Source organism: Rhamphochromis sp. 'chilingali' (genome assembly GCF_963969265.1).
Source record: "Rhamphochromis sp. 'chilingali' genome assembly, chromosome: 15".
Classification (NCBI taxonomy): domain Eukaryota; kingdom Metazoa; phylum Chordata; class Actinopteri; order Cichliformes; family Cichlidae; genus Rhamphochromis; species Rhamphochromis sp. 'chilingali'.
In genome coordinates, this window is record NC_137942.1 from 14,160,298 (window position 1) to 14,379,860 (window position 219,563).

General features: G+C 40.1%; 6 protein-coding genes, 2 long non-coding RNA genes and 2 pseudogenes across 11 annotated transcripts; 3 read left to right on the forward strand and 7 right to left on the reverse strand.

Annotated features, from left to right (window-relative positions):
- Positions 1 to 23,284: 23,284 nt before the first annotated feature.
- LOC308410995 (transcription factor Sox-8) lies at positions 23,285 to 26,960 on the reverse strand. Its single transcript, XM_080904677.1, has 3 exons — positions 26,295 to 26,960; positions 25,665 to 25,900; positions 23,285 to 25,571 (listed from the first exon to the last, which is right to left on the reverse strand). The coding sequence occupies exons 1-3, from the start codon at positions 26,708 to 26,710 to the stop codon at positions 24,823 to 24,825; spliced, it is 1,401 nt and encodes a 466-aa protein (XP_080760803.1). The 5' UTR covers positions 26,711 to 26,960; the 3' UTR covers positions 23,285 to 24,822.
- A 47,196-nt stretch (positions 26,961 to 74,156) lies between these two features.
- Positions 74,157 to 133,075, forward strand: LOC308412257 (ras-related protein Rab-26-like). Its single transcript, XM_080906475.1, has 9 exons — positions 74,157 to 74,525; positions 76,217 to 76,327; positions 100,123 to 100,164; positions 101,162 to 101,228; positions 106,127 to 106,179; positions 128,558 to 128,623; positions 129,703 to 129,759; positions 131,948 to 132,024; positions 132,540 to 133,075. The coding sequence occupies exons 1-9, from the start codon at positions 74,340 to 74,342 to the stop codon at positions 132,637 to 132,639; spliced, it is 759 nt and encodes a 252-aa protein (XP_080762601.1). The 5' UTR covers positions 74,157 to 74,339; the 3' UTR covers positions 132,640 to 133,075.
- LOC308412258 lies at positions 107,077 to 114,248 on the reverse strand. Its single transcript, XR_013974548.1, has 3 exons — positions 113,853 to 114,248; positions 113,607 to 113,763; positions 107,077 to 112,898 (listed from the first exon to the last, which is right to left on the reverse strand). It is a non-coding gene; the product is annotated as an uncharacterized lncRNA (long non-coding RNA).
- Positions 133,076 to 133,219: 144 nt separating the features above from the next.
- On the reverse strand, positions 133,220 to 148,974 carry LOC308412254 (arf-GAP with dual PH domain-containing protein 1-like). The gene is made up of 11 exons (XM_080906473.1): positions 148,044 to 148,974; positions 146,203 to 146,333; positions 145,668 to 145,759; positions 143,829 to 143,911; positions 139,306 to 139,418; positions 138,956 to 139,102; positions 138,552 to 138,635; positions 138,051 to 138,113; positions 137,863 to 137,934; positions 137,341 to 137,569; positions 133,220 to 136,238 (listed from the first exon to the last, which is right to left on the reverse strand). Exons 1-11 carry the CDS (start codon positions 148,132 to 148,134, stop codon positions 136,210 to 136,212), a joined length of 1,134 nt encoding a protein of 377 aa, XP_080762599.1. The 5' UTR covers positions 148,135 to 148,974; the 3' UTR covers positions 133,220 to 136,209.
- Positions 148,975 to 149,130: 156 nt separating this feature from the next.
- On the reverse strand, positions 149,131 to 154,214 carry rnps1 (RNA binding protein S1, serine-rich domain). The gene is made up of 7 exons (XM_080906474.1): positions 154,077 to 154,214; positions 151,924 to 152,070; positions 151,649 to 151,828; positions 151,435 to 151,540; positions 149,902 to 150,055; positions 149,667 to 149,808; positions 149,131 to 149,556 (listed from the first exon to the last, which is right to left on the reverse strand). Coding segments are annotated over exons 1-7 (837 nt in total). The 5' UTR covers positions 154,079 to 154,214; the 3' UTR covers positions 149,131 to 149,450.
- On the forward strand, positions 154,212 to 158,258 carry LOC308412252 (uncharacterized protein). The gene is made up of 4 exons (XM_080906470.1): positions 154,212 to 154,348; positions 155,270 to 155,905; positions 156,057 to 156,167; positions 156,541 to 158,258. Exons 2-4 carry the CDS (start codon positions 155,291 to 155,293, stop codon positions 157,510 to 157,512), a joined length of 1,698 nt encoding a protein of 565 aa, XP_080762596.1. The 5' UTR covers positions 154,212 to 154,348; positions 155,270 to 155,290; the 3' UTR covers positions 157,513 to 158,258.
- Positions 158,259 to 158,451: 193 nt separating this feature from the next.
- Positions 158,452 to 176,996, reverse strand: LOC308412253 (cytochrome P450 2K1-like). Of its 2 annotated transcripts, none has more exons than XM_080906472.1 (9): positions 176,785 to 176,996; positions 176,092 to 176,251; positions 175,854 to 176,003; positions 171,517 to 171,677; positions 170,725 to 170,904; positions 170,489 to 170,642; positions 169,506 to 169,636; positions 160,338 to 160,479; positions 158,452 to 160,232 (listed from the first exon to the last, which is right to left on the reverse strand). In XM_080906472.1, the coding sequence occupies exons 1-9, from the start codon at positions 176,983 to 176,985 to the stop codon at positions 160,045 to 160,047; spliced, it is 1,467 nt and encodes a 488-aa protein (XP_080762598.1). In that variant the 5' UTR covers positions 176,986 to 176,996; the 3' UTR covers positions 158,452 to 160,044. The 2 variants fall into 2 exon arrangements, with proteins under 2 accessions (XP_080762598.1, XP_080762597.1); XM_080906471.1 differs by having other exon boundaries at positions 169,455 to 169,636.
- LOC308412259 lies at positions 164,308 to 168,724 on the forward strand. The gene is made up of 3 exons (XR_013974549.1): positions 164,308 to 164,441; positions 166,958 to 167,006; positions 167,175 to 168,724. It is a non-coding gene; the product is annotated as an uncharacterized lncRNA (long non-coding RNA).
- Positions 176,997 to 180,932: 3,936 nt separating the features above from the next.
- LOC308411148 (cytochrome P450 2K1-like) lies at positions 180,933 to 196,386 on the reverse strand (annotated as a pseudogene). Its single transcript, XR_013974701.1, has 7 exons — positions 195,882 to 196,386; positions 182,735 to 182,895; positions 182,210 to 182,389; positions 181,985 to 182,126; positions 181,705 to 181,889; positions 181,463 to 181,604; positions 180,933 to 181,382 (listed from the first exon to the last, which is right to left on the reverse strand). The product of XR_013974701.1 is annotated as a cytochrome P450 2K1-like (transcript).
- Positions 196,387 to 205,568: 9,182 nt separating this feature from the next.
- On the reverse strand, positions 205,569 to 217,123 carry LOC308411149 (cytochrome P450 2K1-like; annotated as a pseudogene). The gene is made up of 9 exons: positions 216,915 to 217,123; positions 216,596 to 216,758; positions 215,638 to 215,778; positions 215,354 to 215,514; positions 214,806 to 214,985; positions 214,561 to 214,702; positions 206,092 to 206,276; positions 205,848 to 205,989; positions 205,569 to 205,756 (listed from the first exon to the last, which is right to left on the reverse strand). The product of its transcript is annotated as a cytochrome P450 2K1-like (transcript).
- Positions 217,124 to 219,563: the final 2,440 nt, after the last annotated feature.

The window sequence follows — 219,563 nt, forward strand, 5'->3', positions numbered from 1 at the left end:
ATGCGCGTGAGCAGGGAGAACTCTGGTGTAGTTAATCTGCAGTTTGTTGAAGCTTTGCTGTGGAGGTAAACCTCTTCTCAGCATCAAAGCGTTTTAAAAGCTGATGCGTGGGATTAAAAATATACACTTTTGCTCAGGTTGAGTCGCAAACATCATCAAGAAATCTTCTCATCCTGGACACCACCTTTTCACTATGGAAAGTGCTGCAGATCAATAAGGGCCTGCATATCCAGACATCAGAAAAAATAATGTCCAAGCCATCAAAGTACCAAACTCCATCTGATAACACTGCCTCCACTCACAACATCCTGTGCCATTAAAGTTTGCTATTTGCACCGCTCAGAGAGATGTTCCAAATGTCATTGTGCACCCACACAATGACCACATAAAATCACAGACACCAGAATGATGTTGGGCCCAATTTATTGTTATTTCAAAAACCAATTAGAGTCTTTTTGGCATTCAACATCTTGCCGTTGGGGGTGTCTTTAAGGTAAAATAAATAAATTAAAAAAAACAGGAAATTGTTGTTTAAAAAAAGTACATATAATATTTTCATGTAATAAAATTACGGTACAATAAAACAAGCAAGTACACAAGGAAACAGTTAACAGTTAATGGAGACCATTTAGTTTATGAGCTTTTTGAAAGAGTGAGGGTTTTTTTTACACTATGAAAAAATATAGGGACAGAATGAATTTGGTACCAGTGGACAAAGTATATACTTAAAGGCACAAGTATATAAGCACAGCTTCACCAAGGAAACTGAAGCTATAAAATTAAACCCTTTTTTCACAAAAGTCCATAAGGGGACTCCAAACCACTCAAAACAAAACAAATCAGGAATGTAACTCTTCTCATTTCATCTCATCCCTTCTAATTTCATCTTATTAGATCTCTTCATATTCATCTCAAATAAATCCCCGGTGAAGAACAAATACATCTAGTAGTCCCTTGGATGGTTTTAAGACCTGATTAAGAAACACTGATCTGCCTTCCTAGATGATCAGCCACATTAATCTTCTTTAATGAGGAAAAAAAAACTTGTTGCTGATGCATCAAAAATATGTTTCTACATGTCCAGCAGCATAGTAGTGATAAGATGCAGTCCAATTATGCCTCTCTAACTAATTAGATTTCTAATTAAAGTAAAGCAACAGCTGTAAAAAGCACTATGTCAAGGAGAGTGGTGGAAAAAAGAGTAAGCAACAGCAGCACTAAAGAGCCATTAAAGATTCTACTGTTAATAAATTCTAATCAAGTGCAAGGACCTCTCTTTTGTTTAATTGTTTGTTGTTTTTCAGTAAGGTACCTTCTGTGTCTTTTTTTTTTTTGTTTTGTTCTTATTACAAAAAATCTTGTAAACTTGAAACACCTTGTCCTAATTTTACAATAATAAATACATGTGAGTCTATGTAAAATAATATGTAAAGTATTTTATACAATGGATAAAGTTTTGTCTTTCTGTACAACCCAAAAACTGTTTAAAAAAAGGCTTTTCCCCCAGCACTTTTCCACTCACCAGCCCTTTCATCTTGCTAGTTCTGATTTTAACCCCTTGACTTAACAACTGCAGTCTTTCTTTCAACAAGGTGCTGCAAAGATTTTGGTCCGTAATGACCGGATAGCATCACACAATTGCTGCAGATCTCTCAGTTCCACATCCATGATGTGAGTCTCCTGATTCGCTACATCCCAAAGGAGCTCTACTGGATTGAGAACAGGTGACTGTGGAAGCCATTTCAGTATAGTGAACTCATTGTCCTGTTCAAGGAACCAATCTGAGATGATTTGAGGTTTGGAACGTAGTGTGTCACAATGACATGTGTGTGCTGTAGTCATAAAAGGATGGACACGGTCATAGTCAGAAATAGGGATGGGTATCGTTTAGGTTTTATCCGATACCGGTGCCAAACCGGTACTTTTGAAACGGTGCCGGTGCTTAAACGGTGCTTAAACCGGTGCTTAAAGAATGGAGAACACAAAATTGGTCCAAAAACCTCTCATGTTTAGCTGTTTTTTTTTTGTAAAAAGATAACAATGTTAGCCTTTTCTGCAGCTATGGGGCATATATGGTATCACTCTTAGCTGGAAGCAGTGCTTAGACAATGGAAAAACCACAAACTTTGTCCAAAAACCTCTCATGTTTAACTGTTTCCCACTTTTTCTTTGGTCATTTTAGCCTTTTTGGCCAGGGTCAAGGGAGTATCTGCCATCAAACAAGAAGACAGCCGCATGTAGCTATGATGGTGTTTGCTAGTTCACCTTACATGCATTAATGTAATAACGTGGTTAGCCTACTCAATGTAAATTACACAGAAACAACATTAAGCTACTCACGCAGAGAAGAATGGCTGCTGCTGCCATCATCATCCCTCATCATTTCTGCTACACTGGCAGGGCTAGGGGCCAGGACTCTACTCTTCCGGTTTTTGGGGGATGTTGCTAACTCCGGTCCGGGGCACCACACCCCAGTAGATGTGCATGGTGTGAGGTCTTGCAGCAAGCTATCAAATACGCACATTTCTCGGCTTTTTAAAAAAACGCTATGCGTCGCCAGGTGTTTCATCGGATTTGAGGCTTTACCTCCTTTGACAGTATCACAGTATCAGCTTAAAGCACTTGTTGCAGGCTGCTGAGTTTGCATCTTTTGCTGTGAAGTACAGCCAGACTTTTGACCGCTTAGCCTTGAGTATTTTTAATCTGTAGCTCTGCTCTAAAAGAACGTACGTACCTGGACCCGCCTACTATCCTCGGAAACGTAAAATGATTGGCTAGAATCTAAAGTGTATCACAGCTCAGGAAAAAAAAGCACCGAAATAAAGCACCGAAATATGCGCTGCTTTTCGGTCTGGTTACTACCGTTTATGTCAGAACCGGTGCCATCATGGCACCGGATACCGGTACCCATCCCTAGTCAGAAACAATACTCAGGTAGGCTGTGGTACTGCTCAGTTGGTACTTAAGATCATGGTGTGCTGATAAAGTATTCCTCACCCCATTATACCACCAGTTAATTAGGTGTTTATATTAACGAGCAGTTTATTAGGTACACTTAATTAGCTGTATCTTATATATTGAGATGTAATAGGCACTTACAAACCACTTTGTTCAAACATAGTTAGCACTGTTAACTTGCCTTCATTTTCTCTATTCATAGCAGGCATGTGAGTCTCCTGATACTGGTGATTCACTTAGGAAGCTAAATTAAAAAGTCACTTTTGATCAAAGACAGGATCATTACTGCACATGCAAAACACATTAGCATGTGCATGCATCCACAAATGTCTGCACTGAGTGACACAAACATACACACAAACATGCACGAGGGCAAAAGTAGATGGATCCAGGTGGGTCAGGTCACCAGTCACTAAACAACAAGTACAGCTCTGTTACATGAGGAACATGATAGGGCCGTGCAAAGCTGATGATCATCGTACAACACAGGAACCTTAGAAAGCGTGTGTTCATACGATACTTAAATATGTGTCTAAAGCCCTGTGACACCCATATAATCTAATTCATCAACGTCAACGTGTGTGTATCCTTGCCACACTAGCAACATCTGCCCAATCTTAGCACATGTTGTCAACACAGCTTTTGTAATTCTAGAGTTACCTGCATTTGTTCAACACTGCCCTTGTATAACTCATTAACTACTAACAATATGACAGTGAACAAAAAAGTCAGTGGGCAAACCTTTCCCTTAGATTAAACTCTTTAAAATGCGTAGTGAGTCTTAATAAGATTCTTTTTTTAATGAAAGGCTGCTGATCCGTGGGGTATTTTAAAATGGAAGCTGCCTTTCTTGTGGATAAAAGCTCTCTGTTCTGCCATTTCCTGACTGTAGTCTTGGCAGAAGAGGAAAAAACGAGATCAAAGATAATGTGGAAGCAAATAATAAAAGTCCTAATCGGACTTCCACGTGCAGGAAAGGTGTTAATACATGTGCATATCAATTGAAAATGCATCATGTGCCAAACCGAGAACACTGAGATTACAAAGAAATTTATCACACTGCACATGGGAAAGCACTCAGATGTTCTTTCAAGAACTATTCAGCTAAAATATGGTTTTATTCAGCGTTTGCATGCATTAAAATATTTTTCTAATATGCTTTCTAAATACTTAAAGAGTGTTAATTCCAGCTCAACTACTCGTCATTTCACAGGGTCAGAAAACTTGCATATAATGTGTTCCTATTACACTGTATATATGTTATTCATGATGTCTTATTGGGAAGAAGAAACACACACACACGCACACATATATGTATGATGTCTTTTTAAAAAACATATATGTTTAATTTAATTAAATTTTTTTACATTTTAGATATTCTATATCGCGGATACAAGCGGCAGAAATGAGCTTCCTCCGAAGGGTGGCTGGCCTCTCCCTTAGAGATAGGGTGAGAAGTTCGGCCATCCGGGAGGGGCTCAGAGTAGAGCAGCTGCTGCTCCACATCGAAAGGAGCCAGCTGAGGTGGTTCGGGCATCTGACAAGGATGCCCCCTGGGCGCCTCCTGGGTGAGGTGTTCCAGGCATGTCCCACCGGGAGGAGGCCCCGGGGCAGACCCAGGACACGCTGGAGAGATTATATCTCTCGGCTGGCCTGGGAACGCCTTGGTATTCCCCCGGATAAGCTGGAGGAGGTGGCTGGGGAGAGGGAGGTCTGGGCCTCTTTGCTTAGGCTGCTGCCCCCGCGACCCGGCCCCGGACAAAGCGGATGAAAATGGATGGATGGATGGATGGATGGATGGATATTCTATATATCATATAAAAGTTACCTTGCAGAATGCGGTTACCAAGCTCTAATACAAAACCAATGGGGCAAAACACGGGAGGGGAAGAGAGTTCACCAAGTTGTAGGTGGTGTTCTCAATCCAGTTTCATCCAGTCAAGCAGATCCAAACCATGGGCTACTGTTGAGCTTGCATTTCATTTATTTCCACTCAGTGCTAACAGATGGATTCCTTACTGGACAAGACATAAAGCCACATTGTTTTCACTGGCCTCCATTACGCACTTGAGACCATTAATATATTTTTTTCCTACCTCACTAACATCCTTCACACAGAGGTCCCACTGCCCTCCACTGGCACATGTGTGTGTCTGGCAGAGCCCACTAATTCAAAACACCTCATCGTGGTTATTTTGCTGTGGCATTAAAAGGAAATGAATTTCTCTTCAGCACAGAGAATATGCCTCTTTCCCTAAGGGTGTTTTGTGCCAGGGCTCTTTTTTTCGTTCCTTTCGAGATCCATTAAGGGCACAAATGTAATACAACTGAATATGTCTGATAAGAGGGCTGTCTGTGTACTTTTTTTAAGATACAGTCTTATAATGCATTTCTAAAAGCAAAAGGAGCACTCCAGTGGCTGAGCGTGGATAAGGGCACGGTGAAATTGAAATAGAAAAAAAAGACTTTAATAAGCACAGGAGAGTTTAAGGTCGCTGCGAATGTGCTTGTTCCTCTCTTAGCGACAACTACACAACCAAATTTAATTTGCTTGTAGCTTGCCGGTACAGACACTGGGTCACAGGGTGAGCTCCAAAAAGTCCTTCAACCTGAATGGCCAACAATTTCTCATCCCAGGGCATCCGATACTGCTAGATATTGGTCATGGTTGAAGGATGAGACCTTCAGTTTAAAAATCCAAACAATTAGTAAGTAGTGCCTCGTTTTATTTTCTGGGTTTTCTTGAGCCATCAATCAGTCCATCACACACCGTCTTTGTTCCACAAAACATTGATGTATACCAAACAATACAACCATGGTGGACAAACTGTGACATGACAGGACATGTGACATCCCATCCCATCCCATTCCAACTAATAATTTATTAGTTAGTAGTTGATCAGGTGACCCTGGACCCTACCTTAGTTAAGCTGAGGCCTTGGTCTGTCAATATACAGGACTATGCTGAATATGTGACTGGGTACATTAGCACCTTTGTTGACAATACTGTGCCCACCACACACGTCAGAAAGTTCCCCAACCAGAAGCCTTGGATCAACAGCAGGTATGACACATGCTGTGTACTCGGTCTCTTGCATTTAGATCAGGCAATGAGACAGAGTACAAAGCTGCGAAGTATGGACTGAGGAAAGCCATTACAGCGGCTAAGAGGCAGTACAGAGAGAAGCTGGATGGCTTCTACTCTTCTGCTGACTGCGGGTGGATGCGGCAGGGCTTACAGCACATCACAGAGTACAGGGCCACCATCAGCACCATCAGGTCTGCAGTCAGTCTGCTGGATGACCTCAATTGATTCTACGCCCACTTCGAGACCCTCCAGACCTCCCAGACCTTCCAGAACCCCCAGGTATGCCTACGCCGGTGTAGTGTAGGTAACACTCGGCCTACACCCCACCCTATGTGACTGGCTACAGGACCTTTTGACTGGCAGACCCCAGTCCGTCAGGATTGGCAACAGGACTTCAGCCAGCATTAGTACTAACACTGGCATTCCACAGGGTTGCATCCTCAGTCACATCCTCTACACCCTGTACACCTACGACTGTTTCACCTCCAATAGGGATAACACCATACTAAAGTTCGCGGACGACACTGCAGTGATTGGTCGCATCATTGGAAGAGATAAGCGGCTTATAGGAGACTGGTGTCATGGTGTGAGGACAACAACGTCACCCTCAACACTGATAAAACAAAAGAGATGATATTGGACACAAGGAAGAGGAGGAGGGCTCACCAGCCACTGTTTATCCAGGGGCTTGAAGTGGAGAGGGTGAGCAGCTTTAGATACCTGGGCGTCTACATCACTGAGGACCTCACCTGGACTACAGCTGCATTGTGGAGAGCACCCTGACCAGCTGCATCTCTGCAGCATGGTGCGACAGCACTACTGCTATGGACCGCAAATGCTTGAGGAGAGTGATAACAACTGCGGAGAAGATCATCAGGACTCCGCTGCCCTCTCTGCAGTGCATCTACCATCGCAGAGTCCAGAGGAGAGCTGCCTCCATCCTCAACGACCCCACACACCCCCATCGCAGACTGTTCACGCTTCTGCTCTTGGAATGAAGGTTTAGAAGTGTGAAATCCAGAACATCTCGACTCAACAACATCTTCTTCCTCACTGCTATCAGACTCTTGAACAGCCGACCTATTTTTAACAGTAGGAATAATTATTGCAGGTCATCTCACAAATGAACTAGCATATTAAGCTCATAGCTCTTTTGCACATAAATCTATTTAATACTTAATTTTTTTCTTTTTTGTCTCCATTTATTTATTCATGCTATTTGTATTTTATCTATTGTACATATTAACCGTCATCTGTGTGTGCACAGCAGAGAAAAAATTTCATTGTACAGAGAAATGCTTTTCTTGGTACACATGACAATAATATATAATGTATATCTTGGTCTCAGCCTCAAGAGCTTCCTATGATGCACTAGGTTTTTTCTCCACTCGCCTCTTTTCATGCTTTATGTGTTTTTGCACAACTTTCCATTTAATCATTAACTATTATGAATCTCAGTCTTCCTGGTTCTGTTGGAGGTTTCTTCCTGTTAAAAGGGAGTTTTTTCTTCCTACTGTCGTCACGTGCTTGCACCAAGGGGGTCGTCTGATTGTTGGCATTTTCTCTCTAGAATTTTAGGGTCTTTGCTATACAATATAAAGTGCCTTGAGCTGACTGTTGTTGTAAGCATAAAACTGAATCAAACTTAACTGAAATGAGTGTTAGCATATTTGTCACACATCTGTTGCACTGAAGCATGTTCAAATGGCATCTAATGGCTGGAACCAGTGGGAGCAATAACTATAAAACAACAGGAGGTCAGCGAAGCATCTTAACTAAACACTTATCAAACATTTGAAACTGATTTATTTTGTGATGACCAGACATAAAGAAAATATTCAATGGGTGATTAATTATGCCTTTGGCACACCTCATGTACATTTAGTTGAAGTCATAGAGCAACGTGATATTTTCTGTGTTTCACTGATGGGTTCTGCTTGAGCGTCAGTTGTCCGTCATTCACTGTGACTCATTTTGCTCCAGGCTAAAAAAAAGACAAGAGAAACCTGTTGAAGCATAATCCTAATGTCTTCTTGTGCTTGGAAAATCATTTTAAATTGATTAATTTCTCCCTAACCCCTGTCCAAAATCTGTAGCAAGGGAAAGGATAAAAGGTAGAGATTTTAGTTGACTTGTATGAAAGGATCGCCAAGCGGCGGCTTAAACATTATATCCACTTTATCGTCAAAGTGAACTATGCAGTGTTCTCAGTAAAGATTCTAAAGGACAAGATAAGAACAGCTGGAGTTATTGGACTCTAGCAAGTTTAATAAGTTAATTCATACCGGTGACATTACGCCCCCCCCCCCCCCCCTCTTTGGACACTGCCTGCTTTTTAACTCATCTTGAAAAGATGGATGGAATTGTGAATGTAGAAAAGTATCATCGCTTTACAGTAAGTGTCTGGAAAGTGTCTGATAGAGCAACAGCTCGATTTTTCAGGATAACAGTGATTCCAAACACTGGGCCATATCATACCGTTCACGGTAACACCGGTATAATGTTGGGCAACGATAAGAAAATGAAATATCGCGATAGAATATGGGTAAAACGCGCATGTGCAGTGCCTTTTATTTCATACGCACATGGCGGGAAAAGCATGGCGGAGAATGAGAAGGGCAAAAGCGGATTGTTGAATGAAACGGATGAACCAGAACTGGTTTGTAAAAATGCTGCAACTTCATTGGTGTGCAACTGATTTAGCTTTCGTCCGTCAGATACACAACAAATATTTTTGGTCATATCGCCCTGCTCTACTGCCGGGAAGTAAAAGCATACCTGGATTGAAAAACACAGACACTACCATGAACTGGCTTCCCTAAAGCCCAGACCTCAACATTAATGAAGCAGTGAGGGATCATCTCGATAGAGAATAGAACAAAATACAGCCAGCACTCAAAGACGCCCTTCAAGAAGCCTAAATAACAATTCCTTGAAACTCAAGTTGGTACCAGTCATTTTGTGTCAACAGCAGTTATTTTGTCTGTCATCTCTACAGTTTGATGATTTTTAATTTTATGTCCATCCCTTGGTCAACTTACCATGCTTTTCATGTGTATGCTCCTGTTTGTGTTTGGAAATTTCACATACTTCATACTGGCGCATGAGACACTTTGAGCCTCCTAAAATGATAGATCTGTTAGGATTAACTTAGTTTTAGAATCATCTTGAACATACTAAGGAGTTTTGTAAATAGTGGACAAAATCACTACATTCAATCTAAAGTATTCAGATTATTGTTTCTCTTCCATTAATCTTTCACAAGGACCAAAGAACTAAAAGATTTTGGGGTTTATGACTTGTATTGTGTGTATGCACATGTACATAAGAAATATAATAAAATGCAGCAGACACAAAAGTACTTACTTAGCAGTTCCAGTAAGGTTTGAAATGGAAACTGCACATTGATATGGGTTTTTAGAACAAAATATAATGATTCAGGCTTTTTTGTGTTATTTTAAAATGTGTATGTGTGTGTGTGTGTGTGTGTGTGTGCGTGCGTGCGTGCGTGCGTGCGTGCGTGCGTGCGTGCGTGCGTGCGTGCGTGTGTGTGCGTGCGTGTGTTACATCTTCAGTGGAACTTGTATCAACCACACTGCAGGAGGTGTGTTGATTAGCAGGTTTTTGCCATCTTGGATCCTCTTTAGATTCATTTGTAGGTCAGTCATGTTTGTGCCTGCTCCATTCAAGAACCCTCTTATAAAAGCAGAAACTGGCAAACTGGGGAATCTCAGTGTTGTCTAAGAGGCCACAGAGTGAAGCAAAGAAAGGCGAAATGGCATTATGAGGGCATGCAACGAGACACCCAGTCATCAATGAGAGCTGCCACAGTGAACTATGACACTTTTTCAGTGTGTTACTCCCTGTTCTGGTCACACCTCAAAGTTAAGGTCAGTCACACCTATTATAGACACTATTATGACTTGTGGCAGGAAAATGCACGGATAACTGCATCATGTTTCAGGGTTACTTAAGTTTTCAGCTTCACAGTAGCAAACATTAGATAAATTGGCCTAATCCCTGCTACGTGCTCTTTGTGTGTTCCTTAAACTTGATTTTTCAACCAGAGTCCCAAAAGTCTGAGGGTTTTGTGCCATGTCCTACCTGTTTCCTTGGACTGCACTCTTCTGTACAGAGCCCTCTGATGTGGTCTCTGGAATCTGTTGGAGCCACTCTCCCAGCTTGAGGTTTGCCATCCCTAACACTTCCATGACCACTGGGATCACTTTGGACTTTGCTTTCCACATCTGCTCCAGTTATTCCTTCACCCTCTGATACTTCTCTATTTTCTCATGCTCCTTTTTTGTAGTGTTGCTGTATCCTGAGAATGCCACATCTGTGTTCTTCTGCTCCTTTTCAGCCACTGCTATGTCTGGTTTGTTGACCACCAGCTTCTTCTCTGTCTGGAACTTGAAGTCCCACAGGACCTTAGCTCTGTTTAGTGAGGTCTTCCATCTGCAATTGGGCATTTCTAATCCATATGTGACACAGATGTTGCTGCTAACTATCCCAGCCACTTTGTTGTGCCTTCTCGGTGTATTGAAACTAAGACTCAAGGAAACCACACCGACAGAAGTGCACATGAAATGAGAGATGAGGGAGGATGCGACAAAGAACAGAAGCAAACTAAGGCTTTAAAAACACAAAAGATTAGAACAGATTAGAGCGGAGTGGATTCAGAGTGAACCGAATCTAACAAATTATACAGGGAAAGCAAAACTGAATATAATGCACACAGAATGAGGGACTATCAAAATAAATCAGGAAGTAACAGAAACACAGACTTGATACAAAGACAGAAAGGGAACCAAACACAGAGGTAAGACAGTCGTCATACAGTAGACACTAAGGATAAAACACAAACAAAATATTAGGACACACTGGACATAAAAGCCAACAAAATAATAAGGAAAATAAGTATTAGAAGCAAAGATATGCTCAAGCATTACAAAATAACATAATACTCAAAGGCTAAATGAAGAATTTGGTAATAAATCAGATCATAAATTCAAAGGACTTCATCATGAGTCCACAAGAACTAGGAACGCTGGGTCAAAAGGCCCAAGATCATGACACTAACATCCTTTCAGACTTCAATGATTTTGTCTTTCTGCCTTGTTCTCCACATGGGGCATTCTGCTTCAGTGCTTGATCTTGTACCCAAGAGTCTCTAGGATTATTGTGGCAGAGGCATATATGAGTTCACTGGTTTCTGTTATACTAGCATTGAGAATGGTGAGCAGAGCTGTGTTCATGTCTGCAAGCATCTCCTCTGATGGAACTGTCAGCTCAGTAGATGCATCTTTTATTCCAGGTGGTCATTTAGTTCAGTTAAACTGCTCTTTTTTTTCACCAGTGTCTGCTCATCATGTCCATACTGGTCGCTATTGTTCCCATTGTACTGTAGCATCTGGATCTGCAGCTTCAATAGGTTTCTTCTGCTAATGTGGTGCACTGAACTATAACACCTCCACATCCTCAGTTCAGTAGATACTTATTCCAGGTGGTTGGGCATTATCTAATTCAGTTGCACTGCTTTCTTTTATATATAACTTTTGTATTTTATATATAAAATAACAGTGTGTCTCCATGTCAACAAATGCTGTTGCTAAGCACACTGTGGTATAAGAGCACATTAATACCTTTTCTGTTCATCCCCCTGCTCTCTCTTCTTCTCTTCTCACTGAACTTGTCTGGCATCAAAAACTAAAAAACAACAACTACAACTAATTTTTGTATTTGTTAATAGTAGTATGAATTTTAATGCAATCTGCAACAGCTCAGAGGAGCCTGGACAGTGCAATGCATTTTAGAAATTGACATATATTTATATTCAGTTTTGGTTTATTTAACTGCACTTTCTTTTAGATTGCTACAGGAATGAGGCACTAGTCTGATCATTCACAGGGCTGATACACAGATACAAATAAGCACAAGTGAACACAAAGAAACATACCCGATGTGCCGTGTTGCTGGCTTTTCTTTAAATTTTGTTTAAACTCAAATTTTTAAGGCATATCATGACTAACAGCCAGTTGATTGTCTTAGGTGAAACAACATTACATTTCTGCATATGGTACATTTCCTCATATACATCAAACCCATGTTCTTCTAATGACCCTAAGACATACAGTCACTTCCAGTTATATTTCTATTCAACTCATTAGTCTTCTCTAATTGTGATCATCCTCTTTTCTGGTCTGGAACTCGATACTAAACTTGATCGAGACCCACCAAGCTCTCACACCTCCAAATCTTTTTCTTTATTTTATTCTGCCATCCTGTCCATTTAAACAAACAAGTGCAATGTGAGTGGCATCTGTGTGAACCAGACTGTTTTGTCTCAGCTCTTATTGGAAGCTTTGCCGTGTCTGGTTAGAGGGAAACACCTTTATTTCACCCATTTTAAAAATTAACTGACTTCAGACACATGAATTAAACAAAGCGCTAAATATCAAGACTTTTTCTGCATTCTCTAGAATCAAATAACAAAATAATAATAATAAACAATAAATAATAACAGCAATTTTTTTCTTTTATCTTTTTAAAATTCTCTACAGTAAAGCTCACCTGGTGACATTTGACCTTATATTCGGTGAATTATGGTTGTGATGGAATTCATACTAACATACTAATGCTTTATTTTTAATCCTGTCTAAAAGTATTCATCCCCTTTACCTGCATTAGTATTAGGGCATATGTTATTTACAGTTTATGTATTTTAGCATACCCAGAGTCTGTTGCAGAAGTTCTAGAAGTGTCTAGAGAATTCCTGGTGGGCTAAAAATTCAAGGGAGTTAGTAAAAGCACTTCCAATTGATAGTACAAGGACATCTGCCTCCAGTAAGAAGACAGAGGTAAGAGATGACCTCAGGTCATGTATTCTAGATTGTATTATCAAAACAGATTGGGGTAGGACTCAATAAGCATTTGCTTCCTCCTACTCCTTTTCCAACAGTAAAGGTTTTTGTTTTTTCCATATAAATAGTTTTTCTCTCACTGATTTCATGTTTATTTTGATTTTTTATATGCCTTAAAGCTTGATGCTTACATGTTTGAAATAAAGATTTGGTTGACTGATGGTGTTTCCAAGAATCTTCTGGGCTACAAACCCATATCCAAGCAATTCCAGGCCACTGAAGGTATAATCCAATGAATCACTGGATGTTCACTAACAAGGTAGGGGCCAAAATTCATGTGTTGAATTTTGTTAGGTGATTAACTACAAGAATTTAAAGGCTGTAACTGCAAATAAATGTGTTTCCACTGGTCAATAAGACAGTGTAAATAGATCTGAAGATTCGTTTTTTGTAAATATGTCAAATAAAATACAAAAGTTATTTAAAAAAACGAAACCTCATGTCATTCTTATATTTATAAGAATTCATTTGATTTGTCAAAAGAAAGAAAGAAAGAAAGAAAGAAAGAAAGAAAGAAAGAAAGAAAGAAAGAAAGAAAGAAAGAAAGAAAGAATAATTTGGGACATAATTGCAGGTAAGGGGCATTTGTAATGTGTGTTTTTGACCACTAAGTGGAGCAACAGATCCCAGAATCAAAATAATTGCTTTAAAGTGCTGCAGTGCCATCATGTGGTGACCTGCTTCCTTTCAACAATCTGTCTTGGTGCCAGTCATCTTTATGGAAATACATGTATCATTTACAGCATACAGCATGCTTATGTAAGTGATTACATTGTTGTGAGAGTTAAGCCAAATATTTGCATGAACTGAAGTTTTATTTTACATACGTAGGAGAGGGTCATGTTACTCAGCGGCGACTGGTTTCTGTGGTAACAGGAAGAACAGGTGGAACATAGACTCCTCTTTGGGGAGGAACCTTCTCCAAAGCAACTCATACCACCTGTGCGTCTTAAATTTTCAAGTGAAAAGTGATGATGACACGCAGAGTCCCCAGTTGCAGTTCTGTAAGTTGATCATTTCGTTGGCTTGATTCCACTTTCCCCCTTGTTAAAAAGAGTTCCGAGGTGGGTCAACAGTTTTAACTGTTACAAGAGACTCTGCATCTGCTTCCTTTTCTGGTTGGATTAAATGTGCTTATGATAATTCTGGGATTGTAGGATGGTGGATAAACTTAGCATGCTTTAGAATGAAGCAGAATGAATATTTGCACAATTTAATTATTTCAGGTAGGACGTGCAGTCAAATAGCAGCAGCTATGAGGGGGATCTGTGGGAGATTATCTTGGCCCTCGTGCTACAAGTAAATAGGTTGAGCCTCAGCTGTTGTTATGAACTAAAGACCTGGGTGACTGGACAGCTGCAAGGGCCAAGAAAGCAAAAGTTCTTACTGCACAGAGCAGTTGTCCTCTGTTGGGCTGCTGAACGTTATGATAGCACACAAAGAAAGTGAGAGGAGAAAGCTTTTGACCCCCTGTGATCACAGTCACATATAGATCTGCACACATCAATAGGAAATAGACAACAAAAGAATAAAAACAGCGTTTGGGATCAAAATAAAGCATGTCTCCTAATAATAAAAACGGTTATATAGCGCATTAAATCTTGCACAAATGCCACTTTGCTGAAATAAGATTTGTAATAGTAAGCTAAACATATTAACTTTGGAGATTTGATTAAACCAGCATGTGATATGCATGCATCTTCCCTTCCTGTCAGACGCAGTTTGATGATATTATACGACTGCGGTTTATTTTTTTTACTGAGATGGACCGTAGAACACAAATTACGGGGAAATCCCCTCAATGTTCCAGCCAGGATGCGGCTTGTTTGCTGTCAGGTGCCCTGGAGCGATTTCAGAGCAAAACTGGGAACAGGGAGGGGAGATGGGTAGAGCAATAGAAAGTTTGGCATGAAAAGCCAGTGATACCTTAGTGATGATGATGCCAGTGCACCTTGTGATGAAAGATCATGAGGGATATTTGGAAAGTCCCTGCAGGGCAAAAAGTTTACACAGCAAAGACTATCTATCTTTACCTTGGGGGGGAAATAAGCATCACATTTTAATCATCTTTTGCTTATCTTCACTTTGTTTTTGCTTTTTTTGTTGTTGATTTTTTATGTTTTGATGGGACTGTTCCCTGGGCAGAGAGGGTGACTGAGCTTCAGGCAGAGGGAGTCTAGAATTATGGGCATCTGAAAGCTTTTCTGGACTGGGTTCAAGAAGTGCTGACGAAGCAAGACTAAACATCGCAAACCACAGTTGAAAGATCTGCACATGTGCTCGCACCCCCTTCTCCACTCCTGCCACCCCAGGATTAGCCCTGGAAGAGCAGCTACATTTACATGTGTGCAAACACACTCACTTGCTCACTCATGCGCATGCGTATGCGCCCTATAATTGGAAAGAAAGAAGCAAAGCTTAGGGAGAGGGGTGTCAAGTGTGATGGGAAAATGAAAGAAAATGCAGATTCTTTACTGACCACAACTACTGCTGCAGCATAAATAAAGTAAGCAAAACCCATTTGCAGTGGGATCAAGTATGTGGGCCCAAGAACAAAGTGTACATTAGTCTTTATTTTGATAAGTAACAAAACCGTGAAGCGCAATATTTTTATTGAAAAAGATTGCTGTGGTGAGATTAAAATCTTAAATGGGTTTATGAATCAGAATCAGAATACTTTATTGATCCCTGGGGGAAATTATTTGAAGGTACTTAACCAAGAAAGAAAGAAAGAAAGAAAGAAAACAATGACTTTACTTCTTGGCGCTAGTTTAGAGAAATTTTAATAAGCAGATGCATTTATTTACACTCTACCTAGACTTTAATTGCCCAAAAGGATCAGCCTGCCTGGCATATTTACCTACAGCTGTTCTCAATGCTGGCTGTTATCAAGCACAGCTACATTATCATTATTATTATTATTTCTTTTTTTTTTTTATATATATTTTCCGATTTCTTATGCTTTCCAAACAATACAGATAATCTGAGAGCCTATATTATTCTTTAAAAAAAAAAAACATTATTACATTAAATTTTCTGCTTACTCGAGTGATTTCATCCATTATTGCGAGGATTTCTAACCTCCAGTAACCTTCCCTGCAGCAATGAGAGCACCTCTTCTCAGGGATATCACACAGCAAAACAGGGAAAGGTCTGTTTTAACAAAAACTGACCCTCCCAAACTACAGATCATTTTTCACAGTTGATCAAATAATCCCTGCACATCATCCTACCCCACTTCCAGCACTCCCAGACTGTGAAGTGCTCGCTACCTGTGTGTTTCCTTGAAGCAGGGAAATGCTTGAGTCTTAACTTACATGAAGGGTGATGATAATAATATATGCTAGCTCAGTATAAAGAGACTTGAGTCAAATTAGCAGGAGGATAATCAATATCTGTCCAAAATTACAGCACAGTTGCTTTCTAACCAAACCAAAAGACTGAAAACAGTGGACACATGAGCTAATGTCATACTGTATGGCTGAAATATAGTTTTAGCGACACACACCATACATGTTTCCATTAGAATGTTTTAGTCTTCCAGCTCATTCCACCTTCCAAAAACCATAAAACATTTAGGCAGCAAGTGGGGCAATGTACCACCGAGTCCCCAGTCTATATAAGGGGTCAAAGTTCAAGCTCATTAGCTGCTACAGTTAATAGTCCCTCCTGCTGGCTAAAAGCACCCTCCTCGGCTCAGTCTTCTTTTTTTGTCTTTCTCATGTGTTTGTCTCAGGCTACTAAAATTTGACACAGGCATTGCTTCGTAGCCATGTGACATCATGGCTCTGTCATTAAGACAAATGGCAAGTTTCATTTCTTTTCTCTCTCCTAATGAAGAGTGATGTAGCTCAGTGGGTTGTAACATGTGACCACGAGTGGGGTGTAGGATGACAATGGAGTGTTGTGGAGAAAACCAAGACCTTTCCCTTTAACTTTTGGCTGGAGAACTGAGAAGATACTGATGAAGGAGACTTTTATCTTTGGTCATGGGGGAATTTTAGCCCGCAGCTTCATCAGAAGTGAAATTTAAATCATTTTATTGAATCTTTTGGTGTGTCTTTTTTATAAACACACAACAAATGCCACTTAATGGCTGTTCAACCAGGCAGACATTTGATCCTTTTTGAAAACCAGCTGGCCTATTATACAGGCTGCTGCTTCTGACTCTGGATTTACCAACTGAATGCTAACCTTGTGCTTATTCCCAGCATTCCTGTAAAGTCAACAAGGCGCCGTCAAACGTCATTGTTGTTTCTCTATGAAGTATCGTGATTGTAATAGTCGCTGAGCTCTGACTGTTGTCGTTGCTGAGTTTCAACGTGGGAGAAAAAGAAGACCAAAGCAAACATTCAGGAATACAGGAGTAAAGAACGGAGGGCTGGAAACCACAGAGTGTAGTCTCATCCCTGTCCTGTGTTACTGGCTGTTTGTGGTCAAGGTTTGCCTTTCCAGATCCAAATTCCACCTTTAAACATTTACATACAGTGAGTCATTTCTTCCTCCTTGTACGACTAACGCTGAAAAGCACCAAGTTTGGAGTGTCACACTGGTGATGAGCTAGCAAGATCGTAAAGCGTGTGTGTCTTCTGCCCTATAACATCTCTTCCTCAAACAGCAAACAGGCTGATCTCATTTTCATTCATGCAAATCACCCTCTGCCTCTGCTGCTCCAAATATAACGCATTTGCATTGAGCAGCATTTGGCTGCTGCAGTTAAATCAGACTGCTGGTCTCCAGCACAGGAGCGTCATCAGATGTGACGCGGTTAGAGCACCTTAAAGTCACAGTTCAGGGTCTTTGCATCCCTTTTTGTCTGTGAGAGCAAGCATCGGTCAGGGACCCAGTGTCGGGTTGGAGGCGCCAGAGCATTGCGCAGCGGGTGACCTCTGCAACCACGGAGGTTTGCTGCTTTCACCATAGCTCAACCATAATGAACTCTGCAAACCACTAAAAGGTTAAGGCACTCGCTCACGATACATGCTCAGAGTTCCTCCAGCCTTGCTGAGGCTACAGTAGGAAAAGGGGTATCAAACCACAGAAAGTATTGCTTTAAGCTGTAGCTGTGTTTGTTGCAGTACCGTTGTGTTTGTGTGTTGACCAAATGCAGATGATCAAGTTCTCCGGTTTGGTGTCAACCAAACCTAAACTTTGATAATTTTCTGTTGCATAACAGGAAACCCCATAGTGGGGAGGTAAGAAGGTTCATGATTCATATTAGAGAGGATCTTTTTGATGCTACCCACTCTTGCAAGTAGATAATAATCTCAATAATTTATATCAGGTTTTATGCTTATTCTTTGCAGGTGTGTGAATGGAAAAAAACAAAATAGCAAACAGAGAAAAGGAAAGGTTGAATGAATCCTGGAAGGTTTTGTCGTTGAATGCATGTCTCACTATGCATTCAACGTGAGAAACCTGTTTGGAGACGGTTGCTGTTAATACAGTGTGTAGTTCACTTGGAAGCCGAGGTAGGGAGTGCTGTTCACTGTGTGAGGACTGCGATAAGGTGAGAGAGAGCGGTGTACATACCCTTTTCAGCCACTCGCTTTTTAGCTCCTCACACAACACACCTCTGGCCTCATATTGTTTTATTCTTTGACAATAGATTCAGTTACATAATGAACCCCATCCATATCAAAGGCTGAACCAAGGGTAGACTGGCGTGGCTCCAAGCCCACTCAGAACAGGCCCAAACCACATGGGAGAACAAACTCTTCCCTATTTTTTCCTCTCCCTCCCCGCCTACCCTGCTCTTTGTCATACCACAAGCGCTATCAAGTGTGAGAGGACAGACATGTGTTGCTGATCATATGCATAATATATAAATATTGCAATGGTCACCTAATATGTTGCGGTGTACTTTCCATTTCACTATAGGCCCATAAACCAGAAAAACTGTGGCAACCAAGACATGATTTTAAAATGCATTCCTCATGGCACTGCAGTACAGCCATGTGAAAGCTGCAGGCTTATGGGGAATATTAGTGCTAGCTGGGTAAATGGGTTTTGATGGGCTCTGCTGGTTGTGTGTGAATCGCCATGTTTTGCTGGGCGTCAAGATTTGGTGCTCCCACAGAGAGCACTCACACACAGCTCTGCCAACACTAAGCAACATTTAAAACTCTGGTCCTGCTGTCCCTGCTGCACCTTCTGCCAAGCAGCTCTGCAAATAACAAGAGAAATTTTTTTTTTCCTTCTTCTTTCTACCTGAGAGTTTCCGTCCTTCTGTCCGCTTCCTCTGAATTCTTTTCCCCCTCTCTCTTTTCGTAGACCGCCGACTTCTTCTTTCCTTTTCACTCTCTCCTCTTGTTTTGTCTCTACCTCAACCACCTCTCCAAATCAATAGCATTAAAATTTTATGGCAAATGTTCCTCCCACACCCGACATTCCGGGGTCTTGCTGGTGGCTCAGTCTCTCTCCCTCTCTCCCTCTCCTCCGTGTCACTGGTAACAGAAGAGTGTAACTTGTGTGGGTGTTGGGGGCTGTGGGACTGGGCAACAATGCAAATTGGGAGGGGGGGGAGGCGGGGGATAATTCATCATCCTTAATTATATCAGCCAGAAAATAAATTCCCTAGTTGGCATGATAATTTTGTATTAACCATTGATTACAATTAAGTTCCTGCGTATGTCACTTTAAATGACAGAAAGCTCTAAATAATGTTTATAATAACATTTTTATGGTAGCTTATATAAAAGGGCCATAATACAATAAATCAATACATCTACAAAATAATCTACATGCAGAAGCAGAAGATTTGCCATAAGTTAAACTTTAATTTTGCATATTTTAGAAATGTTTTGTCAACCATTAAAAGTTGTTTCATTGAGACAGTAAACTCACTCACAGCATGGGACTCAGGATGCAGGAAGGGAAAAAGGGTTAGATGAGATAACTTCAAGTAAAGATGGAGAAAGTACATGATGATGGAATGATTCCATAGTTCAACAAAAGCAGAAAGCTGTGACAATGAAAACACAGCCTCAGTTACTAATCAACAAGTCTTAAAGCTGTGGAAACAAGATGAGCAGCTATGCTGCCACCCCATTCACAATTGCGATGTGCCAAGAAAAGTGAAAAGGAGAGAACAAATGAAAAAAGAAAGTGAAAGACTGTGGACAACTGTTCAGGGAACAGAACATGACCAGATGTCAAACTGTTGCTGTATTTTTTCACATTTCTTTATTTCTTAAAAAAAGGAGAATGTTCCACCTGTGGTAAAAGATATCACTAAGAGAATTTCAGAGGGCTGATAAAGCCCAATTTTAATAATATCTTTTTCATTATTTTGAATAATATCTAACCTTTTTTATCCTTTTATCAGAATTAGAATTTGTTGTTTTTTCCAAATGTGAAATTCATAACAGGAGAAAGTTTTATTAATCAGAAAAGTAGTAAAAGTAACCTGACATTCTCTGACTCTCCTGGTGCAGTAATCCCTCCCATCTGGCGCTCCAGGCAGGTTGAAACAGACACAGAATTATTTGCAAATACTTTTAGACCCAGGTCTGATTATCTTTTCAGTAAACAACCGTAATCAGACACTCCATTGAGACATTTTTACTTCAGAATGGTTTTTTTTCTTTTAATGCCCGACTAAAGAATAGATTAAAAAATTTGCGATTAAAAAGTTTTCAAAGAGCTTAATTTACTGATCCTTCCTAATTTACCAAGAAACATTCCAGTACCTAAACTGCAACTTCATAAACATTTAAAAAAATGTTTTTGAATTTCAAACTTCTGTTCTTTTTTTTCTGTACTTATTCTGTTCTCGGTTGAGTAGTTGCAGCATCAAAAAAAGAAAGGTTGAAGTAAGCACTGTACCTTCTTCAATTCCTTTCTGCGCTGGCACATCTGTGAGGAATTGGGGAAGTTAATGTTGGTTCTGTCTGCCACTCTGTTTTACTTGGCCTGGCGATCCCAACAAACACAGGACACACCAATAATAAAATAGATTCCTCTATTTAGTGAGAGAAACAGGGAGACAAGACCGAATAAGCCACGGGGAATCGTTTACTTGGGTGGAGCTGCTAAAGTTTAGTTGAAATTGTTTGTTTTGGAAGCAGCGTGAGTTACTGAAGTAAACAAGAGAGCCCGAGAGCTTTTCTTTAAAAACATGTCATATGCCATCTTGACTTAAACTGGTATATGCAAATACGCAGCTGATGTAAAATTCACAGTAAAATAAACTCAAGCAGCGTGGCTCTGTCCTCAAGTCTTAGAGATAATACCTGATTTTATGACAATGATAAATAAATTGTTGTGAAAGCAAAATGTAATAAAGGGGTTAAAAATACATAACTTAATCTGCCCTATAACTCAATTCATTTTTATCATTTTGTGTAGGAAGTATATTTGCTTAGTGTGCAAGGCAAGAGAAAATGCCATCAGTGATGAGGTATGAGATAAATGCATGATTAAGATTTGGAGAACTTAAAAGAAACTCAGTACATCAATTGGAATGAGGCTAGGCAGATTGGGCGGCGGGCAATAACCGTGCTTTATGTCCACTCCATTTCCCTTGCAAATCAGCCTCACATTCTTAGGGTTTTCACAGTTCCCAGCTCCCCTTTTTCCCTCCCCCAAAACATGCCCTGAGTCAGCCAGGCTCATTAGGCAGGATGAGACTATTACCAGGCGAGTTATCCCAGTCTGAACAATGGGGATGCGGTCAGGTGGTAGAAGCACCAGTTTCACTCGTTTCATCTTGCTTTCCCCTCATGTCCCCTGGGTCCGAGACCACGACTTCGACTTTGGCAAATAACGCTCTTCCTCCATCAACAATTAAGTTGACAGCTGGAATGCAGCACAGACTCAACACTGCAAAATGAATGTGCATTATATTTTATTTTCATTTCCAGTTCCTGCATGAATGCGCATGTGGACTGACAGGGTTTGTGTCAGTGTGCGCACGAGGATATCTGCATGCTGTTGAGCTATTTTTGTGCATTAAGTAGGTTGGACACATACCTATGAACTGCTTTTACTGAAAGCTCTGATTGCGACACAAAACTGTTCCACGCGATTTCCTTTTTTGGTTTGTTTATTAATTCGGTATATTGTGCTAATATAGCTCGCAGTAAAGTTCCCCGCTGCACTTCACTTTTTCAGTTATTTACAGTAGGGCTTTTCAAGAGGCCCAATCAGAAACTGTGGACAAGTTCCAGGGAAACAGGACCCAAGCACCCTGAAGAGCCTTTTTGCCTCACTTTTATTCACTCCTGTTCTTTCTCAAGAGTTCCTCCTGAAAGTATTTGGCAAACACTTGTGAAAAAAAAAAAGAGTTTCAGGGAAGAAAAACAACAAGTCGTTCTTGAGCCACCCACACCCCATCTGCTGTGGTATTATCTTCTTTTATTATCTACAGATTATGTGCGCTGATATTATTTCTGCAGTTTGGTCTGCTGGTCATTGTGGTTGTTGTTCTTGTTGTTTTTTGTTTGTGGAGCACTGTGATATGAGACAGCGACGGGGAGAGGAGGGGTCCTCCACCATGTGCATCTAATCGTCCATTCAGGACCCTCTTAATGGCTTGTCAGTTCCCCTTGCCCTTCCATTTTCTGTCCAATTAATTCCTTTCTAGCTGTCCGGATAAAGGGACACAATGGGGCCCCTCCACAGCATAATGAATCATTAAAATTCAGCAGCGCGGCCCTGGCACTTGGCTTCTCCCTGGGCTGGTTAGGGACGGCTGCTTGGCATGCATGCCAGGGCCAACTTAAGCATTCTACCCACTGGACCAGCGTAGATAGGATCTCTCACCATTTCTCTCATTTATGGTTTAATGGGAAAAAATCATAAATATATATTTGTGAAGATAGCTAGTCTGATATATATGACTACAGGCACATATGAAATGCTGGAAAAGGTTCTGTCCAAAGGTTCTGAAAGTGGCAGCAGTAATTATAATAAGATGCTTTTTATGGTTTTTGTTTTTACATATAACATTACACGCTACGTTTAAATTTCAGAATAAAGGCTCATGAGTTCTTAAAGCAAAATATTATTTTTGTTATTTATGTAAACACAATTCAGCGCATGATCGGAGCACAATCCAATTAGATTTACTGTGAAGGGATCACAGGGAAAATAATGACTTTATAAAAGTCTCACTGCAGCTATAGCAAACAGTACAGATGTTAGAGAAGGAGTCTAACAGCTGGTGTTCGGCGAAAAGGCAAACCCAACAACACGGCGTGCTTCTGTTCAGTTAATTCTTTTTTTTTTTTCAGTTTTTTTGTTGTTGTTAAGAACAAAAACATCGGAAACCATATGTGAATCCAAAAAGGAAGGACGAATACAAGTATCAACAAAAAGTTTTTTATTAAAAAAAAAAAGTCAGCGCATGAGTTAGCTGTGCATGTGCGAGTGAAACTCTAGTTAATAGAACAACAATTCTTTTCACAGCCTCTCTCAAAAACTGATACACCATAAAGATACAAAACACAGTTCTGCGGACAAAAGCATGATTCTCTGTACGTTTCACATACAGCATGTCACACAACATTACAAACCAAGGCTGTAAGGAATGATATCAAATTAAGGACATAGCCAGAAGCAAGGTAACTGTTGGAGTCTCTGGTGTTGATTACCGATTGTGTGCTGCCCGGAGTTTGTTAATAATTCCTTGTCATATAAAAATACTGACAATAAGCATTAGAAGGCACAAAAATGTTTTATGCGACTGCAGCAGTGAGTTGGCACTTAATGGTTGATGATAAACTGGCAAATACTCGCATACTTAATTTCACTTTTAAACCCTAAATTCTCTTATTTGAGAAAAAGTTAAAAGATGAATTTCGGTTTAAAAAAAACAAACGAACAAAAAAACGTATAGTTTGTGTCACGGGTTATATATGCAACTTTTTCCCAAGGAAATGACTCGCGCATGCATGTGCATGTTTGACACCACATTATCTCCCTGACACACCAACGCGGATGCATGTACGTAGACGAAGTCTTGTGTTGTCCATCGACATATACACGAGATCCAGCTGACATGTCACTCAGAGTGTGCGGTGTTATTTTACCCCATTTCCTTTAACCCTAGATCATGACTAATCGCAATTTGCCAAGCATAGATTTCAGACACCTGTTCTGTCCTGTGCGAGTCTGTTGGTCCCATCTGTTTGTGTGCAACTTGGAATGGAGATGTTTCTGGAAAAATTGGTCTTTAACTGAATAATATCAAACACGGCACTTGTACCACCTTATTTACCTAGTTTTCATTGAAAGCCAAACAGTACTCTAAATAACCAAACCCACATTATATGTGTTCATCTACTTAAGAACAAAACCAAATAATGCATGAACATAAATAGATATAAGACTTTTATGCCAAAATGACACTAGATTCATAGGAGCCAGTTATTTAAGACTGATCCACTGATGCAAACAGTGTGCGGCGACATGGCTCTGGCCGTTAAGTGTTACTGAAACTGCACATTATAGGTCATGTGTACATTGACAGAGTTTGGCCAAACCATTTCAGTCCTGCACGATTCAGCGTCAGGCCTTTTCTTTACCTCAAGTGTGCACACACATGCAATCTTTAACTGGAAAGAAGGGTGTACAGGATGTAGGCGTAGGCGATATGTCCTCATGGAGGAGTCTGGCTCACCAACAACACAATTTCTCTTTGTGTAAAAAGTCTGTACAAGTGTGTTTTCGTCGCAACAATAGAACTCTGTATAAAATCAGCAGGCACTTTTTTCTCTTGTCTGTCTCAGGTTCAAATGGTCACATTTAGCCTACTAGCCCCTACGCACACTACTTCGTCTCCTCCTTACTTCCTTCGTTAGTAGCGCATCGATCTGAATGAGTCTCCAGTGCGAACGGGCTGTTTCTGTACTCTTAAGGTCGAGACAGTGTGGTGTAGACCGGCTGGTCCCAGCTGGATGCGTTGGGGCTGTGAGGAGGAGCCATGGACAGACTGTTGAGGATTGGGCTGCTATAGGGCCGCCTGGATGAATGGAAGTAGGGATACTGATAAAGGCTAGAGGGATAGCTAGAGTAAGGGTTGTAATAGTTGGAGCTCTGAAGGTCAGTATAGTCACACTGGGAGCTGGAGAAAGAGGAAGCGGCCGAGGCAGCTGATGTGGCTGATGTGACACAAGCCTGGCTACTGTACGAGCCGTAATCAGAGTGTGAGGGCGAGCCGTGAGAGTGCTCGTTGTAGTGGCTGGGGCTCAGTTGCTCTGTTTTAATATGGAGACGGTGCTGGCCCACCTCACCGGTGGAGGGAGAGGAGGAGGACATGGAGCTCTTTCGGCTCCACGTTGACCCGTTGCTGCTTGTATGGCTGTATGAGGAAGTGTAAGCGCTGCCAGGCAGTGGAGCCTGGCTGTGGCTGTGGCTGTGGTCTGAGGAGCCTGAGGCGTGGCCATTGAGCGGGAGGTACTGGTCAAACTCGTGAACGTCAAAGGTCTCCATATTGCTGATGACATCAGTGCTGAGCTCAGAGATGTCTACATTGCTGAAGTCAATGTTTTGCCTGCTGCTGTCAACAAGTCGACGGCCTTCATGTTTCAAATCCTGCTTCACCCCATGGTGGAGGTCTGTTTTAGGAGTAGTGGGTGGTGTAGGTGGACCATGGGGCTGCCCTGAAAAAAAAGATGTAAATCAGAAATGAAGGTTTGCCACTTCAAACACAAAATTATCTCAAGAATTAAACAAATTAGCCGCAAAGTACATACCTGCATGGTCAGGATGGTGGTGTCCGTCACTCATTCCTCCCAGTCCTCCCATCCCTGGTTCAGCTTTGTACATGTGATGAGCCAGTTCTGCTCCAGAATCTGAGTCGCTCTGGCCTGGTTTCACATTCTTCCGTCTTCGAGGCTGGTACTTGTAGTCTGGATGATCTTTCTTGTGCTGAACTCGAAGCCTCTCTGCTTCATCTACGAATGGCCTCTTTTCACTCTCTGAAAGCAAGCTAAGGTAGAAAAATAAATAAATAAAATCGAGAAAATTATTGAGCTGAAGTAAACAAAGACACAGTTGTTAAATTTAAAGTTACTTTAGCGCTTTTGTTTCCTAGAAAAACGTCGAGAAAAACACGCACTAAAAGATGTTTTCTGTCTTGGTTTGTTCAAAAAATCTATTTATTTCCAAATCATTTCACCAAACACAACAAAAAAAAAAAGCGTTACAATATTAGAATCATGTCCGTGTTCAAAACTCCAGCCACAGCGTCTCGATGACCTGAGTGTCCTTTTGTTTTTTTTATGTTACTTTACACTTACATAAAATATTCTTGAATTTCTCTACACCCCAATCTACATACATAAATATATATAATTTTATTTGAAATATACATTTTTTCTTACCGCCAAAGTTTCCCCAGGGTCTTGCTCAGTTCTGCGTTGTGCAGGTGTGGATACTGATCCGCGAGCTTTCTGCGGGCCGCTTGCGCCCAGACCATGAACGCATTCATGGGTCTCTTGACGTGAGGTTTACTCTTCAGGGATCCGTTCCCTCTCACGGGCATTGGTACCAAGGACCAGTCGTACCCCTTTAGGACCTGAGAGACGGCATCTCGTATACACGCAGGGAACCTTTCATCATCTTCGGAGTCCAGTTTCTTGCCCAAACCGGCGAGCAGGGATCCTTGACCATCGGAGCCTGTCGGCGAGGACGGAGCATCGGAGTCGGACTCGTCCTGGGACATGGAACTGTTTGTACCCGATGGACTGCATGGCTGGTCACCGACACACTTGTCATGCTCCTCCGTCATTTTTAACATTATTTGTTCAGTCCTTTGGAAATGAAAATTCAGATGTTGCCACTGAAGTTCAAGCCTTCACCAAATTGGCCAGTGCGCTTTTGCGCGCGTTGCGCCAAAGTAAATTCCTTTAACAGTTTCAGTCAGTGCGAGCCTGTTGTTTTTCCCCCGCTTTCCTGTTTGTTTGCCTTGTTGTCCCGGGCTGTCGTGGAGGGGGGTGCTGTCGTGAAACTTGTGGTTCTCACTGTGAACTGAAGTGCTGCATGTTAGAGCAACTTGAGTTGGAGTTTTAAAAGCGTCACTCCACCTTCGGACTCTGGTTGGCTGGAACAAATCGCTACTTTCTCCTCATTGGTTCAGGATCTATGTGGGCTTCATTATGATAATGACTTTTTAATCGGTGGCACAATTCTGTTTTTGTTAATTTATTCACGAGGTGTGACAAGCAGATATTTCACAAATTGCGCATTTCTACAATTATTTCTGAACTCAATATGAAAAGCATCTTCATTGTGTTAATGTCAAAATAACCTGACACATTTTGATTGTATACTTTATGATACAGAGTTATATTTTTTTTATTATGTACTGAGATAACATAACAATAAATAATATTTCTATTTCTATCATATTTATTCAGATCGATCATCAAAAGGTGTTGCATGCACAGAGTAAAAAGAGAACTTTTGTATAATCTGACAAAAACAATAGTATGAGGCGCTCAAAAATGTTTTGAAACGTGGAATAGCTCAAAAAAATCTTACTTGGCATATTACATCAGGTCTGACAGACTCTCCAGTCAAATTCACAGCAATAGGGTGACACCCTCCACAAGATTCAACTAATGGGTTTTTCTCTTTCTTTTTGCATAATACATGTGCTCTTTTGAAACTCATGCAACAATATTTTTAGCGCGATCACCACACGATACTCAGCCTTTCAGATCTTTTTATTTAAATTACTTGTCTCCACACGAACTTATAGGAAAAACTAAATTTAAATCTAAACAAATCATGATGGCTGTGAAGCCCAAGTCTCATCCCAGAACACACCAAAAACAAAGGTTAAAAAGTTTGATAATAAACTGCAGCCCAACTGCAACTATTTGACAAATGCTCCAACTTTAGAGACGGAAGTTAACGTGTCCTGTTTGTTTGTGATCCATAATTCACTTCTCATCTCCAGTGAAGCATGCTTTTTACGACACAGAAGATACTGAGAGCAGAGAAGATAAGAGTGTAGATTGAATCACAGCCTTTGTTAAAGGTGTCTTTGTTCATATATTGTGGGATGATTTTTATCACTGGCCTCCCCATGAAAAGACAAGGTATGTTTGTGCTGGACGGCAGTTTGCTTTGCTCAATGCACACTGCAGGTGGCTGAGGGAAGAGGAGAGCTTGTAATGTGGAAATAATAGAAACTGTGGCTTGGTTATACAGACGCTGTTTTTCAGTGTGAAAGGTGATGGCTTGCACAGAAAGGTAAGGAGTTTTTATTGTTTGTTCTTTTATTATTAGCAATGACTTTTTATTGTGACTTTGTATTAACCTTTAATGTTCAGTGTGTTTGAGGGACAATGACTGCATGGTCCATGCAACACAAAATTAAGCCTGTTTTCCTTGAAAGCATAATTCACAGTTGATATAGTTAAACTGTCTTGCTCTGGCTTGAGCTGTCTTACTTTCTAGCAGCTGCTTTGAAAACACTTAGCTGGATCAAGTTCAGAGTTTGTGTGTGTGTGTGTGTGTGTGTGTGTGTGTGTGTGTGTGTGTGTGTGTGTGTGTGTGTGTGTGTGTGTGTGTGTGTGTGTGTGTGTGTGTGTGCATGAATTCAGACAGACAGGACAGCATCTAGCTGTCAGATGAGAGTGGCTGTGGCCTGTTTCTCTTGTAACACACACAGAAAAGTATTAAATGTGCACAGCTATTTTTTGCATGTATAGATTCAATTATATTTCTTCATACTAATTTTAGTTATTCACCAGTTGCTCGCTCTGGTATAAAGTTGCTCTTATTGTTAACAGCAAAGATCCACTGGCACAATTATCAGTAACATTTTGTCAAGTCTCATGAGGTTTAATTCTTGTCACATTTTGACTATTTGAACATCCCCTCTGGATTTCCAATGAAATCATCTCATCTGGATAACATATAATGCTGTAAAATCCTTCCTCTAATACACCTTTGAAACGGAATCAACTGTTCCTGGCTCAAGTCCCACCTTCCCACCAAATTTCATGGAAATTCATTTGCGGTATCCTGCAGAAAGACAAACAAACAAGCAAGTCGATTTCAGTAAGTGTGATGTAGTTCCAAAAGTACTTTATTTGGGTTTTTATTTCTGGGGGAAATTGAGGGATCCATTGTGTTGTAATACCATTTTAATAGCTCCATGTTGACGTAAGTGTGACGCTAAACATATTAAAACTCACTTTAGCATTTAATGAAAAGGCAGAAGAAAAATAAATTCCAAGCAACTCGCACTGACATGACTCTTCAATCATCTGCTCACAGTTATGACAGTGAGTGTAAATCAGCACGAGTCCAACATGAGTGGCAGCTGCCGTCACTTCCCACTTAGCTCTGGGATCGTATTCGTTTTTGGGGTAGACAGCAAGAGACAGAAAGGAGGAGACAGACTTAAACAGACTCCAGCCTTCCCTCTTAATGTCTGCTTGTATTGTGGGGAAAAACTCTGGTCAGAGTTTGTGGGCTTTGGGCTCTTGATTAGAAAAGGAAGAAACAACAGAGGAGAGGCAACCGCGCATGAACCTTAAGTGTCCTAAAGAATGAAGGAAGGTTTTAATTTTCCTATTTTTGTGAGTTTCATCTCAAAGGAAAGACCCGGGTAAAGATTTTTAGACTTTTGCAGAGCATGTTGGCCAATTTCTCCTGGGCCTCAGTCACTTCTACCCCACATGTAAATTATACTTTCTGGCTTCTAATGTGCATACAAAATTAAATTGCACAGTCACCCACAGGAATCTTGCTTCCTTTGGTCTCTGCTATCCGGTTCAGATAGAGGGGGAGGAGGTGGAGGTGGTCAACAAGTACAAGTACCTCGGGCTGTGGGTGGACAATAAACTGGACTGGTCATGCAACACAGAGCACCTGTATAAAAAAGCCCAAAGCCGACTGTACTTCCTCAGGAGGCTGAGAAAAGGACATTAAAGAAACTGATGGACATTATGAACAATGCTGGGCATCCTCTGCACACGGCCATAAACAATCAGAAGAGTCTGTTCAGTGACAGGTTGCTTCTCCCCAAGACAAGAACTAACAGACTTAAAAACTCCTTTGTCCCACACGCCATCAGACTGTTTAACTCCTCTCTGGAGGGGAGAGGGAGGGGAAACAGGAGGACAAAGGAGGGGGGAACAACTAAGCTGTAGTGCCTCTTCACCTCACTGTACAATACCTTGTGCAATACTTTTTGTAAATAGTCAACAGTGCAATAGACTCAATACTTGAAATGTGCAATTCACTTGTATTTTTATTTTTTATTCCTATTTATTCTATTTATCCCCTTTGTATATTTTATTTATATTTGTCTCTGTATTTATATATGTGTGTGTGTATATATATATATATATATATATATATATATATATATATATATATATATATATATAACAATTCTGTAACTGTAACTTCGGTCGTTGCTGTGCTTTTTGGAAGTCGAATTTCCCAGAGGAACCCACCCGAGGGATTAATAAAGTTCTATCTTATCTTATCTTATCTTTGCTTCTGTGTTTTAATACAGTTAGGCACATTTCTTTGTTCAAGCCAAGTTATAATGCTGAGCAGTTAAATTGGCATAAATTGTCACAGTATTGACATGATTCTGAAGTTCATCGGGTCATCAGGTCCATAAATACCATATATAAAACATTTAAAACCATATTTTTCTGTGCATGACGTGTAAATCCTGCAACACTGGAATCTTAAAACAACTTCTTTACAATTTCCTACATGAGGATAAGCTCTCTTTGCAGCCACCACAGCATCCTAAACCTAACCCAGAACAGCAGGCCTTAATTTTGTCTAATAATCTCCTTGATTGCACTCTGAGTCAGTTTAAACTTGGTGAACTGTGAAGATTGGCATGCCCTCCATCTCACCCAGTCAATCCCAACCACTTCATAACCACATGTGGAGCAAACTCCTTGGCTAACAAACCATATTTCACCCCTGCACCGCATCAACCGGACCACTTTTCTTTGGTTTCACACTCAGATAGGTTATTTAGGGCAGAATTTACAGTTGTAGCAAATGCTAATGGAAGGCTAAGATGCAGGTTTTAGACATTATTTATTAAGTTATGAAATCTAACATTTAACATGTCTGGGGAAGTTAAAGGATTCATACATTTTTACATCTTTAAGCCAAAAAGATGCAGATTTTTTGTTAGGTTCACACACAGTAAAGCAAACTCTCAGTGACGGATGTACGCACTCCTGTTTTCAGATTCATTGCTACTCATCACACCCCCTCTGAAACCGCGCAGAGGTGGATGTTTTGGTCTGAGGCCAAATGTATTTTCCAGGTTGTCTACTTAGCAAGGTCGAAGACCCGGGGATGCTTGACTCCACTGGTTCCAATCACAGTCCAACCCCCATGACAGCTGCTGCGCGTTAGGACCTCCCATTGACCTCTGACCTCACACTATCCTAAATTCATTCTATTAAAATACCATAATGTGGGGTTTACTGGACCAATTGCAGGTTTTATTTAAACCTATTAGTAGATGCAGAAAGGTGGAGGTGAGGGGTTGCAAAGAAAGGAGTTTTGAAGAGATGTAAGGGGGAGTGTTTGAAACTGAAGGAAACAATTAGTCCAAAACATCTTTGGGTGTGTTTGGCCTTCGGCCACTCTCACATTTTAATGTCAGGAGCATAAAAAGAGCTCAAGTGTTTCCAGATTATTTGCTGTGTTTTCTCCCTGACACATAACTGCTTAGTGAGGCAGTGGTTTTGCTTGCGATAGTTGTATATGTTCATATGAATTAGGGATTATGAGCGGGGAGGTTTTGGAAGTGGTTGCAGTAGCCTGTTGGGAAGAATTATTTTAAGACAGGTCCTCAGTCTCTTGTCATTCGTAGGCCTTTTTGGAAATCTTTGATCTAAAAGCTGTTAGTAGGTATCCTGGTTGTGTGACTCAATTCATGTGCAAGCTTGGGAAGTACAGAAAAGTTGTGACTATCAGCATAATAGTTTCTTAATATTGGGTAAAGGTGAAGCTCTAGGTCGATTCCAGGAGAACCGATCAGTAAACTTTCATTTAATCTTACACATGCACAGTAGAAATGTCCATTCCACATTATTTTCTTCTGAAATAACACCCTAACTGCTTAGATGCTCAGATCGGACAATATTTCACATATCTTTTCTCGGGTATTTTCCCAGGAGGAGTGAGGCGGTATGTGGGTTCCTTTTTTTACACTTTGTGATCTATACCCCCATCATTCTTTCTTTCTTTCTTCCTTGACATCTCCAGGGCATATGTTCTGAGTAAAACTTGTGGTGTGCTCAGTTTTCCACATTGTCTACTTTTTTGATCCTTGATTCTCATAAATCATCTCCCTAATTTGCTTGAGAATTAGATGGTGCGGGACATGTAGACATTAAGAACAGGACTCAGGGGCGGCGAAAGAACAGAAAGCCCACCCCTTGACTTTACGGGAAATGAGAGCCTGTTCCACAATACTAAGTCTATTTAAAGGAGTTGTCTGGCTGTGGGGCCTTTGCCTCATCGTGCTATGATAACTGCGGTGCATTGTTTTTATTTACAGATAATTAAAACAAGAATAAAAACCCATTTTCACTCTTGATTTTTATGTCCCTTTTACGAGCACAAGACTGCACTGATTTTTGCACGCATGCAAGTGCACAAAGCCAGTGTGCAGCACAGTGCACACACACTAACCAGAGTGAAACCTAAATCTCTTGTGTACAATTCATATATTACAGCATAATTTATAAGCTATTAAAACGATTATTGGTGAAGTGGATCAAATTCTCCAATTAGGCTTTTAGTGCAACAAGCCAAGACTTTCAGTGTTTATGAGCGGCAGTTAGTCTGCATGTCTCCAGCCTGTCTGCAACCTGATTTTGCAAAAACCTTTTTTTTAAAAGCGCATAAGCACACCTGCTCCTAACCGCATGAAGAAGTAGTGTGTTGTGATCATCCTTGATGAGCTTTATAGTATGTGATGTTACAGCCCTGAGGGTATTCCCATGGCTTGATGTGGATTCACTTAATGTGCAAGTGAAAACTGGTTGGTGCTACAGGATTTACCGTCCCCACAGGGCTCATGTCAGAGAAATTGCAAAACTCCTTTCACGAACTTCAGTTGGACTTTACTTTCAGCCTTGTTCAGAGTAAATAGATTTGGACAGTTCTCACCCGGCGTATCGACGGCTGAAGTAAACAGTGGACTGACGGCTTGACCAGATAGCAAAAGACTCTGGGGCGGATCCGGTCAGGAGTCACTGTCTGGAGTCGCTGCCTGGGTACGCTCACTACAGATGATGGTGGCCACAGTTTTTAAGGTTCCCTTAGGGGTTAAAATATAAAACACTGCAAAAATATTTAGTTGACATATATTCTGTCCTGAATTACTGCTAGGTGATGATTTTATTCAAATATGCTAAAATACAGTGTGTACAAAAATGTAGTAGGAACAGGTTTGCTGTGGCATCTAAATCTAATGACTAATGTCTAAAGTTAATGTTTTTGATCTCTCTCAGCTGACTATAACATCTTTGTTCTATAGCAGCCCCCGTAGCTAGTCTTATCCACTTGAATTGCTCAGGGCTAAGAACAGCGCAGAAAGTTGGTTGCAGTCTGCAATCTAGTGACATCTAGAGATGATATTTTACCCTATGTAACTTTAATTACTCATTCAGGTTTGTCTGAATGGACCAGGGGATCAGTGTTGTAGCAAGCAAACGACCAGCATATACAGATCATAAATTAGCCACACACAGCAGAGAGCCAAAAACTAACTTCAGGTGGTCCCTTATTCACAAGAGCTTGCCACAACAGGTAATGCCGGCTGTTTGATTGCCAGTTTTTTTTGGGTTTATTTACACTGGATGCAACCTGCAAATGATTTGGATCTCCTCTTGGGAACAAACTGGGAAGCTTTCACTTGTTAGGTGAATATGTAAAGCACTATACTGTGGAGCCACTACAAATAGCACAGCATAAGCCAACAGAAAAAGGAATCCTGCACATCTGTGAAAGAGCGCCTCCTTTTTGTTGTTAGTTTTTTCTTTGTTTGTTTGGGGTTTTTTTGTTTTTTTGAGTTTTTTGCTCATTTACCTTGTGTGACACGTCGTGCCATATAGGTTCCCTACTGACGGTTACACAGACATCACCCGCCTCAGGCAAGGAAAGAAGGAAGCAATTGCCAACCGTTTCCACTGGTTATAGGTTGCAGGGTATTTCCTGGTTACCACTTCACTATTTCTAACTGTTTGGCTGCCTGTTGCAAACATGCAAAGCAACAAAGTGAAATGAAGTCATGTGTAATATTTAGTCTCACTCTCACAGTAAGCTTGAAGTTAAACATGGATGTGACGTACAGTGAAGGTAAAGCTGTTGTTCTGTTGAACATATGGGTTTGTATGTATGTGTGCTCTGGTCAGGTGCTGGTGGTGTCCACCTTCATAATACAGCGTGGGAAACCAAGGTCATCAAGGTCACTTCCTGTTCACTCTGAAAAGGTGCAGAGGTGTATTTTGGGACAGAAGAGTCAGTGGGAATATTTGTGTAGCAGGAAGGATAGGGCTTTTTAGACGGTCATTAAGTCTGATGTTTTCATTCCCAGAAGAATTTCACTTTCTCCTAACTTTTCCCCTTTTTAAATATTTCATGCTCCGCTTTTGGTTATTTTCTCTAAATATGACTATTTGCTTTTATATAATAAGTTATATGTGTTTCCTCTCCCTAATAATTAACCTTTTAAGAGTTTTGTATGGCTCAGATCACTTCAGGCCACTGTATCACTTTTGATGAGTGTTTACCCTCAACTCACTGGTGACTCTGTTCAGCTCTGAGGGTTATCAGTGTGGAGATGAAATTACATATTAGCTGAAGATGGTCAAATCACTAACATTTGATTCCACTCAACACACTCACCTTGGATTACCTCTGTGTTTGTTTGTTTCAGTGCTCTTTGGCTGTTGGTTCAGTCACTTTTTCCTTCAAAGATAATGATTTCTAAATATTTTGATCTAAATAACAGTAGGATTTTTAAGACAAATGTTTTCAGTTACACTTATTACTAGTTATCTGTCTATTTTAGCAAAATTAAGAAGATATACTTTTACTTTACCACTTTTTGCCTGCTAATGACCACCCCAGGACAGCTTTGGCTGCATTTAATGCTGCGTATAAATCTACCCAACTACAGGGCCCTTATGGTGATGTGCAAAAATTAACTTCCTCTTGTGGATTATATAAAGACCCGTAGCTGGTTAGCCTGATTGATGAAGGCCAGTTCTACTTTTGGGAATTTCTCATTAAAATTTGGCCCACTTATAACCCTTTGAATCGAGACTTAAATCTAAGAGTAAAACAGCTCAATTCTCTGACTTGTTTGATGAAAGTTTTAAAAATATTTAAATACTATATATGTGTGTGTGTTGAATATGTTTGTGGTGATAAATGTGCAGCTCAGACCAGTTTTGTAGCTATAAATCACTCCATGCTTGTGGATAAATTGGGGCCAAATTTAAAAACAGCAAATAACCTTGCCCCCCCCCCATAGCCCAATTTTAGCTCCATTGGTGCCTTTATAGCTTGAAACTCAGGTACATATATTTATGACGGCTGTAAAGTATTGCTGCTGTAGTTAATCTCCTAATGACGTCTCTCTTCCTCTGCTACCAGAAAGTCTGGGTTCAGACTTCAGGGACCAGTTGGCAGGAGACAGGAGGGGGGAACGTGGTCGATGATTTTGGGATGCAAATTTTAGGGGGCTAGGGGCTTAAACTAAACTGTGTTTGTGATTGAAAAAGGTGAAAGACCGGGTTTCTTCTCTTTCTTTCTTTCTTTCTTTCTTTCTTTCTTTCTTTCTTTCTTTCTTTCTTTCTTTCTTTCTTTCTTTCTTTTCTTTTCTTTTTGATGACATGCATGTGACATGGCATATTTCAGACGCATGAGATCTATTACAAGTGAGAGTGCCAGGAAGAAATTTTGCTAATGGGAAACAAATGGGCCACACTTCTGAGCTCGTGTCAATTTTGCAGGCAGTTTGTTGCCATCTTTTTTTTTTCTTTTCCTTTTTATATAGACATTCATTTGCAAAGATGCTTTGCATACACCTTATAATAATATTCACCAAACCATCGTGCAGTCTGCTTTTGCATACGTGCTTGTGCACAGGTGAGAGTGTACAGTCATATCATTTATGTGGATATGAGGTTGTTGTTTTTTTAGTACCTGACCCTTCACTTATAGATATAGGATGATGCCCCGGTGACACTGGTACACACCGAGCACAGCAGTTACTGCCTCTTCCCTCTTTCTGTCTCCACTGTCCATCTTCCCTCCTCCTTCCTCTCGCCTCTCCTGGTTGCAGTTGTATTTGTGCGCCTTGGGAAGATTACAAAGAGGTGCTTTGTGAGGGGATGCAGCTGCTGAAATCCGACTAGATCCAGCTGAAGAGAGAAGGGAGCAGGTGGGTCAACAACGCCACCCTGCTGTTCCCAGAATATCAGGCTGCAGAGCTGTGCCTCCCTCCCCCACACAGGCACTCTCGCACAGACAAACACACAGCAACACATGCACACACATCCTCAGAGCACCCCAATCCCAGCCCATTACACACAAACATTATAACATGTCAAAATAAAAACACAGCAACACCCACAAAACAGCAATATGCACATGTCAAAGGACTACCTCTGCCCACTCAAACAAGTGTGTTTAACAAGAATCATTCATGTAGTGGGAGAATTTTGGCAGAAAGTTTGAAAGCTACACAAATTATTCACGCACACACACTTAGTGCTGTGTACTAAGGCCTTATGCTAATTCTAGGTCGCACCTTATGATTTAATTAACAGCAGCAATGACACGGGCAGTCCACGTGCTGTAGAAGGCAGAGGAAGATCCTGTCAGCTTTGTGAAGCTAAGATGTTAACAGGTCAGGATGCTGCCAAAAGTTGGATTTCTGAATCACAATGGGGACATTGGTAAGATGACCCTCATCCGGCTTTGTGCAGCTCAAAAAAAGGGCGGCAGGAGATGGAGAGAGGAAAGGAATGACAGAGAGAAGAGGAAGTCATGCAGGCAAGCGTTCTCGCTCCTGTTGAAGTGGATCAGATGTCTCACCGCCAACCTGACTGCAGGGGACACGATGCTGGACCAAGGTGACATAAAAAGCACAAAATTTACTTTGTTTTTACTTCTTCTTCTTCTTCTTCTTCTTCTTCTTCTTCTTTTTTGTACTGCTGAACTTGAAAAATTCAAATGTTGATGATGTTTCCACTTTCCTTTATCATCTCCTTCTACAGCCTTAATCAGCTCCAGATCCAAATTCTGTACTTTATACTAGAAACACCCACCAAATTATAGATGCATTTTTGTATTAACTTTGCATATGTGTCCTCTCTCCTGTCATGTCCCATAAGCAAGCTTTTTGATAATCATAAAAGAAATATGCTAATAGGATGCAAAGCAGTTGTGCTGCACTGAAAGCTGTGGGCTTTGTGAACTATTCTTCAGCTTTATGTCTTTACTTAATGAGAGTTTTGACGCACGTGGCTCCCTCCCCATTGCCTTGGAGCGCCCAGCCCCCCTTCATGTGTGCAATAATTCAGCCACATTGATAATAAGTTCTTCTGTCCCTCCCTGAAAATGCTTGAATGTCATTTAATACACTAGGCTTTACTCTGAAAGATGCCACTGTCCCACACACTTAGTATTCTTTGCTGTCCCTCACCATATTCGCCACATTTTTGCTTAAGTAAAAACCAGCAACTTTAAAATTTCCTTCAGCTACTTTTTCCACTTCTCAAAACAAAAACAAAATAAACGTAAGCTGGCAATATGTCACCAAAATAATCCGTATTTCTTTCCCTCTATTATGTCTAAATGACTTCATTTTTTTACGGGTCGGTTATCGTCCACAATTCACGTAGCTTTATCTGTGGGTACACTTGAGTTCAGTGACATGATATCCATCACAATTCTGTCACAAGCACCCCACAGACCTCTCGCTGCCTCGTGCGCCAGCGTGGAAAACGCGGGTCCCACTGTTCGTGCAGTGCTTCAGGTTGTTATTCTTTTTTCTAATATGTCATCCCGGTTCATGTGATATCGAAGAAACAACACATTCTGGGTCATTGTGGGTTTCTTTCTTGCTCAGATAACAGTTTGTGTGGGAGAGTGATCGCCATTAGAAGGTGGATCTCTGAAAATGCAGACTCTCAGCCATCTGGAGTTCCATCTCTACACATGTTTTAGGCTACGTTCACACTGCAGGTCTTAATGCTCAATTCCGATTTTTTGATCAAATCCGATTTTTTTGTCTCCTCGTTCACACTACAAATAAAATGCGACAGCAAACGCGCTCTAGTGTGAACGCTCAAAGCGGCCCGCATGCGCAAAAGAAGACTTCACACACAACGCGCTCTGTTTAGACCAAGAACAAACAGTATTGTTTGACTGATGGCCGTTAATATAAAGACTTCGGACTTTACGTTTCCCAATTTTTGCTTTAAGTTATTTTGTTATTTACATAATAATGTAAATAACCTAATAATGATCCTTATTGCTGTTTAAGAGAGGAGCGGTGCTTCAAAGGATAGCTGCAGATTTCTGTCAGAATCTGCAGATTATACAGTACAAATAAAATGTTTACGTTGTCTTCCCAACAGTTTCACTGACATCTACACTGGATGGCTAGGAAGCGTTCGCGATGTCTTCTCGGGCGCTGATAATTGGCTTCAGTCTTGTGTCGGTGACGTAAAAGGCGGATTTAATGCGACTTGACCGTTCAAACAGCAGTCGCTTTCTAAAACATCGGATATGTATCGGATTCAGTACCACATACGAAAGTGACCCAGATCGGATTTGAAAATATCGGATTTGCGCCGTTCACACTGTCATAGCATGATCGGATATGGGTCGCATAGGGTCAAAAAAATCGGATTTGATGCGCTTTCGCCTGCAGTGTGAACGTAGCCATAGAGTGTGGGAAGCTGCAAGAGTGTGTCACTGGTTTATATCAAATCACTAAAAATTTCATCAATTCTGTGCTCAGTCGTGGGTGTGTGGAAGTTATTCTTTGAGTGGTTTTCCTTTTTTTTTTTTTTTTCTTGTGGCCAATTACTCTCCCATCGCTGTCATTTACCTTCATTTACATCAATTCATTTGTCATATTAAATTTGTTTAAGCCATGCAATCTGTGTCCAACCCACGTTTCTGGAGTTTGACAAAATGAAGCCATATGCTGTTGATGTGGTACTAATCAGATGCATTTAGCTTAGCGCTGTCTAATGTTAACCAACTCTAGGCAGCAGCAGAGGATGAGCCAGCTCCTATCTCTCTTCCATATCTTTGCTATAAGTGTAATGGTCCACACATTTCCTAGTGAAGCACTGGGCCTGATTGCCGTCATTCTCACATCTGCTTCCTGGAATAGCAGTGGAGAAGTCTCCAAAGAGCTCCCAGTGGAGTGTGGGGCATGTGTGCTCACATATGAGGCGAGAGTTTTGAGACGGGGGCTTGCCAGTGTGGTTTATTTTCAAAGGGTTGTGCTGAGGATGTGTTGAGAGGTTGAGGAGTAGAGAGAGTTCTCTGCACTCTGGTTTGGGTTTCACCTCCCCGGGACACAGCTGGGGAGTTTAGGTTAGGAACCGGGGGATGGGCCCGCAAGGATTTTGTGTTTAGACCAAAGCACAAACAATAGAAAATTTTATTTTCTGTGTGTATTTTAGAGCGACAACAAATAGAAAGTGCGCAGCCTTGTTCGTAATGTTATAATCTTACTGTGAAATGATTACCTAGTTCTTTTTGACATTTCTATGAACTGGTACACATAGTCTGAAATGAGAAAAAAACATGCAAACAACTAAACTGAACTCCAGCAGAAGAAGGAAGTAAATTATCCACACCAGTGCTACCTAACTGTCATATTTGCACCATTCATTTCCCTATTTTTCACCAGCCACAGTAATGTGGGCAGTGATAGGCATCGCTCCAAGTGGGCCACTTTGCATTAAAAAAAAAGCTTTGGCAATATGGAAAATGCACAGAGGTAAACTGAACTTATTTGCTTATTCAAAGCTGTCACTCTCTCTTTTCTGGGCCGCGTTCTCCAGCAGTCATAGCAAACTGGAAAGTTTTGAATGCAAAATAAGATGCAAAACAAAAAAATTTGCATCACTGTACAGTTTCAGTACAGAGCTGCCTAGCCTCATATGTTAAACAGAGACATTATTTAAGATGGTGTATTTAAGTATTTAGGGTGATAAATGTCTAACTGAGTGTTCAGTGCAATCTTGAGTAAGTGGAGCATGTACTCTCATTAAGCCAAGTGTGCTCCCAGAAATGTTTTCTCTGTAGAAAAAATCACTTTAAAGGCGTCACAAGCAAGATCACTGCACGCAGAGCAACTTGTTGACTATAAATTTGAACTATATTAGTTTAAATTTAGTGGGCAGTTACTGAGTGGGATTATTTTAAATGTCTTTTGTGCTCATCGTCTGCTTGTCAGTACTTGTTTTTCCTTTCAGCTGCAATTCTGATTCTTTTCCACACTTTCATTTTTAAACTGTAAACATCCTATTTTACGCCCACCTCTGGGTTACTGCTGCCTTCTTGTACTTTATGTTGAGAATACATATTGGAAAGCAGACAGACAGCGTGTCTGGATTTTTTCCCCTCCCCTTTTTAATGATTCTTACTGTTTCTCTGCATTTGCTGCATGGTGTTGCCTGCCAAACCCCGAGAGTGCCACAGTGTGCTGCTAGCTGCTGGTGTTTTTTCAATCAGGCTGGTGCGGACCTGGGAAGCATTGTCCGTGCCTTGTGGAAATTCAGGTGCCAAGAATATAATTTTCCTTAAGTGCTTACAACTGTAAAAACCAACGCTGAGACTGAAAGCAATTGCAGATCATTTAAATTGGAGAAAAGGGTGAAGCAGCAAGTTCTTTAGTTTTCGTAGAACTCGGGAAACATTATGCAGTCTGTCTAATATATGTTTCATTTAAATGGTTTAATTTTTAACTTGGTAATTTATGTTGGCTGTGTGTGATTCCTCTGGGGGAAATGCCACTGGCTGTGGTTAAACCGAAGACTACAATTTGTAGAAGGTGTATTGGGCTTTCATATCAATACTAATTTACCAAAGTAAAATATGGAATGAAAAGGACAGCAACAATCTAGTCTTTAACATCTGCCTATGGCTGTCACTTGAACTGATTGCCTCTGTTTAAACTAGTCTGTATGACTGTCTATAGCCTGGTTTTTCTTTGCTTAGAGGTGAACTTATAACTATGTTCTGTTTTGGCTCAGCAGGAGTTCATCACCCAGACTATGTGAGCATGACGTTGCACCTGTCAGAGAGGAAGGCTTCAATCATTTCTGTAGGCTGTAGCTAGGGAGAGCCTTCGGTCAGAGTCATCTTCCGGCCTCAGGCACGCCTGAATTTAATCATTTTTATTATTTTTTTAAAATGTTTTAAGTACAATAATGATAGAGAATTTCCCCTGTGATTCCCACGCCTTCTCACTGTTCCCACCGCTCCTTGGAGCTTCCCCTTTCCAACACTTTTCTATCTTTTTCAGACATCAGAATATTTCTCTGTTTTCCCTCTTAACTCATCTGACTATTAGTAGGATGATTACAATCTGATTCATATTTGCTGACTCATCTCTGCTGTTCTTGGAATTAGCTGGCTTGCCATTGGCTCCCTCAGGTCCGAAAGAGTGGAGAAGGTTTCTCTGGTCTCTTTCTTTCTCCGTCTTCCACCGTATGTTGAGTCATTCTCTGGGAAAAGCAAATCAGCGCTCCATAGAGATTACAGAGAATACGCTCTCCAGTTCTGTTGACGAAGGGTGAGGTTCTTCTTCTTCTTCTTCTCACCTCTTGAGGCAGGACCACACAGCATGTGAAAATCTGCTCCGCAGACACACCTCGGTTTCCATGTGCAATAAAACATACATGTTTTCCCACAACGAATTGCATCACATGACAAATGAGAGATGCAGACTCATCCGCGCTTTGTTGTGGGAATAACCTCAGAAATAATTCAATTTGTGCATATCTCAGGAAACAGGTAACAAATGGAAGACGGTGGCACTGCTGCAATCTAAACAACTGAAAGCAAATAGACATTTTTCCTGGAGTTCAGCAGCATTAGTATGTCAATTTTTTCCAAACAGAAAAAAAACTTCTCCTATTAAAATCAGATGTGGATGTCAGGAGCCTACCTCAGTTACAAAACTCGCGAACACCAGTCTTTTTCAGTTGTATATGTTTTCTGATTTGTTTTCAGTTCCAGGAAGCTGCTCCAAATTTATATTTGGCCAGGCAGACTCAGATTGAATTTTGTAAAGTCATTTGTGTTTGCGTGTGTCTGGTGTAACTAATTGCATTTGGTCGGCACATTCAGCCGCTTCATGTTTGTCAGTAATGATTCGAAGTGACCACCATGACATTCTTTGAAAATTCAAACCCTCGATTTCATTGAACTAATCTCTTTATACCTTCCCAATTACTGCAGCCAGTAATACAAAATCTTAGAATTTCTAAAGGTCTCTTTTTGCAGCTTTCTTTGTTGGAAGAAAACTGAGAAACCAACTTTCTAACAAGCAAAGAAGCAACGGCCATCTCTGGTGTTTTTAGTGCTTCAAAATAAAATAAAGTCACAGTTTAAATGAATTCCCCATGACACCATTAGAGACCAAAAAGTGTCTTAGCCACCGTTACACAACTTTCTTTTAAAGTGGGAAGTGTAATGGAGGTGGTAAAAAGGAAAATAAGCATAAAAATATCACAAATACCATGTAATTGTGTATTAGACATGATGTACACTAAACCACTGTGGGTGTGATGGTGAAGCAGTGTTTAACATTTGACTTAAAATCCAAATAATGTGATTTTAGTTGGAGTTTTATGGAGTTTTATGTCCCAAGTGAATCGTCAATAAGCAGTTATTTCAACAGATCTCTACTGAAGAGTGGACTAGGCATGAAAAGGAGTGACTGCCATCATCAGGGTGCTTCCATTTATAGCCACCACCTCCTTATTTTTTCACTTTTTGTCTTTCACACCTTTCCCTGTGTGTCTTTTGACCCCGTCCTTCACCCAAGGGACAAGGCTGAAGTGGCACTTCTTGAGTTTTGTTTCCTAAATGGGCTTGTTTGTTGTGTCTAGTGTCTGAGCTTTTGCAGGGCTGAGCTGAAACATAATATAATGCTGCACTGGGCACATGGCAAGTGGTGGTTTTTGGGATCCTCTTAGTGGCTGGTGGCTTCTGGACACTGCAGACTTCTTGTTATGGGCAAAGACTTCTCATCATGGGAACATGGTTTTCTGGCTTCCTCTACCAACTGTGACCTAAATTTTCCTTAAATACAGCTTACTGTCTTAAGTTTTAGTTAGTGAGATAGAAAACTTGTTGAAACGTTAGTAACAAAGAAGAGCATTATGGTTAGAAACTGACTGCGTGAATAAACATTCTACTACTGTTGGCTTTAACCCCCAAAAATCTATCAGATTTTCTAACTATAGAATCAAGACCTTATCTCAAAGCGCTCATCTTCTAACATCCACATAAATTCACTGGCAAATGCACAATAATTCCTTTTTTTGTTTTTATTTTTTTGCATTTTTTCTTAAAATTCAGTTAAAAATTGGGCTATATCTGGAATCAAACTTGATAATCGCTCTTTTGTGAAGCCCGTTTTAGGGAAAGGCCACATGATTGCAAGACACCTAAATAAAATTCAGTTTGTTCATTCAATCATTCATTCATTCAATAAAGGTGGCGGTTAAGAGTCTGACGCTTTTTTTTAATTCATGAGGAAATGGTATGATCTGCTTGGATCATACCATGTGAGGTTAAAGTGTGTTTCCTTGGTTAAAAAAAAAAAACATTTTCACGAATCTCTGCTGCAACATCCAGATGTTGGGATCAGTATTTGGCATAAACATGAAAGCATGTATCAATGTTTCTGTGCTGCTGGTTGTGGTATAATGTTCCAGGGGATATTTTTTGGTACATTTTTCATCCAATTGTGCATCAATTAAACACCACAGCCTACCTGAGTATTGCTGCTAAAAATGTCCATCCCTTTATGGCCACCATCTACCCATCCTGTGTTCACTGCTTCCAATAGGATAGCATGCCACGTCACGTAAATCATTTCAAAAAAGGCTTTTTGATCATAACCATAAATTGAATGTGCTTAAATGGCCTCCAAAGCCACCAGATGTTGATCCAATAGAGAACCTTTGGAATGCAGTGAGAGATTCACATCATGGATCTCTTGATGGGAAAACCACCAGTAGCTACTTGATGCTACTACGTCAATATCAATATAGGCCAAAATCTTTTATTAAGGCATTAAGGACTTGAGGCAGTTCTTAAGTCAAAAGAGGGTCCGACCCAGTACTAGTTCATTGATCGATGACTGTCTTGAATTGGATTGAGCATTGCTGAATCACTATTTCATGACAGCATTGTATCACAGTGTATCGCTAATCTGTAATTCCTCCTTATGAGTGTTTCCTATGATAGATTTCCGTGGCTGTGTTGTGATGACACTTTAACAGCAGCTTCTTCTGATCGACTGCTACTGTGGCTTCCTCCATCTACCTGATAGGCCACGACGCACACACACAGTCACACAAAATACTGTGGGTCCCCTGGTCTGGCTGGGCTGTGGGTAGCTTGTAACCGAAGTGTTTTATTAGCAACTGGTCCAACACAGCTAATTGCTTCCTGAGGGAACTGCCTCCCTTCGCTCAGTGAATGATGAACGGCCCACATTATGTGTCTCGACAACCTTGACAATTTTTTTTTCTTCTTGGTCACAAAACTTTTTATTACACTGCGCTGCCACAAATCTTCAGTTTAAACATTCCTTCAAACCACTTTTAATTGTGAAGCAGTTAAAGCATTCAAAAATGATTTTGTTGCTCTAATTAATGTTAAACAGTATATATATATATATATATATATATATATATATATATATATATATATATATATATATATATATATATATATATATATATATATATATATATATTCCACAGTATGTATCCATGTAGATAAATCTCACCAGTTTTTCATTGTGCATTACACATCAGCACATCCTCAGACAGCTACACAACTGCACCCTTCTACAAATTTTATTGAAACTTGAAAAGAAAACAAGATCAGATTTGAATATTCGGTTACTACATTGCTTTCCTTGGTCAGTTTTTCTGTTGCCTATAAATATTAGTACCGTGTGTATGTTTCTTGTTTCTAAACTAGGTCATTCAGATTCAATAGAAGTTGTTTTTTGGGTGTAATCATATTTGTCACTTACTTCTTTCAAAGGCCTTTTATCTTCCCTTTCTGGAGTGAATACGTTTCTTTTTTCATAATCACTTGCTCAGACTATTAGCTTGAACAGATATCTTCTCTGTGATTCATCGTGTGCGTTTGTGCACGTGTTGTCTCATGACGTCACTATATATTGGTGGGCTAAAACCATGCATCATCTGGTTTTTGACCTGTTACTCCCAAAAAGAAAATCCCCAATATATGTTTGATCATTTAATGCGTGTGTGGGTTGACATCAGATTTGTGAGGGCTGAGAACTTCTCTTCTTTATTTTCTTTGTGTGTGTGTGTGTGTGTGTGAGCATGTGTGCACATGTGTCTGCAGATATTTATTTAAAATATGCCTTTTCATCCTCTCTAAAGCTTTGTTCTTGAAAATCTTAATTACAAATGCCGAATTTCTGGTCATAAAAAAGCTCTTCTTTCCGGGCTCTTCTTGTTGCATGTTCTTGTCTCATATGTGTCTTTGATGATGCCATTGGGAGCTATGAGATGGGTTTCAAAAGGCTGCTTTCCCAAACAGGATATAGATGATGTGTAGGCCCATGATCTCTGAAGCAAGGATCAAATGGTGTTCTTCCACCCCCTGTGGCTCCCTCCATCTCTATAGGGTGGAGTCCGGATGGATGGCCTGAGAAGGAGGAGTGTGCTTTAAGGTCAAATTGTCATAGCTCCATCACCTTTATTTCCTCTGGTTTTCATAATATGTACAGTCATCTGAAAAACAGATGATGAGGTAGTACTGTTAAAAAACAAAGCATACCCTTACTGCTTCCATTGTAAGTTTTAGCCAGATACTGCTCATCAAATGGATTTGATCAACTAATCATCAGCAAGAGTGAGCATGTCTACAAAAACAGAGGTTTGGCAATTTGCAGTGTGAAACATTGAGGTCTATGTAACATAATGTTAAAATATTGATAAAAACTTTACAAATGATCAGAGGTCAGACTGTGCAGTGTTCACAGAATCTGCAAAACACCCAAGAGCTACATGTCAGACTCTACGGACCTCAGCTTACAACTTAAAATGTTAAAGTTCATGACAGTACAGTTAGAAAAAGACTGGTTGAGTAAGGCTTGTTTGGATTGGTTGCCAGGAGAAAGCCTCTTCTCACTGTTTGCATCTGAACAAATGACAAAAGTTTTAGGCTAATGTCCTTTGGATAGATGGGAATCAACTGGAGATGTTTGGTCACAATACACAGCACCATATTTGGTGGAAACCATACACAAGAAACCATACACAGAATTATAGGGGAGGTGATGATTTGGCTTGTTTTGCATCTACACGACCTGGGCACCCTCCCTTCATTGAGTCGACCAGGAACTTTTTATATCAAAGTTTTCAAGAGTCAATTGTGGTGCCATCTTTACAACTGCTAAACTTTTGACCAAAACTAGATCGCGCAACAGCACAATGGTCGCAAGCACGGCAGCAAATCCACAGAATGGCTGAATGAGAAAAGTATTAAGGTGTTGCAATGACCCAGTCAAAAGTCAGGCCTAAACCTGACTGAAATGCTGCACATAAACAAATGACCACGAGGGTCAAAGAACTGAAGCAACTTGACAAAAAAGTAGGCCAAAAATCCACCACAACAATGTGAGAGATTGATAACGTCAAGGTGGTTCTACAAACTGTTCAAACATGGGGTGTACTTAGTTCTCACAGGACTGCATAGATTCCTGTGAAAACCTTCTTTTTCACATGACTATGAAATCCACATTGTCTCATTCCTGATGTTTTTTTAAAGGGAGTGTTCACTCCAAAATTAAATTTACATGCTTTTCCTCTGGCCTATAGCACTGTTTATCTAAACTGCTTGGGTTGCCTAGTGTTGGATATTTTGCCTGTAGGAAGGAAGGAAGTTAAATGACACTTGCTTGTCAAAGTACAGAATTCTTTTTTAATTAAATCAAATTAAATAAAATTAAAAAAACATCTTAAAACCCTTTCAATACCAGGATACTAAAAAAAACTGATTCCATGGATGTAGTTGGTTGGCCAGTTTCAACCAACCTACATTCACCAACCAAAAGAAGTGTGCAGCTTGCTGATGTTACGATGCAGCTGAGAAAAATGGCGTCACTAGCTTGAATGCATGCTTTGTAAATGTGTTAATTTGCAGTCTGACAACTGCAAGATAAGCTGTGTTATTTTAAAGAGAGTGCAGACATCTCCACAGCACATATCCCAAGACTGGGGAAACTCCATTATAATCTAGTTGGATAAATACCACAACAGACCAGACGAAAAACATGAGCAAAACTGATTTTGGGGTGAAATATCTTTGAAACCAAATCATATCATCTTTCTTCATCATTCGGCACCTCGTTTTGACCCCTACACACAGAACTCTTTAATTATTGTCATAGTTGCATATATAATGGTAAATCATGGCTCTGAAGCCATGTTCAGTCAAACTGTGGTGACAAATGCATATTTCTGGTTTGGATTTGGAAGGAGCCCTCCTGTGTCTTTTCTCTGAAGTTCAGAAACGACTTCAAACACAGAAATACATTATTGACATGGATTTCTTTTGTACCGTTTCTTTTCAGCATTTCTTTCCATAAACATGACTGAATCTGAGACATCTGTCTCAGTGTGGACTCATCAGATGGATCTGTCCTCTGCAGTGCACTCAACATGTGTTTCAGCATTTGTGCAGCTATTGCTTAACAGAGGACAGTGGCACTAGAACTGGCACTGACATCAGGAGCCGTAGAGCAAACGCAAAGACTCATTTGGTTCAGACAGATTTCTCTGCCCAGTGTGGTGGCAACACTTTGGGCAAAGCAATTGGATGTGGCTAATAGGAAGGAGACGGGAGGAGGAGGAGTCACTTTTGCATTAGCAGAATCACATTTTGAGATAGATGCAGCATTCCAGGACCTCTTTATTTGATTACTATAATGTCATAAATGCAAGAATGTACTCTGATAAATGGCAAAAGTAGCTGATGAATTAGTTATTCCCGTCAGCAAATACCCACGCTGGCTTGCCCTCCCTGTCCTCATCCCACGGGCCACATTGCCTCCTCAATCTGCAATATGGAGCATAATTATACTAATTTCTCTCTATTGCATTAGCAAGGGCCTGGAGAAAAGAAAGGCTTTCTTTCTAAGCAGGAGTCTTGACTATGCAGTCAGCCTCCTTCCATGCACCTCAGAGAGCAAGTACAGGGGGAGGCAACATGACCTCTGGTCACCCCCCACCCCCCTCCCAACACACATACACATAACCACCCCTTCATTTGCCTGTACTTCCCTTGCTTGCTTCATTCCCCCCAACTCTTGTCTCTTTTCCTCATTCTGTGTTTTGTTCCCACTGACAGCTTCATCTGATGTGAAATGAAACTTTAATACTCAAAACACAAAAGTGTTTCTGGTACTTGTTAAAATAAAAATTTAGTCTTAGTGTGTGTATTTCCGTGTGTATATGCATTTGATGTTTCCTTTTCTGTCCTTAGAGGAAGAAATATGAAGTTTTAGTGGCTTGTTTTTATATGCCCTTGAAGACCTTTAACTTTTGTTTCAGCTTGTGTTCAAACAGTCCCACTCCATTAGAAATGTGTCCCTGCTCTATCATAGCAAGGCATTATTCCAAACAGCATAAATTCACATAAATTCATAGCAATCATAACATTAAACTCAAAGCTGGAAAATCTTTTTAGCTGTACAGCTGTTAGGGTCAGTTCTGAAAATGTTCTATTACTTTAAAATTGTCAACTACACCCTAGTCTCACATTAGAAACTATATTTTGAATTTAAATTTTGCTTTAGTGGATAGATATTTATACGAGCAAAATATGATTTAAAAAGATTATACAAAGATACAATTCCTTCTTTCTGTGTTTCCTCCTTAAGAAGAACCAGTCCACCATGACCAGGTCACATCAGATCAGCCTGGTGGATGAGGGACTCTGGGGGACAGTGGGGTGCTGGTAGTGGGAACGCTGCCTCAGTTATGAAAGACGCCATTGTCCTATCTGGCTCGCCAACATAGAAAATGAATAAATCAAAGTGGAGAGATCAAGAGTGGAGGAGAAGAGGGGACGGTGAAAGGGGGGGGGGCTATCTGACATCTGCATTTTTAAACTGGGCATTGAGCTCTGGAAGAATGTTGTTATCATCCACCCGCAATTGCTACAATGGTGAAGAATTCTGCATCACATTATAGCATGTTCAGACATCTGAAAAGCTCTAAATCCCCTCTTTGCCTCACACTCCCTACACCCATGAGATGGGGGTTCTACTTATAACCAGACTGGTATCAAAGTAATCCCTGTTTTGTGGTCATGCCTTTGGTTTTAGGCTTTTTGTAAAGAATAGTCAAAAAAAATAAAAAGAAATTTTTTCAAATGTATATTTTTTTGTCCATAGATGCTATGCATTGTGAAATAATGGAATTACTACAAAGTTTGTTAGTGTAAATAGGTTAAAGTGGAGGTGATTTATATCCACGAGTCTGTAATGATCAATCAGATAGGTCAGCCAGGATGGTTGCAACAGATGCTATTTTTGCCTCCATATCAAGCAGTTGCAGTGATGCATGCAGACACAATTCTATTTCTGTTTATTTGATTGAGGGTTTAGATTTGAAATCAAACAGCAGTTTTCACTGATAATGCATTATTTGGCGTTGGTGCTTTTAGTACCACAAATAGATAGCCTTTTCAGCGGATAAAGCTAACAAGACTTGGATTCATCCATTGAGAATCGTGCTAATGCAATCATCAGAACTCAGTATAACTGAAAAAATGTGACTTTCTGGTCAAAAGATCAAAGGATGAACATAGTGAAGTAGCAAAGACAATTTCTTTTTTAAACTCTAGGTAGCCATGACTGTAATATATTTCCAATCTAGCTGAAAAATATTACATTTATTCTTTTTTTTTTCAGTCTCATGCCCTACTCACGGCAGTATTTGCATGCCTTTTTTGTGGATTTCCCATATTTAGCTCACTTTAAGCAACATCAGCAGTTGCTGCTAATCCTGGGGTTTGCAGAGCATATGAAATCCTTCCAAGTAAAAAGCAAAGTCCTTGCCGTTAGACATTTATACTGAATTCAAGGTCAAGTTCAAAGGGGTTTTTTTTATTTTTTTATTTTAAAAACTAAAATCCCTTATTTATAGCATGAGTCTACATCTGTGATAGATTCAAATGTGAGTACAGTATATCATTAGATTTGTATGTGTAGCATTTTGGGGGATATATTGGAGAATTGTTCATTTTCTTGTCTTCATTTCTAAGAGGGGGAAAGATTTTATACAATATAAATGGTTACATGTCAGTGAACTGTCACTGTCTGGTCACTCTACTTGTGAGGGGCGCACAGGGCAGCCAGTCAGTCACCCAGCCTCTGCCTGACCTCTCCAGTTGCACAGCCAGTCCAGACCAGTATACTGGTAGATCCCTTTAACAGCAAGACAGCAGCTGGCTTGCTGATTCAATTCAACATTTAACACAGTGGGACTTTGCTACTGCCTTCAGTCCCAGGTGTGTGTGTGTGTGTGTGTGTGTGTGTGTGTGTGTGTGTATCTGTGCGTGTGCATGTGTGCATAAATGATGACCACACAATGGTCGCCCTGTGTGACCCTGTGCATCTGTGTCTGCCCGGACAAGCTCCACTGTCCTGCCTGCCGCTGCAGTCTCTCTTCAGTGTTGACGGCATGCTACAGGTGCCCCGCACATCTGGTGCTTCACACGACCAAACACATCTGCTGAGGCACTGATAAGTTAAATTAGGATGGCCCTCAAAGGAATACACTATCAAAATCGGCAGGAACATAACAGAATGCTTTCAGTTGCTACTCTAAGACGTGAGAGAAGTTAAGTGACTTTTTTTTTCTTTTGCTGGACCACAAACGGATTCATTATTTGACCAGGCCACAAGTTCATGACCAGACCTCTGCTCATTAATGAAAGACTGTGTTTGGGGCGGGATTTTGAACAGTCATCACACTGTTATTTCATCTAACACCCCCCTCCCCCCCACACCACCACCATCTTTCAGTACCAAACACATTCTGCACATAATCAATGCTCTGTCTAACAGCAACCTCTGTTTGCTAACTCTGGACAGGCAGAAAAGTTTGGTTGAAAGAAGCCATTTATAGATGTTTTTGTACGCTAAGAGAATATTTGTGAATCATTTGGCTGCTTCTGAAACACAGTGGCACCCTACAGTTGTAGCTGCTCATTTGTGCTTCACTCTGCATACTGCTGTTCAACACATCTTGGCTGCAAATTAGAATATAAACCACTCGCTGGTCGCAAAATAAAAAAAAAAGCCCAGCCCAGCCCAGTTATGCAGTAAGCTATGCAAATAAATCATGTAAGTTAGTTTCATATTTCTAACAAATAAATGCAACAGACAGATCATCATCTCTGATGTGTCACACTGAAATGCAGACCAAAGGTTAAGCTGTTCACAGGTGCACTTCCTCCTTCACCTGCATGAATATTTGCATGAATATCCAATGAGGAACCATCATCTGCGCCACCTGTCATAGTGATCAGTGAGCAAAGCTTGTTGCATGCTTGGTGTTTAATCTCTTCCTCATTAACCTGTGGAACAGGTTTCTTTTTTAAGATACCAGAACTGCTCGGAGAGAAACTCTTATCATCATGTTTAAATGATTTGTCCAAGCTCAGATCACTTTAAAGGAAGTTTTTGCAGCATCGGTAACAAAATGTACGTTGTGTTTTAGGTTGTCATGTCGAGGGGGCTAAATATCTTTACAGAGTTACATTATGAGGGTGCTATTTTATGCAGAAGATATATTAAAAGGTATTATTAGGTTAAGATTTCGGTTAGGGTTGGTAAAAGTTAGGGCTAGGCAAGCAGAAGTTATGGTTGAGGTTAGTCGAAGTGTCCAACGAATTCATATCATTCATCATGTCCTGTGAAGTCATGAAAACAAGGCTTTTTATTCGTCTATGTTATTGTAAGTTCCAGGTTTGGTAGGTCAGGTCAAAGGACCTGACAGTTTGCTGGTGGATTACAGCCTCTAGGCTAGTGCAAGCCCCTTCTCACTCTGGGTGGCCTGTGTTTACGAGTTCCAGGAGCAGGTCATCACTGTGCTGAGAACATGGTCTGTGCAAGGGGACTGTTATTGGGTCATACCCGGAGGAGCAACCAGGAATTTTTTTCCTCGCTGTGCACGTCTTAATGTGTGTGTGTGCACACTGACTGATGTGTGTTGATTCAGACTTCCTGTGTGCAACAGTGCGGGGGAACTGGAGGTGGGGGGGGAGCTGACCCTCGACCCTGACCACATGTCCCAGTCTGTTGGTTGATCATCCACACTTCCGCTGTGCAGAGGCTCTTTGGGCTAAAGAAACCTCCAAACTCATCAGCACCACTGTTATGATAAGGATGATCAGCAGCATTGTGCAAGTTCACACTTCAAAATAGCTAGTGAAATGTTTCATCACACTGAATAAAACTTTAGACTCTAGAGCCAACGTTGACAGTCAAAAAGCAAACTGGTTCACTTTTATGTTTTTTAGCTGTTCTCTTTCAGTATTTCTCCACATATCCATCAGTACTGTTTCCAGTCATTCCTACTACCCAAACAACTATATAGTCACAGATTTATAAATTTAAAAAAAGCACAACAAAATGCAAGTATATGTTTTTATCATCTAAACAATGTAAATGGTGCTGGTGTACAAATTTAATGCAGTTACTTCTGTTGGATCAGGGTGTCGTCCTTTATTATTATTTCCTGCTGTCGTCGGTCTGTGATTGATGACACCAAGTCAATAATGGATGTTTCACAAGACTCTTCAGATGCTTCTTCTCATGGAGTTGTTTGAAACTCAATTGCTGATGTGGCTGATGCAGAGAAAAGTTTGAGTGCTTTACTAAAACTTTCTGGGAATGTTTTTTTGCTAACAGTATAAGTGTAAACGGCATGTTGGATTATGGATTTTCCAAATTACCTCTTAAGAGCTACATATGTAATAGCCATTCCATTTTGTGAAGCCATGTTGAAAATCAAATGTTTATAGTGTTAGAGGTCATGCTTTACAGTCAACTTAAAGGCCCAATGTCGCAGAGAAGCGAGAATGAGAGATTGTCTTTTTAACTCATCTCCCCACAGCTCATGTGAATAAGGTGTGAAAATTAGCTTGACTGGTTCCAAAAGTTAGGCAGTACATAATAAAGCAGCACAGATGTTGGAGGGGAATCTGACAACCTGACACGCAGTTTGGATAGTCCATAAATCCCGCTTATGTTTCAGCTCCCATGGCAGTGCCTGTCTGACAGTTGTGTGTCAGTGCTGTTAGACGGTTTTCCACCAATTTGCATGGTGAGTCACACACACTGTAGCTTGTAGCACAGCATATTTTGTCACTTTTTCTTTGTCACTCCCACATATATATTTTTTACTTTCTTGGGTATTTGTAACTTTAAACTTTATATATTTTAATATTTACCAGCCAGATAGCATAGCAAAGTCATTTGGTGGGTAGTTGGTGTTACAGGTGTTGGACAGATGTTGTTAAAGGAACTGTATTAAAACTGTGTTCAAAACACTTTTGTAATTTTTTTTAGGTGTGTAGTGTGTTTAATGGATGATATCTAGCTTGGGTAAAATGGTGCTACTAATAAAAGTAATGGATTTTTAGACTGTTTTAGAAGATACTCCGAGAGATTTTACAGAAGTTTCCAACATATGCAGACAATTAATAATATACTCGAAGCGCAAGGTGGGTTGGGATCTGCCAAGCGAGTTAGCATAGCTTCCTGGCTAGCTTGATCTATTTCTTTTTAGCTCCTTAAGGTGACAACAATTAATCATACTGTCAAATACAGTAAATGTTTTCCAATAATAGGTCTACGTGTTTATTTTTAATTTTAAAAAAAAGTTTTTTCCATTCTGAACTTTTTATCTGTTTTAGCCATTTTCAAACCCCGTGTTGATTTTTCAAATACGAAGACGTTAATAATCAACCACGATGCTTGATCACTGGAGACCTTTTAGCCCCCCGGTTTCCCTGGGAACATGCTCATTCCTGTGCTCTCACTCACACAGCAGTAGTCACTGGCTCAGGTCAAACCAACCACAAGGCTTCCTTTGACTACGCCTAATGAGAAGACTATGGTACAGGATTGCAACCAACATAGAGAGGTTTACATCCATTACTTTTCTGCTTATTGGCGAGTGAATCACAGATTATCCAATTATGTACATCTCCGCTTTCCAAGGATTATGCCCACTCCCATTAGTGCACACTATTCTATTAATGTAGTTAAATACAGTTAAATTGTGTAATCACAGAGGCTGCAATTAGTGCAGTATGCTTGTCAATAAAGGGCCTAGTATGTCTGCTGGCAGAGTGCGCTCCCCCTACGACATCCCAATTACTGTAATTAAATGTAGGGGTCTGCATTTTAGTTTATTCAATTTATTTCAACTTATTGGCCCTGGCATTGACTGATGGGTGAAACAGCGGTGGTGTTTGGCTTAAACAGAGAGGGATCTAGTACGATGTGTGAGCAAATTGTCCTACAACTGCTAGGACAATCCACCCAGAAGGTCAAAGGGCAACACATATACAATCAAATGTTTCAGACACAAACACCAACGTTCATTTGCTTTCTTTCCTGAATAATATTCCATGTTTTTCCTTCAGAGCCTGAAATTTGCTTATGTGCAAAGCCAACATTTGTAGGTTGTGGGAGTGTGTTTGGAGTGGCATTTACTGTGTTTATTTGGTCAGGGGTGTCAGACAGATTAGCTGGTGTGTTACAGGTGCTATAAAAGTTGTTGCTTTGGACACGGCTCATGAACAGCATAATGACTCCGGGTTCATGTTAATCTCACCCTGCCTGGCTCCATCTTGGGCTGCTGGACAGTTTAGTTGCCAGGCTCAGCCTAAGCTAAGATGACGCATAGAACAGGACAGCGCTACAGCATTACGCCTACTGGCACAGGTTGGGGAAAAGGCCAGAGCGGGAGGGAAAAAAGAAAAGCCTGAACAAGGAAGAAGCTGAATACTATCATCAAGGTCCTTATTTTTTGTAGTTTTTTTTCATCCATTACTGTTCTCCTTTTTGTCATATGCTTTCCTGTCTTTTATTTACAGATGTTGTAGGTTCAGTTTTTTGTTTTTTGAAATAGTTTTAGATTTAAAAAAAAAAAGAGAATGACTTAGCGCAGAGCAAAGGAGAGCACAAGAATATGGAGAAGAAAAGAGTAAAGGAGAGGGTTCAGTTGCTGTTTTCTGCTCGGGGGGAGGTAAGAGTGTTGAAGAGTACATGCTGTTTGTTTTATTGCCCTTTAGGGGGGGAAAGGAACACAACATTTGTGCTGAATACCAGGAAGCAAATGGCTTGTACCTTGTTTGTGGATGATATTCAACTCTTTGAAAGATCATTACAGGTCAAAGATTTGTTTCTTACTGTCACCCTAGTTTTCTGGTGCATCTGTCTTCCTCCTAGCTGGCCACTGCCTCTCACTATAACTTTTGCAATTGCTGTCTGTATTATCTATCTCCAGCTCATTCTTCAGTTACCTTATTCTGTTTCCCCTCTTTTTATAATCTTAATAAATTATAGCATGATGAGAGCATCAGACATGGTTCCCTAGTGAAGTAGGGCTTTCGGCCAGCCAGCACAAAGTTTGAAAACTTAGATGCAGTTTAGAACCACAGCGTTTATGAGGCAAACACTGGTGTAATCCAAGTAATTGTTTATTACAGACCTCAACCTATGTTATAAGTAATTACTTTCGGGTGCCCCTGCTCTGTAAAAATCAGTTTTGTTTCCTGTCTGGCTGCCTTAACACCAAAATCTAAGCTCCTCCTTTCAAAATGAATGTATTTTATTGCGCCTTGAGAATGACATTACATATAATTGTTGGTTTTCTGTTAGCTACACAGTTGTAAAATACATGCATTTGCTATTAGGGATCATTAGAGCTTTGATGGTGCAGAGCAATTCCTCAGTGACACTCCATCACCTGTGCCCATAAAATTCTGTGTGCCAAGTCAGTGGGGGAGGATTTTTAAATGTGGCATAGGGCTCTAATAGCCACTTCCTTGTGTGAACGGCTGGCCAAATTGCAGTCATGAGCAACATGCACGACATAGCTCTTGAAACACGTTAAAGTGAGTTAGCAGGGATAGGGAGCACGTGAGGGAGGATACGAAGGACGGGAGACAGGAGGAGAAGGTTGCTATCACAACCTGTGGTCCTATTAGGCCCTCGCTAGCTCAAATCAGCAAGGCTGATGTCATATTCATGCCACACATGCATGTAAGTACTCCTCTCACATGTATACAGTAGGCATGTGTGCAGGGATAGCCAAACGTGTGCACTGAAACCCACACAAACTGTGATTACAACAATCACACATGCGCGCACACACTCAGCAGGGGGGGCAGATACCGTTCACACTCTGATTCACTCTGTTGTCCTTCTGTGCTATGTGAAACCGACTGCAACAACAAGTGAGCCTTCAAGTTACTGATACCTGTTCGTTTTTTTTCTTCTGTGTTCTGGGCTTAGTTTCCCTTTTTTTCTCTTTCTGCCTTTGTATATTTTCTTTGGCCAGTTTCTTATCTCCTACTCTTTCATGTTCACGAAGTAGCTAATAAACAGTCAGGGAACATTAAATACAGAGAACATCTTGAGTCGCCCTTCCTTTTGTTGAGACACCAGAATTCAAAAGACACACACATACACGGGATCATTCATACACACGCTGATAAAAAAGACTGTATGGATGACTGTGTACAAATACTGTACACAGAAGTGCAAAGACGCATGTGCACGATTCACACAGCTGCACATGCTTAAGCAAAGCCAGCATCTGTCGCAGATACATCCGTCAGTGCCTTCACATCTGTGTGCTCCAGCTCAAACCTTTGGCTCCAGCCCCCACACCCCGCACACGTTCCCCTCAACCGGGTTTGGCCTCGAGCCACCCTCCCTTATTTCTCCAGCTGAGTGATACATACACTAACCTCAGACAGCCTTACAGTCGTGTAGCCTATTTAAAGTATTCCTAACGGGAATGTGATACAGTAAGTTTTATTTGAAACATCTTTTTTAATTAAAGGGGAGACGTGACAATTCCCTATAACTGCAGTTCTAATGGCCCTAACATGGAATGCCTTTTTTCCCCCCACTGTGACACATGTTCAGGGATTTTCTGGCATGCGCACTGAAGTAGCAAATGTTGTCCAGTGAAAAAAGTCCTTCATCTGTCTGAAACTTGACTTTTCTTTGTAGCAGCCTCATGGACGGGCATGAGTTAAATCACTGATACTGGCTCCTGAAGCCATTGTTTAGAGACAGTGACTGACATATCATATGCAAATCCAGAGCAGTTTCAGTTGTGAATCTAATTTGGATAGATTTTCATTTTGAGAACATTTTTGATGTCTTTTCAAATGTTGTTGCTGAGGCATCGACAGAGGCTGGGTTTTGACTCCTGTAATGATGTTATCCCTACCCCGCGATCATCAGTCATGAGAAAGAGGGAGAGGGAAAGATTGCGAACAGTGTAGAGGAAATTGTGCAGAATGGATCCCATTGTCGTAGCCCCACAGGCCAGAGGGTGCTGTCTCATCCAGGAAAGTATCACCATTTGGACTACGCTCGTGGCCAATTGTGTTTTCTTGGGTGTCTGTGCAAGTGTGTGTTTATTTTTCTGTGAATGCTTGCGTGTGTGTGCGTGTTTGGCTACACGTCCATGTACAGTATGTGTTAATGTGTTTCTTCCCAGACATATCACCATGGCAACTGCTCTTTTTGGTTGTTCACATGCGATGTGACACCAGCTGACACCACCACATGAGCATGTGAAGCTTCTTACAAGCTCATTTGTAAACTTGTCTTTCATTATTGTTGCATCTAGAGGTATTTCCATATGTTGGCCGTGCAACCGGGAGCGTATGTGGAATTGCGTATGCGTGTTGGTGGGCGGATGGGTTTGCAAGAGATGGCTAATGTGAATTTATGTACTTGTGGTGAAATTATTACAGATTACCATAATCATATCTGGCTGTGACGTGACATTGATTTCCGGCCAGCTCTTTTTTTTATGCATGTCAGCAAACCCATTCCCTCTTGGCTCGCCCTTTTAAACTGGTGTCCATTGTGTGATCGTACCTGGTTTCAGGATATTTGAGCCAAGGGAAAAATCAGCCTTTAATAAGTAAAGGGAAAGATTTAAACTGCCAACATGGCAGTACACTGTTCAGCTGGCGAGCTGACAGCCAGCGAAAGAAGGATGGGATTAGAACCTAAGCAAAAATAAGAGGGATTTTTCTCCCAGGCCTCCTGTTGACAGCATGTAAGAATGTACATGTGAGAATGTGAAGACGCACTGCACCAACGCAACCTTGCAAAGTATGGAAAACATCCCGATAACAGGCTTCCAGGTCACGTGACCAGTAGCTACATCAGTAGCCACATTAACATTAGGACCCTTACCTATCTTGTTATTCCCCTACACTTTTGCTGCTGTGCTTTACCGGGTGCTAGTAGTTGTATGTTTTGTTGTATGTGAATCACAAGTCTGAGCTGAGTGGAGCTTGGTAGGGAGGAGGCTCCAGCATGTTGGAAAGCACAGAACTAACGGCGCCAACTCCAATGAGAGAAGAATTATAGCTCCAGCTTCCCTGAAATCAAATAAATAATCTTTCCCTTATTTATTTACTCAGACTCTCTTTCTGATTTGTAGCCTCTTAATTATTCTACTTGAGTAATTGACCGTGGTTTTCTTGTCACACTTTGCTTTCCCTCCTTGTACAAACTTCACTGCTGATATTCAGACACACACCTGTCACCTGTTTCTTTCATTTATATCGACGTCTGGATATTTCGTCATTAAATTAATTGCAACCAGCCGGTCTATAGCAATGTAAATTCATTGTTAGGGCATTTATGCAGCAGCAGGCTTTGCTATTCCTACGCATGAGCACCGACAGAGGCAAAAACATTCAGCCAGCCTATAAACACACACACACACACACACACACACACACACACACACACACACACACACACACACACACACACACACACACACACACACACATTCACACAGGTCCCAAGTAGCAACAGTGTTGCACCTATCAGAGCCTCTTGGCCATGTGTTGAGTGCAATAATGGTAAAGGCAATGACAGGCTCAGCTCATACTCTCAGTAAGGCTCCCCAAGTGCTAGGTGTGGAAAGGTGTCTGGCAAAACGCCTGACCACAGCACTCAAAGAGCACTTTGTCTGCACACCTCACACCCACCGTACCTGCTCATGTTGGGGTAACAGCCCAATGTTGTCACACAGTTGATTTAATAAAATTGGATCCTCAAAATGAGTCTTCTAGTGTTTCAGGGGCGCAATATTCGTAATGGAAACATATACTCCGCCACCCGTACCCCCACTTTGGCTTTACAGGCACCCTTCCAGAGTAAGAATGAGCAGGGGAGACCCGGGTAAACGGATACTTCCCCACTATGAGCCCAGTAGTCTGGGTATGGCACAAGTAAACCCACATCCATTGCAGGCTCATATCTAGCAACAGTCCTTGGCATTGCTGGAGCTCACAGAGTTGTTAAATGATGATTACTTAAACAGAAAAAGTCCCAAATGAAAATAAAGGTAGCGGCAGTGGAGCTGAGGTGTGGCTGTGGTTTTGTAAGTTGGTTTTGGGATTTTCGGGGAATCTGTTTAGTCTCGCGTAGCTGAGACTAGTGCACAAGCTTTGAGAATGTTTACAGTAATTACATTTTATAATAAGTCCAAAGCCAAGTTTGATTTACTGAATTTATGCATATTTTTCGCCAAAAGCTTGGAATGCAGGAGGATGATCAAATTGCCAAAAGGGTTGGCAGCAGCTGAGCTTGTGAACACAGAGCAGTGTGACATTTCCTGGAAATAAATTTACTTTGATGACGCATTTTTAAATAAGACTTAAACACATGAAAATAAATATGAAATGGAAAATATGTTCTTCATACGCTCTGTGTGAAAAACTTTTTTAAGGTGCAAAGACAAGAAGATGCTACTTTTGTAAGAAAAAAAAATTAGCCTGACTCTGGAGCTCCGAATCAATCAGTGCACATATATGCTATCGTTTATCTGGAAATCTACAATCGCTACTGGGTGTTATTACTCAAAAGGTAATGTATTAAACAAAAACATTATTTTATTTTATTTTTTTAAACTGATGCATTAATGAAATGCTCTTTGAAGAAAATACTAATTGCATTGCTTTTGCATTAACTCATAACATGACCTGAGATGCTCTGTCAGATAATTACCAGGTAACAAGATAAACCTTAGGCTACAGTTTCACACACTAGCACAAATGCCTATCCTAATGAGGACACACACAGAGAATTGTTCTGTTTTAAGTTTTAACACATAGCTGACAGCAGGCCTGAAAACCAGACCAAAGATCCCTTGACAGCTATCACCACGGCAGTTCTGCTGTAGAAAACAAACACAGGTAAAAGTGGAGGCTAGAATGCTACAAGCCTAACATGTTTCCTTTTCTTTGTGTTATGATCCTGCCTGTGCATATGCTTGCAAAGAATCAATCTAGTGCTATCAAGAGTTGGTTTTGGCCTGGACACTGTTTGCACTTTGCGGTTATGTTTTTAATCTTTTGAGCAATAAACATAAAACTATGTCCATAGCTCCAATAGTTTTGGACACTACTTTTCTCCTCCCTGCACAAAAACCAAAATAAGTTGATTGTAACACAAGTGTGTTTGAAACCCTCTCCCCAAAAAAGCATGTTTGATGACTTAAATCATACAGCCAAACAATCAATGAGCATATACAATGGCAAGGCAACCGTTATCTGTCTTTTTCAGTTCAAAGGAGTTCCTTTAAGAGTATTGATCAGATTTTACTGCACATAATGATCACCTAATTGGTTCACCGAAACTGTGCTCAAGGTCACAGTTTCCCTTTTATGGGCATTTTTCTATTGTTTCCTAATTATAACCCTCATCCTCCTGACATAGCTACTAAATAATATTCATTTTAAACCATTTAGCAAAGTCATTAACTTAATATTCTCAATGTTAAATTAGGTTTTTTTTTCCTTGCACAGCATTGTATCCTGTTAGATGAAGATAACGTCCTGTTTGTTACTATCATGGAGAGAGTCATCCTATTCGTTGACGCCAACATTAGAAAGGCTTGAATGGAGCCTTGCTACCAATATAGTCAGAGATATGAAATGCTGATACATTCCTATATTTTCATGGTTTTCTAGCCCTGAAGCCATTTGGAGATGAGCTAGATCTGTGCCATTTTTTTTTTTCATTTAACCTGTATTTAACCAGGTTATTACCATTGAGATCTAAGATTTCATTAACAAGGGACACCTGGCCAAGAAGGGAGCAACACTGATACACAGAAACACATCATACTCAATTAACAACATTAAAACTCACTCACATAAAACACTTGCACACAGACAAGTTAAACTGTAATGATATCACCAGATCTTTAAACATCTTTACTGTAAGAAGGGCGTGAAGCAAAGTTCAGATTGATATGACAGTCGTGTTGATTTCTCAGCTTCATTTCTCATGTGTGTGCAATATAACAATGTATGAAGTATTTATCTACTTCATACATTACAGTTATCTGTAAACTGCAATGAGCCGGATGAGCTATAGTGTCGTCTACATCCTCTGTTGTTGTTACTGCACCTAATTTAGCGCAGTTTGCATGGCATTTTTCTGTAATCACATTACAGAAAAACATAATGTGACGACAATAACATCTTGTTTTGTAACTTATTACACTGCTTACAATTCAGTCTGCTAATTCAGCAGTAATGGTCCTAAAATGTGAAATAAATTAGGATGCTGCTCAGCATATTTCTGGCCACTGTTAGGATAGGTGGCATTACACATAACAGACTCCCAGTTTCATGTTCTAATAATATAGTGATTTTATCAACAGATGATGATCCATATGTCTTTTCCACGCTATTCTTCTATATATATATATACTGTGTCTTGGAGTGATTTCCTCTCTCTTGGAACACACTTTTGCCAGCAGCCACCCAGCACTTTATATAGCCATTTGCACATTTGACAATGTAACTGCAACATGTTTTTCTTTATCATTTAATCCTTAATGTTACCAGAAATGCCCCTGGTTCCTTCAAGCACTGCTGTGGCTCAGGAGGTAGAGCAGGTTGTTTAATACGGTTCGTGGGTCCATCGCCACCTTGTTTGAGAGAGATCACCTTGTCCATGAGTGCTATAAAATATTTTGGTTATGTTTAGGTTTTTTACACACAGATAAAAAGAGAAAGCACAAAGTTACATTTTTATACAAAGGCCAGTCAATGGAAATGATTGCAGGCAAACAGAAAAGCCACTAGTGGGGTAAACAGTTTTTTACAGCCACCATAAAACATCTAATGTTGTATAATGTTTAATAATGCGTGACATTATTAAAGTTTCATGTGAAAAGTGTCATTTAAATTTGAAGATCTAGAATAATACATACATTGTTACCATCTTAAATTCAGCTCTTTGAGTTTCAGGATTTTGGTTTGTTGCTATTTAATATTCAAAAACAAAGGCAAACGCTGCCACTCATAGATGGCTTCTTTAGGTAAATACACTATGCTTTCTCCCATCTTGTTAAATTGTGCAAAATATTAACACACCCATTTTTTCCCTTCTTCTGTGTATAACAACACTTATTTTTTATTTTCTAGTTTTTCTATTACCGTAATACTAAATATGATAGCAGCATAGGCATTTTAAAAAACTACAATTATTAAGCCATGCAGTCAGATTACTCTCACAGGGTGGGGGTAGCATAATGGTCACTTGGTAAACAGGTAAACACCCTGCTGAAATGTGTATTTGTTTACCCGCCAAGGTGTGTTGACACGCACATATTGCCACAGGGCTCTTAGGAAGGGGTGGGGTGTCACAGGCTTATTTATGCATCCATGTGTGTGGTACGGGGTCGTTAAAAAACACACATTATGGATGGAAAGTGGGTGTAACAGAGACACCTTTTTAAAATGAAGGAAAATGGTCCTTAACTGCTGGAAAGTTTCCTCAAAACAGTGTAATTTCTAAATCAGTTACTTTTAAAAAATGGTCTTAATTTACACATTTTCATTCCAGAAAATTAGGTTGAAGCAGTGAAGAGTCTTTGATCATGTGATTGAGATTAGAAATAACAGGGCTGGCTGTGAGTTTCACACAGCTTGTTCCATAAATGGAAAAACCTTATTCACTCCAGAGCAATTTGCTATCTTTAAATGCGTTCATCTTAAACTTGGTCTCTGTTTTGTGCTTACAGCATGTTCGAATGATGTAGATGGATTTGTGAGGTTAAATCTTGAGGCCTTCAACGTGGAGGTTTACTTCCATAATTACACTTTGCAGGGTTATTCGTGTATTTTATGGGTCTGAACTTGTGACCCTGGATGCATCGTGGAACAATTTATGATTTCTATTTCTTTCCCCCTGTACATGATAAACATCTGCAAACCTCCCCAGAGCTGGCGACGATGACAGCTTACAGAGAAAGAGTTTTGTTTTTTTTTAAATGAGAATAGCAGAAATCTCTCTTTTCCTCTCTACCTCCCATGTGCCTTCCTTGTCCTCTTATCCCTCTCTTCTTCTTCACTTCCATGTGTTTCTGTAGTCTTTGGAGTCTGGAGACAGAGTGGGGGGACAGATCCTGCTGCACATCTGAAGTTTATTTGGTCTCCCCCTAGGGAGCGTGGTGAATCTCTGCATTTCAAGGAAATTGCCAGCACTTTTTGGTCAGCTTGGCACACTGTCAAACACACAGTACACACACACATTTATATATATATTCTCACTCCCAGTGGCAAAGTTTCTCCAGCTTTGCAGCCCTCAGCATCCAGCCCATATTATTTTAATATACATTCCCGTTGTTTTAACATTTATGTGAACACACGATGCTTGAATTGTAATTTTGATACCTGCATTTTTTGTTTTTTGTTTTAAAGTTGCACTTTTGAAGGTCATAAGTAAACAATATATACATCGAGTAAGCTGGTGTCAAAGCAGATCTAAAAGCTGCACAAAACAAATGAAATTCAGATTGAAAAGATGAGATGGATGCTACCAAACTGCAGTAGATTGCTCATATTCTAATGTACAAATACTGTATAACCACACAATAACATACAGTACCGCTGCCAGCTTGCCACGCTGCCATTTTTCTCATTTTTCTTTGTTTAAATGAGGAACACAATTAGTTGTTTTTTTGTCAGATGGACACGTTGGATTGTTGCCAATGTTTCTACCTCACTCCTACCCTCATTTGTGCTCCAGACTTCCAGCTGGTGGAGGGTGGACACGAAGACAAAAATTATGCCATCTCCCTGCTCAAACACTGACTTCTTCCATTTCCTGCTATCCTCTCTAGATCCAGCACCCATCCCCCCTCTCCCTGCCTCTACTCCCCACCTGGCTGTCATTGAGGTTTCCATCTACGGGTGGTGGGGGCTTCAAATGCAGAGGCAGACAATCAGACGCAGGTGTCTCCTCTAGTGACCCGGATGTACTTATCCCCCGATGCCTGGTGACCCTGACAGGAAGTGATTCGCTGGCCAAGTGACCTCCCCTGGTGGCCCTTCCTGTCCCCGTGTTGCCTCTCAGGAAGGAAGGATGCGGTTTGTTGTCCTCAGGCGCCTCTCTCTCACTCTCCTGTCCTCAGCCTGACGAGAGAAACTCGATTATTGATTCCAGGCTCGTCTCTCCTCGTCCTGTCTTTTTTTTATTCTTCTTTTTCTGTCTGCTCCATTCTTCATCTCTTTCTCTCTTGTCTCAGCACCCACTTTATTTTCTTTTGACATCATCCCTTTCTTCTTTTGTTACTTTTTCCCCGTCCGTACGAGATGTGAGTAAACACTGCGGACACAGGCAAACCACACCGTCCCCGATCCCATTCAATTACACTCAGGGGGCTAACAAGTCTTTTGATTTATAGGCTCCGCTTTATTTTATTTCTGACACTGATTTATTTATTTGTTTTACTGTTATTTTATTGCCCATACATTCACATTAAATATGGCAGTCAATTCATGTGGTGGAGAAATTCCAAGGTCAGGCTTCTGGGTTTAGTCTGCTCTAAAATGAAGTGCATGCACACTGCAGATTAAAGACACCATTTGGTCATATTTAGGACGGGGACTTCCAGGCAGAGACAGAGACAGAGACCTCACTAACAACATCAAACACTGTTTTTGTTGTTCTTGGCTGTAGATTAAGAACAGGAACTTAAACCAACAAGGTGGAAAGGTCATGAAAAATCATTGCCATTGTTTGTTAATCTTGTATCTGTCAAGCAACAATGTCCAGGCCAGGAAAAACCTTATCTCCTGAGGACTTTCACTGCTTTCCAATGTGAGCATAGAGATTAATTTATAATAATTTGTTTGGTGTAACAATGGCGACAAAACCGTTTTTATGTTTTATTATAGTAGAATATTTCTCTTTGTCACTTGTTAATTAACATTTTGTAATTTCTGTCTTCAGCTGTAATAGTTTTATTGTTTTTGGCAATGTGCCTTCAGTATGTTTATGGTTTTAATTATTAAATGCATTAACATCAAAAAATAATAAAGTTAAACCTTTTGTGAGCTTGTCCTAATTGTGTCCTAATTGTGTCTTTTTGTAGTTTTAATATTAAGGGGGGAAAAAAGTAGAAACAGAAAAAGCTAACAGCAGAATATGATTTGTATCAGTTCAGGCAGCTTCAGCTGTAACTTATCATTTATTAGTTAATGCTTCTTTACTTTCTTTAAATACAAATTAAAATATAATTGTCACTCCTGTCATAACAAATACTATAACAACTAACAATTGTCACATAATGAGAATAAATTTGTGTTTCTAAAACATTTGGATCTAATTTTAAAAAAAATGACTGCAAAACCCAGCAAAACTGAATTATGTCTAGTCCATTCTCGTTTTCTTTGTGTTGTTAACGGAGACAATAAATGGATTTAGCTGTTAATGGGGTGCTCGATTCTTTGTTTTCTAAACGGCAACATAACGTGTTCCAAAAGAGACGGGAGAATAACAGGACAGCAGGGAGAGAGTGTGAAGTGAGATGCTGTAGTCCCACAGGTGTTTTTCTCTCCTCTGTAATGTCAGTCTGCAACTTTATTGCCACCTAGTGGGAGTGGATGTTTACTGTTTTTAGACCATGGCGGTTTTAATTCATTTATAGCTGTTAAACGTAGATGGTCTGTTTAAAGTTGAGGTAAAGCAGTGAAATAATTAAGCCCAGAATAAGTGTTCAGATCAGCAGTTTCTTACCATCATTGCCTATGTCAGCAAACTGCTGGTCTGTGACAGTGAATTTTTCCAGCTGAGCTCCTCTGTCAAGTCCTCCAGTAAATCTCCAACCAGTGAGTTCACATCTGGAGTCTGAGTGGGGAGATACACATCAGCGGGCCTTCGGGCGATGAGCTGGGGCTGAGGAGCACATCTCCACAGTTGCAGAGGATCAAGAACACTCAAAATGAATAAATGTCAAAAGGCAGTACTTTTGTAAGAGCGGGGAGGGGAATACACAAAGGAGGGTAAGGGTACAAGGACAGAAAATCCTGTAAAAGCAAGGGAGGATTTATTTGGCTACATTTGTCTAATTGGTTTTACGTTTGTGTCCACTGGCAACTAATGAAGTGTGTAACTGCTGAGTTTTATGTAATTTCTGCATTTTTCCGAGAGACGCAGAATGCAGAACTCAATTGAAAAAAGGAGAGTTAAATCAGCTAATTTAAAACCACACGTAGCACATCCTGCCACTCCTTACTGTATTTAACAGATGTTAGGCAAACTGAATTTGAACCTGTTTCATCCATTTAAAGCTATTTTAGGTTTTCACACTCTAAACGTCAAGCTTACATTTGAAGATTTTTAAAAAATGCTTTCATCTACTTCTTCCATCTTCATACCTATCTTCCATCTCTTTTAACCCTATCAAGTTATAAATGGTCATCCCTCTGACCTTCACCATTCTGTTTTGTACATCTTTCTTCAGCCATAGCTAAGGAGGTATGCAACAACAAAGCTCTGCTGTGGTCAGACGGCATCTGTCCTTTTAATAATCCTGGCTTTATAACTACACATCAAAGCGTTAAAGGCTAACATAATTGAGTTAACGAGTGTGTTTGGTATGTAAACCGATCCATTTTCCCTGTTAGGACTGTGGTCACAGTGTGTTGACCACAGATAGAGACAAACAGAGAGACAGAGAAGGAGTGAGAAGGCCCTAAAGCCTTGCAACAACTGTAGATTCATGCTGTGGGTCTGGCAAGCTCCACAGCACTCTGGGCCAGCACCAAGCTAATGAAAAAACAACACAAGGGTAATGCTGGTGTGGAGTTGGGATCGCAGCACCGCGCACACGGCACAACTGCCCCGGTCAGCACTGGCACTGGCCGCAGCGCCAGTTGTCACGGCCTTAATCCTGCCTGCTGAATGACCTCATCATTGCCTGCCTGACTTGCTCAAACAGCAATATAATGACCTCACCGACTCAACACACTCACACAATCACATGCAAAGTAGGCTAATAGGCTGGTGTAATATCCAAAACATGCAAAACCAGAATAGATTAGACTTCTTTTTTCTTTTCTTTTCTTTTTTAGATCATTTTAATGTTCAGCGTGAGAGTTCTACCTCCAGCTGATAAAGTGGAGGTGAATTAGTTTTATTTTGAGTATTTGGGGTAAAATTTATTCATTGTTTTTTATCATTCAATTTAAGCCCATAATAAAGTTTTGGCAGTAAGAAATGTGAACTCATTGAACTAGTAAATGAAACAGGATGAATACATGTTTTTTAAAGATTAGAGATAAAGTGTTGTGAACGAGTGTTTGCCCCCTTCCTTCTTATTTTTCCATTTTTGTCACAGACCATCAACTACATTTTATTAAACAAAGATAACCCGAGAAAATTGAAAATGCACTTTTTAAATGATGATCTTATTTATTTAGAGAAAAACTTTATTCAAGCCTACCTGGCTCTATGTCAGGTAGAAACACATGATGCAAGTTTACTGCACTCGTATTAAATAAGATCCTGTCCTGCACATACAGCCCAAATGATCATGAACATAGCTATTAACAGACATAAACACAGATGTACCTGCTGTCCATGAACATATATCCACACACAGACACACTTGTCTGTGATGAAAATAAAGAGACACTTGCTCTGTTGGCACCTCCTCCAATCACACAGGCCGCCTCCACTCCTTCATCCCAGCTGTCACAACTGCAAAAACTCTACAAATACACACGCGCACTCTTGCATATTCACACTCACCCACACACACCACTTTTCCTGCTCACACCTTTTCCCGCTCACCATGGCTCTCTCCAGTTGGTGCTCGTGTGCCCACTCTCAGCTGCAGCTTGTATGTAAAGTTTATGTTTGTGTGCATGTGCCATGTCTTTTATTGACGTGGTTCCAGCTGCGTGCAGACACAAAGAACCCACCTCTGCTCCTGAAGCAGTAGAGTGGACAAAGAGTTGCCGCCTTGAAGTTGTGAAAAATTACAGCCACCTAAAAGTCAGTCTGCTCTGTGTCTGAAAGAGGGGAAAGTATTGAAATGGCATCGGGTAATTTTGCATCTCCTTGTTGTGAATCTCTGCTTTTTCTCTGCTTTACACACCCTTATATTTTTGCTCCATGTGTCCAACCTGATACAGCTCACCTACTGAGTTAATTTTGGGCCACTGGATCTTATGATTAGTGCGTGTGAAATCACTCCTGTGCTTACTATGCATGTTTTCGTCTGTGTGTGTGTGAGAGTGAGTAAGTGCAACAACAAATGCTTCCTGTTTGACAGCAACACCATGTGCAAGGTCATAAATCTGATCACCAGAGCAGCAGATACAGTGACAGTGTTGCTCGCAGGAAGCACCCTGGATTAGCAAGGATTTATGGATGGACTTTGGATAACACAACCCATCACTTGTGAATGCACCCAGTATCCTGTTTCTTAAGATGGCAGACTGGGATTTTTGCAAGTGAAAAGAAAAGTGTCTTGATACTTCAAATCCACGAAAATAGAAAATGCTCAGACTGAATTCAGCTTTAGTAACTATCTGCAATTGAATAGGGGAACTGAAATAAGGAGCAGATATCTGGGAGGGGAGTTGGGCCTCTGTTAGTGATTATTGCCCATGTGGAGTTTTTTCCATTTTGGTACCCTGGCTCAGACTCTTATGTCTGGATCTTTTAAAGGGTCCAGTGAGGTTTGGGCATGTCTGATTTTCAACACTTCAGAATAAACTTTTCTACAGCTCCCTGAGGCCTTACTAATGCAGGCCCCCTGTTGACTTGCAGCAAAATTGAAAAAGAAAAAAACACAACTGTGAAAACTAGAGGTGGAAATTGCATGTGTGACACTGGGATGATGTGGTGACGTCTTTGGAAAGGTAATAATTATCGTTGTCACCTTCGTTTTTTATGATGCCAAGGAAAGAGAATTAAAACAGTTTCAGGATGACAGGTTTGAAGCGGATGCTTGGCTTAATTTGTTTAGCACATTAAAAGAATTGAGGCATTGAAGGACATGATTGTGCCATGGCAATTTCAAGCAGCCTTAGCACATTGTTTCTGCAAAGCACCGTTTCTTTGCAATTTCTCAGCTAAAGTACACAAAGGTTTATAAGTAGAGAAAAGTTAACAAAATGACCTTATGGCTGCAAAGAAACTGCATTAAAATTCAACTGAAATATCAGGATTTCACATTAGATATTCATGGTGTTAGTCAGACTATCCATCTAAAATATTTTCATTTGTAGTGAACCGGGCCAGAATCAGCCCGCCAAAGGCTGTCAAAGTGAAGAAGGGCATGAATTTTAGACTTTTAACTGTATTTTCAAAGGTTTTACAATTTTTTCTACTGATAAAACTAAAACCATTCATGTCACACCAAAGTAAATAACTAATAGATAAACAATGAAATAGCAGAAGGTTCCTGTTTTCTATAATATTATCTAATAAAGAAATGTGTGATTTTTAGAAACAAAGACAAAAAGAGGACATCAACACATCTGTATAATTGCCGGACAGTCAGCACAAATAGATAGTAGAACTTTTTTTTTTTTTTTTTACAGTTTAGGCCCAAAGCAGCATTTCTTTCTCATGTAGAAAAACTGAGATGTACTCCTGAAATTGCACTTGTTTTTTATTTTAGAATATGTCTAAACTTATTTGCACTGACATAAAGAGGAGTTTTTCTGACCGTTACAATGCTTTACTCTGTTGGGAAACCTCAGGTCTGTCCTTGGTAATATGCTAACACACACACACACATAATTATTGCAAACAGTCACAACAGCACTCCCTGATGGCCGGAGCCTCCGCCCTCCTCCAGAAGGGCAATTCACTCCCCCACACAGTGCCCAAACCATTAACCCAGCCTCACTTCAAAACATGATTATGCCAGAACAAGCCTGATCCACAGAGGCTGACACCCCAAAACCCAGGCAGGACCCAAGTGATAAACTTCCAGCTTACTGGTGCCAGAAACCACAGGACATCCTCAGTTGTCCCTGTCCATACTCCAGTGGATCAAAGCTGTTTTCCTGGCATGTGGAAGCGCTCCTGATAGGTGATTTTAATATTGTGGTTTAATGGTCTATGAATTTGAATTTATTTTTGAAAATCAGACAAAGTGTCTTCAATATTTTTTTTAAGAAATCAGAAAAAGAGTCCTAAAATACTGACAGCTAATGGAAACCTGGAACACAGAAAGGATTCATAAGTAATAAATGAAAAAGGTTGGGGAACATCGCTACATAACAGTGTCAAAATAATCCAATAATACCTCTTTTTAATGTGTGTGTCCTGTAAGTATAAAGCTGTTTCCCTCACTAACTTATAACATGTGGCAAATGTCATGGAGTAAAAAGAAGGATAAGACTTATGGAATTATAGTTGAAGTAAAGCATTCCTTGAGTATTTAAATATCTATAATAAAAACTGTTCTGTTCATATTATACTTGTGCACTCTTTCTTAATGTTTTTTATTAAAATATATTTGATATAACCACATACAAACAACTAGCACCCACCCATACTTTTCTCTGAGACACACATATACACTCAGTGTGTTTTTCTCATTTAAGTTGCCTCGGGGAGCGAATAAGTGCCAGGCAGTACCAGTCCACTGTCGGCTGCTCTCACCAAGGCCTGACAAACAGGGGTTCGGGCTGGCAAGATGCCCCCTGCCCCCTCTTGCAGCACTCAGGCCACAGGCAGCTGACAGAAGAAGCAGCCAAAAGATCAACAGTTGCTGTGACTTTGGTTGAGCGACTGGCCAGGCTGCTGCACGCCACCCAGCACATACTCAGGGCACCTGACCCTGAGTAAACTGACAAATGCCAAACATTTGGGTGTGCCTGCAGAGTGATGTGACCCTGAGGGTTCGATGACCTTACTGCACCAGGTACCCAGACACATACAAAACTACAGGTATTATTTTAACACTTTTTCCCCCTTTTTTGTCTGTCTTTCAAGCTCTCGACCAGCTATATTCCACTTGCAATCTCCCACACAGTAATCATCATGGAGCAAATCTAATGGCCCTTGCACCAGGGAAAGCGTGCTGTAATTTGTGCCTGATTACCATGTTTATGTGACTGGATGCTGTTTTACAGTGCGCGATACTTAAACAAGTGCTTGAAATTAACGTCTGGTTTGTTACTTTCAGCAAAGAAAAAATACACTCGCTTCATTAGGTTTCTCTGAACTGCCTCCACATTTTGTATTCATGGGCCTTGGCACAGAAACTCATAAACATGCACAAGCATATGGCACCCTAACTATACATTACAGCCTCTCGATGTAAAGTACAGTCGTTAGACATATTTAACTTATCTTGACAAGGATGTTAATTTTCCTGAAAGCAGGGATGGATTCCAGTGACCTTCCCTATTGACGTCCCTAATTCCCTCCAAAATGCCCAGCTGTTGCCACAGCAGACAGCTGCTTTGGGGGCAGAAGGAATCTCAGCTGTTGACGGGAGCTGTGCAAAAAGGTTGGTGGATTTTCGGGTTTGTATTCCCCCCAAATCCACTTACTGCCCTGCATGAAGCTGGGTGGAAAAATGCTGACAGACAGCAAACTGAGGGACGGAAAGCAGAGGCTACAGCTGTCCGTGTGTTTACAACCAAACTACTCTGTTTCTACCCCCAGCTCAAAAACGACTGACTTTTGAGTTGGGGGTCAAATTAAGAGACATCCCCAAATAATCTGTGGGATATAATTTGGCTTGATGGGAAATTCAGTATTGGGGATTCAAATATAAAGAAAGGAAGAGATTAATTTGCCATTTTAGCAGCAAAAGTTTACTACAGTTATGTCAAAACCACTTAGGGATCAGCTAAATTCCAAATGCAGTGATTTCAATACACTGATCCCTCTATACATGTGACTCATAACCTGTTTAATGCTCTGTTGTTTCTTTCTGGGTTGATTTTCAGTTGTAACTTGCATATCTAAAATGTGACTTCCTCTGTGGAAAATTCAGCCTGATATTACAATTACGGACGCACACTGAAAAGCTGAGGGGATAATGAGAGCTCACTTTGACTCCCTGATGTGGGCATCAAATAATGTCTCTGGGCTATGATTGCCATTAATAGACTAATGAGCCTGGACAGTCTGGAAAATGAACGGAAAGAAAACTGCTGCGGAAGTCATGCTGCGGAAGGAAAAACTATTATATGAATTAGAAAGGGCACGGGTTAGTTCAGAGAGGATCAAGTGACCATCATTTACCATTCTTGATTATGGAGGCAACTGAAAAACCTACTGTAGTTTGGACAGAAGCAACCAGTAGTACTGATATATAAGCCAGACTCATGCAACAGTAGCAACTCTTTTTATTTTACTCCTAATAGTGATCTAATATAGTCGTTTCTCAATTTCTAAAACTCACACATTTAAATCAATCATATTCATTTTCTAGAAATCAAAGTATAAAGTGCAACTGTAGGTCTGAGTTTTAAGCTCTATGACTTTGTTTCTTATTGCTATACCGCCCTCTTGCGACGCATTGTTGAAATCACGTTTCAGCTGTTTTTCTTTTGATTATTCATGTATAAGAGAACCTTTTAAAATTATTTGTACTGACCTGCAGCCACACGCCATGTATACACAGAGAGAGAGAGAGAGAGAGAGAGAGAGAGAGAGAGAGAGAGAGAGAGAGAGAGAGAGATACATACCAAACAAACAAAAAATCTAAGCTAATCATCAGTATAATACATGGAAATGTTGGCGCACTCACCTTAAAACGGCTTCTGTAACACAAAGTAGGGTAAGCTTATTACTAAAAAAGCAAAACTAGCTGCTTTAAAAGCAGTTCTGTTTTAAAGTATAATGCAAATTATTATGAGGCTTTACAACATATCACCTTTATTACATAAAAATCAGACTGCTGACAGAGAAATATCTGAATGCTCTGTACTTTAGCACACACTGACCCAAAGTCCTGCAAATATCAAGGTTTCATTGAACGCAAAACTTCGTTTTTAGGTGGAAGAATTCCTTGCACACAAATCTGTAGCAAAGCTGTGCCGCTGATATTTTATTTTTTTATTTTTGTTGTTGTTGTTGTTCCTTCTCTTCTTTTTCAGGACCACGGAGAGCGCCCCTGACCCCGTCGATTGGAGGTTATGCGTTTGGAAGTCACGTGATTGTGTTTAAACCTGAAAATCCCCCCTCCTCTCTAAATCGACTTCAGCTCTGCCCCCTTCGGCTTTGCCGTTACTACGCGCAGTGCTGAAGCTGCTGTCCTGGAAAGAGCAACCTATCAAGAGCAGGAAGCGGCAGATCAACAACGGAAGCGACAGCGATTTGCGTGGAAAGGTGTCGAGGAACATGCGTTTAACGCACAGGTGAAAAAAAATCACCTGATTTAACTTCTTCGCTGCTCCAACTTTTCAGCCCTACCTTGCGCAGATTCCGGTTAGATTTGCTTTTTGTTTGTTTGTGTCTGTTGAGAATAGTTTTTTTTTAAAGAAACAAACAAACTATAAAATCTTGAGACATGTCTCGCAAGAAGGCAGTCAAAGGCAAAGCAGCGACCAGCAGCCCGTCCGCGGGCAGCCCCTCCGGGAAAGGGACCGGGAAATCTGCGAGAGGAAGCCCGGGCATCGTTCAGATGAATGGTGTAGTCCATCCCAGCAGACCGTCCATCAGCAACAGCAGCGAGTTTTATGACATCGCTTTCAAGGTAAAGGTGTCCACCGATGTTACTCAGTCAACCCAAGTCACGCAAAAGTCGACTGTGTTGGAGGACTTTGCATGAAAACATGAAAGGGTGCGGTGCGGTATAATTTGGGAAACAACACACCTACGAAGGTCAAAAACTAAATATCGAGCAAATGATATGCATGCTTTTGTGTATGTGTGTGTATTTTAGGCACGATAAACCCGATTGTAGTCTACTTTATCCCTGCTGCTGCCGTTGTCCTGCCCAGCTTTCATTGTCTTCCGTTTTACCACCACCTTTATCATTTAAACAGCAGCGAACCCGCGATAGCAGCTGTGTCAATAAACAATCGATAACCCGGAGAAGGGGCGCATCGCACTACAACAGCCAACCAACAAATTATTTGCTCCTTCCGTGCAACCGGTTAATAGCACGTTTTCCTCAGAAGCAGGATGAGTTGTTGGTATACACAACCTAGTGTGAGGGTACTGGGTGTGAGCTGCCACTTCACCTCAACACAAACACAGATTTACACCCACAGATTCCCTGTGTGTACTCCCAGCGTAGCTTCAAGGGGCCCTTGCCACCTACTCCGTGTTTTTGAAGCAGCTGTTTGATGTGAGAGGAGAGATGGCTTTGTGTTGCTTTTTTTCCATTTGAAAGAATGGATTGTTCCATGTAAGCCACTTAAATGAAGGGCTTCTACTTCCATATTTTCAAAAGGTTGGATTAACCTGTTTCAGTTTGGGCTCAGATTTCTACTGGTGAAAATCTCTACTGCCTGGGTTTTCTTCAGTAGCATCATATGCTGCCACACTGATTTCCTACAGCTCTGACAAGTGCTTTCGAAATTCTCTCTAATCCTTCTCTTTTGATTTCTTTTGATAATTCAGCACTGGATTATAGTCCAACCTGTAGATTCAAGGTTAGCAGCAGGCTTTTGAGAGATTGCACTGTACCTCTATCTGATCGTGCTCTAAAAAGTGTCATTTGTCGGGCATTTTGCCATGTTCCATGTATTATGGCTCTCTCTGGTCAATAATCACATTAAATATAAGAGAGACAGAGAATCCAAGCACCTTCTCTTACACACTCCTTCAAAGGTCTGAATATGGGTGAAGCTTCTGAGGGAGGGGTCATAAAAGAAACAACAAGATTTTTAAAGATAAAAAGAAGTGGGAGCAACTCCTTTTTTTTTTTATTCTCCTTCCTGGTTCTTTCGTGTCCTCTCTGCTTCCTCTCTACGGACCCAGGAGGCGCTTTTAATTTCCATACTCCAGGTCCCAAAGTGCCTCACCTAAACTGATAATAGTAATCACATAAAACCTTTAACCTAATCACAGCTCTGAATAAAAAGAGAAATGTACAGCTCGCTTTTCTGCAATAAAGTTAGCCGCGTACGAATACATCATGCACTTACAGAAAGGCTTTAAGGACATCAACTGGCCGCAGCAAGGAGTCACACATTCATCCACGTACACCTTCTTCCGTGGCCAAGCACCAGAATACCAGGACTGATTTAGCCGAATGATTCAGATGCGGCGATGACAAACAATCAGACGCTGATAGTTAATTAAACAAATGAGCAACAGCTCCCTCCTGTTCATGCTAATTATTTCAGTTATTTCTGGCATTTACTTTTTTTGGGGGGGGGGAGGGGGATCATATCCCTCGCATGCCTCTAACTCACTCCTGCTGGAATACCTGTGCAGGTGATGCTGGTTGGAGATTCTGGTGTGGGGAAAACCTGTCTTCTGGTCCGATTCAAAGACGGCGCTTTCCTGGCCGGCAGCTTCATCTCCACTGTGGGCATCGACTTTAGGGTGAGTTTAAATCACGAGAGCCAAACAAAAACGAACATAAACCAATTCCCTGCACACATGCACTTTCATACACACTTTCAGATTGTGTTGTTTCTAAATGGGGCCATATTCTAATGGGATTTTCTTTTTAAAGCTATTTAGTCACTTTACATGTCCCAGAACTCTGACTATCTCCTGTGTGAGATGTCTCACAAGATAAGATATTGATTTCTTAAATTAGTTCGACATGCTTTAGTTTTTTAGTCTCCCTGGGCAATCACAGTGCCTATCATGTGCCAGTTTCATGGTCCCACATGGGCAACTATAGAGAAATTTATCCATGTCTTCATTTGATCACATTCAGATGTCTATGCATGTGACAGAAACAGGTGTTCACTTAGGTGATACTGAGAATCATATTTGCAAAAATGTGCTACTTTTAATCATTAAGTCATAAAATGCTTTGTTCCGTTTGATGCACATAGATTAAAATAAAAGTAGAAACAGCTATATCTTTTTGCTGTATATTCCTTTTCTTGATAGAATCAGACAGATACAGTTGTGGTCAGTTTACTTGTTATCAGAATGATTGTTGTAATAATTTTGGGTGCTTTTAAAAGATTTGAACTGTTCTTTTTCCAGGATGCAATAATTATGCAGCACACATCTTTAATTACTTTTTTAAAAAACAAGAATTGGGTGTGCAATTTGAAATTTTGGGGGGGCTTTTCTCTTCTCCACACACATTTTAAAGTATACATACAGGCTTAAATACACACACTTACTAATTGATGCTGAAGGCAATAAAACATTTTTTAACTTGACAAGGCCCAGGCTTATTAACATCATCGTGATCATGATTGACTGCAACTGGTAGGTTCTCTTTGCCAGCATAAAAGGATTTGTTTGACAGAATTTATTGGACTGATGTACTCAGAACAATGGGAAAGTCCAAGCAACTCAGTGAAGAGCTAAGAAGGAGAATTCTAGCTTTACTTTTGGTCACAATGACGAGATGTATGTTTAAAAGATGATAAAAGTGAGGCTTTCGCCAGCTGTCAAGCAAGGTGGTGGCACTGGATCATTGCACAAGGTGTATGGAATAACGAAAAAAGAGAACTACCTCCAAATTCTTCAATTTCACTTCAAATCAACAGCTAGACAGTTGAAACTTGAGACGATCAATAAGATTATTGAATGGCCATCCTAAAGCTCTGACCTCAACCCTACAGAAACTGAATTTGTGGACTACGCTAAAAATCCAGGACTGTGATGAGAAACCAATTGATTGAAATTGCCCCTACCATTTCTGTCAAGAAGAACATTCATGCCCATGATGAGTGACTGCAAATCAGTTCAAACTCCACATGTAACCGAGAATAACGTAAAAATAAATCTTTACATGTTCATGCTGAGATATTTTTTGCTTGTTTTTGACTAATTAGGTTCACTGGCGATAGTTCAGCAACATGGCTGGGTACAAAAAGCAGTTGTAGGAAAGTTTGGTAAGGTTTGCCGTTGTGTTAAATGTACCCCAAAGCACTTTACACATCCAGTCATCCACCCATTCACACACTGGTGATGGCAAGCTACATTGTAGCCACAGCCACCCTGGGACGCACTGACAGAGGCGAGGCTGCCGGACACTGGCGGCACCGGGCCCTCTAACCACCACCAGTAGGCAATGGGTGAAGCGTCTTGCCCAAGGACACAACGACTGAAACTGTCCAAGCCGGGGCTCGAACCGGCAACCTTCCGATTACAAGGCGAACTCCCAACTCTTGAGCCACAATCGCCCCAGTTTAAAGAGTAAACTGAAATTTGTCGGAGAATTGAGATGTGATTAATGTGACTGCAAGTCATCACTACATCTACAAATTCTTTACCATAGAAAGACACAAATTTATATACTGTAAGCACTTTCCCCAGAAAGTAGTGTCATCAATACTATACTACTGTAAGCACTTTTTTATTATAAGCATGTGCACACACTGCTGATCTACTTGTAGCAGCTGTGTTGCTTTCAGTCTGTATTATGTGTTTAATCTCTTATTTCTCTAAAATTAAAGCTTTTTAGTTTTAGCTTGCTTTGTAAAATCACCGACAGGGTTTAAATGCAATTCTGTTTATGTCACAGGTTGCACGGCTTCCCAACTTTTTTGGGGGAACAGGATTATAATATTACATAAATGTACAGCAGTCTAGTAATTTATGTTTGTGTGTGTCCCTGTGTGTGGTAAACTAAATATCCAACCATTGTATAGTCCCGTGTGGGCTGGACGAGTTTGTGGGTGGGTGAGCGGTTGAATTATTTACTTATGCAATGTCTCTTATGACACTTATAGCACCGTAATGCTGATGCACATTTAGGCCTCTCCAAGTACAGAGGAGGCCTCTGTCTGCTACATTTAATGCTAATGGAGGAAAAAGAACCGGACGCATAAAGTTTAGCACTTACTCAGCTCTTTTGCCTTATTGACTTATTATTTAATCGCAGTGTAGCACAGAGCTGTATTACGTGAATAATGATCTCTCGTCAAAGCTCCCTTTGTCTTCTACATGGTTTCACGTTAAGCAGTTCAGTTCTTGAAACAGATCGCCCAGGACTCACGAGGATCGTCTGCAGTTCTATTTCTCTTATTATATTTTGTTGGGGTTTTTAAAAATTTACGTTTAAAACAGATCACCGAATGATTATAATTACATAATCTCTTAAAACTGGACACGGATATCTATGTAAACATGAATGTGAACTTGTTTAAACAGTGACAACAGTGAGCGGCTTATCTGTTTGTTTTTAAGAGAAAGACCAGGACTTTGTTGAGTTGGAGGGAAAACTTGAAGGTCTGTGGTGTTTGTCTTCCCATGGAGAATACACAGAGAAAGGAAGAAGGATGGGGAGTGATTCTTATTTTTAGGACAGACAGTTTTGATCCCCTTTAGTTGGTGGGAAAGAGAGGCAATTTGCTTCGTATGGGGATTTGATCCAGTTCTCACTTCAAAGCTCTCCAGCAAGACGCAATGTTTTCCTTTCCCCTCTTGTTTATTGCATTCTCATCTCATTTAAACCTCAACATGTTCTCGGGATTAGAGTTGCACTAGTACACAGTTTGGCTTAAGATACAGTGAGTGTGAATGCAAAATGTGCTGCATCTCTGCATTTGTGTTTCGCTTCAAAAATCCATGCAGGATGCTTATAAAGGATTAAATTACAGATAAGAGTGAAAGGTTAGACCGTACCTTGCTTACTGTCATAACACAAATGGGAAGCAGACATAGCTCTCTATTTCACACTCATGGCGATGATATGATATCAACCCTACCAGGTTAATAGGGTGAATTCAAGTCTCTAGCTGCCTAATGAATCACACCAAGAAATGTTTGTGTCGCAGATGTATCACTGGATCCAGAAATGCGTAATTCTGTCTTTCAAATGCGTTTCTACTTTCACATCACTGTTTTGCACATGTAAAAGTTTTTAGGAACTAAAATTTTAACCAGAGAAGTTCAGTTTTCAGGGTAATGAACTGTCTCTTGTTATAGTTCAATTGAAATTGAAAATTTGCATAAAAGTGGGACAAGTGATCATCTTCAGAGTCAGTGCGTTGACAGTTAATACAAGTGCTAATGGATCGGGACTTTGCAGGTATTAGTGTGTGTAAATGACTTGTTACCCAAGCAAAAATTAATTATGACAGATATTAAATGATTGTTTTCAGAAATCACACGAAATAAATTTTGATATTTTACTTTCATACACTGTGTTGCTAAAAGTTTTTGTCTACTGTCTGATGTCAGCCCACCCTTTGCTGAAACAGCTTCAACTCTTCTGGGAAGTCTTCTATCAGGTTGTGGTTAGGACTAAACTGTAAAGGCCACTCAAGTTCTTTCAAACTAAACTCATTCATTCATGTCTTTATGGGCCTTGCTTTGTGCACTGGTGCGAAGTCATGTTGGAACAGGAAGAGCTCATCCCCGAACTGTTAGCACAAAGTTGGGAGCATGAAATTTTCCAAAATGTCGTGGTATGCTGAAGCATAGGAGTTCCTTTCACTTGAACTAAGAGGCTAAGATGAATGCCTGAAACACGACCGCACCACAATCCCCCCTGCATCAATCTTTACATTTGGCACAATGCAGTGAGACAGCACAGTTCTCCTGGCAACCTCCAAACTCAGACTCGTCCATCAGATGGCCAGACAGAGACGCGTTATTTGCCACTTCAGAGAATTCGTCTCCGCTGCTCTAGAGTCCAGTGCCGGCATGCTTTCTAGCACTGCATCTGACATTTTGCAGTGTATTTTATGACGTAAGGTTTGGACACAGCCATAGAAACCCTTTCCATGAAGCTCTCTACACACTGTTCTTGAGCTAACCTGGAGGTCACATGACGTTTGGAGGTCTGTAATGATTGACTGCGCATCAGCATCCCCTGACCCCCGCTCTACCACTTCCTCACTGAGTTGCTATTGTTTCCTATCGATTCCACTTTGTTACAATGCCACTAACAGTTGACTGTGTGGAATATTTATAAATTTCTCAATGAGAAATTTCACGATTGGACTTGTTACACAATGACTTTCTAACACAGTACTGCTGAGTGACACATTCTTTCACAAATGTTTGTAGAACCAGTGTGCATGCCTAGGTGCTTGTTTTTATACACCTGTGGCCACGGAAGTTACTAGAATGACTGGAATGGGTGAGTGACAGCTTTTACAATATAGTGTATGTTTGTGATTTACACATTTGCCTAACAAGCAAATGATTCCTGGTTTGATCCTGTGAGAAATTTTGGTGTCGCATCAGAAAGGGCATTTGACATTAAAATCTGCCAAATTAAACAGTCTACCTAACAAGAGGCAAAGCAACTAAGGAAAAAAATCACAGCATAATAACTGGAATATTATTACAAAAAGTCAAAACAATGGACAAACAAAAAAACAGCAAGGTTTTTGTTTCAAATTCTTCTGGAGACGTCTCATCTTTTTCAACTCTCTTATCAATCTCCCTCTGCGCCATCTGTGAAAATCTACTGTCCTGCATTGTTATATCGCTGAAAAGCATGTGAAGCTCCTCTTGGTTGTGACTTGAGCCCAACTAGAATTGCCATGTGCATGTAATATGCCAATATTAGGAGGTGCACAACACCAAAGTGCAGAAGAAAGCATGCACTGTGCACAAGGTTAACAGAAGTGAGCATAAACTACCTGTATTAGTATTAAGTCCATCAATCTATCACCAAACAGTATTTAGCATGTCAGCCTGTACGTCTCTGTCTGTTGCAATGAGATTTTCATGCACTGAGAAACCAATATCAACTGTAATTGTTCACATCCATCATACATTAAGTTTTCCTTCATTTTCCTGTCACTTCCCTCACTGGCATCCCGTTTGGCATTTCATGCATATTCTTGCTAAAAAATAATGTTTTGTTTATCCTTTTAAATGCTGGAGCCTGAAGGGATGCATTTTTTTTTCAGGTTTAACTCAATCCCACAGTTCCAAATAGCAACAGGGAATTTATCTGAATTTAATTCAGTTTTATTTTTATAATGCCAATTTACAACAACAGTTGCCTCAAGGAGCTTTATATTGCAAGGTAAAATCCCTACAATATTAGAGAGAGATCCCCAACATTCAGATAATCCACTATGAGCAAGGACTTGGCAACTGTGGGAAGGAAAAACTCTTTTAACCGGAAGAGCCCACTGCCTTATCGGGCTCAAGAATGGGCAACCATCTGCTGCGACCAGCTGGGGGATAAGTGGAAATTATAAAAGCTAGAGAAAGAAAACAAAAGTTAACAAAATGTATTTATAGCTTAGATAAGAAATGTTGTCTGAATGAAGAAACAAAGGGAAATGATGCCAGAGAGAAAAAGAAACACAAAATGCTCAAAAAGAAGCCATTACTCCAACAAACCTTCCTTTTATGCCTGTACTTGGAAAAACAACCTTTCCTGCTGCTTCTTTTTCACAATGTATTTCATTTAAGGACAACAGAGAGAAGGAATACTTCAATCCTTCATTTGACAGAGTGGTTGAGAGAAGAGCATCACTTCTCACCTCTAGTAAGAGACAAGGGAGCGGCTCTCAGCTGTCAGTTATGTCTGCTGCACCCAAAGTGATAGATCTCTTATGCAACCACAGATTTCGCATCGGCTGGGCAGTAGTTTCATTTTTCAGCATGTATTTCTATAGTAGTGAAATGAGATATGGGATGTTTATATGAAGTTTATATGGATATAGTTTAATGTTGTATTACCTAACCTGTTCTTCTGTAACTGTGTGCTTGTGTTTCTGTCCTCCCTCACATTCTCCGAACAGCCAAAGCCCAGTTGAAGAATTCATTATTATCTCAATATTTAAAGCTATATGTTGACTCAGTGTGACAGTAATATGTGTGAGAAGAACACAGGTTCAGCGGCCATTGTTTGGACTATGTTTCTCTTATCCCCTTGCACTTACGGTGCTAGAATTAGACAAAAAGGGTTAAACATACTGAGCGGAAACACCTGATCAGTGAAATTGTCATTTTTAAGAAAATGTCTTAAAAAAATATGTCATAAGACCTATATTGCCTATAACTCCTGACTAACGTTTTCTCATTCAATGGGCTTAAAATTAATGTTTCTTTTTCAGTTTGTGGTGATCTGCAAATTGTGCTTTACAGTGTGTGTGAATTTATGAATCATCCTTACCGACTGATATGCATATGTCTGATCTCTGAACAAAATTTCCAAGGGGCTCATCTCGTACTGGCATGTGGGCTAACCAGTATACTGAAAGTTGCCCAGTGAGCTAGGAACAGATCATTTTAACTCTGGGGGTTGGTCATATGGCCTTATGTCACTACATTTCAAAGAAACTTGCAATAATTATATAATTGATGATTTATATTTAAGGCGTCCTTATTGGAGATTGCAACTTGCAGGCATCAGCATCTATAAGTGAGCTGCTGTCACTGATGTCATATTACCTAATTTGAAGTGTGAATCTACTGAGGTGCCAGCAGCTGGAAGGTTATATTGCAGTATTAGTGACGCATTATATACAGCTTAATGCTTTAGTTTAATAGTGACAAAGTTAATGTCAAATGTCATTTGGATCCCCCCTCTCCATCCCCACACACTTGATTGTGACCACAGCTGGCAAATGCTCTAGCAATACTCGATGAGTTATTTGTTGACTTTTGGGGTATCACATCACCAGCTGCTAGCATCCCTTCTTCTTGTGCCTTTGTAGCCTTATTGTAGTTGCTGGTGTGCCTTTTTTCCTTTAAGTAATGAACAGTTGCAAAGAATGTTGCTTTGCTGGAGGTTTTTAAAGTAACCTCCTTTATAGCTAGTAAATTGCCATTGGAGACTGACACCCAGCTCTCGCTCTCAGACATAGCTGGGCTTGGTCATTATTGTGTATGCACGCAGATTTTTGTACAATACAATACAACTTTATTTATATAGCACATTTGAAACTGAAGGTACACGAAAGTGCTTCACAACAAGGTTAAAACATAAATCAGATGGTTCTAACATCACATTTTTCTGCTCTGCTGGAGCACTTAAAGCACTTTAAAGAAGCAGTTTTTTCTATGTATGTATGTATTTGGCATGCAGACTGGAGCAGTCAAGGATCAAACCACTAACCTTCCAATTAGTGTATGACCTGCTCTACCTCTTGAGCTACAGCTACCCCATATAATACTGGTATTTTAATTATACCAGTATTATCGTGGACTTTATGATATGGCACAGCCCTAATAAATATCTTTATTTCTGAGGATTAAATCAGTTACAACTGACCACAGACTACAGCCCAGAACAGATGAAATATCACAACACAGTCTCAGTTCTCCAGTGTTCTAGTAGCGCTCTGTCTAGGAGTGGTCTATAAAATGTCCCTGACACATTTAAGAGACATGGATCACATCTTGAATACTAATTAATGTCTTCCTGCTTGTAGTCTGTATTGTACTTAAGACCTTTTATCAGTGCAGTGCAACTCTAGGCAAGATTCATTCATGCTCTTCAGCTACAATGGATGAGTCCATGGTTATCACTGCGTTATGGGATGCACAAATATCGTTGCAGTAGCCCTGTCCTGGTAAACACTTTAATGCTCTTGTCTAGTGGTGTGCGTGTAAGAGAGTCAACCATGTTTTTTTGTGAGTCATAGAAAACCAACCTCTTTCTGAGCTGGATAAAAGAATGAAATGAATAATAGGTTGTGTTTTTGGTGGGGGGGGTTAAATAACACACCATGTTACATAATGCATTTACTATACTTCAAAATAACTAAAACACAAAGTACTGTCTTTGCCTTCGTAAAGCTGCTTTCAACCGCTTCCTTATTGACAGGGCGTGGCCGAAGCGGGTGGCTCTGCATGTTTGATTTGGCTGGTGTTTATGGCGGATGCTCAAGGAGGATCTCTCGCTTGTTACGCAAATATGTAAACCAGTACACCGTGGAGCCACCTGCCCCTTACTGTATACTAATCATTATTCTTATCTGTAAATGTTCTCTAATATCCTCCTCCACTATCTTTTCCGCTTGCCTACAGACGTCACCTGGCACTTTCTCATTTGTACTAATGAACCTCAGACTCACGTGTGTCAGGATTTTCATACCTCACTGATGACGGAGAAGTATGTAAACATCAAGCTTCCATTTTTAAGTGCAGCAGGCGTGATTCGCACATTCACCAGGGAACAACATTGATTCATATTTCACTTTCCGCTGATGTTATTTGTGGTAGTACTTAATATGTGCAACATATGGGGGTGGGGTCTATGATGCAGGCAAACTGCAGAGACTTCCTACTACTGTTATAAAGACAACGAGAGGTAGGCTCACTTTTATCTAAGTTAATGTGGATAATGGAGACATTTTTGTAATTGAAGGATTTCTTACAAAAGCTGGTATAGTCATTATCTTACACTGTGTCCATTTACCTTCATTTATCTCATGGGAATTGCCCAGTTAATTTTACTGAATTAGTCATCAGCAGCAATTTATTTATAATTTATCTTTTTTCATCTGTGAACAGAGCAGATGTTGAATAATTCAAAGAAGTCTAGTCTTATTATGAAGGTAGTGCTGAGGATTGTCTGTTAAAGTGTGTGCATTTACGTGACAGTGAAGATGGGTGTGTTCCTCCTGCCAATGCAGAAAGCACAGAGATATGACAGAGGCAGCGGCAGCACAGAGAGCTGAGAGAGAAGGTCAGTGGTGTTACAGAGGATTTGAATCAGCTGTAAATTATGTTGTCATCTTGGCACAGGAACAAAACATATCAATGAGTATGAATATGTTACATAATGAGGATGAAATGTAATGATTAATAGGGATTAGAATATTTCTCTGTGCTTTAGTCATTTCGTCTGTGAAATGTCAGAAATATCTATATTTTAAAACAGGACCTTGAATGAAATGCACTGAAACCAAGTCTTATTCGTGTCTTAAAAGCGAGGAGTCTTACCACGATGCAGAGGCCTGAACAGTACATGATTATTTTAAGTTGCTGCCATGGCTCAGACTTGTTTCAGCACATACCATGTCAAAGCAAATATCCTGGTTAGATTTTTTTTTCCCCGGCTCAGACTGTGATTGGTAGGTATTCACTGTTACTGAAAGGATTGCGTTGCTTCTGGTCGAGTCACTTGGCAATAATAATTTGGCCCTTCCAAAAGTCACTCAGGTCAGCACGCCTGCCTATTTTCCTCACTTCCCATGGGCTGAGAATGATAACGACTGTTCTTTTATGTGGTATTCAGACTTGGAAAAAGCACACATTCTGAAGTAGAAGTACAGCTACTAGAATAAAGAAATACTCCAGTAGAAGTTGATAAAAATAATAATAGTAGATGGATGAAAACTTTAGTCATTTTTTAATTCTGATAGTTGTAAACGAAAAACAGAAATGTGTTTTAGAAAAACATCTATAAAACAAAAAAAAATGGCATAAATATTGATTAGGCAAATCTGAGATGGTCTCAGGGACAATCCAGCACATACTGTAACAGCAGTGTGTACAATGCAAGCAGGCAGGGCATAACCAAGTGGCCAGCATAGTGTACAGGAACATGTATGATAAGTATGGCCAGGAAGCCCCATGGTCAAAATGGGATAATAGGGTGGTTGAGAATAACGAGTTAAGATCCAGACATAGTAGTGGTGGACAAGCAGAGGAAGAAGACTGTAGTAGCAGAGGTAGTTACACGAAGTGATAGCAACAAGAGGAAGAAGGAATAAAAGATACTCGAGAAACCCGAGAAGGGAGCCAGAAAAGATGTGGACGGTAAAAGCAATAGTGCTACCCTTAATTATCAGAGTACTTGGAGTAGTGACCCCCAAAATGGGTAAGTCGCTCAAGCAGATTCCAGGAATGACATCTCTGCCCAGAAAAGTGCAGCCCTATAAACATCAAAGATACTGTGCAGGACCCTCAAGCTTGAAGGATAAAGACCACCCACAGGGCGAGTGGGAAATTTTTATATATTTTATATATAGCTACAACAGAACCGAAAGGGAATTTACAATGGAAAATCCCACAGTATCAAAGCCTGAAGGCGGCTCATCAGATCATAAAGTGTGACCACAAGCATGTTAATTGTTTTTTCACCACTGATAGAGCCATGCACCATGAATTTGTCCCCCACAGTCAGACTGTCAATGCAGAGTTGTAGAACGTCCTGAGGCATGTGAAGAACATTTGCCACAAATGACCTGAGATGTGATGCGTGCCCATGTATGCGCCCACTCACTGTTTTGAGCAGTGATCGCAGTGCATAAGATATCAGGTCCTAAAACACATGCTCAGTGCAGCTTTACTACAAAGATGCTGAATGCTTAAAGCGTTGTTTTTTTTTGTTTTTTTTTAACCAGTTCCCTTTTGATTTAAAGTCATTTCATGTCATTGTGACCTTTCTAATTCTTAATGGAACTAGAAGTGTAATAGCTGATTTACTGTCTGACCTCTCACTCCAATAATACTGAGCCAGTCAACACACCTTTATGTGGTTGTCTTCGGTAGTTTGCAGTTGCACTGGAAGGCATATTTTAATCTGTGGTCAGTTGTTTTGATAGCAGCTTTATAGGTAAATGGGACATGCTCAACAGTCGGTTTATCAATCTTAAATTGACATTTTAGTGTGATTATCAGGCAGCGTTATCTTTCCAAGTAGATAATTGTGTTACGGACACACACATATGTACGCAAAATGTACAACAGCAACCTGATAACGATGCTCAATAGGTGTGACGACTGTTAAGGAACCAGGGGAGATAAACGCAGGCAGCAGACTGTGTGTCTTACATCAGTGTTTGCACATACGCTGCAGGTGGGCTGTTCTAAAGCAACATTTTTTTATAAAAAATAGGCTGCAAAGAAAAAAAACGCGCAATATTTTTAGCAAGCTTTAAAAAATGCAAGTGAGATAATAAAGAAAACATTTTTTCAACATTAATCAACATTAGTTCATCTGAAACAGTTTCTTATGACTTCATTAATTGACCTTTTTTCTTTTTCTATTGAATGTGTGAATTTGTCACATTGTAAAATGACACGTTAAGTAACTGCAGAAAGTACATTTTCTTTACTTTTCTTTATATTTTCAAATCTGTTCTATTTTATCCTTTAACTCCACTAAGTTTGAGGATTTAGTATATCATTTTTAAATATAGCTAATAGTAAATTTTACAGATTCGGATAATAAAAAGTATAATAGATGGGATGTGTGGCATCAGCACTAATGCAAATGGTCTGTTTTGAGCAAATAGAGTGCTGACCATGAAGCAATGTTGTTGACTCACCAGTCATTGAATGTTCTTACCCTGATGCAGGGCTATCACAGAGAGACGGACAACCATGGGCAATTTAGATTCACCAGTTAAACTGAAACCAGATCCATTAATATTATAATTAAAAGTAATATATATGATTATTTAAGAACTTCTCAACAAAAATAATTACATCCCTCTGAACACACAACTTTCACATGAATCAACAGACACATTCATGCTCATGGTGTGAGCCACCGTCCTTAACACCGGTGAGTCATGAGCCAGACCATCTCAGCAAAGGCACTCTGAAATAGACTAAATAAGTACAAGTATGATATGAATCATTTTACTTTAATGCTGGATGTGTATGTGTGCGTGTATTTACCCATTATTGACTGCAGGTTGCCTTTGACTTCTGTCGTCAGTGTACACACTTCATAGCTGCTGATTGTTGACCTTACTGAGTGCATTATTATGCACTGCATTTTAAGTGTGTGTGTAATGGCTAAAAACTGTTTTATGCAAAGTAAGATGAGGTCATCATCTTTAGATGGCGTTGGGATGGTGACTCATGCAACAAGTGGATGTTAGTCATCACATCATTACAGCAACTCAGTTGGTCCTCAGGAGAAGTAATAACATATTTTTGATAATAATTTTGCTCCAGTGATGTGAAATACCCCTACTTTCTGTTCTGTTGTGTTTTTGCTGTTGTTTTTCTGGGGGAAAAATACATGTAATTGTTTGCAACTCCTGAATGCATTACACATCTTTACTTGTAATATTTAAGTTCTTTAGATGATTCAAACCTTTTCTAAACTTCTGCTTCTGCTGTTTTCTCAAGTGGTCAGAATTTTGTATAAAATGTGAGAGTCTATTGAAAGAAAGCAATGAAAAGATGAAAGCAAGACAGCAGGGAGAGACGCATCTTTGGCATGTGAGAGGCTGATAACGGACCCATCATAAAAATCAAGCTGTGGCTTGATGATTGCATCTTCTTTTCTGAAAGCTTCCGCTTCTCTTTGATGTATCACCTGTCAGTGTGCATGTCACTGACAGTGCATTGCCTCTCTGATAATGGTCTCTTTGCATCTGTCTGTCAGTAGTTTCCAGCATCTATACTTTTTTTTATTATTTATTTTTGGGTAGTTTGTGTCAAGATGCCTGAGTGATTTCTCCATTATCCACTCTCCCGCCTGCCAGTTTGTCTGCCCGCCTGCCTTTTCTGAGTAGGTGGAATTAAAGTGCCAAGCATAGTCATGCACTGCAAATGGCAGTAATGGGGGTTTTTTTTTTTCTGCTTTAAAAATAATTTGAATCAAGATGAACTGGGCCCTAAAATGCATATTTGGACACATTAAAAACGAGAACTAAAACAGAGAACCAATATGCATGAATCTTTATAAGTAAAATTTTGTGCAACTGTTGGCAAAATGTTACCAAAGTTAACTGAGAAGAAGGTTAAGGTTAGTGGAATTCCTTATGTTTTGCATACTTGTAGAGAAGTAAGCAAAGGGCGAAGATCAAAGATTTGGGCACTACAAGAGATTTGATGGCTCAGAAGAGTTTTATAAAGATCACTAACTTAAACTAGAGCTTAGACGACATTTGAGGAGTCACTCTGCAGTCGTGGGTTCCTCTACAAAGCTGCCTAGCATTCGAAATGTATTTGCTGTAACTGACACCCACAAAGCTGGAGAAGACAATTATACAACAAGGAGGTGTTTTTAGCAGTCATAGTGAATCTTAAGTGACTGTTATTAGAAATATTGGAGCTCTGGTGCACTGGGCAGCAACACCTGCACATAGAAGACCGAGTCATGAGAAGAAAAGCTCAATAACAGGAGTTTGCAAATAAATATCTAAATGAGCCTGAAGCTTTTCCTGTATTCAGAAGTTAAAACTGAATTTTCCATCATCATATGTTTGGATATAAAAAGGAAGAAAGCTACACCCCATGGGGGGAATTGATCATTCGTTGTTTGTGTTGCAGCCATTGACGTGAGGTACATTTCACCAACATCTTCTGGAAGCAAATATCACACTGTCTGTATTTTAAAGGTTCTGCTTTTGCCATGGTTTTCACAATCCTGGGACCTAAACGCCATCAAAAAAAATCTGCCGCCAGACATTAGAAGAGTAATACATATGAGAGGCGCCCAAGAATCTAACAGAAGTGCAATGCTTTTGCAGGAAAAGTAGGAAAAAAAATCCCCCAAACAAAACTAGAAGTGAAATACTTCTAAATGCTACAAAAAGATTCTCCACGCTGTGATTTTTGCAGAAGGTAGCACTACTGAGATCTACAAATCTTTTCCTTTTAGGCTTTTTCCCATTTTCTTATTTTGAAACTGTAAAAGACAGAGAGAAAAGTGTTTTGCTCAAAAAGAGCTTTTTTGGAAATCGACTCATTATTCGCACCCTGGGTTGTGACTGTAAATGCGCATGAAAATACCTCTTTGCTTGCTTGTCACTGTTTATGTTGTAGGGCTAAGATATTTAGCTGTGTTTTATATGAGTCCCAGTCCCTGCTAAATGAAAAGTATTGGGCGAGGGTTCACACCTGCCTGGAGATGTTTGTAATTAATGGCAAGCAGCTTTGCCACCTGCTGCCCTAATGTCACTCCGATCTAGAGAGGCGAGCCCTGAGGAGCACGATGAATATTTAATGATGACATGAAAGAGGTGGGGGGTGAATTGTTTGACTGTGGAAGCATCAGTCAACAAGCTATGAGAGACAGAGATTGTTAAGCAAGATAAAGCAAAGGAAGATGGTCATTTTGTTCTATGTCTGTCTGTCTCATTTTTGTGAGTGTGATATTTGTCAAATCTCAAACACCTTGAGGGACCTTCTTGTGGTTTAGTTGAACTCCAGAATGAACTTGTCAGAATTTGTTGTGGTGTCATGTGAAGGTCACGGTGACCTAACAAAACACATTTTTGATCTGCTTTGCAATTCAACGACAGGGGAATTATTATTTGTGTCATCCCAGCATGTGAAAATACCAAGAGATAACCCTGACAGGGGACATGTGTTCAAGTCTGTGTAGATTTGGTGTATTTTTGTATTTTGTTCCATACTGAACTACGTTTTGTTTTTGATGATTTGGTTCATGCAACCAAATCAAGGAGCAACATGGGGAAATCAATATCATTAATAGCAAAGTAGTGATATCACAAATCTAAAAGTTTTCACAAAAATTCTTCTTGTTTTGCCTGAGCAATATAAGCTAAAGATGATGCATCAAGGGCAAAGTATGACTTTTTTTTTCTTTTTTTTTTCTTTTTTAAATTGGAAAAGTCCTTCTCTTATAAGAGTCCTAGATATGAAATCCTGAGGCTTTACACTTCTTGGAATGCAAATCTAAAAAGTTAGCCAGGAAAAAAAAGTGCCTTAAGTTGATCTACTGGGACTACATGCCTCCATGTCGTGCATTTTAACCAATGCTGTACTGACAAAATTGGAATTTATTCTTTGCCAGATAGATCCCAGGCTCTTTCCTTGATGTATTTTTGTTTTGTTTTGTTCACCTGTGATTTTCCTCAGCACATTGAAGAAGCATACTTAATGGCAGCAGTAATAACAGTTTGCTGCATTTTGCAGGTTTTCATCTGAAATGCCCCCGAGGCCTTCTGCTCTTTCAATTAGTCTCAGTCTCGAACTTCGTCTGGTCACCCAAGTGGAAAAGTCAATAACAGCAAAGGTTCCCGTTAACCCACTGAATATATACAGTCACAGGTGCTTTAACGGGTGGACTTTTTCAATCAAAGTCATGCACAAAAATGTACTTCTTATTTTCAGGCACCTCATGTTACTGCTTCACTGCTTTGCAGACATTTGGAAGCATACAGGTAAAAACATTATTGCCGCAGCAGCTATGGCCTTGCTGTTAATTGTGCAAGGTCAGCAAGTTTAGCCCATCCATGAATGAATCCCATATTGTCTATAAGTTGCACAGTGTTTGTGTGTCTGGTGTAATGTGATTTATTGTGTTTTCTGTGTCTTCAAGAGGTTTTTTTTTCATTGCATTTTAATAAAAAGTCCAATATTTTTGAATTGTATCTTGTGGCTTAAAAATGCTGATCAAGCTCTACTCTGAATGTGGAGGAGAAGAAAGGATCTGTGTGTTCAGTTATGCTTCAATAACATGATATTTATAAAGCATCATTTATTCCCTTAAAAAGTTAAATGTGTGCAGTCAGCCTTAAATAACAGAGCTCTTGCTGTGCCCAATTCACTCACACTCCATTATGATGATTACACTTTACGCTGAGATACTAAGGAGTTACAGATTGGCATAAAGTAAATGTCAACGATGAAAGCTAGCCATGTAAACTTGCCACCAGCTCAGTCCCTATTTTGACTTCTGACTTCAGAGCTGCCTTAATTTTCCGTGGAATAGATTCAACAACACACTCAAAATATTCCTTAGAGAATTTAATTGAGGTACTGTTATGTAATTTACTGATTAGTTATGTGTGTCAAAGAGCGGCTGAACAGGTGTACCTAATAAAGTGGCTGGTGAGTATGTATCGTCTTTTGGCTAATCCAGTGTGCTGAAATCAAATTTCAATTTGAATGTAATGTTGTGCTACACCGGTTTTAGCTGTATACATCAGTGACTTCTTTGTAGCTTCCACAACACAGATATAACTTCAGATGTGAACTGAAAAAGATGCCGCGATGACATGAAGTCTTCTATTTTACATTCACAAAGGGATAACTAGTTAAATCTTTGCCCTTTTGTAGCGGACAAACTTTTTGGGGGTTGCATGAGGAAAAGTATTCAGTGCAGAATGAGCCACTGTGGTGACCCCCTGTGAAGGAGGAAGAAACCAAAAGTATCTCTTTCTTCTGCTTTCTGTAATAGCAGGACTGGATGTTTTTGTGCAGCATGTGTGAGAACATGCAGCATATCTCTGTCAACATAACTCAGAGAGCTTGACAGCTTGGAGTTGAGTTGACTGTAGAGTCCTGCCTTTCTGTACTGTATGCCAACATGCAGTTTTTAGCTGATTACCCCAGGGATTTTATTTCTGGTGTCTGTTTTGATGGCAGGGGCCCACGTGCACCACATTAAAGAACAGAAAAATATTTGTTTCTGACATTGATGATCTTAACTTGAGTTCCAGTCACCACTGCATTCTACATTGATTTACTCTCTTTTACATATGGGTTGTATCACCTGTCTCATGCGTAACCTTTTTGTAGACATCATGCTCCTGTTAGCAGTCTCATGCTACAGTCATTAATGTTTTATTGGCTCACACTTCAGAAAGCTCCTCATACATTTGTAATTTATGATCCCTGTAAGGTGCTGTTAGTCATTCTGTACTAATGTGTACGTTCTCACTCATGAACCGTTGGGGAAAAGAATACATCCAGCATCTGACTGGTCAAGAGGTTTGCATTTGAAGACGTCCTCTGCTTGGAGGGTGATTGAAGCTGACCTAAAAAGTATAGCAAGCTTCTCAACTTCTCAAGCCTCCTGTGAGCCAATTGTAATTACACAGAGCAGAGCTGTGTCAGGCTGTAAGTTGTAGCTTTAGAAAAGTCTAAAGGATGGTGGAAACTGTGTCTGCCAGAGTGGGATTGACACTCTTTAATCTACAATACCTACATTTTCTGTCCCACAAAATGTGATTCTGTTATATAAGCTGCTCAAATATATTATATTTTATCCAGCTCACTGTTTCATTACATTCTGTTCTGCCTGATTTTCCTATTAACAAATCCAACATAATTATCAGTGCAATCAAGCCTCAAGAGTAACCACCCAAAATACTCAGCCCAGTGTTATCGTGAGTCTTTTTTTATGGGTCACTAAATATTCATGAACCCTCCAAGCACATTACAGATAGTTTTTAGACACAACAACAACAGGGACGTGGTCCTTTGAGACTAATTCCTATCAGAAAACACTTAGAAAGTAGCTTCAAGCTTGAGTTCCCCATGAATATGTATGGCGTTCCTTCTTTGTGACTCTCAGGGAGGTAGATCAACTGAAGACATTAACAAGGACCATATCTATTTCTAAGTGCCCTGCTGGAGGATTAGCAGCATCTAGTCAGGGCTGAATATCTTGGGTTTCTCCTCAGGGATCAGGGAATTAGAAGGTCATCAGCAACTCTCAGAATATCCCAGAGGGGATGATGTTAGGAGGAGGCTTTTCAGCATTGCCACAGCACCGACTGATATAATGCACATTGGCATAGTAGAACAATGAAGGGCATCTTGACCTCCTCTAGCAGACATTAACTCACAGAAAACAGAAATTCAATGTGAAGAAATGCAGTGCTGTGTCCTATGTCTCTTTATATTTTCCTTCCTAGTAGCCTGTCTTTCTTTTCGTTTTTCTTTGGACATTGGCTACTTTTTCAGTTTCAAAATGGTTATTTAATTTTTTTTTTTTTAATTCTTTGTTAAACCACTAAACACTGACTTATGAATCATTCAAGCATAAAAAGCACCTAAATTGAAATATTTGCCCCTGTGACCACAGTAACAGTGGTGTTTTAATGCATCTGACACACACACACACACACACACACACACACACACACACACACACCCACCATATGGCTATTTCTCTGAGGACATTAATGAATGCACTCCTAGGCCACTAACTCTCTGCTAAAACCCACACTGTACCTCACAAAGAGAGCCATATGAGTAAAAAAATTAATGATCACGAAAGCTTCAGATACATATAGGTAACATAAGGGATGACTTACATGTTTAAAATAACAGAATTTTTAGTAACAGGAAATAAAAAAACAGATGGAGTAAGAAGAATTAAAGTAATAAGAAATCATAGAAAGGGTTTGAAGGGAGGCATGATGTAAAGCTAAGTAGGAAATATAAATGAAAGAAAAAGGGATGGAGATGAATAAAAAATGAAGAGAAACATGGAAAAATTTGGAAGGGGAAAAAGAAAGTAATTAAAGAGAGAATAAGTGAAAGAAGAGAAAAGTAAAATGTGGAGATAGATGCAAAACTGAAAGGAAATAAAGTAGGAAAAAGGAAACATTGGAAAAAGTAGGAAAAGTTAATTCCTTGTGTGTGTGTGTGTGTGTGTGTGTGTGTGTGTGTGTGTGTGTGTGTGTGTGTGTGTGTGTGTGTGTGTGTGTGTGTGTGTGTGTGTGTGTGTGTGTGTGTGTGTGTGTGTTTTCAGTTTTAGGTCATTTCACTACAACTTGTGATTTTAGTTGAAATGTTCACTAACCTTGAACTTCTTTCTGGTGTAGCAGCTGATTTAAGTTTGGGTACTCTCGAGTAATAAAATACGTCACAGATGTCAAGCAGTGTGTTTCAGTGTACAGGGAATTTTTTCATTTGGACTACCTGGTATGAGTTTTTCCCCTTTTTTTGGATCCATCACTTGAGTTTACAAACATTTTTCAGCATTTGGTAAGCTAGCTATAGTTTCAACTGAGGAGCAGTGAATCGAGAGCTAGATTACTTCCTTGTTTCATCTCGGAAAAAATATAGCTGATTTCCTCCAACTTGTACAGACTCTTATTCATTGCATTTAATGTGTTAGATGCCCTGTCGAGTAGCTACAACCTATAATCAGTATAAAGTAAAATCTTTATTTTATTTTTTTGTCATTAACACTGTGAGTTGAGAGTTGTTTTTTGTCTCAGTAGTGCTTCTGTTTTCTAATCTAAAGTAGGGTAATAGCAAGAAAAGACAGACAATAAACAATGTATTTTAATGTTGCTCATATTTATCTTCCTCCATTCAGTGTTTACCAGGTTCAAATGAACTATAAAAGTCGTCTGATCCCTCCAAGCATCTGATCCCTTGTTTTAAAGAAAACTTTGATTTTCCAAAATGTTTCCTACTGTTTGCATTAAGTGACTGAACAGTCAGTGCTTATCATTTTTCTCCAGGTTTCCCAGCACAAAGAGGCTGAGATGAATATTGGCACCTCCATGCCTGAGAAACATGGTCTTTAGGTAACTCATACAGAGTGTGTTACCCACTCTTTATGAGCTACTGCCTTAGGTGGAGGAGTTAGAGTATATCAGGGTTTTGTTAATGTGTGGCAGAAAAGCAATGGGGCATTGACAAATGGATGGTAGCAGCATATTCAGTGACACAAACAATGTACACGTATACAGTGCAGTGAAGAAAAAGCTGAGTGTGTCGGTAATGCCGTCGATTTACCCTTGACCTATGCCCACAATCTGTGGGTAGTGACGGAAAGAATGAGGTCGTGGATCCTTAAAATACAGGGAAGAGCTTCCTCCAGGTTTTGTCGGACCTCACCCTTTGAAATACTTTGTGGGGGGACTTTGTCTTTTAGTAGGGACTCACTGCAGAGCCTTCTGTATAAAAATGAGCCAGCTACTGTTTTGGTTTGTTTTGTTTTTTTTCCTTTTTTTGCATGGAGATTCTGGGGCAGACCAAGGACACCCTTGACTGGCTTGAGAATGCTTCAATTTTTCTGAGAGCTAGAGGAGGTGGGTGAGAAGAGAGAAGTCTGGGCAAAGCTTCCCAGACATACATGGATGGATGGATGATGGGGTGGCAATGGCAGGTGGTCAGTTCTCCTACTAAAGTAGATCTAAAGATCTAGTCTAATGACTAAAGTCACTCAAAATATAGACTGTAGAAATTGTGTCCCATAAGTCTGAGCTTTGTGGTGTTGGTGAAATGTCTTGATGACTACTAGAATAAATGTTGTGACACTTCTTGCTGACTTTTGTTCCTCTCAGGAAGAAAAGTACTAACTCTGGTGAAAAGTATCATTTTTACTAGCTGGTTTTTTTTGGGGGGGGGGTTTGGGGTTTTTTTTTTAAAGTCGATGATTCAACAAGTGTAGATGGTTCACCACCACGTGACTGGTATGAAGTTCTTTTTATGAAATGCTGTTAGTTTTACCAGATATAGCAAAATTTTAACTTTTGTCTCATCAGTCCACAGAATACCTTCCCAAAAGTCTTTGGGATCATCATGATGAGGTTCTTAGGTCAAAATTCATGATTCAACAATAACCTGAACACGATACAACACGACTTAGGCTACGTTCACACTGCAGGCGAAAGCTCATCAAATCCGATTTTTTTTTTACCCATATCCGATAGGGCTGAACGATTATGGAAAATAATCTAATTGCGATTTTTTGCCCCAATATTGCGATTGCGATGCGATATGTGATTATTTTTTAAGGTCTTTGTCTTCTGTATTATTAAACAAAGACAAGCAATACATCATATAGTATGGCCAATACTATATTACATTAATTTTAAACTGTTCTTTCCTGGAAGACAGACCTCTGTTATGATGACATGAGGTGATGCATGAATTGATGACTGACATTTTTATTTAACTTCTTCAATCACAACAGTATATTTGAACATACACAATAGTTTATTTTTAGCTTACAAACATCTGAGCATAAAGTGCTGACAAGGAACCCTGGTGTAAACATTAAAATGAAAGTCAGTACAATGTGCAGATTGCAGAAATATACATAAAAAAAATCAGTGGCTTTACCACACTCAGTTTTTCGACATCTGTGAACTACTAGACAGTCATTCAATTAAAAAATAATATTAAATAAATAAAACTAATAAATAAAAAATACACACATCTTACTGATCTCTGCAGTCAGTAACATTACACATAAAGTGCAAACATAATAGCAATTGTATAAACACACACACAAACACGCCTTTAAAATTTAAAGGCGTGAAATTGGACGGTCTAGCCTTCTGAATCAGAAGGCTAGTTCTGATTAGCGTCACCGCTGTCTCGGTGGAGTTTAATAAACTCGGCCGTCTGCTTCTTGCTATCTAAAATATAACCAGACACTGGCGTAAATTCTCGACTGTCTCATACTTCTGTTTAATAAGTTTTCTGTTTGACGTTTAGTCAGCTGTGTGAAAACCAAGGAGGAACCCACCCGGGGGATTAATAAAGTTTTATTTTATCTAATCTAATAACTTTAATCTCAGCCAAACCGATTTACTCACGAACAAACAAAACACTGAAAAAAGCCCAACAATAACATTTTTAGGTTGTCTAAGTGACTTATATATTACGTTTAACCCGAGCAGCGAAACTCCGCGGTGATCTGAAAATGATGTGCCGGGAGTTGTGCCGTTCTCGGCCGCATCAGTAACCCTCGAGCTCCCGGCTAGCTGTCGAGCTGGTGGGTAGCAGACGCCTCTGAAAACGTCGAAGCACTTTTGCAAATATGGGATATCTTGATAAACCGAGCAGATATTTGATGTTTACACAACTACTTTCTCGCCTGAAAATATTTTAAAAGTTTATTTTGTGACCCAGAAAGATTAGTATGAGTAATTTTAAAACTTAGTAGCGGCCGCCATTGTTGGAAACTGGAGTTTGGCTGGGCCGCGCTATGAATTCTGGGATATGGTAGTAATTTGGACAGCCTTCGGCGCGTCGCTGTGACGTAATCGGTCTACAAATGCGGCCTCAGGAGGATGCAGCCCATGAATTTGGACATGTCCAGAGTATAATCGCAGCCTTTGCGGTTAGAAAATTGCACTTGATCATGTCGCGATATTATCGCAAATGCGATATATCGTTCAGCCCTAATATCCGATCATGGTATGACAGTGTGAACGGCACAAACCCGATATTTTCAAATCCAATCTGGGTCACTTTCGTATGTGGTACTGAATCCGATACATATCTGATGTTTTAGAAAGCGACTGCTGTTTGAATGGTCATGTCGCATTAAAGCAGTCTTTTCCGTCACTGGCACAAGACAGACGCTAATTGTCAGCGCCCGATAAGATCGTGAACGCTTCCTGGCCATCCAGTGTAGATGTTAGTAAAACTGTTGGGAAGACATTTTATTTGTACCGTATAATCTGCAGATACTGACAGAAATCTGCAACTATCCTTTGAAGCACCGCTCCTCTCTAAAACAGCAATAAGGATAAATATTAGGCCATATGTAAATAACAAAATAACTTAAAGCAAAATTGTGAAACGTAAAGTCTGAAACAAGTCTTTATATTAAGGGCCATCAGTCAAACAATACTGTTTGACTTCTAAACAGAAGGCGTTGTGTGTGACGTCTTCTTTTGCACATGCGGGCCGCTTTGAGGGTTCACACTACAGCACGTTTGCTGTCCCATTTTATTTGTAGTGTGAACAAGCAGACAAAACAATTGGATTTGATCAAAAAATCAGAATTGAGCATTAAGACCTGCAGTGTGAACGTAGCCTGAGACAAGGTCTGCAGTTCTTTAGATGTTATTGGAATAAGGTTGGTAGGGCAGCCAAGGCCTGTCAAGGACATTGTTTCTTTAGATCATGGTATGACGTGTTCCTTTTTTAGATCTTTTAGCCTAGTTCACTTTGTCCGAATGGTTTTATTTATTACTTTATTTACATGATGATCATGGAAGAAAGCGCGCGGAAAAACTGTGACGTTTACTCTTAGGTCAGGTGGACTACACAGTCCACAGTACGTCCACAGTCAGGTGCACATATGGACTACAGTGACTAGTGTTGATCATTGGGTTAAAAATAAATATTTCTGTAAATGAGTCATGATTTTATTTTATTTTTTATTTTATTTTTTTGAACCAAATCTTTTTTTGTATAATTTTGACAAAACAGAAACCTGATGGAAGGGTGTGAAACCGGCTGTCAAGACCAGGTCAACCTCAAACCTGCCAGGTCCATTTGGCTGAGCATCACTGAGCTGTGTGTTAGAGCAGATTGAATCAGATCAGTGGAGTGTCTCCATAAGATTAATAAAAAAAAAAGGCAGGTAAGGAGAGCAAAGGGGTTAATCCTCTGGAGGAAAAAGGCGAGGCTGCTTCAAAAAGGGGGCAAAGTAAGGTGCACACATGCAATATTGATTGAGTGGAGAGGAGACTGTGGAAGGAAGAGACTAGAGGATGCTCTACACATACACACATCAGGGTGCTTGTGCCATATACAGAAAAATATTGTTGCAAGTTGGAAAACATGCCTAAATTTAGGTACTGTCATTTACATCACTGCTTACCTACATCATTTCTATCTTTCATTTTCAGAATAAAGTCCTGAACATTGATGGAGTCAAGGTGAAGCTCCAGGTAAGAAATCTAATTTATTAAGATAATATTCTAAAAACATAGTCTGGTATATAACCTGTCCCTACAAAGGTGGAGATTATTGACAGACATCTTGAAATGCCATATTTATTTACTGTTAAATAAACACGTTGATAGGTTGAAGTCATTATCATAGGTCTGTCATAGCGAGTAGAAAACATTACTGCCATTGGAGCCAAACTCTGGGGAGATACAGCGCTGATGGGGGAAAAAGACTTAATGAGCCAATTCCACTAAGATTGGAAAACTTAGTATCAGCCAGGTGATTTCTGTTCAGTGTTATGACCCTGACTGAGGTAAAAAAATAAATCTGACAAAAGAAATTTTTACTACTGTATATATCCAATCTATGGTATGAGCTTCAAGCTGCAAATTGGGTAATATTTCTATACTAATGATTATGGACCAAATTACAAATAGAGGTGGTTGCAGTGACCAAAGATGTTTTGGCATCTTTTAGTGAAATGGCCTGTGACTGGTTTGGTTTAACCAATCATATCAATATTTTTACAAACCTTGCTTCCAGCAACAACTTTTGATACTCAGTATAGACAACCTCCCTAGCAACAGATAGAAGACTGATGAAACTGACTAGCTGGTGATAAAATATGAGCTTGAATTGGAATTAATTTACACAGTACCCACATTTTTCCAATGTACAGAAAGTTGACTTTAATTAATACCATCGTTTTTTGTTGTATGTGAAAAGTACAAAGGAAATTATTTGCACACTAGCCAGAACAATTCTGCCGGTGTTATTGAGAGCTACCAGTCCTTTTCAGTGCTGTGTTAGTAAGATAGTTTGAGTCCCATAGATCTAATTACCATATTCTATGCTTATCCAAAATCACAGAGTGAATTGAATGGGTGGTTTCACAGTGAGTGCCTTCCAGCTGAGTGAGCAAACATAAGGCTTATTAAAAAGACTGAAACTTCTTCTTCTATTTCAATGATCACCTCTCTCTCTAATTATCTGCAGATCTGGGACACAGCTGGACAAGAGCGGTTCCGCAGTGTCACTCATGCCTACTACCGTGATGCCCACGGTGAGACACACACAAATACACACTTTAATATCTTTTCCTGATTATTATACTAATGATTTAACTTTGTTCTTGTCAAAATGTGTTATTATATGCAGCTGCCATTCAGCCATTATGCAATGAAAGCCAGTGAATTTGTATGCAAATTGCGAACTTTATTTTTCCTCCCATTACATGAATATTTTGCGACTGGCATTGGATTCGAGTTCATACACTGCACACAATGAAAGGGAGTGTTGATGTTTTCAAAGACAATGCATTGCCATCAAACTAAACTTTTACAGCAGTTGTATTTCACAGCCTTTTTCGTATCAAAGCTTTTGTTCCACGCTGCAGAATTGTCAAGCGCTGAAGCTTTATAACACTTCAGCTGAGATAGAAGGGCAGCAATTTCAGGATTCGGGGACTCTCTGATGATGTGTAATCAGTCATCACATATGGGTGTGAGTCAGCGTGTGTTTATGTCTACTTTGTATTCATCTTGACGGCATTAGTCACTATGTAAGTTAATTAGAAAGCTCTTAGTTGTGACATTACATTGAGTTATCATGGAGTTGGTAATCGTGTTAAAAGTCTTTTTTGGAAGTGTCTTTGATCAAATGTGAATAACCTGGTGCATGATACACTAAATCTGAACAAACATACTCTGATTTCTCAGGCTTTTACCTATCCAGGATCTTATCCTTACTAAATAATGTTCACCAAGGAATTACTAAATAAAAATTACTGTTTAATTCAGATTTCTAAGCAGACCTAACCTGTCTTTGAGTAAGTAAATATCAGCTCTGCTTCTATGTTTTGTTTTGTTTTTTCTGCTTGATATTCACTGAATGTTTCAGTATGTGTTTGTGATTTTGTGCACTTATGTGACTGCATCACTTCCTTTCATCTTATAATCTCTGGTCATTTGGGGATTCTTGTGGGATCAACCATCTGGGTCAGTGTGCCTGTTTAAATCAATTTAAGTTTGTGGAACTTAAGCTGGGGTTTGGTTTGGTGTATGACCAACTATGCATAAATGATAGAACAAAATCATCTGTTTCCGTGTATTATCTATGCTAGGGTTTGGCGGTCAGCCTGCGTAATTACACCAGTTTCACCGAATCGTCTCTGTCTCCTGTAATAAGGGGACCCTAACAGACTTTTAGCAGGGTAAGTTCCAGGCAAGATGCCCTGGGGACATATCTTGTTTTCTCAAAACCACATCACGCATGTCTGGAATGTAGCCTTACTCGTCTTTGTGTCGGAATTCTGTTATTTTTCCATTACTGCCGTGGAGCAAATGAGAGAATGTTCCAACATCCTAATCAACTTTAGGTTCTTTTAATGCCGCTCTAAGAGCGTGTGTGAGACAAGAATTTAATAAAGCCTGAACTGCTATTGGAGAAAAATATCCAGGATGTGATGTGAATATTAAATTTTTTTTGTGGCCACTGCAGCATTAATAAAACTGTGACAGGTTCATTGAAATAGTGTAGACTTTTCTTTGCACAAAACTCTTTCTTTGTGCCTATTGGCACACACCTTCACACATCGCTTCAAAACTCATGTTGATACCAAGCCTATAAGTGCTGCTGACTGAATCTGTGCAACGTTGTTTAATCTGAACAAACTCCCGTTTCAGGACCAGACTGTCAGTCGATTTTTGAAGTCTCTGAAGCGTTGTGCAAAAGGTCTGCTGTAGTGGTTCCCCAGCTTTCCAAAGCTCACACAGTTTGATCTCCCTGTCTGTCTTCATGCTGTGTTCTGTGCTTCCCCCAAAGCCTGCAAACAAACCAAAGTTATTTCCAGCAGTGTAACTTTTTTCTGCTTCTTCATGTAACCAGGCAGCTGTTGCAGGTTTTGTGTTATTTCTGACTGTTTTGAAGCTGCTTTATACGTCTGTCTACGTCAATGTACTGCTAATGCAAAGAGACCTTGGGGCAAGGCTATGACTGAAATGGTACATAAATGTTTAAGTGCTTTACAGCACAAGGCGTTTTATTTTAATTAATTTTGCAACTATATGCAAGCTGTGTACCACAAGATTAAATGTTTATAAAACATGTTCAATTTTCTTTTCCAAATGTTAAATCTTTAAAGTCCTGCATTAAATTGACTCGTCTTTAAGGTGGTATCCATGGGTAGCTTGGCACCACTCCCACAGCTCCTGTGTTTTGGATCACTCTGTGGAATTCCTGTTCTGAAATCTTGCTTACAGACAACAAATATCAACTTTTGTGTCAGATTGGTCCAACCACATTGTTGAAGATCATCACTGAGAAAGAGAACTGCTTCTCTGACTACAACCTAGAGACTAAACCCCAGCCTTCAACTGAAGAGCAGAATTCTCGAGCCCAAAGACAGGGCTCATGCTCTGTATTTATTTCTGCATGCACAGGCACATTCATTGTGAAGTCGTCCACCAGGGTCAGACTTTTGTTTTCTTAATGCTTCAGTTCTACTGTAACATCACAAGGCATCATTAATAAAGCAGTTTGAGCCTAACAAACATCATCACTACTCACCAACCTGGCGTCTGTATCATCTTCCTTAAAATGCAGTCATAATATAGATGCAGTCAGAATGGGGTGATCCGAAAACTGCAGCGATGCTTGAAGCGGTCAGCATGTGCACAAGGAGACAAGCAAATTAGATATGAATTTTGGTGGAGTTGCAGATCTTTTTGACCAAACCTTATACTATATCCAATGCCAAAATCCACACAAGAAAATTGTCAAAGTCCCCCAAAAAACTGATCAGACCCACAGGAAACTGTAATTGTTTTATGATTTATTTGTGACATTTTGGCATTTCCATGTATTTCCACTTCATTCAGTTTGGAAAAGTCAAACAATTCCTTCTCCTCCCTGTTTACACTCGGTGGATTTGCACTCCTTCATGAAGCTGAAATGGACAATTATAAATGAAGCCATTTGTCAGTGAAATAATATTTAGGCTATCGGAGTAGAGCTGGAGCCAGGGGCTCCACAGCTAAGGTAGCAACGCAGAGAGAGAAGTGTAGGAGCATAAAGAGACTCTGAATTAGGAATTGTTCTGCAAGAGGACATGGAGAGAACAGCGGGATTATTTTAGATGTTGGTGGATAGGCAGCGTATTTGGTGTGTGGGAGAAAAATGCAGACAGTCATCAGGTATTTTTTTTTTTAGCTCAATTCAAAAGAAATCTGTGGTTATTGTTTCAGCACTGGGACATTTCCTGTAGTTAAGTTAAAGCAAGGCATACAAATTTTATCTACACAAGCACTGCATTAAAACCAAGATCAGAACAAGTTATGAATTAAAGACAGACAGACACAGAACAGAAGAGGTGGGCTAAAACAGAAGACTGGTGCATTTCAGTATTAAAAACTTAATTTGTCCAAGCTACATCTCTAAATTATATACAGGCCATTTGGTGTAGAAAAAGGGATTAGTTAATCCAGTTATTTCAGACTGCATAAAAAGTAACTCCTCAGTGGGGAATCACACTTGGAGCTGCCGAACAGACTCTTAAATACACTGATAAGCTCCAAATGCCCTCAGCTGTCTCAGATGGAAGGACACCAATCTTCTGCAACATTTTTACCACTGTCAGATCTATGTATGCCTGTCGTTCACTTTTTTTGCTTTGTGATGGACAATTTTATACCAGCTTTTACAACAAAACCTCCAAAAATGCTCCTATTTGGTCATCTGTCTTTTTTATAATTTATAAATAATGGAACACCTTTTAGAAAAGAGTACAAAGTCATGTACAACCTTTCCCCAAAAACCATTTATTTCTATTACTGAGTCCATCCAGAAATGATGAGTGAGGAAAGAAGTTGTATTTGTATGTGTAGTGAGTCCACAATCTCAAAGCTGGTTTGGACACTGATTCAAGGTGGTGTACTGTTCACTTGGACAAGAAACTAAGTCAATGGGCCATACTGGAACTGAGTCTAAATACACATCAGGGAGTAATGCAAGGTCCGATAGTAATGGGACAGGGAAGAGAATGGATACAAGAAAGAATAACCTTCAAAATATAAGAGGAATCAACAGAAATAAAGAAATTCACCTACACAAACAAGAAGAGCCAGGCAGGCAGAAAAACATCTCAAGGGTAGAGCCAATAAAAGTCTAAAAATACAAATTTTACAGCATAAACTGTGACGTGAAAGTTGTGAGTATGCTTTCATAATAAAGATTCTTCCGTTACCTATTAGTCTACCTCTGTCTTGGAGCCACAGTGATGGGAAGTGGTCCCCTATTTCATCTTAATAGCTTGGCTGTTTTTCTTTAATTGTTGCTTTTTATCAGTTCCCTTCTTCTATCCTCACAATCTCTTCATTTAAAGCTTAGCTTGACTGTGCCATGTGTTCTACAGTGCAAAAACCTTCAGATTTGTGAGGGGAAGATACTAACCAAACACCTGAAGCTGACACCTGCTGGCATTTTAACATTAGTAATAGAAAAAAGCTGGATAAGATGTTGAATTCAGATAGCAGAAAGATATCCAATAAAACAGAGACTTGCAGGTTATGATTTTAATGTGTCCTGACTTCATCCACTTAGTGGTGACCAATTGCAAAGGAGTGAGAAACACCTGCAGCACAAGTCTGGCAGACCTCAGCTTTGTTGCATAGCTGTCAGTCCTCATTGTGTTCATCCCTCCTTGGGCGCTGCCTTTCTCAGCTGCAGTGTCTCTTTTTCTTGAGTATCTTCAGGTAAACTGCTACATAGAGTTAGAACAGCTTAGGGGCTCTCTGTATTTCATTTATATTCATTAGAATCCTTGAAAATATTAAACTTTTATATGTTTTTGTTTGCAAAATTAAGTTTGTACTCACATGAAGTTAATGCATCAAGGTTAAAGACAGTTGTTTTTTTTTAATGCCACAACTTTCTACATGGCATCTTTTGCTTTGTTTCTTTCAGCTCTTCTCTTGCTGTATGACGTCACCAACAAATCATCCTTTGACAACATACAGGTTAGTCATTCTCTTGATTAAATAATTGTGTCCATAAAACAAAATAGTACTCACTTTTATGCAAGTACATAGTATGACTGCATCACATGTCCATTCCAAAATTCACCTTAAAAGTAGTGCATGTAAGTGATCAGAGTCGAGGATGAGAGGAAGCTGCTAGTGAAGATGTCTGGGGTGGGTCTGGGACACGGGTTTCGATGCCTGACGTGTGCTTTTCAGTAGTCTTTAAAAAGTGAAAGGATGTGGCTGGATCAGGGCCACAAATGTCAAAAAATTATCTGCGACATCTCTTACATTATTCATCGTCACTGGAATAAGTGGAAGTACAATCTGACTTTGTAATGCTGAACAACATCATGACCAAATGGCAATCAGGAAAATGGAGATTGATTACTATGTCATTGTAATTTGTGGTGGGGTGGTTGGGGGAAGGCATTATGGAGTTCTTCCCATACTGTCCAGTGGGAAAAGTATGAATGAGGTCTGTGCAAAGGGGAGACTTGAATGAAATAACTAATCGGATCAGGAATATGAAGGAAGACTGAAAGTTAGGGTAGCATGGTTACCTTATTGTCTAAACTTTGTGATATTTCTCAGGAATAAAATTCAGGACGATTTAATTATTAGGTGAAAAATATTTTTTACAAATGTAGTTAACTTAGTTTCTTTTATGAATCACTAGGGGGGCATCTGTCGGCTACACTTGGCCTTATCATTAGGCATCTAGGCCAGTACCACTAATAATGGCCAGCAGGTCAATATTAGTATTTCTGCAAGGTCATCTTAAAATTCTCTTTTTGTCTACTAGGAAGTAATGGATGCACTCGGACAGCAGGAGCACTCAGAACAGATTAGTTGATGAAGGATTAAATTAATAATAATCACATGACCACTTGTGTATATGAAACCATTTATTATTGTTTGTAATGAGACCAATTCAATCCAGAACTTGTTGTGGGCTTATAGTTTTGCTTAAACACAGCAGTTAGATCCAGTCAGTCTCATATAACACTGTTGAAATCCCAAATTGCAGCATAGTGTTTTCTTCCCTGAACTTTCTGTATTGATTCATAGATTTCAGAACAAAACTGATATTTTCTGTCATATAATAATTATGTTATATACTGCGTTAAAAGAACAAGCAAAACTCTTTCAGTTAGAAATCAAAAAAGAAATGCCAGCAGCACAGCAGGGGAGGACATGAAAAGATGCAAAAGTCTATAAAGAAAACAATTTGTTCCAATATTTAAATGGGAAAAATAGTTTTCACTGATGTTAAGAGCACAGGCTAAACAATTACTCATTCATTATCAAAAATAAATTTAAATTATTTGACAATTTGACACCAGTAAAAGTGAAATAACTGTCAGAAAGGGCTGCAAAATGGCAGCTTTTACAGAAACCTCTATTTCACCATTTACCCTCCTCAGCAACAACAGTTGTCAAAAGAGGTAGAGCTGTGTCAGCTGGTGTCACTTTGTAATCATAGCACTTGTTCCCCTCTGTGTAATAAGTATAACCAGCAGCACAAGGGGACACAATTTGCAATTGCTTTAATTTACAGTGACCAAAAAAGGATTCATTCAGTGCACCAAAGGGCTTGTTAAGGCACGAAGAGCCTGTTTGTTACCAGCCTGTGCTAGAGAAATGTGATGTGCCTATCTGCCCTGTGAGATCACTGAAGCAGGAATGATGCTTTTCAAGTCCAGATTTGAACAACAGCTAAAGTGAGAGTGGGGGTTGGGGGGGTTATGTGAGTGCAGAATCAAGAGAGGAAGGACTGATACGTTGGCAAAATAGTAACACAGGGGAGTACGAGTAGCAAACTGTCAGCTATCTGACACAAAATCTAGCTAGAACAGGCCTCTGGCCCTTGTCTTCATGGTCCAACACACAGTGCTACGGGCTATTTTTTTATATGGAAGTCTTTACTGTCCCAACAATCTTCACCCATGGGTATACCTGCATACTCCTCTAACCTGCTGTGTATCAAATTTGACTTTTTAACCACATATTTACTGTATATATTTCATATATAGATATATTAGCACAAAATAACAAATTGCTAAAGAAATTTCTTAAACCCAGTGTAAGACTTTCTAAATTTATTTAACAAAGATAAAGGACAACACTCAGATTTGAAGACTGCAAACTGATTAGAAAATATTTAAAAGGGAGTGCAGCAGGAGTGTAAAATGGATCTCTGTATTAATTGTGACATTAATTGTGCCAAAAGTTTGCACTTCTTACTGCATTACTTTGAAAAACTAAGCATATATTATTCAGTGAAGTGCATGTACAAACATACCATATTTGAGAACGACTATAAATGAGCCTGGAAGCACTTTATTTTAGTAAACTAAGTGAGACGGGTTGTGTGGACTTATTGTTGTACTGTTGTGAGAGGCTGTGGAGCATTTTTGTGTTTGTTTCGATTATTAGCTTATCATTTACTGTTCGGGCCAACTTGGATCAAATTCCACAGTTTGTGGCCTATGAGCAAATATAAGTTTGAGACCTCTAGCTTAGTGAGCTGCAAACATTATTACATGTATACATTGTAAGCTTGGTGTAAAATGATAGATGAATGGTGTCAGTTCACTTCAGGTAATGGATCTGTGGATGTGTCAGGTTTCATAGCAGCTTGTTAAAAAAACAAATGTGTAAAATTGCCTCAAAAAGGTCAGAGAGATCACCAAAGGCAGTCTGATTTATTCTTTGGAGAGTATGGATATCTGCTTTTTTTTTTATGGAGCTACAGTCTGAGTAGAAAACCAGCCCCTTTACGTGATTTAAATATAACTCAACAATTTTCCAAGTTGAACAAATGGAGCAATTCACAGTATGGCCTTCCAAAAATCAAAATCTGCCACTGTTTTCGTCAAGTCTCCCACTTGTTTTTGCTCTTACCTAATTAAAACTCCCTATTTGTCTTGTTCATACGAGACTATTTTTACTTTTTAGAGTTGTAAATTAGGGCTGAACGATTATGGAAAATAATCTAATTGCGATTTTTTGCCCCAATATTGCGATTGCGATGCGATATGCGATTATTTTTTAAGGTCTTTGTCTTCTGTATTATTAAACAAAGACAAGCAATACATCATATAGTATGGCCAATACTATATTACATTAATTTTAAACTGTTCTTTCCTGGAAGACAGACCTCTGTTATGATGACATGAGGTGATGCATGAATTGATGACTGACATTTTTATTTAACTTCTTCAATCACAACAGTATATTTGAACATACACAATAGTTTATTTTTAGCTTACAAACATCTGAGCATAAAGTGCTGACAAGGAACCCTGGTGTAAACATTAAAATGAAAGTCAGTACAATGTGCAGATTGCAGAAATATATATAAACAAAATCAGTGGCTTTACCACACTCAGTTTTTCGACATCTGTGAACTACTAGACAGTCATTCAATTAAAAAATAATATTAAATAAATAAAACTAATAAATAAAAAATACACACATCTTACTGATCTCTGCAGTCAGTAACATTACACATAAAGTGCAAACATAATAGCAATTGTATAAACACACACACAAACACGCCTTTAAAGTTTAAAGGCGTGAAATTGGACGGTCTAGTTCTGATTAGCGTCACCGCTGTCTCGGTGGAGTTTAATAAACTCGGCCGTCTGCTTCTTGCTATCTAAAATATAACCAGACACTGGCGTAAATTCTCGACTGTCTCATACTTCTGTTTAATAAGTTTTCTGTTTGACGTTTAGTCAGCTGTGTGAAAACCAAGGAGGAACCCACCCGGGGAATTAATAAAGTTTTATTTTATCTAATCTAATAACTTTAATCTCAGCCAAACCGATTTACTCACGAACAAACAAAACACTGAAAAAAGCCCAACAATAACATTTTTAGGTTGTCTAAGTGACTTATATATTACGTTTAACCCGAGCAGCGAAACTCCGCGGTGATCTGAAAATGATGTGCCGGGAGTTGTGCCGTTCTCGGCCGCATCAGTAACCCTCGAGCTCCCGGCTAGCTGTCGAGCTGGTGGGTAGCAGACGCCTCTGAAAACGTCGAAGCACTTTTGCAAATATGGGATATCTTGATAAACCGAGCAGATATTTGATGTTTACACAACTACTTTCTCGCCTGAAAATATGTTAAAAGTTTATTTTGTGACCCAGAAAGATTAGTATGAGTAATTTTAAAACTTAGTAGCGGCCGCCATTGCTGGAAACTGGAGTTTGGCTGGGCCGCGCTATGAATTCTGGGATATGGTAGTAATTTGGACAGCCTTCGGCGCGTCGCTGTGACGTAATCGGTCTACAAATGCGGCCTCAGGAGGATGCAGCCCATGAATTGTATAATATAATCGCAGTATAATCGCAGCCTTTGCGGTTAGAAAATTGCACTTGATCATGTCGCGATATTATCGCAAATGCGATATATCGTTCAGCCCTATTGTAAATGTAGGCACAAATAGTATGATAAGCAAAGTTAAATGAACAGCTTGACTTTCTGTCTATTTTTGGTTGTTTCACAGCTTGGTGGAGTCCCCCCCACCACCACCGCCCCCGAGATTGTTGACGTTTATTTAATACAGTTATAGTCTCCTACTGATACATTTACACTAATCCTCTGAGGCACAGATTGACAAGTCCTTCCCCACCCTGCTCAGCCTTCTCCCTCCCTGTTTCATATCCTTCCACCACTCTCACACTCAGTCAGTGTCTATTACAGGCAGGAGATATGTTGGCGGTAAGCTGCAGATTCCTGCTGGCATACTGCTGCCTAACGAGCACTAACTCATGTTAATGAACACTAATGGTGATGAATGCCACTCTGAAGGAGAAGCAGAAATGAGATAGGCAAATAGTTCTCCTTTTCTCGTGCCCTCAGAACCACTCCCCTCTGCAGTGTTTCGAGGACACAATTACAGCAGCACATTAACATCATTCGAGCTGTCCATCATCTCTGAGAGAAAGACTCAACATGTAAGGCAATAGAAGTCCAATCAGCTCATCTCATGAATGTTCCAGCCGCTGTCACTTGGATTATGTTTTAAGTGGTTTGAAGATAAAGTCAAATTCATCCACAAATGATTTCTTGTATGTGCGCTGCATCATAAACATCTGGCTGTTTCAGAGTTACTCAGGTGTTTCACGCCGTCCTGGCAAGCGCTATCAATCAGTGGTTTGTTTATATAATACACAGTGGCAAGTAACGCAAGTCTTTATTTTTGCAGAACTACACAACCCATTTAGTAAGATGATGAATGCCTTCTTGTCAGAAGTGGTGCTTCAGGGAGACTATAAAAGTCTATTTAGACCTCTGCCGCAAATTATTTGTCTGGGCTTGTGTTTTAAATAGCAGCCTGGCTCCTGTGGTGCCATCGTTCAGGAGTAAGATCATTTGCTCTTTGTGGGAATTAGAGTGTCCTATCGAAATTATTCACTCCTGTCTGTTTGTCTGTTAACCATCTAGTCATGAGAGATTTCTCCTCATCATTAACATCTGGGGCTAACAAAAAAGTTGGTCTTAAAATAGATATTCAGTTATTATTAGACCATTATAACAGCATGAGGTCAGGGCAAAATCGATTAACATTGGTAGGTTAACATTTATGCTTTTTCTTTTGCAAGTCTATATTTTTATTCTGGGATTCCTCTAAAGAAACTTTGCATAATTCATAGTTTTAAAAAATGTCTCACAGCCTCTCAGTTAATCGTCTGTCCTAAACAGAGATGTTTTAACTTCTCTCTCTTAAATGTCCGCTTTCTAAGTAGCTGCAACAGAGGCAAACTAACTGTAAGTGTTCTTAAGACCTATTTTCTCTTTGTTAAAACAAAATCCATACTTGGATTTACACACTGCAGTCGCTTCAACACTTTTTCTACCTGAAGGGAAGCGTCTGTCAGTGAAATAGTTACATGGCTGCTTGGATACATAAAATAAGTAAGTTTACTTAACAGTTATATCTAACATAGCCTCATTAACTTTCTGTTACAGTTACCAGTTTTACACATGTACAGTAAGCTGTGTATTAATTCAAGGAATTTAAAATAAATTTCCTTTACATGGAGCCAATTCACAGCAGCAGTTGCCTCGAAGCACTTTATATTCTAGGATTAAAAGCTCTACAATATTAGAAAGAAACCCTGAAAATCAAAATGAGCAAGCAGTTGGCAACAAAGGGAAAGAAAAACACCCTTTTAACAGGAAAAAACTTTCTGCATAACGATGCTTAGTGTAGCCAAGTACAGGATAGGGTAGGGGAAATTAAAGTAAGATGGAGAGAATGGGCCAATAGCTAGATTCGCAGGAGGGATAAAGGGAGTTGCGTGGAGAAGAATGACTGGAGCCACAGGTAAAGTTGCTATGAATTGTATTAAACTATTTAGCAACAATTTAACAGCATTTTATGAACAGGAATGAAAACATAAAATAAAATACAGTGACAGCAATAATAATAACAGTCAGAATCCTATCTGAGCTCAGATATGTCAGTCTTGCCGGCTTAATAGTCAGTGTTCAGTCAAGTCAAATCCAACAGGTCAAAAGTTTGTGATTGGTGCGATTTCGTCCTACCGCACTGTTGCAATTGTTCGTGAGAGAAGAGCAACCTGCCCTTCTGGGCCAACTCAGAATGGCTGTGGTTCGGTTCGGTTCAAAGGGAAAGGCTCACCATCTTCCTCGTCAGGAAGAGATCCAGGTCTCACGATCCCATAAAAAAACCTAGCCTGTAAACAACAGGACTATTACTAATTCAGTTCACACTCTAATGATATACATGGCCATATGTAAATAATGTAAGTGCTATAACAAAACAAGCACAAAACATTAATTCTAATTTCTAACTATAGTCTATACAGTGCATCTTAATCATGAATGCAATCTTTAAATCACAATCAGCTTATTCTATCGTCAAGGTGCACATTTCTATCAGAAATCAGAAATAAACCATAAACTATGGTAGATTATTTTTTTACAGTATTGCCCTTTAACTGAATTACAGGAGCATTGCTTTACACTGCATAGCAATGAAGCAATATATTATTTACACTCAATGTACAGAATAAAATTCCCAAAAGAATATACAAAAACCCACAGGCTGTAGTTTTACAGTATGTGGTAACGTATCAGCACAGTAAGAATACACACGGACATCTATCCAGTGCCGCTCGAGCATCAAATGTAACAAAATAAAGTAGATTCATGACCTTTAAGATCAACATTAACTTATTCCATCATCTAATTTTAGTGCATTTAATATTCAACAAGTAATACTAGAACATCATCAGCACACAAGCTGAGTGCTCAAAATGGCTGAACTCAGTGAGAAACCCCGTGTGTTCTCCCACAGTGAAAACGTGGTCAGCTACAGCTATGAGCATTAGGCTAGTTAGCTTTTCAATTAGCCTGATTCGCCCAGTCCCAGTTTAACTCACCAGCACACTTCTAATGTTCAACTCTCAGAGAGGATCTTGTTCAACTCTCAGAGAGGATCTTGTTCAACTCTCAGAGAGGATCTTGTTCAACTCTCAGAGAGGATCTTGTTCAACTCTCAGAGAGGATCTTGTCCACTTCATCCGCTCCCGCGCAGATCTACAACATTGAAATCGGGCCATTATATTCCCTGTTAACTTCTTGTTAGCTTTTTAGCTTCAAGGTTAGCTTAACAGCTTCTGACTCACCGCGATGGTTTCAAGGTCCGAAATGTTCACAATAAATCAGGTCCGTTTCTCCAAGGTCCATGCAGATCTCCGGTATGGATATTTGCTCAATTTATCAAGTTAATAGTTATTTTCCAGCGAAAAGCTTGGCGGTGAAAATCAGTGATGGTCTCGTGCACCTCCGTCTCTCTCTGTGTCTGAGCACGTGACGGTACAGAGCAGGGGAAGGCGGGGCTTGTTCCTTCCTAACCAGTAGGGGTGTTAAATATACTCTTTGGGTTTTATTCTTATATTTATAGTATTTATCTTTTATTATTGATTTATTTTTGATCAACTCAGTGATTAACAGAGTAATGATAAATCCCAATTAACAATAACATGTTGTAGTGCATTACTGAGTCGTGTAAACTCACTGGGTTACATCAGGGAGGGCCAGCCAGCCACCAAGACTGGTTTAGGATGAGGGGAAGAATGAAGACGAAAGACTCAGTGCATTGTGGGAAATGACCCAGCAGCCTACACCAACTAAAGCGTAACTAAGGGAGGATTCAGGGTCACCTGATCAACCCTAACTATATGCTTTATCTAAAAGGAAAGTTTTAAGACTAATCTTAAAAGTAGAGAGGGTGTCTGTCTCCTGAATCCAAGCTGAGAGCTGGTCCCATGCTAGAGTGACCTCCAGTCACTCTAGGAACCAAAAGTAAGCCAGCACTGTGAGAGCGAAGTGATCTGTGAGGATAATAAGATGCTATGCAGTCTTTAAGATATGACAGGGGCCTGATTATTTAACATTTTGTATGTGACGACGAGAAGGATGTAAAATTCAAGTCAGAATTTAACAAAGGGCCCATAAAGAGCAGCTAAAATGGGAGAAATGTGCTCTCTTTCTAGTCCCTGTCAAAATATGACTTCTGAGATTATTCAAGTATTCTGATTCTGATACTCTCGCTGCAGCATTGTCGATCCACTGAAGGCTTTCAGGCAGCTTTTAGAGCGAGCTGATGGTAATAAATTACTGTAGTCCAACCTAGAAGTAATAAATGTGGGAACTAAGTTTTCAGCATCACTCTGTTTCTATTTTTATTTATTGCACAAATGATACAGGCAGGCCCTGTATACTTGCTTGATGTGCACGCTGAAGGGTATATCCTAAACAAAAAAGACTCAGAGATTCCTCACAGTGGTACTGGCCAAGGTAATGCCATCCAGAGTAAATATCTGGTTAGACACTATGTTTCTAAGAAGCAACCAAAGGGTCACTAGTTTGATTCCAGCCAGAGACACAAATCCCTTCAGGGTTGCATCAAGAAGGGCATCTGGCGTAAAACTCTGTCAAATCAAACATGCAGGGCTATCCACTGTGGCCACCCCTTGTGACAAGGGAGCCTCCGAAAGTGACATTTGAGTTAGACTCAGAAGTCAATGGACTGGAAAGAGAGAGACCAGGTGTATTAACAATCAACATGGCTTGCATTTATTTCATGGGATCTATACCGCTTCTAATCCTGCAGTTTTATTTCAAACTTAAAATATTAAATCCCATAGCTTTCTGATAACCTTAGAATTGATCAGTCCCCTGACAGGGATCAAAATTAATCTCTCCAAAGGCACATGGTGTCTGTTGGGATATTGACTATGCAGATCAGTGGCTCTAGCCTAGATTGAAATTCATTTTCCGCAAATGAAATGTAATGTTTCTTATTGAACAGTCTGGCTTTGGTACTGATCATTGAAAGATTAATTACCATCTAACTGCACTCGCACTGCCGATGTCCAAATGCCTGATCATGCTTACATGTCTGCATTGTAGAAACACAATGAAAGCAACGAGGGGGATTAAACCTTCATCTGTCTGTCTTCATTCATCTCTCTCGTTGCGTCCCCGGGGCATGGATTGGCTTCAAATGAAATGGCCGCCTGCCTACCACATTGCTGTTCACTAAATGTCATGGCACCACTGCACCAGATGGTGATGAGAGAAACTGTCATTAAATAATGCAGTGATGTGAAGTCAAATACCATTCATTTCACAGTCTGTGGAGACTTTTGGCATTTGTGAAACGACCTGTTTCAAGCTTCCAGGTGTTTTATGTTGTTGTGCTTTGAAATCATCCTGATTATTCTGCACAGTCGGTTCCTCTGCAACCTAGTTACCTTGTCGCTCAGACATCACCTTTAAATTGGCGTCCTGCGTGGAACATTATTAGTATGTCAGCTCCATTGCTTCCGCAGATTACTGTAGTCATATATATGATGCAGCCAGTGGACCGTGGATCTGCCAAGGCAAAGCGCCAGAGGAAAAAATGATGTACCATTGTTCAGGCAGCTGCTTTCTGTGGACATTTCCATTTACTTTGATGTCGGCCCCAAAGTGACAAAACAAATGGGGGCACTTACAGTACGTGCACACAAGCAATGTAAGATGAATGAAGACTCAAGATTTAAGTCGCTTGCTATTTGTTGTTGTTGAAGCAATTCCAGAAGAAGTGATATGACCAGAACCCCAGCGGATGGATTTATGTTACAGGTGCCTCGTTAAAATAGCTTCAAAATCAGTGATTCTATAGGCCCTTTTTCTCTTCCTCATCTCACCATTTTTTTGTTATATAACACCACATTTGTGCACCAGAAAGCTCCTTTTATGGTCGTCTGAGTGTATTGAAACTCTGCTGAAAGAAGCTCTTTACCTGTGAGGGGGCTGGCAGGTCAAAGGTCAAAGCCGTTTATCATATATTTTCAGAAGAGAAATATGATTCGTTGGCTGCCACTGTCTCTCCTTTAGCTTCCTCAAAAAGCATCATTACCCACTTGGAAGTTAAAGTAAAGAAAACAACTTAGTCATAAATGAAAGTACTCAATTCTCCTGTTATTATATCAACATTAAAGATTGTACAAGAAGTACAGGCATGCCTTTGCTGCATTCCCACTTTCCTTGGCATAAAATATCTTCATCTGAAGGGATATATAGTTTATTTAGGATTTGCTTTAAGGAGAAAAGAAAAGAAAGAAAAAACCCAAACAAAGGGTTGAAAAAATTGGGGAAGGTTTTTTTTTTTATATTACATTTTGTGTGAAATGTGTTTGCCCAGGGTGAGTCATGCACTTACCTTACACATTGTTTGTCTGTGTCTGTATCGTTTTATCTTCAGATAATGTCATTTTCTGTCACACTTTTGTCTTTTTTGGAGGGTTGTATCGCTACCCTGCATGAACAAAGGCAGAGGTGTCATTGTGTTTGTTGTGGTTATTCTGGCTTTTTATCACATTGGTGCTGTCCTTTTATCATCCAGACAGAGGGACCTCACACTGTTTGTTTTTCGATTATTTGTTTAAGCAGAAGAGAGCTGTCGTTAAAACACACTCGCACACATACATGAATTTGTGATGACGTGAATTTAGAACAACACTATTAAATCAGTCAAAGCACAAAAACAAACAGCAATCAAAAGGAAATTGTTAGCACTTCACGGGCTGATTATCCGTTGTTTCTGGAACAGCTTGTGGCTCTTGTTTTTAAAAAAGATCTCTTTTTTTTGCACGTTTTTAAAGATACCAGAAAGTAAACACTGGATTCATTTAATACAGCGTTTAAGTAGCTAACATCTTAGTATTCGTGCAAAGAAAAGCAACCCTCATACTATAAGCCAGACATGGAGACACTGTTTTTTCTCGCTTAAAAAATGAAAACAAAATTGCTGAAATTTACACAATAATTTGGTTGACCTGAAAGTTGAAAAATTAATAGAGGATGTATAAAAGAATACCTCTCAAAGGCTTAAAAGAACCAGAAGATTTAAACGTTTAATTACAGTGCTATACGTGTTTGCTACCACCTACAATATGTGTTTACACAACACAGCTTAGATTTCTCTTATTGTCTCATGTGTTAATTAGCCTGCAGCGTGTCAAGGCAGTCGTGCCGAATCAAAGATGTTCTGTCTTTAAAACAGAAGTATCTCAGCATAGGCCAAAGTCTTCCCACACAGACTGACCCCATATCAATGTCTCAAAGTCAGCTAAATTTATATGTGGCTTAAGGTGTTTGTGGAGCTTTTCTACACGTTTAACTCTTTGTTTTATCACTTCCTATCAGATCAACTTAAATAAAATATGTCCTTAGATTGTTCTTTATTTTTCATCTCGACTAATAATAAAACTAATTTTGGCCAAAAGTTCAATTTTTAAAGTTGACAATAACTAAATTATGAAAACGGGCACAAAGATAAACCTGATGGAAGACACAGAGGGAAATGGAGATGAAGGCTAAACAACAAGGGAGAAAGGATAACCTGAAGCTCTGAACTATAAGCAATAATAACTAAAAAACAAAAACTAGACTGCAAAAGGTATTAAAACTAAAACTAACAAAACCTTGGAATAAAAAGATGGCAAAACCAACAGGGAATAGCTACTAGAACAACAAACTCCATAAATAATAAGTAAACCAAAAGTCAAGCAGAACAGGCCCTAAAAGTTCATAATATGGCACCCATTCAGTTTTTATATACCATCATGCATGCCATTAAATTTGTTTCTCCTCCACAGACACCTACTCCCTCCCTAACCCTGGTTTTGCCCACAGTTTTCTTTTTCTTTTTCTCCCCACTTCCACAAAGTCTTTCTTATAGGGGTTAATTTTATACTGTAGGGTCTTTACCTTACAGTATAAAGTGCCTTAAAGTGATTATTTATACAGCACCAACTCACAACAACAAACTTGAATGTTATCGAATTGAATTGGATAAACAAAAGAAATTGAATTGAACTTAACTGGTGGATTACCGCAAGTCAAATTCCTGTCATGAGGTAATATTAATTCATTGTGATGAAAATCTAGCAAAGTGGCACATTTGCAGATAAATGACTTTTGTTCTTTTTCTATTGCAGCTTTGGGAACCTTAATCCCCTTTGCAGTGAGTCAGTATTTTACTGCCACTTGGCATTTTGAACACTCAATTTCTTTCTCTTCAGAACATACTGAAACCTTAAATTACTGATTTTTCTCTTCGTTAGTCATGCATGCATCATTTGAAGAAACACAGGTCCATTTACAAGACTGGTGCCATCGAGTGCACTGACAGGGTTTAAGAACTGATTTAAATTGCTCCTCCAATAACTTCTTTTTCATAACCAATTGTTCAAATCCGGGTCCTGAGGGGACCAGAGCATACCTCAGCTGTCATACCAGCCGAAGTAGGCTACACCCGGGATAGGTCGCCAGTGTATTGCAAGGCTACAGAGAAACAGAAAACCACTCACATACACACCTACGGCCAATACAGAATCACCACTTAAACTAACAAGCATGGGAGGAAACCTGAGACACAGGCAACAGTGCTAACTACTGCACCACCTTGATTTGAGAATTTGTGTGAACAAATGCAGTAAAACATTATTTGACTTTACCTTTTCTTACTGTGAACTGAACAATCAGCCAATCACAGAGAAGCAAGGGAGTACATATAAACACGTAGACCTGGTAAAGACGACTTAAGTTTAAAACAAGATGGGGCTAAAAGGACTTAAGTGGCATGGATGATTTTGCCAGATGGACTGCTATGAGTATTTCAGATACTGATCTACTGTGATTTTTTTTTTCCCCACACAAGCATCTCTAGGCTTTACATAGACTAGTCTGAAAAAGAGGAAATATCCAGCAAACCACAGTTCTCTGGTCAAAAGTGCTTTGTTGATGGTAGAGGTCGGAGGAGAATGGCCAGGCTGCTTTGAGCTTACAGAAAGGCAACGGTAACTCAATTCAGTTCAATTCAGTTTTCTTTCTATAGTGCCAAATGACAACTCTATATTGTACTTTATATTGTAAGGTAAAGACCTTCTCTACACAGATGGTCTCCACAGTCACACAATGTCAATCGAAATACCTTTCTATCCAAAAACCTTGAAACGGAAGATTCGCATCATATAGTTGCTGCAACAAATCTGCAGCGACTGTGTCAATATGAGCCAAAATCTCTTAGGAACATTTCCAGCACCTTGTTGAATCTGAGCTGCAACACATTGAGGCAGTTTGAATGCAAAAGGGGGGTCCAACCCAGTACTAGCACGGTGTTCCTAAAAAGGTGGCCAATGATGAGTGTGTGTTTTTATGCTTGTTGTGCTTACACTTTGAGATCTTGCCGTGAAGAGCAAGAAGCTTTTACTATATGCATTTTCTTTTCTTTCTTTCTTTTTTTTTTTGTTCTAGATCAATAGAACAATTCAGGCAATTCAGAGGAATTTATGTTCTACGTAGAGGGCCAAGCTGAATCCCATAAATGTTCTTAAAGGAGAGATTTAAAAAGTGGAAAGCAAGAGAAAGTAAAAATGTTATATACTTCACTCATATGTCATATACAAGACTTGATGCCCCATTTCCCTGTTAAATTACAGTGTAATCTGGTATATCTCAGAACAGCTATTTATAACTGTAAAATATAAAAGCACCATGCAATATAGAATATAACTTTCAATAAGGATAACACCATGTGTTTGGCTGCCATAATACCATCATATTAGTGTTCCTGCTGTAATCTCCATCTACAGTATATTGTTGGTTGCTTGTACTCATAAAACCTAAACATGAGCAGTCTAATGAGTGTTTGCACTCATCAGCCACACTTCCTCCGGTGACAGCAATATTTTACAACAAGCTTTCAATTTTATTAACTTTGCTCTAAAAAATGTCGTGTGACTTCTCAATGAGATTATATAGTTGATGCTTGTTGACATTTAGTGCTGTTTAACTGGATTCATAAAGAGCAGCACACTGCTGTACATGATTTCAGCTGCAGTTTGGTGCGGTGTATGTCAACTTGGAAACGAAAGAGACAAAAGTTAAGGTCAGCAAATGTGTTTATCGGCTCGAGTGCAAAAACAACTTGGAGGAGAGCGTCACTCTTACTCATGCTCATATTCACTACGACTGCCGCTTTTCAAAGCACATCAGTCATCCCGACATGTCTCACACCCATGTTTGCTGGCAGATGTACACGTCAGCTGCTCTTTTATAAACATGAAAGCCTTTCTCTTCCCTGTCAGGCAACAGACGTCAACTTACAGGCCTGTCGTTGTCAGTGTCTTTTTCTTTCTTTCTTTCTTTCTTTCTTCTTTTTAATTGTCAAGTTTTATAACACACCAGTTGCTTGTTAAATTGGTTTTATTCACTAATCTAAATAGTGTATTCCCTTACAGTCTAAATCTACCGAAGATGGCACATGCAATGAGTTATTCATAAAAGCCAACAATAAATTTCGCCAACAATAAAACCACTTTGTATTATTATTGTTGTTATTATGCATCGCACGTGCATGCAGATTTGTTTCTGCGTGCACGTGTGACAGGATTGCCCCAAGTGTGACAGGATTTCAGTGTGTCCTCCCCGCGTGTCAGGCGGTGCCACAGTGTCACAGCTGCATAAACCTCCTCTCAGGGGAGAAGCCCTATTTTCTCTTTGCGCTCCTGTGGGTTGGTTCATTTTGACTCTGCCTGTTGTTGAGAGCAGATTTCTCCCCTCTCTTGTCTCTTGGTGTTACACTCTGATCAAAGCTTGGCAAGAATAGCGTTGTCACCCATAGCAAATCTGCTTAGACAAAAGTGCAGCAGAGGAAAAGTTGGGTCAAACTTCGAGGCTCCTTGAGGATTGTCACCTTCATTATTATATGCAAAGAGATTCTGCATATTGTATTGGGAGTAACTAATGTGTTATTGGTGTTAATGTATGGTATTTATTACACAGGTTTTGGGGCTTTTATTGTTCCTTTATTTTGGAGCCTCAGTTTAGCATTAGAGCAGTAACTATTTTGTTTATTGAGTCAGAAGTCACCAATCTAAAATGAGAATTTTGTCATCAGTATCCGTAGACCGTGTTAGGGCATCATAACATCACACCTCCTCAACTAAAACACAAAAAACTAATTCAGAACAGTGGGTTTGAATCCACTGGACTTTCTGTGTGGAGTTTGCATGTTCTCTCCAGGTACTTCGTCTTCATTTCACAGTCCAAAGACAACTTTTTATGTAGACTAATAGATCAATAACTCCAAATTTTAGGAATCCTAACTTTAAGTGGTCCGTAAAATGTATGGATTGTATATTCTGAATTTGAGCAGGCTGAGGAATCTTGTGATGAATGCTGATATTGTGAATAAAAATGACATCACCACCCCACACTACTGCAGTTGTAGTTTTTAATGGGTTGGTTTGTTTTTGCTGTAAGACACACAGCTAATCCCACAATATTTTAATACGGCAGTAGCATATGTGCGATTTTATTTCTAAGGAAGAATTCAAATTTCCAATCAGTCTTTCTAAAGAAGAGAGAGAGAGAGAATGAACAGCTGACCAGGCTGGTCCAGTATCCTGGAGTAGTACACATACCTGCTGTCTCCTGTGACAACAAAAGAAAAACAGATGCAACATCAGAAGTACCCTCACATACCTCTGCCAGTGACAACTTGTCTTTGCCAATGTCACAACGCAGCCACCAGCAGCTGTGTGCCTGGCTTCATATTTTCCTTCCTCTTTGATATAGATCCTTTGGTGTTTGACTTGTCTTTTACTGTCCTTTTCTCCATCTTTCTAAGAACATCGTTACTGGCTCTTCAATTGTTTGATTAACCCTGACACTTGGCATTGCAGCTGTATGAAATATTTGATGGAAAATAGCAGGTAATAATTTGTTGCCTGGAGCATTTTAGAAACCAGTGGGCATTTTAATTCATTAGAGCTCAAGTGAACAAAAATCAGAGGTGCTATTTATGAAACATGAATCATGTTTCTTGCTCATTTTGACTGGGTTGCTTACAAACAAACAGAAAAGCACAACAAAAACAATAGAATCCAGTTCCATCTGATTTGTCACATAATTTATGGACTTTTTAATGTCAGAAAAACAAAGAGAAAATGTATTACCTCCTCTCGCGCCATGCCACGATCTCACTGACATTTGGTTCCCTAAGCATTTGGCCAGAGATCCTGGTATTAGTCTTGAATAAAAGATGAAGTGAGCCCTGAGACTTCCCCAGCAGCCGCTGACAATATTATTTGGAAGCTGGTATTTATCTGCTTAATATTTAATTAGATAAATAAATGGATTCTTTTCAAAAAACGTTGCACTATCTGCACATATGCCTTGATGCTGGTAAGAACTAATGATAAAAGGTGCTTAATGTATGTAATGTTATTATTTAGTATTTTTTTGATTTAAAAATTGACTTAATTATAGTATAAATTATGTGTGTAGTTACACTTAGAGTGCTTTGTTTGCTGGAAAAGATTAGATTTATTAAAGTATACGAAGCAACAACAGAAAATTTTGTTTTTTCACTTTCTTTTACTTTCAGTTGCTTTCACAGTATCTACCTAAAAAGCTTGTGCTAGTCTTCTTTCTTTTCTATGTTGTGCTATGTCTAATTCCCTTTCATCTCTACAATGAAGGTAAAGCCACTATAGCCACATGAATTTGTTTTATGCCCGGTTAAATTAACTGCTATTGTCCTTTAAGTCTGTTTAATATTTTATTCCTAGCTTTAGCCCCAGGCATTAGCAGACTACTCCTGCTAACTAAAAGTGATTTGGCAATCATAAACTGGAATCCTTTGTAGTTTTTCCAGCTTTATTTTTATTGAGTGATGTGCTGTTACAGTTGTTACACTATTAGTTTTACAGTTAAAAGCTCTTGTTGCATACAGTTAGGACACACTATCTGCCTTGAACGTTGACCTTCTTGTTGTAATGTTTAGCTTCCACTGAGATTTGTGGGTCAGAAAAGCTCAACTTGCCTGTATCCTGTAGCCAGATGCAGTAGGACTTTCTGGTATTCTTGGAATGCATTTCACATACTGGACACTAAATCACATTTTCTGGAATACTAAATGCTATGTTAGTGGGACTAGAAATGCACCTAGAATCTATTGATTTGCCACATTGATTCATTTTGTTTTCTGCTGCATCATTGCATGCATATTTCCTCTGCTGCAACGAAAACACAAAAGAAGACTGCAGTTCTCCAGGATGAAAGTGACAAGTGGCATCATGATCAATGATTACATCCGTGAAATGACCCATGAGGCGATGTGCTATGAACAGCCAAATGATCTAATTACAAGCTATGGTTCATCACCAGTAATCACAGCATATGGAGAGAATCACTCAGAGGCAGGCTGTCAGATTTTATCCTGCAGAGGGTTGCTTGTAGTTGTGGGAGGATGAAAGTTTGCACGGCCGGGAGGTAGATAACAATAACCAAAGGCCAAATGCATGATCCAATATTTTGATAAATATTGTATTGAACAGAGGTTACATCATACAAACATAAGCGACTTTCAAAGGATGCACAGAATTCAAAGATGCTTCATTTTCAGAGACAAGCAGTTGTAGCAGCTGACCTAAGCAATATGTGAAACCTTGACAAAAAAGTTGAATTATGCATGAAGCAAGTGATTAGCTACATGGAAGGTGTTCCTCTGAAACATTTCCCCCCCTCAGTACTATGCTGAAGATCACTGGTGATGCAAATTCAAATCCAGCCCAGTCTTTTTTATCTTTCTTAAAATAGCAAAGGGCTCAGGGCTCTGATTAAAGAATCTTGGAGCCACCATCAGCTTTCTCAAATCACCAGACCTCGCTGACCTCATTAACTCTGAAGCCCATCAAAACACAAATGAGATTCAGCATTGATTTTGAGACAACCCATTAAACTGGTGAGATGACAAAGGCTGTACCGGTGAACAAAGGGAGTCTACTCAGTAGTTTCTTTGTGTACAGATGTAGCTTAAATAGCTTTCACTCAGTTTACCAGTTCCCACAAAACACTATTTGAAATGTAAGACTAATTCTTTTTATGTATGTCCCAAAAGGAGCTGCTTGGCCACGAAGAGCCGTACCATGAAGCTCCTGGCCCACAATCTTCTATTTTTTTTCTTTCTTTCTTTTTTGTGCTGATCTTAGTGCAAGTGGAGTTTTGGAACTGTACAGTTATTGAGTCAACTGAGCTTTGGGGACTTTTACACAGTATACACCTCAGTACTTGTAATCTTACATGGTCTTTCTTTTTGTGGCTGTGTTGCTGTGGTTCCTAAACGTTTCTACTTTGCAATAATACCACTTACAGCTGATCATCTGGGATTAGGGAAGGAAGGGAAGAAATTCCAGAAACAACAAGTCAACATCTGAATTCAAAGATTAAGAAATTTGGTCCGTTTATTATAGCTAAGATATTTTTGGCTTTTGACTCAATGTCAGGATATTCCAGAAAAATGTTGAGTATAGACAGTCGATGTAGAAAAATAGAACAATAGATGTTCTCCTCCCCCTTTTGAGGTGCCTATAGCTCAGGGGAATAAAGCTGGTTATCTACTAATTGAAAGGTTGGTGGTTCAGTTCCTGGCTGCTCCACTTGCCAAAGCTTTCTTGGACAAGATATTGAACCTCAAGTTGCTCTCTGATGTGTTCAGTGGGGTGTAAGATAAGATAAGATAACCTTTATTAGTCCCACACGTGGGAAATTTGTTTTGTCACAGCAGGAAGTGGACAGTGCAAAAGTTATGAGGCAAAAATTAGAATACAATAAGAATAAATACAGTACACAACTGTACAGAATAGAATAAAATAAAATACTATATACAGTAGAATAAAATAAAATAAATATACAATAAGATAAAAATAGAATACAAATACAAATACTATATACAACTGAGTAAAAATACAACGATGTGGATGTTAGTTAGAAAGCTCTTAGGCATTGGGTTGTGTGAATGTGCCAAGCTGTATAAAGCACAAGTGCTCCAGTAGAGTAGAAAAGCTCTATATAAGTCATTTATCATTGACTCATATTAAAAAGTGGACAGTATGGTGGGATGGCAGTAGAGTGAAATCCACATCTTTTTGAATGCAGCTGCGCATGTGAGCCTGGTCATGTTCTATTTCCAGAAGCACGTTGGTCACAAGGTGAGGCAGGCAACTGCTTGGGGCCTTACCCCCAAAGGATGGTAATGTGCAAAGTATCCAATGAGTAGGAGAGACCTGACCTCCCTTAGGGGCTTAGTTTACTTTGACGTTTAATATTTGTTAATTGACCTAACAGAGCAGGCAAGTGTGTTTAGCTCTGCTGGCCATGATGCGACTGAATCTAATGTGGGCATTGCTGGGAGTCAGAGATGAGTAACTGGTTTATTAGCATATCTAACAGGCTGAAATATAATAGAGGGTGGTGGTTACAGTATTAACACTTTTTTAACCAGTATACTTAGTCTTGAGCATTGTTGCTGAAGTAAAATGGTTTCTTCCATTCTTCCAGTCTTACCTGTCATTTTGTAGGACTTTTGGCGACAGTGCTGTCATGTTATTTATAATGAGCTCTAGTTAGAAGGCTCCCCCGTGAATTTTCACCACTGTCTGTTTCACTACTGTAGCTTAAACTGATGGGAATAATTATGAGGTATACACTAGAGGGAACGATTCTTAGTTGGCTTCATTCAGTATGATAATCTCACCTTATATAATTTGAAGTTCATTTAATATACTGGATGTAATCTCATTAAATATGATTTGAAGTTCACTTAATATGCTACATGTATCCTCTGTGGGAAAACTACTGTAGCTGCCTTTATTGTGTGCCTTAGTGAGTGAACTCTGTTTAACCCTGTGCCTTAAGAATTGCAAGCCTTATTTGTTGGCCCCAGCACAGTAGACAGGCCTCGGAGGAAGGCTGTCATACAGTCAGTGGGCAGAACACACTGGGAAGCATGCTGAACATATTGGGAGTTCCCAACCCTGATGGGAGCTGTTGTGTAGTTGCCATGCTGAATGCAACAGTAAGGCCGAGTTATGCCTGATTAGTACTCAAATATTGTGAGAGGACCGGTCTACTTATTCCATGGTGGAGGAATTTGGGATCATTTTTGATTTTTTCTAACAATTCATATCATAATAGTCTACAATTCATGTTTGCAGAAGGCTACCCAGATGTATTCTGAATGTCTTGATACAATTTAAAACACATATACTCTGTGTGGTATATATTTTTACGAGACATAAATAACTTAATTCAAATTATTTAATAGACTAGTCGCTACCTGTCCCCTCAGTCATGGCCTTTTCATGCTTATCATTATCAGCAGTGTCAGATGGGTTTATCTGCTGCTCCAAAGCTACCACAAAATTCTATTATAGGGGAGTTATTCAATATCACATAGATCCTACTGGAACCTTTAAATTAAGTTTTTTTTTAACTTAAAATGGTAGGCCATCTGTGATTCATCTCGTACCTACTGGGCTGCGCAAAATAAACTAGGCTAATAACCTCAGTTATATGTATTGGTATTATATCAAACGTTGTACTAGCCTTGTAGCCTAAGCTGATAACACAAAATTTCATCCACATTTCCTCGTTCCCAGCTGCAACTGGGATCTGTCTTCTGGTAAACAGGTCGGTTCACATAGCATATTTGACAGCATCTTCCTCCAACGCCCCTATGAGAAATCGCTCAGATGATAGAATTCATCTGATTTACTATGATGCTGTTAGATGAATGGAGATAGTGGAAAAAAATAAAGTAGTTGTCAGAACTAATTTTTCCCACTCATCCGTCTCAAAAGAGAGGTGAACATAAACCAGCCCATCAGCAATCAGCCCGACTGTCCTGATTAGTCAGCTGTCCCTACATATTGTGACTGATTAGGATTCACATATCGTCTGTGCTTGTGTACAATATATTTGTTGTGTTTTTTTTCTTTGTAACAAAGAAATCGGAGCCAGTGGCTCCTGTCTCCCTCTGCCTTTTGCTTGTCCTTCGTCTGTCTCTCACTCACTTTGCTTGCTTAAGGTTTGACGTCCCGGGATCACTTTGTTGTCGCTTTACTGTTCCTTCTGCTTCTTTTCTTAGGTGACTCTGCTTTTATCAGGAGAAGCTCAATAAACTGCATTGCAACAAACTCTGCTTTTCTCCAAAAACCTGAATTTTTGTTTTAGTTGTTTTCCTTTTAAAAGACATCAAAAAAGCTGAATCCAAAACTGGGGAGACAAAGTTTATCGTTTAGGTTCCAGATTTTTGAATAAACAAAACTGTTGCATACCAAGAAGTCACATCAAGGCGACACATACGGTTTATAGTGGATTTACATGAAACCTGCTTATAGTCTCCCTCGGCCATATGCTGGCACACAGAGCCGCTGAGAAATTCCTTTACAAATGCAGTGTCATCAGCAGACTTAACTGTAGTTGTCTGAGTGGGACCACTAAACAAAAAAAGGATTGATCACCTGCAGAAACTTATGCAGAATAACTCGCTGTGGGTACAATTAGGCATTGTGCTGAGACGGCGAGGAATATTTCAGCAGGTGTTTGTTTGAGCTAACTAATTGCTCATTAACAGTGAACGGACGGTTCAGCAGCTGTCGAAGCTCACACAGTAAGAAAGGCTGTTTGTTCCCCTGGATGACTTTCTCTCCCCACGGCACATATTACAGTTAAACCACGATGCAGCTGATTTTAACTGATGATGATATTTTTTACAATCTTACTATACAGTTTGTTAAAATCTTAAAATATTGCGATTCCCCAGATCCTCTGTCCTCTTTCTTTACCCTTTATTTTTGTCACTCTTTGTGATTAGATTTAATGTTTGAGCTTGTCCTTGCGAAGTCCCAGACAGGGTTTGCTTTTTCGGAGTCCTTCCATATGCATACCACACATTTATCCTTGTCTCTTCTTTTCTTGTGTTTATCAGGCATGGCTGACTGAGATCCACGAATACGCCCAACAAGATGTAGTGCTCATGCTGCTTGGAAACAAGGCAAGGCACTGAAATTCTTTCATAGCGGTAACAGTTTTTTACACATGCGTTGCAATACCGAACTTTTCTAGAGATTACCTGAGTGAGCTGCCAGCTCACATGTACAAAACCCATCTGACAGGGATATGATAGTGGCACAGATAATTGCCCTTTGGATACACAGTGAGTGGGCATGTGGAAATACTTTAAACACATGTGTTACATGTTTGAAAGGACAGCTTTGGGCAATAATCTGACCTGATTTGTGCTTAAAGGTACTCAATCTGACACTCACAGAAGTCCCATCATTTTTATACACACCCATTACTGTGGCACCTAATGTAAATTCTTCCACTATCAAGTTAGCACCTGACAATGAAACTGTTGGGTCTTGCCTTTGGTTTAAAGCCTTTAATAGGGCTTGGAAGTGAGGGACAATATAATGCACACTTGATTTTTGAACTGGATTTTGTCTTTTATGGGATTTGTTAATAACGACAAATACCAAAACACACACAAAAAAGTTCTCTAATGTTGCATCTAAGAAAATTCAGAAAAAATAAGTATCGTTGTATTTCTAAGTATCAGTAATAATTTGCTGCTCCAACAGACGCATGCTTAGCATCAACTGATGTCTGTGCTTAAGCACAACTACTTGCTAAAGCTGTTTGAAGCTCAGTCAGTTGATTATTGGTGACATTTGCTTAAAAACCTGTTTTTTTTTATGTATCCTTTATTTAGCCATGAGGGTCCAGTTGAAATACAACATCTCTTCTGCCAATGAGTCCTGAGTCATTCTGTGTGCGCACACATCTAATAACTGTCAATCAAATTTGCAAATATTAGCGAAACACATTTTCTGGAACTGTCATTCTTTCTAAGCAGAGAACAGATGTCTGTGGCTCAGAGCTCTGTCTACTTTCAGTCACCTAACGTGCCATAACAGCCTTTTAATAGCATCCCGAGACTTCTTAGCTGCCATCGGATCAGAACAAGGCTTATATATGGCAAAAAGCCTGCAATTGGTGAAAGCATATTTGGCGCTGATGCTGATGGTTGCTTGATGCTGGATTGTAACCTTGTTTTTCCTGTCTCATCAGGCTGATGCCACTCATGACAGGGTGGTGAAGAGAGAAGATGGTGAGAGACTTGCTAAGGTGAAGAACTAAGATGCATGGGGATTTGTTTAGCTGTGTCATAGTCTGAAGGTCCACACAATATAAACAGAAATTTTGCCCCAATCTTTTTCTAAACAGTGAAGACATTAATTTTTCTGTATATGTGCTTTTCCAAAGGGATTTATATGGCTGATTGGATTTTTATGGCAAGCATGAGGATTATAAATATTACAGAAATGTGTGATTATCTGGAGATCCGTTTGCATTCTCACTCTAGCTCTTTATCTGAGATTTCCTTCTGCTGTTAGGAAACGGAAGATAAGACTCGGATGTGTTTTCTCCCCCATAGATAATAAAAATGTGATAGTCAGTATTTACTCTGTAGAATTGTGTCTTATGGCTCATCGTGTTTTATGAGCTTCTGCATAACATGTATCGACTGTCAGTCATCCCCAGTTTTATAGCTCTTTCTTCAGTGCGACTGCAAATCCTTGCACTGCCTCAAAACCAAGTGCACTGAAAAAAAAGGTAAACTGCCAAGCAATTCTTTTTAGAAATGGCAGCAATAAAGTGCCAATAAGTAACTCGGGGCTCAGCCTGGAAGGAAAAAGACACATCAGTTATCATCTCTGTTTGCTGATACAAATTTGCCTGCAGAGGGAAAGCATGGAGATGGCACCGAGCTGGATTATCTACAAGTGAACAAGTGTGAAGCTGCTGGGCACTACATTTTTATGCAGTTTTTATCCACCAGTCACAATTTGTTCTTTCAAGCTTAATCCTGCTGTGTTAACTTTTTATACATATACTTATAGGCCATTTCATGAGGTTTCTTATTAACGCAAATATCTAATGCAACTCGGTACATTCAGGCATGTAGACATTGTCAAGACAAAGTTCAAACCGAGCATCAGACCGGGAGGTAACTTTGAGGCATGGTTGTTAGTGTGTTTTCAGAAACTGCTGATCTACTGGAATTTTACCACACAGCTCCCTCTCGAGTTTACAGAGAAAGGTGTGAAAAAGAGAAACTATCCAGTGAGCGCTATCTTGGTAAAAATGCCTTGTTTTTGTCAGAGGTCAGAGAAGAATGGCCAGACTGCTTGGAGCTGATAGGAAGGCAACAGTAACTGAAAAAAACACTTGTTAAAACCAAGGTGTGCGGAACAGAATCTCTGAGTGGACGGCATTGCGAAATTTGAAGTAGATGGGCTACACTTGGAATGGGAAACTGAGGCTACAAATTTTACAGGCTGACCAAAATTGGACAGCAGAAGATTGGAAAAAATATTTCCTGGTTTGAGTCTTGATTTCTGCTGCAACATTCATTTGGTAAAAACTAAATGGCTCCTACCTTCTATAACCATTCAGGCGTCTGTTGGTGTAGTAATGGTCCACGGGATATATTTCAGCACATTTTTAATTCATCCATCCATTTGCTTCCGCTTATCCTTTTCAGGGTCGGTGGGGGGCACTGGAGCCTATCCCAGCTGTCTTAGGGCCAGAGGCAGGGTACACCCTGGACAGGTCGCCAGTTTGTCACAGGGCTAACACATAGACAGAGACAACCAATCACACTCACATCTAATTTAGTGCTTCCAATTAACCTAACCCCACTAACTGCATGTCTTTGGACTGTGGGAGGAAGCCAGAGCACCCAGGGAGAACCCATGCAAACTCCACCCTGGCCTGAACTCAGGACCTTCTTGCTGTGAGACAATAGTCCTAACCACCATGCCACCTGTTTTTAATCAAATCAAGCATTTTTTTTTTTAAACAGCACAACCTACCTGAGTGTTATTGCTAACCATATCCTGCCCATCTTCTGATGGCTCAGACTGGTTTTTGGAACATGACAATGATTTCACTGTGCTCAAATGGCTTCGAAAGTCACCAGATCTCAATCCAATAGAGCACCTTTGGGATACGGTGGAACAGATGTTTTGCATCAAATCACAAATCAAAATTTAGGAAATTCAGACCTTAGCAATGTTTCAATGCAGCACATGGCTGAATGTTTGCCATAAATGGCAAACAGATTAATGGACAGGTTTGCAGTTTATTATGACTGTAAACATCTTTCTCCAGTGTCTTGAGCTCCTCTGCTCAAAGCTGCTTCTTAAAAAATTAAGAAAGAAAAGATTATTTTTTTGAGGTTTTAGTACAAACATCACAGAGAGCACAAAAAAAGCACTTTGCATTAAGATTCATTGCTTTGGCTCTGCAGGAATTCGGAGTTCCCTTCATGGAGACCAGCGCCAGGTCAGGCCTCAATGTAGAGCTGGCTTTCACTGCTGTGGCCAAGTAAGTATATTTCTCTTTGCAAGTGTCAGGGATTATATAAAGGATGTATGAATATAAAATGTGGTTTTTAATTTAAAACATTTAGTATTTTCATATAAACATGGACGTCAATGTGGAGTCAAAAAGATTTGTTACTCGTGTAAATGCTTCCTTGAAGTTGCAAATGTTTCAATAAAGATCTGAAGTACAGATTTAAATAATAGTTTTCCCTTACTAGTGTTTATTTTTGTCTTTATTTGGCTAAAAGAATGGCAGAAAGTCAGGTGGTTACACAATATTAAATTTTTTGCCTACCTCTGACTTCTGCTTGTTCTCCCCTTTTCTGCACGGGCTTTCTCTCACAGTCCAGTTTTAGTATTTCAGTCTGAGCATTTTCTAATCTGTCCATAGGTATGAATGTGAATCTCCTGTGTTAGTTGACTGACAGCCAATTCAGTCAACTAACACAGGGTTTTCAAAAATAGGTTAATGTGTGTAAAGGTCCTTTACCTCAATATCCTCTTCCTTTTCCTCAGGGAGCTGAAGCACAGGTCCATGAAGGATCCCAGTGAGAAGTTTAAGCTCCATGAGTACGTGAACAAGGAAATGAAGGGCACTGGCTGCTGCCGGTCTTAAAAGCCTGCCCCAGTCACTCTTTGGCTCTGTGTGTGTGTGTGTGTGTGTGTGTGTGCCACTTATTTCCATACTGTACATGTTCATATCTGGTGTGATCAGAAAGGAGGAGTCAGCTCCAGCGAGGTATAAACCCGTTCGACCTTCTGCTCGTCCATTTTCAGATGTCATTGTGTCAGTACACACAATCTCACTGTTGTCCTCACTAGTCTCGTTGCCTTCCTGCATCATGTGTATGTGCGTCTTGCTTTTCCCCACCCATCTCCTTCTGTAGCTGTAAATGTAGCCCAAGGTTATAATTGGCAAAAGGCAAAGATGGCACACCTCAGTTATTACCCTTTTTCAACTGCAGCTACACAATTATCTTCACCGTTGCCTGGTGTCCTTCTTTTATTTTGAAGGGTCTTTTTTGTTTTGTTTGTTGCAGAGATAAAATGCATGTTTTTAAAGCAGTTTAATTTCTGCATATAATTATTGTGTTAGATGCAACTGTCATTTTCTTCGGATGTTACGGATGAATGTTCAAATAGTAAATGTGTAGTGAAGTGTCCTCTGTACAGTTTGTGGTCAAATCAATGATTCAACAGGCTCCCTGGAGCCGGGTTAGCTCACCAGCATAAATTTAGTCTGTTTCAGCTGTGGATTTGGGGGTGGGGGGGATTTGTATTATTTTAACACAAAAATCTAGTAAAAGCAAATGGGTGTCGCTATTTTGGATACAATGAGCATTAACAGCATCCAGATATGAATCCATATTAATATAATGTTTAAACAAATTTAGACATTTGAGTTTTGAAGAGCTGTAATGCAACCACTGTTCCTGATCTGTATTTTTTTGTTAAATTATTAAAAACAGATAGTCAAACACACTGTATGCAATATACAGGAATATAAAATTGGGCTTTTTTTGGTCATTATGGTGTAAATACTACTTTTTTTTTCTGCATGTAAAATAGTTTGGATAGAAGAGAACAGCACTTTAGATAGGAATAAGAGCATGGGAGTGAAGTGAGAAATAAAGAGCTATAGAGACCTGAAGTATTGTACATGAAACATCTGTAATTTTTTTTTATTTCTCTGTTTGTTTCTTTTTTGTTTGTTTTTTGAAATCCATGCAAATCATGACAGTGTATTTAAATGCTGAGTTTTGAGCCACCTCTCATTTCTTTATATTTTGCAGGGAAATAGCTGCAGTGATTTATCGAAACGTGCAAACATACATTGAAATACTGTATATAAGTCAAACACAGAGATCATAGAATTCTAACAAGCTGGAAGTCTCTTTAGATAATCATTGGGAATAGTTCTTTAGGGGTCTTGAAGGACATTTGAAGCTCTTCTTTGGATGTTGGATCCCTTTTGTTCTGTTTTTTGTCAAGATGATCCCTCACTGCTTCAGTAAAGTTGACCTCCAGTCTTGGCAGTGTGTTTGGGATCATTTCCATGCTAAAACTTGAAGCCAACACCCCTGACTTATATGCAGCATCAGACAATGACAGAGCCTCCACCATGTTTTACACTTGGCTGTAGATGCTCACTGTTATCTCTTGACCTCCTTAACACATATTAATCAATTTAACCAAAAATTTCAAATTTGCATTCATCACTTCAAACCTGATTTTCAGTCCATTTGTTAGATAATATGATATCACCACCCTGACCTTCAGATACTGTTCATCTGCTTCTTCTTCCACTTGTCCAGTTTCCCCAGTATTTTTTAAGGACATCTGCACACTATACTGAGATAAGCTAGGTTTTCAGCTATAGCCCTTGAGAAATCAACTCAATCTTGTTGATGCAAAAATAATATTTTTATGCCCATCTTTGTTTATCTTTGGCATTTTTGGATTCAACTAAAGAAATGGGAACAATTGATGTGTTTTTGCAACAGTAACATCGAAGCTAAAGATACAATTTTTAAAAAAGCCTTTTGCCTTCATCCTTTGAGTTGCATTAGTTTGTGCCTTTTTAAATGCTTCAATAATTTAAATCATTTTTTCTATAGCAAAAAGCAACAAAATGCTATTTTGTGATGTCAGGTACAAGAATTGGACTGAAAATGGGTGAAAATGCAGCCAATCTCCAGAAAACAATAACAGAAAACCTGGAGAACTAATCCTCAAGACCACCTTAAAAACAAGAAAGTCTGGGTCTTTGGAAGTAGATTAAAAGGAAATGACCGATGACTCAAAACCTTTGCACAGTACTGCATGTATGTGTTTTCTGTACATTCGTATATAAATTGGGTATATAGTGCCATGTTTTCTTAACATTTTGAGCAGTATGTCACCTTTAATCGGTTAACAGTATTTAACTTATAATTAATATAAGAATCACAGATGACATTTTATATACTGTTGCTTAGAAAGACTCCATCTCAGTCACAGAAACCACATACTGTACTGCACTTACTGTACATGCCCATGTTTCTTTCTTTTAGCCTTGAAGTTAAGAGTATTGTTTATTTGGTTTACTACTTTTCAGTGTGTAACTTCTTTCTTGTAACTTAAAACTACAATAAAAAAAAATATGTATACATCATATTTCTCTTACACAAATTCTCTTCTTGGACAGTTACACAATACAAAGCATGCAATTACAGATCACTGAGCGCAGCAGAGAGCATGTGCGTGTTCACGCTGATTGACGTCAGCTCTTCAGGTTTGAACAAATTGTGCGACAGTCCAATGACAGTAGTGCTCAAACCTTGTTGTGCCTTTCTCCTAGGGCTGCTTTCACAAATCACTTAAAGTGTAGACCAGCAATCACTGGTTTGATGAAGTTAAGCTGCTGGAGCCTTTTTTAGTCTAAAGCCTTTCCTATGTCTCCCTCTGCTGGATAATAACTCATGACATAAAGGAAATATTTAAATAGTTGTGTATATATAGAAGAAGCAGTAAGGCTAGGCAGTACTTAGTTGTTACATTGATTACATCTGTGCTAACAAAAAAAAAGCAAAAATTGTTTATTCTACCTGTGTGGCACATAGAAAATTAGACAGTTTAAAAAAAATAAATACATTCAGAATTACACATATTTTTACAGAAAGTCTAATATAAAATAATGTATGTATACCACCTTAATGATGTTAACATGCAGTTTGATGTCAGATAAATCTGTTTTGGTCTGCATATAATTGGTCAGAAGTTTGCAGTTCATACATCTGAAATGTAATCTTGTTACTGATGACAGAACACTACACTGAAATCTCGTGAGCAGCAGCCGTTCTAACTCCAAGTTTACAGACACACACACATCTGCACATTCAGTGTAAATGTCCTGTTTCAAGTATGAAAGTAAGTCAGACCACATAGCAGATGAGTTAGCTAACATTCATGGCTCCCCACGAAACGTGTCTGGCACATCATGTAGGTGAGGCTGACGAAGACGACAGGCAGAGACAAAAGGGTAACTGCTGGAATGCCAAATAATCAAAGCTGTGTCACCGTGAGGCTGTTTTCTATGTGAGCCTTCAGTTTTCGTAAGTGCTTCTATTACAAGATGTCAAGGTTTTTTTCTTCTTCCAGCGGCAGTTTCTATATTCCTCACCCTGCACCAAGTTCTTCGTCCTCATCACGGTTTGTGCTTAAAATATGCCTCCACTGTAGAAAAGGAGAAAGAAAATAGAGCCACATGAGTTAAGAAAATAGTGGCACGTTCTTCTATGTATTAAAAAACGATTTACAGTATTGTGCAAAAGTCTTGAGCCACTCCTTATTTCTTTATATTTTGCTTCCAAGGACCCGACTTTGTTTCATTCTTTCTAAAGATCTTCTTTTGACATCAGCTGCTTTTTCACTCACTTTAAGTCCAGGTCTTGTTCTTGACCTGAAGAATATCTTATGTTTTGTTTCGCGAAACCATTCAAGACTAACCTGTTACTCTTTCAAGCATTATAAGGCATTTAGGACATGAGCCGGTGCTGTCTCTGCACATAACAGACTAGAACCAATTTAAAATTTGTTACCATTTCTTTTGTTGAATCTTAACAAATGCCAAAGATAACACAGTTTGACAGGTACAAAATAGTATTTATGTACTAATAAGGTGATTCCCAAAGAGCTTTGAGCTAAAAAGTGTACACAACAGTGTAAGTTTCTACAACCAAGCTCTGTCATGGTTTTCAGCCAGTTGTGTGTCAGATTTTGTCAAAATTGGTGGAAATATGAGCCTTGCATCAGATTGGCGATCTGTCCAGGGTGTACCCTGACTCTTGCCCTATACCTGCTCCAGTCCACCCACAACCCTAATAAGGATGAGCAGAAAAGGATGTTTGGATGGATGGACGATGGAATTATGAACACAGAAAAGTATCTGATTTTGATCCACTGTGCAATACTATCTAGAAATTGTCAGATTGGCAGCAGCTTCATTTTTCACTGCAAGTGCAGTAAAAGCATACCTTTGATAGAAAACACACAATGGGACAGTATCAGCCATGGATTGGCCTCCCCAGAGCCCGGAGGTCAACGTTACTGAATCAGTGTGAGATCATCTCAACAAAGAATGGAACAAAAGCCAGCCAACATCCAAAGAAGAGCTTTGAACATCCTTAAAGAAGCATTGAGAACAATTCCTGATAACTATTTACACAGCACTTTTTTGTATCTTTGCACATTTCCTAGCAAAATATTAAAAAATGAGGGGTGGATCAAGACTTTTGCACAGCACTGTATGTGTTTTGTAATTTTTTTTTATTTTAACCTGCATACTCCTGAGGCAGCATTGGTCTGTTAATAACTGTAAGGAAAGCAGTGATCCATTCTTTCTGCTCCACTTCGGTCTCACATGCAAAGAGGAACTTCCTATCTGGGGTCACTATTGTTATTCCAAATGGCCAATGGTAACCCTGGATAGTGGAAGGGAGGTTGGGAAGCACAATGTAGCCATTTTCCTGACTACCGATGAAGACCTCACCACGTGCATAGGCATCCTACAAGCAGAGAGAGAAGCAGTTTTAATGTATGTAATGTAGTTTTATGTACCTGAATCAAACTTAAATTCAGAAGAGTTAATGGATATGGAAATTGCTTCATTAAAGTATAAAAACACACAAAACGTGTGAATAAAATCAAAGGTGCTGTGCTAAAGGCTACTTGCACAAATTCTGGGTCATGGTCTCTTAAAAACAAGAATTGACTGTAGAGAAACATCACAGCACCATCTGCTGGTCACAGTGTGTAATTAAAATTATTTTCATATGTTTTACTGGTGAAACTTTACTACCAGTGGATCCTTGAAATACAAGAGCCTCCTGTCATCCATCGTAAACCACCTCTTCTTGAAGCCCTCTGTGTGCTGCAGGACAGAAAACAAGACATCGAAGTCATCTTGACGGCATCACTGTGATTTTTTTATTTTATTTTTCTCCTGTGCTATATGATCGGCAATTTATCTACACAAAACAAAATCACCTTTGGACCAGTCTTCTCCATGTAGCCCTCTTTTAGGTAGTTTCTGGTTACCTTTGGCAGCAGCTGCACAAAGAAAAAGAAACATACTCAATCATTTCAGGAAAACGTTTGATTTGTTGTTCGTTTCTTTTTTAACTGTATATGTGCGCATGCTTATATTAAACTGACTACTGGTTTGCAGTTAAACCACATTGAGAAGTTGTTGTGATTTAGTGTTTTACATAAATAAAACTGAATTGAATTGAATTTGACATTTTAGAAATAAATACAGTTTACCGAGCTGTACTGAAGTTAAAAACACCTGCAAAAGGTTTAAATTAAACCTCTACATGAGCTTAAATCATGAGTACAGCAACCAGATTGAAGCACAAAAGATGCCATTATTGTGTGCAATATTACCTTCATAATGACAAGTTCAAAAGAAAAGGAAAAACTTGTCTTCAGCCACCTTAGTTGTAGCTGCCTTCATGCAGGAGCCCATATATGAGAGCACTTACTCACCTCAGAGTTTAGAGCTAGAGGAAAAGCCACCTGCAGGTAGCGCAATCGAGCTGCTCTGATGCCATTGAACCAGTCCACTATTTCCTTAAGAGAAGGACATAAGGAAGTATAATGGCTAAGTTACACATTATCATGTCATTTAAACCATTGGTCCCATCCCCAATTAACTCCACTAACAAGGTAACTTCTTAAAAATGCTTTGTAAGAAAACCATCTGAAACTAAGCTATTGGCAAATATATTGGTCACTATTTTTAATTAAACAGATCCCTGTGATGCTCTTACTAAAGTAAATTTGTTACATGTTGAATTGTAATTGCCAACCTTTTCCTCTAGAGGGACACATTAACTTTCCCAAGCTCACGATTTCCCATCTGAAACACCAAACGGGGCGTGTCAACTCACCTTTCCATCCTCGTGGTAAACAAAGACATTCCTAGTGCTGTTGTCCTTTAAGTAGGTTATCTGCAGGCCATGGGCAGTGCCCATTTTGGATGGCTGGAAAGTGGCATTCAAAGTATTGATCTTCATAATCGCTTTAGGCTCTTTGGCCTGCAGAAAGTAAAGACTTTTTGTTAAACATTCTCGCCATTATCAAGGCTGTTTTTGCACATTAATAACCAATTGTAGACTAGGTGATAACCACATTTGCCAAAACACACAGGCTCCTTATTTATACAACTTCATATATTACAAAGAGAAAAATCAGGACATGTATGAAGTGATAGAGTGTAAGCAAAACAGACAGAACTCACGTCATGCTTGTTAAAGTATTTAAGCACACCCTCTCGCTCGGACAGAATAAATTTTCGGCTTAGGTATTGTCCATTGTCTCTGCCACGTTTCCACAGAAACCCTTCTCTGTAGCCTGCCAGGAGGAGAGAAACACAGGTTGGGGGTGAAAGCAAAACAACTTTTATTAATGCTGAAAATCTCAGACACACATCTAAGAAATGTCCACAAATAAACAAACTGTTATTAACTTGATAATCAGATAGATAAATGTGCACTGGGTGATTTAGAGCAAGAAGAAAACTGTCACTTTTAAGGCTGATCCATTTACATTATAAAACAATGATAGCCTCTCTGCATATACTGTAGCATTGGCATTTGTTTTGGACCTTTGTTTCTGACCCTGTTCAGTGTTCAGTTCCCATCGCTTATGTTCATGCTATGTTTCAAATAAAATCTAAAATTATATGGTTTAATTTGCTTTGCCAGGTTAACTCCTACTATTTTGATATATTTAGACAGAAATTGTTCTGAAGAGTTGCAGCAATTGCACAATACACAAAGCTTTTATATCCACTTGCCATTAAAAAAAAAAAAAATTGACTCATGCCGCCTTACACTCATGGCTGACACTTTAATTCCAGAAAGCAAGTACGGAAATCCCTAAACCCACATTGTCTTGCTAAATAGGTTTAAACTAATCCAAATGCTAAAGAAAACATAAGTTATATTATTGCACAACCACGTCTTGTGGTTACTCATCCGGTGAATTAAACGCCTATTACACAATCGCTTGAAGAGCTAACCAGTAACAACATTGGTGGAGGCCACTGAAAGACATACTGATGACCTTGTGCTTGTGTGTGTACCCTTTTAGTATTTGTGACCACTGTTCTAAGAACCTCAGTAATGGCTTTTACTATACATAAATAATTAAGCTTCTACTGATCTACAAGCCTGAAAATGACTGAAACAAATATGCTAGCACACACACTAAGCACGTTTGTTTCATAGCTGTAACTGAACAATCGGGAGCAGTGAATGACTCCACTTATTTTTAGTCATACCTAAATAATCATGTCAATCATTCACCTATTTTCTCCTCCCCACAAACACATAGACACACACACAGTAGTAGATGGTCCTATTCTTGACCATGGCCACACACAAAACCGTAATAACATTATTCTCATACAGACAATTAAAACTGAAACACTAAGGAAATATAAAATGCACCCAAATAACAGAGAGCTAGATCCTGATGCTGAAGTTGATACGAAATCAAAAAACACTTGGGTATTGTTCCTCAGCTGTTACTCTACCAACACTGTGATGCTACAACGCAATCGCCATAGTCACACGTGAACTACAAAGTTTCCCCATTTTTACATGTAGCACTCAAAAGGCTAATTAGGCAGCCAAGTGTTTAAGGGTGCATACTACGTGAGCAAATGGTCTTAATCAAAATTAAATGGAAATCTGACTGGATATGAATAGCTGCATGTGTTCCTAGTAATATATTACATTGATTCGTCAGAAACAACGAAAACTACTTCCCCCGCAAGAAACTGTACCAAAAAAAAAAAAAAAAAAAGCACCTCAGTTAATTGCTGCTGCTGCATGAGGTTAAATACATTGCTATAGGGGCCAGAGGCTTCAAAATAAGAGGAGGATGTGCCAGAAATTTATACAGTAAATTACAGTACCTAGAATTATGGTACACCTGCATCTTTCTTCACTTTCCTACTTAAATATGCATTTTGAGTCACAAATAGAACCTATTGCTGTGGCTGAGCAATAGCTCCCTTTTGCTTGGAAGAGCAAAGGGAGTTTCGGATGGCAGTGTCCGTCTCTCTCCAGATCCTGCACAGATGAATACTGCATGTTTTGGCATAAAATCTATGTGCGCTGTTGTATACAATGCTCATGCACAAAAGAGGGCATTCTTCCTCCACGGCAGGCACGCATATTCACATGCTCTAAACCTCTGCACAGCACAACACAAGGGAGCATTGACAGAGAGACAAAGTTTGACTGTCATGAGACTATGATAACAGGGCTTTATATTCTCTACCTGCAACTGAGAAGACTTTTAGTTTCTGCATGCAAACATCCATATGTGTGCCAGGATCTTAGCCCAGACTCAAATCTGCGGTCTACATTTTAAATATGTTCAGCTGACCTGACTAACACGAGACCAGAGCAATTAGTTACAAACCTTCCTGCTTGCCTTGCACATCTACTCTGCAGCACTAACAATACAACGCACAATACACTTCAGATTGTATATTGGCGCACAACAAAAGCAAATCTTAAGCTTTATGCTAATTTTTAAATGCACGAGGTTCCTCAGAGACACCCAGTGACAACCTCATACGACTTAGTTAAAAGGGAACTGTGTTGATTTTACCCATCACATTCTGCTTCCTCATCATGTGGACTACAGCATGTGAACCTACCATCTGTGATGCTGCCCTACTACAAATTCTAAGACACAATCGCACACACACACCTTCTGAAGGTGTGGTTTTGAGTAACAAAGTATTGTATTATATAATGTACAATTTTTTTTTTAACTGCTTTCTGTCGGGTTGAACAAAATTTAACTTGCCTTGTTTCCTGTTTTCCAAACAGACGTTACCAGGGGAAGCAGTCTTTCAAGCTTGATAGTATGTATGGTTTGTGACCATCATTTCTTATCTGGGTAACATATACACACGTCTGACAGCTTCCCATTTCCTCAGACTTTGCTCAACTCTGAGTAGTTGCTAAAGAGAAGAGTGGATTTCTCAGAACTTAGCAGCATTGTAACATTGTGGGGTAGGCCTATCCTTTATGTGTGGCTCTTTTAAATAAGATCCTATGAATAGGTATGAACACACAACACAAGATCCCCATTGCCCTGAAAAACAAGACAGCCTGCTCTGGAAAAAAAGGTCTAATCACAATAAAAATACTTCAAATTACTCCGTTCTACTAAATCATTTATCTCAAAGAGTGCCGGGTTAACTATTCACACATTAACCTCAACTTTTTGCCCATTTTCAGCACTTATATTCTGTATCTAAACATTTCATACAGTGTCCAAAAAAGTTGTAAATATTAAAATAAATAATAATTTATTGTCATTAATACAACTACGCCTATCTTTTTGGCACCGAGTTTGGTGAAAACCATACATGCACTGTGTATAAAGGTCTTAAAACAATATATAAATAAATAGTTACCAACAGTTCAGACATTGGTTAGAAAGAATAAAGATGTATAAAGATAACAATCGAATAACTGGAGTTTTGTTTTTATATAAATAAAGTTTCTCCTGTCATCGGTGTTAAATATATCATCTGCTTTAAATATCTTAAAGTGCATTTTATTGCTTTTAGCATGGATTCAATTCAAATACATTTTCTGTTTGCTATTTTATTTAGGTTTTGTGAATCGACTGCATACTGCCCTTGCGACTGTAGAAAAAAAGCAATTTTTATGCCATGATTTAAACAGCATAGGGATTTTCTGCTACACACCCAGCGATGCAATGCACCTCATTTTACAATCATGGCCATTGTGCAACTCAACAGACGATACTGACGATATGAAATGAGAACTCTAAATGTAACGTCCACTAATGAGGGTGTGTCCATATTATTCAGAGAAGTGAATAAGAGAAGATTGTTTTGGAAACGCTACATAATCTTCGCATCATAATCTTAGCTGTGTCATACATTCGTGCATGCGAAAATCACAATAGTCATAACAGGCAGACTCATAGTAGTCCAGTCTTGGCATTTGCACACTCATTGCCAGTCAGTGGCAGAGGCGTCCGTTATTGATTAACTGAGTCTGGTTTCCACTGGTGCTTCTTTGTCTCTTATGAGACTGCATTGGGCAATTAGCCAGACGTCCATTATGAAAGGGACATGATTCAGCACAAAAGGCATGGATAAGTGTTCACACATTAAGTTTGAGTTTAGATAAACTAAAATGAGAAAAGGGTGTTTTGGTAATTAGTGAGAAACGAGAATAAATAGGATCTGTAGGGCAGAAAAAGACCGTTTTCTTCACTTGATGACATACCCTCATTGTCTCTGCAACATAAGCCATGCTGACACACCATCTATCTCTAAACAGCTGACTAATTGGGCTGGGCTATGTAAATGAGCACTGGGTGATGGTGCCTGGTGGACCATGACTATTTATTTCCTATTACACCCTTTGATGCCATTACCAAGTCACATAGTACCTCCTGCAACAACAGCACCTGCCAACATCTCACCAATTAAGCTGATATATCTCATTTCTGTTTTTATGCCCTTCAATTATTTTCTTTATTCCCAAAATCCTGAATTATTACTTGAAGTGGAGGTGGTAAAGTGGCGTGCTTTCTGTCCTCGATCCTTGTTTGGGTTAATAGATGACGCTTTCTCGCTGATTCAATCAACACTGAATGGGTGGTGCAGCGTAAGACGCAGAAATACATCTTCTTTTGGTCATGTAAAAGGGTATAACTATATGCATATAACTGTGCACAGGTATGTTGTATTCTTACCTGCCGAGTAGGGTTCCTGCTTTTCCACGCACAAAAACTCCTTCCTCTCGTACTTGGCTCGGATCCACTGATCCCGCAGGACCCTGCAGAACGGAGGCTGTTAGACACTCAGCTCTGCCTGGGTTTGATGTTTACTTCATGCCTCAGCTAATTTGTTGTAAACATCTCATTAACTTGCGCAGATGCCGACCCTCGTGGATTCATTTTGTGCAAACATCTATCAAATACAACCTCATCATCTTGTAATTATCATTTGTGTCTCCCTTGTCCTGTTTCAAACATAATAACGATTAGATGGTGTGTGATGTTCTTTAGCGTCATATTCTTCTCCTTTTTTCCATTTTCTGTATTTTTTGGTTCCCTTAATAATAATAATCATAATAATTGCACTTGTATGCATCTTCTCAGTATGTTCAAACTGCTGCGGTATTACTGTGTGTGCAGCTCTTCACTGTAGTAAATGGATCTGCCTTTTTCATCCCTATTTTCTTCACTCATCAGTCACCCCTCCAAAACACAACACATGCCCGTTTAGACTTTCTGACATGACAGGTCACTGTGGTGCTGTTCAAAATTGTTATTTATATCGCTGAACAGTTAAGAAGAAACCCTCGTGCTGAATTGCTGCTTCCTGTTCATACTACAGGAACTGGGCATTCTTATCAATGTCATCCTGCCAAACCAAAACCACTTGTTAATGAAGACATCCATTTTCCCAACAGCTGCAGGCTTAAAGGCACCATTGCTAATATTTACTGCATAAAATAACAATTAATTTAGAGCATATATAGAGAGAAATTTACTAGTTTTAATAGTTTTCAATACTTATTACTAAAAACAAAAACAGTTTCTGTCATATCCCACTGCTTTGTGCTTATCCATGTTGCAGTCATAATAAGAAAATGGAAACCTTCTTTCAATTTAAAAGGTTTTACATATCAAGACATAATAAAAAATAATCTGGTCCTTAGCCTGTGTTAAAATGATCATCATCACCCCTTTGTCACTGTGCTCGACTGTTGGTTTGGTGTGTTTGTGCTGAGGTGCTGCGTTTATTTTTTTTACCAAACATAGTTCTTGGCATTATGGCCAGACTTTTGACTTTTGGTTTCATCTGTCCAAAAGGCATTGTTCAGGAAGATTTCTGGTATGCTCAGATGCAACTTTGCAAACATAAGCCATGAAGGCGGCATCAAGGCGACCCTTCTAAAGTGCCATATTTCTTTTGTTTTTCTAATTTTCTACTGTCATGTACTTTAACATTTAACATGGTTGGCAAGAGGTCTTACAATGTTTTCCACTTGTGAAGAATCTTTCTCACTCTAGGAAGATGGACTTGAAATTGTTGGAAAATGACCTCATAACCCTTTCCAGACTAGTGGGCAGCAACAATTGCTTCTATAACATCACTGCAAATGCCTTTCATCTTGGGCATTGTGTCAGTGCGTATCTGAATGATCCAGAACAACAAGCTGCCAAAACTTCTTTGTTTGAGGTGCTCACACTTACTGATGATCAATCAATCAAGTTCATTTGATTAGTAGAACCTGTGTGCTACCTTCCCTCTCAATCCCTAAGGTTATACTTTCACACGGCTTCTGCAATTTGGCTTAATCTTTGTTAAATATACAATGGCACAGTGCAGTATGTCGTGTATTGTAGCTTGTCTGAGGTTGTATTTACCAAATTTCAAGATTTGCTGAGGAACATAATATTTTTTATTATGTACTAATGTGTAAAACCTTCGAAGTGAAAGAGGGTGTACTTTCTTTACATTTTGACTGCGTATTTAGAGGTGACTCAAACATAAAGTGGAACAAAAGAGGATGGATTACTTACGTGCAATCCTTGAAGGTGGGGCAGTAGTAAAAGGCAGGAACTAGCTGTTCATATATGGCTTTGGCAGCATTGTTACCAACAGAGTCCATAAACTGTGGAGGAGGGGAAAAAACATTCACTCTATAAGGAATATCTGTTTGTGTTCACAGCTTTCTGTAGATATTCAAAATGCTGTGCTTGGAGCTCAGTGTTAGTTTGGCTGACTCTTTGCCCAAAGTTTGACTGCTGCACTTTTGTGTCTTCGTATTTAAAATTGAGGATGCTGCTCAGCACGCAGAGAAGTATACACAGACACGCCTTTGCATAAGTACACAAAGAAGCTGGTTGTGTCCGTCAGCTGCTGGCCCATTTCTTTTAGTCCAAGCTTAATTCATATAGATGACCTTTATTATTTTTTCAAGCAGAGATGCAGGGGGAAGTGTGGGAGACAGAAAGATAGCTGCTCATAGATGCTTGAGAGAGATGGGTGCAGATGTGATTTCAAGCCTGATTGCTGATCCCCACTTACTAGAGGATCTCCTACTGGGTTTCTCACCTCCAACTCAGAAGGGGTCCAGGGATCCAGAATAAGAGATTTGACCTTGCTGATCTGAGCAATGTTTCGATGGAGGCCTGAGCAGCTGTGACACACAAACACGCCAAGGGTGTACGATGCCCACTCTGGGCCTGTAATGCAGGATAAAGAGGTATATGACCACACACACACAAAATATTTTACCTTACGTAACTGCCACACTGAAAAATTCCTGACAGACACTAATGGTTCCAAATAGTAACTGGGAAAAGTGGTTATCACAGGCAAATAGAACAACCATTGCTGTAGTTGATTAAGATTTCAAATAAACACAAATATGTTACAAATGTCGCCTGAGAAAGAACAGAAATCAGCACAGGCAGAAGCATAACAAGATTAAGACAAGCCAACGATAAAAGCTTGGTTGTTTCTCGGTCATTCTGCCTCGTCGTCTTTAACATAAGCAGATGATCAGCGCACAGCATAAATAGATTTCCACATATGCTCACTATAGTATACACAGGAAGTTACTAGTGCGCAATAAGCTTGTTTCTAGGACCTAAATTTAGGCAGCCTAAATCTTCAGTATTTATATCAAGACCCCGTGTTTTTAATAAGCGTCTGTATGCAGGAATAGATACATAAATACACATCACATTCACCTTTAACATGAATGCTTAAGCAAAGGTTTAAAAGTTGAAAAGCAGGGAAAGAAAAAACTTCACAGAGTTTTATGTATACCACACACTCTTTTTTTTTTTAACTCATGCAGTATGACAAGCTGCACTAAATGTTTTTAAATTTAGTACAGAGAACAAACGCTGAGCAGGGTTATAATACAGTGAAGGTGTGAGGAGATGCAGATATATTTCGAAGTTTAATTTTTAGCGTCATTGCACTGACCAGCGTGAGGCTATATTATACCTGCCATTGTGGTTATTTTGTAACTGAACCGCAGAACTGGGGCAACAAGATTGGTGTCAGCATTCAGCAGCCTTTAAACCGTCTCTGAGGAAGGCAAAGCCGCACACATGCAAGAGAGCATGAGAACAAAGAGCTCGATTACTTCCTCGAGCATAATTTAAAAACTGTGCACATGCGAAACCGTGTATCTGTAACACTGAGACAAGATGCTGCCGCGTGGTTAGCAAGTCCCACGCCGACTCACCCTCTCGGTCTAACACTGAAGTCATTCTACACAGAAAGTGTAATGCACGCAGAGCCTAAAAATATATTTAAAAATGTATGAGTGTGTTCAAAACTTAGAGCTGAAAGAAAGGACTCCAAGAGAACTGCAGCCGTGTTTATTACTGGTATTTTAATATGATGCTCTCATGTGCTTGTCGCCTTCCACACAAGAGAATCTTGAAGGCTGCAGAGTAGATAAGTGAAAGTAAATTTCACAAGCAACACCTTTTTGAAAATGCATGCATGCTCTCATATACTGAGCTGCAGATTTGATTAATGTTAAACAACTAGGTGTGTTCCTCAGGGTGTGTGACCACATGTCTGCAAGCTGAAGAAGAAAACCAACCACGTACATAAACACCCATTTGGCTACTTAGCATGAACAGTAAAAATAATAATAATAAAAAAATTTTTTTACTGAAACTACTGAAAACCTCCGACTGACAGTATTGGTTGTTGTTGTGTTTTTTTTTTTTTTATCAGAACTCACAAACGTATTGCATCAGTGTGAAAATCTTCATTGTGTCAACTATCGCACAGGTGTCATAACTGCCCGAGAAGAGAAACTAAAGCAGTTACGTTCGTGTGTCTCAGTTGGGATTGCCACAGAATGTATGAACACTCTTAAAACTGGATGTCCAGCATCTGAGAGTGACTCCACTCCTCCAGCCTACCTGCAGCTCCACAGTCGGCACAGTTCCCATTCCCAGGTTTGTCCAGAAGCGCTTTCACACGCTGTCTGATCATTTCGTGATCGGAGGTCATTTAAGTTTAACCTATTTTGCTCCGACGCCTGATCAACCCCTAAAATCCTCCAGCAGTCTTGCATAGAAAGTAGCCCAGATACTGTGGCCGGACGAACTGAAGTAAATTCGCAGGGCGTCAGAGCGCGCTTGGCCAAACAGGAGCGGTGTCGAATTTAGGTGGTGCCTCGATGAGAAGAAGAAAAAAAATGAAGCACGTTCAGCGTTGTGTAGATGCTTTAACACTGAAACAGCAAATGCAAACACAACTCTTCTTTGTTTATTTGGAGGGAGACCTCCAGTGGTCATAATGGAGACTTACGCAGAGTGGAACCACCCATATTTGACCTCTTCCTCGCTATTTCACTTCACTACAAAATGTAGTCTGCCAGATCAGTCATTCAAATCTACTAACAAACTCGGCAGGACCGGTCACACAGAAAAGAACAATTTAGATCAAGGTTTGATTAATTTAAATATGCTAGGGACAAACTGATTTTAATGTGTATAATAACTGCATTTCTTTTAGATCTGTTCCATTAGACTGTACAGAGGTACATTGTAAGCTGACTCACTGGCAGTTTACTGGACATCCTCATTAATAAAATTCGTTTCACCGCACCATTTCCTGTTAAAGAAGATTAAGACTGCATGAAATTTACTATAATCGTGATAGAAAATTTCATGGGAAAAGGGAAATATGTGAAGAAGGAGCCTATTTTTTACAAACCCATCCAACTATACCAGGAATTATATGCTGAAAGGAGGTAATAAAGGAAGTAATGAGGAAAGTTTCCTCAGTATTTAGAAATTTTGACTTTACAATGTTGTCACATAGATGCTTCTGGGTGATGTCACTCAGGCAGGAACCTCCTAAGCAAAACTGATTATTCCACCACACCCTGAATGTCAGCAAAGGCCTCTTTTTCCTTGTCCCTTTCTCTTTTCCTGTGGCTGTAAGGCCTGTGCTCTTAAAACAGGAACCATTAGGAAATGATCAATAACAGTATGGCACAAGGCCTTTCACATTGTTAAAGTTTTATTTTTCAAAATGTCTAAAAATTCCAAGACAAGGTAAAAAGAAGACACGCTCGAAGACTGGTCGATCTGTATGCAGAGCAAGCTCAACCTAAAAAGACACATACTGGTCTAGCTTTCCAAAATAAACTTATACAAAACATGGAAAAAAAATGTTGCACAAAGAGCACTATTAAAGAAATGTCCATGTTGGCTACAATGCAGATGAGTGAATTCTGTTGAGCCCACATGAATACTGAGGAATCAAGAAACGAAGCCGATTCGGCACCATGAGAGATCGCGTACAGTACGAAAACCCGTCTATCGAGAGGAGTTGGAGCTGGAACGAGAGCGGTGACGCCTACGACCGGGAGATCTGGAGCGAGAGCGGCGGCGTGCTGGCGATCGCCTCCTTGGGGAGCGGGACCTGCAAAAACGTAAATCAATAAGTAAGTGTGGAAGGGCATGTAGGCCTGATAAAAAACACAAATGTCAAACACGAATGGAAACAGTAACTGGTCGAATCATTCATAGTACCTTCTCCTCATGCGCGGTGGGCTGCGACGCCACATAGGTGGTGGCGGGGGCATTCTGCGGGGTGGAGATGGTCTACGGGGTGGAGGGCGGACTCGCTGAGGCAGCACAGCACAAGCAGTGATTTCCTGTCCATCAATCTGACCTATTCGTAAGAGTCAACAAAGAGTTACCCAACACGAACGCAAGTCTGTCTAGATTAATCTTCCATGACGAAGCCACAGAACTACCCACATACCTCCGTCCATGTGTTTGAGTGCCTTCTGGGCCTCCTCGGGGGTCTCAAACTCCACATAAGCACAGCCCCTGTGCAGGTGCGGGTGGAGTCTGTCCATTGGCATGTCGACTCCTTTGATTGTCCCATAAGTAGAAAAGATTTCCTGGATATGTTCCTGTTAAACAAAGACATAGCTGTTAACATAAAAACCTTTGTGTTCTAAAAATATAAAATTTAAATTAAAATAATTACATTATGTAGGGAAAGTTTTTATTTTCAATTCCATTTTTGTAATATATCTATATTATGGCTAAAGCAGTTTCTGGATTGATGCAAACTGCATTTTGTTGCCTTGTACTTGTGACATGTGCAATGACAATAAAGTAGAATTCTATTCTATTCTTATTTACATAGCACTAAATTACAACAACAGTTGCCTTAAGGTGCTTTATACTGCAAGGTAAAGACCTTATAAAAATATAGAGAAATAGGATTACCACCTATGAGCAAGCACTTTGGTGACAGCGGGAAAGAAAAACTCCCTTTAAACAGGAAGAAACCTATGGCAGAACTAAGCTCAGGGAAAGACAGACATCTGCCAAAACCAGTTGTGGGTGAGGGGAGGAAGACAGTACAAGAACATGCTGTGGAGGAGAGCAGTTATTTAATAAAAACTAATTACTAAATGTAGAGTTATGTATAAATATCAGGTGGGGAAAAAAGCCAGTGAAGAAGAAACCCAGAGAAGCCTAGGGAAAATAAGAACTAAACCTTATTAGAGAAAAAAGCCGAAATGGGCAGTAAAACATGAGATGCTTTTACCCGGAACAATCTGACAGCTGTAACATTCACACTTAGTGTTCTGATTTTTACATCAGGAATTTTGTCACTAATAAGCGATGCCCCAAAACACCCAAATTTCACTTTTAGGCAACTATCTGTCAGTTAAGCTAAAGTACTGTACTGGTGTGCAGCTGGTATTACAGAGGAATGTAGAAAAATCAGTGACAACATGTTGCCACAGCTTTAAAGCCCAACCAATGTATGATTTGTCAGATCAGTACTGATATTTGGCGATTTAAAATCCTTACTAAGAAAAGTGCAGTCACAAATGTGTTTTACTGTTACAAGTTGTCGCCTGTTTACACTAATGGACTCTAGATCGCCTGGTTAATGTGTTGCAAATAGGAAAGTTGCAGTGTGCCCTCTGGTGGACAAACTATTTAATCCCAACAGTAATAACATGCTTGAAGGATGTTTCCTGTGTCTCCATTTATGTCAAACACCAACACAATATATCAGTATATTTATACTGATATCAATATACCCCCTCTTTAAATCAATATACAGAAGGTCGTCTAATTATTGGGGTTTTCTATCTATTATTGTTAGGCCTTATAATATAAAGTAACTTGAGCCGACTGTAGTTGTAATTTGGTGCTAAATAAATTTAATTTAATGTAATTTCAACCCTTAGCTGCATAGTGTGTTATCGCCTGTTTTCCCCTCCAGTGTGAGTGGTCCTCAGGTCTCCCTTTTGCTATAAAAACCAACCTTGGTGACATTCCTGGTGAGTCTCCCCAAGTAAACTTTAGTTGGTTTAGGTGTTGGGCTTCTTTTCCGGCGTTCCTTGTCATCTCTGGTCTTTTGTGTTTTAGAGCTGGAAAATCACAAGCAAAACACTAAATAACCAAGACTCAAACAAGAGAACATACAACACATCATTGTGCACAATTACCAAGCAGTTGCATTGGATGAAGAGACTTACACAGAGCGGGAGCGGCGACGGTTATCGTGGCGTCTGCGGCTGGGGCTCGGAGAACCCGAGGAGCTGGAAGACGAAGAGGATCGGGAGCTAGAAGAGCCGGAGCGGCTGGAACCAGACGAGCTGGATCCGCTTGAAGAACCTGAGCTGGAACCAGAACTGCTGCTCGAAGAAGAGCTAGATCTGGTGACAATCAATAAAAAAGAGAAATATATGAGGAAAGAGGACAGATTTTTATTTTCAACACTGGGATAAAGGATCCCATTAAGAGGGCAAACCTGCTGCTGCTGCTGCCAGTGGATGCGCTGCGGCGTTTCCTTGCTTTCTCTCGTCCTCTCTCCTTCTCTCCTTCCTTTGTTCCAGGCTTTTCTTTGCCTCTGTCTTTTGTTTTTTCATCCTCCTTCCGCTTTGTAGGTGAGGGTGCCCTTAGATGAGAGGAAAGCCACTGTTATTTTGATATGTTTACGTTAAGAATAGCACAAAGTTTGCTACTTTAAGATTATTTTCACTGCAAATAAATATATTTTTACTAAATGCTTAATTGAAAAGTTGACAGAAAATAGAGCTCAACATATTTCACGGTTCTAAAGATAAAAGCTTTTTAAAACACAAAGGTTTTTGTTAACAGCTATGTCTTTGTTTAACAGGAACATATCCGGGAAATAAATTGTATTTTAGGTCATATGTTTTCTGTTAGGTAGTTACTGTTTCAGAACAAAATAACAATTAACTGTACTGAGGAAATAATACAAGTTTTTCTAAACTTACAATACTTGAACAATTCGTAACGAGCAGCAGCCTCAAATCTCTTGATCTACAATTAGAACATCCTTTTGACATGTTTAAATTTGTATTAATTCGCCCATTTTCTCTACAAGCTTTAATTTTTGCCTCCAACTGCTGGAGCCCATACCAGCTGTTACAGGCCAAAAGGCAGGGTACACCTAGAAAGCCTATCACAGGGCAGAGACAGACACCGATTCATACATTCACATCTATGGCCGATTAAGAAACATCGGCCATGTATGCAAGAAAATGCCTTCCTGTGTTTTTTGGTTGTGGGAGGAACCCACTCAGACATGGGGAGAGAACATGCTAACTTCACACAGCAAGGCCCCAGCCAGCGCATTCAATGGCAGGACTTTAAATGGTAAAATCTTAAAGGGCCTGCATTTGTATAGCGCTTTACTCAGTCACTAAGGACCCCAAAGCGTTTTACACTACATTCAGTCATTCACACACACATTCACACACTGGTGATGGCAAGCTACATTGTAGCCACAGCTGCCCTGGGGCGCACTGACAGAGGCGAGGCTGCCGGACACTGGCGCCACCGGGCCCTCTGACCACCACTAGTAGGCAAACTCAAACATGGGGCTAGTATCTTGCCCAAGGATATTTGGCATGCAGCCAGGAGGAAGCCTGGGATCGAACCACCTTCTGACCTGCTCTGCCACCTGAGCTACAGCCACCCTTTATTTATTGCTTTGAAGTAACAGTGCTAACCACTGCACCTCTGTGCGGCCACTTCTGTGTCCATTTAGTTTTCATTAACAAGTATGGAATTTAATTCTCCCTATACATCTAAGTACTAAGCGGTCTGATATTGGAACCTTTAAATGCTTGGTGTCTATGGATGTCTTCTTTTCTTGAATGTTTTCAGGTTAATGTTATATTACTACCATCAGAGTCATTCAGGTTCTGTATTTTTCATTATGTTTTGCTACTACAGTTTTCTTCAGTTTTTTTTTCGTTTTCCGTTTAATTTAGTTTAGGTTTCCTGGGTATGTCTGCATGTTTAATATACCCATTAATTTAATTTGAGCTTTCTTTATTCTCTTACCGTCTACATGTTCTCCTTCATTACATCTATGAACATTCTTTATGGTCTTACTCTTTTCCTGTCTAATTTTGTTGACCCCGGGGTTTTAAACTCATCCACCATCACTTCCTCTACGTTTTTATAATCTGGCAGGTATTTGTCACGTGCAGATTACATTATTATGATGTAAGCAACATTTTGTTTGTGTGTGTGTGTGTGGGGGGGGGGGGGGGGGATCTCCAATATATATGTAGAACAAAGCCTCTTGCCTTGTACTAACAGAAATTAATGGACATTATTTAAATAGTTTTAGAATTATTTGGCTTCTTATTAGATTTTTATAGTCAACTTTCCATAATAACATTGTTTATCAAGGGAAAATAATCATTAAAGTAAACTAGTTGACTTCACATCTAACATCTTGAGCACGAACGCGCCGCCATTGAATTTCATTCAAACAAGAAGAAAGCGACGCGCGAGCTGCTGTTTCACCCAAAACCGACTTCAACTGCGATTAGAAAATGTCGCATAATTTTCCGCATAAGCCTAAATACGTTTTCGGGTTTAAAAAAAAAGCTCAACTAAAGATAAATAAAAGGTTAAACTTACATGATTTCCAAAGGAGCTAGGCGCAGTTCGACCACTTGCGGCCTGAGAAAACGTCGCACGGTGATGACGATAAGCGGAAGTTACGTGACCACCTGAGCGCCACTTACAACTCATTTGTTTATTTTACATTTTTTGACGACAAAATGTGAGTTTGTAAGTGAGCGCGTGTGCGACCCAGCGCACTCGTGGAATAACCTTGTTGTTTCGTCGAGCTGCGTGAAATGAAATAACCGAACAGGAAGCATCGATCGAGCTTCCTTCTTCTAGATCAAGTGAGTGCATCACTTTCTAAGGATACTGTGCTAGCTGAGGTGGTTACCCCGCGCAGCTAACACGGAGTTACTGTACAACACTACCTTCGCACTCAGCAATAAAATGCCATTGTTTAAAAAATAATCCTACATAGGGTAATCCTACCCTATGTTTTTCTTCTTGAGGAAATTTTAATTAAATTTAAAAAGCACACAGCTTTGTTCCTAGAAGAACTTACAAAAAGAAGAAATAAATAAAAAACTGTTTCTTATGCGCTGGATTTATAGTTGGTTGTATTTCATATTTATATGATAATGTAAGATATTGGCAGTGTTTTCAGTTTCCTCCGTTTAGCCAGTAAGTTGATCTTTTTGTTATGACAGCCACATTTCCAAAGAAGTTTCCTGATTTTGTAGTTTAGCTTGACATGATGATGTCTTTTATATTAGCAGGAAGAATTCATAATGACATTCAAAGTATCTGAGATGTGAGGTAATCATATCCTCCTCTATAATGGACATTTGTTTTCGATCTATGTCTTTTGACTTATTTGAGTTACCCTACTAAGTTCTAATGTATTAAACCGAGGACATCCTGGGCTTTCCATCGATATCTCACATGTTTGGGTGGCCACTTTTAGCTCCAAAGAGGATAATTACAATTTACTATATTATCATATGTGTATTACATTTGTGCTATGAAGAGTGTTATGACAAAGTATTTGCCCCCTTCCTGATTGTAAGAAATTAGAAAGGAGGCAAATACTTTTTCACAATATGTGGATTTTTAGTTTTTTAATTTCAAAGCTATTGCCAAGGCTGCTATTACCCTACACCTCTAACATTGTTACAGAGATCCCACTTTCCTATATTATTATACATATTATTATTATTAATAATAATATTATTAAAGATACTCTAAATTTCACTTTTTTATGACAGGTCAGAACAGGTGAATTCACCATGGGCCGGCTCGATGATGCTGCAAAGCACAAAGTGGTAGAGCTGCGAAAGGCTGGCCTGAGTTTCCGTAAAATCAAAGCTGTGCTGGAGCTGGAGAACATTAAGGTTTCCGCTCAGGCCATCTACTTGTTCCTGAGAGAGTTCCAGGGGAGGCCGCCAGGGAGGGTGAGACCTGTAGAGCCTGGAAGTGGCACATCACCAGCACAGGTGCAAGCTCAAACTGGAGCAGTACAGCAGAGCTGGAGTAACATTCAAATCCGAAACCTATTACGGGATTCATCTCAACGTCTTGGCTTCCCAGCTGCTGCTGACTTTGCTAAACAGACTCCCACCAGCTCAGAGGGCTCTTCCTCCGGGGAAACCAGTGGAGGCAACAGGAAAGAACAGCAACCTGAAGAACATAAGGATGAAAATGATATCCAGATTGTCAGTGTCACGTCACTTGCACAGCAGAGCCAACAAAGAGCTCCCCAGTCCACTCTACCAAGGTCAGAAACCTGTGCTATGACTTCCACACCAGCAGTGAGGCGGAGAGTCACACCTTCTCCAGCCACTAGTTCAATGCTGGCAGCTCGAAAGAGAATTTTGGATAAAGCATTGTCACACAGATTGAAGGTACCTAAGCATTAGTGTACTGATGTGTACTTAGTGTCATAATCCCAGTTGTACCTCTTATATTTACTCTTCAGGTGCATGGAATCTGTGTAATTTACCATAAACTAGCCTCCAAATATTATTCAGTCTTTCATACGTTGTTTTTCACCAGTTTTCAACAGTGGCATCATTGTTAAGGAGAGATCCATCAAGTGTCCAGGGCACTGACATGAGGAATGCTGTGCCACAGCCACCTGAAACCTACGATCTGACCACTGAAAAGGTGAGATACATTTAGCTTTAGCTAACACTTAGCTTTTGAATCCCTTTTACTAAACAAAGATGTGAGTTTATCACCATCAGAGAGTACCTGTTAAATCATAGGCTTTATTTCTCCTTACACAATTTTAGCTGTCACCTCATGGGAGTGATATGGTCGGGTCTTTAGACTCTTTATCACCACTTTTATTTCTCTTAAAACATTTCTGTGTTTTGTATTTGGTAAATTTTTTGCTTGACCCAAAAAAAAAAAATTGTTATTTTCTGATCTGAGTCTGGGAGCCTGGCCATACAAACATCATCTGTTGTTGAGCTTTTTGTTAGTACGACTGCAATGTGAACACCATTTTAAATGAAATGTTTTCAATGTTACACAGACTGTTACAGGGAATCAGCCTGGAAGTAGCAGCGCTCCTAGACGTTCTCTCACCCAGAGACCAGGGCTATCTGTTCGTTCCCTTCCTCCTCCCCCTCATCCTCCTCCTCGAGTTGGGATTCGTCTTTCTAACCGACCACAAGCACCTTTAACATCTGCGTCTCCCGGGGGCGCTGTTATCCGCATACAGGCCCCCGGGAGTCAGGGTGCTCCTCGTACTGAAGGGAACCCAAGTCCACAGCAGGCAGCCCAGGACGCTGGAGTCAGAAGCGGTTTCCAGGATCAGATTCAGAGTTTGGGCTCTGAAGTGCGCAGCTTGGGCCTGGCAGTGAAGATGCTTGTAGAGCAGCAGTGCCGTCTGGAGAGGGAGCAGTCGCAGCAGACCCAAATTCAGAAGCAGATCCTCAACACTCTACAGACCATTGCAACCAAAATGAGTCATGGTAGCAGTGTTCAAAAGCAGAAAAACAAGACTCCTTCACCCTCTGCTTTGGCAGCAGCTTCTGCCTCTACCTCGTTTAACCAAGACACCTTCAGTTTTAGTCAAGGCACTTACACTCAGTGTAGCCAAACCCAGCCTAGCTACAGCTCTTTAGAAGGTTTAGAAAATGTGGAGGCCTTTAAATTGCCGGGACTCAGTCCTACAACCGTGAATGGGTTTCCACCATGTAGCAATACTGAAAGCCTTCCTCTTACTCACACCCCTTCTCAAACACAACCTTATTCAGCTGCATATATTCAGCAGACCAGTCAACCACTCATGCCTCCCTACACGCAATCATATGTCTCCACATACAGCATACAGTCACATCCTCAGACTTTCAGAGCATTGGAGAGTAAAACATCGGAATTCCAAAGCAGCTGCTCAACAAGGACTTTCCAGGACTGCAGCGTTTCCACTCAACCAGTGCTGAACTCGGACCACTCTTCACAGGACCAGCAGATCAATATTATCAAAGTGGAAGGACCATAGATGGCTTTAGATTCCACACACTGTTTGAGGACCACAAGGGCTTTGATGTACTTTTTTTTAGAGTGACTGTAGCATTATGAACATGTTTTCAAATATAACAATAAACAATGTAGCAAGTTTTTTTTTTTTTCCCCAAAGGGAGAGGGTACAATCAGCAATAGGATACTACAATCTTTTAGTAAATATTATAATTTGTATTTGCTACAGGCAACAAATAATTCAGACATTTTAAATGACATGTTTATCTTATATCACCATTACTGGCATTATCAACTGTTAATTTTCATACATCTGCGCAAACTGATTATAAAACACAAGGACCTTATTATGATCCAAAGCATGCTTCCATTTCACTATTTTAGAGATGACAAGCCATTCTCATATAAAACTGAGAATGCTTAAATAAAAAACAAAAAGGAAAACGTGATTCTTAAAAGGGGCGATTCAGGACAAAATCACGTGTGTGTATATTTTTTTTCTGTGGTATTTGTATTTATCCATCTAGATTGGTGACGAGTTTTGGGTGTTTGCCTTATTTTGAATATAAAGGAAGAGGACAACACTTTCATTGTTATGCTAAAAGACAAGTAATGGTAATGCTTCTTTCTGTAAAACTTTTTTTTTGTTATACAGAAAAAAAATCTGGTGCTTTTAGCCTTACATGCTGTATACTGTTGTGGGCATAAATGGGTAGTAATTGGGCTTTTAATTATTTCTTTTAAGTGTGTTTTTTTTTTCAGGGTGGAATGATTGTAATGCATACATCTTTAATGACTTTAAAAAAAAAAAAAAAAAAAAAAAACAAGAATTGGTTGCCGTTTGAATTTATCTTGGACTTTCTCTAATCCACACAGGACCAAATGTCTTTTAACTTGACAAGGCCAGCTCCTATTAACTTCTTGCTAGTGATCATGTTTCACTACAACTGGCAGTTTCTTTGTGTAGCAGATAGATGGATAGATGCAGATTCCAAGATTAAATAGTTTAAATAAGTTTAAATAATTGTAAGTTATTCAGATGTGTAACCACTTTGCCAGAGTGAAAGAATACTCAAACTGTCCCCCTCCACATGAGAGAAAATTGGTTAGGATGTTCAGAAACTACAACGGCTCAAGTCTGCCATTAAGTGGAAACTGCTGGAACGCCAGCGTCACCATCCACAATGAAGTGAGGCCCTGGGTTCTAATCTGCCAGCTCGTCAAGACCGTAGGTGTGAATGTGAGTGTAAATCTGTCTCTCTGTGTCGGTCCTGCGACAGACTGGTGACCTGCACAGGGCATACCCTGCCTCTCGCCCTATGGCATCTAGAATAGGCTCCAGCCCCTGTAACCCTGAATTAGATGAGGAGAAAAAGATGGAGCAATTTAACCAGTTTAATCATTTAAAGTTACTTCTACCAAAGAAGAGTGGTCAAATAACCAGCCACATTTATGCCAGAATTCTGCTGATGGTGACCATCTGGTCGAAATAGAGCTTCCTGAGGAATATTTAACTAAATATTAGTTGGGTTATATGCATATATTTGACCCCGTGTGCATTAGAGAAAATAGACAATAATTTATAATAATGTATAAACGGAAAGTTTAAAGAAATCCTTAAAACCCGAAATTTACCATGACATTCATCCCCATGATGAGTACATTTCTGACCATAACTGTACATCTCTAGACCAACAGAGAGATACAAATAGCCACCATTACAACTCAGCTGAGGGGAGTGGCATTATAATCTCTTTGATCAGCTAGTACAGGGTCACTAAATCTAGGGCTGTGGCATTTACCTACTGGGCCAATGCAAATATGGGCCCCTCCACTATCTTCACCGTGCGCTCATGTACCTTGTTGAACAGAGTTCGGTGTGTAAAAATTGATTGATACACATGAGGAAACAAAAATCAAAAGGTCAACCTGAAAAGCTAAGAGAGAAAAATTTAATGAAAGTAGAAATAGATGCAGTAAAATGTGTCAAATTAACCAAATATTGTACATATGCTTCCATTTGACCCTGAATGACCTTTCTGAGCTGTACACATAAGATTAGGACTCTGAAGTTAGGACAGTTTTACGTTGCTTCCATCTAACTGCAAACATTATACAGGACAAATACATTGAATACTAGCCTGTGTTCTTACTCCTGCTTTTTTTGTACATTTATTGCATTTTGCTTGATGGTTGTGTGATTTCTGCTGTCTGAACAACAAATTGTCCTTTAGGGATAATAAAAATATCCTTGCTTCTTTATTGAATTCTTGATTTATTGCCAAAAATGTTTCATGAGGTTACAGTGGCTTTAGACCACCAAAATCTAATTAATTCATCCCTGATTCCATGGTGTTTGTAGCCAAATTTTAAAAACTTCACTCAGGGGATTTATGATAGGTGTGTTTAAAAACAGCAAACTTGGTTTTAACAATGACAACAATACCTTTGATAAGAACAAGCAGATCAAACTCCTACAGCTTGTTGTTAGCGTTTTTGTGTAACCAAAATGGTTAAAGAAAAATAGCACTTGTGTGTTCTACACTTTTAATCTTTAAAATCTGCTGATGGCACAGAGCTTATGAGGTAAAGGGGTGAGGGTGAACCCTACAACTGGTGTCAGATCCAGGTCATCTCCAGTCATTCCAGGTGGAGGAGTGAATCGAAAGCGCTGGAGGAGGGAAGCGAAGAAAAGGAAAACCTCCATCTTGGCCAGACTCTCTCCAGCACAAACCCTCGACCCTGCAAGAAATCAGGGAATCGCAAACTGTTAAGCCATCTTAATGTTTGTCTTAGATTTTATGTCTTAGTCTTATATTTCTTTGTGTTAAGAACCCACACACTTACCTAGAGAGAATGGGATAAAGGCCTCTCTCCTTCTAAAATTGCCTTTCTCATCCAGGAAATGGGCTGGATTAAAAGCAGAACTCTTTTCCCAGTTATTCTCATCACAGTGAGCTGATGAAAGCAGACCAATCACTGGGGTTCCCTAAAATATGGAGAAGATTGCTTTCTCATTGTCTTAAGAGCACTCATGAAATAAATTTTACTTAAGTTTCCGAAAATTAACTCATATTGTAAATGACCAAAACAGCAATAATGTGTATGCTGAGCTAATTTCTTCCTTTATATGTATTCATTAACTGTTCATTTCTATATTAGGCAACAAAAAAGTCCTGAGTTTAATTACTTGTTGTACATTTTACATAGTTTTGTTTTTTTTTTAAAACAAAAACAAAAAAACATTTATAGCAAGTTGCATTTGTCAGGGGTTTTTCTTGTTATTTTAGCCTCCCCCTGTGTTCCTTTTGTATCTTTTGTGCAGTAATGTTATACAATATATTCATTCCTTATTGTTTTCTTATTGTAACTGTTTATTTCAGTACATTTGTTGTTAAATAAAAAAAATAAAAAAAATAACCTATAGGGTAAGCACCCATAGTTTTCAGTGATTTTTTAAGACTAAAATCTTATTTAAAATTTCAACTTGTGATAATTTATGGATATGAAAATAAAAAAAACCCCAAATAAACAGACTAAGATCTACTATAGTTTGAGAACAACGACAGCTTAAACACTGTAAAATGTAATATTGTGTTTAATTAAAAATATTAAATAGGCTGAACTCAGTTTTTATAAATTTGTTATTAGAACTCGATTTAAATAAGTTACCAGTACTTTTTAGGCAAAACCGCTGATAAACTCAATTTATTTGAGTTGTCTTAACTTAGAAAAACTAAGTAAGATGGAAGGTTTGCTTCTCAGTGCGGAAGGATAAAAGATGTGTTTTGAAAATGCCCCGTCACTACCGTCGTCCTCCCTCTCGGATCAGTCCGCATGTTCATGGTGCCAGCATTTGTTATCAGAATCAGAATCGTGTTTATTGGCCAAGTATATGTGCAGACACATACAGGGAATTTGGGTCCGGTAGATGGTGGCTCTCAAGCACAGCAATGTAAATCACACACACACACACACACACACACACACACACGTGTCTATATATACACATTACACATACATACACAAAGCTGTGTAAACCAACTATAAATAACGAATCTAACTTCTATACATAAAATACAGAAATGAATGACGTGGAATGAATACTACAAAATGTACATAAGGTGCAGTTGCAGTCTGGCAGTGGGAGCAGTGTGACAGGTCAACTGTTAAGAAGGGAGATGGCGAGGGGAAAGAAACTGTTCCTGTGTCGGGTGGTCCTGGTCTGCAGGCTTCTGTACCGTCTGCCAGAGGGCAGCAGATCAAAAAGTCTGTGTGCAGGGTGTGAGGGGTCTATGATGATTTTCACTGCCCGTTTCCTGGTTCTTGAGAGGTACAGATCCTGGATGGAGGGCAGGGGGGTGCCGATGATCCTTTCTGCTGCCCGTTCAGTCCGCTGCAGTCTGCTCCTGTCCTGTTTAGTGGCTGCTCCATACCAGACTGTGATGGAGGAGCACAGGACAGACTCAATGACCGCAGTGTAGAACTGGATCAGCAGCTCCTGTGGAAGACTGTACTTCCCCAGTTGTCTTAGGAAGTACATCCTCTGCTGGGTCTTTTTGAGGATGGAGTTGATGTTGGTCTCCCACTTCAGGTCCTGGGAGATGGTTGTACCCAGGAACTTGAAGGTCTTCACAGTTGACACAGGGCTGTCTGATATGGTGAGGGGGAGCAGAGTTGAGGGATGTCTCCTGAAGTCCACTGTCATCTCTACAGTCTTAAGAGTGTTCCGCTCCAGATTGTGCTGACTGCACCAGAGTACCAGCCGCTCAACTTCTTGCCGGTATGCAGACTCATCACCATCTTGAATGAGGCCAATGACAGTGGTGTCATCTGCAAACTTTAGGAGTTTGACAGCCGAGTTCTTGGAGGTGCAGTCGTTAGTGTAGAGGGAGAACAGTAGTGGTGAGAGGACACATCCTTGAGGGGCACCAATACTGAGGGACCGGGTTTCAGAGGTGATCTCCCCCAGCCTCACTTGTTGCTTTCTGTCTGTCAGGAAGCTGGTGATCCACTGACAGGTAGCTGGTGACACGCTGAGCTGGGAGAGTTTGGAGGAAAGAAGTTCAGGCACAATGGTTTTAAAAGCCGAACTAAAGTCCACAAACAGGACCCTGGCATAAGTTCCCGGGCGGCCAAGGTGTTGCAGGATGTAATGCAGCCCCATGTTCACTGCATCATCCACCGACCTGTTTGCCCGGTAGGCAAACTGCAGAGGGTCCAGCTGGTGGCCTGTAATGTTTTTCAGATGGGCTAACACCAGTCGTTCGAAGGATTTCATGACCACAGACGTCAAGGCGACAGGTCTGTAGTCATTCAGTCCTGTGATGGTGGGTTTCTTGGGAACAGGGATGATGGTGGAGCGTTTGAAGCAGGAGGGAACTTCACACAGCTCCAGGGATCTGTTGAAGATGCGAGTAAAGATGGGAGCCAGCTGTTCAGCACAGGTTTTGAGGCAGGAGGGTGAGACGCCGTCTGGTCCGGGGGCTTTCCTGGGCTTCTGTTTCTGGAATAGTCGGCTCACATCCTGAGTGTGTATTCTGAGTTTCAGGGAGGAGGAAAGGGGGGTGAGAGGTGTGGTGGAGGTCGTTGAGTCTGGATTGGAGAGGGTGGTGGTGGTCGTTGAGTCTGGATTGGGGAGGGTGGGGGTGGTCGTTGAGTTTTGATCGGGGAGGGGCAGGGTGAAGGGGGGAGAGATGGAAGGTGTGTTGGGGGTCAATGTCTGAAGCAATGTCCCTGGGGAGGGGAGGGTGGGGCGTGGGAGTCTGTCCGTCTCAAAAGTGTTTAACTCGTTGGCCAGGTCTTTGTTTGCTTCAATAGTGGGTGGGTGGCGTCTGTAGCTGGTGATTTCCTGCAGGCCCCTCCACACTGACGCAGGGTCGTTGGCTGAGAGCCGTTCTTCCAGCTTCTGGGAGTAGATACTTTTAGCTGCTTTGATCTCCTTGGTCAGTGTGTTCCTGGCTTGCTTGTACAGGACCCTGTCACCACTTCTGTAGGCGTCCTCCTTGGCCTTACGAAGATGTTGGAGTTTAGGAGTGAACCATGGTTTATTGTTGTTGCATGTGCAAAAGGTCTTTGTTGGCACACACACGTCTTCACAGAAACTGATGTATGATGTCACAGTGTCCGTGAGCTCATCTAGGTTCTCAGATGCAGCTTCAAAAACAGTCCAATCAGTGGAGTCAAAACAGTCCTGCAGTTCCTGCTTTGCTGCGTTAGTCCACTTCTTCACAGTTTTAACTACAGGCTTGGCACGTTTGAGTTTTTGCCTATAAACTGGAATAAGATGGACCATGCAGTGATCAGAATGTCCCAAAGCTGCCCGGGGCACAGAGCGATAGGCATCTTTTAGAGTGGTGTAGCAGTGATCCAGTATGATGTTGTCCCTGGTGGGGCAGTCTATATGCTGTCTGTATTTAGGGAGTTCGTAGTTTAGGTTTGCTCTGTTAAAATCCCCAAGAATAATTGTAAAGGAATCCGGGAATTTCCTCTCCAGGGTAGTAATCTGGTCAGCCAGCTCGCACAGTGCGTTGTTCGCGTTGGCCTGTGGAGGGACGTAAACTCCGACCAGCATGAAGGAAGAAAACTCCCGCGGTGAATAAAAAGGTTTACAGTTGATGAAAAAACTTTCCAAGTGTGGGCTGCAGTGTTTCTGTAACACTGTGACATCAGTACACCAACCTTCATTAATGTAGAAGCAGACTCCACCACCCTTTGTTTGCCCTGAGAGCTCTGTTTCGCGGTCCGCCCGGTGAAGTTGGAAGCCCGGCAGATTTAAGACAGCGTCTGGGACTCGCTCACTGAGCCAGGTTTCAGTGAAGCAGAGGGCAGCAGAGCGTGCAAAGTCCTTGTTAGTCCGGTTATGGAATATGTTGAGCAAACCTGGAGAAGCGTCAGCTCAAGATATTATTGTTTTCATTGCTGTGAATCTTTACCTGATACACTGACTTGGTGAGTAAACGTTTACTCTTATTCAAACTGATTTTGTGGCTTCTCTTAGTTTAGCACCAGGTTTATAATCTTGCTAGCTAGTTAGTGTTGGCCTAGCGTTGCTGCTGCGGCTGGGCTCATGTTACTTAAAAACCTTACATAAAAATATGTCTGAAATTTTCTGTTGATTGTTTGAAATAAAAAAGTGAGATAAGAGCCCAGACGAAATTCTTCGGGAGGTGCAGCCGTTAGGGGTGGGGTGTGGGGTCGCTAGCCCCGGGACGTCGGGCTAGCGATTTTGCGAGCCCTGTATCTGATTGAGGAATCACTCATCTTTGGAAAAGAGTTTATTACAGAGAAATGGCTCTTTCCAAAATAAAAGCTATACTATACGCTTCTTCTGGGCTATATTCTCAGCAGCATATTGTAGCGGGTCAGGGCTGTTCGGGGTTCTGTTTTTTTACAGTTGTGTTTTGTTTATGTTGCCATAGTGACGGGTGACGCCCTCTCGCTGCGACGGTGTGTCCTTCCGGGGTCAGAGGGCGCCCTGTGTGTTGTTGTTGCTGTGCGGTTGCTGCGCTGAGCAGTTAGCTAGCGGCAGCGTTCTTCTGCAGATGTCAATAAACGACTGTGCTCCCTGGCTAGCTCACGGGAAGCAAGACCAAACGACACCTCCGTCTCCTCGCTGTCTGAGCTCGCCACATTGGTGTCAGAAGTGGGATGATGGTGGCACCCCATGTTCTGACCCGAGTGACTTTTCCCCCGCCGGTTGTGACCGGCCGGTGCGCCAAAAGAAGGCACCTGGACATTTGCAGGACTTTGTGTGGGGTAATGGGGTCGTCGGGGACGACTGACCCCTTAGGTGGGGGCTATGTAGCGGGTCAGGGCTGTTCGGGGTTCTGTTTTTTTACAGTTGTGTTTTGTTTATGTTGCCATAGTGACGGGTGACGCCCTCTCGCTGCGACGGTGTGTCCTTCCGGGGTCAGAGGGCGCCCTGTGTGTTGTTGTTGTTGCTGTTGCCGCGCTGAGCAGTTAGCTAGCGGCAGTGTTCTTCTGCAGATGTCAATAAACGGCTGTGCTCCCTGGCTAGCTCACGGGAAGCAAGACCAAACGACACCTCCCTCTCCACCTTGTCTGAGCTCGCCACAATATCAAACATATCAGGTCCCCATAAGGAGAATCATGTGCTAACGGTTGTCTAAATGACTCGGGTAAAGTTTGTAGCATGCATGCTTGTTGTTTTTGTCTGCTTCCACTTGTCTTTGCACTAGGGTGATGTCAGCATAAATGTGTAGTCATATTCGTTGTGTTCCCACTAGTGCTGTCAGCGTTAATCTCGTTGAAATGACGTTAACGCCACAACAAGGCAATCTCACGGCAATCTCCTTTAACGAGCTACCCCTGATCGCCCTGTGCGTGGGGCTAGACGGCCAACACGTTAACGAGCTAACTGTGCTAACACACTAGTTCCCACCCATGTAATTGAGCATTACGTGGCACATCCAACATACTGTTTTACTTTAGTCCATGACACGTTTACCTTCAGGGTCATACGTCACATGAAAACCAAAATAATTCCAAACGCCAGATCTAAATGAGGGTGGGGGAGGTTCAATTTGCTATGTTGCAAGGAGAGCTTAACTTCTGTCTCATCGTCAGAAGGAAAGTTGATCAAATAAATTACAAATTTTGTATTGTTTGATACATATGGGTACCGAACCGAAAGCACTGTATCGAACGGTTCAATATCAATACGAGTATCGTTGCACCCCTAATATATAGATATAGATATATAGATATCTATACATCTATCTCTATATAGATATCTATCTCTATATCTATCTCTATATCTATCTATAGATAGAGATATAGATATATATCAATATCATGTTTAACCTGAGTAGCAAAAGACCGCAGGGGGGGGTTGAAAACAATATGCCAGGAGTTAGCTTTGCTCGCGGACTCTATCAAGCCTTGACCTCCCGGTCAGCTTTTGCTCTGGTGGATAACAGAGCTCTCCGAAAACTTGGAAGCATTTTTGCAAATATGTGATATTTTGATAAATTAAGTAGATATTTGAGCATTACACAGCTACATTCTCGGCTGAATATATCTTAAAGGTTATTTTGTGACCCAGAAAGGGTAGTCTGGGGAAAAGGCAGATCGCATTTGTTGGCCACGGTTGCGAGGCAATGGCGGAGGAGCACGGCTAAAAAACGTATTTTTTCTGGGTCACAAAATAAACTTTTGAGATATTTTCAGGCGAGAATGTAGCTGTGTAAAGTTCAAATATCTGCTCAATTTATCAAGACATCACATATTTGCAAAAATGCTCAGACGTTTTCGGAGACGTCCATTTTTTTTCATGCTTTGTGGCAGCTTTTGAACATCTGTGGCATCTATTAATGTGAAATCTAGACTTTATTTAACAACATAAGCAAACTCTATGTTACAATGATTGCACAGCCATTAAGGATCAAATCAGTTTCTGAAAAATGTTCTGCTTTTTCTCCCTCTTGCTTCTTACTGTCTTTGAGGCTTGGGACCAGCACTCTTGTTGTTGGACAGAAAGACATCAACTCAGTGGTAAGCATTTTGGTTTTCCAATATATTAGCAACTGTCAGTGACATTTATATTAATCAGGCTGGACTTAAATCATACTTTAGATCAACCTGTTTTACTTATTGTTTTATTTGTGCTTTGGTTTGGGGAAGTTGATTCTGTACTGATCTTTTCATGTCTTCTGTTATTAGACTTGAGATATGACTGCACTATGCTGTTGCTGGTGACTCCAGTTAATTCTACAAGACATGCTGTGTAAGTAAACAAACAGTTTGGTCTGCATTTCTTGAAAGATCACATCCCCCAAACTTAGTTTAGAGGGTCTACACTGTTGTGATGGCAGCAGCCACACAGGGGTAAATTAGTCCATTTTTCACTTTATTATTTTGCTTTGCAGTATTCTTCATTAATATAATTCATTAATCATTTGGTTAAACCTAACACTGGTATTATGAGGCGCGCACATAGTAGCATTGTATGGTTTTTCTAAAATGTTTTGTTATATTAATTATGTTTCTCTTTCTTTGAGTTACCTGGGTTTGGGCGGTGGCTGTTTCCTGTCTGGGCAAAAGGTGTGGCTGAGGACTCTGGGGACAAAATGCCTGCTCAGCAGGACCAACCATGGGCTTACCAGGAGCAGGGGTGTTTTAGGTTTAGTTAGGTTATTCTGTGCTTAGTTAATATTAGTGTGTGTTTTTGTTTTCCCCCCTATTGTGTTCAAATGGTTTGGCCAAATCATTATAAAAGCTACCCTCATGTGTCTTTGTAATTAGGTCAGTTTGTGAGTTAAGTTGTGTCTCACTTTGTTTTGTTTAAGTTTCTGGAAATTACTTTTTGTAGCGTTATATTTAGTTGACCTGTTTTATGGGCCTGCTAAGTATGGTTTTGAATTTTGTTAATTTTGGACTTTTTGAGGGTTAAAATAAAGAAAACCCTTTTTGAAGATATTTTTTTGCCTGTGTCCTCTTTGCTTTGGCTGCTTGGTCCCTCACAACTGTATATAGTGAAGTCTGCAAGTTTTCTAACAGCAACATTTGTTTTGTGCTCAAATCATTTTGCACATCATTAGAATTAAAGTTATTGGCCATGTTTGCATAGCCCTTTTTAAAATGATGCTTTCATGACATTATTGTATGTTGGGTGGTGGTCACGGCTATCCAGACTGACAATTGGGACATTGAATGTCACCTCTCCGGTGGGGAGGGAGCCTGAGATTGTCCAAATCTGAGTCTGTTTTATACCAAATGCAGAAAAAAATGTTTTAAGAAAACAATTAAGTTCATGTTCCAAAAAATATGATTGTTTGCTTGCAGGACAACAGGAGAGATGAGTCCTCCGTCACAGATGGTGTGGTCAGTGAAGATGGTTGCCTGCAGGTTCAAGCTCATTGCATCTCCAACCCACATCCACTGTACTTAAGGGAAGTTAAAGACTTTCTTCTGCACCTTACATTTGGATCACCTCGATCCATGATAGTCATTCAGGCCTGGACTGGAAACAAGCCATCCTTAAAATAATACAACATTCCAGCTCATGTGTTGGAATGCAAAACAAATGTGTTGTTTAAATTAGAGACTGCATTTGTGACAGAACAACAAATATTTTATTTTGATTATATAAGTAATGTAAGTAAAAAAAACAAACTTGTGGTAGGCCTAAACTTATTTTCAGAATAATTAAATCTGAGACTTTGTTTCATTGTGAGATTATAACAGTGATGGCAATATAATTGTTTGTTGTTCAGCAGAACAGTGTCCAGTATGTTGGCTGTTATACTTTGTTATGTTTGAAAATAAAACTTCATTTTAACATCATCACAAAAAGTGTTGTTAATTATTTTTAATCATATTCATGGTACCACAAATTGTTTTTTCATTTAGTTGAACTTGAAATGTTTGTCAGTAGGTAAACAATTAGTATTGTACAGTCAGAAATATCAAGTTATTCTTAATACTGCAGACTTGCAATGTATAAGTTGTCCTAACAGTCATCTTAAGTAAGCTTTACTTAGTTTTTCGAGGCAACGAGTTTCCTTAATTTTATTGAGTTCTGGGAACTAACAAGGCTGTACAGTGTACTCAAAATGAGTCATCTTAAGTAAACTTGATCCAATTTTTTGAGTTCTGGGAACAAATGAGCTTGTACAGAGTACTCAAAATAAATAAGTTGTCCTAATTTAGTCATTTTTAGCTAAGCTTTACTCAATTTTTTTGAGGCAACGGGTTTCCTTAATGCTTTTGAGTTCTGGGAACTAATTAGATTTTACAGTGAAGTCTGAACAAAAGTCATTATCCTACATAGTAGCCTGTACGTCTTGGTGAGGGTCCTATAGAGCCCAGTGTGTTAGTTTCATGTTACTCTTGATGCTGTTTGTTCTGCACTCACGTGTCATTTTTAAAAAAAATAAAAATGTAGACGTGTACAGTGTCACTAATTGGTTCAGAACTGGGACTGTTTGACTTTTGTTTTACCTTCTTGATGAAGTAGGACTGAAAGGTGACATCTTGTGAAACGCAACGTACAATAAAAGGCGTAGTATTAATCACTCTTTGTATTTCATGGATGACAGCGTCAGTGAACGGCAGGCTCTTTCTGTCTCCCACTCGGACCTGGCGATTTTCTACTACCTGATCCAGTTCCTCCTGGACTTTGTCTACAAAAAGAACAAAAAAACAAACCAAGTAATGATTGAAACTGTAGTAGTGTTGTTACACAAATTATTCTATTTAAGAGCAATTTATTAATTTGCTGTTAGGTTTGAATTCATATTTATATCTGCAGTATTCTGCACACTGCTGGAGCTAAGTAAAAGGGACATCTAGCAAACCTATGTTAGTCAGAATAGCAATGACTAATGGTCGAACAAAAATTCAGATTTTGGACAAATTATATCCAAATGTGATCGTATAAGTTTTTGGAAGTCATGAGATTTAGTTCTTTCATAAATAAAATGAAGAACATACTTTAAAAGAGAAACAGTTGATTATGTTTTATATGCTTCAATTTCTTGATTGCTAATATATCCTCACAATATACAGTGAACTCCTTCCCGGTGAAGCCATGGCAAGCCTACTGTGGTTTGTTATTGGTTTTGTGTTTGGTATTGTTTTTTCCGACCTTCTTTATCTGCCACCATCTTATTCTTACCCAGTAGTAGGTAGTAATCTAATAAGTAAATAGACCAGGGAGTGGAAATGATGAGTATTGCCAGAGAGCCAGTTTGACAGTATTCTGGGTTACTAGACAATGGCTATTTGCCCATGGGTAGGACTGTGTTTTTGTTCTAAATCATTTCTCACATTTGCTTTTTATTTGACGTAAGTGGTTCTCACCATCTTTTCTTCCCCTGTTAGAAAAAGCTGCATAACCCGGTCTAAATTTTATGAAAATGTTGTTTTTTGATTTTTCTTTCTTTTCACTTAAAATACCTTTGTTTCATTTCCACATTGCCCAGATATCTGGTGAATGAAGCATCACCAGTAAATAAGTGTATTATATTTCTTACCTTGTATTTCAGGGTACTTGGCCATGAGCATTAAGCCATATCTTATAGTAATAGATGTAGATTCTGAGCCAGCAGTAAATAGGTTGACAACAGTAATCAGTAGGTTGTCTTCGTGATAGTGAGAACTTATATTTTTATCTATATTTCCAGATGCCTTACAAGTAGAAAAAAGGGAAGAAATGAGTCTCAGTAATAAGATTACTTTGGAAAGGTATTTAATCAAATTTAGGTCTTACCTCAAGCTGAATCTTCCGAGCGAGAAATGAATCCACCAAACTTCTGCACATCTGTGGATCAAGGGTGTCCTCTAAACCTTTGATCAATGCTGCGATCTGTCTTCTATTAGCAAAGGCATTCTCTATCAGCTCTTTGCGGGCTTTAACCCAACTGAACAGCATTGGAAAGTAGTTATACAACTGTTGAATAAACAAGAAAGTTAGATTCACCACACATTACCAGTTTAACAAATACATTGTATTTATATGTTTAATTATAGAAAACTGCATAACTGGACATGATATCCTGTTGCTATTAATCTTCGATTTAGATAAGAGAACCTCAAATCCTGTTCGTGGCAGGGCATGGATGACATGGTTATGATTTTGCAGATACTTTGTAATGACTAAATACTATTGGCCTTAATGTCTTCTTTTAACATTCTGAATTTACACTAAAACTGCATTTTGACTAAAGGTAAATAGTAATGCTGATCTACTGAACTTAGAGCACAGGAGACAAGAGCAAGACAAAATCTACATTTTTAATCAAAGGTTAATCAGGCTCATGAGGTCAGCAGTCGGAAAGGCAAACAGGCAGACAATAAGAAGGGTTCTAAAACCATTCCAACAGGTTATAAGCAATGGAAACTAGACTAGGTACTAGAAAGAAGACAAAAAACAAAACAAAAAGACAAATAATTACAAACATGTAAAGGAGTAGTAGTAAGTAGCAGTGAGCAGCAAAATAACCTGACAAGTGACAGGGGAGTGAGGATGTGAAGAACTGTTTCTGTCAGATTGTTATCATACCTGCACTGAAGCAGAGCCCAGGAGTTGAGTATTCCTAATAGCTCGACTCACCATCACTCTGAACTCTGGGTCATCATATTCAAATCTTTTACCATAAACAATCGAACAGATGATATTGGAAACAGCAGCATTCACAGCCTCAGCACTGTCAAAGGCTTTACCTGACAGAAAAAGGAAGGTGTTTTTATTTAAGGACCAACACAGTAAGAACTAGAAGCCTCAGGTAATAAACGTTCACAAAGGCAGGATGCAGGAACAAGTTTGTTTTGTGTGTTACAACACAGCCCTTCCTGATATGTTTGCTCAAGGTCTCCAACCAGGGATGAATGTATAACTACCATTTTATGAAAGCGCTAAGTTGGGACTATGAGTAAAATGAAAATAACAAAATAAATGCAGTCATGCATTTTGCAGTCATTCAGTCACACAATCTTAATTGCTGTGAATTACAAATCACATTTCATTAAACTGAAATTCTTTTCAATGTTGTTTATAAACATATTTGTCTTGAATTTCATATATATATATATATATGTGTATGTTCTTCCTCTACCCTCACCCCCCCCCCCCCCCCCCATTTTTGCACATGTCGAGGAGCGTGTCAGGCTACATTACACTGTGTGTTATACTTGTATAACTATGCATGTGACAAATAAAGAACCTTGAACCTTGAATTTAAAGCTAACAACCTGTTCAAATAAGTTAAAGTGTACAAGTTTGAAGAGCAAAATGTGTACCAACATCCCTGGTTAATGACTAATTTGCCTGAGAAAATCTAGTTAAATAAATCGGGATCTGGTGCCTCTGTTACCCAGTGTCGGGTATTGCATAAAGGGAAGGGTCATAAGTCAAGACGCTTTTCTTTTGAAGCTCCTTAGACTATCGGGGAATGTTACAGAATGTGGTTGCACAATGCGAGTGCTGAGTTACATAGTACGTAAAAATCATTAAAAATGCTAGTTATTGCCCTGTGCCGACTCAATAAGTACAGAGTTCCAAACTTCATAACGGCATTAACACCAGCACAAAAGTGTGCGCTGGGAGTTTCATGGCATGAGTTTCAATGGCCAAGCTGTTCCTGTAGCTGCAATGTGTTGATTAAATGGTAATTGCTAGTGTCACAGAAATGGCTTATGTATAAAGATGTTTAATAGATGGTTCCAGCAGTTAAAATGTTCTTGCTTGTACATTTCTGTGGACAATATTGTAAAGGTGCGTTTTCTTGTACAAGAGACATGTTTATCTTGTCACAAAGAACAAGTTTTTGTTACACCGCTATTATCGCGAGGTTTTGCGTGATAATATAGGCTGTGAGCCCACATTTAATAATTGCACTAAGGAGTTCAGCGAGCTATCTACAAAAGCCTGGTTAGTCTACCAGCTGTTCAAGATATTTTCATATAATTGTATTGTCCATCCATCCATCCATCTTCATCCGCTTTATCTGAGGCCGGGTTTCGGGGGCAGCAGCCTAAGCAAAGAGGCCCAGACCTCCCTCTCCCCAGCCACCTCCTCCAGCTTATCCGGGGGAACACCAAGGCGTTCCCAGGCCAGCCAAGAGATATAATCTCTCCAGCGTGTCCTGGGTCTGCCCTGGGGCCTCCTCCCGGTGGGACATGCCTGGAACACCTCACCCAGGAGGCGCCCAGGGGGCATCCTTGTCAGATGCCCGAACCACCTCAGCTGGCTCCTTTCGATGTGGAGCAGCAGCTGCTCTACTCTGAGCCCCTCCCGGATGGCCGAACTTCTCACCCTATCTCTAAGGAAGAGGCCAGCCACCCTTCGGAGGAAGCTCATTTCTGCCGCTTGTATCCGCGATCTCGTTCTTTCGGTCACTACCCACAGCTCGTGGCCATAGGTGAGGGTAGGGACGTAGATCGACCGGTAAATTGAGAGCTTTGCTTTTACACTCAGCTCCCTCTTCACCACGACGGACCGATGCAGCGTCTGCATTACTGCAGCTGCAGCCCCAATCCGTCTGTCGATCTCCGGCTCCCTTCTCCCATCACTCGCGAACAAGACCCCGAGATACTTGAACTCGTCCACTTGGGGCAGGAACTCATCCCCGACCCAGAGTGGGCACTCCACCCTTTTCCGGCTGAGAACCATGGCCTCAGATTTGGAGGTGCTGATCCTCATTCCCGCTGCTTCACACTCGGCTGCGAACCGTTCCAGTGTGAGCTGGAGGCCCTCACCCGATGAAGCCAACAGAACCACATCATCCGCAAAAATCAGAGATGAGATTCTGAGGCCACCAAAGCGAAAGCCCTCCGCCACTTGGCTGCGCCTAGAAATCCTGTCCATAAAAATTATGAACAGAACCGGAGACAAAGGGCAGCCCTGGCGGAGCCCATCACCCACCGGGAACGAGTCCGACTTATTGCTGGCAATGCGAACCAAGCTCTTACAACGGTTGTATAGGGATCGAATGGCCCGTAGCAATGGGCCAGACACCCCATATTCCCGCAACACCTCCCAAAGGACACCCCGAGGGACACGGTCGAATGCCTTCTCCAAGTCCACAAAACATATGTAGACTGGTTGGGCAAACTCCCATGCACCCTCAAGTATCCTGGAGAGGATAAAGAGCTGGTCCAGTGTTCCGCGACCAGGATGAAAACCGCATTGTTCCTCCTGTATCCGAGGTTCGACTAGCAGACGAACTCTCCTTTCCAGCACCCTGGCATAGACTTTCCCAGGGAGGCTGAGGAGTGTGATCCCCCTGTAGTTGGAACACACCCTCCGGTCCCCCTTCTTAAAGATGGGGACCACCACCCCGGTCTGCCAGTCCACAGGTACTGCCCCTGATCTCCACGCAACATTGCAGAGGCGTGTCAACCAGGACAGCCCTACAACATCCAGAGCCTTCAGGAACTCGGGGCGGACCTCATCAACACCAGGGGCTCTGCCACCAAGGAGTTGTTTAACTGCCTCAGTGACCTCGCCCCCGGAAATTGGCGGGTCATTCCCCTCATCCCCAGACTCTGCTTCCTCCTCGGAAGACGTGTCAGTGGGATTAAGGAGGTCCTTGAAGTATTCCTTCCACCGCCTGACAATTTTCTCAGTCTTCGTCAGCAGCGCTCCGCCAGCATTATACACAGTGCAGGTAGAGCACCACTTTCCCCTCCTGAGACGCCTGACGGTTTGCCAGAATCTCTTCGAGGCAGTCCGAAAGTCTTTTTCCATGGCCTCTCCGAACTCCTCCCTGTCACGATCTGGTACAGGGATTCAAACGCAGAGCGGTAAGGTATCTCCAAGGTGTAGTTTATTTACAGTGCCAGTGCAATATATGTACAGTGAAGGGATCCAAAACTCCGGGGGAATCACAGGGTAACTCGCTCACGTCTTCTTCGCTCACACTCACACACGTTCCCGCAGCAGGGAGGTCGCAGGTCCCGGGGGGGAGAGAGAGATCTGAGGCAGACGAGAAGGCAGGTCACCAACTAATCACAAATCACGAATATGAAGCACAAGAGCTGTGAGAACACTAACGTTAGGGGTACAATCATCCAGCGACGAGAGGATCTGTGTTCCAGCCTCAAATAGTGCTCCCGGTGATGATGGGTGAGTGTTGTCAGGTGTGTGTGTGGGCCAAGGGCGGGAGCCCATAGTGAGCTCCGCCCAGGCAGAGAGGGAGAGAACAGAAACAGCAATTGTAGCCTTGTGGGGCCGACCGGGCAGGCACGGAGACCATGACACTCCCACACCCGAGTTTTTGCTTCAGCCACTGCCCGAGCCGCATTCCGCTTGGCCTGTCGATACCTGTCAGCTGCCTCAGGAGTCCCACAGGCTAACCAAGCCCGATAGGACTCCTTCTTCAGCCTGGTGGCCCCCTTCCCCTCTGGTGTCCACCATTTGGTTCGGGGATTACCACCACGGCAGGCACCAACCACCTTGCGGCCACAGCTCAATGCAGCAGCTTCGGCAATGGAGACGCTGAACATGGTCCATTCGGACTCAATGTCCCCAGTCTCCCCTTTTTTCTCAGAAAAGTCAGAATTCTGAGATTAAAGTCAGAATTCTGAAATTAAAGTCAGAATTCTGACTTTTTTCTCAGATTTTTTTTCCAGTGGCCCTTAGAAGTGGCAGATGGCCACAAGGTAATTTTTTTTGTTGTTAAAACACAAGTGTTACTTTTGATAGACTGAAGCGCTTAAAGCCTTTGTGTTTTTTCACGGCATTCAATAAATGCAACGAAGCGCCCGTCTTGAAGAAGCCGTGCCTGTGTTGTCATTTCGGAGTTACAATTACAATTTTAAATGAATGAATACAAATTTAAGACTGATTTGTAAAAACAGAGCTATTAGCAAAAGTTAATGTGTCAAAAGGTGTGTTACCTTTTTTTTCTTCAAATACTTCAATCAGGCACTCAGACTCCTCTATGATTTTTTCTTCGATTGCCGTCTTTCCCATTCCAAACTCTTTTAAGTTTGTTAATGCAAAATGCCTCATCTCTCTCCATGAATCTCCACTGGCAAAAACAATTCCTAGAGAATTTTTCAAGTACCAGAAGAAAAGCAAATATTAAAAAGAAACCTCAATATACACACACAGAAAAACATTTTTTCCACCCACCATGAGTTAATTTTAAGTCACTAATAATTGGAAGTATTTCTTTGTCTGAAAAGGCATCAACATTCAGCAGAGCTTGCTTGATCGTCTTGTAACCTGCCAGCACCACTGTCTTTTTGGGCCCCAAATGGACAGTGAATACTGGGCCATACTTCTTGGACAGCTGAAGTGAGTAAAACACAAGGAGACAAAAGTTTTTAAGTTTCTCCACATCTGAGTGGAAATAAATTGTAGCATTTAATAATAAATCTGTTTGCCTTTGCCAACAAACACTGCGTCAAACAAAAAAACTTTATGTCGTGAATTTTTTTAAATTTTAGAAGTCTGTCAAAAACTTGTTTAAAACTTAGAATTCAATTGTTATTTATTAGGCAAATTCAATTCAAAGTTTTATACCAAAATTTGAGCGGGCACACTGGACTCCTCGGAGAAGTAAGAAATTGTTCAAAGAGAACTTTCAACCGCACAAACATTTTTTGTTCAGGAATTCAAGTAAATAATCGTAAATTAGCATCTGCTTTAAAAAATATATAATAAATTATAGTTTAGCATGGAATGTCAGTTTAATTACAGAAACATTCAAAAAAGATTTTGGTAATAGCCAATGCTGTTATTTTAGAGCAGTTGAAGTATAATCTTTACATTGTATGGTGGCTTAATAATTTTGTCAAGCACTGTATTTGATTTTTTGCATACCTCATAGAGCGCAATGTGAAGCGGCTGACGATTCAACTGTAGCAAATTGCCAAACAGCGGCAGTGGCGTGGGACCTGGAGGGTAGTTTCTCTCAGAAGCAAGTTTGGTGCATATTAGATAGAAAGCAAGTAAGATCACAACTGTGATGAGCAGAGATGTTACATTCGGAGTATGTAGTAAAAAATCTTCCATTGCAGCCATACTGACCTAGAAACAAGAGTAGTCTGCCTTACACTTGTGTTTCAACAGACTTTATGGTTATTGTCAAACCGATATTAAACATTAACAACACAGACATGCCTTGTTTGGATAACAGCCAGTCAGACTCTGGCCTACTGAGACTATTGCTATTTACACACAGGCCCAGCCCCAGCCACTGGGGCCATAGGAATGCTGAGTGATCAGAGGGCAGTTTAGGTGAGCTCAGTCTGAACTTGTTTGGATCAGATTCAGAGCATGGGGTTTGAGGTTTGCAGCATGGATCCAGCAGTGACAATTCTTGTAGAGCACAGGTGTCGAACTCTAGACCTCGAGGGCCAGTGTCCTGCAGGTTTTTAGATGTGTCCTTGATCCATCACAGCTGATTTGAATGGCAAAATTACCTCCTCAACAAGTTCTCCAGAGGCCTGGTAATGAACTAATCATTTGACTCAGGTGTTTTGACCCAGGGTGAGATCTAAAACCTGCAGGACACTGGCTCTCGAGTTCGACACCCCTTTTGTAGAGCATCTGTGCCTGCAGAGGGTGCCATCACTGCAGGGCCTGCCAGCATACAGTGCCATGCATCCTATATTTGACTCATTGTCTTGAACAAAAGACTCCCGCTTCCTGCCACTGGTATGTCAGGTTGCTGGGCAGAATTTGATTAATTTTTCCAACATGTGTATTTTGATTATTGTGTGTTTTCATTTATTTCATTATCTAATTTCACTTTAAATGCATTGCCTTAGTTCAGTCATGAAATATTTGATTTGGTAAAATTATAATGAAGGCAGGATTGTGAAAAAGACTGAAAACTAGATATGACATTGATTCATTTTGCATAGTAAAAATACAATACTTAATTTATTTAGCTGAAGACAGGGCCAACACACAATTACTGAGCTACTAGTTTAACATTTTTAACACATCCTTTAAGAGTATAGTAACCAGAGTGCAAAAGTGATGATTAATGCCAGAATCAAACATTGTTTTATTTAAATTAAAGCATTCTTTGAGAATCATGAGTTACATGGACCACAATCACAATATTGCCTACTGTAGCCACACAGTTTAGCCTGTGCTTAACACCTTTAATGAACATGAACGTATTTATTTTCACAGTCATCTGAAACTATGAATTAATTGGATAACCTCAGGAACACTTCATGTACATGTGGCAGGATGAATGTTATTCCTTGGTTCAACCCACTTTCAGCCTGGCGCATTAGGGGGCGCTAGTATAAATAGTGGCCATCTGAGCATTCCTGGATCGCTTACCTGTGATCTCCTTTTTGGTCACCTGACTTCCCTTTGGTGTTGCAGAAATCATTCTGAAGCCTCCATCGCGGCTGGTCATAGCTGTAGAAGCCTCCTATGAGCCACTCTGCTCATGTTTCATGACGCGCTTTACTCGGAAGTGTGGGCCTTAGTTTTACGCAACGCCACGCTAAGTGAAGTGCTGCTGCTTTGCTTTGCTTTGCTTTTACCATCTGTTGCCCTCAGACGTTGGTGTGTTGGTGGTCCTTGTCGTCTGGGGCTGGGCGCTCATGTATGTACCGGCTCACTCCTGGTGGCCGATTGGCGGGGCCGGGCGCCTGTGGCCCGGCTGGGCTCCTTCCGGGGGGTGGGATGCCCTCAGGCCTCTGGGCCTGAAGCTCGGTCCTCTCTGGCACAGCTGGCTGCTGGCAGAGCCCGCGGGCACACCACTGCAACGGGGCTATGGCTCCCCACACTCCCTAGCAGATCGTTACATGGAGAAACCTTTGGAATACAAGCATGCTGATCCACACAGGTGTGCACACAGGTGTACACACGGGTGTTCACAGACGCGGACTACAGCTTTCTTGGCTGCTGCCTCAAAGCACATTGTGCGCTGTCTATCTTGCGTGCTGCACAATATCGTTTATTATTTAGTATCTACTGTTATCTACTGCTAGCTAGTTTATTGTGATGGTGCTGTTTTTTTTATTATGTTGCTCTTTGTTGTTTGCTTTCTCTTCTGTTTTTTTTCTCCATACAGGTGACCCAGGTGTTTTGTTTGTTTTTCTTTTTTCTTTTTTTCTTTCTTTTTCTTTCTTCCCCCCCTTCTCACCGTCTCTTCTCCCCTTTGGTTTTCTTTCTCTCCCTCTCTTTCTTTCATTCTTTCTCCCTGTCCTATCCCCCAGTCATCTCTGTCCCGTTTGCAGCAACTGAAAATAAAATAAATTCATAATTATAATACAGATCAATCAAATGGACCAATATGGCAAGGCCATGATGATCCACTTGGTAAAATAAATCCGCTTGGCATCTTTCTTGGCCTCAAGACAACAATTCTGATGGCTAAAGATCCAAACGGGACACAAAAGAAAAAAGGGGAAAAAAAACCAAGGTGCAAAATAACTGCCCATGAACTGAGAAAAGTCAAGCGTGCAGCTGCCAAGATGCCACTTGCCACCAGTTTGGCCATATTTCAGAGCTGCAACATCACTGGAGTGTCCAAAAGCACAACGTGTGCAATACTCAGAGACATGGCCAAGGTAAGAAAAGCTGAAAGACGACCACCACTGAACAAGACACACAAGCTGAAACGTCAAGACTGGGCCAAGAAATATCTCAAGACTGATTTTTCTAAGATTTTATGGACTGATGAAATGAGAGTGAGTCTTGATGGGCCAGATGGATGGGCCCGTGGCTGGATTGGTAAAGGGCAGAGAGCTCCAGTCCGACTCAGACGCCAGCAAGGTGGAGGTGGAGTACTGGTTTGGGCTGGTATCATCAAAGATGAGCTTGTGGGGCCTTTTCGGGTTGAGGATGGAGTCAAGCTCAACTCCCAGTCCTACTGCCAGTTTCTGGAAGACACCTTCTTCAAGCAGTGGTACAGGAAGAAGTCTGCACCCTTCAAGAAAAACATGATTTTCATGCAGGACAATGCTCCATCACACGCGTCCAAGTACTCCACAGCGTGGCTGGCAAGAAAGGGTATAAAAGAAGAAAAACTAATGACATGGCCACCTCGTTCACCTGATCTGAACCCCATTGAGAACCTGTGGTCCATCATCAAATGTGAGATTTACAAGGAGGGACAACAGTACACCTCTCTGAACAGTGTCTGGGAGGCTGTGGTTGCTGCTGCATGCAATGTTGATGGTGAACAGATCAAAACACTGACAGAATCCATGGATGGCAGGCTTTTGAGTGTCCTTGCAAAGAAAGGTGGCTATATTGGTCGCTGATTTGTTTTTCTTTTGTTTTTGAATGTCAGAAATGTATATTTGTGAATGTGGAGATGTTATATTGGTTTCACTGGTAAAAATAAATAATTGAAATGGGTATATATTTGTTTTTTGTTAAGTTGCCTAATAATTATGCACAGTAATAGTCACCTGCACACACAGATATCCCCCTAAAATAGCTAAAACTAAAAACAAACTAAAAACTACTTCCAAAAACATTCAGCTTTGATATTAATGAGTTTTTTGGGTTCACTGAGAACATGGTTGTTGTTCAATAATAAAATTATTCCTCAAAAATACAACTTGCCTAATAATTCTGCACTCCCTGTAGTAAAAGAGACTTTAGTCTGTGGCTTACATGTTATTATGTTATTAAGTAAGCGAACGCTGTAACAAGGACTGATACAGTTTAAATGTCCGAACTCTGAATTAGTGTGGTCTCCATTCTGCTTGTTGGATTGGAGTTAAAGTCATGAGAAAAACATGGTCAGGGCTCTGTAATTTAAGTAAACAATGGCAGGGGAACTTCTGCAGACACAGGTAGGGCCCCAGCTGAAATGTGCTGATTTTAGCAATAATAGGCTGCTATTCTGTAACTGTGTAGTAACCTTTGGCCTAAATCAGAGGCTTGATGCAATCTTTCAGCAATATTGCCATGGTAACATTTCTGCATAACCTGTTTCTGCAAAATATCATTCAATAGTTAAACACAGAAACTGTGTATGTGTTAGCATGAATTTACTTTATTTACAATACAAACATAAGCGTAGATATATTGAGACCAATAAAAAGACTGCTGTTTTGAAAGCAGTAGTCTTTTTATTGGTCTTAATTTGTCTTTAGAAAGGATTAATCAAGGAGGATATGTAGACTAAAGTAGATGTCAGTGCATAGAATACCATCACTGTGCATTAGATTTACAGGTACTTCACTCTATAGACTAATGCTAATTCATAAGAAAAACACACAGTTATCAAAAATTTCTGGTTCTTTTTCATTGGCGTCTGACAGCACACAGCTTCTGAGGTGAAGGAGAGAGTGTGAAGCCCACAACTGGTGTCAGGTCCAGTTCATCCTCTGAAACTCCAGGAGGGGGCGTGAATCGAAAGTGCTGAAGGAGAGACGTGAAGAACAGGAAGATCTCCATTCTGGCCAGACCTTCTCCGAGACACACCCTGCGCCCTGCAAGGACAGAGGTGAAAATAGTCTTAGGTATATGCAAGCGTAACATATTTGTTTATTTGGGGTTTTTTTAATGGCACCTGCAGAAAATGGCATGAAGGCATCTCTCCTGACAAATTTACCCTCCTGATCAAGGAAATGAGAAGGGGTAAAAGTAAACGGGTTCTCCCATTCACTCTCATCGTATAGGACTGAAGTGAGAAGGGGAAATACAGTAGTTCCCTGTAGCAGAAGTAAAGCATAATGTTCAAAATGTAAGTTAATATATAACAAAGAAAGAAAAACAAATTTGTGTTCACTGGAATAAATGTTAGCAGCAAACCTCTTTGATAAAATAGCCATGAAGGGAAACATCTCTGCTGGTTCTGTGAGGAATAGCCATGGGAACAAGGTTGCAAAGTCTTTGTGACTCATGGATAACAGCATCAGTGTACGGCAGGTTCTTTCTGTCCTCGACACAAACTTGTCGACTTCCAACCACCCTGTTCAGCTCTTCCAGAACCTGGTCTGCATGTAAATGAAATATAAATCAAATTTAACAATATGTGACCTTTTTTTAAGTTCATGTAAATTGAAACAAGCCTGGCGAGGAATTTCTGCACCTTGGATATGAGGGTACTTGGCCATGTACAGCAGACACCACTGAAGTGTATTTCCTGTGGTATCGGTTCCAGCTGCAAACAGATTTATCACACTGTAGAGCAGGTTATCATCATGATAGTGTGAATCCTTGATTTCAGACTTCTAGCACGACATATGGAGAAGAGTAAATGCCGTTAATGAACAACATTAACAGTATAGGACTGGAGTGACCGCTGATACCTCACCTCCAGTTTTTGCCTATGAATCAGAAACGCATCAACAAAGCATCTGCACATCTCAGGGTTGAAAGTCTCTTTAAGGTTTCCTATGATCCTTTTCATCTCCGCCTTGTTGTCTTCAATATTTTTCATCAAATCCCTCCAGTCTTTAAGAAATGGACCCAGCCACGGAACTATGTTGTATATCTGTTAGAGTGACCAATACAAATAAATTATAGCCAGAAAACATAACTATGAAAATCATGAGCCCCAGTTGAGCCTCATTTACTTATTATTGTTTGAACATGGGTTTCAAATTTTGACATATTCATCCTGATGCTGATAATCTTGGAATATTTGCCATTTTCGTTATGTTTGAAGAGGTGTAATGATGCTTTTCTACACATTGTTGTGCTATTAATTGAACATGTTTGTCTTGTTAACATTTAAATGAATTCATTAGACAAATAAGGAAAATCTTACAATTTCTAATTTCAGAAGAGATGTATATCTGTACTGATTTTCCATGTCAGCATTAAATTATATAAGTACCAGAAGGGAAGCTGAGCCCGTCAGACGGATGGACTCATTGTCTCTTTCCACCATAGCTTGGAAGACAGGATCTTTGTATTCAAACCTCTTTCCAAACATTATAGCTGATATAATGTTTGAAGCAGCATAAACTAGTGTCTGCCTATTGTTGAAGGCTTTCCCTGTAATAAAAAATAGTTAGAAATAATTAGATATAAAATATATAATGAACTGCCACACATTATAAATACCTCAGTTTAGGCTCACTTTGAGATAATGTAGCATTAATGTCATACTGGCTGTTCTGACTCAGTGTTAAGGTTACTTTTTTTTTTTTCAACTAAAGTAGGATTATTGTGAAGTGTTAGACATCATAACCCAAAAATGTAAATGTATTGTTAGTTGAGCAAAATAATGTTAATATCCACTCACTGACCATTTTATTGGGCACACCTGTTCAACTGCTTGTCAACACAACAATCTCACTGTCATTTAAGCATGTAGACATGGTCAAGAAGACCTGCTGAGGTTCAAAATGAGCATCAGAATGAGGATGAATGATTACGTTTTTACTCTGATTTTCCAGCAAAATCTACTCAAGGGTTTACAAAAAAATTGTCAAAAAAAAGAAAATATCCAGCAAACAACAGTTCTCAAACTGCTAAGAGGTGGGCAATGGTAACTCACAAAGCCACGTGTTGCAAACAAGGTATGCAGAAGAGCATCTCTGAATGCACAACATGTTGAACATTGAAGCAGATGGGCTAACAGCGAGAGATGGGCACACAAGGTGTCACTCCTGTCAGATAAGAACAGGAAAGTAAGGCTACAGATTGCACAGACAGTTTGAGTACAGTTCCCTGTACTCAAATGCTCTTCACAGTCAACAGATCAAAGTCCAATAGAGAGTGCCTTTGGGATGTAGTGGGATGTGGGATTTAAATCCACAATGTGAAGCTGGCAAATCTACAACAGTGAACCGTTAATGACCAAAATCTGTGAAATGTTTCCAGCACCTTGTTGAATCTGTGCCATGATGAGTTAAACCACTTCTGAGCCCAAAATCGTCTCTAACCCAGTACGAGCATAGTGTACTGTTAAGGTTCAAAATATTGGGGATGGAGACAAGAGAAAAAACCACAATAACAACACTGGTCCGGCCGGGTTGAGTCAAACGATGATTTAATGATCACACACGTGGGAGATGGACACTGATGCAGACAGCCTCAAAATCTCAAAATGGTGGAGCATTGCTCAAACTTTTATAACCTCTGGTGCCTCCACCTTATCATAAAAAGCCTAAACATTCACATGCTCTCTCTCTCACCCAGCGCCTAAGCTACGACCTTGGCTCCCTGTTTATCTGCTCCTGCTGAAATGGGGCAGAAAACTCCAGCACACTCTGTTCTCTTCTACTCAGACAAATTAGACAATAACCTTCTGCGAACAGTATTTCTTATAACTCAGCAATATAATGCATCATAAAACAATATCATTCATTCACAACAAGTCAGCAATTTAATGTAATGCAAATCAGTTTAACTAATGCAATAGTTATCAGCTTCTTCTAATTCAGGAGAATAATGCAAACTAAAACTACATAATAATTCACAATCTTTAATTAGGGGTATAACATGGCATAAAATAATATCATAATTTTACAATTCCCCCTGATGAGGTCATTAGAATAATGACCTCACAAACACCCTGTAGCCCAGTGTGGCCGGGTTCATCTCTTCTCACTCCCGAGGTCCTTTGTCCCCCTGAGGGGCAAACCATATGTAAGATGACCTCTGTGTTTGCGCAAGTCAGGTGCAAGACAAACTATTACTACAAGGATAGCAGGTCCAGATGACACTCCCCTGTTCTCCCACAGCTTTATTTGGTGTTCCCTGATACCATTCAGACGTAGACTAGAACCTCTGTCCGAAGAGCTCTTAACCTTTATTTTATTGCTGCAGCTACCAGTGTCGTCCAGTTGGGTGATCCTCTGCTCTTAATTCCTCAACCTTAGGGGTTAGACAACCCTTCAGTCGTAACACAGATCAGGGGATTATTCTGCTCCGATTTCAAACAACGATCTGTGTATTCTCCAGAAAAAGGAACAGGAAGGTGTCCCCTTTTTGCCCAAAAGCCTCTCGAACTTCGTTGGTCTGGTGTTCCCGGATTTCCGCCAACCCCTTCATGGTTATTGCTGTGTTTATGGGATCCATCCTTTTGTGGTGACTAGCTGGAGCCCAAACGCCATGACCCTTGGACCCAGTTGATGTCTCGGCAGTCACTGTGTCTGACTCTGCTACGGAGGGTCCTCGCATCTCTGTGACCTCGTCTGGTGTCTGTTCCTTTCTCTGTAAGAGACAGAAAACCAAAACACCTCTCTTCCTAACCCTAATAATCTAATGTTATTATCTACTGACCTTCTAGTGATTCAGAATTGGTCTAAAACATTCAGAATGTCCCAGGGACTTATTCTAATCATATCTTATGTGTGTGTAAGCATGTTTGCATTTAGCCCTCCGCACTCAAGGCATTTCTTACACTTTATCAGTCCGGACAGTCACGCCGAACGAAGCTTCTGACCTTCAAAAGGCCGAGTGCCAACTCGTTATAAGCACATTTGCAAGGTGTGTCTGAAAATTATTGAAACCCCTCTTTTTAACAAAAGACAAAAAATTAACAAATCTTCTAAACGCTATTCAGTTCATTTCAATGAGTAATGATTAAACATGAAAGTGATAGTTTATGCTTTTTCACTGATTCTCTAAAAGGTCCGTCTTCTCGGACCGCTATTAGCTTAAGCTTTACCATTCCTAAATTATTAAAGACACAAATGAAGTTATAAAATGTTCAAATAATCCTGGTTTGATGTTAAAGCTCAACCTTCCCCCCCTTTTTTGACACATTCCAATGTGTCAAATCAACGGAGCTAGAACATTCAAAAAAAAATTAGGCAGCTACAAAGTTTCCCAGACTCTTAAGGTGATCCGCGTGTAACGTTCTGACTCAGGTATTTAATATTTTAATGAATCTCGTTTAATTAACTGCCACTATTTAAACTAACCTTAAAGACATAATTTAAGAAAAGATCACAAAGAATAACATGATATCAGTGTTTTGTAAGCGCGTGCGGCCCTCCATGCTCGAAGCCTTTCCCCTCAATAGATCAGTCAGACATTCGCGCTGACTGTAGCTTTTAACCCTTATTAACTTGAGCACAACTCTACAATGAGCAACAAGTTGCAATATGTATAAAAATGATCGTGGTTACACCTGCAATGAAAAATTATATCATTATCCTAACACCTGTAAATAGAAGATTCATCAGAAGTTATAACAATCACAGGAACACAGATGTTAGTATAAGGTCAAAAGCTTCAATAAATGATCATCGATGCAATGCTTGTTGCATGATTCTCATACAATAATAATGCTGACATTGAAAATAACAGTATAACACCCCCTTTTGTCCCGTTTCACTTGACACCTAAACGTTTATAAATGCCTCTTTAATTCTTGATTTTATTTCCCCCTTTTCTCCCCTTACTGACCACAGCAGGGGGATCTTAGTTTTGAATCAGCCATGAATCCAGCTCACCTGATTCATCAGTGAGCTCCACCATCACTGGCGTCTGACAGGGTGGCGCTGCATACTCTTCCTTTAATATCACTATTTTCAACCTGTTAATGAGAGTGTTTAAACCTGAAGTCGACTACGTCCACAACAAGTCAATACAGCTGTAAATGTGGCCAATTATCAATCTATTACCAATCAATAACAACAGATAACTTCTATTTTATGCATGCTTTTAATCAACCACTCACCCAGAGGATCTCCAATCCCAGCAAGTTCCTTCTCCTCCTTTAATGAGTCTGTCCTCCTTCCATGCCCTGGTAACCGGTCCATCCAGAGCCATATGATCTCAAATATACATACAACAAGCCAAACCACACCTTGGTCACACCAACCCCTTCCCACCCCCAAGATGTCCAATGCCATCCTAGTATGGACTGTCAAAAGTGGCTTTAACGCTGACTGTCCTGACAATCCATCTCATACTTTTCCTGGTCAGATTTGCCAATCTCTGCACCAGGGTTTTAAACGTTTCGCCATTTTCATTAGGTTTTATTTGTGTTTTGCAAAAGTTAAGTGTAACCAAATCTCAGTTGCATCATATCAGTCATGCTCTTCTAATTATCCTTGGGTGTTGAGACTAATAACTATTAACTCTTGCCGCACCGAGTGGTCCTAATTTTGGTTAAAGTTAATTGATAACCTTTTGAAGGCGATTGTTTCACACCTTTATTTAGATGTCCCAGTCCTGTTATCTCGGGATACATCACGCTGCCTTATCTGGGGTTAGCTGTTTTCGGGGGATGCGGGTTGAGTGGGGGAGCTCTTCAACGAGGGGGAGTGTGCTCCCCCTGATGAGGTCTTCTAGGTAAGCTAGGTTAACCTTCTTGTGTGAGCTTTTCAAGTGCACTTTTAAGGTTTGTGGGATTTTTTGTTTTATAAATGTCCCTCAAGACCCCCTGATGACCCAGTAATTCATTTTTGCGCACTGTAGTACACATTTAGTTTTTTGCTTGTAGCTCTCATACTCTACTTGCCACTCCTCTAAGTCCTGATGTTTCTTAGAGAGGACAACAGAACCTTTAAAATTATATCACATGTGTGGGGGTGTGGCCTTGCCAATTGTTTTTCCCACCTTTTCAAAATGGCTGGCGTGCCCACAAGCACATTTTATGGAAGAAAGAAAGGTAAGCTTGATATTTACAATTAAAATGTTTTGTTAAACTCAGATTTTTATTTTATTCAAAAAATAAACATCTAGTAAATAATTTCAGGGGTCTTTAAGAATTAGGCTCATTTACTTTCACAGGGAACATGACTAATTTATTAATGTGTGCTCTACACATTGGGACTTTATATTTATATTTATTTCACTTTTTCCTAATACCCAACTTTTGACAAAGGCGGAGAGAATTCTTAACACAATTATTAAGGGAGATTCAAACATAGATTTTTCAAAATATGAGAGGGTCAGGACCCACTAAAAGCCACAGAGAAGATTATCGAGATGCAGTGGCAGATGTAATAGAGAAAGACACAGGGCCACCTGAAATCTGTCGTCCTATCTGGTGCAAAACCAACATGTAGTAGAATCTGGAATTTTGATTTTGAGTTAAAAATAAAATATGGGTAAAATGCAGAAATCTTTTCCAGTAAAGTAAAAAAAATAAGTGTCGCAATTATAGTTGAATCCATAACACCTAATTGTTTCTACGAGATCACGTCGTTGCTGAAAGTTATCAGTGATCTCAATGTGTGAAAAGAACTCACAGTATCTGGAGTTTAAGCTCCTCTTGGCTGAGAAACCTGGGACAAACATGTGAACAAGACCTGAATAATACCAGTAATGAAGACTTCTCTCCAAAGATCAATAAAAGGAAGCCCCAATCTGATGAGAGTCTAGCAAAATATGGTTCACTCCACTTGCCTGAAATGGTTAGCAGTCCAAGGCATTTCAGTTGTAGAATGATTGGGTACAACAATGAAACAGATGTGAGATGAGGGAAGTGCCAAATGTTCCTTTGTGTCTCCAAATAAAATCAGTACTTCCTCAGATATCCTAAATAAATTGACTTTTGTGAAATAGACAGTTCAGTGCCATCACTTATTCCTAAATCAATAGTTTACAGCTAGTGAAGTGTCAGTGACTTCTGGGTTGGTCCCTGATCTTCATCTTATGAGATTGTTATTTTAATAACACTTGATTCATTTAAAAGAAAAAAGAAAAAAGAAAAAAGAAAAAACGAAAATATTTTCTCCCTGTTTTTTCTTGTTCTCTGGGTCTCAGGAGGACATTACGTCCCTCTCCACTACAAGACTCTTGTTATGTCTACAAAACAGTCATATTAAAATCATCCTCAATTCTATTCTGGCGCTGTCTCCCGACTTTTCCTGACCTGATTCTGCGCGTGAACGGAGCAGCAACACAGACAACTCGACTAACGTACTACCTTAATTTCACTATAGGGCACGCACACATCAATGCAACCAAACACATTTTGCTATAAATCTAGTTAATTTTAGTTAGTTTTGTGAACATTCAGTACAGTTTTAGTTAGTATTTCTTTTTTTTTTTGATTTTATTACCGTTAACGCAAATTTTCCACTTCTACTTTTCGTTATTTCATTTGTTGTCTTTAATAATAATAATCTCCTCTGCACCCTGAATAAACACCATTAACATGATCAACCTTTTGCTGCTTGTTATTACACTATGTTATTGAATCAAATACTTCATGCTTATGTGGTTTACGACATTATATGTATCTAAATCTCCACTTTGTGTCTAAATGTTTGAAGGATTTTTGAGGGTCAAATTTTGAGAATTTGACCATAGTGAAAGTTATGGCATTATCACCCCCTTTGGGGATTACCTGTTTCCAGTTTTGATGATATTCCTCCCCGTTCTTTATTTTTGCAAGTACCCCTCTTCGGTGGCGAGAAACTGTTGGTGCGATCAAGCGGGTGCTGTAAAAACAAAAGCTCAGGACAGAACAGTCACCAGTCATGTACTTCATTCAAAATTAACAAATATCAAGCTTCATATTGATCCTCTGAGTGTAATGGTACATTTTAATTTGCACTTCTAAAAACAATATTTTCTTTATTTTACTCTTGTTCTTGTGCAGCACCACCCCTCAGCACATGCCCCTGTTATTTTATCTTACTTTTAAATTGTTGACTACTTCAAGAGAGCGCCCAAAAGACGGGGACCAGTGTTTATCATTACATATCTCCATTTTGAGTGTGGCTGTCTATCATTCCCCTCTTATTCATAGACCTCGGTGGAGGGTTTTTTGTTTGTTTTTTTTTCTAAAATTAATTGACTCTCTATAGTGACCCACTATGGTTAATAATAACATGCTCAGTCATGAGTGGGATCAAACCTTTTCTTCACTTTAGCATTTAATATTCCCAACAATATAATGTAATACCTTAATTAAAACACAGCTACTAAAACACAATTTCCTTAATGCAAACATCAGTAGCTCAAAATTAGCAACCAAAGGGTTCAGTCTGCAGTTCACACTGCTGTGAAGCTACAGCTCTTTAGTCTCTGTCATTCTTCTGTCCTTGCAGACAAAACAAAGCAAAACAAAACATCCACCCTTCTTTTACAGGCTGGGTGAATTGTCTGTGGACATTCAATAATCCTAAAGTCAGCACCGTTTTTGTCTCAGTATCAAGTTAGTTAAACTTTTAGTCGTCAGTCCATGACTTTCAGTCGTCAGTCATATGCATACATCCACACACATTCATACCAAAAGTTGCTGATAATGGAGTCTCACGCGCAGCCTATTCGAGGCTCCATCACCAGCAAGATGACGTCATCATTTTAAAGGAAACAGCTCCTTGTTTGTTTTTCCTTCTTTGGACTGGATTGACTCGCTGCAATCCTTTTAGGCTTCAGGATCAGTCTCCCATATAAGTGAATTTTCTCCCAAGCCCATTATAATCATGGAGAAAAAATACTTTGCGACTGTTTTCAATAAGAATATTTTATAGCGCTTTAAAGTTCAATCTCTCAGGCCTGGATTAAAGAGCTGATTTGTTAAATCAGGAACTCACAAAATACCAAAATATCACCACCGGTGGATCACACCTCTCAGATGTTCTTATCTCAGTGCACTGTAACAAAAGCAAACCCAGACGTAACCAATTAAACACTCATATAATAACAGATACTGGGGCCCATTGCAAACATGTCCAAAGTTCAAACCATCTTTCTCTCTCTTAGAGAAAGAGAACAATCCAAACCTCACTGATAGAATCAACCTAGTATCAAACAAAACCCAAAGATCAACCAAAACTCCTTTTTGCACCAACAAAACATGTTGGATTTACTTGACTCAATAGTGGACACTAGTTACACACCAACTCTTTACCTTGGCAAAAACGTAAACAACTAAGTTGAATCAACACAACCTTTTCATAATCTCTTCGAAATAAAACTCACACCATTCATTCATCATTTTCGCTCTGTACCACTGCTCCTTGTTAGACTGTGTGAAGCACAGTAAACAATTCAGTGGAGGCTTTGAGCCATAAACAGACATCACGCACAGACATTGTTTTCATTATCAAAGTGCTTCAGACCATGTCCTCTAAATCTACACAAATGCCCTCTGCGTGGCATGAAATACATTTAAGCAATAAATAATCAATCAGTTCTTGCTGTTGTAACCAACTCCGTATTTGGATGTTTGTGTGCAGCATTTGTTAGTAAAGCATTCTTCATTGCATCAGCGTGTGTGTGTGTGTGTGGATCACTTCTCAGTTCATTGAATCAACATTTTAATTTGTGTGTGTGTGTGTGTCATTTCTCCCTCAATCAACGAGTGCATATGTTCATATGTATGTTTCTTTTCACTCTGAGTCGGTGCATGTAGATGTGTGTGTTTGTGTGGGTGTTTGTGTTCATCACTTTCCTGTTGTAGTGTTCTGGGTAAACCACGGCCTGAAGCGTGCCCTGGGTCCTGCCCTCCTCCTTTTCAGTCTGTTTGCATCCATTGGTGCTGCTGCTCAGAGTTCTGTCCATACTGGTTCTGGCCCCAATTGAGGCAGTCCTTTTCTCCAGTGTCCAGCATCTTCTCCTTATTTCGCTCCTCCTTAACTTGACCCTTTTGCTTCGGTCTTCCTTCAGGGTTTTGATACGCAGCTCAATTGTCTGGATGTCCGTTTGTTGCTTGCAGAAGTGCGACTGCTGTCCGTTTGTTTGCAGGTGGAACGGCTGACATCCAGAAGGTGTATAGGAGAGTCTGCAGCTTCCACCTCCCCAGTGGAAGACCTCAATCTTTGTTCTGTTAGTTTCACACAGGCCTCAAGGCTCTCTGGGATCCCTGCTTGCACTTTCAAGCCCACGGCTGAGGTCGTAGTCGTGGTCCCATTCCACGGGAATGGAGTCCATGGTTGTTTGGGTGTCTCGGCCCGAGCGTTCAGTCCAGAGCTGGGCAGCCCAGGACGCTGAGCGATCGGAGGACGGCAGAGGCGACAGAAAGCCATCCCCCTAACGTTCGCTCCATAGCAGACCGGACAAATCACACTGCTCATCTAGCTCCAGGATGCTCCGGCCTGATTTCAAGTCCGGTGTCTAGGACTCCAAGCCTGATGGGTTCGATTTTCAGCTAGCTCCTCCTGGGCCATGCTCAGTTTCTGCTCTGATGCCTCGAGGTCTTATTGAGGGCAGAAACCTCAGAGTCTTTTCCGTAGAAATCAGATTTAAGTCCATTGATGTTTTCCTTGCTTTGCTCCACGGCCTTTTGCGGCTCTGCTGTTCGGCTCTTCTCAGAGGTCAGCTCCTGGCCGAGCCCCGACACCTGTGCCTTCAGCTTATTTTCTCCTGGTGTTTTGTCCATTCTGAGGTGACCTCAGTTACTCCTCCTGTCCCTGGCACGCCCTTTTTGCTGCCCGATGGTCATTGTTGGTCCGTCACTGTCCTGCACAGTTTTAATGCAGAGTGGTTAAGGTCAGCATGGTTTTGCTCGGCCTCACTTTTCATCTGGGCTTAATGGGCGTCTCGTCACAGCTCTGTCAGCTGAAGCTGTCTTTTTCCATATGGCAAGAATGTAAAGAGTGTGTGAGAGGGGTGTGTCCAATCAGGCACAATGCTGGTGGCTTTGCGAGTGCCTCGTTTTCCAAATCCAGATGTTTATTTGTCACGTACACAGCAACAGAGAGAACAGTCTGTTGTTGGGATGGCTGAGGTCTTTCACGATCTTCCTGGTCTTGGTCCAGCACCGCCTGCTGTAGATTGAGTGCAGGTCAGGGTGCTCGGAGCGGATGGTGCGCTCAGCTGATTGCACAACCCTCTGTAGTGCTTGTCTGTCCGGCATGGTGCTGTTCCCGAACCAGACAGTGATATAGCTGCTCAGGATGCTCTCAATAATTCCTTTATATAAGGTGGTCAGAATCGGTGGTGGGAGCCGGGCCTTTCTCAGTCTTCTCAGAAAGAAAAGACGCTGACAGAAATCTCCCCGTGTAGTGAAACGGGCCTTGGATTACCGCTCTCCGTCTCTGCTGCATGAGATCATTTTCCTGCAGCACTGTTGACATTTTCAAGTTGTCGTTGCGGGTTCAGCTGCTTTAGCATTTAGTCAGGGTCACATCAAAGATGGTAGAGGAGAGAGCAAAGATGGTAGAGGGGAGAGCAGGAGTCCAGGGTCAGCCTCGGCTTTTCCGGGCCGACAAAGCAGCCTGTAATCAAGCATAAAGAGAAAAAACAAAACAAAACAAAAACAAAAACAAACGAACAGGAAAATCATGTTGTATTGGCTGTGTTACTCAGAGAGGGGAAAAACAACGGGACCAGGCCCTGTGTCAGCCTTCTCTCCCCCTTTTTTTTTTTTTTTTTTCTCACCATATAATCCTCTCATAACTCACCAAGCTGACAGGACAACACAGGTACATGTTAAAATTCTTAAGATCATGTTTAAAGCACAAAAATGGAATTTTCTTTCATTCAGTAATCACTTGTATTAATAAATCAGAAGAAAACATGTCACAGTTTGACTTTTATTAACCACTAAATTTGTCGTGTTATCACTGGTTGTGATTTTTTTTTTTTTTTTGAAGTTAAGTTGTTGTCCTGCAACCCAGAGGGTTTATTTGTTAGTAGTGGATAAACTTTATTGTGTAACGGCGGGTGTATGTTAAGTTTCACTGCTTTAAACTTGCTGGAAAATCTTCACGTGTTCATGGGTGTAAGCTGTTTCTTCATTGCGTGTATGTGCGTTTGTACATGGGCTAATTTAACGTTTTTTCTCAAACGAGGCATTTCTCTAGCACGTGCCTCTCTCTCACATTTCTCTGCTTGTGTGTTTTTATTTCACCTTTTTGTTGTGATGCTCCAGGCGCCTTCCCAACCTCCACAAGTCTGTTGGCCGCAATTTTATGTGTTAAAACTTCTCTTAATTTCTCCTTTAATTCTCTGCTAGCTGCTGTCTTTTCCACAGCTGCTGATTCTTGCTGAGTTTGGTTTCCATTACTATAATTTTGCTTCGGCCGCCGTGCTTGTGGGGGCAGTTGGTCCAGCCCTGTAGCCACCTGTATCAACACACTGAGAGATTTATTTAATATCATTTTCATCACTGTTAAATAGACTAGCAGGCAAGACGCCCACCTTTGCACTGCAGACTACATGCCAGTCTCCCAACACACTCCTCTCTGAGTTTCAGCTTTAAAACCCAACCTCATTCACACCCTAGTCATTCGAAACCTTATTTGTAGTATCATAATCAGCAAAATCAGCGTTTTAATTACAGGCATGTATCATTGTTTGCAAATCAAAATTATAAAACTCAAAAACACGCTAAACAGGAAGCAAAGTCCTCTGTGCGCGTCACAGCTCATTTGCATGTTCACACACCGTCTAAAAATAGCTCGCAGCGCTGCAGTGCGCTGTCGTCACACACAGGGTCACACAAAGCTCAGACAAAACTCTTCTATTTTATATTACAAAGACGTCTTGTATTTACAATCACTGACAGGCCTAACAGATTGAGCACCTAAGAAATTTCGACAAATTTAACCATAACGGGTCCAACCGAAGAAAGTTAACTTTTTTGTAATCAATTAAACAGTATCTGTTACTTCTGGAACAGTTTCTGACCTAATTTCTAAAATCCCTAACTCAATTTAACAGTATCCAAACAAGCACATGACACCGTTTAAAACGGTGAGGAGACTCGGTAACTCCTAGCTTATTTCGGGATGCCCTGTACCCCACAGTTAAACCAAAACTGAACTACCCCTGTTCGCCGACAGGTCAAGACCGCGCGTCCACGGCCAGGAGGGAGCGTAACCTCCGGGCTATGTGCTTCTTAGCATCTTCCAGTGCCGTCCTATAACAATTTTCACCTAACCGATTTTGAGAAATTTTACCATAACGGGTCTCACCGAAGAAAGATAACTTTTTTACGACCAATTCAACAGTCTCTGTTACTTCTGGAACAGTTTCTGACCTAATTTGTAAAACTATTAAACAGTATCTGTTACTTCTGGAACAGTTTCTGTCCTAATTTCCCTACCAAACTACCTGAGCCTTCAGCTCAACATCCAGGGACTCAAACCCAACATTCTCTGTTACTTCTGGAACAGTTTCATATTTCTTCAACTTCATTAAATACTCTTAAGCAACTTTAACTGCATACCACACGGTGATTCTCATCAAAATCAAAACAGACACCTACCAGTAATTTCAGTGAGTAGACTTTAATTTAGTCATATCCAATTTGGCACATTTTGGAAATCATTCAACAGGTAGTGCCTTACCTTTAGATAAGCCGGCTTTTGTCCACTCACATCAGACCACTGGCTCGTGCCTGTCCGTTCGACAACCTCGGACCGTCCAAACTTTTAAATTCCACCCCAATACCACAGGACGAGCCCCCAAGCTGTTAAGGTTCAAAATATTGGGGATGGAGACAAGAGAAAAAACCACAATAACAACACTGGTCCGGCCGGGTTGAGTCAAACGATGATTTAATGATCACACACGTGGGAGATGGACACTGATGCAGACAGCCTCAAAATCTCAAAATGGTGGAGCATTGCTCAAACTTTTATAACCTCTGGTGCCTCCACCTTATCATAAAAAGCCTAAACATTCACATGCTCTCTCTCTCACCCAGCGCCTAAGCTACGACCTTGGCTCCCTGTTTATCTGCTCCTGCTGAAATGGGGCAGAAAACTCCAGCCCACTCTGTTCTCTTCTACTCAGACAAATTAGACAATAACCTTCTGCGAACAGTATTTCTTATAACTCAGCAATATAATGCATCATAAAACAATATCATTCATTCACAACAAGTCAGCAATTTAATGTAATGCAAATCAGTTTAACTAATGCAATAGTTATCAGCTTCTTCTAATTCAGGAGAATAATGCAAACTAAAACTACATAATAATTCACAATCTTTAATTAGGGGTATAACATGGCATAAAATAATATCATAATTTTACAGTACCTAATGAAATGGCCATGGGTATATTTATATTCCTCTCTACTAAGGTTACTAAGTATTTTGTTTATTGAGTCACTTGTTTAACCAATGTGATTGTGTTTGAACTTGTCAAATTGTTCAGTAGAGCTCATGTTACCTTGATGCTGTTTAAATTCTTGGATCAGATAGTGACATTCATCAATGATTTTTCCCTCACTAATCCTCTTGCCCATTCCAAAATCTTTCAGGGTACTTAAAGCAAAGCGCCTCATTTCCTTCCACGAGTCACCATTGGAAAATAGTATTCCTGGAGATTCATAATCCGAAACAACAATGACAAAATTGTATTGTCTAAGTTTTTTTTTTTTTAAAGTTTCTCACATCAAAGAGAGATTTGTCGAGCCTCTTGGGATCGACCTGCAGCAGGTTACCGAGCAGAAGAAAAGGTCTGGGTCCTGGAGGCTCTCTCCTTTCTTTAGAGCTGAAGCTGGATAAAAGAATCTGAATGATCAACAGGCCAATGATGACCCCCAAAAGCAAAACGGAAGTGGAGGACTTAAAAACCTCTTCAAGCATGATCCTGGAAGCTTCCTTTTCTGCTTTTCAGAAATAAACACTTTCACAAGTGTTCTAACACTGAGTGTAAAGCACTCCCCACTGAAACGCCAGGCAGCAAGTCGGCATGTCAGAACAAGAATTTCCTGTTTTGCAAATTTTGCCCCACACTTTTGGAGTGCCAGGACTGCCATAATGAATTAATTAAATACACCATTAAATAATTAATTAAATGTGGCAATAATTAATTAAAATTGGAATTAATTAATTAAATAAATAGTTATGACACATGTAATTAATTAATTATTGACACATTTAATTAATTATTTATGTATTTCACATTTTAATTAATTATTGACACATTTAATTAATTATTTAATGATATATTTATTTATTTCATTTTGGCAGTCCTGGCGCCTGGCTCTCATCTTGAAATAATTTTATCTGTCAGCCTCACCCATCAAACTCAGGGGGCGGGGTTAACACTGCCCATGCAGCTTCTCTAACATTTGATTGGTTGCCGTGCAAAGTAAGTCAAAACAGGTCGATCCTAGATAATCGATTGCTTGTGTAGACTTGGGGCAGCCAGGTATCCCAGAATGCAGATCAAATCACAGGCAGCGATGGTGGTGGTGTAGTTTTAAAATACCCCGTTTTTCTGTCACCAGCTACACTTTTAACAGTGTTTTAGCCGCGACTGTCGCGACGTATGTCTGGTCAGGTTGTCAACATAGAACATGTTTGCAAAAGTGCTCAGATGTTTTCAGAGATTTCACTAGCTCTGCTAACAGTTAGCATGCAGAGTGCACCCAGGGGGTTACGTTAACCGGTTTGTTTACATATTCCACTCTCCGTGTTCCACATGTTGCATTCGCAGATTCTCATTTTCACCGAACGATCGTCTCTTTCCGCCTGGTCTTGTGTCTCTGTGCTTCTGTAACATAAAGAACGAGCTGACATTTTTCTCACGAAGCAGCGATCAGCTCAACAGACCCTCAGTTTACCTGCATGCATCCTCCTCCTCATCAGTCAGCTGTTTAACACCTGCTGCTAATTCAAGAAACACGCCTACGTTACCTGGTGATAGTCACAGTTTAACTGGGCAGCCGGTGCTCGATATAAAGCAATGTCAGCGCATTTTTCTGCACAAGATAAGTAAATATAGTGTTTTCCCAGAGCGCAGAGCTGCTGGAGCTTGTTTCCTTACAGAGCACTTTATAGGCGAACCAGCTTCATCAGCGGCTGATGTCCAATCACCAGCACACAGCTTTCAAACCTCAGCTGAGTTTTAGCTCTCAGTGGTTAAACGCTGGACTTCATTCACTCAGGTTCTGTCTGTCGGGTCACGTTTACTTCGCTGTTTTATTTACAACTGAGCAAATCGGTTTGGCTGAGGTTAAAGTTACGTTTCATAACTGCATAGTTTCACAGACGTTTAATGGTTCACTGGCACATGTGTTAGACTGAACTATCATCTAAATATCATCTGTTTTTTAATAGTTATTCAACTGTATTCTAAGCACCAGCTGTCTGTTAGAATGTGATTTTTTTCTCTCTCTCTGTTGGCAGAGGTATAAAAATGCGCAGGAAAATCTGACATGCATGGCGAACTTCACCGACGATATTTAGGGAGGAATAAACACACATCAAACATAAATGAACCATTTGTCTGTCTCCATAATTGAGAGCATTTTCTCTTCTTATGTCAACACTCTCTCCCTCTTTTTTTTTTCTTTTTTTTTTCTTTTTTTTTTTGCTTTTTCGGTCATGTTATGTTTACCTGTCAAAGGCTTGTTACAAACTATGAAACACATCGTGCAGACTTCTGGATGTTAGAAGAAAACTAATACTGCTCATGAATGAGACTAAAGGCAGGAAGGTGTCCTTTAAAACTAAACATGTTAATAGGACCTCCCTATTTATATCATAGTTTATGATATAGCACATGTATTTCAGTAATAGCCTACTGATTTCAGTGTAGTGGTGAACAGTCGCACAGCTCACGTAGGTGTTATCTGTGATACTCCTTAACTATAATTTATCCAAGTTAACTTCAGTTAACCATTCAGACAGTTCTTTTGCAATGAAAAACATAAACACCCATGCTGCCGGGAGGTTTCCTCAGTGCCAGCTGTTAACATTATAGCTGCTTATGCAGTAACCATGGTAACCACGGACTCTGAGCGGCTGGATCGACGGAGGTCAGACAACAATTTTACATGTATGATCTTAAAACAGGACACAGCCACTATACAGTGGGGCAAAAAAGTATTTAGTCAGCCACCGATTGTGCAAGTTCCCCCACTTAAAATGATGACAGAGGTCAGTAATTTGCACCAGAGGTACACTTCAACTGTGAGAGACAGAATGTGAAAAAAAAAAAATCCATGAATCCACATGGTAGGATTTGTAAAGAATTTATTCGTAAATCAGGGTGGAAAACAAGTATTTGGTCAATAACAAAAATACAACTCAATACTTTGTAACATAACCTTTGTTGGCAATAACAGAGGTCAAACGTTTACTATAGGTCTTTACCAGGTTTGCACACACAGTAGCTGGTATTTTGGCCCATTCCTCCATGCAGATCTTCTCGAGAGCAGTGATGTTTTGGGGCTGTCGCCGAGCAACACGGACTTTCAACTCCCGCCACAGATTTTCTATGGGGTTGAGGTCTGGAGACTGGCTAGGCCACTCCAGGACTTTCAAATGCTTCTTACGGAGCCACTCCTTTGTTGCCCGGGCGGTGTGTTTTGGATCATTGTCATGTTGGAAGACCCAGCCTCGTTTCATCTTCAAAGTTCTCACTGATGGAAGGAGGTTTTGGCTCAAAATCTCACGATACATGGCCCCATTCATTCTGTCCTTAACACGGATCAGTCGTCCTGTCCCCTTGGCAGAAAAACAGCCCCATAGCATGATGTTTCCACCCCCATGCTTCACAGTAGGTATGGTGTTCTTGGGATGCAACTCAGTATTCTTCTTCCTCCAAACACGACGAGTTGAGTTTATACCAAAAAGTTCTACTTTGGTTTCATCTGACCACATGACATTCTCCCAATCCTCTGCTGTATCATCCATGTGCTCTCTGGCAAACTTCAGACGGGCCTGGACATGCACTGGCTTCAGCAGCGGAACACGTCTGGCACTGCGGGATTTGATTCCCTGCCGTTGTAGTGTGTTACTGATGGTGACCTTTGTTACTTTGGTCCCAGCTCTCTGCAGGTCATTCACCAGGTCCCCCCGTGTGGTTCTGGGATCTTTGCTCACCGTTCTCATGATCATTTTGACCCCACGGGATGAGATCTTGCGTGGAGCCCCAGATCGAGGGAGATTATCAGTGGTCTTGTATGTCTTCCATTTTCTGATGATTGCTCCCACAGTTGATTTTTTCACACCAAGCTGCTTGCCTATTGCAGATTCACTCTTCCCAGTCTGGTGCAGGTCTACAATACTTTTCCAGGTGTCCTACGAAAGCTCTTTGGTCTTGGCCATGGCGGAGTTTGGAGTCTGACTGTTTGAGGCTGTGGACAGGTGTCTTTTATACAGATGATGAGTTCAAACAGGTGCCATTCATACAGGTAACGAGTGGGGGACAGAAAAGCTTCTTACAGAAGACGTTACAGGTCTGTGAGAGCCAGAGATTTTCCTTGTTTGAGGTGACCAAATACTTATTTTCCACCCTGATTTACGAATAAATTCTTTACAAATCCTACCATGTGAATTCATGGATTTTTTTTTCACATTCTGTCTCTCACAGTTGAAGTGTACCTCTGGTGCAAATTACTGACCTCTGTCATCATTTTAAGTGGGGGAACTTGCACAATCGGTGGCTGACTAAATACTTTTTTGCCCCACTGTACGTGCTGGCCTCATATCAAATGTGAAGGCAGACTGAGTCTATGTTTGACGTTTGTTTATATCTAATCTTCCTTTTCAAACATTTAAACAGCAGCGAGTCTGCAGCTGAGGGAATACAAACTCAAATTGTCGGAACAGGTTTGCTCGTTTCTTGGATTCATTTGGTGATTTATTAAATGTATAACTGTTATTCTAATCTGCTGCTGAGTCTCTTACACTTTTCTTTATGCTGTATATTTTCATGTCTCTGGAATAGTTGGCAGTTAGATAGTCAGCTGGGAAACTCTGTGTTAACTCATGGAGCTGAGGATATCGTGGACATGCTGACCTCGCTCCGTGGTGTACAGGGCCGTTTACCCTCATGATTAATATTCACAATAAAAATATTAGCCGAACATCATGAAGTCTGTATGTGTTTCATAGTGTCGAACAACCTTTGTACAGTTAAAGCCAGCAGTTACTACATGACGGAAACACCAACGTTATCTCTTTTATGTGTTTATACACAGGTCACGCTGATTACTGAACAAAAACCCAAAGATCAGATGTTAAACAGATTTATTTGCTCTCTCTCCTCCTTAAACATGTTTTTAATGTTAGTTATAATTCAGAATTGGCGACTGAAACACGTAGGACACATAAGAACATCAGGAAATAAAACACCGATAAATATAACCTCAGTAAAAGAAGTCAGCGGGGGTTACTACAGCTGTGTACCGGGGCCTGCGCTTTGTCGGTGGGATTGCTTACGAGGCGAGCGGGTGTATCCCACGCTTTGCCGTGAGACTGGGCAGACATCTCCGAAATCATCGAAACACTTTTGCAAAGAGGCTGTATCTTGACAAACCGACCAGACACATGAAGATTAAACCACTGCATTCTCGGCTAAAAAAATATTAAAACGGTATTTGGTGACACACAAAAGGGTTTTTCAAAGTTCAGTTCTGTTAGCTTCCACATGCCGGTTGTTGTGTGCTAGAAACAATGGCCACCAGGCCAAAGCAATGGTTTTGACTCGATCAGCGTTAACCCCGCCCCCTGAGTTTGATGGGTGAGGCTGACAGATAAAATTATTTCAAGATGAGAGCCAGGCGTCAGGACTGCCAAAATGAAATAAATAAATATATCATTAAATAATTAATTAAATGTGTCAATAATTAATTAAATGTGTCAATAATTAATTAAAATGTGAAATACATAAATAATTAATTAAATGTGTCAATAATTAATTAACTATTTATTTAATTAATTAATTCCAATTTTAATTAATTATTGCCACATTTAATTAATTATTTAATGGTGTATTTAATTAATTCATTATGGCAGTCCTGGCGTTCCATACACACTAACGCAGGTGACGTTACAGACTAGACCAAACTCACCAGTCACACTGTGAGTTATTATCAATCCATAGATCGCAAGGAAATTAATGGCACTCTTATTTGGATAAGCAAATCTTCTACCCTGTTTAACACAGCATCTACAAATAAATAGCTGGTAGAAGAAAAACTGTTCTAAAAATAGAATGATTTGGGGTTTTTTAACCACTTATTAACAAAATTGCAAATAGAGAAGAGGAAAAACTTAAACTTAACTTGGTGAAGCTTAAAACAGCGCAGATAATGTATAAAGTCAGAAATAAATTGCTTCCCAAAGAAATCTGTAAATTGTTCATAGAAAGAGAAGGTGGGTATAACTTAAGAGGGAAATGGAATTTAAAAATACAAAGTGCTAGAACAACTTTAAGAACTATGTCAATCTCAATTGCAGGAGTTAAATTATGGAACAGTCTAACAGAAGAAATAAAAGACAGTCAAAACATAAAACAGTTTAAAGTAAAATATAAAAACCTAATTTTAAATAAGTATAAGAATGAAGAAAACGGGGTTAACCCAGGACGGTAATGTTGCTGGTAATGGTGTTGCGGTTCTTTTTTGGTTGTTTTTTTGTTTTGTTTTGGTTTGTTGTTTTTCCATAACTTGTGTATCTGCAAATATACACATTCTGTATTTTTCATATGAAAGAAACTATACTGTGGTGGGGCTTGCTAATTTCTTGTTTTTGATTTATGTATGTTATGTTTTGTTTTACTTCATATGTTTATATGTTTCATATGTTGTTTGTTTAATTTAAGACAAAAAAAAAATTAAATGAATGAGAGGTAAAACTTGAGGGGGTAGGGACAAATAAGTAAATACTTCAGCCTACTCCTTTTCAAACAAATAATGGAATGATATTTTGTAATGATTGTGAAGGCACATGTTTGAAATGTTTGAAATAAAAATGAACTGAACTGAACTGAAAAACCTGTTCAAAAGAAAGTATAGGGTACCAAACTGTAAGTTAAATAGGTGTAAATTTTCTCCAGCGGTATTATCAAGCAAATGTTTCAATGGCAATAGGTAAAGTGTGTGTGTGTGTGTGTGTGTGTGTGTGTGTGTGTGTGTGTGTGTGTGTGTGTGTGTGTGTGTGTACGTGTTCCTGTCTAGCTATCTTTGTGAGGACCGAAATCTGCATTCTACTATACTTGTGAGAACCAACAATCACTTGTGAGGACACACTCACCGGTCCTCACAAGTTTGAAGCCCTTTTTGTTTCTCAAAAAGGCTAGGGAAACTATTATGTAAATGAAGATCCTCACTAAGATAGCTGAACGGGCTTGCGTGTGTGTGTGTGTGTTATCTTATGTGATGTGTTTTCAACATTTGTCCAAGATAAATTCAGAGACAGTAAAGGGTAATCTAAAAAAAAGAAGAAATGGAATGCACTTGTTTTGTCCGGATGTACTCATTTTAATGATTCATAGATTCAAAAGGGTGACAGGAAAGAAAACAACACAAAGAACACTCACAAGTGCTCTAATTGTATACCATGTCCCTTTTCAACATTAGAAATTTGCTCTCTGCCTTTTCTTTATTTCAGCAGAGAATAAAAACTGGCTGGACTGAACGGTGTCGTGAGGAATTTTAATACCAGAAGTTTCACTTTATTTATTTATTTCAAGAGAATTCAACACCAACTCGACGTTTGTCTGGAATGATCTGCAAATGTAAAAGACGCATTTGTAAGTTTAGCCAAATCAATTTTTATCTTCATTTTGGCCTAATATCAGATATTTTATCTGATATTTTATACATTAAATTCTAGTTTGATGCCAAGAATTTGTAATTTTATTTTCCTGAAACATAGTTATTAATAGCCATTTACAAAATCATAATTCAAAAGTAGATTAAACACACTTTTTTCCATCTTTAATACTTTAATCATTTATGTGAATGTGTTTGGAATTTTTTCTTAACAATATTATTTTTAAACACAAAATACCCAAAGTGACGAAAATTAAAAGCCATTAGAAGAGTTACTTTGTCCAAATGTATTTACAGTATCCAATTAACACGATAGAGCTCTTTTTTATAAAGATTAAACCCAGAACAATATAAAATTATTCCATAACAGTCCATGGAAATAGAAAATATAGTACAACATGTATAGTACAACAACTCCAGGAACTCACTCTGCAGGTGGGGGAGATATAGGAGAGGTGGAGGACGAACTCAGCCTGGGTATCTATTGTTTTGTGTAGTCTGGAAGATGAGTGGATGACGGGGTGGGTGCAGTTTTCTCTGTGGTGGGGTTGGGTGGTGGGGCCGGGTGGCACTGCTGAACTGGGCCCCGGTCCGGATGGGCCTGGGCCCCCTTGCCCTGGTGGGTTGAAGAGTATGGGGGTGCCTACTGGTGTCAGCGAGGGAGCTGGCCCCTCCCTTCCTTCCCTCCCTATCTCCAGCTGCCTCCCTGAAGGAGGAGTTGGCCGTCTGATTGGGATCTGGAATGTGGGGCCTCCCTGCTGCTGCAGAGTCGGGGCGGTCTGCTTCTCTCCACCCCAGGGAGGAGGGTAACACTACTTGGGTTTGGGTGCAGTTTCCCCCTCCAGGGGCAAGGGTACCTAGACCTGGGGCTTAGAGTACGCTTGGGGAGTGTGATTGTGTGTACAGTGTCTCTCTATGTCTGTCTCCACGTTGGGTGAGTGCTGAGTAATTGCATATGAGAGCATGAGGGTGGGAATGGATGTTTGTATCTGTGTGTGCCTGTTTGTCTGTGTCTATATGTCAGGTTGGGTATCAGACGCCACCTCTCTAGGGACATCTCAGGCCCTCCAAGGTATGGAGGCCTATCTCCCCCCACCACTTCCCCTGCCAGTGGCAGGCGCCCTCAGACATCGGTGCGTTGGTGGGTTTTGTGTCTGGGGATGGGCGTCCAGGTACACACCGGCTCACTCCTGGTGGCTGCTTGTCGGGTCCTGGAGCCAAAGGTGAATCAAATAGACCAATACAGCAAGGCTGGGATGGTCCATTTGGTAAAGTAAATCTGTTGGGCATCTTTCTTTGCCTTTAGACAATAATTCTGATGGCAAAAGAACCAAACGGCACAGGCGGGGGGGGGATTTTATTGTCAAGTAGTGAAACTGCAGCAGTTAATCTGTTCAATAAAGTTTCCCTGGAAGCTCAAATCTTGGCTGGTTTAATAAGGAAAGAGAGCTAGCCAGCCACTGTGCTCATTACACACAGACAGAGGAAAGTTCAGTTTCTTCTTTTCCAAACCAAAATAATACATCAGTCTGAAAATTGTTGTTTACATGTGCAAAAGAATCAGCTAAATGGAGATGCCAGTCTATGTTAAACCAAATCTGATCAGGTTTAAATATTACAACTTTTGAATTCACAGTAAACAGAATTGAATTGATTTGAAATGTTCTCATATTATGAGATGCTTTGTCTTTCTGTAACATGGTGTGGCATTTTATATATTTTTGGTATTTCTTAAGGAACAGTTTCTTTCTGATTTAATAGATATTAATAGAAAATAGAAAAACAGCAAATTCATGCAAAAAATGAGACCAGTTTTCCCATCTCTAAAGAACACCACTCATTCCTGTTAATACAGTTTTATTAGCCTTCATGTGAAGGACTGAAATACATTCATATCCTTTTATCTCACAACATCTGCTTTTGCTCAACAATCCAGGCGTTAAGGATCATGACATCTGCTAGTGGTGGCTGAAAAATGATCCTTCTGCTTGCCGCAGGCATCCACTTTAACCTCCTAGGACCTGGCGTCCACATATGTGGACATCACATTTTGGGTTATTTAGACCAAAATTGAGTATTTTGGTCTACAAGCGCCTGATATCCACTTACGAGGACATTATACTGCTACTGTTCTATCGAAATTTTAAATGAATATCCTCATATGTGGCTCTCATTTTTCTTAGAAACAAAAATTAGGTAAAAAAAAAAATATATATATATATATGGTAATTCTTTGTTTTTACATTCATCGGGTTCCAATATGAGCAAATATCAAAGAGAAATTAAAAATGCATGCGATGGAAGAGTTTGGGTCTTAGGAGAAGCCCTGCTTAAGCCCTCTCTCACTGGCGACTGACAGCACACAGCTTATGGGATGAAGGAGGGGTGGTGAATCCCACAGCTGGTGTGAGATCCAGTTCATCCTCTGTAATTCCAGGTGTAGGAGTGAAGCAAAAGCGCTGAACAAGGGAGGTGAAGAAGAGGAAGAGCTCCATCTTAGCCAGACCTTCTCCAAGACACATCCTGTAACCTGCAAATGCAAAGAGTTTACGCTTATTTAAACAAGTCATGTCTGTGCAAGTGCAAATTTTCTTAACAAAAGCCTGATAAAGTTGTCATACCTGCAGAAAAGGGCATGAAGGCATCTCTCCTGACAAATTTACCTTCCTTATCCAGGAAATGAGAAGGGTTAAAAGTGTGTGGGCTCTCCCATTCACTCTCATCATACAGGACAGAAGTAAGAAGGGGAAATACAATAGTTCCCTGTAGGCAAAAGAGCACATTTATCATAGATGTGCGATTCAAGTTATCAGAGGTGAATCAAAATGTCAAATAAAGGGTATTTTTTGTGGATGAGCAGTTGACCTTTTTGATAAAGTATCCCTGGAAGGTGACATCTCGGCTAGTTTGGTGAGGAAGACATACAGGTAGAATATTAGCCAGTCTCTGGATCTCGTGAATGACTGCATCAGTGTACGGCAGGTTTTTCCTATCATCAGCACTGACTTTTCGGCTTCCCACTACATGTCTCAGCTCCTCATGGACCTGCTCTGTAGACACAAAATAAATAGAAAGGTTTTGTCTGCATTCATTTTACCACATTTTACCACATTTTACCTCGCTTCCCTCCCTCCCTCCCTCCCTCGCTTCCCCCCCTTCCTGACACCATGACACCCCCCTCCTCCAATCCCTCTCTCAGCAGCAAGACATCTCCCCCCCTCCCCTCCTCCCAAACACCTCCCAGTGTCACAGTGGATCAGGTCAGGAGGCAACTGAGGAAGCTTCGCCCCAGAAAGGCAGCAGGCCCAGACAAGGTGTGTCCTAGGATGCTTAAGGCGTGTGCTGCTGAACTTGGGGAGCCGCTACAACGAGTCTTCAACCTCAGTCTGCGACTGGGGAGAGTGCCCGCCCTATGGAAGACATCCTGCATCGTCCCGGTCCCCAAAAGGAACCGGCCCAATGAGCTGAATGACTTCCGACCGGTGGCACTGACGTCACATCTTATGAAGACTCTAGAGCGGCTCTTCCTCAACCTCCTCCGACCACAGGTACAACATGCCCAGGACCCACTACAGTTTGCATACAAGGCGGGTGTCGGAGTGGAGGATGCCATCCTGTACCTCCTACACAGAGCCCACTCACACCTGGATGGGGGAAAAGGCACGGTCAGGATCCTGTTTCTTGACTTTTCCAGTGCCTTTAATACCATCCGGCCCTGTATGCTTCAGGAAAAACTGAACAGGATGGAGGTGGACCCCTGCCTGGTGGCTTGGATCTCCGACTACCTCACCGACAGACCACAGTACGTCAGGCTGAAGGACATCACGTCTGACACTGTGGTCAGCAGCACAGGAGCACCACAGGGAACTGTGCTGTCCCCTCTTCTCTTCACCCTGTACACCTCTGACTTCTGCTACAACTCTGAATTATGCCACATTCAGAAGTTTGCAGATGACACGGCCATCATGGGGTGTATCTGGGATGATCAGGAAGAGGAGTACAGAAGTCTGGTGAGGAACTTTGTCGCATGGAGTCACACAAACCACCTGCAACTCAACACCTCAAAGACTAAGGAACTGGTTGTGGACTTCGGGAGGTCCAGAGAAGGTCCACTGCCGGTTCAGATAGAGGGGGAGGAGGTGGAGGTGGTCAACAAGTACAAGTACCTCGGGCTGTGGGTGGACAATAAACTGGACTGGTCATGCAACACAGAGCACCTGTATAAAAAAGCCCAAAGCCGACTGTACTTCCTCAGGAGGCTGAGGTCTTTTAACATCTGCAGGAAGCTCCTGAGGATGTTTTACCAGTCAGTGGTTGCTGGAGTACTTTTCTATGCTGTGGTGTGCTGGGGGAGCAGCACAGCAAAGAGGGACTCATCTAGGCTGGAGAAACTGATCAGGAAGGCTAGCTCTGTGGTCGGCATGAAGCTGGACACTCTGGTGACAGTGGCAGAGAAAAGGACATTAAAGAAACTGCTGGACATTATGAACAATGCTGGGCATCCTCTGCACACGGCCATAAACAATCAGAAGAGTCTGTTCAGTGACAGGTTGCTTCTCCCCAAGACAAGAACTAACAGACTGAAAAACTCCTTTGTCCCACACGCCATCAGACTGTTTAACTCCTCTCTGGAGGGGAGAGGGAGGGGAAACAGGAGGACAAAGGAGGGGGGAACAACTAAGCTGTAGTGCCTCTTCACCTCACTGTACAATACCTTGTGCAATACTTTTTGTAAATAGTCAACAGTGCAATAGACTCAATACTTGAAATGTGCAATTCACTTGTATTTTTATTTTTTATTCCTATTTATTCTATTTATCCCCTTTGTATATTTTATTTATATTTGTCTCTGTATTTATATGTGTGTGTGTGTGTGTATATATATATATATATATATATATATATATATATATATATATATATATATATATATAACAATTCTGTAACTGTAACTTCGGTCGTTGCTGTGCTTTTTTTGGAAGTCGAATTTCCCAGAGGAACCCACCCGAGGGATTAATAAAGTTCTATCTTATCTTATCTTATCTTACAATATTGCAGAGCAAAACCCAAAGATCAGACCATCCACTATGAACAAGTTATTGGTGGTAGTGGGGAGAAAGAACTCCCTTTTAACAGGAAGATACGGTGGCCCCTAGAGACAAAGCACGTACAAACTCCAAAACACATGCAAATTCCAAAACACATGCAAACTCCAAAACACTTGCAAACTAAAGAACACACGCAAACTCCAAAACACGTACAAACTCCAAAACACTTGCAAAATCCAAAACACTTGCAAAACCCAAAACACGTACAAACTCCAAAACACTTGCAAAACCCAAAACACTTGCAAACTAAAAAACACATGCAAATTCCAAAACACGTACAAATTCCAAAACACATGCAAATTCCAAAACACTTGCAAACTAAAAAACACATGCAAATTCCAAAACACGTACAAACTCCAAAACACTTGCAAACTAAAAAACACATGCAAATTCCAAAACACTTGCAAACTAAAAAACACATGCAAATTCCAAAACACGTACAAAATCCAAAACACTTGCAAACTAAAAAACACATGCAAATTCCAAAACACGTACAAACTCCAAAACACGTACAAACTCCAAAACACTTGCAAAATCCAAAACACGTACAAATTCCAAAACACTTGCAAACTCAAAAACACATGCAAATTCCAAAACACAACGGAAGTGCTCCAGGACGCTAGGGGCAGTGTTGAGCTCGATTTGCAAAATAAACGGCAAGTTTGTCTGTATGGGACGGTCTAGTCTCCGTCGCGCTTCCCAGGTTGCCTAGCAACCGTGATACTAACCGCTGGAAACGTGTCATACAACTTGGTTTGACAGAAATGAGGGAGAACATATTTTGTTCATTTGTTTGTTTGTTTCTACATGAGCTTTGTGTGATTTGATAAGTATCTGAGGCTGAGACCACAGGACAGTAAAACATGATTTTTGGGCTTCATTTCTGTACTGAACAGTCATTTCAAGATTAATTAGTAAATAAGAATTAGCTGACGTTGTTCATGAGACTAAAGTCATATCACTTTGGTAATGTAAATATAATATGGCCAATATTCTAGTTATTATATTAATCATTATTAGCTATTACAGCAGTGAACATGAACTCTGTGTCAAATACTGAGCTTCAGTACAGATTCAAGTTGCAGTTATTTATATGTCTTATCACCTTAAATCTTCACTCAAAGACAAGTATCTTTGACAGTGCATATATAGGTGTATCATATATAAGAGACAAATGTTGTTCCTTCATGCTGGCATTACTAAATTTGGCTCATTGCTTACATATATTTATAAAAAGAAAATGTACAAGCTGTGATAACTGTTTCTGATAAAATGAAGAGTAGACTGATATATGAAATATTCCTTTATTGGGTGAGAAAATCAGACCATGTCATAACTGCTTTAAGTCATACAGAATAGATATCAGAGCCTTAAACAGGCTGGCTTCTGCTAAATGGGTCAAACTGGGCAGAAAGTAAACAAACACATAACATCCTTGTAAAATATGATGTAACACTATAGATCAACTTAGCTCAGAATATATAAAGCATATAAACAATTACAGCAATATGATACCTAATAAGACTGATTCAGGACAGACAATTAGTTATTTTAAACTTTTCTAGCAGTCCTTCACAAACAGGGAACAGTCTGTCTCTTCTCTCCATCTGTCAGCTGCTGCTGGCTCTTCCTCCTCCTCTTCCTCACACACTGTTGAGTTTGTCCTGGTGGATCATCAGGGGTGCAAAGCCTCACAGATGATGTGCAGCAGTGGGTCCCTCAGTCTGTCCTCACTCTGGACACTTGCAGTCGTCACACATGGAAATCAAATGTGTGATAAGCTGCAGGATTCAAACACAAGTGTGACTTATAAACACATGTTCATATTTTTATTACACAATCAGAGAGAAAGAAACAGAGAGAGTGCAGGACAGACAGACAGGTGACAGTCTCAGGTGTATACACTGCTACAAAACAGCACAAAAGAAGGAGGATTTAGTGTTTGTGTTATTACGAAACAAGAGGAGTTCCCAGATGGTACAGTGGACACACATGTGTGACTCCTGTGATTAAAGCATCTTTCTTTCAGCTTAACGAGTGAACCGTCAGCTCGTTCAAACACACGTTAAAGTCCGTTTGGCTCAACACCACCGAACAGAGGCAGCAATATAACATAGCTAACATTAACAGTGCAGTGAATCTTCCTTGTGCTGTGATATTCAGGACTGCAAACCGAGCAGCATCACTGACTTTCAGCTTGTTGTGTTTGTGGATATATGACTGACTTTAATTATCCACAAAATCATCACAATCTCTGTAAGATTAAGGTCGACTATATATATTTTTTTAAAGTAAAGGCTTTAAAACCAAGTTAATTCTGAAAGTACAGACATGACTAATGTCACATAACTTTCCCGACATGTGGCCAACAATAATGGTTTAATGTTCTTCATTAAAAAAATATTTGCGCATAAATAAGTGACATAATATTCAGTACTTACTTCTGAAAGTTTACACTTCCTCCGCTCCGCTTCCACCGTTTTTTTTCGGCAAAATTATCCACACCACCACCGCACTATGAAGTCTGGGATATGTTGGGCCATGAAGGCTACACCGACCCATCCTTAAAATTCAGGGAAATTATGGACGCATTTGAGGGCCGCATTTCGAGCAGCCTTTGAATTGGGAAAGCCTTCTCTTGTCGCTGTGACGTAATCGGCCTTAAAATGCGGCCTTTAAGGCTGCAAACCCCAAATCCGGTCATTGGTACTTCCTGGCTTGTGTAGTTACTAGGTAACAAAAGCTCAACACTGCCCCTAGCGTCCTGGAGCACTTCCGTTGTGTTTTGGAATTTGCATGTGTTTTTGAGTTTGCAAGTGTTTTGGAATTTGTACGTGTTTTGGAATTTGCAAGTGTTTTGGAATTTGTACGTGTTTTGGAATTTGCATGTGTTTTTTAGTTTGCAAGTGTTTTGGATTTTGCAAGTGTTTTGGAAGTTGTACGTGTTTTGGATTTTGCAAGTGTTTTGGAATTTGTACGTGTTTTGGATTTTGCAAGTGTTTTGGAATTTGTACGTGTTTTGGAATTTGCATGTGTTTTTTAGTTTGCAAGTGTTTTGGATTTTGCAAGTGTTTTGGAAGTTGTACGTGTTTTGGATTTTGCAAGTGTTTTGGAATTTGTACGTTTTGGATTTTGCAAGTGTTTTGGAATTTGTACGTGTTTTGGAATTTGCATGTGTTTTTTAGTTTGCAAGTGTTTTGGATTTTGCAAGTGTTTTGGAATTTGTACGTGTTTTGGATTTTGCAAGTGTTTTGGAATTTGTACGTGTTTTGGATTTTGCAAGTGTTTTGGAATTTGTACGTGTTTTGGAATTTGCATGTGTTTTTTAGTTTGCAAGTGTTTTGGATTTTGCAAGTGTTTTGGAATTTGTACGTGTTTTGGAATTTGTACGTGTTTTGGAATTTGCATGTGTTTTTTAGTTTGCAAGTGTTTTTTAGTTTGCAAGTGTTTTGGATTTTGCAAGTGTTTTGGAGTTTGCATGTGTTTTGGAATTTGCAAGTGTTTTGGAGTTTGCAAGTGTTTTGGAGTTTGTACGTGCTTTGTCTCTAGGGGCCACCGTAGGGGTAGGAAGAGGTCTCTAGGAGACACAAGCTCAGAGTGGGACAGTCAAATTCTCCATCATGAGTACAAACAGAGTTCAGGAGCAGACTGCCCTATTACAGTGGCTTGCAAAAGTATTTGGCCCCCTTGAACTTTTCCACATTTTGTCACATTACAGCCACAAACATGAATCAATTTTATTGGAATTCCACGTGAAAGACCAATACAAAGTGGTGTACACGTGAGACGTAGAACAAAAATCATACATGATTCCAAACATTTTTTACAAATAAATAACTGAAAAGTGGGGTGTGCGTAATTATTCAGCTCCCTGAATCAATACTTTGTAGAACCACCTTTTGCTGCAATTACAGCTGCCAGTCTTTTAGGATATGTCTCTACCAGCTTTGCACATCTACAGACTGAAATCTTTGCCCATTCTTCTTTGCAAAACAGCTCCAGCTCAGTCAGATTAGATGGACAGCGTTTGTGAACAGCAGTTTTCAGATCTTGCCACAGATTCTCGATTGGATTTAGATCTGGACTTTGACTGGGCCATTCTAACACATGGATATGTTTTGTTTTAAACCATTCCATTGTTGCCCTGGCTTTATGTTTAGGGTCGTTGTCCTGCTGGACGGTGAACCTTCGCCCCAGTCTCAAGTCTTTTGCAGACTCCAAGAGGTTTTCTTCCAAGATTGCCCTGTATTTGGCTACATCCATCTTCCCATCAACTCTGACCAGCTTCCCTGTCCCTGCTGAAGAGAAGCACCCCCAGAGCATGATGCTGCCACCACCATATTTGACAGTGGGGATGGTGTGTTCAGAGAGATGTGCAGTGTTAGTTTTCCGGCACACATAGCGTTTTGCATTTTGGCCAAAAAGTTCCATTTTGGTCTCATCTGACCAGAGCACCTTCTTCCACATGTTTGCTGTGTCCCCCACATGAGATCTGAGCTGTAGATCTCTGCAGCTCGTCCAGAGTCACCATGTGCCTCTTGGCTGCATTTCTGATCAGCGCTCTCCTTGTTCGGCTTGTGAGTTTAGGTGGACAGCCTTGTCTTGGTAGGTTTGCAGTTGTGCCATACTCCTTCCATTTCTGAATGATCACTTGAACAGTGCTCCATGGGATGTTCAAGGCTTGGGAAATCTTTTTGTAGCCTAAGCCTGCTTTAAATTTCTCAGTAACTTTATCCCTTCATGGTGTTGTTGCTCCCAATATTCTCTTAGACAACCTCTGAGGCCGTCACAGAGCAGCTGTATTTGTACTGACATTAGATTACATGTGTGATTTTCGTTCCACTTCTCACGTGTACACCACTTTGTGTTGGTCTTTCATGTGGAATTCCACTAAAATTGATTCATGTTTGTGGCTGTAATGTGACAAAATGTGGGAAAGTTCAAGGGGTCCGAAAACTTTTGCAAGCCACTGTATGTGCTTTACCTGTTTCTTTACCTCCACCCACTCCTGAACACGCCTGAAGAAATCAAGCATCTGTGAGGCACTTTGCAATCTGCTGACAACTATCCAAGCTGGGACCTGACTTTCAATTTTCACCTGAGTGCGGTCTAACCGCAGTAGCAATCTCCTCATCGTCTCTGTAAAAAACTCTCATTTTCTCTTCACAAAGATTTCTAACTCATATTTCCTCTGTTAAGGACGTCCCAGTGGAGTGTACGGGAGAGAGTTTTGTGTGGCTGAAGAGGAGGAATTTGTTTCAGCTCTGGAAGTTTGGAATCACCTCCCTTGTTGGACTTTGTAAATAAGAGACTCTTGAACTGTGAATGGCTAAAACACTTTGTAAATACCACAATTCACCGTCACTGTAAATGAAATCACTTAACTTGCACAAGTTCTGCGTTTGAGTGCGGCCCAACACATTATGATAGTCCCAATATAGAAAAACCGGGTGGTTTTTTTCCCCCCACTAAGAAGAATTTAAATTTGAAATCAGGATCTGTAAAGGCTGAAAAAGACTCAAGAGCTGTATGTTTGTCAAAGCAGGCTCCAATAAACATTTACTGAAAGTTTAACAAAAGATTTCATATCAGAAATGTATTATCTTTTTACAACCTCTTAACTGAAGAGTTTATACTATAAGGTAAATGCATAGAACAAAGACTGAAGAAACTGAAATACTGCCAGAGGAATGGAAATCAGTGGATACTTACTGCTAACCCCAGCTCCTTTTTCTCTCATTGCCAGATTGTTGACTTCTCAGTGCTCAGGCCACTTAGGTTTTCCAGGTAAGTAAGCTAAAAGGCTAGCAACCAACCTCATTCTTAAGGACACCTGCCTGTTCCACTCTCACACTGTTGGAAGCTTAAGTTTTAGCTCTAGGAAACCCTAACCCTCCACCTACTGGAAAGGAAATGAAGTTCTAGAAAATTATCCATAGTTTTTGAGTGGTGTGTTTGGTCCTGTTGTTGAGTTCCTTGTTGTACTTACCTGAGCTGAACATTAAACTTTAACCAACACTATCCTGCCATTAAGTCTGTGTAGTATGGAAACCATAAGACAAAGAGCTGTGGCTAAACCAAAACTCCTGCATGCATGAAATACCTTGATGAAATGTATTTTTTTGCCTTTGTCGATATCTATTTAGAAAATATTCAGTTTTCTAATGGCTGAGGGGCTTTATGAAAACAGAAATAAAATTTCTGGAGGAGAGTTCTGCCTCCTTACCCTGTATGTGTGGATATTTAGCCATTAACAGCAAACCCCATCTCAGTGTGGCTGCTGTGGTGTCAGTACCAGCAACAAACAGGTCAATCACTGTGAATATCAAGTTCTCCTCACTGTAGTGAGAGTCGTCAATACCAAATTCCTAAAAAAAGAAAAAGAAAAGGTATAATAACAAAACTAAAACACTGTTTTGAACACTGAGCCACTTTTTAAAATGTTAGAAAAGACAAAACATGCCGTCTTACTTCCTCTTTATGCTTCCAAATCAAAAAACAGTCCACAAACCCTTGGCACATGTCAGGGTCCAGTGTCTCTTTCAGGTACGTAATTAAATACTTTACATCTCTGATGGTCGTCTCAACATTTTTTAACACCACCTGATGGTTTTTAATCCATCTGAACAGCCGGGGAAACATGTTATGAAGCTGTAAAATTAAACAGTAACAAAGTAAAGATTCAAGTAATACTTTCATTTTTACAGAAGCACCATCGTTATGCATTGTTTTACGTATACATTTGGTATTTTCCATATCTTTGTGACCACTTTATGCTTTCAATCACTATTTTAGATTTTGCCTTCCCATCATGAAATGTGAATATTTTTTGTTTGGCTCAATGGACAACAGTAAAACAGTAAAAAACTGATATACAGACAGAGTCTGCTTCAACATAAAATCAGATTTTTACCATTCAGTTTATGCCACACAGGTAACAATAGTCACTGTTAACATTTTATGTCATTCTTTTTTTTTTAAAAGAGAGTAAAAAAAAGGGGGGGGATGAAAACGCAAACCTGGACTGATGCAGAACCTGTGACACATGTGGCATGATTGGCTCGCTTCACCATTTTTGTGAATATCGGTTCATTGTAATCAAATCTACATCCGTACACAACGGAAAAGATAATATTGGCTGTTGCATAATTTATTGGAAGTGCTGTATCAAATGGTTCTCCTGTAACCCAACATGTGGACAAGATTAAGACATTAATAATTAATTCTAATAGCATTAAAACAAACCTCAGCAAAATTAAATTGGTCTTTGTTTTAACACTGCGTATACATGCTATCTCCATACCTTTATGCTCTTCGATCACTTGAATGAGATAGCTACACTCTGCCAAGATTTTATGAGAAAGTCTTTTGCCGAAGTCTTTGAGGGTGGTGAGGGCAAAATATCTCAGCTCTTTCCATGATTCTCCATTTGCAAACAAAATCCCTACAAGACATAAAATTTTACAACAGGAGGTTGTGCCACATTGAGTCGTCAATGTAAAATATACATAAAAGATAATTACAAAATAAATATATAACGCTTCAAACCACCTCAACCAACCACTGATTCTGAGTTGGATAAGCAAGGGAAAGTGACTTTAGCTGGTAATATAACATGCTAATGTGTGTTAAATGTAAAATCCACAAAGTAAAACATTGATAAAGGGATTTGCTGTTGAGCGATCTGTCAGGTCAGTGAGAGTGAAGGGGGCTGTTGCTCAATCTGATCTTAACCAAGCAAAACAGCAAAGATCAGAGCAAAAAAATAAAATAAAATCAGCATTTCTTCAAAAAGAAAATCATCTGTTTTTAAGGTTTTCAACCGTAATTCTATGGGTCTTTAATTTTTTATTTCAGAGTCATTTTATCACTTTTGATCTGGCGTTTCCATCTGTGTCATTGGTGAAATGTTATTATAAAGCCAACTATCAACTGAACTCAAAGTACAACACAATGTTGTCACAAACAGCAGAACTTACTCTCATGGCAGACATCGAGAACAAAGGAATATGCACCACTAAACCTTTAAAATATTATTTTGAAATATTATTTTTCTGATTGAAAAGAAACCTGGACTTCAAGATATTGGTCAGCTGTTGCAAAACATGAGGAAACATGCTGTTAATTGTGTAGCCTGTTTCGATCATGTTTTCTTATATCTCTAGTGATCACAAATAACAAAACCTGCAATTTCCCTGGGCTAACACAGATTTATGAACATGAAATTAAACTTAATAAACCACAATATAAAAGAATCAAACCATGACCTCGGTTTATATCATTAAGTATCGGGGAGATGTTGCGCTCTCCAAACTCCTCTGCATAGTTGACCAGTGCCTCTCTGACTGTCTCATATCCAGCCAGGACCACGACTTTGTTGGTTCCAAAGTAAAGAGTAAATACAGAGCCATATTCCTTTGAAAGCTGGAAGAATCATTCAAAATAATAATAATTAAATAGCATGTTACGTTCCCCTAACATTTCACAGGAGACCCTGCTAGGGCCATAACATAGCATTAGGTATTGTAATATGTTTAAACTGGCTTCTTTTGATTCAGATCTTGAGAAGAGTTATTTTACCTCACACAGAGTTTTGTGGGGTCTCTTGGGATCTAATTGCAACAGGTTACCAAGCAGGGGCAGAGGTCTCGGTCCTGGGGCTTCATTTCTTTTTCCTTAGAGATGAAAATGATAGAAACAAGCTAAAGTACAAGCAGGAGAACAACGGCTGCCAGCATTGTGGTGGGACTGAACAAAATGAAAAAGATAAAATCCCCAAAATGTTCCATTTGCTCTGATGTTGATGGGGGGTGTTTAATGGATTTGCAAAAAGTAAACACTGCATAGAAAACAGCTTGCAGGTCTCTGTGACTCTGGCCATAAAGGTGCAGTGGGCGGCTTCAACCTTCCCTGTGATGCTCACCATGACCCATGGCTGAAATGCTGGTTCATTCAGTCTTTGAGAGTGCCTGAAACATACAAAGTTAATTTAAAGACAAGGACTTTAATGAGCCAAGGCTGACATAAATGTGTTTTATCTACTTTCTAATCCATTTATCATAAATGTAACAAAGTGTTTAGAAAGTTAGCACATACATGTAACTTTTCTTCTTTTTTATGCATCCATCTATAGAACGCTGCATGTTATATTCTAAATCTGCCTGTTCTCTTTCAGAAACCTGCCTGCAGAAAATGAACCTAAAGTATGTAATGCAAGGATGTAATCACTTTCAAGATGGAGAAAGCATAAAGTTTGACTTTAAGTGACAGTTATGGACACTTAATATGATAAGGAGATTTTGCAGGTCATTAATCAATGTATAAAACTACAATAAAATGTACTTTTAGTGACACAGGACACAAACATGGAAGCAAGATCTATAATTATGATTATTTATAATAATCATTGCACTAATAAATCATTGCAATTTCTTTAACCATAAAGAATAACTAAATCCATCAGGACAATATCACATCAATGCACTGAACTCACTATGTTATCCCTCTAACAGCCTCCACATGTTCTCACTGTAATTTCCCCCTCATGAATGAATTTATGCTGCACTAATTTGAATGTGTCCCTCCAGAGATTTATAATTGCGAAACCGGTTCACCTTGTACACACTGACTCCACAGACAAGGTACGAAAATATATCAGGCTACGTCAATAGCGGTAGGTCGTCAGGGTTTCTACTCCACGGCCGTATTTCATACGGTTCCACATTTCCAATGTACGCTATTTTCTGCAAGTACCGTCTCTTTGCATCCGGACGCAACCTGTCTCTGTACCGTCCCTTTTCTTTTAAACTGCTTTTAAGCATGTTTCTAGCAACCGTCCTTCCAGCACAGTGTGTTTGCTTTGATTGGTGACCCAGATATATGGCGCCGCGCTCCCACAATACATTGCGGCATTATGTCAACTCCAAAGCCCTACCGTTGAGTCCCTTCCAGTATTTCAGACAATCCCTTTCCGTCAAGAGCCACTTGTTAATTTGTTGCGGACTTGTGATTTGCACTTCCCAGCCACTGTAAGGAACACTATCAGACACTCTGATCGATGTCAATAAACATGTGCGCACTTAGTGCAGACTTCCCCAAGCTACAGTGGAAACTATCAAAAAGAAAAAGAGATCCTAATAGAACAAAGATTCATGTTCCAAGCCATCAAGTATTTCACTTGAGGAAACTTTTATCCTCTCCAAAATCACCTGGGTTATTTGGTGGATTCTTAAGAATTTGCTAAACAAAAGACTTGCCTTATAGAAAGGGGCCCATTTTAAGGCATACCGAGACACAAAGTCTGAAAGAATATGTATCCCCTGCAACTTTTAGAAGGAAAGACTAATCTTCTCCAAAATCATCCATATTCGGTGCTTCCCCCTCTTCTTTGTGCTTCCAAGAATGGGATCACAATTTCTTCACGACACCTTACTTATGTCTGTGAAGGTTCTCAGTCATCCAGGTCATCGTAGTCAAAGGAGCTTGCAAAGAAAAGCGTCTGGACTTCTTTAAGTTACTTGAAGACGTTTCACCTCTCATCCGAGAAGCTTCTTCAGTTCTAAGGTCAAATGGTGGAGAGTCTGAACTTACGTCTGAACAGACTTAACAATGTGGTGTATGCTGTACAGTGCAGCGAGGAATGCCCAGACCTCTACATTGGAGAGACCAAACAGCCACTTCACAAGCGCATGGCACAACACAGAAGAGCCACCTCCACAGGACAAGACTCAGCAGTCCATCTGCATCTTAAGGATAAAGGACACTCTTTCGAGGATGCCAATGTTCACATTTTGGACAGAGAGGACAGATGGTTTGAAAGAGGAGTGAAAGAAGCCATCTATGTCCACTGTGAGCGACCATCTTTGAACAGAGGCGGGGGTTTACGACACCAACTCTCTGCCATCTATAATCCAGTTTTGAGATCCCTTCCCAGACGCCTTAACGCCCACTCACATCCTGGGCCATCTGATCCCAGGAATTCGCATGATAAGGTGGGGCCAGGTTTCACAATGAACACACCCGAAACTCTGGCTGATTGGGACCCACGCCCAGTTCCACACCTTGGCTCAGGCGATTAGAGGATCATCAGGGGGTCCTTTTGTCCCTCTGTGGGGGGTCACTCCCACTAGGTTTATATCTGGGACTCTCCACCATTTGACCTTAGAACTGAAGAAGCTTCTCGGATGAGAGGTGAAACGTCTTCAAGTAACTTAAAGAAGTCCAGACGCT

Bases quoted from the DNA above. Each gene is read 5' to 3' on its own strand.
- LOC308412254 (XM_080906473.1), bottom strand. From the start codon at position 148,134: ATGACCTCCGATCACGAAATGATCAGACAGCGTGTGAAAGCGCTTCTG. The intron at 139,103-139,305 runs GTGAGTTCTGTC...TACTTTCTGCAG, and splicing joins AATACTTTAACAAGCATGAC to GCCAAAGAGCCTAAAGCGAT. The intron at 138,636-138,955 runs GTGAGTTGACAC...CCTTCTCTTAAG, and splicing joins TTTACCACGAGGATGGAAAG to GAAATAGTGGACTGGTTCAA.
- LOC308412257 (XM_080906475.1), top strand. From the start codon at position 74,340: ATGTCTCGCAAGAAGGCAGTCAAAGGCAAAGCAGCGACCAGCAGCCCG. The intron at 106,180-128,557 runs GTTAGTCATTCT...TGTGTTTATCAG, and splicing joins CATCCTTTGACAACATACAG to GCATGGCTGACTGAGATCCA. The intron at 128,624-129,702 runs GCAAGGCACTGA...CTGTCTCATCAG, and splicing joins TCATGCTGCTTGGAAACAAG to GCTGATGCCACTCATGACAG.
- rnps1 (XM_080906474.1), bottom strand. The intron at 151,829-151,923 runs GTTTGCCCTCTT...GATTGTCACCAG, and splicing joins ACTGGCAGCAGCAGCAGCAG to ATCTAGCTCTTCTTCGAGCA. The intron at 150,056-151,434 runs GTTGGTTTTTAT...TTTGTTTAACAG, and splicing joins TCACCAGGAATGTCACCAAG to GAACATATCCAGGAAATCTT.
- LOC308412252 (XM_080906470.1), top strand. From the start codon at position 155,291: ATGGGCCGGCTCGATGATGCTGCAAAGCACAAAGTGGTAGAGCTGCGA. The intron at 155,906-156,056 runs GTACCTAAGCAT...GTTTTTCACCAG, and splicing joins CATTGTCACACAGATTGAAG to TTTTCAACAGTGGCATCATT. The intron at 156,168-156,540 runs GTGAGATACATT...AATGTTACACAG, and splicing joins ACGATCTGACCACTGAAAAG to ACTGTTACAGGGAATCAGCC.
- LOC308410995 (XM_080904677.1), bottom strand. From the start codon at position 26,710: ATGTTAAAAATGACGGAGGAGCATGACAAGTGTGTCGGTGACCAGCCA. The intron at 25,901-26,294 runs GTAAGAAAAAAT...TTTCTACCTTAG, and splicing joins ACCCTGGGGAAACTTTGGCG to CTTGCTTTCAGAGAGTGAAA. The intron at 25,572-25,664 runs GTATGTACTTTG...CTTTTTTTTCAG, and splicing joins CCACCATCCTGACCATGCAG to GGCAGCCCCATGGTCCACCT.
- LOC308412253 (XM_080906471.1), bottom strand. From the start codon at position 176,985: ATGGCTGCAATGGAAGATTTTTTACTACATACTCCGAATGTAACATCT. The intron at 160,480-169,454 runs GTAAAACAAAAG...TCCATATTTTAG, and splicing joins AGTCCTACTTCATCAAGAAG to GGAACCCCAGTGATTGGTCT. The intron at 160,233-160,337 runs GTAAGTGTGTGG...GATTTCTTGCAG, and splicing joins CTTTATCCCATTCTCTCTAG to GGTCGAGGGTTTGTGCTGGA.